Genomic DNA, 288,358 nt, shown 5'->3' with positions numbered 1-288,358 from the left:
TGTTTGGCAGCATGAGTGAAGGAGGCTTTGTTGCGAAATAGGATGCAGATTCTAGATTTAATTTTGGATTGGAGATGCTTAAGGTGAGTCTGGAAGGAGAGTTTACAGTCTAACCAGACACCTAGGTATTTGTAGTTGTCTACATATTCTAAGTCAGAACCGTCCAGAGTAGTGATGCTAGTCGGGTGGGTGGGGGCGGGCAACAATCGGTTGAAGAGCATGCACTTACTTTTACTAGCATTTAAAAGCAGTTGGAGGCCACGGAAAGAGTGTTGTATGGCGTTGAAGCTCGTTTGGAGGTTTGTTAGCACAGTGTCCAAAGAAGGGCCAGTTGTATACAGAATGGTGTCATCTGTGTAGAGGTGGATCAGGGAATCACCAGCAGCAAGAGCAACATCATTGATATATACAAAGAAAAGAGTCGGCCCGAGAATTGAACCTTGTGGCACCCCCATAGAGACTGCCAGAGGTCCGGACAACAGGCCCTCCGATTTGACTCACTGAACTCTATCTGAGAAGTGAAGTAGTTAGTGAACCAGACGAGGCAGTCATTGGAGAAACCAAGGCTATCGAGTCAGGCGATAAGAATGCGGTGATTGACATAGTTAAAAGCATTGGCCAGGTCGATGAAGACGGCTGCACAGTTCTGTCTTTTATCGATGGCGGTTATGATATCGTTTAGTACCTTGAGCATGGCTGAGGTGCACCCATGACCAGCTCGGAAACCAGATTGCATAGTGGAGAAGGTACAGTGGGATTCGAAATGGTCGGTGATCTGTTTGTTAATTTGGCTTTCAAAGATTTTAGAAAGGCAGGGCAGGATGGATATAGGTCTATAACAGTTTGGGTCTAGAGTGTCTCCTCCTTTGAAGAGGGGGATGACCGAGGCAGCTTTCCAATCTTTGGGGATCTCAGACGATACGAAAGAGAGGTTGAATAGGCTAGTAATAGGGGTTGCAACAATTGCGGTGGATAATTTCAGAAAGAGAGGGTCCAGATAGTCTAGCCCAGCTGATTTGTAGGGATCCAGATTTTGCAGCTCTTTCAGAATATCAGCTCTCTGGATTTGGGTGAAGGAGAAGTGGGGGGGGGGGCTTGGGCAAGTTGCTGCAGGGGTGCTGAGATGTTGGCCGGGGTAGGGGTAGCCAGGTGGAAAGCATGGCCAGCCGTAGAAAAATGCTTATTGAAATGATCGATTATCGTAGATTTATCGGTGGTGACAGTGTTTCCAATCCTCAGTGCAGTGGGCAGCTGGGAGGAGGTGCTCTTTTTCTCCATGGACTTTACAGTGTCCCAAAACTTTATGGAATTAGTGCTACAGAATGCAAATTTCTGTTTGAAAAAGATAGTTAGGAAAGCTAAGGCTGACTGAGTATATTGGTTCCTGATTTCCCTGAAAAGTTGCATATCGCAGGGGCAATTAGATGCTAATACAGAATGCCACAGGATGTTTTTGTGCTGGTCAAGTCTGGGGTGAACCAATGGCTATATCTGTTCTTAGTTCTAATTTTTTTTAAAGGGGCATGCTTATTTAAGATGGTGAAGAAAGCACTTTGATGAGCAACAAGGTTTCCTCTACTGACGAGGTCAATATCCTTCCAGGATACCCGGGCCAGGTTGATTAGAAAGGCCTGCTCGCTGAAGTGTTTTAGGGAGCGTTTGACAGTGATGGGGGCTGGTCGTTTGACTGCGGACCCATTACGCACGCAGGCAATGATCACTGAGATCGTGGTTGAAGACAGCAGAGGTGTATTTAGAGGGCAAATTGGTCAGAATGATATCTCAGAGGGTGCCTATGGTTACGGATTTAAGGTTGTACCTGGTAGGTTCATTGATAATTTGTGTGAGATTGAGAGCATCTAGCTTAGATTGTAGGACGGCCGGGGTGTTACCCATGTCCCAGTTTAGGTCACCTAACAGTACTTACTATGAAGATAGATGGGAGGCGATCAATTCATATATGGTGTCCAGGGCACAGCTGGGGGCTGAAGGGGGTCTATAACAAGCGGCAACAATGAGAGACTTGTTTCTGGAAATGTGGATTTTCAAAAGTAGAAGATCGAATTGTTTGGGCACAGACCTGGATAGTATGACAGAACCCTGCAGTAGATTGCAACTCCGCCCTCTTTGGCAGTTCTATCTTGTCGGAAAATATAATAGTTTGGGATGAAAATTTCAGGATTTTTGGTGGCCTTCCTAAACCAGGATTCAGACACGGCTAGGACATCCAGGTTGGCAGAGTGTGCTAAAGCAGCAAATAAAAACAAACTTAGGGAGGAGGCTTCTAATGTTAACATGCATGAAACTTTTACGGTTACAGAAGTCAACAAATGAGAGCGCCTGGGGAATGGGAGCGCCTGGGGAATGGGAGTGATACTGGGGGCTGCAGGGCCTGGGTTAACTTCTACATCACCAGAGGAACAGAGGAGGAGTAGGATAAGGGTACGGCTAAAGGCTATACAAACTGATCGTCTAGTGTATTCGGAACAGAGAATAAAAGGAGCATATTTCTGGGCGCGGAAGAATAGATTCAAGGCATAATGTACAGACATGGATATGGTAGGATGTGAGTACAGTGGAGGTAAACCTAGGCATTGAGTGATGATCAGAGAGGTTTTGTCTCTAGAGGCATCATTATGCCAGGTGAGATCACCACATGTGTGGGGGGTGGAACAAAAGGGCTAGCTAAGGCATATTGAGCAGGGCTGGAGGCTCTACAGTGAAATAAGACAATAATCACTAACCAAAACAGCAATAGACATGGCATATTGACGTTTGGGAGAGGCATGTGTAGCTGAGTGATCATAGGGTCCAGTGAGTAGCTAGGCGAGCTGGAGACACAGCGATTCAAACAGCTAGCGGGCTGAGGCTAGCAGGCTAGCAGATGAGCCTCCGGGGGACGTCACAACGGAAGAGCCTGTTGAAACCCCCTCGGACGGTTATGTCGGCAGACCAGTCGTGATGGATCGGTGGGACTCCGTGTCGGCAGTAAAGGGTCCAGGCCAATTGGCAAAATAGGTATTGTAGCCCAGGAATTGGCTGATGGATCTCTTCGGCTAGCCGGGAGAAGGGCCTAGCTCCAGGCTAACTGGTGCTTGCTTCGGGACAGAGACGTTAGCCAGGAGTAGCCACTCGGATAGCAGCTAGCTAGCTGCGATGATCCGATGTAAAGGTTCAGAGCTTGTGGTAGGAATCCGGAGATGTGGTAGCAGTCTGATATGCTCTCCGATATGCTCTGGGTTGATATTGCGCTGTGTAGACTGGCAGGAATTGACCGTGCTGAGGCTGGCTGATGTCAGAGTTAACGGTGATGACTGCTAGCAGTGGCTAACTGACTACTAGCTAGAAGCTAGATAGCTGGCTAGCTGATGATGGGGGTTCCGGTTCTAAAATATAAAAATACCACATTGTACCACATTGGGAGAGGCGGGTTGCAGGAGAGTAAGTTCAGTCCTTAGATGGTAATTGAGATAAAAAAAAATATTTAAAAATATATACGAAATATATTTTAAAAAAAAATATATATATACATGGGACGGGACAAGACATGAAAAAACAGACATCTGACTGCTACGCCATCTTGGTGTAGGGTTAATCATTCCTGTACATCTTCATGTGCAGACTCTGCCATCATGGTGATATGCTTTGGAGATGTGTTTTATCAAAGCTTCCATGGAACATGGTCTCACCCCCTAGTGTCTACATTATCTTACATTTTCTAGAATGGGCTAAAAGTGCAGTGCAGTTCAGATGACATGTCCTAATTTTTAGTAGACTCACCCACTTGACTGACTGTGCCTAATTATCTGTGGTCTATTTACCCAGGCCTGTAAATGAGGGCGCATAACACAAATTCACACCCGTTAACTGTTTCCACATGTTGTTGTGTTACAGCCTGAATTTAAAATGGATTACATTTAGATGTTGTGTCACTGGCCTACACACAATACCCCATAATGTCAAAGTGGAATTATGTTTTTGGAATTATTTACTAATTATTTACAAAAGATGAAATGTCTTGAGTCAATAACAATTCAATCCCTTTGTTCTGTCAAGCCTAAATAAGTTCAGTAAAGATGTGCTTAACAAGTTACATAATAAGTTGCATGGACTCACTCTGTGTGCAATAACAGTGTTTAACATGATTTTGGAATGACTAGCTCATGTCTGTACCCCACACATACAATTATCTGTAAGATCCCTCAGTTGTGCAGTAAATTTCAAACACAGATTCAAACACAAAGTCCAGGGAGGTTTTCCAATGCCTCACAAAGAAGGGCACCTACTGGTATATTGGTGAAAAGAAAGTTTCAAAAGCAGACATTGCATATCTCTGAGCATGGTGAATTATTAATTACACTTTGGATAGTGGAGTGTGTATCAATACACCCAGTCAATACAAAGATGCAGGCGTCCTTCCTAACTCAGTTGCCCGAGAGGAAGGAAACCACTCAGGGATTTCATCATGAGGCCAATGGTGACTTTAAAACAGTTACAGAGTTTAATGGCTGTGATAGGTGAAAACTGAGGATGGATGAACAACATTATAGTTACTCCACAATACTAACCTAAATGACAGAGTGAAAAGAAGGAAGCCTGTACAGAATTACAAAATGTGAATGTTCCAGAGTTAGTTTTGACTTAAATTGTCTTGAAAATCTATAGCAATACTTGAAAATGGCTGTCTAGCAATGATCAGCAACTAACTTGACAGAGCTTGAAGAATTAAAAAAAAGAATATGCAAATATTTAGGTATGCAAAGCTCTTAGAGACTTACCCAGAAAGACTCACAACTGTAATTACTGCCAAATGTGATTCTAACATGGATTGACTCAGGGGTGTGTACATTTGCAAAAATATAAAAACATGTTTTCACTTTGTTATTATAGGATATTGTGTGTAGAATTTTGAATTCAGGCTGTTACACAATACAAATATGGAAGAAGTCAGGGGGTATGAATACTTTCTTAAAGCACTGTACCATAGCCAGTGGAAAGTTTAGCCTCCATATATTCCAGTGAAAAAAGATAGAATTTTGAACTGTACAACTTCATTTATGATACAGTATAAATGTAATAGGTGCTGACAAACGCAATCATTTTCAGAGGCGACAGATAATTATAACGTTAGCAGGTGAGGAATTAAAAAGCTGGAGAGAAAGAGGAGGGAGAGGAGAGAGAGGGAGCGAGAGAGAGGAAGGAGAGAGAGAACGAGAGCCAAGAGGAAGGAGAGTGAGAGGAAGGAGAGAGTGAGAGAAAGGAGAAAGAGTGAGAGGAAGGAGAGAGGGAGCGAGAGGAAGGAGAGAGCAGGAGAAAGGAGAGAGAGAGAGGAAGGAGAGATCGAGACAGGCAATGTGCCCACTGCCCACAAACTGAGCTGCACTTTTTAACCTCCTGCCAAATGTATGACCATAGATAAATATTTCCCTAGATTACACAAACCCGCAAAGAATTTGAATTTGATAAACTCCCATATCTATTACGTGAAATACCACAGTGTGCCATCACAACAGCAAGATTTGTGACCTGTCACCACTAGAAAAGGGCAACCAGTGAACCACAAACACCATTGTAAATACAACATATTTATGTTTATTAATTTTCCCTTTCGTACTTCAACAATTTACACATTGTTAAGACACTGTACATTAATATAATGTTTGAAATGTCTCTATTCTTCTGAAACTTGTAAGTGTAATGTTTACTGTACATTTTTTATTTCAATTATCTATTTTACTTGCTTTGGCAATGTAAACATATGCTTTCCCATGCCAATATAGCCCATTTGAATTGAATTGAATTGAAGAGAGCGAGAGAGAGAGAGCGCGGACTTACTGTGTGGTATACAGTGCAACGGCTAGCTCTTTGCCTATGCTGGGGCCAGTTAATTGCGGACCTTGGGTGTTAATGTAATAGTGTTTTGTTTATTATGGGCTGGTGAGTGTCAGTGTTCTGCCTGCTGTCAGCTCCCAGCCTGATTCATCTGATGCCAGCTCTCTCTCGCTCTCTCTCACACACAAACTCTCTCTCTAATGCTCGATCCTCCCACCCGCTCTCAAGCACAGACAAAATAGTTTTTCAAATGAGAGCCCATCTGAAGCCACAGCGTTCACAGAGACAGACGCTCAAATGTCGATATGAGCCATTGTTTATCTGATGGCCGGGCCAAAACGGCATTGAAAGTCTGAATGCCAGAAGCTATTTACTGGGTTAGGATTAATTAGGAGCCTGTCTGAAATTGAATTGTGGAAAGTAATCAATGACATGTCTCTCTTCCCACAATGTTAGCCCAGCCTCACGTACAGTGCTGCTTTTATCCACTCAGGCCATTAGGAGGCTGTGGTCTGTGTCAGAGAGAGAGAGCAAGTGTGCGAGAGAGGGGAAGAGAGAGAGAGAAAGAGGGGAAGAGAGAGAGATACACATCAATACAGGCTCCTCCATGGTCTCCATCAGCAACAGATGCTAAACATCATTAGGGACAGCCATGCCTATTCACACATGGCTGCAGGAACGATGCTACAAAGAGCAGAGGAGATGAGATGTGCTTTGGGACTGCTATCATGTCAGGCCATAGTGGACAACATATGCCGTCCCTGTTGGTGACATGTCTGTTCTGCCTCTGCTGGTCTCCATTAGACAGACAGATGCAGAGTTGAGGGGAGAGCACAGCTGCCCTCTATGGGTGTAAATAAATCCAACATAAAAGCAAGGTGGATTTTTCTCTACGACATCGAGGCTTGCAGGACAAGAGGGGGATGTTGTTAGGCTCAGGTGTGTGCGCAGCCCTAATTAGCCAGCTTATCTGGCTAATGTTGCAAAACCTCATTCTTGACCAGTCATCAAAAACTGTTCAGTCTTGCAGCACGAAAGGAGAGTCAGTCATTTTTTATGCTGAATTTCACACGATACAGTGAGGGGATGAAAGGCTGGGTATTTGGAATTCATTAACTTATTTTTCCCCCTTATAGAAAGCTCATCCCCCTGCAGGGTAGTCCAGATACTATTGCTGTCAAAATCCATTGCTTCTCGTACCAAGCTCAACACACACACACAGAGACAGAGAGAGAGAGACACAGAGAGAGAGACAAAGAGACAGCGAGAGACAGCGAGAGACAGAGAGGCTTCAGTGTATACTTTTGCATTCTCAGCTCTCAGAAACAACCCCACATGCTGTGGACCTAAACCAATAAAAAAGAAGCAAGAGAGAACGAAAGAAAGAAATTATAATAGATTTGTGCAGTGGGCTAAACAAATAGTTGTGTGTGTACACTGATATTTTTAAAGACTGGAGGACACTGCAGTTCATATTTCACTCTCAGTACAACACGGTTTCCTGAGCGAGTGGCTGGCCTTTTGTCAGCTATATATGAATCCCCCGGAGAGGATGAATAACGGTGCTCTAGAGGAACGCTGAGATAGGAATCCACCCATTCATTTAAACCATGTTTCCCTTCCTAATCATATAAACCATCATGCCAGTGTTTCTCCCAAGAGCCATGTTAAAAAACAATTGGCCTACATTTCAACCTCTAACCATCCACAAACAGAAATCACATGTTTTATGTAAAACGTTGTTTGCTTAACACAAAGCAATTCAAAGAAATGGAAGACAGGTATTAGTGAACGGACAGAGGGAAAATAAATAGCATTAGAGAGGAATTGCTCAGCAGTGAATATGAAACCCTGCAAGACAATACAGAACAATAATTACAGTTGAATATGAATATTTCTGTCAGTGGTCAGTGCATAATTACCACAAGCTGTGTCGACATAAGCATTGCTAGACAGGCTTCCTCTACTTTCAGGAGAAATAGACAAAATAGGAAGCAAATGTAAATGTTTCCCACTGGCGTACCTCACAGTGCACTTGCTGACTCTCATGTTGACCAGGGCCATTGGGTCGAGTGGAAGAGGGGGTTGTCCACTCCAGTACAGTACAGTATGGGCCACATGCAGTAGTGGAGGCAGGGTGTCCAGTACAGTAGGTACAATGTTTCCCATCACCACAGCTGTAGCATGCCAAACCTTGGCTACTCTTTTTGTGCCAAACCTTGGCTACCAATGCTCCTTATAGGACACATCACTGCCCTCTATGCTCTTCTGTAAACTGGTCATCTCTGTATACCCGTCGCAAGACCCACTGGTTGTTGCTTATTTATAAAACCCTCTTAGACCTCACTCCCCCCTATCTCAGATATCTACTGCAGTCCTTATTATCCACATACAACACCCGTTCTGCCAGTCACATTCTGTTAAAGGTCCCCAATGCACACACATCCCTGGGTTGCTCGTCTTTTCAGTTCGCTGCAGCTAGCGACTGGAACGAGCTGCAACAAACACTCAAACTGAACAGTTTTATCGCAATCTCTTCATTCAAAGACTCAATCATGGACACTCTTACTGACAGTTGTGGCTGCTTTGCGTGATGTATTGTTGTCTCTAACTTCTTGCCCTTTGTGCTGTTGTCTGTGCCCAACAATGTTTGTACCCTGTTTTGTGCTGCTGCCATGTTGTGTTGCTACCATTTTGTTGTCATGTTGTGTTGCTACCATGCTGTGTTATGATGTGTTACTGCAATGCTGTGTTGTCATGTTGTGCTGCTACCATGTTGTTGTCATGTTGTGTTGCTACCATGTTGTTGTCATGTTGTGTTGCTACCATTTTGTTGTCATGTTGTGTTGCTACCATTTTGTTGTCATGTTGTGTTGCTCAGCCCAGTCAAAACTGTTCGCTGCTCTGGCCCCCCAATGGTGGAACAAACTCCCTCACGACGCCAGGACAGCGGAGTCAATCACCACCTTCCGGAGACACCTGAAACCCCACCTCTTTAAGGAATACCTAGGATAGGATAAAGTAATCCTTCTCACCCCCCTTAAAAGATTTAGATGCACTATTGTAAAGTGGCTGCTCCACTGGATGTCATAAGGTGAATGCACCAATTTGTAAGTCGCTCTGGATAAGAGCGTCTGCTAAATGACTTAAATGTTAAATGTTGCTATCATGTTGCTGGCATGTTGTGTTGTTGTTATGTTGTGTTGCTATCATGTTGTTGTCATGTTGTGTTGCTACCATGTTGTCATGTTGTTTTGCTACCATGCTGTGTTATGATGTGTTACTGCCATGCTATGTTGTCGTCTTAGGTATCTCTTTATATTGGGGTGGCAGGGTAGCCTAGTGGTTAGAGCGTTAGACTAGTAACCGGAAGGTTGCAAGTTCTGTCGTTCTGCCCCTGAACAGGCAGTTAACCCACCGTTCCTAGGCCCTCATTGAAAATAAGAATTTGTTCTTAACTGACTTGCCTAGTTAAATAAAGGTAAAAAAAAGCAAATAAAAAAAATGTACAGTTGAAGTCAGAAGTTTACATACACTTAGGTTGGAGTCTTTAAAACTCGTTTTTCAACCACTCCACAAATGTATTGTTAACAAACTAACATTTCGGCAAGTCGGTTAGGACATCTACTTTTTTCCAACAATTGTTTACAGACAGATTATTTATAATTCGCTGTATCACAATCCCAGTGGGTCAGAGGTTTATGTACACTACGTTGAATGTGCCTTCAAACAGCTTGGAAAATCCCAGAAAATTATGTCATGGCTTTAGAAGCTTCTGATAGGCTAATTGACATCATTTGAGTCAATTGGAGGTGTAGCTGTGGAGGTATTTCAAGGCCTACCTTCAAACTCAGTGCCTCTTCGCTTGACATCATGGGAAAATCAAAAGAAATCAGAAAAAATATTGTAGACCTCCACAAGTCTGGTTCATCCATGGGAACAATTTCCAAACACCTGAAGGTACCAGGTTCATCTGTACAAACAATAGTATGCAAGTATAAACACCATGGGACCACGCAGCCGTCATACCGCTCAGGAAGGAGATGCGTTCTGTCTCCTGGAGATGAACATACTTTGGTGCGAAAAGTGCAAATCAATCCCAGAACTAAAGCAAAGGACCCTGTGAAGATGCTGGAGGAAACAGATACAAAGGTATCTATATCCACAGTAAAACGAGTCCTATATCGACATAACCTGAAAGGCCGCTCAGCAAGGAAGAAGCCACTGCTCCAAAACCGCCATAAAAAAGCCAGACTACAGTTTGCAACTGCACTTGGGGACAAAGATCGTACTTTTTGGAGAAATATCCTCTGGTCTGATGAAACAAAAATAGAACTGTTTGGCCATAATAACCATTGTTATGTTTGGAAGAAAAGGGGGAGGCTTGCAAACCGAAGAGCACCATTCCAACCGTGAAGCACGGGGTGGCAGCATCATGTTGTGGGGGTGCTTTGCTGCAGGAGTGACTGGTGCACTTCGCAAAATAGATGGCATCATGAGGGAGGAAAATTATGTGGATATATTGAAGCAACATCTCAAGACATCAGTCTTAACTGACTTGGCTAGTTAAATAAATAAAATACAATTCTGTAGGCTATTTTGTATTTTGAAACACTGATGATTCTTTGCTAATCGCTGGGTGTAGTTGTCCAGTCAAGTTTAGCGCCGTCCAGCCCAACACAGTACATTTAGTATTATGGGTTATATTTCTCCTCTCCATTCTGAAGACCACAGTGTTAGCCTGTCAAGCCCTGATCAGAGTCTCTTCCACAAACTGTCTGTCTGTGGGGTGGGTCAAAGAATCATTAATGACAACAAGAGTACTCAGCTCTGCCAATAACGACTGTCAGCATGTACAAGGCACCACAGGTTCACACTGTATGAGAGTAATGCGTTATAGTCTGTCTATCTTTGAGTGTATTCATCTTCGCAGACATTTTACAGCTAAAGCTTGTTGAGCTAGCGCATATCCACTTATAGTATAGGAGTATAGTATAGTAGTACATTTCTGGTAGTAGGAGTGGGCATAATATAACTATATTTCTGGTAGTAGGAATGGTCATGATAACTACATTTCTTGTAGTAGGAGTGGTCATAATATATTTCTGATATGTTACTTGCCCTGAGATATGGCTGTAGACTCTCATGGCATCTAACGTTAAGAGTCTACAGCCATGTCTCAGTGCAAGTACTGTATGTCTACTGTTCTCATTGATGCACAACCAAACATACTATAAAAGAGCCTGATAAAACACTGCAAATGTAGTGGATCATTTTCCTCAGAATAATGAACAGAGCTACAAAAGCAGTGGAAAACAAGAGATCAGTAACATGCATCGTGACCATGAGCAGAATCAACATGGCTATTTTTACAAATCGCCCTCAAAAGAAATGTAAACATGCCTTAAACATTCCTTAGGCCGTATCTTAAAACAAATGTACAAACCACATTAAAGCCATGTATCCTGCGCTACAGCATAATGATCTATGCTACATTACTTCAGGCCAAACATACATCTGACTGTGTTTGGTTTCCTCTAAATACGCTATGCTCTTCCAAATTCAATAACTAAAGTATGTATACATAGGAATAAAGACTGGGTGAAACAACATGCAGGGATAAAATGGGTGGTTTGGTTGGTGGAGATTAAAGATCAAGCCATTTCCTGGCCGCCTGGCCGAATTAAGGCTCCCTTTCAGACCATGAGCCAATGTGCATTCTTTGGACCTGAATTCCTTACATGCTGACTGTCTCCCAGTCTCCCACTGTCTCCCTATTAAAATAAAGAGTAAGCAAACCTCTGACTAGCCAGAATCATACACCAAATCCCCTTCACATTTCACAGACAAAGTAATAGTTGTCCAGTGGGCCTTGGTGTACGACTTCCAGATCCTAACGTCGGTACAAAGGTCACACTTTACAAAATAACAGCGGTTTAGACTTAGTTAGTTCTTCTGAATGGGAATGCCAGAATTGCATAAAGTATCTTATGTGAGGCCAACCCATAACAGACACAACAACTAAAAGCTCAACTAAATAGACACCAACTCATTATATAACTAGGGTTCTAGAAATCCTAGTTTACTGCATATTTCTGTAACATAACCATGGCATTAGTTTCCCCAACATCTGTTCTCATGTTTTCCTCCTATCATGACGTTGGCCTGTGGGTAAGGTTTATGACCCCAACCTCGGCGTGAGCTTTGGTTGTGAATGGTATGAAGTTTGAACTCTTATTCGCTACAGAAGTGATACCTCCTAGCCGTTGAGTTAGCAGCGGTCGCTGTAAACGTGGGCTAGGAAAGGATGGACAAAGTATCCCGTCTACCACACAACAATGACACTACAATGTTTCCCGTTCACTACCAGAGACACTCTACAAAGGACAAAGGACTCTGTTGGGCAAAACGGCCTTCCATCTACCACCAACCTATTGAAGCGCAGCTCAGAGTAAATATTTATTGCATTTTCCAAATGGGCGGTAATTTAGAATGCATAAGATTCTGTATTTACAATAAAGTAGCGCCCTACAGCCCGATAGAGACATCGCTTCTCCCTTTGTTCTTCAGTCTTCCCGCTCTTTCACTCAAACCCTTTTCTTTGTGTAACCAGCTGTCATATCTGTTCTGTCCGCTAGGGACATTTTCCTTTATGACATCATTTGTATGATTGTGTGATTAGTTAGGTATTTAGTAAATAAATAAATAAACCCAATTTTGTATTGCTGATTCAACTTGTTAGCCAGGGTTCGTGAATTTATAACTTTCAGATGAGACTGAAATAAGGTGACGATTAATATTGACTGATATTGATGTAAAATATTACTAGGTCTCTCAGAGTTTATTCGGAAGATAACAGCTATAAACACTCTTTCGTGGTGCCCCGACTTTCTAGTTAATTACATTTACATGATGAGCTCAATCAGGTAATATTAATTACAGAGAAAGGATTTTAAAGAATAGCATGTCATATCACTTAATCCGGCATAGCCAAAGACACAACACTCCCCTCCCCATTAGTTACAGTAGTATGCCTGCCTGCCTGGTCTGCCCTGCCTGCTCGGTCTGCTTGCTGCCTGGGATCCTCCAGAGGACCGTGCTGTGACCATGGAGTGAGTTCTGATTAGCGGTCCATACTGCCGTCTGAATGAGATGTTGAGGGATAAGTTCATTTGTCAGACCCCTGTCGTTTCCAGTGTGCAGCGGGCACGAGGAGTGGGACACAGGCCTCGCTTTATCGGGATGCTGCACACAGGAACAGGTGTTTGGGACAGATGACAGAGGAGATGATTGGACTGACAGGCAGGCAGGCCAGGTACTAGATGATTGAGTTACAGGCTGTGTCTTAAATGTCACCCTTTTCCCTATATAGCGCACTACTTTTGACCAGGTCCCATATGGCTTGGGTTAAAAGTAATGCACAATATAGTTAGTGGTAGGCTACACATGGATGAGCATATCTCTGCCTCCACAAAGTGGAGTACTGAAGCGCGTAAACATAATCTGTCTTCAGTTGCAACACACACTACAGAGTTCCAAACTGCCTCTGGAAGCAACATCAGGACAAGAACTGTTTTGTCAGGAGAATTCATGAAATGGGTTTCCATGGCCGAGCAGCCGCACACAAACCTAAGATCATCATGTGCAATACCAAGTGTCGAGGACGGAATAATGTTCTGGGGCTGTTTTTTTATGGTTCAGGCTAGGCCCCTCAGTTCCAGTGAAGGGAAATCTTAACGCTTCAGCATACAACGACATTCTAGACCAGGGATCATCAACTAGATTCAGCTGCGGGATGATTTTTTTCTTGAGCGGATGGTCGGGGGCCGGAACATAATTACAAATCATTTGTAGGCTGAAAATTGACTGCAAGAAGCCCAAACAGATATGTTTAAATAAAACAATAATTTCAAACCTTGCTTACATTTATATATTATCTTGTGTCTCTCTATTATGTGTGGGAATACCTGGGAACAGATTTCTTAAATTAAAATAACTGGGAGCTAATTTCCTGGTATTTGTCCAGTCTTTTGTGTCCAACAATATTGTAATGTTTATTTATTTATTTTTTGCTCAGAAACAAATCAAACCAATTTAATCAATTTTAGAATAAGGCTGTAACGTACCAAAATGTGGTAAAAGGGAATAGGTCTGAATACTTTCCAAATGCACTGTATCTCCTTTGCATCGAGTTGATCAGGCTGTTGATTGTGGCCTGTGGAATGCTGTCCCACTCCTCTTCAATGGCTATGCAAACATCGATGCGTGTGCAGCATATTCGTGACGTTGTCATCTAACCTGTCTATAAGGAATAGGGTGCCATTTTGGACACAAAATGGACACTCTCCTCCAGCTCAGGAATTCCCCCTTATTTCCTGCTCTGATCATTATACATGGAAGAGGAATGAATGGAGAATCTGGATGGAGGGGCTGCGTAGCTATACCCGGCCTCTCTCATCAAATAGTACAAATACTTCTTTCAAATCTGTCATCACTTCCGGTTGTGAGGAATTACAGCAAGACCTTGCCTCCATCCAGCTTGCCTCCTGAAAAACAAGCTTGAGATCATGCAAGAGAAATCCTGTTTATAAACCATGCAAAGGGAATAATTCAGATCTCATGATATCACTGGCGATCCGTTAATCAGGGTTGGTGAGCCCCACATTTTTAGCAAAAACAATTAAATAATAAAGAAATAGCCTGTTTTGCATGTTATTTTGGCATTAATTGGTATTATATATCAGTTTGCAAACAATGTAAAAATTAATAACCCTATGTTAATAAAGCCGCATACAAACAGTCTCTTTCTTGAGTAAGGCAGCTCCAAAAAGCTCAGTGCTTTCTGTGGTGGAGGGGCAGCCAGCTAAAGCATAGAGCGTAGGCATTGGTTATCTTCTCTAGTTGCACCGTGATTGTGTATATGTTGTGTTGTAAGCTGTTAGTAGCCCATGTGTCTCACCCTAAGAATTGTGTCCCTTAGCCTACGGTTCTGACATTGTGGTGCACATATGTAGCCTATAGCCTGTTTTAGAAAAATGTCATCATCAAATATTGTAAGAGCTTTCATTGTCTGCTTATATGCTCCCGTTACTTATCCTACAGTTCTGACTTGGTGTAAAGGGAGAATACTGTAATAACGACCCATATTCTGAATTCTGTCACTGTCCATTTCAAAAGTGCTGAACAAATAGGCATATCGACTACGTCAATCTTAGCTTGCTCTCATTAACGTCTTCATTAGAATTTTGGCTTGCCTCTTATGTGTTCATCGTTCCCTTATGCCATAGTTTGTACATACATCTCAATTTATATATTTCTTATACGGGTCTCTCATTAGTATATTATTAATAATTTTAGGCAATGTTGGAATGATGCATTTCATTGTTTTTCTTCCTTTGTGTATCATAATTAGCTCATGTGCTTTTCTCCATGAAGAGAAATACAATGCTGCTGTGTCTATAACCATGTTAGCCAGTTACAGTCTCTTCCCATTCAAATATAATTTTTCCAGCAAAAAGTTCAGTAATAGACCCTGTAATTCCAGTTGATATTGTGAGGGTTGTTTTGTTTGCACATTTCGCTGTTTGTGCGTCGGTATATTGTCTATAAAAGTGGATCCTCATGATTGTATTTTCCTTCCTCTTTAGACCACATAGGCCTAATAAAATACTTCAAATGGTAGACTAACTGCATCTCTCTCTCGCCTTCTTTCTCTGTGGTGACTTAAAGTAAAGTAAAATGTATCTGTGCTAACGTCTGAATTTCTGTCAGTGTTTTGAAAGTGCAGGACGAATGCCTACCTCGTCACAGCTCGTTTACTTGCACTTTCTTATACTTAGCGCTAAGTGTTAATGATAAGAACAAACATGATGAATTTACTGAACATAAATGTAATAATGTTTGTCTATGGTTCAAAAGTCTAAACTCATGTCGGCGTTCGTTATTATTGAAGGGGAATGCGGTTCTTATCGAGTTACACAAATCCACAAGCAGTCAGAAGAAACCATATTTAAGCAAGTCAGCCATATCATCAATGGTTTTTAAAGAGGCTGAATAAACTGTTTGGCTGCCAGATGAGGCTCCGCTCATAGCCAGGTGTCGCAGTAGTCAGGATTTACTCCATGGTGCTGAAGGAAAGCTCCGCTGATAGGACAGCTTTATGTCGGCCCAAACAGTTTGTAGGCACCGTTTGTCACTGTTATAGTGCAATTAATGTATTGTTTAGTGTTATGTAGTGGCTTTGCTGGCATGCATCTAAATAAATTGGTTGAGTTTGCCCCACCAGATTTACATGCTAAAATCACCAGTGCATGATATGTACTCACAGTACGTGGGAAAGGAAATTCTAACAGCATGATTCCCTTTGGGAGTTAAACAATAGGGCCCTGCCAATACGCTGTTCCCATTATGCCTCTTCAGGTAACCTGACAGAGGTGGTGTCAGGCCTGCATGTTCCCCCTGTCTGTCACCGCTAGCAACACAACAACCCCTCCACCCCATCAATATCCTGTTTCCCTCATGTCAGAAGGAGAGAGGAAGTTGAGAATGGAGGGGGTAGGGTAGTAAACTTTCCACATCACAGAGGGAGCGGAGGGACTGGAGTGTACATCTTAAGAGATTCACATGGAACTACACATTTCACGGTGAAGCACAATGAAAATGCCTCCACTCCAGCTCTAACAGTTAATCCAAAGTATCTCTGGCTAGGCTCTCCTAAGTCCCTTACACTTGTCCACTTGGCCTGGCCTCCAAGAGGGAGAGAGTCTCCCTCTTGAAGGCCAGACGTAGGGGACTTAGGAGAGCCAAAGATCATTTGTATTAACTGTTGTTCAGAGATGTTTGAGAGAGATGTTTGGAAATTCAATGAGGAGGTTGGAGAAGAGTTCAAGCCCCATGGTCAGCAAATTCAGCTCAAATGGCAGGAGTCATCTTGGTAATATTAACATTTAGAGGATAAGACAAATATCAAATACCAACCACATATATATAGTAGAGGTCGACCGATTATGATTTTTCAACGCAACAATGAACACTTATTTTAACTTAATATATTACATCAATAAAATCAATTTAGCCTCAAATAAATAATGAAACATGCTCAATTTGGCTAAAATAATACAAAAACAAAGTGCTGGAGAAGAAAGTAAAAGTGCAATATGTGCCATGTAAGAAAGCTAACGTTGAAGTTCCTTGCTCGGAACATGAGAACATATTTTATTTTTTATTTTACCTTTATTTAACTAGGCAAGTCAGTTAAGAACAAATTGTTATTTTCAATGGCGGCCTAGGAACAATGGGTTAACTGCCTGTTCAGGGGCAGAACGACAGATTTGTACCTTGTCAGCTTGGGGATTTGAACTTGCAACCTTTGGTTACTATAAAAGCTGGTGGTTCCTTTTAACATGAGTCTTCAATATTCCCAGGTAAGAAGTTTTAGGTTGTAGTTATTGTAGGACTATTTCTCTCTATACCATTTGTATTTCATATACCTTTGACTATTGGATGTTCTAATAGGTACTTTAGTATTGCCAGCCTAATTTCGGGAGTTGATAGGCATGAAGTCATAAATAGTGCAATGCTTGAAGCATTGCGTAGTGCTGCTTGCAAACGCAGGAAAGTGCTGTTTGAATGAATGCTTACGAGCCTGCTCATAGACTTAATTATAATATAATAACACACATAAATACGAGGCTTAGGTCATTGATATGGTAAAATCCGGAAACTATCATTTAGAAAACAAAACGTTTATTCTTTCAGGGAAATACGGAACCGTTACGTATTTTATTTAACGGGTGGCATCCCTAAGTCTAAATATTGCTGTTACATTGTACAACCTTCAATGTTATGTCATAATTATGTAAAATTCTGGCGAATTAGTTCGCAACGAGCCAGGCAGCCCAAACTATTGCATATACCCTGAATCTGCTCGCAATGAACGCAAGAGAAGTGACACAATTTGCCTAGTTAATATTGCATGCTAACATCAATATCTTTTAACTAAATATGCAGGTTTAAAAAAAATATACTCCTGTGTATTGATTTTACGAAAGGCATTTGATGTTTATGGTTAGGTACATTCGTGCAACAATTGTGCTTTTTTTAGAAATGTGCTTTTGTTAAATCATCCGCCGTTTGGCGAAGTTGGCTTTCTTTGTTAGGAAGAAAAAGTCTTCACAGTTTGCAACGAGCCAAGCAGCCCAAACTGCTGCATATACCCTGACTCTGCTTGCACAGAACTCAAGAGAAGTGACACAATTTCCCTAGTTAAAAGAAGTTCATGTTAGCAGGCAATATTAACTAAATATGCAGGTTTAAAAATATAAACTTGTGTATTGATTTTAAGAAAGGCGTTGATGTTTATGGTTAGGTACACATTGGTGCAACGACTGCTTTTTTCGGGAATGTGCTTGTTAAATCATCACCCATTTGGTGAAGTAGGCTGTAGTTCAATGATAAATTAACAGGCACCGCATCGATTATATGCAAACACAGGACAAGTTAGATAAACTAGTAATATCGTCAACCATGTGTAGTTAATTAGTGATTATGTTAAGATTGATTGTTTTTATAAGATAAGTTTAATGCTAGCTAGCACCTTTCCTTGGCTCATTGCTGCACTCGCATAACAGGTAATTAGCCTGCCACACAGTCTCCTCGTGGAGTGCAATGTACTCGGCCATAATCGGTGTCCAAAAATGCTGATTACCGATTGTTATGAAAACGACCCTAATTAATCGGCCATTCCGATTAATCGGTCGACCTCTAATATATAGTATCCTTTGCAAAAAATATGCTACTAAGCTGCTCAAATAACACCTTTAGAAAGGGATTTTTTCCAGAACAGATGACTGAAGAAAAATAGAAGAATTTACCTTAGACAAATATGAAATAGTAGCGCCGAGGGGATATAGACATTACACACAGACCGGTGGAGGAATCCTTATACTGTGTGATTCCATCTCAGCAGGACATAATTGCAAACCTGATCACCATGTCTGCAGGCAGCTCTTCTTAAGTTGATTTTGTATATGGAAACAATCTAGGCAAGTGACGGAAGAGGGAGGAAGGGAGGAAGAGAGGGAGGGAAAGAGAGAGAGAGAGAGAGACAAAGTATGTGCAAAAGGTTGAGCGAGGGAGGTGGGGAGAGAAGAGAGGGAGGGAAAAAGGTAAGTGCAAAAGGTTGAGTAAGGGAGGGGGGGAGAGAAGAGAGGGAGAGGGAGACTATAGAGGGGGAAAATATAGAAGAAAAAAAACAACAGATCCACTGTGCTTTTTTCTGGTATGTCAAACTGCCGATCCTTCACAGGTCCAGAGATCCACATCTCCCGTACCACAAGAGAACAAAAATAACCTTCCATCCATAGAACTATCAATCTGCTAAATTTTTTAAATATTTTTTATATTTTTTATTTTAATTTCACCTTTATTTAACCAGGTAATCTAGTTGAGAACAAGTTCTCATTTGCAACTGCGACCTGGCCAAGATAAAGCATAGCAGTTCGACACATACAACAACACAGAGTTACACATGGAAGGAACAAAACATACAGTCAATAATACAGTAGGAAAAAAAGATAAAAGTCTATATACAGTGAGTGCAAATAAGGTCAAATAAGGGAGTTAAGGTAATAAATAGGCCATGGTGGCGAAGTAATTACAATATGGCAATTAAACACTGGAATGGTAGATGTGCAAAAGATGGATGTGCAAGTAGAGATACAGTGGTGCAAAAGGAGCAAAATAAATAAATACAGTATGGGGATGAGGAAGATAGATGGGCTGTATACAGATGGGCTATGAATAGGTGCAGTGATCTGTGAGCTGCTCTGACAGCTGGTTCTTAAAGCTAGTGAGGGAGATGGGAATCTCCAGCTTCAGTGCTTTTTGCAGTTCGTTCCAGTCAGTGGCAGCAGAGAACTGGAAGGAAAGGCGACCAAAGGAGGAATTGGATTTGGGGGTGACCAGTGAGATATACCTGCTGGAGCGTGTGCTACGAGAGGGTGCTGCTATGGTGACCAGCGAGCTGAGAGGGCGGGGCTTTACCTAGCAGGCCAGCCAACGAGAGCGTACAGGTCGCAGTGGTGGGTAGTATATGGGGCTTTGGTGACAAAACGGATGGCACTGTGATAGACTACATCCAGTTTGCTGAGTAGAGTGTTGGAGGCTATTTTATAGATGACGTCGCCGAAGTCAAGGATCGGTAGGATGGTCAGTTTTACGAGGGTATGTTTGGCAGCATGAGTGAATGAAGCTTTGTTGCGAAATAGGAAGCCGATTCTAGATTTAATTTAATCAATCTGATTACGTCATTAAGAGCTCTGGGGGAAGAGGCGGATTATGGATCATTGTTTTATAGGGAGCTTTCTGTTAAATAACAAGCTGGAATTTGCTGCCATCACTAGTATTGATTTCTATGTAGCCTTTCACTGCGTGAGAATACCCTGTGAGCCAGGCAGCCCAAGTTAAACCATCCCAGCGCAGGCAGGGAAAGGAGAGATGTCCTCTAGGCTATTCTATCCTTTCTCCCCTATTCTCCCTTCTTACGCATCACAGATGACATTATATCCCTTCATAGCATCACAGATGACATTATATAAGTACAGCCCCAACACACTAAGAGGAAGAAAAAAAATGACAACATAAATTGTGAAAAAAATAAAGAAAATTGCCCATGTTGTTAAGTAACTACATAAAGCATCTTTTGTAAAATAAAAAATAAATGTCTGACTGAACAGGAGCACATAATGAAAAAATAAACCTATCTGGTGTTATAGCAAAAGCGCAGCACTGGTCTAAGGCACTGCATCGCAGGGCTAGCTGTGCCACTAGAGATTCTGGGTTTGAGTGCAGGCTCTGTCGCAGCCGGCCACGACCGGGAGAGTCCGTACTGGAGTTGCAGCGATGAGACAAGACTGAAACTACCAATTTGATACCATGAAATTGGGGAGAAAAAGAGGTAAAAAAAACAACAAAAAACAATGCAGGGAAAGGGAGGCTAGACCACCGAGGTCAAAAAGTCAGCTTGGAGATACGGAGCTTTAAACTGCTGAATGACTCAGGTGGCTGATGCACGGAGGCAGAGAGACGCTCATCCTTGTGTGGATCTGAAGAGTGCTACGCGCTCTCTAACAGCCCGCCCCGATTTCATTACAATGAACGTGGTAGCTGTCAAATAGCATTGTGAAAGGTCCAATCCCTCAGTGCTGCTTAATAACCACAGCCTTAAAAATATGATGTGTACCTACTACAGGCACCTAAATATGAAGAGTACCAGCACACAAAATGATTTCAGCCCACTTCAAGCACTGACCACAACTTCTCTACACTACAGGGATTTGGGTTCACACCAACAGTGGTTGGAGAGTAGAGTAACCCACTTGAAGCAAAAATAGGTCTACCTTTTCTCTCTAGAATAGCCTATATCCCAGGCCTGGTTATCAGCCTGTGCTCTACACTAGTATTTATATAAAAAACAGTGGTCTAAAGTAAAAAATACAATTTAAAAAGTTGTTTTTTGGGGTATCTGTACTATTTATATTTTTGACAACTTCTACTTTTACTTCACTACATTCTTAAAGAAAATTATGTACTTACATTTTCCCTGACACCCAAAAGTACTCATTACATTTTGAATGCTTAGCAGGACAATAAAATGGTCTAATTCACATACCTATCAAAAGAACATCCCTGTTCATCCCTACAGCCTCTTATCTGGAGGACTCATTAAACACATAATTAGTTCGTAAATGATGTCTGAGTGTTGGAGCGTGCCCCTGGCTATCCATGAATAAAATAAAAACAAGAAAAGGATTCAGTCTGGTTTTGTCACGTTCTGACCTTAGTTCCTTTATTATGTCTTTGTGGTAGTTTGGTCAGGGCGTGAGTTGGAGTGGGTAGTCTGTTCTTTTTTCTTTGTTGTATTTCTGTGTTTGGCCTGGTATGGTTCTCAATCAGAGGCAGCTGTCGATCGTCGTCCCTGATTGAGAAGCATACTTATTTTCTGTTTAGTGGTTTTCGTCACCTTACAGGACTGTTCATTTGTCGTTTTTGTTGTTTTGTTCAGTGTTCAGTTGTTTTATTAAAATAAGACACCACGCTGCGCATTGGTCCTCCTCCGTTTCTCCAGACGTCAACCTTTACAGGTTTGCTTAATATAAGGACTTTGAAATAATTTATCCTTTTACTTTTGATACTTAAGTATATTTAAAACCAAATACTTTTAGACTTTTACTCAAGTAGTATTTTACTGGGTGACTTTCACTTTTACTTGAGTCATTTTCTATTAAGGTATCTGTACTTTTACTCAAGTGTGACAATTGGGTACTTTTTCCACCTCTGAGAAAACAATGCTCTTCCATGTACATCTGAACTGGGGACAATGTGGTCAGTGCTGCTCCGTTCCTCTATAATTAGCACTCTTCTCACTAACCCAATCAATCTCTCACCTCTTGGACCTGGGCTGTCACAGACAAACAAACACACAGCTACAATACAACCAAATGGCTACACTGCAACTGTTAACCTTACATACTTTTTCCACATTTTGTTCTGTTACAGCCTGAATTTAAAATAAATTAAAATGAGATGTTGTGTAAATTATCTACACACAATACCACATAATGTCAAAGTAGAATTATGTTTTTAGAAATATTTACAAATTAATGAAAAATGTAAAGCTGAGTATTCAATCCTTTTGTTATGGCAAGCCTGAATAAGTCCAGGAGTACACGTGACATAATAAGTTGCATGGACTCACTCTGTGTGCAATAATACTGTTTAACATGCTTTTGAAATGACTACCCCCTCTCTGTACCCCCGCATACAATTATCTGTAAGGTCCCTCAGTCGAGCAGGGAATTTCAAGCACAAAGATCAAAGCACAAAGAACAAAGTTCGCAAAGAAGGACACCGATTGGTAGATGGGTAAAAAAATAAATAATTTGAGTATGGTGCAGTTACACCAAGTCACTACAAAGATACAGGTACCATTCTGAACTAAGTTCCCAGGGTGATTTTGTGATTTTAAAACAGTTCCAGAGTTTAAGGGCTGTGATAGGAGATAACTGAGGATGGATAAACAACACTGTAGTTAATCCACAATACTAACATAAATGACAAGAGTGAAAAGAAGGAAACCTGTACACAATACAAATATTCCAAAACATGCATCCTGTTTGCAATAAAGGCACTTAAGTAATAGTGCAAAACATTTGGCAAGGATATTGACGTTTTGTCCTGTATACAAAGCATTATGTTTGGGGAAAATCCAACACATCACATTAAAAAAAACTGGAGGCCTCTTACACTTCAATGTTGTGATGTGAAAGTCTTGACAAAATGCATGGCACATAGAATGAAAAAGGTTTTACTAGATGTTGTTCATCCTGATCAGACAGGTATTTTACATGGACAACATACTGGAGATACGTAACATCAAATATACTAGGTTTGGTCTTCATTGCATATTTCGAAAAGGCGTTTGATAAAGTATGACTAGAATTTATATGTAAATACCTGGATTACTTTAACTTCGGTGAATCTCTTATACAATGGGTTAAAGTACAGCAACCCCAGGTGTAAAATCATAAATAATGGTTACTTCTCAGAAAGTATTGAGCTTTTAAGAGTAAAACAAGGGTGTCCGTTGTCTCCATATCTATTTATTATGGCCATTGAAATGCTAGCTATTAAAATTAGATGCAACAAGAACATCAAGGGGTTAGAAATCCAGGGGTTAAAAGAAAAAGTGTCAATGTATGCCGATGACAAAAGTTTTTTCTCAAGTCCTCAAGTCTCATTGAAGATCACCTTTCTAGCCTCCCTGGACTGAAACCTAATTATGACAAGTGTAAAAAGTGTGACAAGCGTTAAAAGACCATGTTTACACTACCATGTAGTTTATCAATACAATGGTTGGATGGTGAAGTAGACATACTTGGTATTCATATCTCCAAAAATATAAATTAACTTACCACAACCAATTTCTTTTTTAAATTTTACCCCTTTTTCTCCCCAATTTCGTGGTATCCAATTGTTTTAGTAGCTACTATCTTGTCTCATCGCTACAACTCCCATACGGGCTCGGGAGAGACGAAGGTTGAGAATCATGCGTCCTCCGATACACAACCCAACCAAGCCGCACTGCTTCTTAACACAGCGCCATCCAACCCGGAAGCCAACCACACCAATGTGTGTTGGTTAGTGCGCACTACGCCCGGACCGCCACAGGAGTTGCTGGTGCGTGATGAGACAAGGATTTCCCTACCGGCCAAACCCTCCCTATCCCGGACGACGCTAGGCCAATTGTGCGTCGCCCCACAGACCTCCCGGTCGCGGCCGGTTACGACAGAGCCTGGGCGCGAACCCATAGTCCTCTGGTGGCGTAGCTGGCGCTGGAGTACAGCGCCCTTAACCACTGCGCCACCACAACCAATTTCAATAGAAAAGTGCAAAAATAGATAAGATTCTGAAACCATGGAGAAGTAAATACTTGTGTATTCATGGGAAAAAAATAACATTGATTAACTCTTTGGTCCTATCACAGTTTACTTACTTACTTACTAATAGCGCTGCATACTCCAGATGACTCGTTTTTTAAAATCATATGAGCAAAAAAAATGCACTTTATTTGGAATGCTAAGCCAGACAGCATTAAATGTGCCTATTTATATAATGAATGAGTTTGGGGGGCTAAAATGATTAAATATTAAGGCATCAAACCTCCAACTAAAAGCTTCACTCAAACATAAATTATAGTTAAACCCAAAACAGTAGATTATTAAAAAAGGTTCATCCTTTGTTCAAAAATGGCCTTTTTGCCTTCATACAGATTACAACTTCTCATTTCCGACTAATTGTTTAAAGTATCCCCTTTCTTAAACTAGCCATACAAAGATGGTTACAATTTCAATTTTATCCTCCAGATTTTTTTTATTTTTTTAATATTGGAACAAATATCATAGTTCAACTCAAATATACTGATTGATAAAAAATAACAAATAAATCTTTATGGAATTTTTTAAAAAGTCATATTTATTAATGATATTATGAATAGAAACAGGGGAGTTGTGTCACATATGCAGCTATCGGAAATATATGGGATTGTCTGCTCAATCCAAAGTTACAACCAACTGATTGCAGCATTACCACAAAAATGAAAGAGCCAAGAGGAAGAAAGTAGGAAACTTGTTTGTCTGCCATATACTAAAGATAGAAATTAGCTGAATAGGATTGGCATAAATAGAAAAATATACCAGATTCATTTGAGGACAAAACTTTGACAGATGCGGCATACAGGTTACAAAATAAATGGGAAGAGATTTTCGATGCCACGATTCCATGGTATATGAACTGATACAAAAAACAAACACTTGAAAATAGTTTTTCAATTTAAATTATTATTCAATTATTATTCCATTCAAATTCTTGCCACCAACAGAATGCTATATATATATATATATATGGGACGAACACATTAAGCATCTCCAATCCAAAATTAAATCTAGAATCGGCTTCCTATTACGCAACAAAGCCTCCTTTACTCATGCTGCCAAACATACCTTCGTAAAACTGACTATCCTACCGATCCTTGACTTCGGCGATGTCATTTACAAAATAGCCTCCAACAATCTACTCAGCAAATTGGATGCAGTCTATCACAGTGCCATCCGTTTTGTCACCAAAGCCCCATATACTACCCACCACTGCGACTTGTATGCTCTCGTTGGCTGGTCCTCGCTACATATTCGTTGCCAAACCCACTGGCTCCAGGTCATCTACACGTCTTTGCTAGGTAAAGCCCCGGCTTATCTCAGCTCACTGGTCACCATAGCAACACCCACCCGTAGCACTTGCTCTAGCAGGTATATTTCACTGGTCATCCCCGAAGCCAACACTTCCTTTGGCCGCCTTTCCTTCCTGTTCTCTGCTGCCAATGACTGGAACGAATTGCAAAAACGACTGAAGTTGGAGACATATCTCCCTCACTAACTTTACGCGTCAGCTGTCAGAGCAGCTTACCGACCGCTGCAGCTGTACACAGCCCATCTGTAAATAGCCCATCCAACCAACTACCTACCTCATCCCCATATTGTTTTTCTGCTCTTTTGCACACCGGTATTTCTACTTGCACATCCTCATCTGCACATATATCCAGTGTAAATTGCTAATTTGTAATTACTTCGCCACTATTGGCTTATTTATTGCCTTACCTCCTTACTTCATTTGCACACACTGTATACAGATTTTTCTATTGTGTTATTGATTGTACGTTTGTTTATGTTATTTTTAATCGCACTGCTTTTCTTTATCTTGGCCAGGTCACAGTTGTTCTCAACTGGCCTACCTGGTTAAATAAAGGTTAAATAAAAAATGCAATTATTATTTTTTTGTAGATTTATATTTGTCTGAAATGTTTTCATCTTTAGCTCACAATATGTAGATACTGTGCGATTAGAAAAATAAATGTAAAACATCACAGAAAAATATATGGCACATGGAAAACAAATGAGGCTGGTCTATGGTGATAGGTGGGATGGGCTGAGAGTGGCTGAGGGGTGGGATTAAAGAGCTTGTGTTTGGTAATATATTACTGTTATGTGATTGCTGTATACAAAAGACCAAAATGTATATGTCAAATGTATGTATATGTAGCAGAAGAGCTATAAAATAAAAACAATATGTGTCCTCCGAAGAGAGGGGCTGGTGGATGGGTTAATACAACATTTAAATATATTTTTAAAAACATCTACTCTTCATATTTCAAGTATGATGGTGGCTGCATCATGTTATGGTATGCTTATCATTGGCAAGGACTTCTTTTTTTATAAAAAGAAACGGAATAGAGCTAAGCACAGACAAAATCCTAGAGGAATCGGTCTGCTTTCCACCAAGACACTGGGAGACAAATTCACCCTTTTGCAGGACAATTACCTAAAACACAAATACACTGGAGTTGCTTACCAAGACAACATTGAATGTTCCTGAGTGGCATAGTTACAGTTTTGACTTAAATCTGCTTGAAGATCTATGGCAAGACTTGAAAATGGCTGTCTAGCAATGATCCACAACCAACTTGACAGAGCTTGAATAATGTTTTGAAGAATAATGGGCAAATATTGTACAATCCAGGTGTGCAAAGCTCTTAGACTTACCCAGAAAGACTCATTTGAGTTTTTCTTTAACTTTGACAGGGTATTTCATGCAGATCGCTGACAAAAAAATAAATATTTAAATCAATTTTAATCCCACTTTGTAACACAACAAAATGTGGAAAAAGTCAAGGGGTGTGAATATTTTCTGAAGGCACCACTGTACATGTATATGCACACACCTTTTGTGGCCCAAAACACAAGTATGCCAAACATGAAATTGAGGGAAAATACTATTATATAGTCTGTCCAACATTTTGTCCCCTGCTACAGTGGGTGAAAACCCACAGTATTCCCCTGATTCCAGATTGACTCTGTCATGTGAGTGGGAGGGTGGGATGGTCCGGGACCCAACAGTCCATCTCTCCCCCATGGTGGTTCCACTTCCAGTTCTGTGGCCACTGGGGAAAATTAGGACTTCCAAAGGAATGCAAATCAAATTAAGTCAAAATTACACGCTTGCGTTCAAATATCGTCGTATCGTAATTTCTGAGCTCCGTCACTGTAAAATTCACTTTCTGCACTCCTCTGGAAGATTCCCCTCAAGGATATTTCTCTCAATTTGCTGGGAGAATTTCCCTTTTTCTTTAACAGGGGGGGGAAATGACATGCTCAAAGTAAAACCATTACACAGTGTTTCCCTGTCTCACTGACTGTAGCAGGTAGCCTATCCACTTTGTGATCTTTCAATGCATCATAGTGATATATTATACGGATGTTATAACTACTTATTATCTGTTATAATGCACCATACGTGTACCATAAGTCACTATAAATGAACTTAAGGGATTATGTGTGTGTGTCTACTTGAAAGTGTGACCATGTCCGCCTTGCTTCCAGAATCCACATGTCCATATAGGCTAGTCCCACTGACTCTCAGTAATAAACAGTGAATGGTACTACACAAAGATCATCCTCTTCATTGGGACCAAGTGACCTCAATCACAGAGTCCAATAACATCCTTCCTCAGAAGCTCCTCTGGCTCACATAGGAAATGGCCTGTGATACATAGCTAATTGGCTGCCCTTTTAAATGTCCTTATGTCACGAGAGAGAGCCTTTAAAAGGAATCTAAATAAAGTGTCCTAAACCGCACGCTATTCCCTTTTTAGTGCACTGATTTTGACCAAGGCCCAAAGGAATTATGGTGCCATTTGGACACATCCAAACTATAAATGACGATTGCCCATGAGCAGGGAGCAGACTTTATAGAGAGATTTATAAAGCGGTTTGTAAAATGTATGCATAGGCCATCCGACCCTCTGAAAAACATGGCTGGACTGGATCTATAATAGTAGTGTGTTGCGTACAAGGAGAGAGAATTCTCAGACAGATAAGGGTGGCTGATTATATTACTATCAACCTGATATAGAACAAAACACCAAGCAGCAGCCAGGATTGTTACTGTCCATAAGGGGGCTGTTATAAGAGAAAATTACAAAAAAACAGATCCACATAATGAATTTCACTCCATCTACTCTCATAATGACCTCATGTCATCACTACCACCCAGGATAGCTGTATTCACCTGGTGTCTAATTTCAATTGTTAAAAACTCATGTTGCACATTTTGACATTTGGTCACCAAAATGCAAATGGTCTATATACACTGAGTATACAACAAATTAGGAACAACTTCCAAATTTGTGTTGCAAACCACCCTCCCCCTCCTTTGCCCTCAGAACAGCCTCAATTCGTTGGGGCATAGACTCTACAAGATGTTGAAAGCGTCCCACAGTGATGCTGGCCCATGTCGACTCCAATGCTTCCCACAGTTGTGTCAAGTTGACTGGTTGTCCTTTGGGTGGTGGACCATTCTTGATACACACGGGAAACTGTTGAGCGTGAAAAACCCAGTAGCGTTGCAGTTCTTGACACAAACCAGTACGACTGGCACCTACTACCATACCCCGTTCAAAGGCACACAACACAATCTATGTCCCAATTATCTCAAGGCTTAACAATCCTGTAACCTGTCTCCTCTACTTCAACTACACTGATTGAAGTGGATTTAACAAGTGACATCAATAAGGGATCATAGCCTTCACCTCAATTCACCTGGCCAGTCTATATCATGGAAAGAACAGGTGTTCTTAATGTTTTGTATACTTGGTGTCTATTCAGAATGACCGAGCTAGAAAGTAATGGTGACCTGCCATTTTCCTATAAAGTGGAAAAAAACTAAAAAGGTAGGTCTATAATGCAACAATGAAACATGCATGAGAGCATCAGCTGTTCCGGACGACTGTGTGATCACTCTATCCGGAGCCGATGTGAGTAAGATCTTTAAAACAGGTTCACAAGGCCGCAGAGCCAGACGGATTACCAGGACTCGCTGACCAACTGTCAAGTGTCTTCACTGACATCTTCACCCTCTCCCTGTCTGAGTCTATAATACCAACATGTTTCAAACAGATCACCATAGTCCCTGTGCCCAAGAACACTAAGGTAACCTGCCTAAACTACTACCGACCCATAGCACTCACATCTGTAGCCATGAACTGCTTTGAAAGGCTGGTCATGGCTCACATCAACACCATTATCCCAGAAACCCTAGACCCACTCCAATTTGCATACTGCCCCCACAGATGATGCAATCTCTATTGCACTCCACACTGCCCTTTCCCACCTGGACAAAAGGAACACCTATGTGAGAATGCTATTCATCGACTACAGCTCAGCGTTCAACACCATAGTGCCATCAAAGCTCATCACTAAGCTAAGGACCCTGGTACTAAACACCTCCCTCTGCAACTGGATCCTGGACTTCCTGGCGGGCCGCCCCCAGGTGGTATGGGTAGGTAACAACACATCTGCCATCTGTCATCAAGGCAAAGGATGGCTATTTGAAGAAGCTCAAATCTAAAATATATTTTGATTTATTTAACACATTTTTGGTTACTACATGATTCCATGTGTTATTTCATTGTTTTGATGTCTTCACTATCGTTCTACAATGTAGAAAATAGTACAAATAAAGAAAAACCCTTGAATGAGTAGGTATTCTAAAACTTTTGACCGGCAGTGTATGTGTACATATTACCTCGACTAACCGGTGCCCCTGCACATTGACTCTGTACCAGTACCCCCTGTATTTAGCCTCGCTATTGTTATTTTACTGCTGCTCTTTAATTATTTGTTACTTTTATTTCTTATTTTCTTAGTTATTTTTCTTAAAACTGCATTGTTGGTTAAGGGTTAGTAAGTAAGCATTTCACTGTAAGGTCTACACCTGTTGTATTCGGCACATGTGACAAATAAAATGTGATTTGATAATAACAGGTAGTGTGTATAGTGTGTTGGCCAGAGAGAGCCATTTAATGAGTCCCTTAGAGAGGAGCAGATGGAACAAGCTTACTGCCCCCTAATAAGCACTAATCTATTTTTGCACTCAGTGTAATGAAGGCTGAGAGGCTGAGAAATAGGGCTAAGGCAACAGGCAAGGGGATGGAAGTCTGCGTCCCAAACAGCTCCGTATAGGGTGCCATTTGAGGCACAGCTGAACAGAGGGGCTGTTTGTTAGGGGGACACAGCAGGGACAGACTAAACAGGTGGGGCATGGATAAAATGAAAGTATCACAACATCAGCTTGACTCTGTAACCTTGGCTGAGTCCCAAATGGCACCCTATTCTTTATATTAGTACAATAGAGATAGGGAGGAGACGGAGACTTTTAGATACCTCAAAGTAGGCCAACTCTACTACGTCAGAGAGAGACAACAAACACAGTGTCACATAGGCTACAGGTCAATAGACACACACACACACACCTCACCAGGTGCTCTATACCGGTCTCTACCTGACTGATAGTGTATAGTGACATTGGCAGGCAGGTAACATTGCATGGGTAAAACCCCACATGTTCTGCCTATATGAATATTCTCAGGGGCGGTAAAGAGATTGAAACACCCAGCACGGCCTCAGATAGTCATGTGACTCTTAATCCATCCTGCATTCAGAAGAGGTGTGGTATGTCACAGACAACGGCCACTCTCTGGTTTGATACTGTACAGACACTGTAAAGCCTCACGGAAGCCTAAAACCGCCCTGGCTTAAGACCATAATGAGACTATTTCAATTGGTATAATATAAAAGCTATTGAGATGGACATGTAGAAAGACCATCCCAAATATTGCAAGCAAACCACTTGTGTGGAACTGATGTTAGTTTAGCTGATGCTGACAGAGAATAATCCATCCAACTCTCTCTCTCTCTCTCCCTCTAAAAGATGCCAAGGTTATGGTCATGGAATGAAATTTTGGATGACGGGTATTGGCCAGCCAAATGACTCCGGTCGCCGTAATAACCATCGGAATAGCATTTTCTTTTTTAAATAAACACCCCCATTTTCTCCTCTCCTCCGGTCCTGACTGCATGCCTAGGCAACCGAAGACTCATTTGCTACTACACCTTGCTTGTTTCAGCAAGGAGCACCACAGTTTCATCAAGTTGTAGAGTCCATGGTATTCTAGTCTGTTACAGCAAGAAAGGACTCAACCGCACGAATGTCCGGCTGTCCCGTCTTCAGCCAGCTGTTCTTACCACACACAGATATATAAATATATACAGTGCCTTCAGAAAGCATTCATACCCCTTGACTTATTCTACATTTTGTTGTGTTACTGCCTGAATTCAACATGTTGTTGTTTTTTCACCCATCTACACATTATAACCCATAATGGCAAAGTGGAAACATGTTTTTAGACATTTCTGCAAGGTTAAACATTACAGGTTGAACTCAAATGAAGCATACTATTTAAATGGCAAATAAACCAGGGAAACACCAAACCAGTTATCATTTTAAAAGATAAGGATACGCATGCTTTAATTAGAAACAACAACGCTATTAATAGCCATTTTAAAATCTTCTATTAAAATCTATATAAAATCAGAATGAATTAACAGTTGGACTGATCCTTCAGCCTTCTTGGACTCAATAACCATGAAACAACTATCAGCAGATAAATCAAATGGAAAAATACAAATGGAAATCAAGCAAAAATAAATATCAGACACTAAAAACATTCATGCAGAGAAAAGCACCAGGGCTGGACGGCTTTCCCATTGAATTTTACTTGATATTCTGGGACAAAGTAGCGTCCCTATTTACTGAAATGATAACACACGTCACTCAATTCAGTGCTTCCTAGTTCCATGTATCAAACAGTTATTTCAGTTATATTAAAACCAGGAAAATCTGGAAGGTCTCCTGCAGATTTCAGACCCATAAATGTACTAAATTACGACAAAATAATAACAGAATTCATAAGCAACAGAACGACAAATGTATTACCAGACTTGATACATATTAATCAAACAAATACAAGAACAATGTTTCAGTATAATACAATATGATAAAACAAATATGTACATTTATCAATAATGGCTGTTGATGCCAAAAAGGCTTTTGACCATGTTGAGTGGCCTTTTATATTGAAAACTTTGGAAGCATTCAACTTTCCAGCTGAAATATTATATTTCATAAAAATATTATATACAGTACCCCTAGACTTGTTCCATATTTTGTTGTGTTACAGCCTGATTTTTTTGTCACTGGCATACACACAATACCCCAGAATGTCAAATTAATAAAAAAGAAAATCTGAAATGTTTTGAGTCAATAAGAATTCATCCTCTTTGTTGTGGCAAGCCTACATAAGTTCAGGAGTAAAGATTTGCTTAACAAGTTACTTAATAAGTTGCATGGACTCACTCTGTGTGCAATAACAGTGTTTAACATGATTTTGGAATGACTAGCTCATGTCTGTACCCCACTGTTAGGTAGAGCAGTGAATTTTAAACACAGACTCAATCACAAAGGCCAGAGAGGTTTTCCAATGACTCGCAAAGAAGGGCACCTATTGGTAGATGGGTCAAATATTTTTAAAGCAGACATTGAATATCCCTTTGAACATGGTGAAGTTATTAATTACACTTTGGGTGGTGTATCAATACACGTTCTTCCTAACTCAGTTGCCGGATAGGAGGAAAACCGCTCACAGATATCAGCATGAGGCCAATGATGACTTTAAAACAGTTACAGAGTTTAACGGCTGTGACAGGTGAAAACTGAGGATGGATCAACAACATTGTAGATATTCAACAATACTAACCTAAATGACAGAGTGAAAAGAAGGAAGCCTGTACAGAATACAAATATTACAAAACATGCATCCTGTTTGCATTTGAGGCACTAAAGTAATACTGCAAAAAACATGGCAAATCAATTAACTTTTTGTTCTGACACAAAGTATTATGTTTGGGGCAAATCCAATACATTACCGAGTAGAAATATATATATATATTTTACCTTGTTTTCTCCACAATTTTGTGTTATCCAATTAGTCTGGTCTCATCACTGCAACTCCCATACGGACTCGGGAGAGGTGAAGGTCGAAAGTCCTCAGAAACATGACGGTCGAGGTGAAGGTCGAGAGTCCTCAGAAACATGACGGTCGAGGTGAAGGTCGAGAGTCCTCAGAAACATGACGGTCGAGGTGAAGGTCGAGAGTTCTCAGAAACATGACGGTCGAGGTGAAGGTCGAGAGTCCTCAGAAACATGACGGTCGAGGTGAAGGTCGAGTGTTCTCTTCTCTCTCAGCCCTAACGGCAGCTAGCAGCCCAGTGTTCTCTTCTCTCTCAACCCTAACTGCATCTAGCAGCCCAGAGTGTTTTCTTCTCTCTCAGCCCTAACTGCAGCTAGCAGCCCAGAGTGTTCTCTTCTCTCTCAGCCCTAACTGCAGCTAGCAGCCCAGAGTGTTCTCTTCTCTGTCAGTCCTAACGGCAGCTAGCAGCCCTGAGTGTTCTCTTCTCTCTCAGCCCTAATGGCAGCTAGCAGCCCAGAGTGTTCTCGTCTCTCTCAGCCCTAACTGCATCTAGCAGCCCTGAGTGTTCTCTTCTCTCTCAGCCCTAACGGCAGCTAGCAGCCCAGTGTTCTCTTCTCTCTCAGCTCTAACGGCAGCTAGCAGCCCTGAGTGTTCTCTTCTCTCTCAGCCCTAACTGCATCTAGCAGCCCTGAGTGTTCTCTTCTCTCTCAGCCCTAACGGCAGCTAGCAGCCCAGAGTGTTCAATTCTCTCTCAGCCCTAACGGCAGCTAGCAGCCCAGTGTTCTCTTCTCTCTCAGCCCTAACTGCATCTAGCAGCCCTGAGTGTTCTCTTCTCTCTCAGCCCTAACGGCAGCTAGCAGCCCAGTGTTCTCTTCTCTCTCAGCCCAAACGGCAGCTAGCAGCCCTGAGTGTTCTCTTCTCTTTCAGCCCTAACGGCAGCTAGCAGCCCAGAGTGTTCTCTTCTCTCTCAGCCCTAACTGCATCTAGCAGCCCTGAGTGTTCTCTTCTCTCTCAGCCCTAACGGCAGCTAGCAGCCCTGAGTGTTCTCTTGTCTCTCAGCCCTAACTGCAGCTAGCAGCCCAGAGTGTTCTCTTCTCTCTCAGCCCTAACTGCAGCTAGCAGCCCAGAGTGTTCTCTTCTCTCTCAGCCCTAACTGCAGCTAGCAGCCCAGTGTTCTCTTCTCTCTCAGCCCTAACGGCAGCTAGCAGCCCAGAGTGTTCTCTTCTCTCTCTTCCGCTTCAATTACCATGATGTGCCAATATAAGGCAGCCTTGCAACTGGCCCTCTCTCCATGCGTAGACTATGACATTTTCAATAGGTTTGACTTAAACAGTTCTGAGGAACATAAACAGATCTAAGCAAGGGATCAATGGAAAGTCAAATGTAATACACAACCTGCCAACCATGGGAGGAATAAAATAGGCTGTTACCAGAGGATATGATGATCAATATGCCAAAATGTATTAGTGTAAATATGATATGGCCTTCAGGGGTTGTCTCCACAGTGCTTTGTGCGGTGTATTCATTTGCATTTGTCTATAGTGGCCGTTTGCATTACACATGCAGGAGGGTGTGGGCCTGTGGGTTCTGAGGTAAGTGACAGAGACAGGGTATGCCAAGAGATGCTAGAGAGAGAGAGAGTGAACGTCAGAATAAGAGCGAGAGAGAGAGCTAAGTGAGAGAGCACTAGAGAGAGAGCTAAGTGAGAGAGCACTAGAGAGAGAGCACTAGAGAGAGCTAAGTGAGAGAGCTAAGTGAGAGAGCACTAGCGAGAGAGCTAAGTGAGAGAGCACTAGCGAGAGAGCTAAGTGAGAGAGCACTAGCGAGAGAGCTAAGTGAGAGAGCACTAGAGAGAGAGCTAAGTGAGAGAGCACTAGAGAGAGAGCTAAGTGAGAGAGCACTAGAGAGAGAGCTAAGTGAGAGAGCACTAGAGAGAGAGCTAAGAGAGAGAGCACTAGAGAGAGAGCTAAGAGAGAGAGCACTAGAGAGAGAGCTAAGAGAGAGAGCACTAGAGAGAGAGCTAAGAGAGAGAGCACTAGAGAGAGCTAAGAGAGAGAGCTAAGAGAGAGAGCACTAGAGAGAGCTAAGAGAGAGAGCTAAGTGAGAGAGCACTAGAGAGAGCTAAGTGAGAGAGCACTAGAGAGAGAGCTAAGTGAGAGAGCACTAGAGAGAGAGCTAAGAGAGAGAGCTAAGTGAGAGTGCACTAGAGAGAGAGCTAAGTGAGAGAGCACTAGAGAGAGAGCTAAGTGAGAGAGCACTAGAGAGAGAGCTAAGAGAGAGAGCTAAGAGAGAGAGCTAAGAGAGAGAGAGCTAAGAGAGAGAGCTAAGAGAGAGAGCTAAGAGAGAGAGCTTAAGTGAGAGAGCACTAGAGAGAGAGCTAAGTGAGCGAGCACTAGAGAGAGCTAAGTGAGAGAGCACTAGAGAGAGCTAAGAGATTGAGCTAAGTGAGAGAGCACTAGAGACAGAGCACTAGAGAGAGAGCTAAGTGAGAGAGCACTAGAGAGAGAGCTAAGAGAGAGAGAGAGCTAAGTGAGAGTGCACTAGAGAGAGAGCTAAGTGAGAGAGCTATAGAGAGAGAGCTAAGTGAGAGAGCACTAGAGAGAGAGCTAAGAGAGAGAGCTAAGTGAGAGAGCACTAGAGAGAGAGAGCTAAGTGAGAGAGCACTAGAGAGAGAGAGCTAAGAGAGAGAGAGCTAAGTGAAAGTGCACTAGAGAGAGAGCTAAGTGAGAGAGCTATCCCTTAAACAGGTCCCTGTGTTTCCCTTGTAATACAAGGTCAAGCACGGGACATCCACCCTCATTCAATTTAGGTGTGTGGCGGTGTCCAGGCCATAAATTACACAGGCCTAATGAGAATTAGCAGGCTTTCCCCAGATTCTGGCCATCAGGTCGAACGGTCCTCGCTATCCGGAATCCTTGGTACATCCCTATCCCATTGGAGTTGACATTTAAAAAGGTAAGAGTTGAGGTTAGGTTATGGTAGGGACATCAAGGATTCCGGATAGCACTAACCCAGGTAGGACCCATCTCACAACCACGACTGACTCACAGATTTCACACTGGTTCAAATTTGGCTATGTCCAGTCTAGCAGATCCATCCAAAGCTGCACTTTAGTTATATACTTGTGTGGGTGGGTTGAAATACATATCTGCATATCATAAAAGTACTATTAAGCCAATGCAGATATTTTATATTTAAAAAAACAGCATAGTTTGCAACGCTAAGCACTACTCTGCTGCTATCCAATCAAAGGAAATTAAGTCTTTCAAGCTCTTTGAAAAAAAAGTTGATTCTCCTCTACCCGCAACCTCTTAAACAGAACTAGAAGCACAGACTCTCTCTAATACAACACCGTTAGAGTTGGCAGCTAAGGAAAGCCACAGTATCTGGCCTGTCCAGTGGCGACCCATCATTCAGGGCAGGTGGGGCAGAACAAAAAATGTTTTTTAATACTAAATCAAATTGTAAAAATTGGGGGGCTTACCTGTTTTGCATGTTATTTTGGCATTAATACGTGTCACATATCAGTTTGCAAACTATGTAAAAAAAAATATATATCATGGAGTTGATATAGCCACATAAAAACATGCTCTCTTTTTTGTTTTCTTGAATAAGGCAGCTCCAAAATGCAGGTGTTTCAGCCCAGCTAGTGCTTTCTGTGGTGGTGGGGAAAGCAATTGGCTCAGTATTCTGTCACTCATGGGGACACTACGTCACCGCAAAGTCTAAGGGTAGAGCTAGAAAACTCTAGCCCCTTGGGTGCTGCCATAGAGATACATTAGAAGTGCCCATCCAAGAAGGCTCAAGGTCAAAGGCCACAGATAAAATGACATTAAATCACGTTATATGTACAGCAGCTTTGATTGGACTGATCATGTCAACATCATACTTTCAAAATCTTAGCTAGCAGTGATCATCATGAATCAAGTCGACAATCTACTGGCAAATCATTTTTAATCATTGTCATAGGAAGAGAAATAATGAAAATATATTATAGATAAAACGTATCGGTGCTCATCGGTCATTGGACATAAACATTACACAACAAGTTGGAAATTGCAAATTCAACAATGAGTGGTTTGGAAGGAATCAGTGACAGTGGCTAACTGAAAGCATTGCAAAGCAATCACTAGCCTGCAATTCAGTGAAGTGGATGTGTGGTCCCAAATCTGGGATTAAGGGGCTCTTTTCGAAGTTTAAAATTATAAACACTGAATATTGGCCATGCTGTCAATGAAACATGCACGCACAAAACAACTGTTCACTCAGAACTGCGAAAACTTGACTTCAATGAGTTCAAGACAGCTGGGAAGTTGGGAATAAACGAGCTCTGACTGCGAAAATAGATTTTGAATGATCATCCAACTCGGAATTGTAAATCCGGCCTCTTTCTAGAGCTATGAATTGAAGATCATTGACGTCATCATGATTCGACCTTGTTTTTTTCCCCGAGTTCCCAGTTGTTTTGAAAGCACCATAAATCCAAAGAATGCCAGACTTTGATGACAAAACTTGCCCACGAAGGACCACCACACCACCTTCCTGTTCAAGTGAGCACAGCACAAGGTGAGTCCAAAAATGTATTGTATGCTGCTGCATAAATGATGTTATATGCAAGGGAGATATGTATACTGTAGCTAAGAAAGTAATACTAAGTGTATGTTGTGTCACCTACTGTTCTGACTTGGTGGTAAACATGTTTTAGAGAAATGAAATCCTTGAATATTGTAAGAGCGTTCATTGTCTGCTTATATGCCCCCTTTATTTATCCTACGGTTCTGACTTGGTGTACAGGGAGATTGACTCCTATCTGCTTGTCGTCCCCTTATGCCATAGTTTGTACATCTCAATTGTCATTAGAAACCACATTTGTTTAAGCAAGTCAGCCATATCAGCTATGTTTTTTTTAAAGGCAGTAAATGAGGCTGGATGAACTGTTTCGCTGCCAGACAAGGCACTGCTGATAGCCAGGTGTAGCAGTGGTAAGATGTTGGGACTGCTGTTGGGACAGCTTGATGTAGGCTCTAACAGTTTATGGGCACTGTTTATCACCATTATAGTGCAATTAATATATTGTTTAGTGTTGTGTTGTGTAGTGGCTTTGCTGGCATGCACCCCACTTTCTTTGTTTTTGCTCCACCAAGATATACATGCTAAAATCGCCACTGGGCCTGTCTGAATGGACAATCTGCTCAGATACCCACAGACTTCCAGTCAATGTGCAAACACTAGATAGCATTGACTCACAAAACTACCTCCAACTTCCTTCATACTGGACACAGAGACATAAAAAGGCCAACATCCCAAAGGGTAGCTTTAGTGTAACTTATCTTCTTCCAGTGTGAAGTAAATTGGTAGCTTGGTAAACTATATATCAGAGCAGCTTCGCCAACACTGAATATAGAAGTGTATAGTATACTATAGAAACCCCCTAGTCGCTCACTGGTACACAACTCAACTGGGTTAGCTGGAGGACACGGCAGATCAATGAAACACTAGGAGGACCAGGGGAAAGGAGGGATGTAGGCATGTGGGATTCCTTGGGGGTGTAGAGGCTATTTGAATCTCTCTATACCTCCCTGTCTTCAGCAGCTGTTGGAGATGGAGGGGTTTAAGACCCAGAGAACAGATTAGGATGGAGGGATGGGGGCGTAGGGAGGTGTGGTGCTGGTGTCTTTCATCGCCTCTTAATGGAACATGGGATGGGCCCGACTGTTCTGAGATCTGGGTCTGTCCTTTCTTCCTAATGCAGCAAAAAAGGCTCCCTTGGTAGAAGCACTGCATCGTGTACAACATGTAGTAGACCTAGTCTCTGCCTGCCTGGCAGGCTGGCACCTGACAACCATCACCAGCCCCTCCATCTAACAGCCTTTTCTAGCAAACAACACAATCAAGAGGGAGATAGTTTTTTATTTAGCTGTGCTTTGCGCTGTATGCAAGAGAGCCACTCAGATTCAGAATATTCATATGGTGCTCTTAACAGCTGAATGCACAATGACTAAGAGCCCAATGGGAGTCGTTGAATGAAAGAGATACAGGGGGAAGATACGCCATTTGGAATCTGCATCAAATTATGCAATTGGATGTTTTCTTCACTTCTGGGCCGCAAGGGGAAAAAATAGTGAAAGAGAGAAAACAACAGATTAAGAGTCGACCACAATGAACACTAGCAGTAAATACAAGTGATGATTTGAAACCAATTCCATCTTTGATCGTTCTTACTTCTTGAAATCGTATTCAAATCTAAGTTTATTGGACACATACACAGATTTGCAGGTTATCGGAGGTGCAGCGAAATGCTTATGCTTTAAGCTCCAACAGTGCAGTAATATCTAGCAATAATATTCCACAGTAGACAGAGATATGTTGCTAGTCTGTCCTGTCACCACTGTTAGATTGAGGTAATTAGGGCTGTATCACTTGTCGAGGATTTTAATTATTTTCTGATCCACTTTGCATATTAAACAGCACGCACAGGAGAGTTTAATAGCTGTAGATAGAAATGTATGTTGCATACAAGGCTGGCAAGATGGCAGCATATGGGCAAGGATTATTACAGAATGGCTGGGGAGCTTGAATTAATGCAGTCCCCAAGGTCGAACAAGTACTATAATGAAAATCAAGATTTTCCCTTTATTTCACGCTCTCAGATATAGCAAGGTTTTTAAAAAGGTCAGCTATTGAGATTTCAGTTAAGATTATCATTCCAAGATAGAGAGGACTAATTGATAGCTAGTGGACAAAAGTCAATCATATTATTCATTATTTTGGGAGTTTATCTTTTGAAAGATAAAGAAGGATGCAGCTTTAAAAGAAAATGGACGTTTGCTGTACACCACAGAGTGCTTTCTAAATATCTCTGATCTTCCATCTTCCACATTCTGTACATAGGCATCCACTACCTTTGCAGAATACATCATCAGTATATAATATTCAGTATAACAATTTGAATTAAGTTTGGCTCTGTATCACACTGCTATTAAATCAACAACTTCTTGAAATATTTCCAATATCTGATAATTAAGTTAGCAAGTGCTGAGACATCTAGTTCTGCCACAGACTAGGTCATACTCTGTTTATATTATCTACCAATTTCAGAAATGATATCTGAAATGTATATGGCATCTACAGGGGAACAGAAAACAGCATATTTCAGACGGACGCGCAGCCAGTAAAAATAAGCATTTTATCTCAAACCACAACTGAAAAATAATATCACATCTCAGTTCGCTTGCCAACATGAAAAGCAATTAAAAAGTCCTATCAAACAAATACACCACGCTAGAAAGCAGACAACTGCCTTCGCATCCAATGCCCTTGAATAGTAGATGCTCCTGGTGTACTGAGGGTAGTGTGTAGTGTTCTGTTCATCAGGTCTGAGATAAAGAAGAAGAGGGGCCTCCCGAGTGGCGCATCACAGTGCTAGCTGTGCCACTAGAGGTTCTGGTTCAAGTCCAGGCTCTGTCGCACCTGGCTGCGACCGGGAGACACATGGGGCGGCGCACAGGTTAGGGGAGGGTTTGGCCTGCAGGGATGTCCTTGTTCCATCGCACACTAGCAACTCCTGTGGCGCCCGGGCACAGTGCACGCTGATATGGTTGCCAGGTGTTACAGTGTTTCCTCCAACACATTGGTGCAGCTGGCTTCTGGGCTAAGTTTGCACTGTGTCAAGAAGCAGTGCAGTTTGGCTGGGTTGTGTTTCGGAAGACGAACAGCTCTCAGCCTTCACCTCTCCCGGGTCCTTACAGGAGTTGCAGCGATGAGACAAGACTGTAACTACCAATTGTTAGTCTTGTCTCATCTCTGTAAGAAGAAAAAAAGTCAAGCAGAGTTGTGTTCAGTAGAGAGCACAGCTCATTTTGAAATGGAAAATGAAAATAAGTATTTCTCATCGGTTTCAGTCTTTTAAAATTAATTTGTTGCCTAATAAGGTGATGTGCAGCTCAGCCCTTTATCGATATTGAGGACCTGGATTAGCCTGGTCTCAGATCTGTTTGTGCTTTCAGGGCCATCTCCAGTGCTGTCAGTATTAAACCAAATATAACAGGACAATGAGTGACAAGGAGTTGGCATAATAGCACAAACAGACACTCCTCCCACAGACAGGCTTGGTCTGGATGCCACGGTGGGGCCAGCCCAGTCAGACATTCCATGGCTAGTTGAGAGACCAGGGTGTGCTGCTGTTCTCTGTGGGAGGAGGAAATGCTGAGAGCCCGTGCATGTGGAAATGCAGATCCCCCCCCCCCCCACACCATCCTTTAAAAGAACCCCATTACATTATTCAGCAGAATGTCATGGGTCACAATGGTAAAAGCTCTGAGGCTGGCTGACACCCAGAAAAGGGAGAGAGAAAAGAAGAGGAGGGGGAAGATTTAATGGGCTATGCTGCTACGAACTGAGGGATCTGTCACTTACTATTTAATCCCTTTCAGCTAAACTCTTTCTTTGGGGACATTTGGTGAATTTGTGTGAATGTGCGTTTGCACATTCCTACTCTGAGGCAGCGGCACAACATTCCTTCTCGATTTATTCAGCGTATTATACTCCATTTGTGGTGACACCATCTGTTTGTTGGTGACTCAGTGAGTGAAATGGGACCATGGCCATGGTGGTAAAGGAGAATTAGCAAGCAGATGATGCTATTAAACAACAACGTCTGTCTGGGAAAACTAATGCTACACAAAAACTCAGACTAGCACTCTGTGTGAACTCCATATGAATGAACGGATCATGTCAATACCATACAGTACATATCTGTCATGGTCAGATTCCATGGCTGTTACTGTGTACCGGAGCAGAGATGCACCAAGAAGGTCTTGGATGTTACTGCCACCCCGCCTCTTCCCTCATCAAGTGGAGCCCCTTTCCCAGGAGAGCCACCCCCCACTCACATGCTCTGAATGATGAAATCAATCCTAGCCACTATGACACCAGCACAGCGCTGCATGCCTGTCTGCCTTTCCCCTTCTCGCTCTCTCTCTCCCACATCTCCCCCTCCCCTCCCCAGGGCCCGCAGTGGCGGAGGGTTCCTGCTGGGTTTGCGCGGCTGGCTTACACTGAGCATAGTTTTTTTTTTTTCATGGCTACACCCCTACCCCCCCCCCAAACCAAAGCCTCCTTCCCCACTCAGGCTCGCACCACAATCAGTTCTGATTAAAACTGGGGAGGCTGTCTCTTTCTTTGGGGAGAGAACAGCTTAATCTGTGAGACTGGAATGGCTCATTTACATAGAGGAGTGGAGGAATAGAATGTGGCAGATAGATATATGCACACTGCTACAGATCGATGTAGCTAGCTGGGGTCCCATGGTTACAGGGCTGCTCTAGTCTGTAGCTCTACTGCTGTTGCAGGCAGCTCTGCTCTGCTGACATGGGCCTGCCTGCCTCTAGTTTGATCACTGAAGACCAGAGGCAGTGCTACTGCTGATCCAACCGCTGCCCTCAGCAGAAATGGGAGCATGTAAAAACGAGCCTTGCTAAAGCCTGCCTGCGAATCCCTCTTCATTTACAGTGTGGATTCTGGAAACAGTAAAGAGCAGGAAGGGGTATTGTATGTTTGATAAAGCTATCAGATAGTCCCTCAAAGGCGAACTAATTGAAAAAGATGAGGCCAGGTCACAACAATTGTGAGACGTGAGCATTGAATTGTACTGCCTTAATTCAATTTGAGAAAAAGTAGGGCCCAAAAAAAAGCTTATGTCGGGGTTTTCAGTTTCAGAATGATCATCCATTCAATTTAGGCTAATTAATACATGTAAATTCCAGTGCTGACTAAGCTCCAATTGTCCAACAGCCTAATTTAGCTGGTCTACTTTTATACAGGGTGGTGTGTGTGTGTGTGTGCTGGTGCAGCATATCCGGTTTCATGGTTGAGGCAAAGACGCTCATAGACACTGCAGCACTGCCCTCTATGCTGCATAGCTCTGTAGTAACCACAATGCATTTCATCACAACCATAGCATAGGGAGGCATGGAGAAAAACAGATTTTGAGTGGAGTGCCAGACGCCAAAACACATTCAACAGTAACTTAACAAAAAAAAGCAAGAGACAAAAAAAAATTGAGTTCAGTTTAGTCCATTAGGATCCCCGTTAGCTGTTGCACATGAAGCAGCAACTCATTCTGGTGTCCACACAAACAATTAAATAATTGACAGAGTACAGAACAGTTCTAGAAAACAACATAAGATATTACATAAAAAGAGTCATTATCAAGACACCATAAAACAAAAAAATACTTATTACACACTATTCATATATACTGTACATATTCATATTGTTCTCTATAATACAGTTAAATTAGATATTTAGAAAGAGGAGAGGTGCTGTCAAAAATATATTGTGAGAGAGAGAATGAAAGAGAAGAAAGAGAGAAGGGAGACAAGAGGAGACAAATGAAGAGAAAATCCATTGAAAGAGAGGACATATCCCCAATAACAATTACAGACTACAAAAGGGTAGCACAGCCGCAAGCTGCCCAGTGACACGAGCCTACCAGACGAGCTAAATGACTTATATGCATATAAGCAGGAGGTCAGAGACATAGACTACAGGAAAAGGAGGACCTAGCACACACCCACTCTTATCAATGGAGCTGTAGTGGAGCAACAACCTAACATGGTCCAAACACCCCAAGACAGTCGTGAAGAAGGCATGACAAAGCCTATTCCCCCTCAGGAGACTGAAAATATTTAGCATGGGTCCTAAGTACCTCAAAAGGTTGGGCATACGGCCCAGTACATCCCTGGGGCCAAGCTTCCTGCCATCCAGGACTTCCATACCAGACGGTGTCAGAGGAAGGCACTAAAAATTGTTGAAGACTTCAGCCACCCTAGTCAGACTGTTCTCTCTGCTACCGCACGGCAAGCGGTACCGGAGCACCAAGTCAAAGAGACTTCTAAACAGCTTCTACCACCATGCCGTAAGACTCCTGAACATCTAATCCAATGGCTACCCAGACCACATGTACATATCTCAATTACCTTGACTAACCAGTGTTCCCGCACATTGACTCTGTACCAGTAGCCCCTGTATATAGCCTTGCTACTGTTATTTTACTGCTGCTCTTTAATTATGCTATTTTTTCTTTTTTACTTATCACTTATTTTTCTTAAAACTGCATTGTTGGTTAAGGGCTGGTAAGTATTTCACTGTAAGGTACCTGTTCGGTACCTGTATTCGGTGCATGTGTCAAATCAAATTTGATTTGAATAACCTAACAGTGTCTAAAATCTAGCCACAGACAATGAAAACCACCATTCTTTTTACACTGGACAACATAATGTGCCATTCTCCGGTAATTTCTCCCCTTTCTCCTGGAGAAGTATTCCACGGCAGGTGTATCGGGGGTCACGCTGCTTGCTTAGTGAGTACCGCTAACTCCTGATTCGGCACACACAGAGGCTCAAACCCAGGACCTGTGTTTTTCTAAAACACGTGACTGTCACCCATGACAATGTACCAACCGTTTGAGCTAGCTCCATCAGGGGACATTTCAAGCTAGCTGTGGAGTGAACTTATGGTACGTTCTTAACTCCGTTACACAGGCAGCTAATACAGGCAGTCCAGACAGCAAAGGCAGCTTGTGCTCACCATCATTCAGTCACAGCTGGTCGAGGCCCCGCAGTCCAACACTTGATCGAAACCCTCCCCAATACGAGCCTCCTTAGTACCCTCCACCAAACCCTCCCTCCCACACATAAAGCCCTGATTGTTGCCTCTGCTGGCATCTCCTCTGTTCTGCCACATTCATGTCCTGACAGTATCCCTTTATATTTCCTGCCAGCACTTGAGTAGAGGAAGATTTTTTTCTTCCTGCCTTTATGCTATGGCTCCTTTATGAGGAGATGCTGCCTGACTGCCACATTAATCAGCTGTCACTTTCCTGAACGGACACAGAAGAGCAGAGCAGAGGTACTGAGGACACGGACACACATCTTGCGTCCCTAATGGCACCCTATTCCTTATATAGTACACTATTCCACTATGGGCACTGGTTAAAAGTAGTGCACTATAAAAGGGAATATGGAGCCATTTGGGACACATTCATACGCAGCAGCAGTACATGCGTAGGAGTTACTATGACACCAGTCACTGCTCCACATCATCTATAGTTCCATACACTGGATCTCTCTCGCTATCCCCCATTCGGAACTGTTGCAGATCTATAAGCTGAATTTCTATATGAATTATTGGAAACCACACTATGATGAATGATTTTCACAATATGCTACCATTTCTGACCATGAGGAGCTAAACTGAATCACTGTGTGTCTCTTCTTCAAATAGCCATTTTACAGGTTTCAGGGGATAAACATGGGGTGAACATCTTCCATTTGCCCAAAATAACAAAGGTGTCATCTTATTTCTGCACAATGGAGGATGGAGTTTACAGGTTCTTGGTCTCTGAACCTCATTGTTCTCCAACTCATTTTTGGAGTGCTAGGTTTCTGAAATTCAAAACAGTCTAAGCTCCCACTAATCCCCAGTCATTCTGGCAGTGCAGCCCCTGTGATTGAGAGAGACAGAGACAGAGAGAGAGAGGCGCTCGCTCCACAATATAGTCATGAGCTTCCTTCCTGTGTATGCTAATGAAAAGCCCCTTTCAAAACGAATTTCTCTCCTGGTAATAGCATCAGTCCATTGTGTGAGAAAAGCCATCATAGAATGATTAGAAAAGTGGAATAAAGGAAGTCCGAGAGGTATAGGCTTCAGATGAAGGGGCTGACAAGTCAACAATATGACAACAAAAAAAACAAGAGCTAGACTATCTAGACCAGCAAGACCACTTTCAGTAGTCCAGCTTGACCACTTTGATCAGCTTGGCTCAGTGGTTTTCCCATTTTATTTTGGAAGCATCTCTTGGAGTGTCTTTACTAGTTGATGTCCTTCAGGGTAATGTAGAGATCAAGGTCCTACTCTCCAGAGGCCGGGGCCAGCAGGCCAACACTCAGACAGAACAGTAGGGTTCATTAGGACAGACCTTTCCCACAGCCCCTCTTTCTACATGCACAGAGCAGATGTAGATGGTAGAGCAGAGCATTAAAACAGACTTCTGAAGGCCCCCTCTCATTTATACTTCTTTATGATCTCACCCAAACAAACAAACAAACAAATTAAAAGGTTATTTTTCTCCTTGAACCATTTAATGATTTCCCTACCTAATTTCACACTTTCAAGCTCCAGTGAAACTGCCAAATAGGAGATGCAAGCGTAAAAGCAAGGAAGGCCACAGCCAAATCATCATTAAAATAAACAAAAATGCAATCTAATGGATAGCTGCTATATACATTTGCTATTTCATATTTAAATCAACATCAATGCTATGGTTCCCTGTATGGCACTGTTGTGGCAGTCTAGTTAGCTCTTTACCTGTCCATGGCAACCTCCCTGATCTCATGCAGGTTGGGACTGGGGAGGAGAACAGAGTCATTCCTAATTCATCTGTGATGTAGTGTGGTGTCTGGGCTGACGTACAGACACACACCGCTCCACTGTTTAGCAACCCAGGATGGCACGGTAGGGATTAAAATTAAGCAGCTCTTATCCCTGAACATAATCAAGGCAGGACAGGTCCCAGCAGGGTTAATCCTCCATACAGCAGGGGCCAGGAGGAGAGGAACCTCTAGCGGTTTGGTCATTGTCTCAGGTCAGGCGGCAACATAAACACAACAGGAAACACTTCCCTTTCCTGTGTCAAAATCATCAAGCACCAAATGGAAGAAAATGTAATAAAACATGGAGGGACTACATCCATTTTAATCGTATGTTGCAACAGTGAGCCCTAATGAATACAACCATGGGCACGGAGAGGTTGACTGTGCTAAAGGTGTGCTGCTGCAATTTCAATCCACTGACTAGCAGGTCATAGGGGATGTGTTTAATATCAATCCAGGCCGCTGCCTGAAGTTGACAGCTGCAGAGTTCATCTTAGCCTAAGTCCCCAGGTAAAGGTGGGAAGGCACAGTGACTGGCTGCACTACATAACACTGCTGATCTTTCCTGGTGAGAGACATTATCATCCTCAGATTGCGGAGGGGGTGGGGATCAGCCAGGGAATTGACATTCTCTTGTTGCACAGAGGGATTTCGGTACAATTGCTCTATGTTTATGCAATGTCCATGGGTTGCACTGTGGGGTAGGGTGGAGAAGGGAGGACAAGGGAGGTGGATTAACAGCCAGTCAACATGTCACAGTGTAATAGGCCCACTGGAATTCTGATAACGCATTACCACCCAGGTCCCTGCACAGAGGAAAATTATGTTGTGAAATCTTGTTTAAAACCAATTTCTGGCCCAGAGGTAATCTTGGGTCTGACTGCAAAGACATGATTGAAAGCTTTTGAGGACATGCCATCAATATCACAAGGATACGGAAATACAAGAATAACACCAGATCAAATTAACAAGGCTGCTTTAGACTGACGTTACTTTTTGTTAATTTCCCTCTAAAATCCCAATACTAGACATATTGATGTTTATTCTCTTTGTTTTTATTCACTAGAGGGAATTTGTCAAATAAAATACAAAATGACATTTTCACAAACAGCATCGGTTTTCCCAAATATGAGGCTGAAAATGGGATCATTACTGACCACATAGAGTCAAGGACACCCGTTTAACATCCCATTCAAAAGACAGCACCCTACACAATCACTGCCTGGAGAATTGAGATTTTTTTTAGACCAGAGGAAAGGGTACCTCCTACTGGCCCTCCAACACCACTTCCAGCAGCATCTGGTCTCCCAACAAGGGACTGACCAGGACCAACACTGCTTAGCTTCATAGCTTCAGAAGCAAGCCAGCAGTGGGATGCAGGGTGGTATGCTGCTATTTAACCCCAGACAGCTAACAATTAATTCAACCTTAACCCCTCACACTCATGGGAAATGGCCAAAATGGATAGGGCTAAATTTACATGTTTCTTACAGATGAAATATGAAAAGCATAACGATGGTAGCAATTAAAAGGGAACAGTTTAGAGATTATGGGAAAATTATTAGACTAAAAGGTGAGGACAACAGTTCCCCTGAAAAGACTGAATCCAAACATTATGCTGTTGATTTGATGTGCATTTTACATTCATTGTACTTTTCGCTGCATTTGTTGACAACAAAATCTGAAAATACTCTAGATACATTCAGTGACATGATCATTTAGGGTAGGTTCAGCAGAAGACAAAAACATGACAAAGGTTTGAGTGCTAGGTGTAACTGGTGTTTCCAAGTGGCCACACACACCTCTCCAAGTGTACACAGTTCCTAAGTAATTGTCAATGCAATTTTATGACTCATATAAGTCTTAAACTATAAGGTGCTTTCTTAGATCTCCTAGCTGTGGCGTTGAGGACCTAGAGCAAGCACACTTGTAGTTGTTTTGTTTGGAACACAACCCTAAATCCCTAAATAACTGTTGTTGTTTAAGAAATTCAAATACGGTCCATTATAAATTGCAATCTGGGTCAGATGGGTGTAATTTCAAAGGCTGTTCTATTGCTAACATGACTAGCTAAGTTATAAAATAGAATCTTACAGTGTTAGGCTTTCACAAGGCAATTCAGAGAAGTAGATCGTAATGAGTGTATTCAGTCATGAGTGCATTCAGACGTGGTCCGCGGCACATTTCCTTCATAATACAACAAACATATGCTCATTCTGTCCAAGACAAACCAGGGTATAACGCCATGTCATTGTGTAACTGTACATCAAACATAGTGATCATAAACAATGACACTGTATAGGACATGAGTTTTATGATATGGAAATATGAAGTGCATATTTGGACTCACAGGTGTTTGGCTTTCTTGTATTACATCACAGCGGTATTTATTATTGTCCTCAAAATCTGTCATTCGGACTCCCAAGTGGCTCAGCGGTCTAAGGCACTGTATCTCAGTGCTAGAGGTGTCACTACAGACACTCTGGTTTGAATCCAGGCTGTATCACAACCAGCTGTGATTGGGAGTCCCATAGCGCACAATTGGCCGGTATAGGCCGGCATAGTAAATAAGAATTTGTTCTTAACTGACCAGATAAACAAAAATACAAACATCTCATCTTTCAAAATACATAGTCTTCTTAATTTTCTTAATTCCTGGGACTGTGTTGGGGCTGGCCAGACAGACAAAGACCTAGAGAGTTATTTCCCTTGGCAGGAGGGAGAGGAGAGGCGATGGCCAGCGCCAGGGGTGGATTGAAGGAGCAAAGCAAGCAAGCAGCACAGAGGGAAGAAACACAGCTCTGTCCCCCAGCCCAGCAGGTGTCAGCCAGAACCATAAAGAGTCATTCACTCTTGACCTGGCCTGCCTCTCTCACTACACAGGAAGTCAGTGTAGCCCACAGTACTGAGTGCACTGACTAATACAGTTTAATCTCCCAATAAGATACTATGATCAATCCATCAAACTACTGAGACAGCCAAGTATGATGTTAGTTTCTTTATTGATGAAAATGTTCATGCAAGTTGAGGGAATTTAATGTCAACATGATTTCTCTGGAAGGTATCAGCTTGACTGATCTGTGCAATATTATCATCAGAGTAGATGAGCTGCTAGATTAGACTTGTTCTCCCACTGTCATAGCATTAGGTGACGTGATGTTTTACGGATTAATGTCTTGAGGGGCAGTCCCCTTATAACATCAAGTGCGAAAACATACTCACTAGCCTTGTTGCAGGAGGCATTCCATTGTACTGCACAAATCGTTTCCATTTCACTGATTCTAATAGCTAATAAAAATATCCACAATGAATCCTCTCAAACATAGTCTCTGTTTGGCATGACATGTATTACAATACTGCACTTAACATTAAGCAATAACCACAGAAGCATACAAAATGATGATGCAGAGTTAACGCGACTAGTCTACATTTGCTGCATACTTGAACACACATACATGTCAGAGTAGGATTCATATAAGCTTTTCACCACAACATCCACAATCATAGAATATAACGCTGTACAAGTACAACTTAGGCTAAATAAATTGAGAGACCACATAAATTGAACAGAAATCTTGCATAAAACAAATCATAATCCACTAATTTGAACATGGGCCAATCTCTTTTTCAAAGAGCACATACTGGTTGGAGTTGGCACTTATGGTTCAGTCTCTCTGTTAGTCCACTCTAATCAATTCTACAACCTCAATTGAAGGAAAGAGAAAGCCTGACATTCTTCATACACTTAATTAACATGTGAAATCAGGTCCTGACTGATTAACATTCCACAGTTCATTGTTCTAGAAGATGAAATAAACTAGAATGAATGGTCAAGGCCAAGTCTGTAGACTGCCTAGAGGAGACAAAGAAAGCATGTGAACACCATAGAAGTTTCTGTGTAAATTTCACACACAAGTGATACTTTGATTTTGGAAAATCCTATACATTTGAGCAATTTTTCAAAACCGGCTGCTTACAGGTCAATCTTGATGCAAGTCCAAAAACTGAAGCTGTAGTTCCAACCAATCAATAGTGTTCAAGTGAAATGCATCTGCAACATAGTGTAGAGAAAAATAACTATTTCTTATATATTATGTTCATTCCTATCCACATCTAACTTGACACGTTCCATTAAAACGACATCACTGATGAACGATTACGTGTCTGTCTGTCGTCGGCCACGGTCTCCGTCATGCTGGTTGCATTATCTAGTCTAACATGCATAATACTGAACACTGCTGTGCTCAGAACTCATTTCCCACTCAACATCCACTGCTGTACTTTAACCTAGCTTCCACATAGTGTATAATAACAACTCTACAATAACAATGCTAGTTTCAAAAGTTTATTCGCCATGTGCACAGGATACAATAGGTGTAAAAAAGTACAGTAAAATTCTTACTTGAGAACTCTTTCCCAACAATGCAGTGATGACAATAAATAAAACACCAAAAGACTCGAAGTCAAATGTTTGTTCCCACTGAATAGCATAAAGCCTAAAGAAATCCAAAGAAGCTATATTCAGGGAGTCAGGGAAGTTACAATGGACGGCTGCAATAATAGAGTACATATTCACCCTGTCAAAGTGAAATAGAATTGTCCTAGGGTAGATCTATGTAGCCTCATAGCCTTGTTCCTCTCTAGGTTTCTTCCTAGGTTCCAGCATTTCTAGGGAGTTCTTCCTAGCCACCGTACTTCTACACCTGCAATGCTTGCTGTTTGGGGGTTTAGACTGGGTTTCTGTACAGTACTTTGTGACATCAGCTGATGTAAGAAGGGCTTTATAAATACATTTGATTGATTGATATGTGGGATGAAAAATCATTTGGTCGAAAATGGCAGCAGTCAGTTCCGTGTTTTCTACTCAGCTGAATACTGACAAATTCCTGGACAGGGCCTAGGTATTGTGTTGTCAGATCTAGCAGACTTAGGAACCATTGTGGCCAAGGCCCTATGATATCATATGGAGCATTTTCAGTGCCAACATAAATTGTATTTGACTTCCATAATTTAGAATTTGTATTAGGATATTGAATTTGAATGTAATATTTTTTTATTTGTTATGCACAAATTGAATAATTGAATGGATACATTAAACTTGTATTTCATGATTTGAAACTGAATTGAATGAATATTCAGTTTTAAAATGCAATTTAAATGTAATTGAATATTCAAATTCTATATTGAGTTTCAATATGGTAGATATTACATTGGTCTGTGTATCAAGTTTACAAACTATAATGTCAAGCTTATCAAAGTTTAATATATTAAAACTTCTCAGATGCATTCAGATTGACTTATCAAATTCAGTTCCAAAACCAGAAACAACATCCTGGTACTTTGCCAGCCAGGAAAGGTAAAGGTTGAGGAGAACAGATGCTCTCTGTGGTAAAACAAAGCTTCTGGCATTTTTTGAAGCCAATGTGGGTTGTTGAATTTATTTTCTTCCTATGAATTTGGCACTAGCGTTTGTACCATTTTGGCTATAAGATATTACCCCATTCCTGAAAGCTAAGACCATCTTCTGTATACCACCCATACCTTGTCACAACACAACTGACTGGCTCAAATATTAAGGAAAGAAATTCCACAAATTAACATGGCACACATGTTAATTGATATGCATTCCAGGTGGCTGCCTCATGAAGCTGGTTGAGAGAATGCCAAGAGTGTGCTACTTTGAAGAATCTCAAATAAGATATTTTGATTACTACATGTGTTATTTCATAGTTTTGATATCGTCACTATTCTACAATGTAGAAAATAGTATAAAATTAAGAAAAACCCTGGAATGAGTAGGTGTCCAAACTTTTATTCAGACCCCTTGACTTTTCCCAAATTGTGTTCCTTTACAGACTTATTCTAAAATGGATCAATTGATTTGGCTTCCTCGTCAATCTACACAAAGCAAAAACAGGTTCTCACCTCATTTTCAAATTCAAAATTATGGAATTAAAATCTCTGTTGGCCATGAAATCACTCCATAATATTGTCACTCAAATCTAGAAGTATGGCAAACAAACACCTTCATCAATTAGCTGATGGGGCCTGAGGGCCACAGTGGCCTTTCAAATAAATTATTAGTGTAGCACATGCTTATCTATAAAATAAATAGGCGGCACTCAAAAAGGAAAACACTTGAACCAATACCATCCATGGTTGGTTGCATATGATTCCTGTACTTTAGGTGCTTGATTTAGAGTACCCGCACCTTAAATGTTCTACTGCACCTCTTATAGAATATTAGCTCAAAAGTATTGTGAAGCTCCTGCACCTAAATATAAAACAGTACCAGCACAGAAAATGAGTAACGCCACCTACTTCAGTCCAAGTCAAGCATTGTACTTTCAATGTGAAGAACTTGCGACAGACAAATACAAACAGAAAATAAGTTACTTCCATGCAGTCGGAGTAGTACTATTGCACATATATCAATCTAAATGAGGATTTCCTACATTTGAACGTAGAATAAAAACTGCCAACTAGGCAGACGCTGTGGCAGCAGCTCTCCAGTGCATGACCTTGTGACTGACTGCAACAGCTATTTATATTCATTCATACATGTCAATCCCATCCAACCAAATCTATTTTCGCAGGTTGGCATTTATTGGGATGACTCAGCTCTGCAGAGTGGTCACTACCTGGCAGTCACAAAGTCATTCAATCTTATTTTTAACCTAACAAACGTCAACCTGCTCACAGCAGTCACGTCAACTAAATTTAACACATCAAAATAACCCTACCCTAATACGTACGAATTTCATTATATTGGGCCTACCAGAGTAGGAACATAATTTGTATTTTATTTAACTAGGCTAAATTAGTTAAGAACAAATTATTTTTTACAATGACGGCAAGTGGGTTAACTGCCTTGTTCAGGGGTAGAACGACAGAGTTTTACCTTGTCAGCTAAGGGATTCGAGCCAACAACCTTTCGGTTACTGGCCCAACGTTCTAACCTACATGCCGCCCCAACACATAAAGGGTGTTCAGGCTTCAAGAGGAAAACCACATAAGACGGAAGGTACCCGTCATCCAAATAATTCCAGCAGCAACTCGCAAATGACCCCTTTTCCAAACTGGTTATATTACAAGGTGAGAATCCGGAAGGCAAAACAAAAGCTATAGCACATCTAGACATAACCATGTCATTCACTCAGCATCAGGGAAAAACAAAGAGGAAAATGATTGCTGTGGCGTGACCTGTCAAAAAGAACATCTTTACAGTCATTTTTTACATCTTGGAAAAAAACATTCTAATGTATTCACCACATTTGTTACTATACATAATATTTAACTGTATTCTGCATTGCCTGGGGTTTACATTTAAAGATCATAATTATTTTTGAAGTATTGCAAAGATGCTGCAGGTAGGTAGCCTATTGTAGGTGCCCCGTGCAGACAGAGGCAGTTCCCTTTGACACAATCGATGACCATGTGTGTGCTCTTAGATCTGCAGAATCAGGAGGCAGTGCACGACATATCCATTGTTGTATATATTCAGCAAACACACGACATGGGTTTGGAATTTTCATATTATGAAACAGAACTATAATGTAAGAGGACAAAAACAATCCAATCATTCTACAATCTCTGTGGCGACTCTATTGCAATTGATATATGTCGTTACGCATAACATGGCATGAGATACGCAATCTACAATTGATAATAGGCTGGAATTATTATTTCATCGAATGCAATTTCGTTTAATTCAAATATTATTTTTACCAGTCTATAATTGAGTTCCATAAATGAACAACAACTCCGCGTAAAATCCCCACAGCAGTCCCCCACTGGCTCACACATCCTTCAATCTCCATGACAATCGCAAAGCATTGTATCGTGTACGACTACGTAGGAATAATATATTATGTTTGTTCGGCTGCTAAAATGAAAACGATCGTCTTGAATCAAATTGACGTTTTATATATAACCAGGAACATTATAGCACATTTCTTACCTTCTTTCTACTCCTCCCTTCCACTGGAGTTTAGGGATAGTACGTACGCGCACGCAGGAGTGTAAACTTGGCGATGCAATCACCAGATGGTTCCTTGCGCTGGTTAAATAAATCACCTCACACTCCTAGCCTATTCTTCTTAGTTTATGAATTGCACCTCAAAAACGTGACCAAACCCGAATAATGATTTCTCCTCTTTTCAATGCTTTTGTTGCAAACGACAGCGCTACTTGTTATTCTCGTACAGTGCCGGAGAATAGCAGTGTAGTCCGTGATTGGCTTAGCCAATGTTTTATTTGCTCAATTATATGGAGGGTTAAGAGAGGACAAATCAAATGTAACCGGTGTTGAAATTATTCTTTACTTTAAAAAGTCCATGATTCATTCAATGTAAAATCAAATAAAGTTATTTTTAACTAGGCTATTTATAGTCTGTCTGTCCCATCTCCAAAAAAACAAAAATCACCGTGAGGTCGCAAATTCTTCAATAGCGTCAAATACACATTGACAGCAAATTGTTGTAAAAAAATTAATAAAAAGCCTGTCACTAACCCAAATCTGTGGCCCCAACTGACGTTTTCAAACTCCTCTCGTACACAAACAGCGCTAGTGCAACAAAAATGTCAGAGACCCACCCCTATCGCGGAGCGTTCTAGTAAATATTTATTTTGATTGGGTGAACCTACTTTCAATTAAAGCAGAAACAGAATATATCTTACTTGATTGGATTAGACTAGATTGGACTAGAGCTGTCAATCTTTGCATACGACGTACAATTTGCAATCTACTTTGAAACAAATGAACTCACCTACACATGATCGAATATATAATTTGTAATGTTATCCTTAAATATAAACACAACATGTGAAGTGTTGGTCCCATGTTTCATGAGCTGAAATAAAACACATTTTCAATAGGCTTCTCAAATTCCGTGCACATATTTTTTACATCCCTGTTGGTGACCATTTGTCATTTGCCAAGGAAATCCAGCCACCTGACATCAAGAAGCTAATTAAACAGCACAGTCATTACACAGGTGCACCTCGTGCTGGGGACAATAAAAGTCCACTCTCAAATACACTACATGACCAAATGTATGTGGACACCTGCTTGTTGAACATCTCATTCCAAAAATCATGGGCATTAATAGAGAGTTGGTCCCCCCTTTGCTGCTATAACAGCCTCCACTCTTCTGGGAAGGCTTTCCACTAGATGTTGGAACATTGCTGCAGGGACTTGCTTCCATACAGCCACAAGAGCATTAGTGAGGTCAGGCACGGATGTTGGGCGATTAGGCCTGGCTCACAGTTGGCGTTCCAATTCATCCCAAATGTGTTTGATGGGGTTGAGGTCAGGGCTCTGTGCAGACCATTCAAGTTAGTCCACAACAATCTTTACAAACCATTTCTGTATAGACCTCACTTTATGCACAGGTGCATTGTCATGCTGAAACAGGAAAGGGCCTTTCCCAAACTGTTGCAACAAAGTTGGAAGCACAGAATCATCTAGAATGTCATTGTATGCTGTAGCATTAAGAGGTCCCTTCACTGGAATTAAAGGGCCTAGCCCGAACCATGAAAAACAGGGGTCCAATGGTGGCGAGCTTTACAATACCCCAGCTGAAGCTTGGAATTGCTTATGGTGATCTTAGGCTTGTGTGCAGTTGCGCGGCCACGGAAATCTATTTCGTGAAGCTCCCGATGAACAGTTCTTGTGCTGACGTTGCTTTCAGAGGCAGTTTGGAACTCGGTGAGTGTCGCAACCGTGTACAGACAACAACAAAAATACACGCCACATGCTTCAACCACTTGGCAGTACCGCTCTGTGAACTTGTGTGGCCTACCACTTCGCAGCTGAGTCGTTGTTGCTCCTAGACGTTTCCACTTCACAATAATAGCACTTAGTTGGGGGCAGCTCTAGCAGGGCAGAAATTTGATTAACTGACTTGTAAATGTGTCATCCTAAAACAGTTTAACAGTTTGTGCAGAAAATCTAAGAAGATTTATTGAATATTATGGAAAAAAGTATACTGTATCATAACATCAATTCTGCTTTTCATTGCTGACCAGCAGATGTCACTAATGTGCATTGTTAAAAGCTCCAACTAATTTAACCGTTTTTCGACACAATTTGGTGAACGCCCCAAAACGCGTCAGAAAGCCTTGGCTTCCCATCACAAGTTTCAATGAACTGCTTGGTTCCCTAAAGGCTCTCCAAACACATGGGATCTTCTCGGTAGCCTTAGTCAATCAACCATGCGCCAAAAATGTATTCTCAAACCGCTTGTCCCCAAAGCAGCACAGATCAGCCATCATCTTTCAGACAACGCTCTCAAAAGCTGATAGGGTTTAAGAAGGGGCGGTTTTATACCTTTTACACTGACCAAAACTGTCGTTCCTAACCAGTCACGCTTGCATTACCAAAACATACATAGAGCAACTAATTTAAATGCTCTATCAACTAACTTAAATGATTACATTTACAGAAACTGTCAAACGTAGCTAATAGTGTAAGGAGAAATCTGAAAAATATCCATAACCTTCACTCAGGGTTTGTATAGGCCAATCATAGTGTATGTTGCTAGACGGTTAGGATTACGTCTATGTTTTGTTAGGATGCACGCGATTTACGCCTGGGATATTCTGGAACCATCAACGGGGTGAGCGCAGTTCACATTCGTGTAATGAAATTGACCTGAAAGTCACGGTCTAGCCTGCCCGCAAGATAAATCAAATGCACACACTACGACGAAGAGTTTGTTTTGTTTTGTTGTAATGTTAGTCAACCGAATGAATAGATCATAAGCAGCAAGTGGAATAGTGAGTACTTTTCCCAATGCAACGTTACCTAGGTAGCCAGGCAGATGAATGATAAAATATTCTTACTTATTTTGTAATGTGTCACAAAACAGACCGGTAGAAAAGTGTTGTCACTTGCCTGTTTTGTCGTTGTTCGTGTGACATCTAGCTAAGGTTATAGCTAGCTAGCGCAAGACTGCTGCATCTAGCTACCTAACGTGATAGTTTGCTAAGTAACTGCAATCTATGCTAGTTCAAAGTTGCTGACTATAAAGCTAGCTAGCTGGCTATAATATGCATTTTGTTGTCCTGGTTATCGTAAATCTTATTTTTGTTCACCATTGCTATAGCTAGCTAACTAACGTTAGATCTCTAATAATTGTAACGAATGTTGTTTGCTGGTAGCTGTTAAAGGGGGCTAGAAACTAGAAAGGAGAACTCCCCAACAAGCTGTCTGCTCTGCTCCTCTATGTCACTTCATAAAAAATACCCTTTTATTAGTTGAATCAGGTGTGTTGTTGTAGTGCTGGTTTGGAACAAACGCCTGCACACTTTAGTTATGTGGTCACCAGGTACTGACCTCTTTTGTAATGTCATTTATGAATCAGCTGATGGCTCACATTTTTTTTCCCTAATCATTTGGCCTAACCTAATCACTTCTCTATCAGGCTACAGTACGGTGTGAGGACACACGAGGGTTTGTCAACAGTATTGCTGTCCTGTATTGAATAAGTATTTCAATCAGGATTAGACTACCACTTGGATAAGGTAAGGGGCTTGGTACAGCTGTGGCTACCTGTACAGTCCTGTAGGATTTATGTGGTTTGTCTCCTTTGTAAATTGAACCTAGGCCATGCTATAGTGTAGGGCGGTCAAGACCACCCTTCTCCTTTACTTACTTGACTATCATTTATTCTAACCCTTGCCAACATGTCCAAGCATTGAAAGTTACTGTTCCCAGTGTGAGAGAGCGTCCCCAACCACTAACACCCCCATGTGTATCATCTTCTTCAAGTTTGACCCTCGACCTGCATCCAAAAATGCCTACAGGTAAGGCCTCTCCTCCCTCTGTGTACCTTTACCACACTTTTCATATAGACTAGTCTGGACAGCTCTCATTTTATGTCAACTGGAGGCCTATATTCAGATGATGGTTTAAAAAGATGCACACTTCCAGATGTTGAGCAAATCTGAATCTTAAAGGAATCAAAGCATCATTGAGTTTGACGCAGGGGACATTCTTCTCATCTTCTGATACATACTGAACAAAAATATAAACTTAACATGTAAAGTGTTGGGCCCATGTTTCATGAACTAAAATAAAAGTTCCCAGAATCTTCTTACACCCAAAAAGCTTATTTCTCTCAAATTTGGTGCACAAACATGTTTACATTCCTGTTAGTGAGCATTTCTCCTTTGCCAAGATAATCCATCCACCTGACAAGTGTGGCATATCAAGAAGCTGATAAAACAGCATAATTATTACACATGTGCACCTTGTGCTGGGGACAATAAAAGACCACTCTAAAATGTGCAGTTTTGTCACACAACACAATGCCACAGATTTCTCAAGTTTTGAGGGAGAGTGCAATTGGCATGCTCTCTGCAGGAATGTCCAACAGAGCTGTTGCCAGATAATTGAATGTTCATTTCTCTACCATAAGTCACCTCCAACGTTGTTCGAGAGAATTTGGCAGTACAATCGGCCTCAAAACCGCAGATCACATGTATGGCATTGTGTGGGCGAACGGTTTGCTGATGTCAACAGAGTGCCCCATGGTGGGGTTATGGTATGGGCAGGCATAGGCTATGGACAACGAACACAATTACATTTTATTGATGGGAATTTAAATGCACAGAAATACAGTGATGAGACCCATATATATATTTTTTTTTATAAAAAAAAAAAAAAGGTTTTTGTTATCTGTGACCAACAGATGCATATCGAAATTCCCAGTCATGTGAATTCCAAACATTAGGGCACAATTCATTTGTTTCAATTGACTGATTTCCTCATATGAACTCTAACTTGTTGCGTTTTACATTTTTGTTCAGTATAATTGTGAATAAAAAATTCCCTTTGTCCTTCAAAGATGCGTTAGGCTAGTGCTGAAGTGTAGCAACTCTAATCTAATTAAGCACCCAAAGCAGTGATAAGAACCTGAGGTAATCTGTGGTGCTGTCTCTCACTGGAAGTATGGAAAGCTAGGCAGTATTCAAACTGAATTGCTCCGTTTCACTTCCCGATTTCAATGAAACTGAACATTTCAGTTTGGTTCCAGGCTAATTCAAAGCCTCCCAAACAAAGCACAGTGAAACACCATGTACCATCCACTAACCTTTCCTACAGTCACTGCTGGTTTCTCTCAGTGAAGGTCCTTTGTGGGCAGACGCCAGTGGTAGAGGAGCAGTCAATGCAATTTAAAGCCCTGCTTGTAATAATCCCCTGGGCTCTGTGGAGCTCTCTCTCTACCTGGCCAGGATCTATCTCTGCCTTTGCCTCTGGGAGATTACACTAGCCTAAGGCGATCAGTGGATGTGTGTGGGCAATGACTCACTCTGGACCCATGGGATATGTGTAACCTGTAGGCCTAGCTAGCATCCTCACCGTGGTTGAATTTAATGCATGTAGGCCTACATTATCAGTGAGCGGAATGGCAAAATAACTACAAGAATGTTAAGTAAATCTCTTGTGTAAGTGGTTTTTCACCATACACCCAATTCTGCCAACATCCCTGCCTGCCAACAATGTTGTGTTCTGAATTCCCATTATGCCCATGTATTGCCTCACCATCAAATTATTAGTACTTTCTTTTGCAATACAGAATGAATGGAATGTATCTTGTCAAAATATTAGCCTTCCCAGTGACCTTGTCTCAAACATAGTATTTATTTTGTAAGGAATAAGTGACAAATTATAGAATTCTCTAAAATGGCGCACTCTCCGCATAGCTGGGCCCTGTTAATTGTCTTGTTTCTCTCCTAGTGATTCCCACAGTCTCTAATAAAGCATGGATGCTCTGCTCTCTCTCCTGTGTAAAATCATTAGTGTTTGCTTTGTTTCTGGGCCAGTGTCATTGACTCTTGGGGAACAAGTGTCACTGCAACCAGCTTTTGCATCATGAGTCTTTGATGTACAGAGGTTGACACAATTAGGTCAATTTGCTTTATTTGTTCTTTAAGAAATCCACCTGCCTCTGAACAAGGTTAATGGGATTGGTAACCGCTGGCAAGATACAATTATTGCGGAGGTCATCATAGTTCAGTGGCCTAATCTCTCTTCTGTAACTGTGCACCACGAATAAATGCCTCTCAGTGGAACTATTTAATCCTCATCATTTGACCTGTGACACCAGCATGACAACCAATACGTCTCAGGTAGTTGGCTTCGAAAAGGGACGTGGGTGAAAAAACAAACATGCGTGTTCTGTGTGTCTAATTGATAATGAGCGATGATGAGTAATGGCGATGCACCAAATGTTTTATTAATTTTTTATTTCACCGTTATTTAACATTATCTGGGAACAGTGTGTACCAGCAGAATTATGAACAGAGGATGCAATTATAAATTGTAGACTACATGGAATATTCTAGGTTGACCATTTTACTTGACTGTTTGTGCAATACCTGACTGAATATTGTTGTTAGGCCTATCTCAGGTTAGATACGGTTACAACTATATGTTATATTATAGGCCCACACATTTTGTATATACAAATTGAGCCCACATGTCTCGTAGAGCCAGCACAAGAAGTTAGTGTGGATAGAAATGGCCTACAGTTTTTAACGGCCCCGGCAACATTCAATATAAGCTACTTCTACAAACTACACAATGTTTACTTTGATACCAGGTTTAGTGTCACTACTGTAAACCAAAACAATATCACAGCATGGACATTTTTTCGTCAAAATGTTTCATGTTTTCGCTCTTATTCACACTTTTTAATAGAACATCCAATTTTGTTGTTCACAACTATGCTTAAACCACATAAGGAGACCACTTTTGAGGTCTGGGAAAAATCTAAGTAATTTAGATTTTTGTTGTTGTATGTAGTTACCCTTTAGTTCAAGAGTGCGTATAAACTCAAATCACTCACAAAGGGCCCAGAGGTCCCACTGTGCAATTCCACTTCTCGCCCAAATCCACATCTATGGCAGCTTCTGCTGTCTCAGCACACTAATATAGGCCAGCAAAAAGGGGAGGGAAAAACCCCACAATCGTGTGTGTGTGTGTGTGTGTGTGTGTGTGTGTGTGTGTGTGTGTGTGCGTGCGTACAAGGCTAGCGGGTGATTCATGGGACAATAGCTGAACAGTAATGTGAAGTCACTAAGTCATGCACTGTTGCCTTGCTAAATAAGTGACAGTTGTGCAGTGGTAGTAAAAAGTCACCAGAAATGAATGTCAAATGCAGCATTAGCAACAACAGTGATTAAGTATGTTAGTGTGGTGAGTGGCACATTAAGTCCCATTTGTAATTGGATAACTACTGAAAATGCCAGTAAGTTGTAGTGGTGCTAGCTCAACATAGGCCTAGGTTTCACTTAAAGCACTAGACTGCACTAGGTTATTTAATTTCACGTTTTGGATTGTTTATATTCCTTTCTCCTATGTGTGCTGTGTGACCCCCCCCAAATCTTTCGTATCTTTCTCTCTATTGGAGATGCTCTGGTTGAAGGCTTGCTGGCAGGCTCCACCACCTCGACAGAAACAGGGAGACTGCAGTATAGCCAGGGGATTAATACACCAGATGTCACTGGCATTGGGAATCAATTCAAGGCTATACGCCAATTCATGCTCTTAATGAGCTACTGTTGGTCCAGTCTCTGGACCCAGTCTCTACTGCCGGATACTTTTAAGGGTCACACACAGCACACCGAATATGGATCTCCCGTTCGTCTACCGATTGTTCAGTGCACTGTTGACTGCTGACATTTTTGTGCAATTCTACATGTTTTCACTTGGTTCGCAAGTACCCTTGGCAGGCAAAGGCTATTGGTGTGTTCGAGCCCTTATTCCGTATCCAGCCATCCACTGCACTGGATCAATCTAATACAGCATCTCCCGCTGGCCTTAGCCTCAGCCCGCTGGCCGTAGCCTCAGCCTCTTGCTGACATGGTCCTTTTAGACCTCTGAAGGTAGAGACTTTTTGTCGCTGATGCATTATGGATTTGATGTGACGTTTGCAGTGGTGTGGGGCCTGGAAAATCCCATCTCTTAGTGATCCATGTACACTGCAGCAGTCCAAGGTGGGTGGTGAAAGTCAGCAGGGCTTGTAATGTTATTGCGTTAAGGTAATCGAGGGACATGGAGAGGTATAGGCTGCATCCCAAATGACACTATATTCCCTATGTAGTGCACTACTTCTGACCATAGTCTTATGTGCCCTGGTCTAAAGTAGTGCACTATGTAGGGAATAAGGTTCCATTTGGGACGCATCCATGGTGTTGGATAGTGACAGCACAGCAGCTTTCTTCTGCTGCTGCAGCTGATGGGGAACTGGGGTGTGGAACTTTACTGTGTCCTAAGGGGGGGAATAGTGCACACCCAGACAATCAGGAAACATGCAACCTCAGTCAGGAGCTCAGTTAGGTCTGCTACACGGCACGGCAACGCATAGCATTTCTCTCTCACACTTATTCACTCATGTGTGCAGAATGCAGCCTGGCAAAAGAGCACACAGGCTGCTTCCCAAATGGAACCCTATTCCCTTCATAATGCATCACTTTTATATGGGCCCTGGTCAAAAGTAGTGCACTATATAGGAAATATGGGTGCCATTAGGGCCACAGACACACAGTCCCAGGGCTCAGTCTCTTCGATTAAGGACATGAGACCTGGAGAATATCAATATATCAAGATGGATAACAACACAAGGTTATTGTGTTAAAGAACATTACCTTAAGTGGTCTACCATGGTCTCCCTCGTAACTCTTATTTCTTTCTCTTTTCACCCCAGGCTAATTTTGGCTGCAAACAGAGATGAGTTTTACAACAGGCCAACCAAAGCTGCAGACTTTTGGGTGAGCAACAGCGAAATCCTCAGCGGTAAGTATCTGCACTTGATGTTGCCGTGACAGAAAAACATTGGTGACAGAAATCCTTCTGGAGAGGACCCCTCTGTTTCCCCTTTTCTCTCTCTCTCTGAGAGCCTTTATTTCACCACAACCCATTTCAGCTCAGCTGGAATGACTTCATGAGCCAGATACTGGATCCCATGTCAACAAACCAATTATGAGAGGAATTTAATGCACTGAATGTCCCAATGAATCATTCCATTCTTTATTAAGATCATAGCCCTACTATGGCAAATTGACTGGGAGAACAAATACATCTCCTTGAGTTAAAACTGTTTAAATAAACAAACAGGGTGGAAGGTTAAGAAGTATAATTAGAATGAGGGTCCTGTCATGGAGCATGGGCATTGCTTCTTCTGTTTGAATAATTCTTTTCATTTCCTCTCAACATACTAGGAAGTTGATTTGTTCAACAGGCTCTTTTGAGTATTTTCACATTTCTGAGTGAAGTATTTCATTTGTCATAACAGGCTATGAGTTTATTCCTCTAGAAATCTAGAGTGGCAGAGTAATTGAGGTTTACGAGGGATGAGGGTATAGGATTGGTTTGGACATTTAGGGCCTAAGGGTCAGGTTTTATGTTGGCTTGGGATTGAGTCCTCAAAATTGTATTAGTTTTATTCAAGGTTAGTTACTCACTGATAAGTATTTTGAAGTTCACTGACTTGTCTCTTCCGATTGCCTTTGAGTCACCTTGTACCATACAGGCGCAAGGGCAATCCTGGACCCTGGGGGGGGGCTCTGATCTGGTGTGGAGGGAAGGTGGTAGGGCTCTGATATGGGGTGGAGTGACAGTGGTAGGGCTCTGATCTGGTGTGAAGGGAAGGTGGTAGGGCTTTGATCTGGGGGTGGAGGGACGGTGATAGGGCTCTGATCTGATGTGGGGAGGGTGGAGGGACAGTGGTAGGGCTCTGATCTGGTGTGGAGGGATGGTGGTAGGGCTCTGATCTGGGATGGCGGGACGGTGGTAGGGCTCTGATCTGGGATGGAGGGACGGTGGTAGGGCTCTGATCTGGCGTGGAGGGACGGCAGTAGTGCTCTGATCTGGTGTGGAGGGACGGCGTTAGGGCTCTGATGTGGAGGGGCGGTGGTAGTGCTCTGATCTGTTGTGGAGGGACGGCGGTAGTGCTCTGATCTGGTGTGGAGGGACGGCGTTAGGGCTCTGATGTGGAGGGGCGGTGGTAGTGCTCTGATCTGTTGTGGAGGGACGGCGGTAGTGCTCTGATCTGGTGTGGAGGGACGGCGTTAGGGCTCTGATGTGGAGGGGCGGTGGTAGTGCTCTGATCTGTTGTGGAGGGACGGCGGTAGTGCTCTGGTGTGGAGGGACGGCGTTAGGGCTCTGATGTGGAGGGGCGGTGGTAGGGCTCTGATGTGGAGGGGCGGTGGTAGGGCTCTGATCTGGTGTGGAGGGACGGCGGTAGTGCTCTGATCTGGTGTGGAGGGACGGCGATAGTGCTCTGATCAAGTGTGGAGGGATGGTGGTAGGGCTCTGATCTGGTGTGGATGGACGGCGGTAGTAATTTGATCTGGTGTGGATGGACGGCGGTAGTAATTTGATCTGGTGTGGAGGGACGGCGGTGGGGCTCTGATCTGGTGTGGAGAGACGGCGGTAGGGCTCTGATGTGGAGGGACGGCGGTAGGGCTCTGATGTGGAGGGACGGCGGTAGGGCTCTGATGTGGAGGGACGGCGGTAGGGCTCTGATGTGGAGGGACGGCGGTAGTGCTCTGATCTGGTGTGGAGGGACGGCGGTAGTGCTCTGATCTGGTGTGGAGGGATGGCGGTAGGGCTATGATCTGGTGTGGAGGGACGGCGGTAGGGCTCTGGTGTGGAGGGACGGCAGTAGGGCTCTGATCTGGTGTGGTGGGACGGCGGTAGGGCTCTGATCTGGTGTGGAGAGACGGAGGTAGGGCTATGATCTGGTGTGGAGGGACGGAGGTAGGGCTATGATCTGGTGTGGAGGGACAGCGGTAGGGCAATGATCTGGTGTGGAGGGAAGGTGGTAGGGCTATGATCTGGTGTGAAGGGAAGGCGGTAGGGCTATGATCTGGTGTGGAGGGAAGGCAGTAGGGCTATGATCTGGTGTGGAGGGAAGGCAGTAGTATAAAAATCTATGTACAGTTTGTGCAAATGTAGAAGAGTAGGGAGGTAAGGCAATAAATAGGCCATAGAGCGAAATGATTACAATTTAGCATTAACACTGGAGTGATAGATGTGCAGATGATGATGTGCAAGTAGAGATACTGGGGTGCAAAAGAGCAAGAGGATAAATAACTAAATGGGGATGAGGTAGTTGGGTGTGCTATTTACAGATTGGCTGTGTACAGGTACAATGATCGGTAAGCTGCTCTGACAGCTGATGCTTAAAGATAGAAAGGAAGATATAAGACTCCAGCTTCAGTGATTTTTGCAATTCGTTCCAGTCATTGGCAGCAGAGAACTGGTTGGAAAGGTGGCCAAAGGAAGTGTTGGCTTTGGGGATGACCAGTGAAATATACCTGCGAGAGCGCGTGCTACGGGTGGGTGTTGCTATGATGACCAGTGAGCTGAGATAAGGCGGAGCTTTACCTAGCAAAGACTTGTAGATGACCTGGAGCCAGTGGGTTTGGCAAGGAATATGTAGTGAGGGCCAGCCAACGAGAGCATACAGGTCTCAGTGGTGGGTAGTATATGGGGCTTTGTTGACAAAATGGATGGCACTGTGATAGACTACATCCAATTTGCTGAGTAGAGTGTTGGAGGCTATTTTGTAAATGACTTCGCCGAAGTCAATGATCGGTAGGATAGTCAGTTTTACGAGGGTATGTTTGGCAGCATGGGTGAAGGAAGCTTTGTTTGCAAAATAGGAATCCGATTCTAGATTTAATTTTGGATTGGAGATCAGCCCAGTCAAAACTGTTCGCTGCTCTGGCCCCCCAATGGTGGAACAAACTCCCTCACGACGCCAGGACAGCGGAGTCAATCACCACCTTCCGGAGACACCTGAAACCCCACCTCTTTAAGGAATACCTAGGATAGGATAAAGTAATCCCTCTCACCCCCCCCCCCCCCCCTTAAAAGATTTAGATGCACTACTGTTCCACTGGATGTCATAAGGTGAATGCACCAATTTGTAAGTCGCTCTGGATAAGAGCGTCTGCTAAATGACTTAAATGTAATGTAAATGTGAGATGCTTAATTTGAGTCTGGAAGGAGAGTTTACAGTCTAACCAGACACCTAGGTATTTGTAGTTGTCCACATATTCTAAGTCAGAACCGTCCAGAGTAGTGATGCTAGATGGGCGGGTGGGTGCGTGCAACAATCGGTGTAAGATGTATAGATGCCAGATGTATACCGAATGGTGTCGTCTGCGTAGAGGTGAATCAGAGAATCACCAGCAGCAAGTGTGACATCATTGATGTACAGAGAAAAGAGTCGGCCCGAGAATTGAACTCTGTGGCACCCCCATAGAGACTGCCAGAGGTCCGGACAACAGGCCCTCCGATTTGACACACTGAACTCTATCTGAGAAGTAGTTGGTGAACCAGGCGAGGCAGTCATTTGTGAAACCAAGGCTATTGAGTCAGCCGATAAGATTGTGGTGATTGACCGGGTCGAAAGCCTTTGCCAGGTTGAAGAAGATGGCTGCACAGTACTGTCTTTTATCGATGACGGTTATGATATCATTTAGGACCTTGAGTGTGTCTGAGGTGCACCCATGACCAGCTCGGAAACCAGATTGCATAGTGGAGAAGGTACGGTGGGATTGAAAATGGTCAGTGATCTGTTTAACTTGGCTTTCAAAGATTTTAGTAAGGCAGGGCAGGATGGATATAGGTCTATAACAGTTTGGGTCTAGAGTGTCTCCCCCTTTGAAGAGGGGGATGACCTCGGCAGCTATCTTTGTGGATCTCAGATGATACGGAAGAGAGGTTGAACAGGCTAGTAATAGGGGTTGCAACATTTTGGTGGATAATTTCAGAAAGAGAGGTCCAGATTGTCTTGCACAGCTGATTTGTAGGGATCCAGATTTTGCAGCTCTTTCAGAACATCAGCTGTCTGGATTTGAGGAGAAGCAGTTGGGCAAGTAGGAAGTGCTGAGCTGTTTGCCGGGGTTGGGGTAGGCAGGTGAAAAGCTTGGCCAGCCGTAGAAAAATGCTTATTGAAATGATCTATTATCGTAGATTTATCGGTGGTGGCAGTGTTTCCTAGCCTCAGTGCAGTGGGCAGTTGGGAGGAGTAAAGTCTGGGATTACTCCAGCTCCCTCTCAACCCATCCCCAGGGGCGTCAGGCCATGGCTGGGTTTCTCTATAGCAGAGAACCTCTCCTCTCTTCCCTGGCTGTCTCAGTGAACCCATATTGATCATGTGGAAGTGTAGACTTACACTACATGTGTAGTATAATGTGGACACCTGCTCGTCGAACGTCTAATTCCGAAATCATGGGCATTAATATGGAGTTGGTCCCCTTCCCCTTTCTATAACAGCCTCCACTCTTCTGTGTCGGCTTTCCACTAGATGTTGGAACATTGCTGCGGGGACTTGCTTCCATTCAGCCACAAGCATTAGTGAGGTCGGGCACTAATGTTGGGCAATTAGGCCTGGCTCGCACTCGGCGTTCCAATTCATCCCAAAGGTGTTCGATGGGGTTGAGATCAGGGCTCTTTGCAGGCCAGTCAAGTTCTTCCACACCGATCTCGACAAACCATTTCTCTATGGACCTCGCTTTGTGCAGAGGGGCATTGTCATGCTGAAACAGGAAAGGGCCTTCCCCACAAAGTTGGAAGCACAGAATCGTCTAGTATGTCATTGTATGATGAAGTGCTAAGATTTCCCAGAACTAAGGGGCCTAGCCCAAACCATGAAAAACAACCCCAGACCATTATTCTTTCTCCACCAAACTTTACAGTTGGCACTATGCTTTGGGGCAGGTAATGTTTTCCTAGCATCTGCTAAAACCAGATTTGTCCGTCAGATTGCCAGATGGAGAAAAGTGATTTTATCACTCCAGAGAACGGGTTTCCAGAGTCCAACGAGCTTTACATCTTTCCAGCCGATGCTTGACATGGCACATGGTGATCTTAGGCTTGTGTGTGGCTGCTCGGCCATGGAAACCCATTTCATGAAGCTCCCAATAAACAGTTATTGTGCTGACGTTGCATTCAGAGGCAGTTTTGAACTCGGCAGAGAGTATTGCAACCGAGGACAGACTATTTTTACACACTTCAGCACTCGGTGGTCCCGTTCTGCGAGCTTGTGTGGCCTACCACTTTGTGGCTGAGCCGTTGTTGCTCCTAGACATTTCAATTTCACAATAACAGCACTTACATTTGACAGGGCCAGCTCTAGCAGGGCAGACCTGAGTTGTTGGAAAGGTATCATCCTATGATGGTGCCACGTTGAAAGTCACTGAGCTCTTCAGTAAGTTCATTGTTTGCCAATGTTTGTCTATGGAGATTGCATGGTTGTGTGCTCTGTTTTATACACCTGTCAGCAATGGGTGTGGCTGAAATAGCCGAATCCACAAATTTGAATGGTTGTCCACATACTTTTGTATGTATAGTGTATCATCCTGCCTCTGCACATGCTTCCCTTAGTTACCTTCTCTCTCATAGAAACACACATCTCAGTGTGAGAGAACTGATTTGTAGTCGTAAGTGACATTTTAGGTCAAGATTAACAGCCTGTGTCGAATGGCTCTTTGCCTCTCTCTAAGTTTATTCAAGTTCTTGTACAGTGCAATACAAGGTCAAAACGGCAAGAGTCTAGCAAATCACACCGGCTGTAGTAAGACAATCCATATTTCTCTTAACGCTGTACTGATTTACTTATTCCCTGTGTAAGGGTATCACCTCAATCCACGTCCAGACAAATAGAATGTATGAGTAATCTATTCAGCGTTTTCAGAGTTCCGTGCTCTACATTCTAATGATCAGCCAGGCTCCAATGATAATGAATGCAAGGCAGAGGCCTCTGTCTGTCTGTCTTTCTGTCTGCTTATCAGAAACTCACTCCTCAGCCTTAACTTGATTTTAAATTCAATTAAGTACAAAATCACCTCTGGTTTGAATGCTGTTTTTTTTGGCGCTCCATATGTCTGATATTTATTTTTTTGTAACTCGGAGAGAAGTCAAACTCAGCAATCAGTGATGGCTTAGAGGAGGGTGAAACATTTGTCCTTGATTTGCTTCTTCTAGAATTAATACCTGATTTATAAGCAAACTATAATCACTTAATTAATACCTGATTTATAAGCAAACTATAATCGCTTAATTTGAGTGTTGCAGCATTATTGTCAGCAGTACGTGATAGCCATTATTGATTCACAGTGCATTCAGAAAGTATTCAGACCCCATCCCTTTTTCTAAATTTTGTTAAGTTACAGCCTTATGCTAAAATTGATTAAACTTACACACAATATTACATAATGACAAAGTGAAAACATTTATTTAATTTTTTATAAATGTATAAAAAATAAACTGAAATAAAGTATTCAGATCCTTTGCTATGACATTACATTTACATTTACATTTAAGTCATTTAGCAGACACTTGAAGTTGCGCTCAGGTGCATTCTGTTTCCATTGATCATCCTTGAGATGTTTCTACAACTTGACTGGATTCCACCTGTGGTAAATTTAATTGATTGGACATGACTTGAATAGGCACACACCGGTCTATATAAGGTCCCACAGTTGACAGTGCATGTCAGAGCAAAAACCAAGCCATGAGGTAAAAGGAATTGTCCGAAGAGATCCGAGACAGGATTGTGTCAAGGCACAGATCTGGAGAAGGGTACGAAAATATTTCTGCTGCATTGAAGGTCCCCAATAACACAGTGGTCTCCATCATTCTTAAATGGAAGAAGTTTGGAACCATCAAGACCCTGCCCGGCCAAACTGAGCAATCAGGGGGAAAAGGGCCTTAGTCAGGAAGATGACCAAGAACCCGATGGTTACTCTGACAGAGCTCTAGAGTTCATCTGTGGAGATGGTTGTCCTTCTTGAAAGTTCTCCCATCTTCACAGCACACCACCAATCAGGCCTTAGTGGTAGAGTGGCCAGAGGGAAGCCACTCCTCAGTAAAAGACACATGACAGCCCGCTTGGAGTTTGCCAAAAGGCACCAAAAAACTCTCAGACCATGAAAACCAAGATTCTCTGGTCTGATGAGACCAAGATTGAACCCTTTGGTCTGAATGCCAAGCGTCACGTCTGCAGGAAACCAGGCACCATCCCTACGGTGAAGCATGGTGGTGGCAGCATCATGTTGTGGGGATGTTTTTCAGCGGCAGGGACTGGAAGACTAGTTAGGATCAAGGAAAGATGAACGGAGCAAAGTACAGAGCTCCTTGATGAAAACCTGCTCAGGACCTCCGGCTGGGGCGAAGGTTTACCTTCCAACAGGACAACAACCCTAAGAACACAGCCAAGACAACGCAGGAGTGGCTCCGGGACAAGTCACTGAATGTCCTTGAGTGGCCCATCCAGGGCCCGGACTTGAATACGATCGAACATCTCTGGAGAGAGCTGAAAATAGCTGTGCAGTGTTGCTCCCCATTCAACCTGATAGAGTTTGAGAGGATCTGCAGAGAAGAATGTGAGAAACTCTCCAAATACACGTGTGCCAAGCTTGTAGCGTCATACCCAAGAACACTCAAGGCTGTATCTGCTGCCAAAGGTGCTTCAACAAAGTACTGAGTAAAAGGTGTGAATACTTCTGTAAATGTGATATTTAAAAAAATAAAAATAAAAAGTTTTTGCTTTGTCATTATGGGATAATGTGTGTAGATTGGTGAGGGGGGAAAAACGGTTGTCCGTTTTAGAATAAGGCTGTAACATAACAAAATGTGGGAAAAGTCTGAATACTTTCCGAATGCTCTGTAGCATTTAATCTCACTAGTCAGTTACACCTGTTCTATTTTCAGTCACGGAGGTGTTAAAATGTGAAGAAGGTTAATGTGGGAGTTATGTGATGATGTGGAGTGTGATGTGTGTTGTCAGGGCTAGACCTGGAGGAGGGGAAGGAAGGTGGGTCATGGCTGGGGATCAACAAGAGGGGCAAGCTGGCCGCACTGACCAATTACCTGGAGGGAAGGCCCAATCCAGACGCACAAGGAAGAGGCGAGGACCAATCAGGAAGAAAATAATATCCACTGAACAGTTGGATATGTGCATGCATCTTTAACAGACAGTCGTGTTTTAATATTTCATTCCTAATAAAGGCTTTGTTCCTAGAAAGCCGACGCTAACGTGAAACTGGTATGGTCAACTGCCTTATTTAAAGATTCATTCACTAGCATTAGCACCACAATAAGTGAAAAGTAGTGTCAATGTGTTCTCCAGTAGCCAGCTGTCCTCACTGCAGATGCTCAGCCCCCTGATAGAAACACCTCTCTGTGTAATAGCAGCTTTCTAATTTGTTTATTTTCTTTAAGGCCAGATGTCAGGTGTTTTCCTGACACTTAACCGATGTAGTGCAGTTCCCCCCTCTTCGGTAGCAGCCTGTCCTTACAACAAATCAAATAAACGTTTATTGGTTGAGTACACCGTTTAGCAGATGTTGTAGTGGGTGCAGTGAAATGCTTATGTTACTAGCTCCTAACAATGTAGTAAAATGTTAAACAAGTACACAAATAATATATATTCTTTTTTGAAGTACAGTTAAAAACAAGAACGTCTGAGCGACTCCAATTAACAGCCCAAATAGCACTGTATCAGTAATCCAAATGCAATCTATAAGTATCTACACCAGAAGAATTTACACAAGATTTACACAGTAGATATAATCGGAGTGAGCTATGTCAAGAATCCAGTATATATTACATTTGCGGTGTGTATAAACAGTGTAACTATGTAATTACAGATACAGTAGCAGAGATATTAGAATGAGCTACGTTGGGAATACAGTATTTAAATACTCAGTGTGACGTGGGACTGCAGCATTGGATTGTGACTATGAGGTGTGTGAGTGAGTGTGCATCACCTAATAGACGGCTAGTGATGGCTAGCCGCAATGCCACTAGAGATCTTGGTTAGAGTCCAGCCTCTGTTGCAGCCGGCCGCGACCGGGAAACCCATGGGGCAGCGCACAATTGGCCCAGTGTCGTCCAGCTTAGGGGAGGGTTTGGCCGGCAGGGATGTCCTTGTCCCATCGCTCACCGGCGACTCCTGTGGCGCCCGGGCGCAGTGCACGCTGACACGGTCGCCAGGTGCACAGTGTTTCCTCCAACACATTGGTGCAGCTGGCTTCTGAGTTAAGTGGGCATTGTGTCAAGAAGCTGTGGCTTAGTTGGGTTGTGTTTCGGAGGACGCACGGCTCTCAACCTTCACCTCTCCCGAGTCCGTACTGGAGTTGCAGCGATGAGACAAGACTGTAACTACCAATTTGGATACCACAAAATTGGGGAGAAAAGGGTTAAGACACTAATAAAACTGTCTGATGGCCTGGTAATAGAAGCAGTTTTTTTATCTCTCGGTCTTGGCACTGATGCACCTGTACCGACTCCGTAAATAGACAGTAGCCGAGTAAAGTCGATGGCTCGGGTGACTGAGGTCCTTAATGATCTTCTTGGACTTCCTTTAACACCGAGTGCTGTAGATGTCATAGAGAACAGGCAGCATGCCTCTGGTGATGCGTTAGGCTGACCGCACCACAGTGCTAAATAACATGGAAACAGATCTCCGATGTCACCCAGTCCAAGACCTATGTTACATATTTTACCTCAAATGTCCTCCTTGTAACTGCATCACATTTTGCTTAATAACCAGTGTTGTGTAGATTCATTTGGATGGTATGACTAAATCTGTGTGTTGCTACAAAACCAACTAGGCAGCCTACTGATAAGTCTGCTCTTGCTATGTGTAATGGTACTGGGCTTGCCTAACTGGTCTGCAACCTCTCTGAATGTGTGAAAAGTAAGAATAATGTTGATTCTTTGTGTTGAAGGGTTCTTGGTGTCTAACTTCCTGACGGATCATAGCCAGGACAGCTATTCCTACCTGAAGAGGGTGTCATCTGAGAGACATCTCTACAACGGCTTCAACCTCCTCACAGCTGAGTTCAAGTGAGTCAAGGGTTTGTGCAGACTGATCAAAACTAGAGAACATGGGATGGGTTGATTAATATTTCCGCTGAGGTTTGGCCATACCAATCAATGCCCACTTCCTTATAGGACTGATTGACAATGCTGTCTCTATTATTTCATTTCCTAAGGTATAGCCAAGACATGCAATTCGACCTCTAGCCCAAGGCACATAGTTCTCAGAGGATTTTCCACCTAGCCTGTCAGACGTTAACGTGTAGCTATTTCTAAACTGCTTATACCTGTCTATTCCTTTCCAAACCTCCATGACGTGTCTAAGGCTAGGAGTGGATTTGACACTGGGTATAATACGTTTCCGTACATGTGTTCTCTCTGAATAAAAGGCATAAGCTATAGCCACCCACTCTCTCACACTCTCTCTCTCACACACACACACACACAACGTTTTATCAGTCTCCCTATCTTCACACACAGAAGAAACCTTGAGCTGAAGGGAATTCTGAGAGAACACATGTTCATTTTTATCTTTACCAGCCTGACTTATGAGGGTGAGTCAAGCTCTGAGATTTTTTGAAAAAGGGAACCCAGACAATGTTAAAGTAGCTAACTTTGTCCCCTCCCTTTCTGTTTTCTCTCACTCTCTGCAGCAGACAGGCGTGATTTAATTTGATGGACTTGCGTCGTAGACTAGAGAAAAACCTAACTGGAACCTGCTGAAGCTAAGACAGCTGTCATGAACGGGGATTTATAGACATGCCATTGGCATGGCAACAGGGTTCTAGGTCTCATTTTGGAGGTCAGGGGGATTAGGAACAACTTTTCCCACTTCCTGCTGGGGGATGCAGAGTTCTCCCTGTAGACAAGGGGTCCTGCGTCATATATCCTGCTCACATGGCCTAGGGCAGGAACGGCAAGGAATGAGAGCAACTCTCCCCTTTAATCCCCCTCCTCCGTTGTTTTCAGATATTTTTATTTTCTCTCCATCGAAAGCTTCTCTCTATTCTCTAAATGCTTTGCGCTTATTATAGCAGGTAGATCTCAGCAGGTCGTGTTTTGTGGTGTTGTAACAGCAAAGCTATTCAGGAATGCAAATTACCTCATTAAGACCAGGAGTTATGGTGCTTTCGGGAAGTATTCAGACCCCTTGACTTTCTCCATTTTGTTAGATTACAGCCTTATTCTAAATCTATTCAATAGTTTTTTCCCCCTCATCAATCTATACACAATACCCCATAATAACAAAGCAAAAAAAAAGTTAGACCCAAAATAACTGAAATAACACATTTACATAATTATTCAGACCCTTTACTCAGTACTTTTTTGAAACACCTTTGGCAGTGATTACAGCCTCGAGTCTTCTTGGGTATTTGGCACACCTGTATTTGGGGTGTTTCTCCCATTCTCAGGTTGAATGGGGAGCGTTGCAGCTATTTTCAAGTCTCTCCAGAGATGTTCGATCGGTTTTCAAGTCCGGGCTCTGGCTGGGCCACTCAAGGACATTCAGAGACTTGTCCCGAAGCCACTCCTGTGTTGTCTTGGCTGTGTCCTTAGGGTCATTGTCCTGTTGGAAGGTTAACCTTTGCCCCAGTCTGAGGTCCTGAACGCTCTGGAGCAGGTTCTCATCAATGATCTCTCTCTGTGCTCTGTTCATCTTTGCCTCGATCCAGACCAGTCTCCCAGTCCCTGCCGCTGAAAACATCAGAGACTTGTCCCGAAGCCACTCCTGCGTTGTCTTGGCTGTGTCCTTAGGGTCATTGTTCTGTGCTGCCACCACCATGCTTCACCGTAGGGATGGTGCCTGGTTTCCTCCAGGCGTGATGCTTGGCATTCAGGCCAAAGAGTTCAATCTTGGTTTCATCAGACCAGAGAATCTTGTTTCGCATGGTCTGAGAGTCTTTAGGTGCTTTTGGCAAACTCCAAGATGGTGGTCATGTGCCTTTTACGTAGGAGTGGCTTCCCTCTGGTCACTCTACCACTAAGGCCTGATTGGTGGAGTGCTGCAGAGATGGTTGTCCTTCTGGAAGGTTTCTCCTATCTCCACAGAGGAACTCTAGAGCTCTGTCAGAGGGACCATCGGGTTCTTGGTCACCTCCCTGACCAAGGCCCTTCTCCCCTGATTGCTCAGTTTGGCTGGGCGGCCAATTCTAGGAAGAGTCTCTTGGTGGTACCAAACTTCTTCCATTTAAAAATTATGAAGGCCACTGTGTTCTTGGGGAGCTTTAATGCTACAGACATTTTTTGGTACCCTTCCCCAGATCTGTACCTTGACACAATCCTGTCTCGGATCTCTTCGGACAATTCCTTTTACCTCATGGCTTGGTTTTTGCTCTGACATGCACTGTCAACTGTGGGACCTTATATAGACAGGTGTGTGCCTATTCAAGTCATGTCCAATCAATTAAATTTACCACAGGTGGAATCCAGTCAAGTTGTAGAAACATCTCAAGGATGATCAATGGAAACGGGATGCACCTGAGCTGGGGCGGCAGCTGGGGCGGCAGCGTAGCCTAGTGGTTAGAGTGTTGGACTAGTAACCGGAAGGTTGCGAGTTCAAACCCCCGACCTGACAAGGTACAAATCTGTCGTTCTGCCCCTGAACAGGCAGTTAACCCACTGTTCCCAGGCCGTCATTGAAAATAAGAATGTGTTCTTAACTGACTTGCCTGGTTAAATAAAGGTAAAAAATAAAAAAATAAAGTTTCATAGCAAAGGGTCTGAATACTTAAGTATATAAGGTTTTTCTGTTTTTTAATTTTGAATACATTTGCTAAAACCTGTCATTATGGCGTATTGTGTGTAGATTCCTGAGGATTTTTTTTATTGAATCCATTTTAGAATAAGGTTGTAGTGTAACAATGTGGAAAAAGTCAAGGGGTCTGAATACTTTCCAAAGGCACTTTGTCCATGTTTGGCTGCTTCCCCTGCGGTAAGAGACTTAACGAAAGGAGACATCACTGCCACTATAAATGTACACGCACTTACACACACACACACACACACACACACATGAGATGTCAGCTGAGAGAGAGCAACAAGAAATATGTGTTTATTTGATGATGTATGCTCTGGGTCTGAATCACTCCATCCCTCTGTCTGCCTGGGCCTATGGAGCCTCCTGTAGACTCACAACTAGATGTATAGATGCTGACAGATGGGACACCACGGTACGCAACGCCATAATAAAACAGACAAGGGATGGCAGCTGCTGTGACTGTCATGTATTTGTTTGTAGACCTTTTTAATAAAGGCTCATTATAGAGCTATTAGTTTCCCCCTCTGCACAGTGAAACAGCAGTGATGTGTGTTGGTTAGAGACAACCCATAGGAAATACTGTCTGTCTGTGGCTGCTCTTTTCCTGAAACGATAGTTGCGTCTTGTCTCTTGCACACAGAGGAGGCCCTGTATTACAATCAGTGAATGTTTAATCCATCCTTAACCAATGACGTGACGATTTATGATTTGGGGGTGAATGGCGATGTGGGACAAGATGTGTGGCGGCCATTTTAAACATCATCTCTATTTCTTCCTGTTGTATAATATTTATACTCATCGTCACGGGGATGCACTAATAGGAAAGGCATATACTTGTATATTTATCACCCAACTGAATAAAAATGTTAATTTCTCAACTTCAAATCTGTATTGGCATGATTTATATTACGCCTTCCCTTAATTATGTTGCTTGTAAAAACCAATATTGCCTTGATTAATAATCCATAGCTCCGTCGATGGGTTTGCATTCTTTCAATTCAGTTGATGACTTTGCATGCATTTGTTTCCTCTCTGACTGAGCCTTGGCGGAACTAAAGATGTATATTTCAAGTGTATCATCTCTCAACTTTTTTTTTCTCAAATGCCCTCAATTTAATGTTGTTAGCACTGACCCTGAAGAAGGCACATTGATGCCGAAACGTTGGTGTTTTGTTTTTACCCAATACTGGGAGGTTATATTTATGGAGTGTGCGACTCTTTGTTTTTATATCACTGACAGCCAAGCAGCCGTCATATTTATTCATTCAAGACTGTGGTGGTAGAAGATTATCCCTTTATTCAGGAGGAAAGACTCCGTCAGACTATTAACTGTCATCTCATGACATCCCACAATGCAATTCCAGCGTTCCTGAGCCTTCCTAATACCCAGCCGAATTCAGCATACATTTAAAGTATACATTCTCCCACACGTTTTAGAAATTGGGTTGTTAGTGTGGTCTGAAACTGGTGTAGTTTTTGGCTGTTTTTTTGTTTTTCCTTTAAGAAGGAAAACAGCAGTAGATCAGATTAGTAGATCAACAGCATTTCTCGGATGGTTTCCGTGGTGTATGGTCCATTTAATTTTGGTGAGTAACAGTAATACATATTCTCTTAGTCTCGCCCAAAGGCAGTATCCTATCCTCAGCTAAAGCAAAAACAAATGAGTTACTTAGCTGAGCTCTGCATCTAGAGCATGGAATGGCTCTTCAGTGCCCATGTGTTAAACCAGATGCCTTAAATGAAGTAAGTTCATTTTGGCTCTGAAATGTTTGGGACCATGTTTGGAAATCGGCAGTGTTCAAAAAGCATCTGCTCTGCATCCCTTCACCTTTCAGCTACTTTGTCTAATTTAACAAGATGTTGTAATGGTATTCTGATTATATACAGGCAATTTGAGTTGACCTGGGAGATTCCATTAAGTTTTAAAGACCCCGGATCTTTCCTTAACACAGCTGAAGTTGACTGACTTTTCTTTGTTCCCAGAGGAACTAGGTATGGCTGTTCACAGAGTAACTAGGTATGGCTGTTCACAGAGTAACTAGGTATGGCTGTTCACAGAGTAACTAGGTATGGCTGTTCACAGAGGAACTAGGTATGGCTGTTCACAGAGGAACTAGGTATGGCTGTTCCCAGAGGAACTAGGTATGGCTGTTCCCAGAGGAACTAGGTATGGCTGTTCCCAGAAGAACTAGGTATGGCTGTTCACAGAGGAACTAGGTATGGCTGTTCACAGAGGAACTAGGTATGGCTGTTCACAGAGGAACTAGGTATGGCTGTTCCCAGAGGAACTAGGTATGGCTGTTCCCAGAGGAACTAGGTATGGCTGTTCCCAGAGGAACTAGGTATGGCTGTTCCCAGAGGAACTAGGTATGGCTGTTCACAGAGGAACTAGGTATGGCTGTTCACAGAGGAACTAGGTATGGCTGTTCCCAGAGGAACTAGGTATGGCTGTTCCCAGCGGAACTAGGTATGGCTGTTCACAGAGTAACTAGGTATGGCTGTTCACAGAGTAACTAGGTATGGCTGTTCACAGAGGAACTAGGTATGGCTGTTCACAGAGGAACTAGGTATGGCTGTTCACAGAGGAACTATGTATGGCTGTTCACAGAGGAACTAGGTATGGCTGTTCCCAGAGGAACTAGGTATGGCTGTTCACAGAGGAACTAGGTATGGCTGTTCACAGAGGAACTAGGTATGGCTGTTCACAGAGGAACTAGGTATGGCTGTTCACAGAGGAACTAGGTATGGCTGTTCACAGAGGAACTAGGTATGGCTGTTCACAGAGGAACTAGGTATGGCTGTTCACAGAGGAACTAGGTATGGCTGTTCACAGAGGAACTAGGTATGGCTGTTCACAGAGCAACTAGGTATGGCTGTTCACAGAGCAACTAGGTATGGCTGTTCACAGAGGAACTAGGTATGGCTGTTCACAGAGGAACTAGGTATGGCTGTTCACAGAGGAACTAGGTATGGCTGTTCACAGAGGAACTAGGTATGGCTGTTCCCAGAGGAACTAGGTATGGCTGTTCCCAGAGGAACTAGGTATGGCTGTTCCCAGAGTGAACTAGGTATGGCTGTTCCCAGAGTGAACTAGGTATGGCTGTTCCCAGAGTGAACTAGGTATGGCTGTTCCCAGAGGAACTAGGTATGGCTGTTCCCAGAGGAACTAGGTATGGCTGTTCCCAGAGGAACTAGGTATGGCTGTTCACAGAGGAACTAGGTATGGCTGTTCACAGAGGAACTAGGTATGGCTGTTCACAGAGGAACTAGGTATGGCTGTTCACAGAGCAACTAGGTATGGCTGTTCACAGAGCAACTAGGTATGGCTGTTCACAGAGGAACTAGGTATGGCTGTTCACAGAGGAACTAGGTATGGCTGTTCACAGAGGAACTAGGTATGGCTGTTCCCAGAGGAACTAGGTATGGCTGTTCCCAGAGGAACTAGGTATGGCTGTTCCCAGAGGAACTAGGTATGGCTGTTCCCAGAGGAACTAGGTATGGCTGTTCCCAGAGTGAACTAGGTATGGCTGTTCCCAGAGTGAACTAGGTATGGCTGTTCCCAGAGTGAACTAGGTATGGCTGTTCCCATAGGAACTAGGTATGGCTGTTCACAGAGGAACTAGGTATGGCTGTTCACAGAGGAACTAGGTATGGCTGTTCACAGAGGAACTAGGTATGGCTGTTCACAGAGGAACTAGGTATGGCTGTTCACAGAGGAACTAGGTATGGCTGTTCACAGAGGAACTAGGTATGGCTGTTCACAGAGGAACTAGGTATGGCTGTTCACAGAGGAACTAGGTATGGCTGTTCACAGAGGAACTAGGTATGGCTGTTCACAGAGGAACTAGGACGTGACGGTCAGATCAGATGTTGCTATGAGTGTCTTGCTGTTGGGATTAGAGCTGCTGTCTTTCTGTTGGGAGTAGAGCTGCTGGCTAAACTGTCAGCTGTTTAGCCCTGTGGCTCAACTTGCATCATGAAATGCATAAAACTGCATCAGAGAAATAGTTTACCCTTGGACTTGCCTAGATACCTCCCACCCCCGACCCCACTGATGGTTATAAATGCCCATTCAACCAATGTCAAAAACATCAGCAAGCTCGGCACAGCAGCAAGGAGCAAAATAAGGCACTACTTAAACAATTCAGAATAATGGACTGCATTCAATTTAAATATATATACTATCCATTATGGGGATTATCATTCTGGCTTGCTAGATCTTCAAAGTGCTGTTTCTAAAGCTTCACAGAGAACTTTCTCTTCCCGTTGGTTTGTCCACGCTGCCCAGTGCTAGCTGCCACTTCCCATGGTTTCCTCATCTCAACTCAAATCTCCATGCAGCAGAAATGATGAGGTTTTGATATCCACACACTCTGGCAAGAATATCAGAAATACTTCTTTCCATTGTGCTTTTGGGTGAGACTATTGAGCTTCGACCTCAATGTGTCCAAACAGTATGTGAGTGTTTGTCTGGGTTGGGACTGAGAGTAATCTTCACAAATATCTCCTTCTCTCCCCAGCCCAATGAGCCCAAAGCACCATTTGGCCACCTCTCTGTAGGTTTGCAGTTCTATATACATATCAAGAGAGGGGTTATTTGTGAGGAAGAGTATCAAAACCGAGTCGTCAACAGGCAGTGAAGCTGCAAATATTGTACCCATGGAAGCAAGCTACAAGACGATAATATGCAACAAAGTAACAAAATGGTTTCTGTTATTACTGTAGTTACCAGCAGTTACATTGCCAAACGTTTTTGTATCATTCTGGTTTGGCTTTCATCAGCTAGACTTTGATATTGTTTGATTTGAAGATGGTTGTAATGTTAAAATGGCTTTCATCATTTTCCCACAAGCCGTTTTACTAGCACACTGACTTACTGGCCTTTTTAAAATGCCTCTGCTCTAGGACATTTACACCAGATGAGAAATGGTAACACAAACAGATAACCTTTGCAAAGGAGCAAGGTCTACTCTTTTCCCAGCTTAATTGCTTATTGCGGCATAAACAAATTTACAAGCTCGGACAGGCAAATTACCTTCTAATTAATTGGAAGGGATAAGCATTTAGCAGACAGCGGAACCCCTCATGTCAGACATTTGATTTTGTCAGTCCCTCTGTCCGTGGCTATTTATAGATGTTATTATCAAACAAGTCTCAATCTCATGCCGGGAGAGTAATCTTCTCTCTTATATAGCTCTTTAGAAGAAGCGGAACTCGGGGATGGAAACAGGAAACAGTTAAGACTTTGATGTATTTAACTTTTGACCCTGGCCACTGACTCCACAGATCAGAGCCATAGCGGGTATCTAGATTTGTTCTAGTCTGGAGGTTAAATATTGATGTAGTGTTGCACCAGTCTACACATTTGACTCATGATGGCTGTCAAAAACAACTGACAAGGCAATGAATTCACTTTCAACACTTGTTTTGGTTGTGATTCATTCATTTTCCTGTACTGCAGTTGAAAAGACTTTCATGTCGGAGAGCGTTCCAAATAGAAGTAGGATCTCTTTTTCAGCCAGGGCAGGAGAGACGTAAACAGACTCGAGGTCTAGTTAGACTGGAGGACGATTTGCAACGGCCTACTCTTTAATTTATTTTTGTATTTTTTTTAATCAGCTCATCTGATTGCCATCTATTGCTACAATTTACCATGGTCTAGTTTTTATTTGACATTTCAAATTCCTTTACAAATGCAGTGGCTCCATTAATCGCTGCTAAGCAAAGCTGAACAGGAAATAATAGCAAATTGTATAAAGGATGACCCTCACAATTAAATGGAACTTTAAACGGTCAGCAACTTGCATGTGTAATTTCCTCTCATGGTGTCCAATGCAGGGCCAAAGAAGACACTATGTGTTACTATGGAAACAGAGGCAACACCAAACCCATCCATCTAAATCCAGGTCTGCATTTCTTTCATGTGGAATTGCTTTTGCATTAATGTGTGTGTGCGTGCGTGTGTATATAATTATACATTAGTATATCATTGAACTATACAAGCATGCAGGATTTTGACTATGAGCCTATGCCTCTGTATGTGAGTGCATGTTTTGGGGGATAACATGCACGTTTTGTAGGAATCTCTGTTCTCGAGCAATGCTGTGTGTCTGCTCCAGCAGGAATCTATGGTTTGAGTAACTCCCTGTTGGAGACCCCATGGAGGAAGCTGCAGCATGGGAAGAGACTGTTCACCAGTGTAGTGAACCAACCCTTGCCCTGTGAGGTTCTGGTCCAGGACCTGCTCAACGTCCTCAACAACGAGGAGCTGTGAGTTTACCAGACACTCGCTATCAATAATACAGTTAATGTAACACAGTAAATTCTTCATCAATACATGCACACTCAAAACACTACACATGAAGACACACACCTGCACAATGTGCAGTTCAGTTTACATTTTGAAGCAGTCAATGTGACATGGCATGATCTACATTAAAACATATACCTACAGTACCAGTCAAAAGTTTGGACACCTACTCATTCAAGGGTTTTTCTTTATTTTTACTGTTTTCTACATTGTAGAATAATAGTGAAGACTTCAAAACTATGAAATAACACATTTGGAATCATGTCGTAACCAAAAAAGTGTTCAACAAATCAAAATATATTTGAGATTCTTCAAAGTAGCCACCCTTTGCCTTGATGACAGCTTTGCACACTCTTGGCATTCTCTCAACCAGCTTCATGAGGTAGTCACCTGGAATGCATTTCAATTAACAGGTGTGTCTTGTTAAACGTTCATTTGTGGAATTTCTTTCCTTCTTAATGCATTTGAGCCTATCAGTTGTGCTGTGACATGGTAGGGGTGGTAGCTTGGGCTCCTGAGTAGTGCAACGGCCTAAGGCACTGCATTTCAGTGCTAGAGCCGTCACTACAGACCCTGGTTTGATTCCAGGCTGTATCACAATTGGACCAGCGTTGTTAGGGTTTGGCCGGGGTAGGCCGTCATTGTAAATAAGAATTTGTTCTTAACTGACTTGTTTAGATAAATAAACATTAAATAAAAATAAAAAAAATACAGAAGATGCCTCCCGGGTGGCGCAGTGGTTAAGGGCGCTGTACTGCAGCTGGGTTCGCACCCAGGCTCTGTCGTAACCACCCGCGACCGGGAGGTCCGTGGGGCAACGCACAATTGGCCTAGCGTCGTCCGGGTTGGTAGGGAAATCCTTGTCTCATCGCGCACCAGCGACTCCTGTGGCGGGCCGTGCACAGTGCGAGCTAACCAAGGTTGCCAGGTGCACTGTGTTTCCCCCGACACATTGGTGCGGCTGGCTTCCGGGTTGGATGGCACTGTGTTAAGAAGCAGTGCGGCTTGGTTGGGTTGTGTATCGGAGGACGCATGACTTTCAACCTTCGTCTCTCCTGAGCTCGTACGGGAGTTGTAGCGATGAGACAAGATAGTTAGCTACTAAACAATTGGATACCACGAAAAAGGGGTCAAATTAAACAATATATAAAAAATACAGAAGATAGCCCTATTTGGTAAAAGACCAAGTCCATATTATTGCAAGAATAGCTCAAATAAGCAAAGAGAAACAGTCCATTACTTTAAGATATTTTGAAACCTTTAAACTTTCAAAGTTTCTTTAGTGCAGTCGCAAAAACCATCAAGCGCTGATGAAACTGGCTGTGTAAGGGCTATTTGACCAAGAAGGAGAGTGATGGAGTGCTGCATCAGATGACCTGGCCTCCACAATCCCCCGACCTCAACCCAATTAAGATGGTTTGGGGTGAGTTGGACCGCAGCGTGAAGGAAAAGCAGCCAACAAGTGCTCAGCATATGTGGCAACTCCTTCAAGACTGTTGGAAAAGCATTCCAGGTGAAGCTGGTTGAGAGAATGCCAAGATTGTGCAAAACTGTCATCAAGGCAAAGGGTGGCTACTTTGAAGAATCACAAATATAAAATATATTTAGATTTGTTTAACACTTTTTGGGGGGTTACTACATGATTCCATATGTGTTATTTCATAGTTTTGATGTCTTCACTATTATTCTACAATGTAAAAATAAAGAAAACCCTTGAATGAGTATGTGTGTCCAAACCTTTGACTGTCACTCATAAGATATTTGGGAGTAACTTACAAGGACATGTAAATGTGTCTGAGGGTAACACTTCTGCATATTTATTAAGGCTATAAATACGCTTACTCATTGTTGGTTTGCAAGTACCACAGGTGGACATTCAACATGGCTACATGGGGATCAAACGTGAACACTACTTGACTAAGAGAACATATACAGTGGGGCAAAAAAGTATTTAGTCAAATCAAATCAAATTTTATTTGTCACATACACATGGTTAGCAGATGTTAATGCGAGTGTAGCGAAATGCTTGTGCTTCTAGTTCCGACAATGCAGTGATAACCAACAAGTAATCTAACTAACAATTCCAAAACTACTGTCTTGTACACAGTGTAAGGGGATAAGGAATATGTACATAAGGATATATGAATGAGTGATGGTACAGAGCAGCATACAGTAGATGGTATCGAGTACAGTATATACATATGAGATGAGTATGTAGACAAAGTAAACAAAGTGGCATAGTTAAAGTGGCTAGTGACATAAGAATGCAGTCGATGATCTAGAGAACAGTATATACATATGCATATGAGATGAATAATGTAGGGTAAGTAACATTATATAAGGTAGCATTGTTTAAAGTGGCTAGTGATATATTTACATCATTTCCCATCAATTCCCATTATTAAAGTGGCTGGAGTTGGGTCAGTGTCAATGACAGTGTGTTGGCAGCAGCCACTCAATGTTAGTGGTGGCTGTTTAACAGTCTGATGGCCTTGAGATAGAAGCTGTTTTTCAGTCTCTCGGTCCCAGCTTTGATGCACCTGTACTGACCTCGCCTTCTGGATGATAGCGGGGTGAACAGGCAGTGGTTCGGTGGTTGATGTCCTTGATGATCTTTATGGCCTTCCTGTAACATCGGGTGGTGTAGGTGTCCTGGAGGGCAGGTAGTTTGCCCCCGGTGATGCGTTGTGCAGACCTCACTACCCTCTGGAGAGCCTTACGGTTGAGGGCGGAGCAGTTGCCGTACCAGGCGGTGATACAGCCCGCCAGGATGCTCTCGATTGTGCATCTGTAGAAGTTTGTGAGTGCTTTTGGTGACAAGCCGAATTTCTTCAGCCTCCTGAGGTTGAAGAGGCGCTGCTGCGCCTTCTTCACGACGCTGTCAGTGTGAGTGGACCAATTCAGTTTGTCTGTGATGTGTATGCCGAGGAACTTAAAACTTGCTACCCTCTCCACTACTGATCCATCGATGTGGATAGGGGGGTGTTCCCTCTGCTGTTTCCTGAAGTCCACAATCATCTCCTTAGTTTTGTTGACGTTGAGTGTGAGGTTATTTTCCTGACACCACACTCCGAGGGCCCTCACCTCCTCCCTGTAGGCCGTCTCGTCGTTGTTGGTAATCAAGCCTACCACTGTTGTGTCGTCCGCAAACTTGATGATTGAGTTGGAGGCGTGCATGGCCACACAGTCGTGGGTGAACAGGGAGTACAGGAGAGGGCTCAGAACGCACCCTTGTGGGGCCCCCGTGTTGAGGATCAGCGGGGAGGAGATGTTGTTGCCTACCCTCACCACCTGGGGGCGGCCCGTCAGGAAGTCCAGTACCCAGTTGCACAGGGCGGGGTCGAGACCCAGGGTCTCGAGCTTGATGACGAGCTTGGAGGGTACTATGGTATTGAATGCCGAGCTGTAGTCGATGAACAGCATTCTCACAGCCACCAATTGTGCAAGTTCTCCCACTTAAAAAGATGAGAGGCCTGTAATTTTCATCATAGGTACACTTCAACTATGACAGACAAAATGAGGGGAAAAAATCCAGAAAATCACATTGTAAGATTTTTAATGAATTTATTAGCAAATTATGTTGGAAAATAAGTATTTGGTCAATAACAAAAGTTTCTCAATACTTTGTTATATACCCTTTGTTGGCAATGACACAGGTCAAACGTTTTCTGTAAGTCTTCACAAGGTTTTCACACACTTGCTGGTATTTTGGATTTTTTTTTCTCATTTTGTCTGTCATAGTTGAAGTGTACCTATGATGAAAATTACAGGCCTCTCATCTTTTTAAGTGGGAGAACTTGCACAATTGGTGGCTGACTAAATACTTTTTTGCCCCATTGTAGTCCTGCACACATAAAATCTTGCGCTTTTATGTTGAATTAATTGCAAAACTTTTAATCAGTTAACTTTTGCTCTCCACAGACTACGCCTACCTTACTCTCTTATTGGTTTATCAGTTCCATAATGTGTACTATGTAGTGCTGAAATGTATGTCCTATTATATAAGTAGTTTTTGAAACTTTCAGTTCAGTAGAAACGTTCTGTTCTGTTTTTCTCCATGCACCTGGTAACACTGAAGTTGGGCTAAATAGTTGTACTTTTTTCCAATTGGTTCCAATCCAAAACTCTTAAGTCATGAGGTTTGAGGGAGAAGTTGAGAACCGTGTCTTTTCTGAAGGTACGCCCCTTTCTGTTCCAAATCTCTGACAGTCTGAGGAGGATTGAGTGAGAACGGTTTCTGTTTTTATTCTTTAGGAACACTCCTGACCCGGCTCAGGAGAGCCAGGGTGAAGGTTACAGCAGACCCATGCTGCGGGTCCTGTCCTCCGTGTGTGTTCGATCCCCGCATTATGGCACAAGGTCAGAGTCCTCCCAGTCCATGACACCAATTAACTAGGCCAGACTCCTAGAGATACAATATAATACCAGAGTGTCTTTTGTGATAAACCTTGCCAATGTCCAACCTAGTGTTCTTATTTAAATCTGTGCTCCCAGTCCCACCAATTGGCTCTCCCATTTGTCATGCTGTGCCTGCCAACAGAGGTGAGGGCTGTGCTTGTGGGGTTTAAAAGCAGGGACATACTCATAGGGCACAGAAGAAAATGAAAACAATTGGTTCTTATTTGACAAATCCATGGTCGTCTTCATTAGTGCGCACCCTAGCAAACGGCAGACGTTTTGCAACAAATTATTTTCTTATTGGACAAATCCAGTTAGTACCTTTCTGTTTCCGTCCGTTTAGCTCTGTTGCTGCATAATAATTACGTACCATACATCATAAGCTCCTAGTGCATATAATCTCATCTATAACCAGCATGCCCCTGGCCTCCAGTCTAGTGTGATAATGAAAGGTGATTAGAGAGCTCTTCCCCAGCATCACAATATGCGTTTTCCCCGTATTTAACATGCATACGCCCCTAATCTCGTTTCGCCCCTCTATTTATCTGATGTTTTGTGTATTTCTGCCTTTTTCAGGACCAATACCATTATCCTCATAGACTCATCAGGGAACGTGACCTTCACAGAGCGCACCATGCTCAACTGTGACATCAGCCAATGGAGCACAAGCTCTTTCCAGTTCAAACTCAAGGACTGATGGCTTTGTGGGAATTACACTGTGCCTTTCTGCATCCCTCCTCCTATCCATCCTCCCTCCTCCTATCCATCCTCCCTCAGCAAGTTCTGGCTACACCGTAGTGGAATGAACATTTTCCTTTTTCCATTTAAAATGGTGGTGGGAGAGCTTGAAATTATGGCACTTGTTTGGAAAGAGTTTGATTTGCATTTGTCAAGTAATTGCCTTTGGGAAATATATTTTAGCTTGGCGTAGACATATAAATGTGGGAATTTATCAAATCATATATTATGGGTGTTATTTAATCTTAAATTATATCAAAGAACTTGCTGTTGTCATTAAAAGATTTTTAATTGTGTGCTTAAAAAGTGGTTTTATTGCCAAAGAACAAATGTAATTTAACAAACTAAAAGACATTTTTTACATTTCACATTGCATCTATTTACTCAGCACTCGATTGCTGAGAAAGACGAGAACTAAAAGGTTGAAAAGTAATTTCTGGCTTCGTGCCTCAGACTGCCATCTTCTAGGTGAGTTGGTTTGCATCTCAAGAGTGTAAAATGGTAACACTCATAGAAGCAGCACCAGCCATCACCTATGTATAAAAAGCTGTACAAATAATGACAGGTTTGATTTCCTAAATGTTCATCTCAGGTGTTATAACTTTCCTGTGACATAATTATGAAGGCATATTACGACAGCCTGCCTTGTATTATAATAATTATCATTGCACTGGATTTTGACTTTGTGACCCAGGTTTGCTAGTTACAAGTAAAACACAGAGGAAAGGACTTGAAATGTTTTTTCTAAATGGTAAGCAGTGTTTTTCTTTTTATATTTTCTGCCTTGTTCCACATACTGCATAGGAGAACAGATTGCCTTGCTGTGAAATAACTGAAAGGATTCATTTTGTCACTCACACCTTCAGTGTTCTGTGGTTCTTACCCACTTTTTCTCTATGTATAACAGTCCGTTACTCTCACAAATTGTAATGACCGTTTCAAGTTTTGTGTGTTGATGTGTACCATCGAGGATCCCAGTGGTTTTTTGTAACTGACCTCAGGTATCCATAGAAGTATAGAAACCCCTGTTTACCATGTCACTGTTGTCTTGAAATCATTTGTGAATAAAGTACTTTTTCATCTGTATTATAAACTCAGTCTATATTGCAAATGTATAGTATTCTTTCAAGAATATCTAATCAGCCAGTTTTATTAGACAATCACAAGCTTATTAAAGCTTGTCAGGTTCCTGAGTGGCACAGCGGTCAACGGCACTGTACCTCAGTGCAAGAGGTGTCACTGCAGTCCCTGGTTCAAATCCAGGCTGCATCACATCCGGCTGTGATTGGGAGTCCCATAGGGTGGCACACAATTAGCCCGGGGTTGGCTGTCATTGTAAATAAGAATTTGTTCTAATCTGAATTGCCTAGTTAAATAAAGGTACAAAATAATAATATATACATTTAAAAAAGCAATGTTGGTGTATGGTTGGTAGCTGAATAAGCTGTGGTCATTGCAATTTTGATGTTTATATACTGAACAAAAATATAAACACACATGCAACAATTTCATAGATTTTACAGTGCCTTCGGAAAGTATTCAGACCCCTTGACTTTTTCCATATTTTATTATGTTACATACAGCCTTATTATAAAATGGATTAAATAAAAAAAATGTTATGAAATATTTTTAAAAAAACATATACCTTATTTACATAAGTATTCAGACCCTTAGCTATGAGACTCGAAATTGAGCTCATGTGCATCCTGTTTCCATTGGTCATCCTTGAGATGTTTCTACAACTTCACTGGAGTCAACCTGTGGTAAATTCAATTGATTGGACATGATTTGGAAAGGCACACACCTGTCTGTATAAGGTCCCACAGTTGACAGTGCATGTCAGAGCAAAAACCAAGCCATGAGGTCGAAGGAATTGTCCATAGAGCTCCGAGACAGGATTGTGTCAAGGCACAGATCTAGGGAAGGGTACCAAAAAATTTCTGCAGCATTGAAGGTCCCCAAGAACACAGTGGCCTCCATCATTCTTAACTGGAAGAAGTTTGGAACCCCCAAAACTAATTAGAGCTGGCCACCCGACCAAACTAAGCAATCGGGGGTGAAGGGCCTTGGTCAGGGAGGTGACCAAGAACCCGATGGTCACTCTGACAGAGCTCTAGAGTTACTCTGTGGAGATGGGAGAACTTTCCAGAAAGACGAACATTTCTGCAGCACTCAACCAATCAGGCATTTATGGTAGAGTGGCCAGACAGAAGCCACTCCTCAGTAAAAGGCACATAACAGCCCGCTTGGAGTTTGCCAAAAGGCACCCAGAGACTCTTCTCTCAAAGATTGAACTCTTTGGCCTGAATGCCAAGCATCACGTCCAGAGGAAATCCAGGCACCATCCCTACGGTGAAGCATGGTGGTGGCAGCATCATGTTCATCAAGTTCTGTTATAATCTCTACCCGGCACAGCCAGAAGAGGACTGGCCACCCCACATAGCCTGGTTCCTCTCTAGGTTTCTTCCTAGGTTTTGGCCTTTCTAGGGAGTTTTTCCTAGCCACCGTGCTTTTACACCTGCATTGTTTGCTGTTTGGGGTTTTAGGCTGGGTTTCTGTACAGCACTTTGAGATATCAGCTGATGTACGAAGGGCTATATAAATAAATTTGATTTGATTTGATTTGATCATGCTGTGGGGATGTTTTTCAGCGGCAGGGACTGAAGGACTAGTCTAGATCGAGGCAAAGATGAACCGAGCAAAGTACAGAGAGTTCCTTGAAGAAAACCTGCTCCAGAGGGCTCAGAACCTTAGACTGGGGTGAGGGTTCACCTTCCAACAGGACAACAGCAAAGACAACGCAGGAGTGACTTCTGAACAAGTCTCTGAATGTCCTTGAGTGGCCCAGCCAGAGCCCGGACTTGAACTCGATCTAACATGTCTGGAGAGACCTGAATCAAATGAAATCTAATTTTATTGGTCACATACACGTGATTAGCAGATGTTATTGCGGGTGTAGCGAAATGCTTTTGATTCTAGCTCTGACAGTGAAGTAGTATCAAATCAAATCAAATCCAATTTTATTGGTCACTTACACATGGTTAGCAGATGTTAATGCTAGTGTAGCGAAATGCTTGTGCTTCTAGTTCCGACCATGCAGTAATATCTAACAAGTAATATAACAATTTCACAACAACTACCTTATACACACAAGTTTATGGAATGAATATGAATATGTACATATAAATATATGGAAGACCGATGGCCGAACGGCATATGCAAGATGCAGTAGATCAGGGGTGTCAAAGTCAAATGGACGGAGGGCCAAATAAAAAAATCAGCTACAAGACGAGGGCCGGACTGTTCGAATGTTCATTGAAAAATGTTTAAATGACGCATATAGTCTAGTGAACCTAATTGAACCTACTGAAAACCTAACAAATATATTACAATATGATCAGATAAATAAAGCAATATTTTCTTATGGCTCTGTCAGTAATCTTTAATTTTCAACAGACACAAAAGACAAATTTCCTTTATATAAATATCCCCATAACATGAACATTAAATGAAAGAAACCGGTATTCAAGGCACCATCAGTAGACTATATTTTCTATTTTAGCAAAAGTGGGCTAAATTTACTTCAAAGAAAAAACAATAATAGCAATTTTCTATCATCCACTCAACTGAAATATTTTTAAAATATAATTGGATTGAAATACAAAAAAATAAAGTGCAAAAATCTATTAATCAAAAACAACACTTTGTTTAAGGAGAAGTAACATGCAGTGAAAACAAATATTAAATTTTAACTTTTAAACTTGAACTGAGTAAAAACTCTAAATATGTGATTGCACAGTAATGTTCACTTGTTTGAGGTTGAGGGTGATACTTGGTGGTGTCCCATCTTTTCCACAAGTTCATCAATGTTCGGGGTAAGGCTCTGAGCTGAAGAAATCCTCAGAATTGAGTGGAGGTGTTCAGCAGTAAGTCGACTTCTGTGTGATGTTTTGTTCAGGTTCATCAAAGAAAACAGTTGTTCACACAGGTATGTGCTGCCAAACATAGACAACGTTTGAGCAGCCTGGATGCGCAGCTGGGGCATTGTGCCGGGGAGGAAACGGGCGAACTCCGCAGCACCCACTGCCGCATATTTTGCCCTCAGTGCATCATTGCATTGGAGGTCAATCAACTCCATTTGGAGGTTTGGTGGTGAGCTTTCCACGTCAACAGCAAATGGGTTACCGAGCAGTTCCAACCTGCTTTTTTGTGCTTCAAAGTCAGCAAATCGGCGTCGAAAGTCAGCGGCAAGCATACCTATTTTATCAGCCAACTGTGTGCTCGGGAACGCACTGGTAGAGAGCTTCTCTTTCATGGTCTGGCAGCTGGGAAAGTGGCTCAAATTTTCTTTCCGCATCTGCGTCTCCCACAGAGTCAGTTTGGTTTTAAATGCCTTCACTGTACTGTACATATCAGAGATGACACGATCCCGACCCTGCAGCTGCAAGTTTATTGCATTCAGATGACTCGTAATGTCACACAGAAAAGCCATTTCACACAGAAACATTTCGTCTCTGAGTTGTGTTGTGTCTTTCCCTTTGCTGTCCAAGAACAGACAAATCTCCTCACGAAGCTCGAAACATCTTTGAAGCACCTTTCCCTGGCTTAGCCATCGCACCTCTGTGTGATAAGGCAAATCACCATGCTCCGTTTCTAACTCCGTCAGAAATGCCTTGAACTGGCGGTGATTCAAACCTTTGGCTCTGATAAAGTTAACTGTGCGCGTGATGATGCTCATTACATGCTCCATTTTCAAGGCTTTACCGCACAACGCTTCCTGGTGTATGATACAATGATAAGCTGTCAGCTCACCTGTCGCGTTTTCCTCTTGCATCTTTTCCCGTATCTTCGCCACCAGTCCGCTCCTGTGTCCACACATCGCAGGTGCTCCGTCGGTTGTCAAACCCACGAGTTTTTCCCAAGGCAGCTCCATCTCATTTACACATCTTGACACCTCTTCATACAAATCATGCCCCGTAGTTGTGCCATGCATAGGACGTAAAGCCAAAAACTCCTCTGTCACGCTTAGGTTGGAGTCCACTCCGCGGATGAAAATTGACAACTGGGCAATGTCAGAAATGTCGGTGCTCTCATCCACAGCCAAGGAATATGCAATAAAATCTTTTCCCTTTTTCACAAGCTGCTCTTTTAGATTGATGGACAACTGGTCTACTCTCTCGGCAATGGTGTTTCTGCTCAGACTCACATTTAAAAAGAGTTGCCTTTTTTCTGGGCAAACTTCGTCACAAACTTTAATCATGCAGTTTTTGATGAAATCCCCCTCCGTAAATGGCCGGGCTGATTTAGCGATCTCTTCTGCCAAAATAAAACTGGCCTTGACAGCAGCCTGGCCTTGTGATTTGGCTTTTTTGAACAGAGCCTGTCGAGATTTGAGGCCTCGTTTTAATTCCTCTGCCTTTTGTAGCCTTTGTTCCATGTCCATATTCTTGTTTTTGTCCGCGTGTTTCGTTTCATAATGTCGTCTCAGATTATACTCTTTCAGTACCGCCACACTTTCTCCACACAGAAGACACACAGGTTTTCCAGCTACCTTCGTGAACATATACTCCGACTCCCACCTTGTTTGAAACCCCCGGTTCTCAGTATCCACCTTCCGTTTTGCCATTTTTGATGGGTATCTGAAAGTTAATTTTACTGTGATGCTGACGACTGCTGTGCCAATAAATATTGAAATGAAGCAGCCTACTGCTCGGTGCGTCACCTTTGCATTGTGGGAAATGTAGTATTGGTGCGTGTAAAAGATCTGCGGGCTGCCGGCTTGCTGCGGGCCGGTTCTAATAATAAATCAAGATCATCCCAGGGGCCGTAAAAACCTTCTTGCGGGCCGGATGTGGCCCGCGGGCCTTGACTCTGACATATGTGCAGTAGATGGTATAGTGTACAGTATATACATATGAGATGAGTAATGTAGGGTATGTAAACATTATATAAAGTGGCATTGTTTGAAGTGATTAGTGAAACATTTATTACATCCAATTTTTTATTATTAAAGTGGCTAGAGATTTGAGTCAGTATGTTGGCAGCAGCCACTCAATCTTAGTGATGGCTGTTTAACTGTCTGATGGGATAGAAGCTGTTTTTCAGTTTCTCGGTCCCCGCTTTGATGCACCTGTACTAACCTTGCCTTCTGGATGATAGCGGGGTGAACAGGCAGTGGCTCGGATGGTTGTTGTCCTTGATTATCTTTTTGGCCTTCCTGTGACATCGGGTGGTGTTGGTGTCTTGTAGGGCAGGTAGTTTGCCCCCGTTGATGCGTTGTGCAGACCTCACTACCCTCTGGAGAGCCTTGCAGTTGTGGGCGGAGCAGTTTCCGTACCAGGCGGTGATACAGCCCGACAGGATGCTCTCGATTGTGCATCTGTAAAAGTCTGTGAGTGTTTTTGGTGACAAGTCAAATTTCTTCAGCCTCCTGAGGTTGAAGAGACGCTGTTGCGCCTTCTTCACCACGCTGTTTGTGTGGGTGACCATTTCAGTTTGCCCGTGATGTGTACGCCGAGGAACTTAAAACTTTCCACCTTCTCCACTACTGTCCCGTCGATGCGGATGGGGGGTGCTCCCTCTGCTTTTTCCTGAAGTCCACGATAATCTCCTTTGTTTTATTGATGTTGAGTGTGAGGTTGTTTTCCTGACACCACACTCTGAGGACCCTCACCTCTTCCCTGTAGGCCATCTCGTCGTTGTTGGTAATCAAGCCTACCACTGTAGTGTCGTCTGCAAACTTGATGATTGAGTTGGAGACGAGCATGGCCAAGCAGTTATGGGTGAACAGGGAGTACAGGAGATGGCTGAGAATGCACCCTTGTGGGGCCCCAGTGTTGAGGCTCAGCGGGGTAGAGATGTTGTTTCCTACCCTCACCACCTGGGGGCGGCCCGTCAGAAAGTCCAGGACGAGTTTGGAGGGTACTATGGTGTTAAATGCTGAGTTGTAGTAGATGAACAGCATTCTTACATAGGTATCCTTGACTAGTCTCTCAAAGCACTTCATGATGACGGAAGTGAGTGCTACGGGGCGAAAGTCGTTTAGCTCAGTTACCTTAGCTTTCTTGGGAACAGGAACAATGGTGGCCCTCTTGAAGCATGTGGGAACAGCAGACTAGGATTGGGATTGATTGAATATGTCCGTAAACACACCAGCCAGCTGGTCTGCGCATGTTCTGAGGACGCGGCTAGGGATGCCGTCTGGGCCGGCAGCCTTGCGAGAGTTAACATGTTTAAATGTGAAGGAGAGTCCTCAGGTTTTGGTAGAAGACCGTGTCGGTGGCACTGTATTGTCCTTAAAACGAGCAAAGAAGTTGTTTAGTTTGTCTGGGAGCAAGACATCGGGATCCGCGACGGGGCTGGTTTTGTTTTTGTAGTCCGTGATTGACTGTAGACCCTGCCACATTACTCTCATGTCTGAGCCGACTATCATTTTGGCAAGTCAGTTAGGACATCTACTTTGTGCATGACACAAGTCATTTTTCCAACAATAGTTTACAGATTATTTCACTTATAATTCACTGTATCACAATTCCAGTGGCTCAGAAGTGTACATACACTAAGTTGACTGTGATTTTGAACAGCTTGGAAAATTACAGAAATTTATGTCATGGCTTTAGAAGCTTCTGATAGGCTAATTGACATAATTTGAGTCAATTGGAGGTGTACCTGTGGATGTAGTTCAAGGCCTACCTTCAAACACAGTACCTCTTTGCTTGACATCATGGGAAAATCAAAAGAAATCAGCCAAGACCTCAGAAAAAAGATGTTGACCTCCACAAGTCTGGTTCATCCTTGGGAGCAATTTCCAAATGCCTGAATGTACCACGTTCATCTGTACAAACAATAGTACGCAAGTATAAACACCATAGGACCACGCAGCCGTCATGCCGCTCAGTAAGGAGAAGCGTTCTGTCTCCTAGAGATGAACATACTTTGGTGCGAAAAGGGCAAATCAATACCAGAACGACAGCAAAAGGACCTTGTGAAGATGCTGGAGGATACAGGTACAAAAATATTAATATCCACAGTAAAACGAGTCCTATATTGACATAACCATAAAAGGCTGCACAGCGAGGAAGAAACCGCCATAAAATCCGCCATAAAAAAGCCAGACAGTGGTTTGCAGCCGCACATGTGACAAAGATGGTACTTTTTGGAGAAATGTCCTCTGGTCTGATGAAACAGAAATAGAACTGTTTGGCCATAATGACCATCGTTATGTTTGGAGGAAAAAGGGGGAGGCTTGCAAGCTGAAGAACACCATCCCAACCGTGAAGCATGGCAGCATCATGTTGTGGGGGTGCTTTGCTGCAGGAGGGACTAGTGCACTTCACAAAATAGATGGCTTCATGAGGTAGGAAAATTATGTGGATATATTGAAGCAACATCTCAAGACATCAGTCAGGAAGTTAAAGCTTGGTCGCAAATGGGTCTTCCAAATGGACAATGACCCCAAGCATACTTCCAAAGTCATGGCAAAATGGCTTAAGGACAACAAAGTCAAGGCATTGGAGTGGCCATCACAAAGCCCTGATCACAATCCTATAGAAAAATTGTGGGCAGAACTGAAAAAGCTTGTGCGAGCAAGGAGGCCTACACACCTGACTCAGTTACACCAGCTCTGTCAGGAGGAATGGGCCAAAATTCACCCAACTTATTGTGGGAAGCTTGTGGAAGGCTACCCGAAACGTTTGACCCAAATTAAAACATTTAACGGCAATGCTACCAAATACTAATTGAGTGTATGTAAACTTCTGACCCACTGGGAATGTGATGAAAGAAATAAAAGCTGAAATAAATCATTCTCTCTACTATTATTCTGACATTTCTCATTCTTAAAATAAAGTGGTGATCCTAACTGACCTAAGACAGGGAATTGTTCTAGGATTAATTGTCTGGAATTGTGAAAAACTGAGTTTAAATGTATTTGGCTAAGGTGTATGTAAACTTCCGACTTCAACTGTACATATGGACAAATGATGTCGGAGCGGAATGGACTAAGATGGAGTAGAATAGTATAGAATACAGTATTTTCATATGAGATGAGTTATGCAAGATATGTAAACATTAAATTAATGAGATACCGTAGAATAGTAGAGAAATCAGTATACACATATGAGATGAAACATGCCAGATACTGTATGTAAATATTAAGTGACTAAGATACCGTAGAATAGAATACAGTATATACATGAGATGAGTAATGCAAGATATGTAAAAACTAAGTGACTAAGATACCATAGAATAGTATAGAATACAGTATATACATATGAGATGAGTAATGCAAGATATGTAAAAACTAAGTGACTAAGATACCATAGAATAGTATAGAATACAGTATATACATATGAGATTAGTAATGCCAGATATTTAAACATTATTAAAGTGACTAGTGTTCCTTTCCTTTAAGTGGCCAGTGATTTCGAGTCTATGCCTATAGGCAGCCGCCTCTAATGTGCTAGTGATGGCCTTGAGATAGAAGCTTAAAATAGCTGTGCAGCAACGCTCCCCATCCAACCTGACATAGCTTGAGAGGATCTGCAGAAAAGAATGGGAGAAACTCCCCAAATCAGGTGTGCCAACCTTGTAGCGTCATACCCAAGAAGAATCGAGGCTGTAAGCGCTGCCAAAGGTGCTTCAATAAAGTACTGAGTAAAGGGTCTGAATACTTATGTAAAAATGGTATTTCATTTGTATTATTAAAAGATTAGCAAACATTTCTAAGAACCTGTTTTTGCTCTGCCATTGTAGGGTAATGTGTGTAAAAGCAATGTAATCAATTTTAGAATAAGGCTGTAACCTAACAACATGTGGAAAAAGTCAATGGTTCTGAATACTTTCTGAAGGAACTGTACCTTAAAAAAAAAAGAGCCTTGCAATGGGCCTCAGGATCTCATCACGGTATTTTTGTGCATTCAAATTGACATCGGTAAAATGTAGTTGTAGTTTATGCCATACCATAACCCCACCGCTACCATGGGGCACTCTGTTCACAATGTTGAGATCAGCAAACCACTTGCCCACACGACGCCATACTCGTGTTCTCCGGTTGTGAGGCCGGTTGGACGTACTGCCAAATTCTCGAAACAAAGTTGGAGGCGGCTTATGGTAGAGAAATTAACATTAAATTATCTGGCAACAGCTCTGGTGGAAATTCCTGCAGTCAGCATGCCAATTACATAATCCCTCAAAATTTGAGACATCTGTGGCATTGTGTTTGTGTGACAAAACGGCACATTTTAGAGTGGCTTTTTATTGCTCCCAGCACAAGGTGCACCTTTTTAATGATCATGCTATTTAATCAGTTTCTAGATGTGCCACATCTGTCAGGTGTATGGATTATCTTGGCAAAGGAAAAAATGCTCACCAACAGGGATGTAAACACATTTGTGCACCGCATTTTAGAGAAATATACTTTTTGTGCATTTGGACAATTTCAGGGATATTTTATTTCAGCTCGTGTAACATGGGACCAACACTCGGCTACATGTTGCATTTATATTTTTTATCAGTGTAGTATATTGATTCTGATTTAAATCGCAGACATTTTTGGTTCTTCAGTAAACATGATGGCTATGTCTGTACATTGTATTCATGCTGATTATAAACAGCGGGGTTGTATAAATCAGGGGATTGATTATCCATCAAAACAAAGATCTAATTTGATACAATTTCTCATCAATTCTAAAGTATATATGTTGATGAACGATAGCTACTTTGCATACAATGTTACTGGTGAAGATGATTGCCACCTATCGACAGTATGCGGCCACTGCACTTCTCAACCCAACTGTTCCTACGGTTCTGAATTGTAAAACTGTAATCTATTCTAATGTTTGATTGGTCTATTTATTCCGGCAGTATTTCGTCCCGGTGAAAGGTCTGCCTTTATCGGTTGGTGATTGGTGTGCTCATGTGGAACTAAATGGTGAATGGGCACATGAGCGGTCAATCTTAAAAAAGCCGGTATTGGGGGTGGAACTTCCGAAGCAGTCTGCAGCAGTTTGCAGCATTCGGCAAGATGGCGGAACGGGGTCTGTCTGGCCTCGTCAGAAGAATAACATAATTTATATTAGCTAGCAAAGAAAAGAAAATGGAGGAAATAAAATATAGGTGAGTGATCAAATCTGGTCAATGTTTCTGTGGTTAGTGTTTTGTCTAGTCATTTTGACACCTTATTGTGTAGTTAAATCGCTTAGCTTCAAGTTTTAGCTAAGCTAGCCAGGTTGTTAAAGTTAACTAGCTAGGTTCGTGCGTAGAAGGACAATACAATGTGTCATCTTTCCATGTCGTTCAGTTTGGAAGTCGCCCCATATTGCTAACCAGTAGCTAAAGTTTCTGCATTACTTGAAATTGCAGGGTGAATCGAGTTTGCCAACTATCTTGCACAGGCAGGAAGCTAACGTTAGCATTCTGCAATCAAGCAAGGATTGCAAAGACTCGCACTCATTTCTGTCTGTGTTAGTTCTCCATCTTAAAAGTGATTCATAATGTGCATAGCTTCCACTCAGCTACATTCTACAAGGCATACAGTAACCTATGTCAAAATTATTGCATCTCAATGTTGTTCTCTTGGTTTGTCATTGACTATGTTATCTTGCTTTTTCTAGCTCTGACAGAAGATTCGCCAGTGGAGGATGAATAGTGCCTAGATCTGAGCAATATAAGCTGAATGCATTGTGATTTCCAATAATTGAGACAGTGATTCTAAAAGACTGTCTACATTAATGCAAAGAACAATGTAGTCATCTTAGCATATTCAACACTGGTACATGGTCAATACAGGGATTTTTTTTTATTCTTCTAAATATTGTGTGCAATGTGCTTCTGCATGCCTTTTAGCTGAAAGCATATGAGAAATAATTGCCAAAACAGTCAGGGTGACCCATAGAGCAGTTATATTTAGTAATTCATAAGAAACAGTCAACATGGAGATGGATGACATATTACCCCCCTTACCGTTGGAGCCACCTGATGATTTGAACTCGGAGGGCCTTAATGGTAAAGCGCAGCCTCCAACACCCCCCCTGCAAACGTCCAGTGACGCAGAGGAAATGGACGTTAGCTCTGGTGGTGATGGACACACACACACCCCAGCAGGGGGCCAGGGCCTCCAGACCAAGGGCTCCATAACCTTCATTAATAACCTGTCAGATGAGGCTGAACCCGGCACCTTGTGCCCTAGAACAGCCCGCCACGCACCCCCTGTCACCAAGTTTCTGCCAGACCTCAAATTACTCAGAGACATTAAGATCAGTGTCAGTGTCGTAGATACCAGTAGGAGCAAAGATAGGAAGGTGCTGTACACAGGGATAGGTCAGGAGGGTGGTGGTGAAGGGGAGACTAGCTCAGAGAGCCTTAATGGTGAGTTTTATGATGCTGATACAGAGCCAGGGGCTGTGGACGGTAGCTCAGGGCCTGGGGTGGTCAGTGCAGGGAGGAGAGGGGAGGAGGCAGAGGCAGACCTGGAGAACAAAGTGGAGTTTGCGGTCCTAGATGAGCTGGAGGACTTCAGTCAGGACTTCCTGGACACGGAGGATGTGCAGCAGGGGGGGTTCAGGTCAGAGGTCATAGTTCAACAGGATCATGCTGACGAAGAGAACGTAAATATCTCATATGAGGTACGTAACCAAAGGGGCCCTGTCTTTGCCTCTGCAGAGCCTCATCATCACCCACTCACTGATATTTTGTGCACGTTTCACACTAAAGGGCTATCCCAAACCGTACTGTGCTGGCTTGAATATTTTCTAGCACAGTTCCAGCAACTGGAGGATGTGCTACAATGCCAGCCCAGTACGATTTGTCTCACCAATGAAAATGTTAATGGTTTATAGTCAGCCATTCTTTCTGACATTCTATTCCAATGTCACCAGCAAAATGTCAGCTTGTGCATCCTTTTTATTCTTGATGGAAGCAGCAGGAGATCCATATCTTTCCTACTGGAAATGTACATAGTTGGTATGCTAAAAGTGTGTTCGAATGTACTCTCTTAACCATAAGTCATGACTGGTTAGGTCTTCCCCCCACACCCTCCCTTCTCCCCACCCTCAATGAATGTCTTTTCCAGGAAGACTTTGACAATGATGTAGACGCTCTGCTGGAGGAGGGCATGCCCGTGCCCAAAAAGATGCGCCTGGCAGAGGGGGCTGTTGAGTATGCAGGAGACAGTGATCACGCATCCGACAGGGATGTGGAGGGAGGTGTTCAGCCCATGATGACCAAAATTAAGACAGTCCTGAAGAGTGAGTGGTCGATGTCTGGCGCTGATCTGCCTTTTGTAACGTAGTATCTGAGCCTGGCACATACTAATGTTGTGTGTTCATATCATATCTTATACCGAGTGGCACATGTTGGTGAGAGGACATTGATGGTGTGAGATGTGTAGTAGATTCAGATTGTGTGTATATATGGTGCTTATGTTTCATGTGTAGCGTCTCGTGTTTGTGTGTATTGATGTGTGTGTGTTTCCTAGGTCGTGGGCGTCCACCCACTGAGCCACTACCTGACGGATGGATCATGACATTCCATAACTCTGGCATTCCAGTCTACCTGCACAGAGAGACCAGAGTGGTGACCTGGTCCAGACCTTACTTTCTGGGGTCCGGGAGCATCAGGGTAGGACGTAGAATACATAAGACAGATGGAACCCAGTTACTGCTGTACATTTTAAACCTTTTTTTGTTTATTTATTGGTTTGTTTAGTAACATGCCAGGAACCCCATTGTTATTCACTATACTGGTGTATAATTTGTGTTTTGGTAGGAATGGTCAAACTAAAGGAATATTTCTCTCTTCTCAAACAACTAACAATCGGCTTCTAACCATGACCAAACTTCTCTTGCCCCTTGTGTACAGAAACATGACCCTCCCACCAGTAGCATCCCTTGCCTGCACTATAGGAAGATTAAGGATCGCGAGGAGAGGGAACAGAACGGAGAGGTGACGCCCAACGCTGAAGTGTCTCCGGTGAAGCCTGGGGACGAGGCAGACTCCATGGAGAGACCAGACGAGCCTGACTCCACTGCCCAGGAGGACCCTACCACTGTGGGCCTGGGGGAGGGACAGGTGGAGGTGGAGATAGAGACAGGCCTGGTCACAGAGGGGACCATAAAGGGGTGCCCTGTCCTGCATGGCAAGATGCCCCACTCCTGTGAGATGGCCCAGGGGGCTCTCGGACAGGTCAGGGCCAAGGTGGAGGTGTGCAAAGATGAATCGATAGGTAAGGGTGAACACACTCCATGATGAGCAATTGACTTGCCAGCAGGTAGTAGTTTTGAATGCCATGGCTGATGGTATGTTTAATTTCTTGTAAGCATAGGGGATGACAGTGTGTTTGTGGGTGTGGGCCTTGACATTTTCTAGACTTCTTGCAATAAAAATGTATAGGACACATCATGTGAAGAATATCTATACATGTTAATTAAAGCGACAATATAACCTATACCCCTCCCTTATTGATACCCCGCCAGAAATTGAGGAGTTCCGCAGCTACCTGGAGAAGTGCTTTGACTTTGAACAAGTGACCGTGAAGAAGTTCCGTACTTGGGCAGAGCGCAGGCAGTTCAACAGGGACATCAAGAGGAAACAGGCTGAGTCAGAGAGACCCATTCTGCCTGCCAACCAGAAACTCATCACTCTGTCTGTATCAGATACCCCCACCAAGAAAGGTACCGGATGCATAAGAAGAACCACAGGCTACATCTGAATTGGAATCTTATTCACAGGTCCTATAGGGCTCTGGTCAAAAGTAGTACACTATATAGGGAATGAGGGTGCCATTGTGGATGCATGCATAGTTTAATAACTATTTCAGTGAGGAGTATTGAGGTAATCTCAACTCTTTCCTTTCTTTTTCTCAGAGTTTGTCATTAACCCAAATGGGAAATCTGAAGTTTGCATCCTACATGAATATATGCAACGTGTCTTAAAGGTCCGACCTGTTTACAACTTTTTTGAATGTGGTAAGTCCCTCTGTTGATTTCCACTAGCTTGTACAAGTGACATGCTTTTCTTCGAACAAAACAAATCGCCAAAAGCTCTGGCTGGGCCAAACGCATCCTGTCTTTTCTATATCCCCAGAGAACCCAAGTGAACCCTTTGGAGCCTCCGTCATAATAGAGGGAGTGACATATGGCACAGGAACTGCAAGCAGTAAAAAACTTGCCAAGAATAAAGCTGGTACAGTACTCTTATCTCACAAATTAAAATAATGATGGATCTTCTGAAGCAGCTGCAAAGGCTGTCTGGAAACTGTAAGATGTGTTTAAGGCATAATATAGCAGACCATTTGGCTTGTTGTTTCACTGATGTCTCCCCTGTAGCTCGAGCCACACTGGAGATTCTCATCCCTGACTTTGTGAAGCAGACGTCTGAGGAGAAGCTTGTAGAAGGGGATGAACTGGAGGTATCAGCCTGTCAATCATTGGAAAGCCATTTAATTCAATGTCATGCTTCTGTGTTTGGTCTGATAACATGTCTCTTTTATAACATTGAACTTTACCAGCGGGTTGGTAAGCTGGATGAATACTAATGTCCATTCATGCGTTTTTGTTTCCTGCAGTATTTTAATCATATCAGTATTGAAGATTCAAGGGTGTACGAACTGACCAATAAAGCAGGATTACTCTCGCCATATCAGATTCTACACGAGTGCCTTAAGAGGTAAGACTCATGACATGAGGTGTAAGAATACCTTAAATTCCTAGTTCTGATCTGATTCATCTATTAACCTTGAATTTCAACCATATCTTGTGCCCTGCAGAAACCATGGAATGGGTGACACCAGCATCAAGTTTGAGGTGATCCCAGGAAAGAACCAGAAGAGTGAATATGTGATGACGTGTGGAAAGCATACCGTGCGCGGATGGTGTATGTAGCCCCACACTGACCCTCCACTCACCACAGCAAGTCCCAGACCTAACATGCTCCATGCCACTCTGTGTTAATGTAGTGTAAAAGCAGCATTACAAGTGCTCTGTTTTTTGTCTGAGCCATGTATAGAGAATTCAGCCAACCTTTACACTGGACACTGTTTGTACCTTTGTATATACAATATTATGGCTCTGATTTGTCCTGCTCAAAGCCGCTCTGTGTCGTGTAAATGTGTTAGCATTACAAATGGGAGTAATCAGTGTTTTGTTTTATTTTTCAGGCAAGAATAAACGTGTGGGGAAGCAGCTGGCGTCTCAGAAGATCCTACAGATGCTGCACCCTCACGTGAAGAACTGGGGGTCACTGCTCCGCATGTATGGCAGAGAGAGCAATAAGATGGTTAAAAAGGTAAGTACTACCTGTACACTGGGGTTTCTGTTAGGAAAATGTGGCGCCATTCATTTGACCGGCAGCATTTGAATTTACCGGACAAAGTACATTTGATTAAATTGCCAAAATTATATAGCCAAAATAGCTTACTCCTGTCTATACACAAATAAATCAAATAATTCAAAATCGGCTACTACACCAGAAAGCATGGTTTGGCCAGCGGATTATTAGCTTCTTTAAAAAAAAGTGTGGATTGTTTTATTTTTGATAGCCTACAGTCTGAAGGGCCAGCAATTTGGGCAGAGCACGCGCTGGAAATACCAAATAGATGATTGTTGAGTTGTGACTGTCAGTGAAAAACAGAGAGACCCAGCCAGGCATATTGCAATATTTAAAAATACATGAATGGAAAAACTGTTTGGAAAGCAAAATGGATATTTCTGTAAATAGAAGACAACGAGAAGACATTCCAATCTGTCTTTTATTTATTACAATTCTTTAACTTAATTAGCACCAGCGGAGAACATCGGCCATATCGCTGGTGAGTGTGCATATTCACTGTTTTTATCATTGGGTTAGTGACACTTGTTTGTTTTTGGACAATAATTTCTTCCTCGAGGTTAGATGGACATCATATTGTATTCGTCTCCCCTTTTCATAGGCCCAGAGTAGACTACCCTTTTAATTTTGGTTGTATTAAAAAAGATTTTGGTAATGTCTCCAGTCATATAAAATGTAGTAGAATTGCATGAAATGTGTTTATGAAAGGCCAACATTTTCCTGTGTTATAGCCTGTCTACTCTACGCCACTACACACTGCATTCAACAGTCTTTTTTGCGAACAGTGATTGAGTTGTATTATTAGCCTAAATTATTAATTATTAATCACATTATGAAGGGTATGCTATCTTATATCAGGATGCATGGAAGGGGCATTTTTATGGTGAAAATTAGCTTCCCCAAACTTGAAACCCACACTCCTCTTATGTTAGAATAACTGTCCACATTTACTTTTCCTCAACCAACAAGATGAGTAATGAACAACAAAATCTCTAGCCTACGTCAATCTACTAACCCCCATATTAGAAAAGTTGACCTATTCTATTGGTCAGCTTGTCGAGAAAGAAATGGCTTATTCCAAACAGACTGGGACAGTTGTGGGACGATAGATCCCAAATTCATACAACCAGTAGGCCTAGGCTACATTTTAAAAAAAAAAACACAGATTCAAAAGCAATGAGGCTCATGTAACAGATCAGAAGGTTTAGCTTAAAATGTTGATAAACTGTTATTTCTTCACATTCTAAGCGCAACAATGCACACAAGGCAGTAGGCTACCCACAAATGTTAGTTCCATAATGCAATTACCGGAAAAAACCATTGTGAGTGATTTCATATAACAGAGATTTTAGAAAGAGGGGATATCTAAATATGCCAAAAGTAGCATGGGTTGTTCATATGACTAGGATTGTGTCTTTGGTTACTGGACAATGAAAGAAAGTTGGTTTAAAAACCAATAGGACATGAGAGAAAAAGGCTACTTGTTTCAATGGCATATGGAAGTCTTTATGAAATAATTGCCTGCACGTTTGGTTAGATTTTGGCAAGGCTACTTTGGCAAGGTAAGACATGCCTCAAAATATGTAGTAAAATGTTCAGGTTTCAAACAGTTTAAGTATGTCTTCAAAATGGAAATCGTCTCCAGCTCACTGCAAAGTGGTGTGTGATATGCTGAAGCCTGCCTAGTACCAATGAGCTTCAATTTACCAGTTGAGGGGTGGGGGGAAAGTAGGCCTTTCAATCGTGGCTTTGTTTTGATAAAAATATTGACAAGCGATTGCAGCAACAAACAGCTGTTTGATGAGCTGTTGCAGCATGTCTCCCGCTACATCGACTGGTATTTCAAGCAAAAATGCATTATTTCGCAATGGGATTTTATTTTTTCTCCCGGACAATTGACCTGTGCCAATTTTATTTATAGGCTTTTTAAAAAAGGTTATTGGCAGCTAACGGAAAATCTGCTGTACACCTCATATACTGTACCTCGCCACAGCCACTCCACTGCTGTTGGGTCATATAGACTTCGGCTCAGCTTTGGCAAAACTGATTAATACTGATCTGATTGCATATGCTGCTCCTCTTTCAACCAGATGTATATCTGTCATTTCTATAGATGTTGTTTTTTATGTTCTCTGCAGGAAAATTCAGACAAGAGTGTGATTGAACTTCAGCAGTATGCCAAAAAGAACAGGCCAAATCTTCACATCCTGAACAAACTGCAAGAGGAGATGAGGAAACTGGCTAAGGAGAGGGTAAGGGTTAGCTGTAAAGTGTAGTAGGAGCTCCTACTAGATCTTAGGTCTCTGGTGTTAACCTCTGCGTTTGGCCTCGTCAGGGAGTTTCTTTCTAGAGCAGGGCTCTCCGACCCTGTTCCTGGAGAGCTACCCTCCTGTAGCTGTTGACTATTACCCCAGTTTTAACTAACCTGATTCCGCTTATCAAGTAGAATCTGGTGTGCTAGATTAGGGTTGGAGCAAAAACCTACAGGATGGTAGCTCTCCAGGAACAGGGTTGGAGAGCCCTGTTTTAGAGGGTTCTACCTTACACTCGAACCCTGTCAGGCTGTCTAAGCTGCACGGACTCCAGTAGGATTGTGCCGATATGATTAAATCCAATATCGTGATATTTGACATTTGACGATATATTGTGATGTGCAAGGCTATACTCTATTTGAATTTTAAAAATCAAAACTGCAGTTTTATCAGTTAAATTGTACCAATATGTTGAATATAAAGTTTAAATGAACTAAGCCTTATTTATTTGCCATAAGATTATTTAATGATAATGCGACTGTAATATTGTAAATAAGCACAAATTGCACAGTGGAATTATCTAGCCATTACCGGCGCAGAACTATTATATTGTGATATTTGGAGTAGCATATATCTTCCAACCTTTGTACCTAGACTAAATTCTTCTGGCCTTTGTGCCTTTTGCCATGTCTCTGCACTGTTGAGTTTATTTATATTTACAGGGACCGTGCACATTAATCAACGTTTCAGTAAAAGTGCCGGTTTTAGCCAGCCGGCTAATTTTCAACCGCAGTCCCTGGGCAGGTTATTAAAAACAATTACAATATAGACAATAGCAACATAGGACAAGCAAGACATAGAACAAAAAGCAGCAAGACAAAATTCATAAAAGCAACAGTGTTTCCACACCTCACAAGCTACAGACAACATGGAAAGCGGCAACACACAGCTAGGGATTATGTTCATAAATCTGATTGACCTTTAGCCATGTCTTCAAGCATTTTGTGAAAGTGTTATGTGTGTCTGATGGCAGTGTATTCCAGACATGGGAAGCTCTCACAGAGAACTGATTTACTATGTGCTTTTCCTTAAGGGAACTATACAGTCACCTCTCATGGCTGACCTTGTGGATCTGCTGCCATATGTTTGGGTTTTCTGTTTAACAAAAATACTGAGTGGAGGGGGAACCAGGCCATTTAGGATCTTGAATACAAGACATGCGTCCGTGTATTGTACAAGATCTTCCCAACTCAGGAGCTCATGCTTTCTGAGGATGTAACAGTGATGATGGCTATTGGGCTGTCATGTTCCTATGGTTACTCCATCCGTACCTTATATTTCAAAGACACTAAGGAGATTTGGTAAGTCATGTTTGGTTGTAAATGTAGCCTGGATTATGATCTTGAATAATTTTTTTCCCCAGGTAAGTTTCTCACAGGTTGGTGCAGCAGTTCAAACTGTTTTCTGGGGTTTGTTCATTAGGCACCGAACATTAGGAAACTACCTGAACTTGTCCAATAAGAAATGCTTGTTTTTGTTTTCTGGTGCAAAACATTTTGCTACTGTGTGCACTAATGAATACAACCCTGATGTGTCTTTATGTTGTGTTCAGGAGGAAACCAGGAAGAAGCCCAAGATGACCATAATGGAGTCAGCCCAGCCTGGTAGTCAGCCCCTCTGCACTGTTGACGTCTAGGAACCATCACTGCAACCAATCTAACATGGCACTGACCAATGGTAGCCATAGTCACTGTCCGATTTTAAAAGCCACTCCACCATCCAATTATGCATCATTGTAAAATGGCAATACAACTGGACATTTCTAGTATAGCGGTGGTCATCTTCTTAGCACTGTCTCCAAGCTGTTTATTATTTTACTCCAAAGGTCTTTTTTATTCATTGTTATTGGGTAGGGTAGGATTAGGACAAATGCACTAACAGACAGTAGAGTTAACACCATCTACCTCTAGATGCAATCTCTACACAGTGGCACTTCTATAAATTGAACCATAGGGGTTGCAGACAGATTGGTTGAGATGACTTGACATGTATCTAAGATCCACAAGAAATTGTCAGCCTGTTTACTGTGCGTAGTAATAACTGCCGACAACCACTAGACCCCTCCATTTATATTGCATTGATTGAATTTATAATACGCTCCAAATATAACCTAAAGTACCTGATACTTTACAGAGACTGAACATTCCTAACAGGTTTCCTTGTATACTTAAAAGCATTACCTATTCTCACGGATCAGTTTGCTCTCTCTGCTTTTGCTATACAGATACGCTGTGGGAAACTAATTTATATGCTGTTGTCATTGGAAATTATTGATGATTGATGTCGTGTATAATTTGGATGGCCAACTTAATTTGCTTGTAAACCTGTTAAGAAAAAAGTTATATATTCAAATGCATCGTTTGCTGTCCGGTCATGTTTTGGGGTTTATTTATTTTTTGTTCTTACTTTTAACCTTTTTTCTCCACAATTTCTTGGTATCCAATTGGTAGTTACAGCCGCACTGCTTCTTGACACAATGCCCGCTTAACCCGGAAGCCAGCCGCACCAATGTGTCGGAGGAAACGCCACACGAGTCGCTAGAGTGCAATGGGACAAGGACATCCTTGTCAGCCAAACCCTCCCCTAACTCGGACGACGCAGGGCCAATTGTGCTCCGCCCCATGGGTCTCCCGGTCGCGGCCGGCTATGACAGAGCCTGGACTCAAACCAGGATCTCTAGTGGCACAGCTAGCAACTGCGATGCAGTGCCTTAGACCACTGTCCCACACGGGAGGCCCCAGTCATATACTTGTTACATGCTCGTGGTCTTTAGTACGAGAAATTCATTTTGAATTAATTAGGGAATGGACATTCATCTCGAGACCTATTAAGCGGGACTAATGATTTTAATTGCCTTTTTGTTTTGGAAGCACAGGAAGAAACATATCAATGGACAGGTGACAACCAGGGTGATCTGTATAGCTAAGATCCTGTTGCCATGTTTGCACTGCAGACAGAACACAGGCACTAGGGCTTGGAGTACTGTAGTCAGAGAAGTGATTGAGATATTCAAGGTAGTTACATATTTAAGAAGACTTTTTTTGTTTGTTTCTGTGTTAGTCACGTAATTATTTTTGGGACTCTATTTAAAGCAAAACAATACAACATGCAGGCCATCTTACTATTTGGTACAGTTCAGCTGCTGTGATAGACATTTTGCATCATGATAATGTGGCACTTTGCTTCTTGAAAGTCCCAATAACTTGACTGCTAACCTGCAAAACATTAAAGGACTTTAACAGTGGACTAATGGGAAAAAAAATAAAGCGATTTTGGACCCATAAACGGATAAGAAAACAATTGGCTACCTGTTACCTAAGTTCACCCATTTCATGTAGGGCTCCCCAGAGCATTCACAGGGCCCAGGTCCCCTCTTAAAGGGAAATGGATAGACCAAGCCTCTTTCTTGTTACAGCATTTATTGTTTAGCCTGTTTGTAATAATTTGACAAGACAGTAATATTGATATTTTGAAAGAATTGCCTTTAGCAAATATGGATTTTAAATAAGAATTATTTAAGGTTTTGTGTACGTTTGTTTGCAAACATTGTGACAACTGATCAATCACATTTTCAAGCATTGATATGTGGAACTGTGATCCTCTCCTCAAAAGGCAATCTACAGGAATGAAGTTGGTACACTTTACCTCTTAACAAAATACAATCATGTCATTATTAAATCTGATAGCTAAAGGAGCAGTGTGAACCAAAGCTTAGTCTTATGCATTTTTATAGAATACTGTAGGTTGCTGCACACAATACATGAAAGGAAAAAAAGATGCAATACCTGCTAGAACAAAATATAAATTGCTGTGCATTCGTTGTGTGAAGTATTTGGTTTGTGTGGCTTTTCCTGAATGTCTACTGCACCTTAACACTTCATCGTATATGGGAACAAGGCTGCTGTGTTAGTAGATTGCTTTACGAATGTGCTTCCCCCTGTGTGTTCTGTCTTACCAAGTGTGTGTGAAAATGCTTTTTACACTTGGAAGTTATTTGCTAGATATTGCTGCCTAGAAAATGAAGTATGTAACTGTGACTTGGGATTGCTGACTTTCAGTGAAATTCATTTATGCAAATAAAGTTGTCATGGCTGACCCCTGCTTGTATTAGTCATCAAGGGCTTATTTTACTGAGATATTTTTATTTTTAAGTTGTAAAACAATATTATACAGCAAGGCAGTATTAAAATAAAACTGAAATGCAGTGTTATCCTGCCCCTAATGGTACATTATAACTACAGAATCCATATAACGTTGATTACATATTAACGTGTAGAAAACAGTTGAACTTAATGAGCAGATAGTGAGACTGCAAAGGGTCAACGGTTGTGCTATTAAGTTGTGGTGGTTGGCTTCTCGCTAGTGCCCTGGGTCATTTCTTCAGGTTTCTCACTGCTGCTCTTGGAGCTGTAATCCACCCTCTCAAAGAGCAGCAGCATCTCACAGTGCATGGTCTGGGGGAAGAGGTCCACAGCCATTGCCCGCACCGGACGGAACGGAGCTCCACGTACACGGTTGGAGGGAGCCCTGCACAGACTACACAGCTCAAATTTAGAACCAGAAGAATCCCCATGGAGATGACATTCTGCACGTGCAGAATGAAAAGGATAGGGTATTATACTCACTCTATGAAGTTGTTCATGGCTGCCTTGGCATTGCATGCCACATAAACCAGCCTTTTCAGATGCTCCGCTCTTCTGATTGCCAGAATGACCTTTGAATCTAGATGGTACACAATCAATTACTGTCACTCAATTGAAATATACAGTGCATGGACAAACTGATTCGGTATATTTTGTAACATACGTAAGCCCGCTCTCGGTGGGTCCACGATGGCGGTGATGCTGGGGGATACGACAGCGTTGAGCACCATCTGGAACACATCTTCAGCCTTTCCGCAGTGGAACTCAATATTACTCAGCCCTGAAATATTTCAGTCACAGTCAGGTTCTCTGTCATAGCACTACAGCAAATGTATTGGGGTATTGATTAGGCAGAGGGTCGGGAATATTCAAGAGTTAGATATTAGATATGTATGATTTTAGATATTAGATTTGAACATGTACTGTATGTCACGCTTAACTCTTTCTGGCCTCATTGGTCAAGTGTCAGTAGATGCCAGGCACCAATATGATTTAGCCTCTTACCATTGATCTTCGCGTTGACTTTGGCATCCTTCACTGCTTCCTGACACATCTCTATCCCAATCACCTTCCTCACCCTCTGGAGGACACAGGGTGCGACTCATAATGTCAACAGAGAAAGGGACGAATCCATTTCCAGACGGATTGATCCATACAGTTGTAATCAGGGTTGTGTTAAATACCATTTCAGTTTAATTCCTTAAATGAAATGCACTTGACCCCCAACCCTGCTTGTTATGTATGTAGGATGCCATGTGTCTTTATTTATAAGTCAACGAACACATTTCTCTTGTTCTCTATAGTACCTTAGCCAGTGAGATGCCAATGGTTCCTGTCCCGCAGCATACATCCAGCACAGTGCTGTCCTTGTCCAGCTGGGCCCATTCTCCTACAGCTGAGTACAGCACCTCAGCTGCCCCTGTGTTCACCTGGTCAATGACATACAGTGAGTATAATAAGTATTCATTCCTCTTGCATTTTTTCGCTGTGTTACAACATGGGATTGAAATATAATTGTGATTTTTGTGGGTCAATGGATAGGATACGCAATAATGTCAAAAGGGAAAATACATTTGTAATAATTAAAATATAGTTGTTGTATAAGTATTCATCCCCTTGTTGAGGAAGGCCTAAATTACTTCAGGAGTAAAGTGTGACTTTGCAACAAAAATATAAAATGTAAAGTGTTGGTTCCATGTTTCATGAGCTGAAATAAAAGATCCCAGAGATTTTCCATATGCACATAATGCTTATTTCTCTCAAACCCATAGAAAATCTTTGGAGGGAGTTGAAAGTCCATGTTGCCCAGCAACAGCCCCAAAACATCACTGCTCTAGATGAGATCTGCATGGAGGAATGGGCCAAAATACCAGCAACAGTGTGTGAAAACCTTGTGAAGACTTACAGAAAACGTTTGACCTCTGTCATTGCCAACAAAGGGTATATAACAAAGTATTGAGATAAACTTTTGTTACTTATTTTCCACCATAATTTGCAAATAAATTCATAAAAAATCCTACAATGTGATTTTCTGGATTTTTTTTCTCATTTTGTCTGTCATAGTTGAAGTGTACCCATGATGAAAATTACAGGCCTCTCTCAGCTTTTTAAATGGGAGAACTTGCACAATTGGTGGCTGACTAAATACTTTTTTGCACCACTGTATATCTGTATTCCCAGTCATGCGAAATCCATAGATTAGGGCCTAATGAACTTGTTTCAATTAACTGATTTCCTTATATGAACTGTAACTCAGTACAATCTTTGAAATTGTTGCATGTTGCTTAATATTTGTGTTCAGTGTACATGGACTCACATGATTTTAGAATGACTACCTCTTCCTCTGTCCCCGATACATACAACATCTATAAGGTGCCTCAGTCAAGTATTGCATTTCAAACACAGATTCAACTACAAAGACCAGGAAGCTTTTCAAAAGCCTCATAAAAGAAGGGCAGTGATTGGAATATGGGTAACAATAACAAATCAGACATTGAATATCTCTTTAAAGATGGTCAGGTTAATAATTGTGCTGTGGATGACGTATTAAACCACCCAGAAACATTGAAGATAGTCATCCTTCTGAGCTGCAGCACAGGAAGGACACTACTCAGGATGTCACCATGAGGCCATTGGAGTTCAATTGCTATGATGGGAGAAACTGAGGATGGATCAACAACATTGTAGTGACTCTACAATAATGACCAACAGTGCATTCAGAAAGTATTCACACCCCTTGACTTTTTCCACATTTTGTTACGTTACAGCCTTATTCTAAAATTGATTCAATTGACCCCCCCCCTTCTCATAATAGCCCCTAATGACAAATAAATATTTTTTTTGACATTTTTGAAAATGTATAAAGAATTACCATCTGAAATATCACATTTACATAAGTATTCATACCCCTTTACTCATTACTTTGTGGAAGCACCTTTGGCAGCGATTACAGCCTGGAGTCTTCTTGGTTATGACGGTACAAGCTTGGCACACCTGTATTTGGGGAATTTCTCCCATTCTTGTCTGCAGATCCTCTCAAGCTCTGTCAGGTAGGATGGGGAGCGTCACTGCACAGATATTTTCAGGTCTCTCCAGAGATGTTTGATTGGGTTCAAGTTCGGGCTATAGCTGGAAGCCACTCCTGTATTGTCTTGGCTGTGTGCTTAGGGTAGTTGTCCTTTTGAAAGGTGAACCTTCGCTCAGTCTGAGGTCCTGAGTGCTTTGGAGCAGGTTTTCATCAAGCATCTCTCTGTACTTCGTTCCAGTCATCTTTCCCTCAATCCTGACTAGTCTCCCAGTCCCTGCCACTGAAAAACATCCCCACAGCATGATGCTGCCACAACCATACTTCGCCAAAGGGATGGTGCCAGGTTTCCTCCACATATGACGCTTGGCATTCAGGCCAAAGAGTTCAATCTTAGTTTAATCAGACCAGAGAATCTTGTTTCTCATGATCTGAGAGTCTTTAGGTGCCTTTTGGCAAACTCAAAGCAGGCTGTCATGTGCCTTTTACTGAAGAGTGGCTTCCATCTGGCCACTCTACCATAAAGGCCTGATTGGTGGAATGCTGCAGTATTGGCTGTCCTTCTGGAAGGTTCTCCCATTTCCACAGTGGAACTCTGAAGCTCTGTCAGCGACGATCGGGTTCTTGGTCACCTCCCTGACCAAGGATCTTCTCCCCCGATTGCTCAGTTTGGCCGGGTGATCAGCTCTAGGAAGAGTTTTGGTGGTTCCAAACTACTTCCATTTAAGAATGATGGGGGCCACTGTGTTCTTGGGGACCTTCAATTCTGCAGAAATGTTTGGGTACCCATCCCCAGATCTGTGCCTCGACACAATCCTGTCTCAGAGCTCTACAGACAATTCAACTGTTATTGGTCACATACACATGGTTAGCAGATGTTAATGCGAGTGTAGTTCCGACAGATTACTTGTTAGATCTTACTGCACAAACAATTTCCCAACAACTACCTCATACACACAAATCTAAAGGGGTGAATGAGAATATGTACATATAAATATATGGATGAGAGATGGCCGAGCGGCATAAGCAAGGTGCAATAGATGGTATAAAACACAGTATATATACACACTCGGCAAAAAAAGAAACGTCCCTTTTTCAGGACCCTGTCTTTCAAAGATTCGTAAAAATTCGTAAAATCGTAAAAATCCAAATAACTTCACAGATCTTCATTGTAAAGGGTTTAAACACAGTTTCCCATGCTTGTTCAATGAACCATAAACAATGAATGAACATGCACCTGTGGAACGGTCGTTAAGACACTAACAGCTTACAGATGGTAGGCAATTAAGGTCACAGTTGTGAAAACTCAGGACAATAAAGAGGCCTTTCAACTGACTCTGAAAAACACTAAAAGAAAGATGCCCAGTGTCCCTGCTCATCTGCATGAACATGCCTTAGGCATGCTGCAAGAAGGCATGAGGACAGCAGATGTGGCCAGGGCAATAAATTGCAATGTCCGTACTGTGAGACGCCTAAGACGGCGCTACAGGATGGACAGCTGATCATCTTCGCAGTGGCAGACCACGTGTAACAACACCTGCACAGGATCGGTACATCCAAACATCACAGCTGCGGGACTGGTACAGGATGGCAACAACAACTGCCAGAGTTACACCAGGAACACACAACCCCTCTATCAGTGCTCAGACTGTCCGCAATAGGCTGAGAGAGGCTGGACTGAGGGCTTGTAGGCCTGTTGCAAGGCAGGTCCTCACCAGACATCACCGGCAACACCGTCGCCTATGGGCACAAACCCACCGTCGCTGGACCAGACAGGACTGGCAAAAAGTGCTTTTCACTGACGAGTCGTGGTTTTGTCTCACCAGGGGCGATGTTCGGATTTGCGTTAATCGTCAAAGGAATGAGCGTTACACCGAGGCATGTACTCTGGAGCGGGATTGATTTGAAGGTGGGGGGGTCCATCATGGTCTGGGGCGGTGTGTCACAGCATTATCGGACTGACATGACCCTCCAGCATGACAATGCCACCAGCCATACTGCTCATTCTCTGCGTAATTTCCTGCAATACAGGAATGTAATTGTTCTGCCATGGCCAGCGTAGAACCCGGATCTCAATCCCATTGAGCACGTCTGGGACCTGTTGGATCGGAGGGTGAGGGCTAGGGCCATTCCCCCCAGAAATGTCCGGAAACTTGCAGGTGCCCTGGTGGAAGAGTGGAGTAACATCTCATAGCAAGAACTGGCACATCTGGTGCAGTCAATGAGGAGGAGATGCACTGCAGTAATTAATGCAGCTGGTGGCCACATCAGATACTGACTGTTACTTTTGATTTTTTATCCCCCCCTTTTTTCAGGGACACATTTCCATTTATGTTAGTCACATGTCTGTGGAACCTGTTCGGTTTATGTTTCAGTTGTTGAATCTTATGTTCATACAAATATTTACACATTAAGTTTGCTGAAAATAAACGCAGTTGACAGTGAGAGGACATAGTGGCTCGGGTGGTTGTTGTCCTTGATCTTTTTGGCATTCCTGTGACATCGGGTGCTGTAGGTGCCATGGAGGGCAGGTAGTTTTGCCCCCAGTGATACATTGTGCAGACCGCACCACCCTCTGGAGAGCCTTGAGGTTGAGGGTGGTGCAGTTGCCAAACCAGGATGAGGTTTATCAGAGTTTTGGGTGACAATTTCTTCAGCCTCCTAATGTTGAAGAGACACTGTTGCGCCTTCACCACACTGTCTGTTTGGGTGGACCATTTCAGTTTGTCTGTGATATGTACGCCTAGGAACTTAAAATGTTCCACCTTCTCCACTGCTGTCCCTTCGATGTAGATAGGGGGGTGGTCGCTCTGCTGTTTCCTGAAGTCCACGATCATCTCCTTTGTTTTATTGACATTGAGTGAGAGGTTGTTTTCCTGACACCACACTCTGTGTGCCCTCATCTCCTCGCTGTAGGCTGTCTCGTGGTTGTTGGTAATCAAGCCCACTACTGTTGTGTTGTCTGCAAACTTGATGACTGGCTACGCAGTCATGGGTGAACAGGGAGTTTGAAGGGGGCTGAGCACACACCCTTGTGGGGCCCCAGTGTTGTGGGTCAGCGAAGTGCAGATGTTGTTTCCTACCTTCACCAACTGGGGGCGTCCCGTCAGAAAGTCCAGGACCCAATTGCACAGGACGGGTTGAGACCCAGGGCCTCCAGCTTGATGATGAGCTTGGAGGGTACTATGTTGTTGAATGCTGAGCTGTTGTCAATGAATAGCATTCTTACATAGGTATTATATTTGGGATAGGGCAGTGTGCAGGCGATTGCATCGTCTGTGGACCTGTTGGAGCGGTATGCAAACCGAAGTGGGTCTAGGGTGGCAGGTAAGGTGGAGGTGATATGATCCTTGACTAGTCTCTCAAAGCACTTCATGATGACAGAAGTGAGTGCTACGGGGCAGTAGTCATTTAGTTCAGTTACCTTTGCCTTCTTGGGTACAGGAACAATGGTGGCCAGCTTCGAGCATGTGGAGACAGCAGAATAGGGAGTGATTGAATATGTCCGTAAACACACCAGCCAGCTGGTCTGAGCATACTCTGAGAACGCGGCCAGGGATGCTGTCTGGGCCAACAGCCTTGCGAGGGTTAACACGTTTAAGTGTTTTACTCAAGTCAGCCATGGAGGAGAGGGGGGAGCAGTCCTTGCTAAAGGGCTTCTTCTGCGGCGCCCCTTCTGCGGCGCTGTTGTTTTTGGTCGGCTTCTGGGATTAGATACATTGTCCTGGGTGGTGGTCCAAACAGAGGTTCCGCTTTGGGAAAGTCGTATTCCTGGTCGTTATGTTGGTAAGTTGACATCGCTCTTATATCCAATAGTTCTTCTCGGCTGTATGTAATAATATTTCCTGGGGTAACAATGTAATACATTTTAAAAAAGGAAATACTGCATAGTTTCCTAAGGACTCGAAGCGAGGCGACCATCACTGTCGGCGCCATCTTCCTTCGACCTCATGGCTTGGTCTTCCTTCGACCTCATGATAACTGTCAACTGTGGGACCTTTACATAGACAGGTCTGTGCCTTTCCAAATGTACAATCAATTGAATTTGCCACAGGTGGACTCCAATCAAGTGGTAGAAACATCTCAAATCACCTGGTTAAGTAAAGGTGAAAAAATAAATAATAATAATAATAATTTAAATCAGCTTTTTGAGTTAAAATGGCTGTCAAGCTATGACCACCAACATCTTGAATTAGTTTTATATTGTACAATCCAGGTATGCAAAGCTCTTAGAGACTTAAAAAGACTTGCAGCGGGTAATCACTGCCAAATGTGTTTCTAAAATGTATTGACTCAGGGGTGGTGAAGACTTATCTAATCAATCAAGTTTTATTTTTCATTAATATTTAAAAAGTTAGAATTTGTCTTTTGTGTAGATCGTTGACAAAAAAATGACAATTAAATCATTTTTATTCCCACTTTAAAATGTGAAGAAATCCAAATATGATACCCACTGTATTTTACAGCTACAGAACAGAGTTCATAGTGCTGTACCTCAGAGACACTAACTTGGAGGCTCTTAAAATGGTGGAGGAAATACAACACTATCTCAATATAATGAAATATAATTTTAAAAACTATGCCAAATGGACCGAAGATGGTTAAGTAAATAGGATGAAGACTCTACAGCTAAGATACGTGACATGGGATACTCACCTGGAAGAAAGAATGGGGGGATATCCTGAACTTCAGGCCAAGAAGCTCCTCGTGAATACACTCCTCTCCAGCTACCAGCTCACACGGCAAGTCCTCCGGGTTAGGGGATTGCCTTAGTGAATACAACATTATCTGTCAATCACAACATTTCCATGTGCATTCTCACACCGTTAAATTGTTGTTTTTCTAAAGATCTTACCTTTGTCCCTCTGACACAAAGTACAGAGCAGTTACACCACTCTCTTTCCCATCACCCTCTGTGAAATACTCTTTCATAGAGCTCTTCAGGACATTTAGTTCTTTTTCCTCAACTTTCTGCAAAGTAGGAAAGGCGAGAAGAAATGACAGGATTTAAAAGGAGAGTCACTACACTTATATTGTTCAGCTGAAGAATCCAGTGATGAATGTAGTGATTCTTAGATCAGAACGCATAATGTGTACATTTCTGTACCATGGTATATGGCCAATATACCACGGCTAAGGGCTGTTCTTTTGCACGACGCAACGCCTTATTGCTATTATAAACTGGTTACCAACGTAATTAGAGCAGTTAAAATAAAAGTTTTGTCATACTTGTGGTATACGATCTGATATCACAGCTTTCAGCCAATCAGCATGCAGGGCTTGAACCACCCAGTTTATAATGTAATATTAATCACATTGAAGAATGTTTTATTTGTACCTGTGGGTTAAAGAACACCATAGCCATGGCCTGCTTGGTCCTTGTGGTCCGCACTGTTAGCTGCTTCCAGTGGCCCTCGTATGTCTCAGGGCTGTACACTGAGTATGGGGTTGTCCTGTGTAGATAAACAAATTATGGGTCAAAAGAAGGTGATAACATTATTTACATCTAGCACCCCCATTCTTCTGGCCTGGTTGTCCTAGAGCTGTTGAAACTATGCCAGAAAAGTTGTATATTCAGCAGAAACAGATCTGAGGCCACCAGGCTATTGTATTGCTGTGTGCAGCATTGTTTTGGATTCCTTCTTGTTGCATGCTAAAACCAGTATATAGATCAAATAGTGTATATAGGGCAGATCTGATACAGTGGCCAGAATATTTAACTGAGACGTGACATTGAGTCCTGTGATCAGGGCGGGATCAGTGCAGGACAGAGATGAGGCCTCCCTCTCAGTAAGATGACATTAATACCTGATGAATTTCTGGAACTCACTGACCACTCTCTTGGCCTCAGTGGTGACATGGATGCTGTCTGAGGGTCCCACCACGGCACAGGAGCCCCCTTTGTACTTCCCCAGTCTGAAGCCTATGGTCTTATCCTCTTCATTCGCTCCAATACCAATGACAAACTCACACTTGTTCCTGTATTCAACCTGCATGATAAGAGTAGGGAAAGGATGCTTAGGGTCAAAGGGTGCTTAGGGTCAAAGTTCAGCATGTGCATACTCAGGCAGGGACTGCAGTCAGTGTATGTATTTCATTAAGACACCAGGTTGTCAAACGCCTTGCTAGTAGCTGAGATACTCATTTTCAGCAGGATGATCAAAAGGCCAGAGTGCATCTGGACTTAGTTAAATCAACCCCACAACAAAAAAGGCATAATGATTTCAGGTTCTTGATGTAGTCACAGAAAACCTGTACAAGCTGTGACAGCAAACGTTCACCCCAGGTTGCCAGGGCCATATGTAGGCCTATTATAAACAGGTCATTCGAGCCCTGGATGCTTATTGGCTGACGCAAAACGACTTGTTTACTGTTCTAATTACGTTGGTAACCTGTTTATTATCTCAATAAGGCCCCTCAGGGGTTTGTGGTATATGGCCAATATACCAGAGCTAAGGGCTGTATCCAGGCACTCTGCATGTATCCAGACACTCTGCATTGCGCAAATGAACAGCCCTTTGGGGTGGTATTTATTTATTTATTATTTTTTCACCTTTATTTAACCAGGTAGGCTAGTTGAGAACAAGTTCTCATTTACAACTGTGACCTGGCCAAGATAAAGCAAAGCAGTTCGACACATACAACAACACAGAGTTACACATGGAGTAAACAAACATACAGTCAATAATACAGTAGAAAAAAGTCTATATACAGTGTGTGCAAGTGAGGTAGGATAAGGGAGGTAAGGCAATAAATAGGCCATGGTGGACGCTGGAATGGTAGATGTGCAGAAGATGAAAGTACAAGTAGAGATACTGGGGTGCAAAGGAGCAAGATAAATAAATAAATAAATAGAGTGTGGGGATGAGGTAGTTGGATGAGCTAATTACAGATGGGCTATGTACAGGTGCAGTGATCTGCTCTGACATATTAGCCATATACCCCCCGGGCCTTATTGCTTAAATATAACATCCTGGGGTTCTCAAAACAACAGCACTCAGAGAGGTTTCTACAGTATTGCATTGTACCTGTGACGGAGATGGGCGAATTTCTTCCAGAGGGCAACACATTCTCTTGTACTTCTCCTTCTGCACAAATAGCCAGGGCAGCATCGCTTTGTTGGTGTTGCCTATTTCTCTGAACAGAAAATGGGAGGACATAATAACATGATGTACAGTCAGTTTTCCTTTGTGTAGTTTGAGTAACAGACTTCTCTGTAGGCAATTGTTATTAAAGACATACTCAAATAAAGATGTCCAATTGTTCTGTTCATTAGAGCAAAGGAAGGACCAGATAAAGGCCTTAAAGTCATCTATAAACTATGAAGTCATCTCATTAGTAAATTTATGTGGTGTCTTTCATTGCAGGATATAATAAGACAGGATATAATGCAATAGACTGCAGTAATCCTATCGATGCCCCACTTGAGGTTATTCTTGTGAAGTGAACCAGAAGCCACACATGGCATGGGCCTATACACATCTCTGTACCTGGCCAGTCTCTGCAGCACCCCCTCCACCTCCTGCTCCTTCCTCCTCAGCTGCTCCTCATAAGGCACATTCCACAGGGGCGTCACCACGTTGGCGATCTGTATGCTGAGCGGCGCCTCGTCCTCCTCTGCCTCCTTCCGCTTGGAGGGGGGCTGCCCGGCACTCCCGGCCTCATCCCGCCCCCTCTTCCTGAGCATAGGGTCCGCCTTGGGCTTGGCCAGGCGCACACTAAGCACCCGGCCCTTCCACTGCATGCCGTGCACCATCTTCATGGCCTTGTCCCTCTCCTCTTCGTTCTTGAAGGTGACGAAGGCAAACGTCTGCTTCCCGAACAGTTTGATCTTGTGCGGGTTAAGGCGATGCTTCTCCAGGAACTTCTTCAAGTCATTGAAACCGATGAATTTGGGAAGGTTCTGGATCTCCACTTTGAAAATCTCAGAGGTGAAGAGGTCCGCTTGGACATAGCGGTACAGATTATTAGGGTCGGAAGAAGCTGCTTCTTCTCCTCCACCTTCAGCATTGGGTTCATCTGTTTTCACCCCATCTACTGCATCTTCTTTGGGGTCAGATGTCTTCTCCTCATTCAGTGATGGAGAACCTACCATTGGGATGTCACCAACATCTGTCATGTTCTGTTTGAGGGGGATAGTGGACATCATTAACAAAAGTGTGCTTCATCTGGACTATCAGTCTGCATTTCATAAGTGACATTTGAAAATACACATATCAGACATGCACTACTTCTGCACTGCTTTCTTTAGTTATGCAGATCTTACGGAGTAGTTAGTTACAATGAGTGTAGCAAAGTGGCTGAGATTAAGCAAAGCAAATGACCAAAAGCACGAGCATAATTTAGCACTGAAATTAACGGCTAGCCTAGGACTTACTAAACAGAAGAGCAAACAATAAAATCACCTTCACTTTTGCTCTTACAGCTCTGACAAATAATATTTGCTTATGGGCAATTCACTTCTGACTATAAGAAACTGCGGGCTGCCATCTTGTGGGACACGTGGAAAATATGAACTTTGACATTGAGGCGTTAAGAAAAAAATACGTCACTATATATTTTCACTGACAATTTATTGAATGCATTCTGCATGATTCCTGCTGATTGTGTTATGGTAGAATGATAAATCTTAGAACAAAGAAAAAAAATGTTCCGACACAGGAATTGACGAAGCTGCTAGATCTACAGATAAACCCGAGCCCGATATTTCACCGGTTGGCGTTGAAGCATCCGGTTGGCGTTTCCACTCACTACCAAATATGGCAATGAGAGGAAGCCCAGTGACCGGCAGTGGGGGAAGATGGAACGAGATTGATTTTTGCCGACATTATGCAAATTGTCTCATCGATTTAATTTGCTCGTGTTATACGTTCATACGTTATTTTATGGCTCAATGTAAAGCCCGTTAAAATAGTAAAGCCCTTTCAAATTTGTTTTCTGTTTTCAAAACTACAATATGTAACAAACGAAGTGGACTGCATTTTGTAGACTTTACCCTTTGCCAAAGTTTTAAAAAATTGCGTTTTTCAGGAGTGCAAAGGGCGAATTGAGTTATTGCACACGCGCACTTCACAGAGTAGGCGTTACCTAATGGAAATATGCTAACAAATGCTAGATCGCGCCAATAGGATCTCACTAGCTCGTGCTTGGCTCTGCCCACCTCATTGTTTGCTCTGCCCACTGTGATTAATTCGCTCCCATTGTAACCGACAGGCTCTGGTCTATCTTGGGTTAGTTATAAAAACTCTTTGGTTGCAATGTGTCAGGTTTTTACTTTTGTTGACATTTTAGCTAGCTACGTATTTATCCAACGTTTCAAACACACATGCCACTTTTGATTATATGTAGCAACCTTTCACATAGTTAGGAAATGCGTAGAGTATACTTTGAAGTGGACTGCAAACAAATAATCATATTTAATAAAGAAAACAATAATACACAGAGTGTAAACATGTTCGTAATTATTGTATTTGGTAAAGAGCAGTTTATACGTTTAAAAATTATTTTATGGCTCAATGTAAAGCCCTTTAAAATAGTGTCGAAAGTGGAGGGGTGCCGGGATGGGGAAAACGCGAGTAGAACATTTCGGCGCGCGAAATCTACAGCAGGAAGACAGAAACGGCGAGTTTTTGGTTTTGAATCAATCAAACTAAATTCCATAATCTACAAACATCTACATTAATATGGCAGATCCGAAGGTGAGGGTATGAATTTTTAACATATGTATGTATCGTGCATTTAATGAAATGTACATTTTATTTCAATTGTAATATTTTGGTTGGCATTCTCAAAGTTTTATATTGCTAGGGTTGTACCCAAGGAAGATAAAAATGCCGGGTAGAGATGCTGATTTTAAAAATGTTTTTTAACAACCTTGTTAAACATCAATATTGGGGATAAAAAAGTGTTAATCGGCCTCAGAAAAACATTTTCTAGATAATGGTCAATCAGTTATGCCTTTTGTTGTATGTGTCAAAAGTGTACAACTCAATACTTTTGCCGCCCTTCTTTATACCTGGTCCAAAGCTAGCTAGCGTTAACTAGCTAGCCAAAGGCAAACTAGCCAGCCATATAGCTAGCGAACAAGTATATCATCGTGCCGCCACTACTTTCAAAATTATTATTTAAACCTAATATGTATTTGTCTGCGATATCACTTGGACACTATTTGGCATTGTTAAGAGTTGTCTAATGTTACCCCTACTGTACAGTAATTGCTACTGTTAGCCAGCCAGTTGGCAACAGAAGCCAGTTCCTCAGACTACAATAGCTAGATAGCATATTGCTTTATTCATCCCGAGTTTACACTGATTTAACAGAACTAGGTAAATACAATTACCCACTGTGTCATTTACACAATATCCAAACCGTTTTCATCTCTAGCTAGCTAACCTACTGCTGTGCTAGCTGGTCTAGTGCTTTCTCCGTGGCCTAGCTAACGTTAGCAAGCTAGCTGGCTGGCTAACTCCAGGCCGAAAGAAACTAGCGTCAACTTTATCAGTACTTGTTTATCCATTTAGCTAAGTAACTAGCTACGATGACAACACTGACATGCTATCTAAGTTATGACAGCTGTATAATAAAAGAGGATAACTTCATTAACGCAAAAAAAGACAACGATTGATTGAAGCAGGTGGACAATCACAAACATAACTTTTCTGTTAATAACGTTACCTGGACAACTAACTTTAGGTAACTAACGTTAACGTACTGTAAGTATCTAACGTTACTGTTTGTACATGAGAGGTAGCCAAATGTGCAGTCAGCTACCAAAACACTAGCTTGACAAGAATGTCAGCAAGCCATCTACTGTTAGCAAGCTGAAGTACTGCCGTAGGATTTATTTATTAGCTGCTTGGCAAGAATGTATAAAATGGGCCCGTTTTGCTCCCATGTTTAGCTACATACAGTAGCTAGCAACATCCCATAGTCTTATATGGATCCATGTTGTTAGCTTAGTTGAAGCTAGCCGTTACATTACACTCGAAAGCATGGAGCGACACGCGCCCCTTTCATACATTTGGTTCAGGCAGCTATTAAATAAATACTATGGCAGAAGCTAAGCTTTCTAGGTGGCATGCTGATATTATTGTCAGGTTAGTTTTTTAATAGCTGACTGCAAATTTGGCTAGCTCACATGTAACTACTTATGTTACGAACTAGCTCAAGTTTGTTGTCCAGGAAACAAAAACATTGTCCACCTGCTTCACCTTTCTTCCTCTTGTAAGGAGTGTTTGTCTGAGTATTATCTCTGATTATGTAATGGTAGGCCATATTACAAGTTCTGTAGTAAGTGTGAGATCATATGGATTCGCAAGACCTTTTGTAAAGTCATCCAGCAGCAGAGGTGCTTGGCTCAGCACCAGTGACACTAAGTTTAGTTGCCACAGCAAATTGCACACAAAAGATGACCTCCAAAGCCTGATCTCTCAAACCCCTCTATTCACATCCCTCTGCAGTTAGCTGGTGGAGCCTACTGTTTTTACAGTCTGAAACACTGACTTGTAAAGTACATTTCACAAACTTGAAGTGAGATGACAATCCAAGTGGAACCACTGAAGCCCACTGAAACTTTTGAGGAGTTTTTATTCTCATTTGATAATTTTGAATGCCAAATGCTGTCCTTAACATGTTTTCAAATTAATATTTTTTATAGGAAACACCAGAAGAGCAGGAGACTTCAACAGACAATGCAGAAGAATCAAACCACGATCCCCATTATGAGCCCATCGTGTCTCTTCCAGAGCAGGATGTGAAGACACTAGAGGAGGACGAGGAGGAACTGTTCAAAATGTAAGCTGATGCTGAAAGATTTCGCTTTGAATAGACAAACTCATTGAGCTATACACAATTTGTAATTCATTTATGGCTGAATCTTAACATCAAATTGGTAAATTCATAAATGTTTTCCTTAGGCATGCACTGTCAAATAGAGACTAAGTGAAATGTTACCCTAAGTAGAAGTTAGGATTTGTCTCAAGTGTAGTGCAACTATCCAGCCCTCTGTCATCCAAGTATTGTTACTGATTCCCTCCAAAGCCTCAGCATTTGACCCATATTGTCTCCCCTCAGGCGAGCGAAGCTCTACCGCTTTGCCTCTGAGAACGACCCACCAGAGTGGAAGGAGCGCGGCACAGGCGACGTCAAGCTCCTGAAACACAAAGAGAAGGGCACCATCCGCCTATTGATGAGGCGAGACCGGACCTTAAAGATCTGTGCCAATCACAACAGTGAGTCACGGAGCGCTTCTTGTCTAAGGCAGTAGCATTTATCACTGCAGTGCTGTCTTGTGTCGAACATAAACCTGTCCATTAACTCATGCATTGATGCTGCCTGTCCACTGAATTGTTATTTTGAGTATGAGATGGTCCGGTATAAGCAAAACAAGTCATTGTATAGATATGTGATTCTATGGGTCAGTGGCCTAAATCCTTTTCATCTTTCAGTTTTCCCTGTGATGGAGCTGAAGCCCAACGCCGGCAGCGACAGGGCATGGGTATGGAACACACTTGCCGACTTTGCTGATGAGCATCCCAAACCTGAACTCCTGGCAATCCGTTTCCTCAATGCAGAAAGTGAGTATGACAACACGTCTATTTCCGTCACTGCATTAGCTTTTTACAATTCGGTCGACTTCCCATGCAAAAAGTGTGATCTGTCAATGTGTGGATGGGGTTTAAAATAACTCTTCTGTCCTATTCAGATGCTCAGAAATTTAAGGTGAAGTTCGATGAATGCAAGGAGGAAGTCCGAAAATCTCAAGACGGATCAGGTTCGTGTACAATTATTTTTTTTATCACATTATTTTTCATAACCAGTATGCAGACAGTACTCTGTTCTCTGCCGCTCACTCCAGCCTGGAACTTTGTCTGCTAAATTAACATGGATAATTCAACCATTCGCTTGGCCCACTATTAGGCTAGTGTTGGTATGTTCTGCCACACTTAGAATTGTTCTCGCTGCAGTGTTAATTACAAAGAACCACCATTGTTCATAAGGTCACATGTTAATCACTACCCAGTTTAGATTAACCTTCTGTATCAGTGGAACAAAAAGATTTGTGAAACACTCAAGATGGAATACTCTGTCATTCAAATGGTGGACATCCGCAATGCCCCAAAACAAGCTCTTAGATGAAGACCGTTACCATCAACACTTGATGTAGTTTGGAGCCTCATCTTGTCCAACCTGTTTGCTTAGTCATTGGCCCACCATGACACATCACAGTTAATATCTTTCTGTTCTCTGCAGGAGAAAACACTGACAGTGCAAACAAAGTGGCAGAGAAACTGGAGGAACTATCTGTAAAAGACAAGACCAAGACAGAGGAAAAGAGGGAGGAGGAAAAGGAGAAAGTGGCAGCAGAAGAGAAATGAAACCAAGAACTTGCTTTACTGATCTTCGTGTCATTTTCTACAATAGACTCTAAAGAAACTGAATTTGGACACTTGCATATTGATTTATTTAGTTTTTTTTTTAATGATTTGTTTACCTCGAGATCACAAGACCTTGGTGCTGCAAAAAAATGATCCATTCATTAAAATGTGCCCCTCCCCACCCGCCCTCTGCTTTTTCCATCATGGAAAACCTAGTTGTCTGTTCTGCTCATCTGTCACTCATTTCAGACAGAAGTATTACCTGTTTTGGTAAATTAGCCCATTTTATTTACCGCTTTCAAATTAGGGGGGGGGGGGGGTGTTTGCATGACAAATTAGGAAGGTATTAAACAATGAACGTGTTTAATGAATTTACATGCAAAAAAACAGCATCACGGGGTGGATCCGATTATGCTTTGCTGGAGGGCACTGGTCTATGGCACGTAACGTGAATGGGCAAAAGCAGTGATGAGGAGCGCCCTTCTCAAATATAACAGTAATCTGTGTTGTTTAGTCATGTTGTCAACAAGGCAGCATGGTGCATCGTCCATAAACATGTTTTTCCATAAAATGTTTGTTTTGAAATTAGATTTCATTGGGAAGGAAGATAAGTAATCACTTTTGCATGTGAACACAGAATCCTACTCATTATACCACGTGCTTAATTACATCACTTTTGCTTTGAGCCGGCTTTCACTTGGTGCGAAACACGCCTACTCCCTCATTCACACAGACCCGATACCTGTATTTTGGTTACAGTAGGGTTTCCAAAACTCAGGACCCCAAGGGGTACACGTTTTTGCACTAGCGCTACACAGCTGATTCAAATCAACTAATCATCAAGCTTTGAATCAGCTGTTTAGTGTTAGGGCAAAAAACTAAATGTATACCCTTTGGGTCTTGAGGACAGAGTTTGGGAAATGCTGGGTTACAGGGACTGTGAAAATGCAGTAATCATGACTAGGTCTTTAGGTGGCTTTTACTTTGCCTTGTTTTTATACCCTACCCCTTAAAGATATACCAAAAAGCAGGTGAAAATAAGCAGTTGTGGTACGTTTGTGGGATCTTTGTATATGAAAGAGGTATCGGTGTCAATTTACCATACTGTGAAATGAGGCTTGTGATATTGGTAATTCCCACATTGGGTAAGTCTTTTGTTATTCTGAAGCAAAGTTAGTTCATATGGAACAGGACTGCTTGTTAGCGCCACAAGTATGGAAAACGGGCAGAAAGGACGTGTGAGGAGCAGTAATGTCTTTGGCACGAATCTCAATATGGAGGCTTCCTCTGTATCCTCTCCTTAGTCTTTACTGATCTTAATACAGGCAAGGTGGTGGCTGCTTACCAGGCAGGAATTTGCCTTCACCTGTCCACTTAGTTCAGAGATTGGCAACTCCATCCCATGGGAGCCTAATTGGTGTCACACTTTTGCCCAGCTAACACACCTGACTCAATCAACTTATCATGATCTTCTGTTTAGAATGTAATTCATTTAATCAGCTGTGTTTGCTACGGATGGGGGGGGTGTTACAACTCCGGCCCCTGAGGACTGGAGTTGCCCATCCCAGGTGAAGGAGAGGAAATTAGTGGAGGAAGACACTTTGGACCATTGAGACACAGCCGTAGCTTTGTAAAATCAGGTGTAATCTGGGAACTAGTCTGCTGCTCGCTCAGAGGTCCTACTGCATATTCTCATTTGCATAATTCAGCTTCATTTTGTTGTTGACTGATCACACCAAATCAAAATGAAAGACAACGGGTTATCAGAATTAAGCGTAGGCTCGTCAATCTATGTTCTGGCTCAGGTCTCCTTCCCGGTGGCTCAAGTTTGTTTTTAGGCCATAATACATTCCCTCAAAGTGAAACAAGCATGTAGACAAGGTATAGTGGAAGAGTGTATTGATGCGGTATTAGGTGTGCTCACCGTGCTAACCTGTCCCCACTAACTGCATTGACCCTGCATCGAAGTGCCAGTGCATCTGTAAATACATGTACATGAATGGAATGTTGCTTTTCATTTCCACTCAAATGGTTTTAAGATGTTTCCTCCACCTTCCAATAAAAGCTCTCAAAGACCATTTTTTGTCTGTCTTTGCTATTTTATGTGGAGTGAGGAATAGGGAGGGCTGTGACGGTCATGGATTTTTGGATGAAAGTTATTGCTCAGCCAAATGACCGTGGTCACTGAATTATTTTGTTGAATTTGAGAAAAATCTGGACATTTTCTCCTATCCTTGACTCCTGACTGCATGTGCTGCTGCTGCAGGGAGAGGGCATTGCCTTGGCAATCATAGACTTGTTTGCTACAACACCTTGCTTGTTTGAGCAAAGAGCAACAAAGTTGTCACGTTGTAGAGTCAATTACAGCAGAAACGGACTGAACCGCACAAATGGCCGGCTCTCCCGTCTTCAGTAAATAGTTCGTTCCACACTATTTTTTAAACAGCTATGACAGTTTTATTTTCACAATGGTCTTCATCCATTACCGTCGGTTACGTTGTTATACGGTAATTGTGCCAGCCCTAGAGAGGAATTCCTATGTGCATCAGTCAATTTGGTATGGAAAACCAATGCTGTCTGCCTTGCAAAATGGTCTGGATTAAAATGTTTATACACAATCCAGTAAGATATACTATCGCTTTCATGTTGGCCATGAACTGTTATCTCCACCTGGCACAGCCAGAAGAGGACTGGCCACCCCTCAGAGCCTGGTTCCTCTAGGTTCCTGCCTTTCTAGGGAGTTTTTCCTAACTATTGTGCTTCCACATCTGCATTGCTTGATGTTTGGGGTTTTAGACTGGGTTTCTGTACAGCACTTTGACATCGGCTGATGTAAAAAGGGCTTTATAAATACATTTGATTGATTACTTTTTTTGCGGTAATTGATACTTATTCACCAACCATTTAAGTGATGTAACTGTGATGTGGTGACAAGTGAAATGCATTCTAATACATTCCACTAGATATATCTGAAATCTCATTGAACAAATAGAAACATTTCAATCTGTGTCACGGAAATGTTCAACGTCAATCTAGTGAATGCATAGGCTTGACAAACATTTATTTATTCTAATTCTGTCATCAAGTGGCATATATCCTTTCAACAAAATAATTAAGCATGTACATTAACAGTATTTCCAATACACTGTCTACATTTATTTTTCTATTCATATAACAAATGTTACAAAATACTACATCTGATTATGATAAGCAAGACATACAGCAACAAGTAATCTGCAATAGTTCATATTGTTCAGGTGAGGTGACTTGGGACTCGAATCAAACTTCAGTGTTACGGATTGAATCGAGCCCTTGGTGGAATATCCATCAGACAGCAAAAATAAAAAACAAAACTGTCAGTAATCTAAAGGAAGAATAACAACAATCACTTTTGTCAAGTGTATCTGTGCTTGAAGGGGAAGATTCAAGTATGTATCAACAATGTTGGGTCGGTCACCTGCAAGGAACACAGGTGAATTTGAGTTAAATATGTGACAAGTGACCCAATACTGTACATTCAGCTGAAAAGAGTATGGCATATTAACCTAACTAGCTCCCTTTGCCATGTTTAATATAATACAATTAGGGTCTGCTATGGGGTTGGACCAGTTATCAATTTGTGTTGTCATATTTGAAGCTTATGGTCTGCAATTGAACTGATAATATGATAATATGGAGAAATGGAATGGTATGTGCCACAAATAACAGGCTAAAAAACAATACATGGCTTGGGGTATTCTCTTCTCTACTATCTCCAATGTGAGGGTCACATCTTTCTGTGTACTCTGATAAATGTATATGTTCCCAATATATACATCTATTATACGATATCTACAATTATGGTACTTTCAGTTAAAGTGAGTATCACAATGAATAGGTACAATAAGTTAAAAACAGTGTCTATCCATAAGTGGGACCATTCAGCTATAAGCATGATTAGAATTATTGGTGGAATTTCATAGGTGGTTGTCCCACAGTGCAACCTGGTTACCTGTCATATCCAATTTCTTTGTGCAGTAAACATCATTGTCCTCTTGAAAGGCCACAATGGTCATTTAATGGATCCGGTGTGTAGTTGCAAACAAATAGGGTCCTTTACATCCATGTAAATTCTGTCTTCAACACTAAGAATGTGCAAATGACCAGGTGACATTTCTCACCTCAAATGTTCAGAGCCTTTTACAAACAAGAAAAGATACAAAACAGAGGGAAACTTTCAAGCTACATTTAATCAGTGTTTTTTAAAGAAAGAAAATAGATGTACCTATCAAACTATATCTTCTTTTCATTAGTGAACCACAAAAAAACAACAGTCCCATAGTTTTATCCATGACTTTCCTCATGTCTTGTAATTCATTTGGTTTGCTGTGCCAGACAGCTGCTTAAAGTGGATGGATTTCAGGAGTACCCAGAGCTTTAACAGAATCAGGGTTAGTAGCCAACTTTGGCACTTTTTTAAATGACATCCGCTTTGTATAACTTTACATTGCTTCATCACAGTTTAATCAATATTTTTTTTACACTGTAGCATACAACAAACTAGCATACCTCCTTCCCTATATCGGCTATGGTACTTATTCATTAATTCACTTAAGTTATAACTTAACAAAATCCACTCAAAATACAAACATCCATTCCAAGCTTGAGTATCTGTATAAAAAGCAAGATGTATCAAACATTTTCGAAAGGTTGGAAATAAAAATAAAAAGATCAATAAAAAAACTACTAAATAGCAATGGGTGACATGTTTTCATGTAGTAACACAGCTGAAGACTTTTTCCACTCTTGATATGAATCATAACAAAACAATTATACATGGCTTTAACATAACTTATTATGGGTAGACCTATGATACTAAAAATACTAAGTCACAAAAGTAATACATTGCCTATTAGATGTTTTGGCGGTGCATGGCTGACTGGTTAGCTGGTGGGAGTTGTCCTGAATATGGGGAGGACCGTTTTGTTGGGGTGTTCAGCATAGATCACAGATAACAGCCACCTCTGTAACACTCAGTGGCAAAAGCTTTTGTGTATCTTCTTAGCACTGGTCTGTGTCGGGGGTCACTCAAACATGACATGGAAATCAATAGATAGAATGTTGGACAATGTTACTGATAACTGTAGCTTATGGTATAGTTAAGCAATAAGGCACGAGGGGATGTGGTATATGGCCAATATACCATGGCTAAGGGCTGTTCATGCTCACAACGCAAAGTGGAGTGCCTGGATACAGCCCTTAGTCATGGTATATTGGCCATATACCACAAACCCGAGGTGTCTTTTTGCTATTCAACGTAATTAGAACAGTAAAAATAAATGTTTTGTCATACCTGTGGTATTGGGTGTGATATACCATGACTTTCAGCATTTAGGGCTCGAACCACCCAGTTTGTAAAGGGAAATAAATACTGGAGCTCAGCTAGAGTTGAGATGAATATGCTCCTGTACTGTAAGCCCTAAAACACCACCTCGAAACTCAGAGGATAAATGTAGTTGGAGAAATTCAAGACCTGTGTCTCTGAGTGCCACACAGCACTGTTGTATTGCCATTTAACAGTTTGATATCCATTCAGCCCATCTTGTGACGGTATTGGAACAGTATTAAAGATTGCATTGATCTAACACTGACTGGTGCAATGTGATATTTTCTCTGTGCTGCTCAGTAATGGCCAACATGTTGTTGATGGACAAGACAGACACGGTCAGCACCTTGAAAGCACCTTGAATTCATAAGAGGTATGTGTATAAGCTTGAATCCAATGGATTGACGCTGTATGCTTGAATCCAATGGATTGATGCTGTATGCTTGAATCCAATGGATTGATGCTGTATGCTTGAATCAAATTGAGTGATGCTGTACGCTTGAAGACAATGGAGTGATGCTGTACGCTTGAATCAAATGGATTGACGCTGAATGCTTGAACCCAATGGAGTGATGCTGAATGCTTGAATCCAATGGAGTGATGCTGTACGCTTTGAATCCAATGGAGTGATGCTGTACGCTTGAATCCAATGGAGTGATGCTGTACGCTTGAATCAAATGGATTGGTGCTGAATGCTTGAATCCAATGGAGTGATGCTGTACGCTTGAATCAAATGGATTGGTGCTGAATGCTTGAATCCAATGGAGTGATGCTGTATGCTTGAATCTAATTGATTGGTGCTGTATGCTTGAATCCAATGGAGTGATGCTGTATGCTTGAATCTAACGGATTGGTGCTGTATGCTTGAATCCAATGGATTGGTGCTGTATGCATGACTTATTGGGTTAGAGGTGGCTCCCCATACCATGGCTATTTCAGAGAATGTGACTGAACAAAGACATGTGGCATCATCTGTATGTGTAAGGGTGTCAGTGTATTAACCTCTCGCGGCCTGGGTGGGTGGTTAGGGAGTGTGATCATACAGAACAGCACCTAGACCGCAACTGAGATGCTGTAAACGCCAAATTTAAGATCTCATTCAGACTGTCCACTGATGACTAACATAACAAGCCACAAAATTCAACAAAACACTCAGTAAGAACATCAGCCCTCTTTAGGTTGAAGTTGTTCTTTTCCCATCAAACACACACTTATCACGGCGCACTCCTCCAGTACAGACACAGAGACCAAGGGCTAGGCACGGAAAGAGCAGAGGTCCGCCAATAATTCCCAAGTAGGAAATGCTATGCGCCCCTGATTGGACAATATCGAATAAAAAAAGGTCAAAGGAAGAAGAGAACCCTCTCTGTGTAGCACAATTGTTGTTGTCATTGGATGTGGATGCCATGAGAATGCTGCCTCTTCCCTCAAGGTTTGGCGCCCCGGGCCCCAGCCCTTTCACACAGATATCTCATAGGTTGTGCCACCCACCCCAGTCACCTTTTTGACATTACTGTGGCGGCTAGGGCTGAGAGTGGTGCCCTGGGCACTGGAGCTGTTGGGTCCTAGATGGCAGTCTGTTTGCCCATTCACTTTACTTTGCATCATGGCCTCTCTGAATGGGGAGGGGCAAAAAACAAGAGGGCATAGTTATTTGAAGTGAGAACTAACTTAGCTTTAGATATACATGCACATGCAGTATAAACACAGATCACATGGAAAGATAATTCAGTTGTCATACCAGAAAATGTGTGTATTGTTCTCACATGCATGTTCTGGTGGTGTTAGTAGTTGGTCTTGTGTGGCTGGTCCCTGGAGCATGCACTATGTAAATGACCATGACACTAGTTAGAGAAGTAATGAAACACATGCCAGTGTACCTGCTGGTGCTAGCATAAATTACCATGAGTGGTGTATTCATTACCCCAAAATCAGAATGACATTTTATGAAATAAAGGGTAAAACCACAGTGTGTTGTTTCTGTAGGTGCTAAAAACATGCAAAGAGATGTAGATGTTGATATTCCCAGATGGAAGAGAGTGACAGGAGGGAGATAAGCATGCAAACAGAAGGAAATGATAGTGGGGTAATGCAACTTTATTCATTATGACAGACAACTTAGAAAAATACAAAAGTTTTTTTCTTACTATGAAAGCAAAACATTAAAATCCAGTGACAAACACCATGCACAGTACTTCATTGGATAAAAGGGTATAATATCAAAGGAAACTGTATGTATACACATGCTACATGTTAACACCTAGCCTAAGCTCTCTCATCCTCACTACTCATCCACCGCTGGTTTCTAACCAGTCAGCCAGCAGGGCTTCGGGGCTTCCTATGGGGAGTGAGTTCTGTTCCCTCCCCAGCGCCTCAGCTCATTTCATGTACCCCAGGAGACGTTAGGGGTATGTTAGGATTCGTACCTTGGGCCACCAAGGCGGGGTGAGTCTGTTCTCTCCAAGGCGTGGATGAAGGAGAGTTTCTTGTGGGTGTAGGAGGGGGATTGGGGCATGGCAGGGGAGTGGTGGGGCTGGTGGGGTGGGGAGCGGCATGGGGGCTCAGGGACCCTGCCTCCCTGCATGCTGCTGTCAGTGTGCAGGGAGCTGTAGGAAGTCCTGGGGGCACGTGCCAGAGAGGAGCCACCAGAGGAGCGCAGCACGGGGGTCCGAGGCCCGTAGCTCACCACCCCCATCAGGTTGTCCCTAGAGCCTCCGTAGGCTGGAGGCGTGGGACCTCTGGAGCTGGGGTCCCGGGGACTATCCGGGTAGCAGGCGCTGGGAGGCAGGCCATACCCTCCAGAGCTGTCGAACATGCCTGAGTCCTGAGCCTGGGCATAGGACTGAGCCTGGGAGCACCCCCCATGGTGCTGCAGCTTCTCCCTCTCCTCCATCTCCTTACGCTCCTGGATGGAGGCCATGATGGTTTTGGAGAGGTTGTCGTAGCGCACCGGGGACAGGTCCCGGTCCTGGGGGGACTGTCTGCCCCTGCTCATCCCCATCCCCCTGGAGCCCAACACTGGGGACAGGTCCCTGTTCTGCGGGGACTGCCTGCCCCTGCCTCTGCTCATCCCCCCGGAGCCCAACACCGGGCTGAAGCTGGGGGGGACCTGCTGCTTCTGGATCTGAGGTTCAGGCCCCCGCACGTGGCACATTTTGGTTGGCAGGTAGGGTGAGTGCGAGCCCATAGAGGGCATGCCGGGGTGGGCCATGCACTCGGCTGCGGTGGCTGGGGAAATGCTGGGGTTGAGCAGGCTGTCGTAGGAGAGGCTGCTGTTGCGGTTGGACAGTGGGGAGAAGACGCTCTTGTAGGGGGTGGAGGTGACTGTCTCAGGCTGCAGGACAGGCAGCTGGCCCTTGTCCCTGCGCTGGTGGGCCTGCTTCAGGTTGAGGGAGCTGGAGTTTATGGGGTAGGAGTCCAGTTGCAGTGGGGAGGACTGGAAGGAGCGGTGGAGAGGGGCGTTGCGGTAGTCAGGCAGGTCCAGGTTGGGCTCTGAGCGGTAGTCGACATGGCAACGGCCCTCCTCCAAGATGGCTGACGCCTTACGGTGGTCATCTGGCATTACAATCTGACAAGACAAAACAACACAGAAGTAGTGAGAAATATGAACTATTATTTTGACTACCCATACATATTATAATGACATTTTTGTTTTGTTCTGTATTTTACCCCCTTTTTCTCCCCAATTTCAATTTTGTCTCATCGCTGCTACTCCCCAACGGGCTCAGGAGGCGAAGGTCGAGTCATGCGTCCTCTGAAACATGACGCGCCAAACCGTGCTTCTAAACACACACTCGCTTAACCGGAAGCCAGACGTACCAACGTGTCAGAGGAAACACCGTTCAACTGACGACCGAGGTCAGCCTGCAGGCACCCGGCAAGCCGCAAGGAGTCGCTAGAGTGCGATGAGCCAAGTAAATCCCCCCTGGCCAAACCTTCCCCTAACCCGGACGTCGCTGGGCCAATTGTGCGCCACCCTATGGGATTCCCGATCACGTCCGGTTGTGATACAGCCCGGGATCAAACCCGGGTCTGTAGTGACGCCCCTAGCACTACGATGCAGTGCCTTAGACCGGTGCGCCACTCGGGAGGCCGTAACGAGAACATTTTTATAAAAAATTGAAACGGCTGTTCATTTATATGCAGTCACACTCGCAACTGTGCAGGAATAAAGTAAAAAATTGGGTAAGCCTGTTTGCAATTACTATTAGAATTCAGTCATTTAGTCTGACCTTCTCTCCTGCCGCATGGTAATGGACTTTAGGGATGGTGCCGAACGAGGGCCGGTACTTGTACATGGCCGGGGTGGAGGGATGGGTCTTGCCGGACAGGGAACTATCTGGAAGTGAAAGACACAGAACAATGTTACTGTGAGAGACAGACTATTATCTGGTGTAAGGATGTAAGCATCCATTTTATGGTGTGTTAGAATTGATAGGGCTGTCATCATCAGAGCCTTTCATGGCTCATTATGTTGTAAAAGTAGTCTTCACCTCAAGCTAAAAAAGAAAAGCAAACTGACAAAATAAGTCATTCAAAAGGTAACATATAAAGACAATCATAAGAAAATCCTCCTTACATTGAAATCTTTGCTTTTTCAGCACAACAGAATGTGGACATGTCCTAGCAAAGGTAAATATTGTGGTGCTGCATTGATTTTGTCATTGCAAATAATGCAGTAACATAAAACACCACCAAGTGGCAGTAGAGCTACTGTGATGGAAAAAACAGTCAGGAAGGAGCTCCAGACATAATGCACCATGACACAATAGATCAGGAATGGAGGTGGGGGGCCACAAAAAATCTGAACTCATTCTGAGGGGCCGAAGTGGCTTGCGGGTGTGCGTACCCTCACCGAGTCCATAACTAATCTGGAGCAGATTGACTGAACCAGGCCCACTCACGACAAATGACACGACATTTCTCCTCGCTGATGAACAGCGATAGAGGACTGCCATGCTGGAGTTCATTCATCAAGCCTAACTAGCTAGAAGTCACTAACTAGCACTGAGATGGAGCGCTTTTAGGAGGCCAGAGAGAGCAGTTCGGTGCAATACACCAGAGAGAGAAAGAAAGAAAAAGAGACAGAAAGAGAAACACAGGGAGACAGATACACACTAGTGATTTGCGGGTTGACTCATAACCCGCAGTCCTCGTGGGTTTAGGGTCATGAAATATTGTGTGGATGAAGAGCGGGTTATACATATAATTCTTGTGCAATTCATATCTACAGGTTACACTGAGGTTTCTCTTTCATAATATTTTATCTGCCATTATAAACTGGGTGGTTTGAGCCCTGAAAGCTGATTGGCTGACAGACATGGTATATCAGACCGCATACCACGGGTATGACAAAACATTTATTTGTACTGCTCTAATTACGTTGGTACCAGTTTATAATAGCAATAAGGCACCTCGGGTGTTTGTGATATATGGCCAATATATCACAGCTAAGGGCTGCATCCAGGCACCTCGCTTTGCATCGTGCATAAGAACAGCCCTTATCCGTGGTATATTGGCCATATACCACACCTCCTCTGGCCTTATTGCTTAAATAGAGTGTAAGCCAAAGCTTTAGGGCCTTACTGTAACTGCACCAAATGCTATCGGGAACTTGGGCAGAAAACGTTGATCCACTGAGGCAAAAAGGAATTCAATAAGAGAAAATCTGCGAAATAGAGAGTTAAAAAGAAAGAAAAGGGAGGGCCAGAATAGTAACGTCTGGGAAAGATTTTGTGAAGTGGTTAAAGAGGTTGATAGCAGTGGGAAGTGTGATGTTACAGTGGCTTGCGAAAGTATTCACCCCCCTTGGCATTTTCCTATTTTGTTGCCTTACATCCTGGAATTAAAATTGATTTTTGGGGGGTTTGTATCGTTTGATTTACACAACATGCCTACCACTTTGAAGATGCAAAATATATATGTTTTGTGAAACAAGAAATAAGACAAAAAAAACAGAAAGCCTGAGTGTGCATAACTATTCACCCCCCCAAAGTCAATACTTTGTAGAGCCACATTTTGCAGAAATTACAGCTGCAAGTATCTTGGGTAATGTCTCTAAGCTTGGCACATCTAGCCACTGGGATTTTTGCCCATTCTTCAAGGCAAAACTGCTCCACCTCCTTCAATTTGGATGGGTTCAGCTGGTGTACAGGAATCTTTAAGTCATACCACAGATTCTCAATTGGATTGAGGTCTGGGCTTTGACTAGGCCATTCCAAGACATTTAAATGTTTCCCCTTAAACCCATCGAGTGTTGCTTCAGCAGTGTGCTTAGGGTCATTGTCCTGCTGGGAAGGGGAACCTCCGTCCCAGTCTCAAATCTCTGGAAGACTGAAACAGGTTTCCCTCAAGAATTTCCCTGTATTTAGAGTCATCCATCATTCCTTCAATTCTGACCAGTTTCCCAGTCCCTGCCGATGAAAAACATCCCCACAGCATGATGCTGCCACCACCATGCTTCACTGTGGGGATGGTGTTCGAGGTGTTGGGTTTGCACCAGACATAGTGTTTTCCTTGATGGCCAAAAAGCTACATTTGAGTCTCATCTGACCAGAGAACCTTCTTCCATATTTTTTGTCTTTTGGCGAACACGTATTCCAAACGTATTTGCTTATTTTTTTCTTTAAGCAACAAGGGCTTTTTTTCTGGCCACTCTTCCGTAAAGCCCAGCTCTGTGGAGTGTATGGCTTAAAGTGGCTCTATGGACAGATACTCCAATCTCTGCTGTGGAGCTTTGCAGCTCCTTCAGGGTTATCTTTGGTCTCTTTGTTGCCTCTCTGATTAATGCCCTCCTTGCCTGGTCTGTGACTTTTAGCGGGCGGCCCTCTCTTGGCAGGTTTGTAGTGGTGCCATATTTTTTCCATTTTTTAATAACGGATTTAATGATGCTCCGTGGGATGTTCAAAGTTTCCGATATTGATCTGTACTTCTCCACAACTTTGTCCCTGACCTGTTTGGAGAGCTCCTTGGTCTTCATGGTGCCACTTGCTTGGTGGTGCCCCTTGCTTAGTGGTGTTGCAGACTCTGGGGGATCTTATTTCGGGGCTTCATAGAAAAGGGGGTGAATACATATGCCGGGACCAATTTTCCATAAAAAAAAACATCAACAAGTAATTCTTTAAAATTTCACTTCACCAATTTGGACTATTTTATTTATGTCCATTACATGAAGTCCAAATAAAAAACTATTTAAATTACAGGTTCTAATGCAACAAAATAGGGAAAACGTCAAGGGGGATGAATAATTTTGCAAGGCACTGTATGTGTGATGATTGAGGCAATATACAAATTTCAATGTCACAAGACTGGGACTTCAAATATGGCACGTCACGGGATATGTAGTCTACTGTTTAGAAGGGTTAAATGGAATAGTAAGTGAAATCTGGGCACTGGCTGTAGGTCTATACAGTGCCTTCAGAAAGTATTCATACCCCTGGACTTATTCCACATTTTGTTGTGTTACAGCCTGAATTCAAAAGGTATTGAATAGATGTTTCACCCATCTACACACAATGCCCAATAATGAGAAATTGAAAACATGTTAAGAAATGTTTGCTAATGTATTGAAAATGAAATACAGATATATATATTTTACATAAGTATTCACACCCCTGAGTCAATACTTTGTAGAAGCACCTTTGGCAGTGATTACAGCTTTGTGTCATCTGTATCAGCTTTGCACATCTGTATTTGCTGATTTTCTCCCATTCTTCCTCGCAGATTTTCTCAAGCTCTGTTAAGTTAGATGATGACCAGTGGTGAACAGTAATCTTCATCTTTCTACAGATTTTCAATGGGATTCAAATCTAGGCTTTGGCTGGGCCACTCAAGGACTTTCATGTTGTTCTGAAACCATTCCAGCGTTGCTTTGGCTGTATGCTTGGGGGTCATTGTCCTGTTGGATTGTAAATCTTCGTCCCAGTCTAACATCGTTTGCACTCTGAAGCAGGTTCTCATCAAGGATTTGCCTATATTTGGCTTCTTTCATTGTTCCCTCTATCCTTACCAGTCTCCCAGTCCCTGCTGCTCAAAAGCATCCCCATGTTTTATAGCGCTTTGCATTCAGCCTAAAGAGTTCAATTTCTGTCTCATCAGAGCGCAGAATCTTTTGCCTTATGCTCTCAGAGTCTTTCATGTGCCATTTTGCAAACTCCAGGCATGCTGTCATGTGCCTTTTTTCTCAGGAGTGGCTTCCATCTGGCCACCCTCTCATGGCCACTCTCTCATGTTTTCTCCATCTCAACCAATGAACTCTGTACTTCTGTCAGAGTGGTCATTGGGTTCTTTGTCACCTCCCTGACCAAGGGCATTCTTGCCCGGTTGCTTAGTTTGGTTGGATGGTCAGCTCTAGGCAGACCATATTTTCTTCCCAATGATGGAGACCCATGTGCTCTTGAAAACTTTGAACACTCTAGAAATGGTTTAATACACTCCCCCAGATATATGCCACATCACAATTCTATCTTGGAGATCTAAGGACAGTTATTTGGGCTTCATGCTATAGTTTCTGCTCTAAGTTCATGCTATAGTTTCTGCTCATGCTATAGGGTCCCACTGTAAACTGTGGGATCTTATATAGACAGGTGTGTTTCTTTCTAAATCATGTCTAAACAATTTAATTGGCCACAGGTGAACTCCAATCAAGTTGTAGTGACATCAAATATGATCAAAGGAAATTGGATGCACCTGAGCATCATTGCAAAGGGGTTTGAATAGTTATTTTATTAATTTAATTTTCAATAAATGGGTTAAAAAATGGGTTAAGATTTCTGTCATTATTGTGTGTAGATGGGTGAGATTTTTTTATCCAGGCTGTAACAACAAAATATGGAATAAGTTAAGGGGTATGAATACTTTCTGAAGGCACTGTATCCTCTCACATAGCCTAATATAATATTAGCTCCTGCAGAATTAAGCATACCTTGCAGTAAAATGATACACCAAATGTACATTTTGACTCAGGAACAGGAGTGGAGAAAAATGATAGATTTTTTCCAGCATCTTGAGAGAATGTATGCACGGTTAGGGATCGTATGTAAATGTGTTATCTTTATCAGCATCATAAAAACAGTATATATATTTATTTTTTTACCAGGAGAGGCAAAGGTCGAGTCCTGCGTCCTCTGAAACACGACCCACCAAACCGCACTTTTTAACACCCGCCCACTTAACCCGGAAGCCAGTCGCAACAATGTGTGAGAAGAAACTGTTCAACTGATGACCAAAGTCAGCCTGCAGGCGCCTGGCCCATCACAAGGAGTTGCTAGAGTGCGATGAGCCAAGTAAAACTCCCCTAACTCAGACGACGCTGGGCCAATTGTGCGCCGCCCTATCGGACTCTCGGTCACAGCCGGTTGTGACACAGCCCGGGATCGAACCCAGGTCTGTAGTGATGCCTCAAGCGGTAGACCGCTGCGCCACTCGGGAGGCCCCAAACTGATAGTTTCTTATCAGAAACATGTTGGGTCGTTTTCACTGCTTTTCATTTCTTTAATTAAGCAAGTCAAGTTGACTAACAAATAGCCGACCAAAATGTTGGAAATTATAAGCAAAAACGTATCTAAATTAGACTTTAACAAAAAAAATCCTGCACCCCTTCTCAAAAAATCGTTCCTCTGTCTCTGACTGTACAGCGCATTTTCAATTACCCTACTGTATTTGCAGGTCAGGGTCGTTCACGAAAATTGATCTCTCCTACAGACAGTGAGTCCTGTGGCTGTGGCTTGCTATATAAAGTAGGCAAACAGGAATTGAGCCATTCAGTTACTTTTCTATTGAACGTTAGAATTTGCAAAACGTAAGCGACTTTGAACGTGGTATGATCGTCGGTGCCAGGTGTGCCAGATCCCGTATCTCAGAAACGGCTGCACTCTGTTAACCGGGAATGGTGCGACAAACAAAAAACATCCAGTCAGCGGTAGTCCTGTGGGCAAAAACAGCTCGTTGATGAGAGAGATCAAAGGAGAATGGCAAGAATGATGCAAGCTAACAGGCGGGCCACAAACCGATAATGGCACAGTACAACAGTGGTGTGAAGAACGGCATCTTGGAATGCACAACTCGTTGATCGTTGTCACGGAGGGCTATTGCAAGCAGATAAACACACCGGGTTCCAGTGAACACACGATCAACAACACTGGAGAATTGAGGAGTGGAAAAACATAGCCTGGAACATGACAGCGAGTTCAGTTTACTTGAGTGGCCTGCGAAGTCCCAAGACCTCAACCCAAAAGAGCATCTTTGCGATAAGACGGAATGGGCCGCCGTCCAATCTGCAGCAAGTGTGTGATGCCATCGCGCCACCATGGACCAACATCACTGTGGAAAGTTTCCACACACACACAGAGAGACAGAGACAGATAATTTTTTTGTCAGGAACATATACAGGATACTACCCTCTACAACATAACCTTCACTCCAAACTAAAACCCACAACCTGATTTTGGACGGAATTACGGAATCACCTGGAAGCCTTACAACTACCAAAGATTATTATTCCAACACTATACAAATGCTCTGGAAAACAACAGAAACCTGAAAACACCATCCAACCTGGAACTGAGTGAGTAATGTTTAGTCTGAAGCTATATTTTATTTCCAAAAGCCAAGGAGAAAAATACATGACTTTACTTTATAAGGACTGAATGCTAAATTAAGGTGGCCAAGCTTGATACAACTTCAATTAGCACTGACGTATCAAGTGAGAGGTGTCAAAGCCCTTCAGCCCAACAATGGCAGGAGAGTCGAACAGTCTACTCCAACCAAATGCAGAGGCCTTAGAAGCTGCCTCCCGCTGTTCAGAGGTAATTCATAAACAGTACCCTGCGTATGTAAAGAATGATAAGATCACAAAATGAAGCTCCTTATGGAAAATCAAGAGACACTTTTTGCTGACTATTATAAAAATGGGAACATCTGCAACCTCATCTTCCACACAAATCATCCCCTGGCATGGCACAGTGCTATATTAGCATACTACCCCTCTTAAGAGAGGTGGTGTTAACGAGGGGTGGAAACTCAGGATACTAGACAACGAGGACTCCGAGTCAGCTAATTTAATCTCTATAAGTCTGGAACAGTAATGGTACAGTGTAACCCCAAACAGCTTCAGCTGGACTTTCACCTAATCAAAGAATCAGGAGAAGCTCTCCCTTGAGAAAGATGCCCCGAGTCTGAGACCCCGAGCGGGTCAGACCAGACCTCTTCATTATACAACCCCACAGACGAGCAACCCCAAGCGGAAAGTCAACCTCCCAGCACAGAGAACTACCCCCCCCCATTGAAATGAAGGATACATTTACCCAGCTGGAGGTAAGGCAGGTGGAGCTGGAACAGCAGGTGATTACACTCCAGTCAGCACAGACCCAGACAACATTCCAGCACAACAACACCCTCTTAACCAGACCCGGAGAACTGGAGGTGGAAAGAGACATATCTGCACTCTGGACTGTGACAAGACAACTTCAACAATATAAAAAGAAAGAGCAGGAGAAGAACAGACCACTAGAGGGGAGGATAAGGCTGCGGGTGGAGAGGTTGAGGGGGATGGCGTGTGACAGAGAACAACCGACTAAAGAGGTGGCCACCCCCACAAAGAAGCCAGCAGAACAGCCCACCTCAGCTCCCGACAAAAGTCTCAACACCACAGCAGAACAGTCTTCCCCAGACCCTGGCCATAGTGTCGACATCAGGCAGGACAGACAAATGAAGAACCCCACGCCCAGGGGATCTCACCAGCTCTGAGCACCCACCCCATCAGCCACCCTGATAGACCTCCTGACAACCCCCCCCCCTCCCTTCTGTCTGAGGACCAACTAGGTTCACCTAGCCACATAATAATACGCACAGGCACAAACGACCTGAGAGCCCAGCAGGAAAGGTTGGCCACAACACTGAAGGGAGTGATTGAAAAAGCTTCTTCTACTTTTCCCAATGCACAAGTGGTTATCTCCACCCTGCTACCACAAAAATACTTACACCCTGCTACCATACAGCGGGTAAACGCAAGCATTTCCCATGACTGTGCCTCAAAACCAAATGTTTTCCTGGCCCACCACTCCACCCTGGACTTGAACAGCCTCTATGACCAGGCCCAACCCCCACTCTTACACTAGCCCAAGCCAATGGCATGTACCAGATGCTCAACAGGCTCTGCTCACACTTACTGGTCTGAGGCCAAACCACATGACCAACAACATTGGACACTTTATGGAACACAAAGCCTTCACCATCTCATCCTGGAATATCCAAGGCCTGAGGTCATCTGCCTTTGGCCTAAAGAGCAGGAAACTGGACTTCATTAAAGAAATTGAAAATACAGACATTGTCATCCTACAAGAAACCTGGTATAGAGGAGACTAGTTTCCCTCTAGGTTACAGAGAGCTGGTAGTCCCATCTACCAAGCGACCAGGTGTGAAACAGGGAAGGGACTCAGGGGGTATGCTAATTTGGAAGAGCAGACCGAACTCACTCCATTAAATTAATCAAAACAGGAACATTTTACATTTGGCTAGAAATTCAAAAGGAAATGATCGTAACAGAGAAAAATGTCCTCCTGTGTGCTACCTATATCCCCCCACTAGAATCCCCATACTTTAATGAAGACAGCTTCTCCATCCTGGAGAGGGAAATCAATCATTTCCACGCCCAGGTACATGTACTAGTCTGTGGAGACCTAAATGCCAGACCTGGACAAGAATCTGACACCCTCATCACACAGGGGTACAAACACCTGCCTGGAGGTGACAGCATTCCTTCCCCCATATGCCCCCTAGACACAACTATGACAACATAACCAAGAAATACGGGTCACAACTCCTGCAGCTCTGTCGCACGCTGGGTATGTACTTAGTCAATGGTAGGCTTCCAGGGGACTCCTACGGTAGGTACACCTATAGCTCATCTCTTGGCAGTAGTACTGTAGACTACTTTATCACTGACCTCAACCCAGAGTCTCTCAGAGCGTTCACAGTCAGCCCACTGACACCCCTGTCAGACCACAGCAAAATCACAGTCTACTTGAACAGAGCAATACTCAATCAGGAGGCATCAAAGCCAAAGGAACTGAGTAATATTAAGAAATGCTGTAGATGGAAGGAATGTAGTTTGGAAACCTACCAAAATACAATTAGGCAACAACAAATTCAATCTCTTTTAGAAAAGTTCCTGGGTAAAACGTTCCACTGTAATAGTGAAGGAGTAAACTTGGCAGTAGAAAATCTTAACAGTATATTTGACCTCTCAGCTTCCCTATCAAATCTCAAATAGAAAACCGAAGAAAATGAACAACAATGACACAATCTAAGAAAGAAATTGAGAAACATGTCCAACCAAAAGCATAGAGACCCGGAAAACCTGAGTCGGCGCCTTCACTATGGTGAATAAATAAAACAATACAGAAATACACTACGGAAAAAGAAGGAACAGCACGTCAGAAATCAGCTCAATGTAATTAAAGAATCCACAGACTAACCACTTCTGGGAAAATTGGAAAACACTAAACAAACAACGACACAAAGAATTCTCTATCCAAAATGGAGATGTATGGGTAAACCACTTCTCCAATCTTTTTGGCTCTATAACAAAGAACAAACAGCAAAAACAAATACATTATCAAATACAAATCTTAGAATCAACTATTAAAGACTCCCAGAACCCACTGGATTCTCCAATTACCTTGAATGAACTACAGGACAAAATAAAACCCATCCAACCCAAAAAGGCCTGTGGTGTTGATGGTATCCTCAATGAAAGGATCAAATATACAGACAACAAAGTCCAATTGGCTATACTAAAACTCTTTAACATCATCCTTAGCTCTGGCATCTTCCCCAATATTTGGAAGCAAGGACTGAAGTGGAGACAAATTTGACCCCAATAACTACTGTAGGATATGCATCAACAGCAACCTTGGGAAAATCCTCTGCATTATCATTAACAACAGACTTGTACATTTCCTAAGTGAAAACAATGTACTGAGCAAATGTCAAATTGGCTTTTACCAAATGATCGTATGACAGAACACGTATTCACAAACTAGAATGTTATTTGGCCCTAAACAGAGAGTACACAGTGGCAGAATACCTGACCACTGTGACTGACCCAAACTTAAGGAAAGCTTTGACTATGTACAGACTCAGTGAGCATAGCCTTGCTATTGAGAAAGGCCGCCGTAGGCAGACCTGGCTCTCAAGAGAAGACAGGCTATGTGCACACTGCCCACAAAATGAGGTGGAAACTGAGCTGCACTTCCTAACCTCCTGCCCAATGTATGACCATATTAGAGACACATGTTTCCCTCAGATTACACAGATCCACAAAATATTTGAAAACAAACCCGATTTTGATAAACTCCCATATCTACTGGGTGAAATACCACAGTGTGCCATCACAGCAGCAATATTTGTGACTTGTTGTCACAAGAAGGTCAACCAGAGAAGAACAAACACCATTGTAAATATAATCCATATTTATGCTTATCTTTTTCCCTTTTGTACTTTAACCATTTGTACATCGTTACAACACAGTATATATACATAATATGACATTTGTAATGTCTTTATTAATTTGGAACTTCTGTGAGTGTAATGTTTACTGTTCATTTGTATTATTTATTTAACTTTTGTATACTACCTACCTCACCTGCTTTGGCAATGTTAACATATGTTTCCCATGCCAATAAAGCCCCTTGAATTGAATTGAGAGAGAGAGAAGAGAGAGGGGAGGAATGTAATGACTTTGCATAGATTGCCCATTATTACCTTGGCTGGACGTCAGCTGGCTCTTCAGCTGGTTGTAGCGTTCTACTTTGGGAGGTAGCGGAGGCTGGGTGTCTAGGCCTTTGTCATCCACGGCCAGGCCATCCAGACTGATCTTGGACTTGACAGGGGAGATGACGAGCGGTTAAAAGTGGTCTTAAAAGGAACAGCAGGTGGAGGAACAGAACCAGGGATAGGCCAAAGGATATGACTGGGGGACATGGTTAGGTAAAGGGACTGGCTGGGAATAGTACAGTTGAAGAGGACTAGAAAGATGGCTCGGTGAAATATAGACAACAGGACTGGGAATAAAACCAGGAATAGGACATGGAACTAGAAATATGACTGTTGTATCTACTGAATGTACCGAAGCTTACTTTAGACTGGAGGATACTGGTGTGGACCCCGTTGTTGCTGACCTTGATGCTGATCTGTCTGTCAGAGAGGTTTGGTCTGATGAAGGGGGGTTGGATGGAGACAGGGGGCTTCTTCCTGGGGTCCACACCATTGTACCTGTACAGAGGAGAGACGACTCATTGTATGAGAGTTAGCCTGAGTCCCAGATCTGTTTGTACTGTCTTGCCAACTCCTGTGTTATTGTCAGATTTGACAAGACTGCACAAACAGATCTAGGACTCAGGCTATATGGGAGTATGGGGCGAATTCAATGGTGGATGATGACTATAATAAAACCGTTTCAGTCTCCACCTGGGTATTGTCTATCTGTGGCTATGTATACTGTTAATTTTAGCAGTGTAATATCTCCCAAAAGGTCTCTTTAAATCAGGCTCTGGGGTCTGGCTGCTGAATGTGTGTTTGTGCTGTGCTTGATTTCCCCTTAACTTTTGTGTGATTCAGTTCTCCCAGACATCCTCTGGGGGTATAGGAGACTTCCTCCAGGCAGAGAAAACACGCGCGCACGCACACACGCACGCACGCACGCACGCACGCACGCACACACCTACCTCTTTGGACATTGCTGCAGTTCTATTTCAACAGTCTAATTCAGAATGACTACAGCAGAATAGGTACCATGGCAACCCCCTTGGTCTTGGTTACAGCTGAGCTTTTTTAAAAAGATTTATATATCTTTTTTTATATTTCATGATTACAATCTTGTCTCATTGCTGCAACTCCCCAACAGGCTTGGGAGAGGTGAAGGTCGAGCCATGCGTCCTCCTGCTCGCTTAACCCAGAAGCCAGACACACCAATGTGTCGGAGGAAACACCGTTCATATGACGACCGAAGTCAGACTGCAGGCACCCGGCCCACCACAAGGAGTCGCTAGAGCGTGATGAGCCAAGTAAAGCCCCCCCGGCCCAACCATCCTCTAACCCGGACGACGCTGGGTCGATTGTGACCGCTGACTTTTTATTGCCCGTCTATCCGGCTCCCACCACACACCACCCACATCCCCTGACCTACAGTAGGAAACCATGTCCTCCTTACCTGGGCGCCAGGGGAGCACACAGGACATACTTGATGTTGCCACAGCAACCCCGCGTGAAGGGATTTACTCCTCCACGGAACTTGCCCGTCACCTGAGGAGCAGAAGGCTTTGTTAGAATGGGGGAAGACGCAAGGCCTGAACACACACACAGCTAGAACTAGCTAGCAGATTTGAGTTGGCAAGTGAAGCTGCAATGCTGATATTGTGTCCTGTGTGATACATGGTAGAATGTACTGTATGTTTGTGAGTGTGTGTGTGTCTGGTTAAGCCACTCTTAGCTGTGCCCCTTCTTACCTGTTCGTTAGTGGTGCGACCTCTGGCGACAAGGACCATATGGAAGCCTGTCAGGCCCATGACTGGAATGAAGAAGAGCCCTGCTATACACATCACCACTAGACTTGATATACGTAGTAAAGGAGAGCGCAATGTTGTTAGGAGCCATTTTAGCAGCTGCAAGCCAACCTGCGCTGTCACCAACGACTGTATGGCTGCCACGGAGCCATACTTTATTTTCTCTATACAACAATAAAACATCACAATCCACCCGCAAGGATGTGATTGTCAACCCATAGAAAATGAGGGGGCCATTCTGGTGGTCCATTTTAATGATCAGACACACTTTTCCCCAGGGCCTTCAGACCAGACCACAAAAGGCCCTAGTTTTGATACAATAGAAGGTGAAATGAGACCCGGCTGGCGTCAGTGTAGAAGGATACGTGACGGTGGTGTGCAACGTGCCCAGCTGCTCCATGTGGTGCAGCACAAACAGCAGGCCGAAGGAGAACACGCCCACCATGTGGATGCTTAGCGACAGCAGGAACAGGAAGAAGTAACGGTAGTTCCTACGCCCGATACAGTTGTTCACCCAGGGGCAGTGGTGGTCAAAGTCCTGAAGAGAGAGTGAGAGATAGGTGTTTAGGATGGTGGATAGATAGTTGTTCACCCAAGGGCAGTGGTGGTCAAAGTCCTGAGGAGAGAGTGAGAGATAGGTGTTTAGGATGGTGGATAGATAGTTGTTCACCCAAGGGCAGTGGTGGTCAAAGTCCTGAGGAGAGAGTGAGAGATAGGTGTTTAGGATGGTGGATAGATAGTTGTTCACCCAGGGCCAGTGGTGGTCAAAGTCCTGAGGAGAGAGTGAGAGATAGGTGTTTAGGATGGTGGATAGATAGTTGTTCACCCAAGGGCAGTGGTGGTCAAAGTCCTGAGGAGAGAGTGAGAGATAGGTGTTTAGGATGGTGGATAGATAGTTGTTCACCCAGGGCCAGTGGTGGTCAAAGTCCTGAGGAGAGAGTGAGAGATAGGTGTTTAGGATGGTGGATAGATAGTTGTTCACCCAAGGGCAGTGGTGGTCAAAGTCCTGAGGAGAGAGTGAGAGATAGGTGTTTAGGATGGTGGATAGATAGTTGTTCACCCAGGGGCAGTGGTGGTCAAAGTCCTGAGGAGAGAGTGAGAGATAGGTGTTTAGGATGGTGGATAGATAGTTGTTCACCCAGGGGCAGTGGTGGTCAAAGTCCTGAGGAGAGAGTGAGAGATAGGTGTTTAGGATGGTGGATAGATAGTTGTTCACCCAGGGGCAGTGGTGGTCAAAGTCCTGGGAAGAGACAGAGAGAGATGGATGGGTGTTAGGAGATGGTCATAGGGTAGAGTGGAAATTAACAGGATCATACTACATGATAAAAGCTCTTCAGTGTATTCACACACTGATGTTTCAATCAATTCCATCATCTCTGATTGCATAAGTCAGATTTCTAGAGTTTTTAGAAACATCTACTGTACTTTAGCTGACTTTGTTTTTGATTGTGGTTGAGCGTCTACTGAAAAACACAGAACCAGTGTAAGTAGTTTGACTGAAATATAGGAGGCTGCCTCACAACCTTTAGTTCAAAGTCAGATTTAAACTATTTTATGGAGAGATAGACTGTACATGAAAGAGTGGTGCACAGCCGCATCAGTAGGCTACTGGGAGAGCAACACAGCCGCATCAGTAGGCTACTGGGAGAGCAACACAGCCGCATCAGTAGGCTACTGGGAGAGCAACACAGCCGCATCAGTAGGCTACTGGGAGAGCAACACAGCCGCATCAGTAGGCTACTGGGAGAGCAACACAGCCGCATCAGTAGGCTACTGGGAGAGCAACACAGCCGCATCAGTAGGCTACTGGGAGAGCAACACAGCCGCATCAGTAGGCTACTGGGAGAGCAACACAGCTGGAGAGTGGAGCTTCAAATGGGAAAAACAAAGTTATGAAACCAATCTTCTGTTTTACTGAATGTTGCTTGGATGTGGTGTAAAACATGATTGCAATCCACATAACATTGTTCACAGTATATTGACAGGTCTTATCTGTGAACACATACCATCAGTCAACTGTAGAGGTCACACATAGAAACAAGGCTAACACCACATTGAAATGTCAACGGCTGACAAATGGGCTAGAGTGTGGTGTCTGTCGGTCTGTGTCTGTCTGTGTGTGTGTCTCTCTGTGTGTGTCAGTCTGTGTCAGTCTTACCTCCACACAGTTGTCACACACACTGCAGTGAGAGCAACGGGGCGGTCTGTAGAAGTGACAGGTGGCACACCATTTCATCCGGACCTGAATTCCTTTGATCTCTACATTCTTGTAGAGAGGTGCCCGGAAATCATCGTCCTTGTCCTCATCCTCATCCGCTGTCACAAGGGGAGAGATCACATTAGCAGGCAAGTACACACACAAACACACAATCTGATTTATGATTCCATTTGACAGGGGCAACAGGAGGTAGACTTAAATGAAGCTAACTCCCATGGTTAGCTGTCTGTACAAATTTACATTTTATAAACAATATGCATTTTGTAGCCCACATCTTTGGCATCAAATCTAAATTAAATGCATGTCACATACACAGTTTACAGCAGGTATAATAGCTGCTAGCTCCTTCAACAATGCAGAACATGAATCAATAATATCAATGAAAAGAGTCAAGTCAAAAATAACAAGTAGAAGAAGTGATAGAAGAGGTAGTATGCATCGTAATAATGGACTGGATTTACAAATATAGAGTGAGCAGTGGAATCAACAGTATATAATCGAACAGCAGCGTTGACTCTGTGAATGCGTATATATACACACGCATGCACACACGCACACACACACGTAAGTTTGAGTTTAAGGGTTGGTTGGATGTATTTAACCAGTACACAGTAATGGTTAAAGCCCAGAGGGCCTGCATTTGGATGGATGACAAAAGAAATGATCACATCAACTGCACACCCTACTCATTGGACTGCCACGGTCTTTCTGAACGAGTACATTTCCAGAGTTTATGTAGATCTTTGCACAATGGGCCACTTGACAATATTTCTATGTGAAGTGTATTGCTCTGGAGAAAGATAGGAAATAAAATGTGATGTCTTTTGGTTCATCAAAAAGCCCATTCAACCTGAAGGATGATCGTCATGGGATTCGTACACTTGGAACAACCACACACACACACACAATCCTACTGAGAGACCTCACGGTTGTTATGAGTTTTCAGACTCTTCAAATAGATTTAAAAGGTAACCGACTGGGAACCTGAATGTAAACATCTCTGCAGTCTGCTCTTTAAAAACAATCGTCAGCAGACAAATGAATGAGGCTTTATCATCCAATACACAATATAGGCCTTTACATTGCAAGGCTGTCAAGGCTTTACATTACAGAACAATAGAAGCCTTGAACCTGGTAGTCACATTCACTGTACATACAGTATGAGTCAAAAGTATGGACACACCTACTCATTCAAGGGTTTTTCTTTATTTGGACTATTTTCTACATTGTAGAACAACAATTGTTTAACACTTTTTTGGTTACAACATATGTGTTATTTCAAAGTTTTCATGTCTTCACTATTATTCTACAATGTAGAAAATAGTAAAAATAAAGAAAAACCCTGGAATGAGTAGGTGTGTCCATACTTTTGACTGGTCCTGTACGTCATACACAGATTTACACCAATTGAAGAGAAAGGAATAAACTGTCAGATACAGCCTAGCTCCATACAGCAGAGATGACAGCTCATGAGGATTGTATTGACAGGGTAGGATCTACGAAATATACCCCTGAGGCCATACCGCTCTTAGAAGCAGGGATTTAACTGCAGTTTGTTTCTCCCCACACAGATACAGTGTGTGGAGGCAGGAGCAGTAGGATTATCCATGTGGCCACAGGCATCTCAATATAGTGGGCATGTGTTTTCGTCTGCAACACTCTCTCTCTATCAAACTACTGCAGCTCTCCACTCCATCTCCACAGTAAGGAGAGACCACTTCAGGAAGATACATGAACCTGGCTGTGTCCAATGTGCTGTAACCATTGTTACCTGTTTATGGGGGGACAAGTAGTTCTTAAAGTCCGGAGCTTATTATGTTACAAGCATGTTACAACCATAAGGTGTAAATGGGCCACATTCAACGATCATTATACTAAACATAGGGGCCTGGGCCATCCCCCAGGAGAGTGGACGACACACACACACACACACACACACACAGTGTTTCCCTTTCTTTACCGTTACTAACAGCTGACTACCATCAAGTACTGCCAGTTTTTTTTCTAAGGCAGCAGCAGTGGGCCTCGTAACCTCGACCAGGACTTGGTCACCAGGTCACAGGTCTGTAAGTCATGCATAGCATGGTGCAGAGAGGGCCCAGTTATTAGCTAAAACAGGCGTTGTGGGCTAATGGGTACTGAAAAGACCCGGACAGAGAGAGCGAGTGAGAGGCAGACAGACAGACATAAAGAGAGAGAGACCCATTCATCTCATACAGACACTTTCAGTAGTAAAAGGGAACTGACCTTTGGGGAAGACTCCAGGGTCCATGAAGGTAGCCATGCTGAAGTTGGCCAGCACAAATAGGAAGACGACGCCATTGTAGAGAGGCACGGCGGGGGAGATCGTGTTGGTCAACCAGGGGCACCTGGAGAGGAGAGAGGACAGCAGTTAGGAAACTCCATTCATAGTTCATTCATACATAGTGATATCTGAGGATTCAGACATTTATTTTTTTATTTTACCTTTATTTAACTAGGCAAGTCAGTTAAGAACAAATTCTTATTTTCAATGACGGCCTAGGAACAGTGGGTTAACTGCCTGTTCAGGAGCAGAACGACAGATTTGTACCTTGTCAGCTCAGGGATTTGAACTTGCAAACTTTCGGTTACGAGTCCAACGCTCTAACCACTAGGCTACCCTGACATAGGAGGCACACAATGAATGACACACATATGCATCTACATAAATTCAGCAAAAAAGGAAACGTCCTCTCACTGTCAACTGCGTTTGTCAGCAAACATAACAAGTGTAAATATTTGTATGAACATAAGATTCAACAACAGACATAAACTGAACAATTTTGTCAGAGACACGTGACTAACAGAAATTGAATAACGTGTCCCTGAACAAAGGTGGGGGGGGTCAAAATCAAAAGTAACAGTCAGTATCTGGTGTGACCACCAGCTGCATTAAGTACTGCAGTGCATCTCCTCCTCATGGACTGAGCCAGATTTGCCAGGTCTTGCTGTGAGATGTTACCCCACTCTTCCACCAAGGCACCTGCAAGTTCCCGGACATTTCTTGGTGGGAATGGTCCTAGCCCTCACCCTCCTCACCCTCCAATGTTTGGATGTACCGATCCTGTGCAGGTGTTGTTACATGTGGTCTGCCACTGCGAGGACGATCAGCTGTCCGTCCTGTCTCCCTGCAGCACTGTCTTAGGCGTCTCACAGTACGGACATGGCAATTTATTGCCCTGGCCACATCTGCTGTCCTCATGCCTCCTTGCAGCATGCCTAAGGCACGTTCCCACAGATGAGCAGGGATCCTGGGCATCTTTCTTTTGGTGTTTTTCAGAGTCAGTAGAAAGGCCTCTTTAGTGTCCTAAGTTTCCATAACTGTGACCTTAATTGCCTACCATCTGTAAGCTGTTAGTGTCTTAATGACCGTTCCACAGGTGCAGGTTTATTCATTGTTTATGGTTCATTGAACAAGCATGGGAAACCGTGTTTAAACCCTTTACAATGAAGATCTGTGAAGTTATTTGGATTTTTATTTATTATCTTTGAAGGACAGGGTCCTGAAAAAGGGATGTTTCTTTTTTTACTAAGTTTATATGTAAATATGTTGACAAATACTGATTCATACTGATAAAAGGATTGTAATCTGCCTATGAAATGAGGGATGGAGGCGAGATGCAAATCCTGCGCAAATGGGAAAACTATGCAAAAAGGAGGACACGGTGTAAAGCTGGAATTGCTTCTTCGCCTCTTGAGATTCAGAAATAATAACAATGGCATCATCAGCTATACATGGAACAGACCAGATCTCCTCTCAGCCTCAGATATAAAAGTCAATTAGAGATGATGACACATGAGGAAAGGGCTATACTTGGGTGCAGGGCTGAGCTATATTACAATGTCTAACATTTCCTGTAATTAGAGAGGGAGTTGCAGACAGACCAGGCATGGATACAGACAGACAGCTCGCATAGGCAGTGTGTTAGTGTGTACCATCCACAGTGGTATCTCACTAAATCCTGGTTGAAAGATTCCTGCAATCAGGAGCGAATAAGCACAAAATCTGTGAATCCACCTACTGGGAGTTCTGGAAAACCTAGTCCAGGATTTAAACAGAATCACTAAGACATTTTGTGTGTCAAGCTTGATCTTATCCACAGGCTTATTTATCATCACATACTGTGAAATCTGCAAAGATACCTGGAAAATGCTGCAATCAAGAACACCAAGTAAATGTAGAAGAAAAATGTAGTAGAAATGTCAAGACATTGTATGAGCCCAAAAAAGGTCTCTATGCCTCATCGCCCCTGCTGGGTCTCCTTCTAGAGGCCCACCTGAGCCACAATGCAGGGTGGTTAAGTGTAGCCAGCCATAGGTACACTGTAGATGCCAGGACAGCGGAGTCAATCACCACCTTCCGGAGACACCTGAAACCCCACCTCTTTCAGGAATACCTAGGATAGGATAAAGTAATCCTTCTCACCCCCCCCTTAAAAGATTTAGATGCACTATTGTAAAGTGGCTGTTCCACTGGATGTCTTAAGGTGAACGCACCAATTTGTAAGTCGCTCTGGATAAGAGCGTCTGCTAAATGACTTAAATGTAGACAGACAGACAGACAGACAGACAGACAGACAGACAGACAGACAGACAGACAGACAGACAGACAGACAGACAGACAGACAGACAGACAGACAGACAGACAGACAGACAGACGGGGCTTTCAGACAGACAGACAGACAGACAGACAGACAGACAGACAGACAGACAGACAGACAGACAGACAGACAGACAGACAGACAGACAGACAGACAGACAGACGGGGCTTTCTGTTGGTCTAAATGAGGGAGCAGTGTTAGTGTACACAACATTAATAAATTAAATGTCTCATGGGGAAGAGGCAGCGGTTTCGAGGAAATGCCCTTCTTTGATCATGCCCGCTCAATCAGCGTTACTGCTTTACACACACACAGTGCACACAGACTGTATGCACACACACGCATGCACACACAGAGCACCGATTTCTTGGCATCTGTTAATGGAGGTGATCCTCTCTCCATCTTGCCTCTTCCTTCCCCCTCTGCTCTGTTCAATTATTCAGAGTGGAGTGTGTACTGTAGGTAGGAGAATGGGATGCTGTGCTAGCAGGCCTGGGGGAGCATGGTGACTCACAGTGATCCCCAGCACCCAGCCTCTGCTCTGGAGGAGGGCCAGTCAACCAGCACCCAGCCTCTGCTCTGGAGGAGGGCCAGTCAACCAGCCTCTGCTCTGGAGGAGGGCCAGTCAACCAGCCTCTGCTCTAGAGGAGGGCCAGTCAACCAGCCTCTGCTCTAGAGGAGGGCCAGTCAACCAGCCTCTGCTCTAGAGGAGGGCCAGTCAACCAGCCTCTGCTCTAGAGGAGGGCCAGTCAACCAGCCTCTGCTCTAGAGGAGGGCCAGTCAACCAGCCTCTGCTCTAGAGGAGGGCCAGTCAACCAGCCTCTGCTCTAGAGGAGGGCCAGTCAACCAGCCTCTGCTCTAGAGGAGGGCCAGTCAACCAGCCTCTGCTCTAGAGGAGGGCCAGTCAACCAGCCTCTGCTCTGGAGGAGGGCCAGTCAACCAGCCTCTGCTCTGGAGGAGGGCCAGTCAACCAGCCTCTGCTCTGGAGGAGGGCCAGTCAACCAGCCTCTGCTCTGGAGGAGGGCCAGTCAACCAGCCTCTGCTCTGGAGGAGGGCCAGTCAACCAGCCTCTGCTCTGGAGGAGGGCCAGTCAACCAGCCTCTGCTCTGGAGGAGGGCCAGTCAACCAGCCTCTGCTCTGGAGGAGGGCCAGTCAACCAGCCTCTGCTCTGGAGGAGGGCCAGTCAACCAGCCTCTGCTCTGGAGGAGGGCCAGTCAACCAGCCTCTGCTCTGGAGGAGGGCCAGTCAACCAGCCTCTGCTCTGGAGGAGGGCCAGTCAACCAGCCTCTGCTCTGGAGGAGGGCCAGTCAACCAGCCTCTGCTCTGGAGGAGGGCCAGTCAACCAGCCTCTGCTCTGGAGGAGGGCCAGTCAACCAGCCTCTGCTCTGGAGGAGGGCCAGTCAACCAGCCTCTGCTCTGGAGGAGGGCCAGTCAACCAGCCTCTGCTCTGGAGGAGGGCCAGTCAACCAGCCTCTGCTCTGGAGGAGGGCCAGTCAACCAGCCTCTGCTCTGGAGGAGGGCCAGTCAACCAGCCTCTGCTCTGGAGGAGGGCCAGTCAACCAGCCTCTGCTCTGGAGGAGGGCCAGTCAACCAGCCTCTGCTCTGGAGGAGGGCCAGTCAACCAGCCTCTGCTCTGGAGGAGGGACAGTCAACCAGCCTCTGCTCTGGAGGAGGGACAGTCAACCAGCCTCTGCTCTGGAGGAGGGACAGTCAACCAGCCTCTGCTCTGGAGGAGGGACAGTCAACCAGCCTCTGCTCTGGAGGAGGGACAGTCAACCAGCCTCTGCTCTGGAGGAGGGACAGTCAACCAGCCTCTGCTCTGGAGGAGGGACAGTCAACCAGCCTCTGCTCTGGAGGAGGGCCAGTCAACCAGCCTCTGCTCTGGAGGAGGGTCAGTCAACCAGCCTCTACTCTGGAGGAGGGTCAGTCAACCAGCCTCTACTCTGGAGGAGGGTCAGTCAACCAGCCTCTACTCTGGAGGAGGGTCAGTCAACCAGCCTCTGCTCTAGAGGAGGGGACAGTCAACCAGCCTCTGCTCTGGAGGAGGGCCAGTCAATAAGCACCCAGCCTCTGCTCTGGAGGAGGGCCAGTCAACCAGTAACAGGGACCAGAAACACCACCTGTATCAGTGCCCATGTGGATAGGCGGTTCCCACAGCTTCTGTGAGTATGGCAAAGCAGCGCTATATCATGTGGGTAATACCAAAAAGGTAGTTAAGGGAGAGAAATTCCTAGAGGAGTACAGTCCACCGTGCGAATCTGCACTGCTTTCACCTAATAATCCCACTTGCCAAGTAGAAAAACAGCCAGTATTATTATTATTAATTATTATTATTATACCTACCTACCTACCTACCTACAGTTGAAGTCGGAAGTTTACATACACCTTAGCCAAATACATTTAAACTCAGTTTTTCACAATTCCTGACATTTAATCCTAGAAAAATTCCCCGTCAGTTAGGATCACCACTTTATTTTAAGAATGTGAAATGTCAGAATAATAGTAGAGAGAATGATTTATTTAAGCTTTTATTTCTTTCATCACATTCCCAGTGGGTCAGAAGTTTACATACACTCAATTAGTATTTGGTAGCATCACCTTTAAAATGTTTAACTTGGGTCAAACATTTCAGGTAGCCTTCCATAAGCTTCCCACAATAAATTGGGTGAATTTTGGCCCATTCCTCCTGACAGAGCTGGTGTAACCGAGTCAAGTTTGTAGGCCTCCTTGCACGCACGCGCTTTTTCAGTTCTGCCCACAAATCTTCTATGGGATTGAGGTCAGGGCTTTGTGATGGCCACTCCAATGCCTTGACTTTGTTGTCCTTAAGCCATTTTGCCACAACTTTGGAAGTATGCTTGGGGTCATTGTCCATCTGGATACCCATTTGTGACCAAGCTTTAACTTCCTGACTGATGTCTTGAGATGTTGCTTCAATATATCCACATAATTTTCCTTCCTCATGAGGCCATGTATTTTGCGAAGTGCACCAGTCCTTCCTGCAGCAAAGCACAACATGATCCTGCCACCTCCGTGCTTCACGGTTGGGATGGTGTTCTTTCGGCTTGCAAGCCTCCCCCTTTTTCCTCCAAACATAACGATGGTCATTATGGCCAAACAGTTCTATTTTTGTTTCATCAGAGCAGAGGACATTTCTCCAAAAAGTACAATATTTGTCCCCATGTCCCCAAACCGTAGTCTGGCTTTTTTTATGGCGGTTTTGGAGCAGTGGCTTCTTCCTTGCTGAGCAGACTTTCAGGTTATGTCAATATAGGACTCGTTTTACAGTGGATATAGATACTTTTGTACCTGTTTCCTCCAGCATCTTCACAAGGTCCTTTGCTGTTGTTCTGGGATTGATTTGCACTTTTTGCACCAAAGTACGTTCATCTCTAGGAGACAGAACGCGTCTCCTTCCTGAGCGGTATGACGGCTGCGTGGTCCCATGGTGTTTATACTTGCATACTATTGTTTGTACAGATGAACGTGGTACCTTCAGGTGTTTGGAAATTGCTCCTAAGGATGACCCAGACTTGTGGAGGTCTACAATTTTTCTCCTGAGGTCTTGGCTAATTTTCCCATGATGTCAAGCAAAGAGGCATTGAAATACATCCACGGGTACACCTCCAAATAAATCAGGCTAATTGATATTATTTTTCAGAAGCTTCTAAAGCCATGACATATTTTTCTGGAATTTTCCAAGCTGTTTAAAGGCACAGTCAACTACTGTATGTAAACGTCTGACCCACTGGAATTGTGTTACAGTGAATTATAAGTGAAATAATCTGTCTGTAAACAATTGTTGGAAAAATTACTTGTGTCATGCATAAAGTAGATGTCCTAACTGACTTGACAAAACTATAGTTTGTTAACAATAAATTTGTGCAGTGGTTGAAAAATGAGTTTTAATGACTCCAACCTAAGTGTATGTAAACTTCCGACTTCAACTGTACGTACGTACTTCTGTCTGAAGGAGATGACACCTGCGAGGGTAAAAAAACAAACACACCCTGTTAAAAACTCTTTATTTATTTATATTATATATTGACTTTCAACACACACACACACATACATACATACATACATACATACATACATACATACATACATACATACATACATACATACATACATACATACATACATACATACATACATACATACATACATACATACATACATACATACATACATACATACATACATACATACATACATACATACATACATACATACATACATACATACATACATACATACATACATACATACATACATACATACATACATACATACATACATACATACATACATACATACATACATACATACATACATACATACATACATACATACATACATACATACATACATACATACATACATACATACATACATACATACATACATACATACATACATACATACATACATACATACATACATACATACATACATACATACATACATACATACATACAGCAAAAAAAGAAACGTCCTCTCACTCTCAACTGCGTTTATTTTCAGCAAACTTAACGTGTAAATATTTGTATGAGCATAACAAGATTCAACAACTGAGACATAATCTGAACAAGTTTCACAGACATGTGACTAACAGAAATGGAATGATGTGTCCCTGAACAAAGGGAGGGTCAAAATCAAAAGTAACAGTCAGTATCTGGTGTGGCCACCAGCTGCATTAAGTACTGCAGTGCATCTCCTCCTCATGGACTGCAACAGATTTGCAAGTTCTTGCTGTGAGATGTTACCCCACTCTTCCACCAAGGCACCTGCAAGTTCCCGGTCATTTCTGGGGGGAATGGCCCTAACGCTGGCCCTCACCCTGCGATCCAACAGGTCCCAGGCGTGCTCTATGTGATTGAGATCCGGGCTCATCGCTGGCCATGGCAGAACACGGACATTCCTGTCTTGCAGGAAATCACGCACAGAACGAGCAGTATGGCTGGTGGCATTGTCATGCTGGAGAGTCATGTCAGGATGAGCCTGCAGGAAAGTTAGCACGAGGGAGGAGAATGTCTTCCCTGTAATGCACAGCATTGAAATCGCCTGTGTAACATTCATTCTTTTGGCGATAAACGCAAATCCGACCATCACCCCTGGTGAGACAAAACCGCGACTCGTCAGTGAAGAGCACTTTTTGCTAATCCTGTCTGGTCCAGCGATGGTGGGTTTGTGCCCATTGGCGACGTTGTTGCCGGTGATGTCTGGTGAGGACCTGCCTTACAACAGGCATACAAGCCCTCAGTCCAGCCTCTCTCAGCCTATTGTGGACAGTTTGAGCATTGATGGAGGGATTGTACGTTCCTGGTGTAACTCGGGTAATTGTTGTTGCCATCCTGTACCAGTCCCGCAGGTGTGATGTTTGGATGTACTAATCCTGTGCAGGTGTTGTTACACGTGGTCTGCCACTGCGAAGATGACCATCTGTCCATCCTGTAGCGCCATCTTCGGCGTCGCACAGTACGGACATGGCAATTTATTGCCCTGGCCACATCTGCTGTCCTCATGCCTCCTTGCAGCATGCCTAAGGCACATTCACGCAGATGAGCAGGGACCCTGGGCATCTTTCTTTTGGTGTTTTTCAGAGTCAGTAGAAAGGCCTCTTTAGTGTCCTAAGTTTTCATAACTGTGACCGTAATTGCCTACCGTCTGTACGCTGTTAGTGTCTTGACGACCGTTCCACAGGTGCATGTGCATTAATTGTTAATGGTTCATTGAACAAGCATGGGAAACAGTGTTTAAACCCTTTACAATGAAGATCTGTGAAGTTATTTGGATTTTAAGAATTATATTTGAAAGACAGGGTCCTGAAAAAGGGGCTTTTCTTTTTTTGCTGAATTTAGAAACACACACACACACAAAGCGCATTCGTAAAATATTCAGATCCCTTGACCTTTTCCACATTTCATTACAGCCTTATTCTAAAATGGATTGAATTTTAAAAAATCCTCAATCTACATACAATACTCCATAATGACAAAGTGAAAACAGGGTTTTAGAAATTTTAGCACATTTATTACAAATAAAAAACAGAAATACCTTATTTACATTAGTATTCAGACCTTTTGCTTTGAGACTCGAAATTGAGCTCAGGTGCATCCTGTTTCCATTGATCATCCTTGAGATGTTTCTACAACTTGATTGGAGTCCACCTGTGCTAAATTCAATTGATTGGACATGATTAGTAAAGGCACACACCTGTCTATATAACGTCCAACAGCTGACAGTGCATGTCAGAGCAAAAACCAAGCCATGAGGTCGAAGGAATTAAAAAAGCTCAGAGGCAGGATTGTGTTGAGACACAGATCTGGGGAAGGGTACCAAAAAATGTCTGCAGTATTGAAGGTCCCCAAGAACACAGTGGCCTCCATCATTCTTAAATGGAAGAAGTTTGGAACCACCAAGACTCTTCCTAGAGCTGGCCGCACGGCCAAACTGGGCAATTGGGGGATAAGGGCCTTGGTTAGGGAGGTGGCCAAGAACCCGATGGTCACTCTGACAGAGCTCTAGAGTTCCTCTGTGGAGATGGTAGAACCTTCTAGAAGGACACCCATCTCTGCAGCACTCCACCAATCAGGCCTTTATGGTAGAATGGCCAGACGGAAGCCACTCCTCAGTAAAAGGCATGACAGCCCGCTTGGCACCTAAATGACTCTCAGACCATGAGAAACAAGATTCTCTGGTCTGATGAAACCAAGATTGAACTCCTTGTCCTGAATGCAAAGTGTCATGTCTGGAGGAAACCAGGCACCATCCCTACGGTGAAGCATGGTGGTGCAGCATCATGCTGTAGGGATGTTTTTCAGCGGCAGGAACTGGGAGACTAGTCAGGATCGAGGGAAAGATGAATGAAGCAAAGTACAGAGAGATCCTTGATGAAAACCTGCTCCACAGTGCTCAGGACCTCACACTGGGGCGAAGGTTCACCTTCCAACAGGACAACGAACCTAAGCACACAACCAAGACAATGCAGGAGTGACTTCGGGATAAGTCTCTAAATGTCCTTGAGTGGCCCAGCCAGAGCCAGAGCCCGGACTTCAACCAGATCGAACATCTCTGGGGAGACCTGAAAATAGCTGTGCAACGAAGCTCACCATCCAACCTGACAGAGGATCTGCAGAGAATAAGAATTTGTTCTTAACTGACTTACCTAGTTAAATAAAGGTTAAATAAAGATAAGAATGGGAGAAACTCCCCAAAAACAGGTGTGCCAAGCTTGTAGCGTCATACACAAGACTCAAGGCTGTAATCCCTGCCAAAGGTGCTTCAACGAAGTACAGTAAAGGATCTGACTACTTTTGTAAAAGTGATATTTAAATATTATATTGAATTTTTTGCCCAAAAAATCTATAAACCTGTTTTTGCTTTGTCATTATGGGTTATTGTGTGTAGATTAAATAGGGAAAAAAATATTTAATCTATTTTAGAATAAGGCTGTAACGTAACAAAATGTTGAAAAAAATCAAGTGGTCTGAATACTTTCCCGAATGCACTGTATATATGTAGCCAGGGGCTTTAACTCACTGTCCATGGTGTTGGTGTGTTTGATGCTAGGGCTGTGGCGGTCATGACATTTTGTCACCCGGTTATTGTCATGCAAAAGTCTGCCTGTGTCATGGTAATTTTGCGTTAATTAACACAAACACGCTTAGCAGCTTCAGGCCTCCACAAATACAAGCTGCTGATGCGTGCCTTTGGAACACCTACATTTTAACAAGTCTAATAAACATTTTAATATACACCATAACAATAAATCCATTATTTATTTTAGGTAAGTCTAAAGAAAGATTAACAGAATATGAGTCGGCCTACGTACTGTATGTTAGGCTATCTGGCATGCCATTGGCTGTAGGCTTGTTCATTTAGCAGACAAGATATGCTTATAAGTCCCATGTTACCATGTTATATTATATGATTTTATAGTAAGAAGAATATAATTGCACTTGCTGAATAAAATAGAAAGGATATTTTTCCCATTCTGGAGTGGCTGCGCATATGAAGGCTATGTTGAGTGTAAAAGTGATAATTTCAAACAGATCCTATAGGGTACGCTAGATTTAGAGTTATTTGGCAACTTTAGTTGTTAATGATACAAAACTTAGAATGTCTTAGAATGTCTTAGAAATCAGAACATACAGTATTTGGGCTGCATAATGTGACTATAGGCTATTAATAATTTGAGAACATCGCAAAAAAAGCTTGCACACTGTTCCTTGCCTCAGGCTGCACAGCTGTTCTCTCATCAAGTGATCATATTATCATCCATCAGACTATTCTCAATGTAATAGTCTTTACTAATACAGTACCAGTCAAAAGTTGTAACACACCTACTCATTCCAGGGTTTTCTTTAGTTTTACCATTTTCTACATTGTAGAATAATAGCGAAGACATAAACTATGAAATAACACACATGGAATCATGTAGTAACCAAAAAAAGGTCTGTGAATGATGTGTTTGAAACAAATCCAAATATATTTTATATTTGAGCTTCTTCAAAGTAGCCTCCCTTTCCCATGATGACAGCTTTGCGCACTCTCTCAACCAGCTTCATGAGGTAATGCATTTCAATTAACACGCATGCCTTTATAAAAGTTAATTTATGGTATTTCTTTCCTTCTTAATGCGTTTGGGACAATCAGTTGTGTTGTGAGAAGGTAGGGGAGTATACAGAAGATAGCTCTATTTGGTAAAATACTAAGTCCATGGCAAGAACAGCTCAAATAAGAAAAGAAAAACAACAGTCCATCAATACTTTAAGACATGAAGGTCAGTCAATATAAAACATTCCCTATTACTACGCCATCCAAAATCAAATACAAATGCACTACTGTAGGCTAACTCTAAGCTGCCTGACACAATCAATGAATCAACAGCGTCGCCTAGGCCTATACATTCTTTCCCAGTATGAATAACAATACAGTCCACACTCAAAGGTGATTACTAGAATTAGTTTAATTTTAGAATATAGGCTAGACCAATTAAAGATATCTTACATTTGTAAAACAAATTGTTGGGGGGGGTAACAGAACAGAGATCAACTAAGTTCTACAATGGTAGTTTGGGTGACAGTTTGGCTTCAATTTGGCTTCTAGGAGATGTTAGTTTGGCTTAAAATAAATTATCACAGAAAAGCAATACATTTTAGAAGCTGTTCCGCCTCCAATAAAATCCCAATTTCACCCTTGGTCTGTGAATGATGTGTTTTGCTCACAGTGATATGAACAAGGAGTGAGCTACACAAAGCATAGCCATTCCAGCTGAAAGAGGCCATTAAGAGTACAGGAGCAGACCAGGCAGTGGGTGGGAAATGTGACTCAGAGAGTAGGATACATCATTCAGGCCACAGACATTTGTTAATTAAGTGGCAACAACAAATCACCATTAAACAATTATCAACGCCAATCACAAGTCTGTTTTACAGTAAACGTAAGCACAAAAATAGGGTAAAAAATGTAATAAAAACTACAAAAGTTGTCAAAAGTTTAAACAGTGTTTTCCCTGTTTGGCGATGAGCTGAACCAAAAGGCCCACAACACACTGCTGGCGCCAAAAGTGTTCTAATGTAATGATTCTGGTTCTAGAACCTGGGCACTGGGGAGGAAGAAGGCCTGCTGCAATCACCATGGTAATGAACCAGCCCGCCGCCACAATGTGACTGGAAGGTAATGAGGAGCTAGGAGCCCGTTGGCCAGTCATCTGCATTCTACAGGACAGGCTGGCCAATTGGCCTTCAGCAGACAGGCTCATGGCTGGGTCCAAAGGCCAGACCCGTAACCCAGACAACAAACGGAACACAGATAAAACAGATTAATGGATCAGATGACAGGAATAAATGAAAATGAAAATCATATTTTATCATCACCCTGACTTCTGAATACATCCTGCCAGTGCCATGGGAGAAAAATAAGCAAGCAGTGAAGATTATAGATAAATAAACCACACTTCCCCGGGCTAGCAGGCCCCGTTCATTACTAACACTCAGTCATATCGATCTACCAACAGACAGCCAGCTAGTCTACAGGCAAGGGCAGCTCTCTCTGGCAGCAGACCTCACTTTATCTTCATATGGGATCTCTCTGTAATATCAGAAACACCATGAGGATGTGCTGTTGCTGAACCTCTGCTGCTCTGTTCCTCCTCCCCATGGGGCAAAATGGCTCACATTATTAGAAAGTAACTTCTGACCATGAGGTGAATCTTAATTTCCACTAAGTCAAACTTTCACTTAGTCTCCCATTGACATCAATGCATATTTAGTTAACATTTTACTTAAGTGGAAGCTAGGATTCAGCTTGGTCTTTACCGAGCTGAGTGAAGACCAGGTCCTGGACTAGAGCCAGAGAAGTCAATTAATCATAACACTTCTGTAATAGTTTGAGAGCTTAGGACTATAAGGTTCTATCTGCATTTTTGTCCAAATTAACATAGCCTTGTTATGTTCAATGTTCTCTACCTACAGTACCAGTCAACAGTTTAGAACACCTACTCATTCCAGGGTTTTTCTTTATTTTACTATTTTCTACATTGTAGAATAATAGTGAATACATCTAAAACTATGAAATAGCACACATGGAATCATGTAGTAACCAAAAAAGGTGTTAAACAAATATATTTTATATTTGAGATTCTTCAAAGTAGCCACCCTTTGCCTTGATGACAGCTTTACATTCTCTCAACCAGCTTACTGAGGTAGTCACCTGGAATGCATTTCAATTAACAGGTGTGCCCTGTTAAAAGTTAACTTGTGGAATTTCTTTCCTTAACGCGTTTGAGTCAATTCAGTTTTGTTGTGACAAGGTAGGGGTGGAATACAGAAGATGATATTTGACCAAATAAAGCTAAGTCCATATTATGGCAAGATTCTAAAGATTCAAGTATTCTAAATACCCCAATTCATTTTAAGTTCAAAAGAATACAAGACACAAATTGCTGACACCACTCAAACCAATTGGAGTTCGGGACTTTAAAGCCAATTATCTCAGAATCATAATTTTTCTGATAGAACCTTTTAGTTCCAAGCTCTCAAGATGGTTAGATAGAGAGGATGGTCTGGTACTTACTCAACACTCAGATCATGTCTACACTTGTTGTATTGATTATAGCCAGATTAAATGCAATTGTTATTGGACATTTCTGAATAGCAGAGATGTACAAAAAAACATGATTAGATAGTGAGGTTTTCAGTCATATTTGATGAAGTGTACAAACAATGCTCAAGGGATGAGCACCACACCACTAACATGCTCTAAATTCCATCTATGGGTGTTGGTTAAAATGTGGGGTTTCTGATAGCAAGCAATAGCTTCATCCTTAGAAATGCTTGATTCCTCAGAGTCCCTAACCATTGTGAGTATTACTGTACCTCCCATATCCTCTCAGGCCTCACCTTTCTTCAGTAAGGGAACAATGCCCCTATTGAGGTCTACCCAAGGACATATCCTCACATCATCACAAGCCTCACTCAGTGTCAATTTAGGGACAATAAAGATATTCACATAATATAATCATCCCCACCTTAGCTCAGGGACATAGATATTCACATGATAGAACCTCATTTTAACTATACACTGGCAGACTTCAGTTGGTGTTTGTCAGTATCGTTCTTGCGAATTAAGATTGAGTCTATACAATTATACAATCCTGTCAACTGCGAACTGGCACGTCAGCCGAAGCACAGAACAATCCCTGCTTTGAAAACTCAGCTGATCACGAATAGAACACTGAGATCTTCAGCGTGATCGGTTTGAGTCAGTTGATAACGCTAAATGTGAAAGAACATTTCCAACCAATCTAACTGAAATATTTTCTCAAAGTAATGGAAAACATATAAGTGGGAAAAAACAAGATTTGAGCGGAAAGCTGCCGGCTTTGAAGCTGCTTTTATCTGCTGGAGTGGTTCTGGGAGGGGGAAATGTGTGAGGGCAACGTCTGAGAATCAAAGGGAATGGAGAATCAATCTGGAGTGCTTTCTGTATGCTTCATCTGAAATAAAAATAGAAACAGAAACAGCGGCAGCCAGGTATGACTTGGCACCTCAGACCAAACACTGAGGATGAAACGACAGACATATTAACTACGTTTGGCTCTATTGTGATTAGATGAATCAGAAAACAATCATCAAATCACAAATTTAAATGCATAGTAACACCCCTTGCCCATTGTTAGTGAGGGCATTTCTGAGTGTGGCACTACTCTTACAATGGGCAGAGAGAGAAGAGCTTGTGGGGTTATTGCATGTTTCCACTCTTCCAGTCTGTCTGTCTGTGAGATTGTGCTCTCATTAATTAAAGTGTTAGTTAGGGTCATCCCTGCAGATGGAGACCATGTGTTGCTCCAGACTACCCACTGATCCCTCATGTCCTGAGATGGCCAGGCTCAGGCCTCGCCACCCTACCAATCCACAGGGATAGTCAGGCTCAGACCTCACCACCCTACCAACCCACAGGGATAGTCAGGCTCAGGCCTCGCCACCCTACCAACCCACAGGGATAGTCAGGCTCAGGCCTCGCCACCCTACCAACCCACAGGGATAGTCAGGCTCAGGCCTCGCCACCCTACCAACCCACAGGGATAGTCAGGCTCAGGTCTCGCCACCCTACCAACCCACAGGGATAGTCAGGCTCAGGCCTCACCACCCTACCAAACCACAGGGATAGTCAGGCTCAGGCCTCACCACCCTACCAACCCACAGGGATAGCCAGGTCTAAAGCGCAGCACTGATTATGTTATCTTTCTCTCATAATCAGGGACAGATTCAGACTGAATCTTAGGCCAATCAAAAAGAAAACCAGCAGCCGCAGTACTAGGGACCACAAGCCGACCTTGAATACCCCTGAATATTCCTGAATACCCCCGAATACCCCTGGCTGCAATAGCGTCCTGCAATCTCAATCCCAACTCTTTCAAATCATCAAACCTCTCTTTTTCATCTAATCTCCACAAACAGATCTTTTCCCACCATCAAGCAGGAAAAAAGAGAGAAAGAGAGAGCCTTATTGAAGTTATTTTCACTAGTAGTTGAACTCTCACTAACTCTCAGTGGTCAGATAACTCAGTCTTCACATCACAGGGTGTAGGAGCAGTAGCGGCCCTGCTCACTGTGGCCCCGAGAGCTCGCTTTGTGTCTCTAATGCATGCACACTTCTGAGACAAACCACTCTGCGCTTACACACTTCACTTAGTATTCCACACACACCAACAGGCCCGCTGTCAATGGAGACAGCATAGATGAAAACAGCCTTTAAAATAACTGGTGACAGCAGGTCATACAAGAAGTGATTTTGCTGAAGGTAGGATGGGAAGGTGAGGAGCAGGAGATGAGGCGAGGAGCACAGTTTGTTTACTTGTGAGATAGCTAGGTATCTGAAGCTCATCTGAAGCTCGCTTTCAGATGAATATAAATGACTGAACCTGGAGCCATTTGAGATACTTTGACTGATTAAACGTCCACTTCAGCTATGTATACAAAAGATGGGAGAGAAAGAGAGAGAGAGAGAGAGAGAGAGAGAGAGCCTTGGCTAAAGGCTGTTTCTCTATGACTAAGAAGCTGAAATGAGAACCTGTGCTGCTGTCGCTGCTAAAGAGAGCACGCTGTATTCCATCTGAGGTAAAAGCAATCACATTTACATAATTACATAACAGCCGTATTTGAGACTAAATAAAATGCTTTGCACTGTTGATCTTTATGTCCTGTATTTGCATATTCATTACCAACTTTCATCAACTGTAAAGGAAAAAATAAAATACTGTAACTCAAGGCTATTTCAATACCCTTCAAACTCGTGTTTTTTTCAAGTAATCTTAAACTAATTCTTATCACACAGATGTATTATACATGAGATATTGTTGGCACCTCAGCTTAATGCAGCCTATAGGGAACATGTTTGTCATTTCCACAGTGGACAAGCACCTCAACATGCTAATGTGTGTGTGTAGGCCTGCTGGACATGGTGAGCATCATGTGGAGACTCAAGTGTGTGTTAGGGCCACACTCACCACAGCATTGTGGCCCCTAGGGTCTCCACGTCCACGTCTATACGGACCGAGTCATCCACGATGAGAATATGGCAGCAGCAGCAGTACGGGGGAGGAGGAGGGTGAGGACACAGCAAACCCCCTCCCCCCCTACCTTCTGAGCACCCTACCCACTCCCCTTAAGCTGCTCAGCTCCCCCCGGCACACGACACAGTAAACACCACAGGGGTGCTGGGCCATAACCAGCCTTGCAATCTCTCACACACACACACACACACACACACACACCTTGTAGAGACATTCCACTGACCCTCTTCTGTAAGACACATAACAGCCCCTGTTTCCCTGATGAAATTAAACAAACATCCTCTTGTAAGTAATAAACATGGCAAACAATGTCACTTAACCTGATGAAAACCATATTACATTATCCTGAAGTCAACACACCTGACCATGTCAGACTGTGGCTTGGTTCCTGGTCTAATCTACCTAAGAGGGAATGACAAATGAGGGAATCTGTGGCATGTCCTCTATGTATGCGCTTTAGGATTCGGTGTGACCATGACCACAGCCAGCGTCTCAAATGACACCCTATCCCAGGGCCCGTAGGGCTTTGGTGAAAATGGTGCACTATGTAGAGCATAGGGTGCCATTTGGGACGCAAACACAGAAAACCAGAGCAGCACAGAGACCAGCTGGAATAAAGAGAGCACTTAGGCAGAAGTCATTGTGGCTTAGCCCCACTGGTAAATATGTGGAAGTATTTAGACCACAGTGGCAAGGTCAAATAGTATCCCTGCCAATACCACAAGTTTGCTGTAACCCCATCTATACACAACACACCAACGAGGGATTCTGCTAATAAGGAGACGTGGAGAGACCACCACACCATTTAATCCTCTCCCCATTTGCCTGGCTGACAAGTAGGGAGTGTGAGTAATGCCCATTGTGCATATCTGAGTGGCAGAAGTTGGCTTACCCAACATCACATTCCTCATCAGTCTTATTCTAAGCTCAGACTGCAGGCAGTTGTTGGGGCCTGCTGCATGTGTGGCCACTGTAACATCCTGAAACAACCATGATCCCAATTTATTTGGAGTTTTAGCTCTTATTCTTTTCCGTATTGAAACTGCACTGTTGGTTAGGGGCTCATAAGGAAGCATTTCACTGTTGTATTCGGTGCATGTGACTAATACCAATTTGTAAGTCGCTCTGGATAAGAGCGTCTGCTAAATGACTTAAATTTAAATGTAAATAGGCACTGCTGCATGTGTGGCCACGGTGACATCCTGAAACAACCAATGGGCGCTGCTGCATGTGTGGCCACGGTGACATCCTGAAACAACCAATAGGCGCTGCTGCATGTGTGGCCACGGTGACATCCTGAAACAACCAATGGGCGCTGCTGCATGTGTGGCCACGGTGACATCCTGAAACAACCAATGGGCGCTGCTGCATGTGTGGCCACGGTGACATCCTGAAACAACCAATAGGCGCTGCTGCATGTGTGGCCACGGTGACATCCTGAAACAACCAATAGGCGCTGCTGCATGTGTGGCCACGGTGACATCCTGAAACAACCAATGGGCGCTGCTGCATGTGTGGCCACGGTGACATCCTGAAACAACCAATAGGCGCTGCTGCATGTGTGGCCACGGTGACATCCTGAAACAACCAATAGGCGCTGCTGCATGTGTGGCCACGGTGACATCCTGAAACAACCAATGGGCGGATTCCATAAATCTTGTATACTGCGCGTTTCTTAATTTAACACAAGGCCATGGTTTAAATGGAAAAAAAACAAAGAAATGATCATGAAAATGTAAATCCAATCCCTGAGGCAGCCATCTTTACTCTGTCGTTCCCATGTCAAATTGTCTTTTAAATCATCTAGCTGGCCAGAGTTCAACATATTTAAAAAATACTTTCACCTTCACTAAATTAGAATATCCTGCTACTTTCCTTCTCCTACTACTAGGTTGCCAGGACTCATCCCTGCAGCACACTGAGAGAACTGGGCTGAAACCTGAGGAGGAGACCCAGAAATACTAGACAACAACTCAGTCTTTGGGCCTTGCTGAGAGAGAGGGAAGTAGGGGGAGGGAGATCGAGAAAAAGAGAGGGGGTAGAGAGAGACAGAGAGAGCGAGAGAGACAGCGATAGACAGGGAGAGACAGAGCGAGAAAGGAGAGTGAGAGAGTGTGCTATGAGGTGACCTGGGACCTGTCCATCCGTGTCTTTCCTTGACCTTGACTGCTACTCAGTGATGCTGTGCCCCATTGGCTGAGTGTGCATACCCCCCGCCTCCCTTACCCCTCCAACCGCTTGCCTCCTCTGACACAGTCATGACTGTTATGCCTTTAATCTCCCAGCGACATCTGCGAGCCATTCCGTGCGAACGAGCGAGGTCAGACCAACTCTCCAGTCACATCCTTTAGGAAGCTGAAGTTGAGCAGGACAGGACTGGCCCCACACGCTGTCCAACCTCTCTGACTGCTCTAACCTCCCTTCTCCTGGTTAGTAGCAGTCAGCAACAGAACAGAGAAGATCAGAACGAACTGTCCCTGCATGATAGATACAACATGGTGTGTAGACGATATTAAGCAGTGTCATTAAGCAGTGTCTGCCATGTATTTCACTTTATTTTGAAAACAAACAAACCACTGCCATGATGACCATAACACAATGCTGTGTATTTCTCACTGTTGGCTGGTACAGCAGAGCTGGCAGGGATTTATTGTTCAGCCTGCCATGCCTTCTGGTAAAATTGTATTTACAATGCAAGCAACAGATTTCCTAACACTGATTAAACGGACATAAGGCATGGTTTTCACAACACAATCCTCCCCCCCTGCCAGGATGGGATCAAATCCTCTGGCTCCCAATCATCGTCACTAGAGCATCAAGAGTAACCACATATTTAACAAACACAATGAGATCAGTTGTACATGTGAATGTCTGATTCTCAAATTCAGGTTTTTATTGGCATAATTAAACAATCAATTCTCAGTGCTTATCCTAAAATATTTTTCACAATGAGAGTGCACATAAAACAATTCATATACTTCACAGTATATACAAGGTAAGAGGCTAAAAAAGGACACTGGAAAATATCTTCCTATCTTAAATCCAGTTGTGTTACAGTGTAGCTTTATGTATACAGCTTTATATATACACATTAGTGATGCACAGATATGACATTTTTGGCCGATACCGATATCTTCATTGCCAAAAAAAAAGTATACCAATAACCGATATTACATTTTTTTGCAGCCTTTTAAGCATTCTAGTACAGTTAAATAGTTAACACACACACATGGATGCAGCGGTCTAAGGCACTGCATCTCAGTGCAAGAGGCATCACTACAGTCCCTGGTTCGAATCCAGGCTGTATCACATCTGGCCGTGATTGGGAGCCCCATAGGGCGGCACACAATTGGCCCAGCGTCATCCAGGCCATCAACTTACTTGCCTAGTTAAATAAAGGTCACACACACACACACACACACACACACACACACACACACACACACACACACACACACACACAAAAAGTTATTTGTTGGCGTTTACGTATGTCCCCATTGCCAATAAAACATAATAAAAACCTATTTCTTTCACTTACCTGCTGTGCTGTTTTGTTGTTCATTTGTTCAGTTGTTTCATTCTCAACCAGGATGGAATGCCGTTTGGGTCTTTTCGTGTAAACCCCCCCCCCCAAAAAAACACTATTTGACGTGTCAAAAAAGCTTGTTGACCAATCAGGACCCAATCAGGACCCAATCAGGATCATGACTGCACGTCACATAGTAATTTAACATGTTCGTACATTTTTATTTAGGTTATTACACATTGATTACACTATCACTCGTGTTTCACATGTCACAACGATTCATCAATATGCATGCTATGATGCTGGTAAAATTGTCTCGCGCACCTACAGTGCTGGTCAGAAAAGAAAGCTAGCTAGCTCATGGATGCAAACAATGTTTTTCCCCAAAACATAGCAAAATGTCAATCTGTTTCAGTAGCTATAGTTAGCTAGCTATATATCTAGGTATCGTCATCTAAAATAACCATCATTTATAACACAGTTCTTATTTGAATGGTGGTCGGACCCATCAATGTGAAGCTAGCCACAATAAGGATTAGCCACAATAGTGGACTTTGCAGTTAGCCTTCAAAATAATAGTATAGCATAATTCTACTATTTCATTCATTTGCATCACTGTCAATGACATACTTTTATTTTGAATGAAAATCCATAATTCCACTATTGTGCCTAATCCTTATTGTGGCTAGCTTCACAACACAACACATCACTAGCCTTCACAACGCATCACTTGCCAGAGGAAGCTAGCTGGCTGCTTATAACGTTGGCTTTGGGCAACAGGGTTAAGTAGCTGGCTAGCTATTCATTTTCATTAACTGAAGTTCGATTTCTATAGGCGAACAACAAGTGGCAACCTTGCTAATACTCACAAGGATTCCTAAGTCATTGCTAAGAATAATGAAAAAAAAATGACTGCAGTTTCTACTGGTCATTGTTTTCAAGCTGGTTGTATTGGTGCTAGCTAGGTACCAAGCTAAAGCTAGCTACCCCAGAAGTTGCATTTGAACAAATTATGCTTTATTACCAACGCAGTATTGTAAACACACCGTTTGTGTCTGGGGTTTGCTTGTTTGCAGACTTTTGTGTACAGCTTTGACAGTGTTACTGTATCTTTTTTGACACTCAAAGACCCAAACGGCGTTCCATAGTATTTATGTTGTGTAGCAGTGACGCTTTTACTGTGTAACTCCAACATCTGAAAAATCGCGCACTTGGTAATGTGTACCGGTGCTCGACCAGTCGGCAATAGCCAACATCACCCACGACAGAGAACGGTTGATTGTCAAGGGCAATGAATTTCATTATCTTGGCTTTAATGGACTTCGCCTTTGAGTTGTCTCGCAGAAATGTTCTTACTCTTTCAAATGACTGCTCGACTTGTTGACTGCTCGATCCACACAGCAGACATTGTGTGGGCTAGTTAGGATTGCTGTGTTGCACGTGTAGAGCCACATTTTACGTGCGTTATTACATCATGTACCTACGTTACATAGGTATGCACGGTAGCTTTGACATCGGTTTTTAACATCGGCGTTAAACTAGACATCGGTCGATTCCAATATGTTCACTGATATATTGTGCATCCCTAAAACACATAGGAGAGACCTTGGCCTGCCAGCAGCAGCAGACTAGAGAATACACAGGCTGAGGTTTGTCAAACAGACGAGTGAAGAGTCTGCCAGTAAAAATCACTGACGTTCACTCTTCCTCTCTCTCATTTCTCAAGCCAAGCTTCCTTGGTCAGCAGACGTTGCTATAAGGTAACTGTGACGGATTCTCTGGCTAGATGAAGATAGTGGACATTGTGATGGAGAGCCAAGTCTCGGAATGACAGGAGACAGCTCAATGCACGCACGTGCACGCACGCACGCACACAGTGATGGAGGGCCAAGCATATGAGACAGGAGACAGCTCAATGCACACACGCACGCACGCACACAGTGATGGAGGGCCAAGCATATGAGACAGGAGACAGACAGCTCAATGTAATATACAGTGCTTTCAGAAAGTATTCATACCCCTCGACACATTCCACATTTTGCTGTGTTACAGCCTGAATTCAAAGTTGATTAAATATATATTTTTCTCACCCATCTACACACAATACCCCATCATGACAAAGTGAAAACATGTTTTTTGAAATATTGAAAAAGAAATTCAGAAATATCCCATTGACATACATATTCACACCCCTGGCAGCAATTACAGCTGTGAGTCTTTCTGGGTAAGTCTATTAGCACATTATTCTTTAAAACAAATTCTTCAAGCTCTGTGAAGTTGGATGTTGATCATTTTCAAGCAAATTGACACTACTGTTCAAAAGTTTGGTGCCACTTACAAAATGTCCTTGTTTTTGAAAGAAAATACATTTTTTTTGTCCAATACAGTGTAGACATGGTTAATGTTGTAAATTACTACTGTAGCTGGAAACGGCAGATTTCTTATGGAATATCTATATAGGCGTACAGAGGCCCATTATCAGCAACAAACACTCCTGTGTTGCAATGGCACGTTGTGTTAGCTAATCCAAGTTTATCATTATAAAAGGCTAATTCATCATGAGAAAACCCTTGCAATTATGTTACACACAGGTGAAAACTGTTGTTCTGATTAAAGAAGCAATAAAGCCTTCTTTAGACTAGTTGAGTATCTGGAGCATCAGCATTTGTTGGTTCGATTACAGTCTAAAAATGTCTAGAAACAAAGACCTTTCTTCTGAAACTCTTCAGTCTATTCTTGTTCTGAGAAATGAAGGCTATTCCATGCGAGAAATTGCTAAGAAACTGAAGATGTCGTACAACGCTGTGAACTACTCCCTTCATAGAACAGGGCAAACTATCTCTAACCAGAATAGAAAGAGTGGGAGGCCCCGGTGCACAACTGAGCAAGAGGACAAGTACATTAGAGTGTCTAGTTTGAGAAACAGATGCCTCACAAGTCCTCAACTGGCAGCTTCATTAAATAGTACCCGCAAAACATCAGTCTCAATGTTAACAGTGAAGAGGTGACTCCGGAATGTTGGCCTTCTAGGCAGAGTTGCAAAGAAAAAGCCATAGACTGGCCAATAAAAATAAAAGATTAAGATGGGCAAAAGAACACAGACACTGGACAAAGGAAGATTGGAGAAGATTGGAAAAAAGTGTTATGGACAGACAAATCTAAATATGAGGTGTTCGGATCACAATGAAGAACATTTGTGAGACGCAGAAAAAGATGCTGGAGGAGTGCTTGATGCCATCTGTCAAGCATGGTGGAGGCAATGTGATGGTCTGGGGGTGCTTTTGTGGTGGTAAAGCGGGAGATTTGTACAGGGTAAAAGGGATCTTGAAGAAGGAAGGCTATCATTCCATTTTGCAACGCCATGCCATACCCTGTGGATGGCGCTTAATTGGAGCCAATTTCCTCCTACAACAGGACAATGACCCAAAGCACAGCTCCAAACTATGCAAGAACTATTTAGGGAAGAAGCAGTCAAGCTTATATTCTGTCTATAATAGAGTGGCCAACACAGTCACTGGTTCGCAACCCTATTGAGCTGTTGTGGGAGCAGCTTGACTGTATGGTACGTAAGAAGTGCCCATCAAGCCAATCCAACTTGTGGGAGGTGTTTCAGGAAGCATGGGGTGAAATCTCTTCAGATTACCTCAATAAATTGACAACTAGAATGCCAACGGTCTGGAAGGCTGTAATTGCTGTAAATGGAGGATTATTTGACGAAAGCAAAGTTTGAAGGACACAATAATTATTTAAATAAAAAATTATTATTTCTAACCTTGTCAACATCGTGACTATATTTCCTATTAATTTTGCAACTCATTTCATGTATGTTTTCATACCCCAAACTTTTGAACGGTAGTGTAAGTCAAAACTATAACTATGCCACCAAGGAACATTAATGTTGTCTTTGTAAACACCTCCAGTGTACATTTGTCATTGTGTTTAAAGGTTATTATCCTGCTGAAATGTTTGTCTCCAAGTGCCTGTTGGAAAGCAACCAACTAGGTTTTCCTCTAGAATTTTGCCTGTGCTTACCTCCATTCCGTTTATTTTTATTTAAAAAACACTCTAGTCCTTGCCAATGACAACCACACCCATAGCATGATGCAGCCAATTTTTTTGTTTGTTGCTGTTTTACTTTAGTGCTTAATTGCAAACGGGATGCATGCTTTGGAATATTTGTATTCTGTAAAGCCGTCCTTCTTTTCAATCTGTCATTTAGGTTAGTATTGTGGGGTAACTACAATGTTGTTCATCTATCCTCAGTTGTATCCTAATACAGCCATTTTTTAAAGTTGCCATAGGCCTCATGGCGAAATCCTTCAGAGGTTTCCTTCCTCTCCGGCACTCTCCACATTGAGGAACACCTTAATCAGTAGTGAACGCTTGGCTGGGTTTAAACTCTACAGCGACTATTCCCCCAGGGGTCCGCCAAATTCAAAATGTGATTCACATTTTCAAACAGTCCATTTAGTCCTCATCCAGCTGTAACGCATAGCATTCACTGCCAAGTAACTGATGCGTTGTGAAACAGTGTTGTTTGATGAAGGCATTATCTGTATAGTTTTTTTGACCTTTTCCCCCAGCATTTTCCCAGCCATATCCGCGGTAGCAGGAAGAATTACATCCTCCGCAATAGTATGGGGCTTGCCTGTCCTAGCCACTTGATGAGGCGTTACAGCTGGATAAGTCAACAGACGTGGCAGGTCTGGCACAGCTCCTGGTATATGTCCGTTATGTTTATGGGGGTTCAATTAAGGAAGACATCCTCTTCTGCAAACCACTGGAAACAAGGACAACAGGAGAGGATATTTTTAAAGTACTGGACAACTTTGTATCATCAAATGGACTTTGGTGGTCAAGATGTGTTGGTATCTGTACTGATGGCGCAAAAGCCATGACAGGGAGACATAGTGGAGTAGTAATGAGCGTGCAGGCAGTTGCTCCCGACGCCACTTGGGTACACTACTGCAGCATCCACCGAGAGGCTCTTATTGCCAAAGGAATGCCTGACAGCTTGAAAGACGTTTTGGACACTACAGTGAAAATGGTTAACTTTGTTAAAGCAAGGCACCTGAACACCGTGTTTTTTCTGCACTATGCAATGATATGGGCAGCAACCATGTAACACTTTTACAACATACAGAAGTGCGCTGGTTATCAAGGGGCAAAGTATTGACACAAATGTTTTGAATTGAGAGACGAGCTTAAAGTCTTCTTTACTGACCATAATTGTCACTTGTCTGACCGCTTGCATGATGACGAGTTTCTCACACGACTGCCCTATCTGGGTGATGTTTTTTCTCGCCTGAATGATCTGAATCTAGGATTACAGGGACTCTCTGTAACTATATTCAATGTGCGGGACAAAATTGAGGCTATGATTAAGAAGTTGGAGCTCTTCTCTGTCTGCATTAACAAGGACAACACACAGGTCTTTCCATCATTGTATGATGTTTTGTGTGCAAATGAACTCATGCTTACGGACAATGTCAAATGTGATATAGTGAAGCACCTGAGTGAGCTGGGTGCGGAATTACGCGCGAAAAAGATGACCAACTTTTAATGGGAGATGCAGATTTAGCCCTGGATATTGAATCTAGCCTACAGTATAATCTGAAGTGTTTACCATATGAAGCTAATAATACCATTCTTTCCAACTCCCTGCTGTAATCCTAGGTGTGGAAAACAGATTTAATTCAGTCTTAATGATACAGTACTGTGTTAAACTACTAATATCCTCACCACTCGCCACACTCCCACAATACAACACTAGACGATGTACTAACGGTCTCTGTCAGGGCCAATACAGCCCTATAAATGCAGTGCATCACCTCTGGCCATTAGGAAAGGTTTCTAGGGTGCAGTGCTAGCTCCACATTCTAACCAAGCCCACATGCCTGGGCTGGAGGGAGCCTGGGCCTGGGCATGAGACCAAAGAGCCTCTCCTTCCCTCCATCCATCCATCCCTGCCCTCCTACCCACAACAATGCATCCAGATGTGCTTCTCTGTGGTCCACAGCTTCACACGTACAGTCACATCCTGGGAGCAATTCTAAAAACCGCCAGAGGTATACTGTAGTGGAGGCAGTATTTACCTTGTATGTGTATTGAATATAGATCTAGTAAGGTGTAAAGTAAGAAATAGTAATTGCTTTAAGCTGGAAGCTCCACCCACTTTCCCCAGACCATTCCATGTTGGGCCTTGATCCATCATGAGTCCTGAGTTAAGGCAGGTGCATTCGGTGACCCTCCCCTGAGACTTTCCCCCACCTCCCTCTCTCTCTGCACCCAACCCACTCTCCCCCTTTTCTTTTTGAAATATTGTTTTATTGAACTTTTTGTTGCTGTTTACGTAGGCAAAAACAACAAAACAACTTAACATTTACATACATTTCGACAAAAAATGTATGACATCACACTTGCTCAGATCCACATGTTCCCACAGTATCCGCACTCAATGTTGTTTCTAATGCTTGTAAGACTCTACCCAATATTACTTGTTGTTTCTGTCTATAGACAGATGTTTTGCTATATTTAAATAAAGCATTTGATTCTTCCATTCTCTTAATGTTAGAGTATAATTTGACTTCCAGCATTTAAGTAATAGCTACCTCAAGATTAGTGAAAAAAATGATATTGTCCAACCGATTGGGCATCTCACCGTACCCCCATATGCCATATCTTGAAATATGCAGATAGATGGATTAAAAGTCAACTTACATTGTAAAACTTCTGACAGACAACTTTTTAACTCTGCCCATAACTGTTGGATTTTATAGTACTCCCAGAAGGCAAGAATTATTGAGTCATTCGTTTTGTACTGTAGAATGTGAATTTTGTCTCGTATAACAAATTCTATACATTAGTTTATAGTGGATTAAGCATACATTTTCATGAACTGTAATTGCATTCGTTATGTTCCAACACTTCCTCAATCTTGTGGCGATATCAGTTATTCTTTAGTCTTGGTTCCAATAGATTTTCTAAGTGATTGTCAGTTGGATAGGCTCTCTGCAAGGTTTTATATATCTCACCTATCATAGGAGCATATTTTTTTCTGACTCAAATAGGATGCCCTCAACATTGATGTCCAAAAGCATTCAGGTCTAAATTTCGTGATATAAAAACTTTTAAGTTGCATACACTACCGTTCAAAAGTTTAGGGTCACTTAGAAGTGTCCTTGTTTTTGAAAGAAAAGCACATTTTTGTCCATTAAAATAACATCAACTTGATCAGAAATACAGACATTGTTAATGTTGGAAATTACTATTGCAGCTGGAAACGGCCGCCTGGCCGGTTCCCCTCTCTCCACTGGGATTCTCTGCCTCAAACCCTATTACGGGGGCTGAGTCACCGGTTTACTGGTGCTCATCCATGCCGTCCCTAGGAGGGGTGCATCACTTGAGTGGGTTGAGTCACTGACGTGATCTTCCTGTCTGGGTTGGCACCCCCCCTCGGGTTCGTGCCGTGGGGGAGATCTTTGTGGGCTAAACTCGGCCTTGTCTCAGGATAGCAGGTTGGTGGTTGAAGATATCCCTCTGTGCTTTGGCAATGTGGGTGGGGTTATATCCTGCCTGCTTGGCCCTGTCCGTGCGTATCGTCGGACGGGGCCACAGTGTCTCCCGACTCCTCTGTTCTCAGCCTCCAGTATTTATGCTGTAATAGTTTGTGTGTCGGGGCTATCCGCAGTAATTTACTGTTTTATCCGGAGTCCTGTGTGAATTTAATCTCTCTCTTCTCCTCCTCCCTACAGTTTCAACTGTTCTGCCTGCAGCTATGGCACCCTGACCTGTTCACCGGATGTGCTACCTTTTCCCAGACCTGCTGTTTTCAACTCTTTAGAGTCAGCAGGTGCGGTAGAGATACTCTGAATGATCAGCTATGAAAAGCCAACTGACATTTACTCCTGAGGTGCTGACCTGTTGCACCCTCGACATCCACTATGATTATTATCTGACCCTGCTGGTCATCTATGAACATTTGAACATCTTGGCCATGTTCTGTTATAATCTCCACCAGGCACAGCCAGAACTGGACTGGCCACCCCTCATAGCCTGGTTCCTCTCTAGGTTTATTCCTAGGTTCCCGGCCTTTCTAGGGAGTGTTTCCTAGCCACCGTGGTTCTACACCTGCATTGCTTGCTGTTTGGGGTTTTAGGCTGGGTTTCTATATACTTTGTGACATCAGCTGAGCTAATCCGATTCTATTCTTTTAAAAGGCTAATTGATCATTAGAAAACCCTTTTGCAATTATGTTAGCACAGCTGAAAACTGTTGTTCTGATTAGACTAGTTGAGTATCTGGAGCATCAGCATTTGTGGGTTCAATCACAGGCTCAAATTTGAGTTTGAGGTGTTCAGATCACAAAGAAGAACATTCTTGAGATGCAGAAAAAAAAATGAAAAGATGCTGGAGGAGTGCTTGACGCCATCTGTCAAGGATGATGGAGGCAATCTGATGGTCTGGGGGTCTGGTGATGGTAAAGTGGGAGATTTGTACAGGGTAAAAAGGGATATTGAAGAAGGAAGGCTATCACTCCATTTTGCAACGCCATGCCATACCCTGTGGACGGCACTTAATTGGATCCAATTTCCTCCTACAACAGGACAATGACCCAAAGCACAGCTCCAAACTATGCAAGAACTATTTAAGGAAGAAGCAGTCAGCTGGCATTCTGTCTATAATGGAGTGGCCAGCACAGTCACCGGATCTCAACCCTACTGAGCTGTTGTGGGAGCAGCTTGCCTGTATGGTACGTAAGAAGTGCCCATCAAGCCAATACAACTTGTGGGAGGTGTTTCAGGAAGCATGGGGTGAAATCTCTTCAGATTACCTCAACAAATTGACAAATAGAATGCCAAAAGGTCTGGAAGGCTGTAATTCCTGCAAATGGAGGATTCTTTGACGAAAGCAGAGTTTGAAAGACAATTATTATTTAAATTAAAATCATTTCTCACCTTGTCAACGTCTTGACTATATTTCCTATTAATTTTGCAACTCATTTAATGTACGTTTTCATGGAAAACAAAGACATTTCTAAGTGACCCCAAACTTTTGAACGGTAGTGTTTATTTGAATATGTTTCCATTGGTCAGTCCAAAATTGTATTTTAATTCTGTTATGGATTGAAACGCTGCTGGGCTCAAAATGATATGTGACAATCTGGTATTTATTGTGTAGAGCTTTTTAGGGTCTCACTCTTAACACATACACAGACATAATCTGCTGTGTGCATGCCAGATGGACTAGTCCATATTTTGCCTATTGGGCCTGTCTGACTTATAATTATCTGGCTAATAATGTTCCCCTCAAATAATAAAATGGGACGTTGCGCTTTCTTCAAGGAAGAAAATGGGCTGTTGTGAGGGGCTTAAGGAAGATGTTTTCCCAGTCCGCCCCTGGTGCGTGCTACATGGAAGCCATCATCACACGTCAAAGTGGGGTTCCATCTTTCTGTGGCGGTCTAACGTGCTATTGAAGGGCCACATTGGGAAACAAAGGAGTCCTTTGACAGAGCGAGCTGCAACTAGACACAACAATGACTCTATTTAGCAATTAAGCCTGGCAGCGTTAGGTTGGGAGAGCTCCCAGGACTGCAATATTCCCTGATCTCTTACTTGGAATGCAGAGGAGAGGAGAGGTGAGGAGGTTTGTTTGGTGGCGGCTGAGGGAAATAAGGGGGGTTCAATAAACAGAGCTGGCACAAGGTATTCTCTCTGTACCCAAGAACCACACTCAGTTACATTGAGAAATGAAATGACAACGCCGATATGACTGGGCATATTCACAGTGAAAGGAACCTCTAATCATGGATAGTGTAACATCAATATATGCAATATTGAGAGTGTCAATACGTTAAGTAATAAGTTGCATGTATTGAGTGCATCACTCTACAGCGGTCAGAGAGACCCATCGAAAAGCAGAGGAGGTTAGTGGCACCTTAATTGGGGAGGATACATGGTTTCCATGTCTGATGCCATTCCATTCCCTCTGTTCCAGCCCTTATTATGAGCAGTCCTTCCCTCACCAGCCTCCACTGTTGAAAAGTGTCAGTCTGATCTGACCCCATTCAGGTGTCTAACAGGACAGAGGTGGATGCAAATATTGGCCAGGGGTTAACACTCATCTCTTCTGTCTGGCCTGGGTCAAGTTCCGAACCAAACCCCTAAAAAAAAAAGTGTCCCTCCACTTTAGCTCTGTGCAAGGCACCAGAATGTATATTAACCAGCCATGTCGGTCTGTTGAAACACAAGAGGGATGGATTGCACAGAGGAGCCTAAATACATGGTGGTGGTAGTGGTGGTGGTGGCAAACAGGGAGGAGAAAGGATACTGTGTTAGCAGTAAGTCCCAATTTGTCCCGTACCCCTTGGCTCTAACCCTTCAATGTTTGCAGATCTGAAGAGTGAATATACACTCTTAGAAAAAAGGGTTCCAAAAAGGTTCTTTGGCTATCTCCATAGGAGAACCCATTTTGGTTCCTGGTAGAATCCTTACGGAACTCTTTTGGGTTCCATGTAGAACTCTTTTGGGTTCCATGTGTAAAGGGTTCTACCTGGAACTAAAAAGGGTTCTTTAAATGGTTCTCCTACCTACGGGGACAGCCGAAGAACCCTTTTAGGTTCTAGATCGCACCTTTTTTTCGAAGAGTGTAGGTATAAGCTGGGTAGTGTTGGAGCTTCCACAATATTGCTTCCAACTTGCAAACCTGTAAACAGTGAAGGGTAAGGGCCAAGGGGAAGGGATGGAGAGCAAACTGGAAATGGCTGGCCGTGTTGTATGGGAGTTGCGGCGTAGGCTGGCCAAGCTTGCCTCTAAAAGTCTGGTTCCTTATTAAAAAGATTACTGTGGAAGACCTGTCTGGGTTTGATAGACACTTGGTTTCCACTATCTGGCCTGTGACTGCCTGTGAGTAGACCAAATTATTCCACTGACAGGCACGAGAAAAGTGACTCCTAATGAAATTCTAGAGCAATATGTAGCTAAGGGCCGAGGCTGTGAGCTGCTTAGGGGCCGCCACCACTCTCCAATTCACAGGCACGCCTGACTGGCTGGCAAAAGCATGGCTGTGTCTGAAATGGCACCCTCTTCCCTATGTAGTGCACTGCTTTTGACCAGGGCTCCGGGAATATGGGGAATAAGGAATATAGTGCCATTTGGGATGCATCCCAGGAGCTCTGAGGGGGAAGCCTGTCTGTGCTGCAGGATAAACGCTGATGTCAGTTAACAGTAAATTCAATCAGGGTTTTACAACGCTCCTTAACCAAGCTTTTCACCAGAATAAAATATATGCCCTTAGTTAGCAGATCCCTTCATTAAATCGTTGAGTGATGTCTGGGCGTGAATACTGCTGAATGTAGTTTAAATGAATGCGCTGGAGTACGTGACAGAATGAAGACTGATGATCTTCATCAAGATGGCTGTGTTCTTCTCAGAGAGTCAAGTTCCCTCATATTTACCTGGGAGGAGAATCAATTCATAAATTAATGGCTGGATGGATGGAAAGAGGAATGATTGAACGAACGAACGGGCAAGTCAATAGGAATGCAGCTAATATAAAAGCACCATTCCATTGCGCAGCAGTATAGTAAATAATGTTATTTCCCCTCCACAGCATAGGGTTACAGTGTTTATTTGGCCTTGATGAGAGGATTGCGAGTCAATGCATTTATTTGCTATGGATGATGAGAGATTTCAGAGTTATTTGCTATGGGTGATGAGAGATTTCAGAGTTATTTTCTATGGGTGATGAGAGATTTCAGAGTTATTTGCCATGGGTGATGAGGGGTTTCAGAGTTGTTTGCTATGGGTGATGAGAGGTTTCAGAGTTATTTGCTATGGGTGATGAGAGGTTTCAGAGTTATTTGCTATGGGTGATGAGAGGTTTCAGCTGTTAACTGAAGGTTAATGTGAGTAACCAGCTATTTTTGCCGTTTAGCTGGAGCACCATGCAGACCATTCAGCATGAAAAACAGACCAACAACCCCCCCAAGCAGCAGAGTGTAGTGTAGTCTGAAACACTCTGAAAACAATGTGGCTAGTAAACGTGTGTTCAGCCAGGGCCAAATACTATTTACGACATCAGTACTGTATAGTTAAGTAGTGTCTCTGCTCTCTGGTGGGAGAGCACAGGACCTCTGACCACCGCATTGTCACCTATAACTCTCTCAGAGCAGAGCAGCTGTCCACACAGTATTACATAACAACACCATCTCTGCGTCCCAAATGGCACTCTATTCACGACATAGTGCACTGCTCTGGTCAAAAGTATTGCACTATATAAGAAATAGGGTGAATTTGGGATGCATTCCTTGACTGTTATTACTGACTGGCTCATTATCCTGCCATGAAGCCTGATGGTGAATGTTCTTTCTAGCCACACACCAGGGCCCTGCAGGTCAAATGTCTCTCTACTTGCTCCCTGTCCTCTGTGTGTGTGTTTGTGTAAATGTTCTTTCTAACCACACACCAGGGCCCTGCAGGTCAACCAGCTCTCTACTCTCACTGGGCCTACTGCTGGCCATGCTACTATACTACCACACTAGCCCCTCTCCAACCATAGCTCTGTTACATTAAGAGGCAGCATCTCTCACACACACACACACACACACAAACACACACACAAACAATCGGAGTGAAGTGAGCATATCCACCGGGTCCTAAAATATCCCCACAGCTTCCTGTTAAACCCACATGAACAGGTGCTTCTATTTAAAGGATCAAATCCTCACCAATCCACTCCTGGAATCCCAAACATTCCTTTTTCACTCACTATACCCTATACATGTTGCAGTCAGGCCAGGGAAACAATGCCCATGATTCCAGGGTTGATTTAGGGTTAGCGGGAAAAATCACTTTGGAAACCACCACCCTTCCAATAGAAAGCAAACAACTATAATGGTGATTAGTCTTAGTGCTTTGACTGGTCTCTGGTTCAAGGGGACACACCTGAATTTACTTAGAGTGCACAGTACCAGGTCAAGCCTGTGCTGTGGATGTTCAAAGGCAAGAATGGCTGAGTGCTGACTGACACTGACATCCATCAAAGGCAGAAGTACTGTAGTCAGTATTTCTCTTACTCACTGCCATTAGCCATGCAAAATGTCCATCCTACATTATGGTGGCAAAGCCGGTCTTTTCCCATCGGTGTCAGCCTCCATCCAGCTTTTCTGTTATCCTCACTCTGTGGACAATGAATACTGTCATGAGTCACTGGACTCAAACAAATAACCAGTATCATCTTGCTATAGGTTCTGTGAAAAAATAATTTCATATTTTTTGTCATATATTGTGAAAAATGTAAATGTTAGGATGTAAAACACTCTTGCTACATTAGGGGGAAAACATGCAATTTGCATAAGAATTGGAATACTACATAAGCTCATCAAGTGTGCTGATTACCAGTGCTGATTACCAGTGGTGGAAAAAGTACCCCATTGTCATACTTGAGTAAAAGTAAAGATACTTTAATAGAAAAAGACTCAAGTAAAAGTAAAAGTCACCTAGTGAAATACTACTTGAGTAAAAGTAAAAGTATTTGATTTAAAATATACTTAAGTATCAAAAGTAAAAGTATAAATGATTTCACATTTCTTATATTAAGCAAAGCAGACGGCACCATTTAATTTTTTTATTTCATTGACGGATAGCCAGGGGCACACTCCAACACTCAGACATCCTTTACAAACTAAACATGTGTATTTATGGATAGCCAGGGGCACACTCCAACACTCAGACATCCTTTACAAACTAAACATGTGTATTTATGGATAGCCAGGGGCACACTCCAACACTCAGACATCCTTTACAAACTAAACATGTGTATTTATGGATAGCCAGGGGCACACTCCAACACTCAGACATCCTTTACAAACTAAACATGTGTATTTATGGATAGCCAGGGGCACACTCCAACACTCAGACATCCTTTACAAACTAAACATGTGTATTTATGGATAGCCAGGGGCACACTCCAACACTCAGACATCCTTTACAAACTAAACATGTGTATTTATGGATAGCCAGGGGCACACTCCAACACTCAGACATCCTTTACAAACTAAACATGTGTATTTATGGATAGCCAGGGGCACACTCCAACACTCAGACATCCTTTACAAACTAAACATGTGTATTTATGGATAGCCAGGGGCACACTCCAACACTCAGACATCCTTTACAAACGAAGCATGTGTTTTTTTTATTTTTCCTTTATTTAACCAGGTAGGCTAGTTGAGAACACCTTTATTTAACCAGGTAGGCTAGTTGAGAACACCTTTATTTAACCAGGTAGGCTAGTTGAGAACAAGTTCTCATTTACAACTGCGACCTGGTCAAGATAAAGCAAAGCAGTGCGACACAAACAACACAGAGTGACACATGGAATAAACAAGCGTACAGTTAATAACACAATAGAAAAAAAGTCAATGTACAGTGTGTGCAAATGGCGTGAGGAGGTAGGCAATAAATAGGCCAGTAATTACAATTGAGCAAATTAACACTGGAGTGATAGATGAGCAGATGGTGATGTGCAAGTAGAAATACTGGTGTGCAAAAGAGCAGAAAAGTAAATAAAAACATTTTTATTTATTTTTTATTTTACCTTTATTTAACTAGGCAAGTCAGTTAAGAACAAATTCTTATTTTCAATGACAGCCTAGGAACAGTGGGTTAACTGCCTGTTCAGGGGCAGAATGACAGATTTGTACCTTGTCAGCTCGGGGGTTTGAACTTGCAACCTTCCGGTTACTAGTCCAACGCTCTAACCACTAGGCTACCCTGCCACCCCCGAGGGGATGAGGTAGGTGGATTGGGTGGGTGGGCTATTTACAGATGAGCTATGTACAGCTGCAGCGATTGTTAAGCTGCTCAGATAGTTGAATCTTAAAGTTAGTGAGGGAAATATAAGTCTCCAGCTTCAGCGGTTTTGGCAATTCGTTCCAGTCATTGGCAGCAGAGAACTGGAAGGAAAAGCGGCCAAAGGGGGTGTTGGCATTGGGGATGACCAGTGAGATATACTGTGGGGCAAAAAAGTATTTAGTCAGCCACCAATTGTGCAAGTTCTCCCACTTAAAAAGATGAGAGGCCTGTAATTGTCATCATAGGTACACTTCAACTATGACAGACAAAATGAGAAAAAAAAGACAGAAAATCACATTGTAGGATTTTTTATGAATTTATTTGCAAATTATGGTGGAAAATAAGTATTGGAGAAAACAGTCCGATACTGGCAGGCTGGCAAGTATTATCGAGGCTAACAAAAATGGCTGGTGTCCGTGCAGAAGGTAAAGGCCGCTAGCAGTGGCTAACAATGACTAAATAGCTAGTAGCTAGCCTCTGATGGCTGGCTTCTGACGGCGGTTCTGGCTAAAAGGTCTACAAAATACCGGATCCGTATCATATTGGGTGAGGCGGGTTACCGGAAGGTATATTCATTTAAAAATGGAAAAGAGATTGAAAATAAATTGAAATATATACAAAAATACAAAAAGTAAATGAGAGGACGACAAACCACGTCTGCACTGCTACGCCATCTTGGATGCTCGTGAGTCCGCCAGATCAGAGGCAGTAGGGATGTTTTGTTGATAAGTGTGTAAATTGGACCATTTTCCTGCCCTGCTAAGTATTCAAAATAAACTCCGCAAAAAAAGAAACATCCCCTTTTCAGGACCCTGTCTTTCAAAGATAATTAGTAAAAATCCAAATAACTTCACAGATCTTCGTTGTAAAGGGTTTAAACCCCGTCTCCCATGCTTGTTCAATGAACCATAAACAATTAATGAACATGCACCTGTGGAACGGGCGTTAAGGCACTAACAGCTTACAGACGGTAGGCAATTAAGGTCACAGTTTTGAAAACTTAGGACACTAGAGGCCTTTCTATTGACTCTGAAAAGCACCAAAAGAAAGATGCCCACGGTCCCTGCTCATCTGTGTGAACGTGCCTTAGGCATGCTGCAAGAAGGCATGAGGACAGCAGATGTGGCCAGGGCAATAAATTGCAGATTGTGAGACACCGAAGACAGCGCTACAGGGAGACAGGACGGACAGGATCGGTACATCGGAACATCACACCTGGGGGTCCGTCATGGTCTGGGGCGGTGTATCACAGCATCATCACACTGAGCTTGTTGTCATTGCAGGCAATCTCAACTCTGTGCGTACCAGGGAAGACATCCTACTCCCTCAAGTGCTACCCTTCCTGCAGGCGCATCCTGACATGACCCTCCAGCATGACAATGCCACCAGTCATACTGCTCGTTCTGTGCGTGATTTCCTGCAAGACAGGAATATCAGTGTCCTGCCATGGCCAGCGAAGAGCCCGGATCTCAATCCCATTGAGCACATCTGGGACCTTTTGGATTTGCAGGTGAGGGCTAGGGCCATTCCCCCCAGAAATGTCTGGGAACTTGCAGGTGCCTTGGTAGAAGAGTGGGGTAACATCTCACAGCAAGAACTGGCAAATCTGGTGCAGTCCATGAGAAGGAGATGCACTGCAGTACTTAATGCAGCTGATGGCCACACCAGATAGTGACTGCCCCCCCCCCCCCCTTTGTCCAGGGACACATTATTCAATTTCAGCAGCCCAGCCATTGAGGACAGGGCGATATGGCGTGCAGGTTGGGGCTTTCGGCTTTGACAACCACATGAAGGAATGATCCTATTGAACTTCAAGTGGAGGGTTAGAGTAGTCATTGTAATACTTTAGTAAAGGGAAACAGGCTCCTAGGGTTGAGTGTGAAGCAAGGAGCTTTTAAGGCTTCACTAATTTCGATTTTTTTTCCCCCCAGGCCACAGTTTGTCACTATTTCAACACCACTGTTTTCCCCTTCAATATGTTAGGGGAATGGATAGAATGGCTCTGGGTGCCAATTAAAAAAACGAATTGCTGAAATAAAAAACATTTCTTCCAAGAATGAGAGTGGTACTGATTCGACCTAGAAACTAAATGTGCTTGGCGTAATCCCATTTCTCCCCTCAGTGCCGATCTGCAGGGAAGTCCGAGAACAAACAGAAATTATATTTCAACAGTCTTCATTACCAATGAAAATAAGGATAACAGCTTCCTCTGTCTGCTATTCACACAAGCAGAATGATGACCATTCAAAATATGAATTTCGTACATAGTGCCTGTGTGGTTGTCAGAGCACAATGGGACAGGCATGGGCTGCATCGGCTCAACATTTGTCACAAAGGCATGGGGAGCCCATAGTAAGATAACTATGCCTTTATGGCTTTGTTAAAAAGCTGTGCACGTCCTCTATATCTCAACTTGGCCTGACCTGACATTAGCATCAGGATAGTGCAGTGTACACACTCAAATCGTAGTCAATAGATCCACAGCCCTGTCCATGACTCAAAGGTTTCCAACTGAAATACTTTAGAAAACAGACACCAAAAGACATTTAAGATGGAAAATAGTGAGTTCAGTTTACACTCAACATTAGGTAGACCTACACCTTGGTGGCCCTGAGGGGTTCCCTTTGAGTCGATGCAGACATTTGATGGGTCTGACTTATTAGGACTTATCCAGTCTAAACCTCAATCTCATCACCAGAGGCTGTAATGCTACTGTATCCTCTGAGAGCAGAGCTGGCAGTCAAACACTCACTACTTTATGCTCGGTTTCTCAGTCCTGAATCACTGTGACTCAAACCCTGTAAATGAGTGTCTACACTGAGAGGCAACAGACAGACAGACAAACAGGCAACACTGATGGAACAGAGATGTCTGGTGACATCAGTGAAGTTATCGTATACTTGGGGAGGAAGACACAAGAGGGTCTGTCACTGTCACTTGACATGAGGAGAGGTGGTGAGATTTCACCTCAGCCATCAGATGGGTAGTAAACAATGCCATGCACTCAGTGCTACTCTCTGGCCACACAGGTCAATGATCTGGGAAATCCCTACGGACATGAAGAAAATATTTTTAAAAACAGACAGGCTGCCAATTTAGAATTCAATCCACCGTTGAGACTGCAGAGTGCTCAGAAAATACTCTGGGAAAAACAGAGACACTCTAATTGGGTGTTGGATTGATACTAGAACACGCACACACCAAAGGTCAACAAAAGAGCATAGTAGAACTGAAAAAAAAGTCTGACAAATAATGAAAGAGGCACTGTAGCAAATAACATATTTACTGCAGGGATTCCCATGCTGACCAGGCTTTGGAATACACTGAGTGTACAAAACATTAAGAACACCTGCTCTTTCCATTACAGACTGATCAGGTGAATCCAGGTGAAATCCATGATCCCTTATTGATGTCACTTATTACATCCACTTTAGATGAAGGGGAGGAGACAGGTTAAAAGAAGGATTTTAAGACTTGAGACAATTTAGACATGGATTGTGAATGGGTGCCATTCAGAGGGTGAATGGACAAGACAAAATATTTAAGTGCTTTTGAACGGGGTACGGTAGTAGGTGCCAGGCATACTGAGTGGTGTCAAGAACTGCAATGCTGTTAGGTTTTCCACGCTCAACACGTTTCCTGTGTGCATCAAGAATAGTCCATCACCCAAAGGACATCCAGTCAACTTGACACAACTGTGGGAAATATTGGAGTCAACATGGGCCAGCATCCCTGAGGAACGCTTTCGACACATTGCAGAGTCCATGCCCTAACGAATTGAGGCTATTCTCAAGGTAACTCAATATTAGGAAGGTGTTCCTAATGTTTGGTATACTCAATGTACAGTATATATATATATATATAAATCTGCTCAGACAAAATGTTTTTCCTGTCTGATGTAAAATGTCAAATGAAATATCCCCATCCAACTGTACAAACACATTAGGCATCAATAGCACATAGATCAGGACACTGTTCAAGGACACACAAAGGTTGGACCTCGATAGCACAGATTATACAAGAATATTGTCGCTGTCTGATGAAAACTTTGTAACAATTTTTGCCAATTGTATATATTTGTTTTGTATTGAAACCTCAATGTACTCTGAACATTTGATAACTGACTAAATAGCTTCTTAAGGTTTCAAAATGGTGTGTTCGTTAATGGTAAAATATGGCAGTTCCTTTTCAATTTCCTGAAAAGTGTCTGTTTGAGATAAGAGGTTTTCACCCGACAGCGACAATATTTTATCAACATGTATTTTGACCACCTTCCTCGTCCAGCATTGTGAATCCCTGAGTGCTCTCCTTTGTTGTGAGGCAGATCGTTGCTGTGGCGTTTTTGTAGATGTGTTGAGCTATGAAGTGTTAAGCAGTCCTCCAGCTAAACATTAACTCCCCAAGGCATGGAAGAAATAAATACCAATCTCTGACAGCGAGAGAAGAGGGGTGAAACATTTCCATTTAACAACATCTCATATATCACACCGTGACAACAGTGTTGCAGAGCAAATGTGAAACAATTAAGTAAAAAAATACTGTCTGAATAATTGAGGCTGGCCTGTGCTTCACCTCAGACCACATCGTAAACTCCCAATGGAGGTTCGCCCTCAGGTGAGCCGACAATGTGCCTCGGAGTTACGGAACAGAGGAATTATTTGTGTCCACAGAGAATGGCATCTTCAGGCACCCTTACTGCCTCTCACAGGGGCATGATGGGAGGACCTGGCCCTGGAATTGACCTGGCCTCAACTCACCCTGCTTCTGAGAATCCAACACCAATCACATCTATTCAAACATTCACAATGAGGGGGAACGAAAGGAAAATAAAATGAGGTTTAAAAAAAAAGTTAGCTAAACATGTACAAAGTTGTATCTACTCCTAGCGACTGGCTGGAGCTGAAATGCATGCGTCGGTCTGTCCTCCCCATGAACACGGCTGGATGCAACAGGACACAGAGGGCAAGTTTCTGATCCCACTTCCAAAGAAATCAGCCAGCCAGCCAAAACCTCCACTCTCCACCAGACTTGGCAACTAACACAGGTTACAGCAAAGGGAGGCACCGAGGAGGAATGAGGGCCTTTTTTGCCTTTTCCCCCTCCATGAGTAAATGCACGTTTTATCTGACAACTCCCATCCTGCTGGCTGGTAGACCATGTGAAAAGTTTCTGTGCCAGTTAAAAGACGTTAAATCAAAACTGGGATTCCTGAATGTGAAATGTTGCTTATCCTGTGTGAAGATGAGACACAGCATATTCCTGCACAGACAGCTGCCTGAAGGAGGATGAAGTTGGAGAGCTATCTCCGCTGTGGTATTACAGCATTAGTTATGACTCTTCCACATCACAAAAAATATGGCCTCTGCCAAAGTAATGTCACTATTCATTGATATGAGAAATGACTAAGACATTTAATTCTCTTTCTCAATTTAAGATGATGGTCGACTGCCAATTAGAACAGGGGGGCACTGCAACAGTATGCCTATTCAGGTTTGGCAGTATATAGAGAGAGAGAGAAAAGAGAGGAGAGAAGAGAGTGAAGAGGGAGAGCGTTTGTGTGTGTGTGTGTGTGTGTGTGTGTGTGTGTGTGTGTGTGTGTGTGCAGTTAGAGAGGTTCTTTCCCAGTCATTATGTCTGAAAGATGCAGAACTTCATGATTAAGGCAAATCTTTTAAATGGAAATATGCTTCATCTGCTTCCTCAACCTGGCCATGCCTCACCCTGGCCATCCTCAACCTGGCCATGCCTCACCCTGGCCATCCTCAACCTGGCCATGCCTCACCCTGGCCATCCTCACCCTGGCCATGCCTCACCCTGGCCATGCCTCACCCTGGCCATCCTCAACCTGGCCATGCCTCACCCTGGCCAGCCTCACCCTGGCCCAGCCTCACCCTGGCCATGTCTCACCCCGGCCATCCTCAACCTGGCCATGCCTCACCCTGGCCATCCTCAACCTGGCCCAGCCTGACTAAATAATCATAGGCACATTGTCAGTTAACTGATTGTGAGTCGCTATGCATAAGAGCATTTCTAAAATGACTCAAATGTAATGTAAATGTCCCTCTTTCAGAACCAAAAATATACAATTAGTGCATTACTTGTTCTTCTTCATAGTCCCTGTGATGTTCTGTTCTGCTGTTTGGTGTCAGTGCCTAGGAGCGGAGTGGACCGGGCCGGGTATGACCGGGCCTTTTAATACTCAACAACAGCATCCCTCTTTCCAGCCAAGATCCCCCAGGGTCCTGCATATTACCAGTATACAGTGCATTCGGAAATTATTCAGATCCCTTGACTTTTTCCATATTTTGATTAAAAAATATGTTTCCCCCACCTCATCAATCTACACACAATACCCCATAAAGACAAAGCAGGTTTTTAGACATTTTTGTTAAAAATAACAACACATTTACATAAGTATTCAGACCCTTTACTCAGTACTTTGTTGAAAAACCTTTGGCAGGGATTACAGCCTTGAGTCTTCTTGGGTATGACGCTACAAACTTGGCACACCTGTATTTGGGGAGTTTCTCCCATTCTTCTCTGCAGATCCTCTCAAGCTCTGTCAGGTTGGATGTGGAGCGTCGCTGCACAGCTATTTTCAGGTCTCTCCAGAGAGACTTGTCCCGAAGCCACTCCTACGTTGTCTTGGCTGTGTGCTAAGGGTCGTTGTCTTGTTGGAAGGTGAACCTTCGCTCCAGTCTGAAGGCTCTGCAGCAGGTTTTCACAAAGGATCTCTCTGTACTTTTCTCTGTTCATCATTCCCTCAATACTGACTAGTCTCCCAGTCCCTGCCTCTGGAAAAACATCCCCACAGCATGATGCTGCCACCACCATGCTTCACCGTAGGGATGGTGCAGGTATGTACCTTTCCAAATCATATCCAGTCAATTGAATTTACCACAGGTGGACTCCAATCAAGTTATAGAAACATCTCAAAGATGATCAATGGAAACAGGATGCACCTGAGATGAATTTTGAGTCCTATAGCAAAGGGTCTGAATACTTATGTAAATAAGGTATTTCTGTTTTCTAAAACCTGTTTTCATTTTGTCATTATGGGGTATTGTGTGTAGAATGATGAGGGTTTTCTTTTTTTTAATAACATTTTCAAACAAGGCTGTAAAGTAACAAAATGTGGAAAAGGTCAAGGGGTCTGAATACTTTCTGACACTGTACACTAGTATTAAAATTCAAATCTCTTAACAATTAATACAAATGTACGCTAACAGTACGTAGGCTTTTTTACATCTGCACATTTACATCACACCGTCACAGCAGAGCCTGTAGCCATTTCAGTCACTGGCTCGCTCCTCCCTCCTTCCAGGTTTAGAGTTCAGTCAAGAATGAATGGGGCTCTATTGAGCCTGGGCCCAGGGCTGTCTGTTGCATGCCTCAGCTCACAGTGGAAACTATGACCAGCCACCAGCAGGTGGAGAGAGAGAGAGAGACAGAGACCGAGAAAGAGACCGTTAGGCTGGGTTAGCACCAGCATGGGAGGCAGGCCTCTTAACACCAACCCTTCAAACATACAGCCATCTGCATTTCTCACACTGTATAATGAATCCTGTGTTAAGGTGCAGGGAATACATTTATGGAATTAACAGTGTTAGCACAGTGCTTATGACAACAGGAGCTGAGCAGGACCAGGTAATGAATAGTTACATGCTCCAGTGATATGGCTCTCATGAGAGCAGGGATTTCACTGGGGGTTTTGGCAGAGGAAAACATACTCCAGGGATTAGGAGAGCCACGTTACTGCTGGCACATATAACTGAGCGTTTGTCCTCATTGGAGACATACAGGGAGGATTTCATGAGAAATGTCTGACTGTTCTTGAATGAAATAGCTATGACTGCTAGATAGTATTTTTGCAAAAGTAGAATTGAGTTCTAGAGGTGAAACTGAGTTGAATAAAATGTTTCCATGGTTTATTGCATGACACTCTGGAGGCTAGTGGATCTCCTGTCTTCAGCCTCCAATTCTGTATGCAACCGGATGTGCAGTGAGCTACATTTGAGGAAAGGGAAGGATGTTCAGAGAGACCCTTTCTCTCTGGTAATAAAAATCTATCCAGGGGAGCTGTTTTTTCTTTCTAATACCGAGAATGTCACCACTCAGTACAACACCATGATGTATATTTGAGTCAGTACAACACCCTGATGTCATTTTGAGTCACAACTGACTGGGGAAGTGAGACTAAAGAATGCTGTGTTTATTTAAACCCACAAAACTCCCTCATTACAAAATATATTTATTATGCAACCCCTAGCAATGTGTATATAGCCTACTATTGTTGGCGTCGGGCTCTCTGGCGTGAGACACAGGAAAGAGCTCGTTCAGAGGGCACAGACATGCCACACATGCCCAGAAAAGGAAGCGTCACTCACTGCCGCAGAGGACCGCTACCCTACCCTCTGTCCTATGCCACCCTAAAATTCATCCAGTAACATGAACCAAAATAGTAGATTTTTGTAATTGTGCAGAAGGAAGACAAAATGAGCTGTGCAGTGAAGGGTGTTAAATATTTAGTGCGGTCCCTCCCGTCAGTGTTGGAGAGAAAGGGGCAAAAAGCTCTTATCAGAATCTGCAGGATGATTCCAGGTCAGCTCAGAGAAGCAGGTCTGAGAGAGAGTAAAATAGATATTCCTCTATTTTAATCTCTCTGACAGGGCTATTTAACAACATGTAACTCATCTCAGCCAGGTCCCTCTATGCCCTCCCAGTTGGCTTGTCTTTTGTGTGGTACTTCCTCCATCGGTCTCTGCTCTCCCTTTGGCTCTGTACTGTCCTCCCAGTGCACCTGGGCACCATTACCTAGCCTTCTCTGTAAGGACCCGGGCACCATTACCTAGCCTTCTCTGTATGGACCCGGGCACCATTACCTAGCCTTCTCTGTATGGACCCGGGCACCATTACCTAGCCTTCTCTGTATGGACCTGGGCAGGGAGCAATCATTGAAAAATAATTGATTGATATTAAATTAAATTCCAACTGTGATAACATCCATATGGATAATTGGCTGTAAACCTTCACTTTCATCGCAACCTCCCTTTTCGCTTAACACTGTTCAATGATTCATGGTCGTTGAAGTCCACTGACCTCAGTGACACACTTCACGATCCAGCAGGCACATACAATAGTACAAGGGCATCTCAGATAATGTCCAGATAGATAGTGAGTGACAATGGAACTGCATTATCTATGATTCTGAGTCTGACATCAACAGAACCAGTAGAGGCTGGTTGATCCAGTACAGTGTGTGTAGGAGTGATGGAAATAGAAGAACCAATGAGAAAAGCGTAAAGTTTGGGCAGAGACACCAGCTGCAGTCTCCAGCCACCTAGTCAGCTGTTTCTCCTGGAATTCAAAGGCTGCTCTGTCGCCTGGCAACGCAGCTATTTATGGAACCCATTTAAATGTCATCTTGAATTTCATACAAACCTCTCTTGCCATCTATTAAACTTCAAACATCAATTAAGCCAATTGCAGCAAACAATTCAGCAATTCAATCCTATAGTCTGATCATTTTAATAATCTGATACAATTGAACAATGGCGACCATAATGGAAACTTGAGTGACTCAATTATGCTCTGGACACAGCTGGTGGTATCATTCTGTGGGATCCATCTCTATTTTTCTTTTCTGAAACTCTGCTTCAATGACAAAACCTGACAAAACCACTGTTTCTGAACTGCTTCTAACTAGTGAGCAACGTATGATGATGTCAGTGGAAAACCAAACTGTAGACATACAATGTATCAAATGAAATGCCATTCCAGGCAGTGAAGGGCATAATACACTGTGCTACTAGTGCAGGGTTCGGCAACAGGGGGCCCAAGGCCCAAAACCGGCCTACGAGCAATCTTTTTTTGCCCTCCAAAGTTTATAGCCCCAAAAATAATATCTATATATTTTTTAGGCTTAGTTGTGGTCAATTTGCAGTGTACAAATAATTATATTCCAGCCCCCGGACCATCTGCTCCGACAAAAAAATATATATATATATTATTTAAATCGGCCTGCAGCTGCATCTAGTTGCCTACTCCTGTTATAGGGCATCATGGTGGCTTTAGCACCAGGCAAGCCAGAGGGATACAATTAACCAGTGATTTCAGCTTGTAATGTGTGAAAATTGAGTTTGTTAATCATGAGGGAAGACCAAGGAAGAGAGGAACAAAAGAGCACACTGGTAAGAACAGCATGTCTCTGTGGTTAGGTCTAAAAATGTATGCACACTTACACTCAAATCACACGTGTGAGCGTGCGAACACCCACGCACATACATTAGAGTTTTCCATGGTTTTAGTTAGTTAGTAGCCCTTTATTACACAGTACCGTAGGCTTCCACTCTGTTACCTCTTTCAGTAAGCTAATCAGAGGAGCGACAACACAAAAGGGAAGGAGAGAGAAGCACAATCACTAGGCTCAATGATATGTGGAGTTCTCTCTCTACTCTACTGCCGTTTGAATTGAGGCCTAGCTGCACAGCCCCAGGGATTACCCAGAGAAAACTAGGCCTCTAGTTCAGAGTCACCTTGCAATTACTTCACTGTTCAGTCCCATTTATAGTGCAGACAGGTCACAGTTTGACTTACTAATACACACATTCAGTCACACATTCAACTCAAAACACAATGACGACAACATTAACACTTAGCTTTTTGGGCCTAGTCTGACCCCTCATTGTGTCACTCTGGACTGAGAGTCCAGTTTGTTTTCTTAACCTGGCTGGTAATCCATTTGGGCTGGCTGTTCAAGTCTTTGCGAGAGTGAGAAGAAAAGTAACCTGAACCTTTGTGTTTGAATGGCTGTGTTTGGAGTTCACACTGCAGCTGAATGGACCGACCAGTGTGTGTATATGGGTGTGTGTGTCTTGTCTTTACACTGCTGACACAAGCTCTCTGTCTCGACACTCACTTCTGTCCCTCAGGGCTTACCTAGTAAAATAGACCTGACATGACCCTTAAGCAGCACCACCATTCAAGGGATTACTCTATTTCTAAACCGGTGACACGTAAATTACTGCTTGTAGTGCATTTTTTTGCAGAGAATAGCGAGTCAAACACACATTTTTTAAATAGAATGGATGAAAACCATTTGGCTGAAATCCAACAATAGCAGACATGATCTGGTGGTGTTCTACAAATGGTCCCTGATGGGAAATACAACCTGTATCTTAAAGTGCTGACTTGCACACGTTACAGACTCCAGCACAATACAGCCCCAGGCAAGATTTGTACATACAGTTCTACAAGTGTGTTACGTGCAGCAAGTAGCCTAGCGGTTAAGAGCGTTGGGCCAGTAAAAAGAAAGGTTGCTGGTTCGAATCCCGAACCAATTAGGTGAAAAATGTGTCGATGTACTCGAACTAGGCACTTAACCCTAATTGCTCCTGTAATTTGATCTGGATGAGAGTACACGTAGTTAAAAGGTTGTGAAGGTGACAATGGTACACAAACAGAAGAACGACTGAAAGTCACTGCATTGATTCAGCAACCCATCATGTCTTCTGTGGAAGACATTGACTTGTAAAGTTAAAGCTGCAATATGTAACTTTTTGGGCAACCCGACCAGTTAGTCACAAACTGAAATTAGTTGAACTATTAGAATTTTAGCAACCAGGAAATGGTGGAGCGATTTCTGCATAGTGCATCTTTAAGAGTTTAAGTGAAGCGTTTTTGTTATTTTGTTGTTAAAGTTGAAAATCACATTACAGGCAAACAGTAATAAAAAAATAAAAACATAACTTCCAAGTGGAGTTCATCGTGAATGTGAGAGAATACACTGTGGTATCATCAAGTCTGCTGCACCACATCACCTATTTCAGTCCCAGACAAACAGGCAACTGGTTAGGGAGCAGAGCAGGGACAGAGAATCACTCAGAGACCCATTTTACATGCCAACACAGAACACGCATAATGACATCCCTGACTGTGGACCAGCCTTACTATAGACCTTGATTGGTCAATTTGTGACCTCCCTTGTTTAACACTTCGTTCCAGGCTCAGGGCCTCATCACATCCCCCCCAGAGGGCATCAGGGGAGCCATTTCATGTTAAGTGACTGGAAAACACCTTCACAACAAGGTGCTTCAAATCATTTTGGAAGTGATATGTGTAACTGTGATTGTGTTTTTGAAGAAATCCCCTCAGCCCTGTGGAGGATGCAGGAAAGGACACCTGAAACCGAAAGCAACAGAGTCAAATCAAGCTTACTTACTTGTGGGCTGTGAGACAGGATGTAAGGTTTCATAAACCACTGTCTCTCAGTTCTCAGCATTAGGTGCCTCCTTACCAGTCTCCGGGTTCCTCCAGCTGCCACTGTTTTTACAGCGAGAGAACACAATGAATAAATGTATAGCCAGAGTTGTGTGTATGTGCCGATCCAGGTCTGTGAGTATTCATAGCCAGGGCTGTGTGTATGTGCCGATCCAGGTCTGTGAGTATTCATAGCCAGGGCTGTGTGTATGTGCCGATCCAGGTCTGTGAGTATTCATAGCCAGGGCTGTGTGTATGTGCCGATCCAGGTCTGTGAGTATTCATAGCCAGGGCTGTGTGTATGTGCCGATCCAGGTCTGTGAGTATTCATAGCCAGGGCTGTGTGTATGTGCCGATCCAGGTCTGTGAGTATTCATAGCCAGGGCTGTGTGTATGTGCCGATCCAGGTCTGAGGGTATTCATAACCAGAGCTATGTGTGTATTCATAGCCAGTGCTGTGTGTCTGTGTGTGTGCGCGTGCATGCATGCATCCTAACCTGTTAACCTTGTTAACCTGGTGGCCCCAAAGAGACATATGACAAGCCTTCCCAAAACAGCCAGAGCTCTTCTAGTCAGGACACTCCTCTCCTCTGTAACATAGGGACCAATCTCTGTCGTAATACACGCTTCATTATGTCTTGGCATGAAGGGGACTGGCACAATCACAGCATCAGAGCAGCACTAAGATGTCATACTCAAAGAATGAAAATGTAAAAAAGAAGAGAGATAGCTCTAATGAAGAAACAGGATTGATACAGCCTGGACATCTAAATGGTACTGTAACTCACTGCAGTCTCATGGCTTCACACGAGATGCCACTGTGATCCATTCACAGGTAGCTACCATAAGCCCATCAACTGAAGGCAAGGAGGTTCACATGCAGTACATCAGTTTCAATGGCCACTAACATATTGTAGTAGCTGCAGTATGACATAAAATATCTACGTCAGTGCGATTAAACCATTTTCAGTTCTTGATCACCTGAGTTAGAATACCTCATGATAAACTGCAGACCATACTATTTTTCAGTTTCCCTGCATTAAAATCTCTCCCAAAAGCGCAGCCTTTGGATATGCATTTTGCTGTTTGCTTATGGCCCTATACAGCTTGTTGAGTGCGGTCTTAGTGCTAGAACCGGTTTGTGGTGGAAAATAGACAGCTATGAAAAATATAGATGAAAACTTTAATCTATAGCAGCAGTGTAAAAGAGGGAGCAGGGGGCAATGCAAATAGTCTGGGTAGCCATTTGATTAGATATTCAGGAGTCTTACGGCTTGGGGGTAGAAGCTGTTTTAGAAGCCTCTTGGACCTACACTTGGCGCTCCGGTACCGCTTGCCGTGCGGTAGCAGAGTGAACAGTCTATGACTAGGGTGGCTGAAGTCTTCAACAATTTTTAGTGCCTTCCTCTGACACCGTCTGGTATGGAAGTCCTGGATGGCAGGAAGCTTGGCCCCAGGGATGTACTGGGCCGTATGCCCAACCTTTTGAGGTTCTTAGGACCCATGCTAAATCCAGTTGCAGAGGGAGGTGTTTAGTCCCAGGGTCCTTAGCTTAGTGATGAGCTTTGAGGGCACCATGGTGTTGAATGCTGAGCTGTAGTCAATGAATAGCATTCTCACATAGGTATTCCTTTTGTCCAGGTGTGAAAGGGCAGTGTGGAGTGCAATAGATATTGCATCATCTGTGGCGCTGTTAGGGCGGTAGTTCACACCATATTTACCCCTCCCCATCTGTACAGTTGAGGTCGGAGGTTTACCTACACTTAGGTTGGAGTTATTAAAACTCGTTTTTCAACCACTCTACAAATTTCTTGTTAACAAACTATAGTTTTGGCAAGTCGGTTAGGACATCTACTTTATGCATGACACAAGTCATTTTTCCAACAACTGTTTACAGACAGATTATTTCACTTATAATTCACTGTATCACAATTCCAGTGGGTCAGATGTTTACATACACTAAGTTGACTGTGCCTTTGAACAGCTTGGAAAATTCACACAAATTATGTCATGGCTTTGGAAGCTTCTGATAGGCTAATTGACATAATTTGAGTCAATTGAAGGTTTACCTGTGGATGTAGTTCAAGGTCTACCTTCAAACACAAATCAAAAGAAATCAGCCAAGACCTCAGAAAAAAATGTTAACCTCCACAAGTCTGGTTCATCCTCGGGAGCAATTTCCAAATGCCTGAAGGTACCACGTTCATCTGTTCAAACAATAGTATGCAAGTATAAACACCATGGGACCACGCAGCAGTCATGCTGCTCAGGAAGGAGACGTGTTCTGTCTCCTAGAGACGAACATACTTTGGTGTGAAAAGGGCAAATCAAGCCCAGAACAACAGCAAAAGGACCTTGTGAAGATGCTGGAGGATACAGGTACAAAAGTATCTATATCCACAGTAAAACGAGTCCTATATCGACATAACCTGAAAGTCTGCTCAGCAAGGAAGAAGCCACTGCTCCAAAACCGCCATAAAAAAGCCAGACTACGGTTTGCAACTGCGCATGGGGAACAAAGATCGTACTTTTTGGAGAAATGTCCTCTGCTCTGATGAAACAAAATAGAACTGTTTGGCCATAATGACCATTGTTATGTTTGGAGGAAAAAGGGGGATGCTTGCAAGCCGAAAGAACACCATCCCAACCGTGAAGCACGGGGTGGCAGGATCATGTTGTGGGGGTGATTTGCTGCAGGAGGGCCTGGTGCACTTCACAAAATAGATGGCATCATGAGGAAGGAAAATTATGTGGATATATTGAAGCAACATCAGTCAGGAAGTTAGAGCTTGGTCGCAAATGGGTCTTCCAAATGGACAATGACCCCAAGCATACTTACAAAGTTGTGGCAAAATGGCTTAAGGACAACAAAGTCAAGGTATTGGAGTGGCCATCACAAAGCCCTGACCTCAATTCACTGAAAAAAACATATGTGAGCAAGGAGGCCTACAAACCTGACTCAGTTACACCAGCTCTTTTTTAAAATTTTATTTCACCTTTATTTAACCAGGTAGGCTAGTTGAGAACAGGTTCTCATTTGCAACTGCGACCTGGCCAAGATAAAGCATAGCAGAGTGAACAGACAACAGAGTTACACATGGAGTAAACAATTAACAAGTCAATAACACAGTAGAGAAAAAAAAGGGGAGTCTATATACAATGTGTGCAAAAGGCATGAGGAGGTAGGCGAATAATTACAATATTGCAGATTAACACTGGAGTGATAAATGATCAGATGATCATGTACAGGTAGAGATATTTGTGTGCAAAAGAGCAGAAAAGTAAATAAATAAAAACTGTGGGGATGAGGTAGGTGAAAATAGGTGGGCTATTTACCAATAGATTATGTACAGCTGCAGCGATCGGTTAGCTGCTCAGATAGCTGATGTTTGAAGTTGGTGAGGGAGATAAAAGTCTCCAACTTCAGCGATTTTTGCAATTCGTTCCAGTCACAGGCAGCAGAGTACTGGAACGAAAGGCGACCGAATGAGGTGTTGGCTTTGGGGATGCTCAATGAGATACACCTGCTGGAGCGCGTGCTACGGATGGGTGTTGCCATCGTGACCAGTGAGCTGAGATAAGGCGGAGCTTTGCCTAGCATGGCCTTGTAGATGACCTGGAGCCAGTGGGTCTGGCGACGAATATGTAGCGAGGGCCAGCCGACTAGAGCATACAAGTCGCAGTGGTGGGTAGTATAAGGTGCTTTAGTGACAAAACGGATGGCACTGTGATAAACTGCATCCAGTTTGCTGAGAAGAGTGTTGGAAGCCATTTTGTAGATGACATCGCCGAAGTCGAGGATCGGTAGGATAGTCAGTTTTACTAGGGTAAGCTTGGCAGCGTGAGTGAAGGAGGCTTTGTTGCGGAATAGAAAGCCGACTCTTGATTTGATTTTCGATTGGAGATGTTTGATATGGGTCTGGAAGGAGAGTTTGCAGTCTAGCCAGACACCTAGGTACTTATAGGTGTCCACATATTCAAGGTCGGAACCATCCAGTGTGGTGATGCTAGTCGGGCAAGCGGGTGCAGGCAGCGATCGGTTGAAAAGCATGCATTTGGTTTTACTAGCGTTTAAGAGCAGTTGGAGGCCACGGAAGGAGTGTTGTATGGCATTGAAGCTCGATTGGAGGTTAGATAGCACAGTGTCCAATGACGGGCCGAAAGTGTATAGAATGGCGTCGTCTGCGTAGAGGTGGATCAGGGAATCGCCCGCAGCAAGAGCAACATCATTGATATACACAGAGAAAAGAGTCGGCCCGAGAATTGAACCCTGTGGCACTCCCATAGAGACTGCCAGAGGACCGGACAACATGCCCTCCGATTTGACACACTGAACTCTGTCTGCAAAGTAATTGGTGAACCAGGCAAGGCAGTCATCCGAAAAACCGAGGCTACTGAGTCTGCCGATAAGAATATGGTGATTGACAGAGTCGAAAGCCTCTGTCAGGAGGAATGGGCCAAAATTCACCCAATTTATTGTGGGAAGGTTGTGGAAGGCTACCTGAAACGTTTGACCCAATTTAAAACATTTAAAGGCAATGCTACCAAATACTAATTGAATGTATGTAAACTTCTGACCCACTGGGAATGTGATGAAAGAAATAAAAGCTGAAATAAATCATTCTCTAATATTATTCTGACATTTCACATTCTTAAAATAAAGTGGAGATCCTAACTGACCTAAAACAGGGAATTTTTACTTGGATTAAATGTCAGGAATTGTGAAAAACAAAGTTTAAATGTATTTGGCTAAGGTGTATGTAAACTTCCGACTTCAACTGTACATATCTACCTCATACCCCTGCACATCGACTCGGTACTAGTATCCCATGTATTTAGCCGTGTTATCATTACTCATTGTGTATTTATTCCTCATGTTATTATTTTTCTATTTTTCTTCTCTGCATTGTTGGGAAAGGCCCGTAAGTAAGCATTTCACTGTTCGTCTACACCGGTTGTTTACGAAGCATGTGGCAAATAACATTTGATTTGCTGAGGCAAGTCATTCCATAAACATGAGCATACTGTAATCTGCAACATTACATAGGTAAGTGCTACTTATGAACTCCTTAAGTAAACCTTGCTTGCTGATGCACTTGACTTATTTTCCATCTAAACTCATTATCTGGGCTACATTGCTTCAGACCCCAAATACGGCCCCTGTAATACCAAAGTGATGAGGTCCATCTGGCTGGGACAGACAGAGCCCCCCTACTCAGCCTGCCTGTCGTAGAGGAAGAGCTGAGTCACATACTGTTGTGTTGTGCTCTGTCTGCAGTGACAGATAGCAGCAGCACACCCGCCATGCACAGGTGTCATCCGACGAGTCCCTTCCCCACTCTAAGCCCTGCTTCATCTGTCTCATTCATACCCAGTGGCGCTGGGATCAGGGGGAAGTTAGGGTGAGTCCCAAAATGGCACCCTATTCCCTATTTAGTGCATTACTTCTGACCAGACTATGGTCAGAAGTAGTGCATTATTTTTAGGGAACAGGGTGCCATTTGGAACGCATCCTAAGAGTCAGTCTGCTGAGGAACACCAGGTGTTCACACCATATGCAAAATGCACTGGCAACGCTGTGTGAATACTTAATGAGAGCAAGGCAACAACTTCCACACAAACATCACATGGTAGTAGCTACAGTACTGTAGGGGTAGACTACAATTGATACTTAGCTTTAACTCGATCTGCCTTAAGAGCTACATAAAACTGTCATTCCACTGACATAACCAGTGTCATTATTTACATTTATAAAGAAAGAAAGTAGCACACTCTTAGGTCTCGTGGGTGTGTGTCAGCTCATGCTTTTTACTAGATTATTTATGTTTATGACAGCGGAGGTCAGGTTGGGGGTAACTGGCTTTACACACCGTCATCACCACACAAACAGTTTAGTTAAGCTAGTTAGCTAACGATGTGCCTAGCCACTTAGGCTAGCTGACCTATAAACAAAGATTTATGTCATGATAATGTTGATGTAATAAGGTGGCGTCAGCTGACATTAATGTTTATGACTCATTAAGTCATTATTACTGTGTTATAACACAGGACCTGATGACAAAAGGGTCAAGTAAAGAGTAATAAAACAAATAAGTGTTTGCAGACCTCTTTTCCGTGATGTGAACTTGTACTTGTCTTCTGAACAAAGTATGGTATGATTGAATTTAAGTGGCGTGAGGGAGAGAGTTGTCAGAACTGTTTACACAGAATCTGGCGAAGATTAGTGAGGGTAGCTCTTGAATTTGTACACAGAGAGAGGTGAAAAAATGTCCTCTGGGTGAGGAGATAAGGTCTGGCTGCCAGCCATCTCTACTGAGCAGCTACTGGGACTACTGTTGTCCTCAGCCTGCCTCTCATAATCTTGCAGTGCGTTAAAGCAGATTGTGGATTAGCAACACCCATACACAGGGAAAGAAGGTGTTAGGAAAAGCCATGCATAATGTTACATATGTATTAATGCAGGTTCAAGAATATTGGGCAGTGAGGGGAGTGTAGAAACTGTATTGTCTGAGGGAAAAATAACTCTTGTGGTTTGTGTGTGTGTATAGATATATGTATGTGTGAGAGAGAGAGAAAGAAACAGAGTAAGAGAGAGAAACAGAGAGAGAGAGAGAGAGAGGGATAGAAAGTTGGGCATGGTTTTAAGAGGTTGGTCGGGTCCGACACCAATTGGCTGATTGGCAACTGCCTGGCTGCCTTTTTGCTCTATTAAACATTTCAATGAGAGAGTGGCCTTGCTCCAGTTACGAGATAGGCCTCACTCAGTCACCACTTAGCCCAGCAATCTGGAGAGCAGCTTGTGAATGAGCCAGAGAGGTGTTTAAAGTGTCACTGGCTCACTGGGCCCTAATGGCTGACACAGAGACTGGGTTTCCACGAGACCTGGGTTCAAATACTATTAATTTCAAATACTTCAGTTGAGTTTGCTTAAGCTTGCCTTGCGAAAACAAACCGCAAACCCCGCTCATCACGAACTCTGATACCTCCTGCGCCTTGACCTGTTGTTTCGGCCTGTTGTTTTCCGACGTTTTATATCGTTCATAAGAGTTTGTGTCAACACCTGCTACCAGCTAGCTAGCTTGCAATGGAGCCCGCTTCGCCTGGAATAGCTAGCAAACATTTCCAGCTCTGAAGAAGTTGTGTTTATTACGCTCTTGTCCGGGAAAATATTGACAATCCGGAGTTCCAATGCGGCAATTGTTTTCAGAATTCAATTCTGAAATAACTTGTCGGGAAAACGCAAATTCGAACTTTCTCGTTCTCAACTCCTGTGGCTGGACGCCGCTCGGGCTTGATGTATCCTCACCTTGTCATCCGTCCCTAACCGAATGTGCTACCTGGAACTTGCCTGCCAAGGAAGTTGTCTCCATCTGCTTCTCCTCCTCCATCTTGTAATGAAGTAGACGGAGAACAGCATGAGGATTGTTGCAATCAGCACTCGTCCCATGTCACAAGTCGTGGAAACCGAAGGCAGCGGCATTCTTCTAAGCGGACTGGAGTGTCTGCGAGCGGTCCGGAGCAGATTGACATGAGGAATAGTTTCGCCGCTCTGGTACCTGATGATGTAATGGGCAGTTCAATGGTGAGAAATGTCTCAGTCTCTGAAGCAAAAACTGTGTGCTATCCAGGAGCACGACAACAGGACATCAATTGCCAAACATTTTAAACCTGCATCAGGACCTCAATAAGCTGCTCCCAAATATTTGAAACCTGCATCAGGACATCAATGAGCTGCTCCCAAACATTTGAAACCTGCATCAGGACATCAATGAGCTGCTCCCAAACATTTGAAACCTGCATCAGGACATCAATGAGCTGCTCCCAAACATTTGAAACCTGCATCAGGACATCAATGAGCTGCTCCCAAACATTTGAAACCTGCATCAGGACATCAATGAGCTGCTCCCAAACATTTGAAACCTGCATCAGGACATCAATGAGCTGCTCCCAAACATTTGAAACCTGCATCAGGACATCAATGAGCTGCTCCCAAACATTTGAAACCTGCATCAGGACATCAATGAGCTGCTCCCAAACATTTGAAACCTGCATCAGGACATCAATGAGCTGCTCCCAAACATTTGAAACCTGCATCAGGAAATTGAGTACATCATAGTCAATGTGTGATTCAATGACATGATGAAGGACAGCTCATAACAGCTGAAGATGGATTTTAAAGAACTTATTGGGTCTGCATGACACCAACAAATGCCCCACAAAATGTGGCCTTTTGCCCTCCCTAAATTCTAGCATTGAACATTTCAGCAGACTTTCAGTCCTCCATAACTGGCTACGTGACTACTGCAGCTCTGTGGGTGTAACATTTATTCACAATTTTGATACCTTTTGGAAACAAAGCTTGTTTTATAAAGAGGATGGGATCCACCTAAATCATTTGGGTTTCTGGATCCATTCACAGCTTTATAAGGCTGCATTGAGAGAATGACTTATCAATGACCCAAGCCCAGCTCAGTTAATCCCTACCACTGTGTCGAGGATGACATTCAGATACTGACCATCTCTAAACCCCTTTAAAAAATCGAATAAAAAATCTCTGAAACTCACTTCAGTCATAACATCTACAGAAAATACAGAAATGCCAATGATGGAGGTGTTGCCGTTTATATTTAGAACCACATTCTTGTAAAGCTTAGACAACCTCATGTTAAATATTGTTGAAGTAATATGGCTACGGGTTAATCTGCCTCAACTAAAGCCTAGTCTTGTGGGAAGCTGCTATAGACCACCACGTGCTAACAGTCAGCATCTGGATAACGTGTGTGAAATGTAGGGCTGACTACAATTAGCTGACTGGTCGATTGTTTGCTAGTTTGGCTGTTGGTCGACCGAGATTGTTTTAGTCAAGCAGTAACAAATACATATATACAGTTGAAGTCGGAAGTTTACATACACTTAGGTTGGAGTAATTAAAACATTAGAATTTTTCAACCACTCCACAAATTTCTTGTTAACAAACTATAGTTTTGGCAAGACAGTTATGCATTCTACTTTGTGCACGACACAAGTAATTTTTTCAACAATTGTTCACAGACAGATTGTTTCACTTATACTTCACTGTATCACAATTCCAGTTGGTCAGAAGTTTACATACACTAAGTTGACTGTGCCTTTAAACAGCTTGGAAAATTCCAGAAAATTATGTCATTCGCTTTAGAAGCTTCTGATAGGCTAATTGACATAATTTGAGTCAATTGGAGGTGTACCTGTGGATGTATTTCAAGGCCTACCTTCAAACTCAGTGCCTCTTTGCTTGACTTCATGGGAAAATCAAGAGAAATCAGCCAAGACCTCAGAAAAAAATTTGTAGACCTCCACAAGTCTGGTTCATCCTTGGGAGCAATTTCCAAACGCCTGAAGGTACCACGTTCATCTGTACAAACAATAGTACGCAAGTATAAACACCATGGGACCACGCAGCTATCATACCGCTCAGGAAGGACGCGTTCTGTCTCCTAGAGATGAACATACTTTGTTGCGAAAAGTGCAAATCAATCCCAGAATAACAGCAAAATGACCTTGTGAAGATGCGGGAGGAAGCAGGTACAAAAGTATCTATATCCACAGTAACACGAGTCCTATATCGACATTACCTGAAAGGCCGCTCAGTCAGGAAGAAGCCGCTGCTCCAAAACCGCCATAAAAAAGCCAGACTAGACTACGGTTTGCAACTGCACATGGGAACAAAGATTGTACTTTTTGGAGAAATCTGGTCTGATGAAAGAAAATAGAATTGTTTGGCCATAATGACCATCGTTATGTTTGGACGAAAAAAGGGGAGGCTTGCAAGCTGAAGAACACCATCCCAACCGTGGAGCACAGGGGTGGCAGCATCATGTTGTGGGGATGCTTTGCTGCAGGAGAGACTGGTGCAATTCACAAAATAGATGGCATCATGAGGAAAGAAAATTGTGGATATATTGAAGCAACATCTCAAGACATCAGTCAGGAAGTTAAAGCTTGGTCGCAAATGGGTCTTCCAAATGGACAATTAACCCAAGCATACATCCAAAGTTGTGGCAAAATGGCTTAAGGACAACAAAGCTTCAACTGCTTCAAACTTCAACTGTACATATCTACTTCAATTACATCATTGACTCTGTACTGGTATCCCATGTATTTAGCAAAGTTATCGTTACTCATTGTGTATTTATTCCTCGTGTGAATTATCTTTCCTTTTTTTTCTCTCTGCATTGTTGGGAAAGGCCCGAAGCATGTGACAAATAACATTTGACTTGCAGAGTCAAGTCATTCCATAAACATGAGCAATCTGCAACATTACATAGGTAAGTGCTACTTATGAACTCCTTAAGTAAACCTTGCTTGCTGATGCACTTGACTAATACACACACACACACCTCAGTGAACTAATCCATCGCAGAGGCCTAGACTAAAAGCCTATTTAAGTTTGATCCGAAAATGTGGTTGGAGGCTCAATATGGAGGGTGTGACGCAATTGCAAAGCCTCCAGAGGCATGCAGAGGCCAAATCGAGCTCTGTACATCATCGCCAAGCGCTTCCCAAATTTATTTTACAATAAGGAGGGCTCTGTATAGCTCCACAACATGATTGGTTGATGGCAGAATGTGCTCTCTCCCGACTATTTGTGCTCATTCATTGTTTCATTGTGTGAATTATTTTTGTTTGATTGTTAGTGTATATCAGTTCCCCATTACATAGATCACCAGTAGTACATTTACCGTTAATTCCTATCATTTCTAATCCAGAATGTTTGTTACTTTAGTTACGGTCATTTGTTTTAAAGCATTCAATATTATTATTCCAGTCTTCCCATTATCATTGTGGACACATTGTTTGCAGAGCGCACAACCTATGCTACACACAAATTTTGGTTTATTTAATTCCATTTACGAGTTTCGTAAATTTAGTCATTGTCTTTTGTTTGAGCGCTCCTGTCAATGTTAAGTAAGGACCCGCACGCATAGAAATAGGCCTTTAGGCTACCTGGCTTGGGCGTCCCTGTCTGCGTCTGTTATACCAACATGTTTCAAGCAGACCACCATAGTCCCTGTGCCCAAGAACACTGAGGTAACTTGCCGCGGCTTTTGTGGCGCGATGGGTAACGATGCTTTGTGAGTGACTGTGGTTGATGTGTGCAGAGGGTCCCTGATTTGAGCCCAGGTTGGGGCGAGGAAAGGGACGGAAGCTATACTGTTACATTGATGCTGTTGATCCGGATCACTGGTTGCTGAGGAAAAGGAGGAGGTCAAAAGGGGGTTGAGTGCAACCGATGTGAAATGGCTAGCTAGTTAGCGGTGGTGCGAGCTAATAGCGTTTACAATCGGTGACGTCACTCGCTTTGAGACCTTGAAGTAGTGGTTCCCCTTGCTCTGCAAGGGCCGCGGCTTTTGTGGAGCGATGGGTAACGATGCTTCAAGGGTGACTGTTGATGTGTGCAGAGGGTCCCTGATTCGAGCCCAGGTAGGGGCGAGGAGAGGGACGGAAGCTATACTGTATAGGGATGAGGCAATAGGAAAGGCAAATATTACAATTGGCTCAGAACAGGGCAGCACGGCTGGCTCTTAAATCTACACGGAGAGCTAACATTAATAATATGCATATACAGTGCTGTGAAAGTACTTACCCCCTTCCTGATTTCTTTTTGTTTTTGCACATTTGCCACACTTAAATGTTTCAGATCAAACCAATTTTAATATTACACAAAGATAACACAAAAATGCAGTTTTTAAGTGGTCATTTGATTTATTAAGGGAAAAAAGCTATCCGAATCTTCATGGCCCTATGTGACAAAGTAATTGCTCCCCTCTTGTTAAATCATGAATTTACTGTGGTTAATCACATTTTTTGGAAAGCTGAGTTCAATTTCACTAGCCACACCCAGGCCTGATTACTGCGAGACCTGTTGAATCAAGAAATAACTTAAATAGAATCTGTCTGACAAGGTGAAGTAGGCCAAAAGATCTCAAAAAGCAAGACATCATGCGGCGATCCAAAGAAATTCAGGAACAGATAAGAAACAAAGTAATTGACATCTGTCAGTCTGGAAAGGGTTACAAAGCCATCTCTAAAGCTTTGGGACTCCAGCAAACCACGGTGAGAGCCATTATCTACAAATTCAAAAAATTTGAGTGGTGAACCTTCCCAGGAATGGCCGGCCTACCAAAATTACCCCAAGAGTGCACTGACGACTCATCCAAGAGGTCACAAAAGAACCCACAACAACATCTAAAGAACTGCAGGCCTCATTTGCCTCAGTTAAGGTCAGTGTTCATGACTCAACTATAAGAAAGAGACTGGGCAAAAATGGCATCGATGTCATAGTTCCAAGGCGAAAACCACTGTTGACCAAAAAGAACATAAAGGCTTGTCTCACTTTTGTCAAAAAAACATCTTGATGATCCCAAAGACTTTTGGGAAAATATTCTGTGGACCGACGAGACAAAAGCTTAACTTTTTGTAAGGTGTGCGTCCCGTTACATCTGGCGTAAAAGTAACACAACATTTCAGAAAAAGATCATCATACCAACAGTCAAATATGGTGGTGGTAGTGTGATGGTCTGGGGCTGATTTGCTGCTTCAGGACCTGGACGACTTGCTGTGATTGATGGAACCATGAATTCAGCTCCCTTCCAAAAAATCCTGAAGGAGAATGTCCGGCCATCAGTTCGTGACCTCAAGCTGAAGCGCACTTGGGTTCTGCAGCAGGACAATGATCCAAAACACACCAGCAAGTCCACCTCTCAATGGCTTAAAAAAACCAGAATGAAGGTTTTGGAGTGGCCACGTCAAAGTCCGGACTTGAATCCGATTGAGATGCTGTGGCGTGACCTTAAAGACGGTTCATGCTCGAAAACCCTCCAATGTGGCTGAATTAAAACAATTCTGCAAAGAAGAGTGGGCCAAAATTCCTCCACAGCGATGTGAAAGATTCATTGCCAGTTATTGCAGTTGTTGCGGCACAACCAGTTATTAGTTTTAGGGGGAATTTACTTTTTCACATAGGGCCATGAAGGTTCAGATAGCTTTTTCCCTTAATAAATAAAATCATCACTTAAACACTGCATTTTGTGTTTACTTGTGTTATCTTGGTGTAATATTTAATTTGTGTGATGATCTGAAACATTTACGTGTGACAAATGTGCAAAAAAAATAAGAAATCAGGAAGGGGGCAAATACTTTTTCACAGCACTGTACATCTCTAATACCTGAAAGTGGAGGAGAGATTGATTTTAACACTACTTGTTTTTGTAAGAAGTGGTGACATGCTGGAGGTGTCCGTTTGAACTACTAGCACACACCTCGGACACCCATGCATACTCCACAAGACATGCCACCAGAGGTCTCTTCACAATCCCCTAGTCAAGAACAGACTATGGGAGGTGCACAGTACAACATAGAGCCATGGCTACATGGAAGTCTATTCCACATCAGGTAACTGATGCAAGCAGTAGAATCAGATAAAAATACACCTTATGGAAAAGCGGGGACTATGAAGAGACACACGTACACATGGATTTTATATTATAGATATGTGATAGTAGAGTAGTTGCCTGAGGGAACACACTTAATCCGTTGTGAAAAGTGATATGAAATGTAATGTCATGTAATATTTTAAAATGATATATAACGGCCTTAAAATGTTGCTGGACCCCAGGCAGCAGCTAATGGGGATCCCTAATACATACAAATAAAGCTCTGGCACTAAAGCAAATGTAGGCTAAAGCAAATGCTAAAAGCATTTGAAATATGTCAAATAGTATTTGAACCCAGGTCTGGTTCCCACAGAAGACTGGGGACTATTGACTAACTACCAAACATACTTATCTGCTGGATCAGAGTTCTTAATATACGGCAGATAAAGACAGGGCCTTTGTTCCACATGTGTGGGGGTGGAGAGGTTTACAGGTGTGCTGGGTTGTGTTCTCTAATAACAACATCAGACCTACCTGGTTTACCGCTGCTGTAGTCTCTACTCCGGACTAAACATCCTGACATGGCATAAGGGAGGATGTGTGTGTGGAGGCAGGGAAGTTAGCTGTTGTTGGATCAGGAGAGGAGTCAAATACCACTCTCACATATAAAATCAATAAGATGAGCTCATGTGGGAATCCCTGATCAGCATGAAGACACACAGGCCTGAGGCTCTGGTATGGAGGGGTGAAGTGGCTCCTCGGGGCCAAGGGGAAGTGCGCCCTGCACTTCTCTAGACCCAATGACATGCCCCATTTGTCCCTCCCTCACTCACTCCATCCCTCCTAAACCACCTAAGGCAGATTGACTGTCATTCAGAAGGAGCTTTTCCATAGAAATGGACAAAAAATAACCAACAGGTTCTGAATATATTTAGGCCACCAGAGCACCATACTATAACAGCAAGAAGAACTGTTGACTACGTTCATAGAACTACTTGAACCATGTTGTTATAACAAACTGACTCAAATTGAATTTCTCAGCCTACTGCCTTCCTTAGAAAATGAACAGGAACATTATAATAAAAGATATCAGACTCTGAGCCAATGAGTATCAAGGTGCAGATCATGTTGTGGTTTTCCCTGTTAAATCCCCAACTGTATATCAAAATGTAATTAGTGCACGGCTCGTGTATAATCCATGAGGTGGCCGATCAATATCCTCATTCATTCTGACCGAGCTTCATTCTGCGCACCACAAGGAACAACCCCCCTGCCAGACAGACAGGGGCATGAAGAATATCATCAGCAAAAGGTATCTCCCTCCTCAACATTCCTCTCAGGCAGGCTAGCTAGTGCCTCATGACTGCAAACAGCATAAAGCATGGGAGAAAGGTCCTCCATTTTAACACTGAGCTGCCTGTGAGGCAGAGTGGATTCATAACACTACTGGTGTGTGACTGCTCTGTCTAACCTGCAGGCTAACTCACACTGTGTTCTCACCACGCAAGCAAAGCAACAGCCATTAAAGCCCTAATGACAACACACACCAGTTTAATTATGTAGAAAATGTCACAGAGGAAGGATTGTACTTTCCCCACAGCCATGACTGGTTTTACTCCCACTTCTGCTTAATTGTCTGATTAAAGCATTTCAATCTCATTAGAGATTAAAAAATAAATGCTGGAGACGCTTAGCATACCTCCGTCATCTGAAATGCCACTATCATTTATGATTTATTAGCCTACATGTGCAATATTATAAAGCAAGAAAAACGATGTGAGGGCAGGACCTGTGCCAAGGTGAGCTAAAGCAGAGTTCAGTAGGAGGTCGATGTGAGGGCAGGACCTGTGCCAAGGTGACCTAAAGCGGAGTTCAGTAGGAGGTCGATGTGAGGGCAGGACCTGTGCCAAGATGAGCTAAAGCAGAGTTCAGTAGGAGGTCGATGTGAGGGCAGGACCTGTGCCAGGGTGACCTAAAGCAGAGTTCAGTAGGAGGTCGATGTGAGGGCAGGACCTGTGCCAGGGTGACCTAAAGCGGAGTTCAGTAGGAGGTCAATGTGAGGGCAGGACCTGGGTTTCCCTCGGTGGATGTGGCATTGGACCAAGTCGCTCCTGTCTCAAGCACTGGCAAGCTATAGTCCTTCCTTATCGGAAGACCACTTGCATAAAACTAGCACAGGGAACTGACTAAATAGGTGTCATCTAACCAGTGGAAGGACCGGTCAGAAACATCCCAGGGACTGGTGTTGGTCCACAGACCAGAGGTTGAGAAATAGTTCTAATCCACAGAGCCAGGTCAGGGGGCCTTGCCTCATCTGCTGTTCCCATCTGCCACCACACCTAAGCTGGGGGTCCTGTCATGCCAGCAGCCCCCTGCAGCCAGCTGTCCTCCCATTCCCCGGTCTCCCTGTCCACCCTACCGGGACCTCTTCTAAGACTCAGTCCCACCTGCCCGCTTGACACAACACTACAAGCCAACAGGACCCTGAACAGCTTCTACCCCCAAGCCATGACTGCTAAATAGTTAGTTAATTAAATAGTTAACCAAACAGCTACCCGGACTATCTGCATTGACCCTTTTTGACTCATCACATATGCTGCTGCTGCTACTGTTTATTATCAATCCTGTTGCCTAGACACTTTATTCCTAGTTATATATACATATCTACCTCATATCTACCTCATATCTACCTCATATCTACCTGGGTCGGCAGGGTAGCCTAGTTGTTAGAGCGTTGGACTAGTAACCGGAAGGTTGCAAGTTCAAATCCCCGAGCTGACAAGGTACAAATCTGTTGTTCTGCCCCTGAACAGGCAGTTCACCCACTGTTCCTAGGCCTTCGTTGAAAATAAGAATTTGTTCTTAACTGACTTGCCTAGTTAAATAAAGGTAAAATAAAAATTACCTCGTACATCTACTTTGTACTGGTGCCTTGTGTATATAGCGAAGTTACCATTACTCATTGTATATTTATTATTTCTCTATTTACTTTCTCTCTGCATTGTTGGAAAGGGCCCATAAGAAAGCATTTCACTGTTAGTCTACACCTGTTGGTAACAAAGCATGTGACAAATAACACTTGATTTTATTTGATGGCCCATAGCTTCCAATCCGCCCCAACCTATTTTTTTATGTTTATATTTGAGGCAGTGCTTTGGAACACCAGGTGTGGGTTCTGATTCCTCAGCATGAATTCCTGTGTATACTCCCTCGAGTGGGAGTGTCCATTATACATTAAACGATTTAAAGCAAACTCAACCTGGTGTGTTCCAGGAATTAATTAGACTAGTCCCTGATTGGTTAATATATATTGTCAGCACCTGGATCTTTACCCTGCTGACTGAGGTCTCTCCAACACATCATTACCTCAGTCAATCACTTAAGCCCAAGTTAAGCTTTAGCTAATTGCTCAGCTGGTTTGTATAGCTAGTATGAAGCTAGTACATAAATCAACAAAGCCAGGGGTTATGGCACCCTATTCTCTATATTAGTGCACTACTTTTGACCAGACCCCTATGGGCCCTTGTCAAATGTAATGCACTATATAGGGAATATGGTGCCATTTCCCACCAGGATCAGGGTTGCATGAAGTCAGGGTTGCTTTAGGAAGTGTTTTGTTCTCATAGGAGGCAGCTGCAATGCTGTAGCAGCAACACCTGACCTGAGCTATACACCTAGCAACTTTAAATACCGCCAAGCCATCTGAAAAGACAAAGTAAAGTTCCAATCGAACCATCAAACACATTAGCTAGCTAGGCAACTCTGCCCTGAATACAAAGCATGATGAAAGACTAAAAAGGGGGTAACCTAGGCCTCATTTTTAAGCATTCGGCACATATTCTCACCTGTGCATTCTCAATTTGTGATACTGTAGGTATTAGTGAACAGCGATGAAATAATATGCTTAGCGATGGGGACAGTAGACAGGCCTAGACAGCGATAAACAGCACAACCCTAAATGATATCATTACAGAGGAAGAGAGAGATTGTCAAGGGGAGGATGAACCCAGAGGAATCTGAGAGGCTTTGAACTGCTAAACACTTACCAGATGAATCCTGTCTCCTAGAAGAATTGCCCTATCACGAAACGAAATACAGGACTTAAAATGCAGGAGATGTTTTAACATAATGTAACAAAGGAACAAAAGAAGAAACAGAATGATTTCCCCTCCCTAAAATAAGCATGTCGAAGAGCACAGCTCACCTCCATCTTTTACAGCAGAGCATCAGGGAAAACCAGAGGGAAAAATTGCATGTTGCTTGCCACTAACGCCATGTACAATGCTTCTGACTGAAAACTATTTTGGATGGAGAATCCATTTGAGAGGAGAGAGAGTAGTACAACTCCTGTCTGAAGTGCTCCGGCAGGGAGCACAATGATGGTAGTGTTGTCTCCCAAATGGAAGCCTATTGCCTATTTGGTGTACTACTTCTGACCAGGGCTCTGCTTGCTGTGAGGACTGCGAGATGTTACTAACCAACATCTAAACAACACACAAAGCACTGCTACTGTAGGAGGTGAAGGGGGTGGGCAGAAAGACCAGGACTAAGCTTCCATAATGTTCACTAGAATAAACGATTTGTTATAAGTCCAAATCAAATGTTATTTGTCACATGCACTGAATTACTTAATTATTAAATAAACAAAAGTTGAAAAAAGTAACAATAGAATAACAATAACGAGGCTATAGACAACAGGGGGTACGGGTACTGCGTCCATGTGCAGGGATACAGGTTATTCGAGGTAATATATACATGTAGGTAAGAGTAACGTGACTATGCATAGATAACAAAACAGCGAGTAGCAGCAGTGAAAAAGAAAATGCAAATAATCTGGGTAACCATTTGACTAATTGTTCAGCAGTCTTATGGCTTGTGGGGGTAGAAGCTGTTCAGCAGTCTTATGGCTTGGGGGTAGAAGCTGTTCAGCAGTCTTATGGCTTGGGGGTAGAAGCTGTTCAGCAGTCTTATGGCTTGGGGGTAGAAGCTGTTCAGCAGTCTTATGGCTTGTGGGGGTAGAAGGTGTTAAGGAGCCCTTTGGACCTAGAATTAGTGCTCCCGTACCACTTGCCTTGCGGTAGCAGAGATAGCAGTCTATGACTTGGGTGGATGGAGTCTTTGACCATTTTTAGAGCCTTCCTCTGACACCACCTATTATAGAGGTTAAGGATGGCAGGAAACTTGGCCCCAGTGATGTACTGGGCCGTACATCACTGGGGCCAAGTGATGAGGATGCAACCGGTCAGGATACTCTCGATGGTGCGGTTGTAAAACTTTTTGAGGATCTAGCATGTGATGTGGTCTCACTTTCTATTAAGTGGTATAAAATGCATGTATTGTTGCACTAACCACACGTTAGACTGTAACTACGCTGTACATGCCTTTGTAAATGGTGTGTATTATTGAAAGGGCCAGGGTAAAGCTTATTTTTTAGGTGTGTGTGTGACAGAGAGCGAAAATGATCCGAAGATAGAGAGGGAGAGAGAGAAATATAGAGAACGAAAGGGGGTGAGAGAGACACTGAACAAATATTGGCCATCCACTTGTGTCTACTTAGTCCATGTGTAAGCTCTTCTCTCAATGCACCCTCACACAGCATAATACTGCAGCTGCACTCAATGAAAAACATGAATACCATACCCCACACACTGGGTACAGGCAATCCCAAGGTATCTTGATCTTCATCTAATCTAAATATCTCCTGTTTACCTCTAAGAGATGTATGGTTGCAGGGGATATTAAGAGAACAGGAGTCGTCTCCATGGCACCCTCAGTCCCAGCCCCAGTGAATAAAGTAGCTTGGGATTTATACTGGCATAACCTCCCTGTTTTCCATTATGGGCTATTTACTCTGAGACCAGGGGACAGTCTGAACTAGCCTGGTGAGTAGCCCGCTTTCCAGTCTGCTGTGTGGTGTAAAGGGTTAGTGGGGGTGTGGAGGATGGTGATGGTCGATAGAAACAATTCTATGCAAAAACAAAAAAACACTCTACACTAAAACCATTCTGTGCTAAACGTTGTTTTTTTAACTCCACACTAAAACCATTCTGTTAAAACCATTCTACGGGATCAGCTGGCGTTGGCAGACTCACTAATGGACACAGGGTTTAATCAAGACTTTAGAAATTACCTCTGAGAAGACACAAGGATTACAGGGACAAATAACACTGGCTGTGGCTCATGTCAGTGTCGTCCGAGTCTCCACCAACCATGTTATTATTCTTTTTTTTTTACCCCTTTTTCTCCCCAATTTCGTGGTATCCAATTGTTGTAGTAGCTACTATCTTGTCTCATCGCTACAACTCCCGTACGGGCTCTGGAGAGACGAAGGTTGAAAGTCATGCGTCCTCCGATACACAACCCAACCAGCCGTACTGCTTCTTAACACAGCGCACATCCAACCCGGAAGCCAGCCGCTCCAATGTGTCGGGGGTACACCGTGCACCTGGCAACCTTGGTTAGCGCGCACTGCGCCCGGCCCGCCACAGGAGTCGCTGGTGCGCGATGACCAAGCCCTCCCTAACCCGGACGACACTAGGCCAATTGTGCTCTGGAGGCCTCCCGGTCGCGGCCGGTTACGACAGAGCCTGGGCGCGAACCCAGGGACTCTGATGGCACAGTACAGCGCCCTTAACCACTGCGCCACCCAGGAGGCTTCCACCAACCATGTTGATCAAGACAGAGATACAAGCACTCAGTGGCTGATTTAGCTCCCATCCCTCTGATGTTTAGTCCTTAGTATGAAAGCCTACAGCAGTGCAGCTGGTGTGTCCGGATACAGACTGACAGATGACAGACACACAACATATCATAGGGTGACTGCAAATTTACTTCAATATGAGAGTTATATCAATATTTGCGCATTAAAGCGTTTCCACCGCCATTTCTTGCATAATACATTTTATCGACACAAAAAGATCCCACCTTGTCTAGCGTGTTTGGTTTTGTTGACATTTGGAAAGATTACAGAGAAATGATCCTTTTCCATCAGGCCTGTTATGAAACGTTTTATCTAACATGTACTTCACCCACATAAAATGTTTGATGGAAACCTGGTTAGTGGTGTAAACATGCTGGTAACGTGGATAGGATTGTATCTAGCCAAGTAGCCATGTGGTCAGTGAGTCAATATTGGTAGATGAGATGGAGTATGAACAATCATTTCATTCTGCTGTTGAGAAGAGTCACAGTAACGGAACAATGACACCCCGGCCTCAGGTTGTGCTCTGATAACAGTTCTTCAGATTCGTAAGTATTCTGCACCACTTCACACAGCCAAGGAAAACATTTCTCCCAGAGGAAATCCATGGCTAAGACTTGTCTGGACATTTTACTGTGAGGGGATTTTAATCACTATAAATTTTTGACTAATGTTTCTGTCAAATGGGCTAGCGAACAAAACCTCTAACAAAACTTCCTCTTTAAAAAAAAAAAACTTTAGTATTCCTACTAATCATGACTGACACGAGTTTAAATACAAATGTTATGCTTTAATTGGGGCTAATATAGTATCATTCAGGCTCTAAAAACCATTAGAACTGGTGCGAAGTGAGATACAGATTACAGTTCTGCTTGGCGGGCTGCGGTACCACTCAACATGCAGCTCACAAGCTGTTTTCATCTTAAACAGAGGAGAATCGATTTGGTCACACATTACAGCAGTATAATAGGTATTGTCTGGTCACCAAAGGCTCTGCATAAAAATCAACTACTGCAAATCCAGATTACAGAAAACCATTACTGAATTAATTCACTGACAAAAATATGGCTGTTATAATAGGGCTAGATCAAAAATCAACTCAACAAAAATCCTTAACCACAAGATATTTTCAGGTAAGATTAATGAGTGCTTCTTCAACTCAGGTCTCCACAGTCAAATCAGTCCATGTGCATTGCACTCAGTCTATTCAAACTAAGTAAGGTAGAAAACAGACAAATTACAGAGTGTAATTTGCAGAGTATAGCAGCCAGGGTAGGCTGTGTATAGCAGCCAGGGTAGGCTGTGTATAGCAGCCAGGGTAGGCTGTATATAGCAGCCAGGGTAGGCTGTATATAGCAGCCAGGGTAGGCAGCATCCCAATGGCACCCTATTCCCTATGTGCTGCACTACTTTTGACCAGGGCGCATATGGCTTTTGGGATGCTCAACATAGTCCATTAAAACAATCATTAACAGCATTAATATCTCGATTCTGTGAGCATGTGTGGAGTGGACAGACAACATCTCAATCTAAGTGCAGGTGACATTAGGCAGATCATTTCTCATGCATTTTAAGACAGAATTTACACTGTATATTTGTTGTCTTTCCATTTGTGAACTATCCAAAGGTCTGTCTGACTAAAGCTATGTGACAGTAGCTATAAGAGCTCCTCAGAACTACTACAAAGGCTGAGGCCAAAGCCAAACAGAGGTCCTAGAGTGGCGAGGCTAGCCCTTCATGACCACTCGCATGTATGTCACTCTGCTTGTTAAAGATGACTGAGTACCACAGCTCTTTCTGATGTGCCCATCTCTGGGGTCTTCTAAAGATGGACCGAAATGGCCAAAGATATGAAAACCCCACACTCGATCGGCCCATCTATCTCTTTCTCCCCTGTGTCTGTTTCTATGGTTCTCTGGAGTACTTGAGACGTAGGCTACACTCCTCTACCTACACACATCTCCTTTTATAACTGTGAGACAGACACAGCTGTACTCCAGGCCTTCTTTCGATCTCTGTATAAATGGCACTTTTAGCACGAGGTGTCAGAGGCAGAGCTCTATTTCAACTTATTCCTGGTCGGTAACGAACCTGCCAAACAGTGAATAGAGGGGGAAACAGGGAGGAGACGCCCAGGGAGGGAGCGGTTGGAGGTCGAAATCAATCCCACATGTTCTCAGAAAGGGTACTTCCAGTCCCAAGTGCCTCACTCCCCTTCCCCGCACTTTTTCAGCCACACTGCTGCTTTGAGCTGCTCTGGCTACATACAGATGGCTTCATTTAGCCAAGCCATGGCATCACAGGGCACAAGTTATTTTTGACGGAGCTCAGAAAAAGCTTGAGGGCAAATAGAGAGACATAAAAAGAAAAGTTCTGAAGTAGCAATGCAGAAAAGCGCTCTCCCTAGCTTCGACACAGATAAAAGATTATGGCAAAATAAAGGAATTTCCCCCCTACTGTTTGAGGCATTGTGTTTGTCACATTCAAGGCAGAATGCAAAACGGCACACAAAAACCCAAGCACAACATAAGGCTGTGTCTTCTCTCTAAGTTGGGGAGAAATAGGGCAGCAGCAAAACAGTTTGAGCCATCAAATCATTTTAAAGTCCAATAAGGCTCAGATCAAAACATATAAACATGATTCAGATTAAACCTCTGCTGCTTTCAAATCAATGCCAAAACCAACAAAACATAGATCAGTCTTTGTTAAAAGCACTTGGTCAGGCGCAGATGGAATTACTGTATACATAACTTACAGTCATGCACACACCCAGTCCATTTCAAATGCCTAGCTGCCACATCTTATTAGAATTATATATAGCACTCATTTCAATAACAACCTGTGCACGGCAGTGGTTCATGTAATGGAGGGTAGGCATGAGGCTGTGTTTTGCCAGGCAGGAGGAACCTACTCTTTTCAGGATGCCAGACACGACCAGGGAAGCTGATCCGTCAGCATTATCTTAACCTAGTTGTCAGTCAGTGACAGGAGGCTAGGATGGAATCAGATTAGATGACCCAGCCTTTTATTCACTGGCCTCATTCACTCGTCAATACCAATGTAGGGGGAAGATGTAAGGCATGCTTGTCTGTCTTGTGTCAACCCTCTCTGACTCACTGCAGACAGGCTGTGGTTGGTTGGGTCTAGCTATGGGGTATGAAGAAATGGCTGGTCCAAGACATCTATCTATCTGTGGGGAAGCAAAAGCTGGACATACCATGGTTATGGAGGAGAGGGAACTGATTTATGGTAGTACCATGCCATGGTTATGGAGGAGAGGGATCTGATTTATGGTAGTACCATGCCATGGTTATGGAGGAGAGGGAACTGATTTATGGTAGCACCATGCCATGGTTATGGAGGAGAGGGATATGATTTATGCTAGTACCATGCCATGGTTATGGAGGAGAGGGATCTGATTTATGGTAGTACCATGCCATGGTTATGCATAGCGAGGGATCTGATTTATGGTAGTACCATGCCATGGTTATGGAGGAGAGGGATCTGATTTATGGTAGTACCATGCCATGGTTATGGAGGAGAGGGATCTGATTTATGGTAGTACCATGCCATGGTTATGGAGGAGAGGGATATGATTTATGCTAGTACCATGCCATGGTTATGGGGGAGAGGGATATGATTTATGGTAGTACCATGCCATGGTTATGCATGGTGAGGGATCTGATTTATGGTAGTACCATGCCATGGTTATGGAGGAGAGGGATCTGATTTATGCTAGTACCATGCCATGGTTATGGAGGAGAGGGATCTGATTTATGGTAGTACCATGCCATGGTTATGGAGGAGAGGGATCTGATTTATGGTAGTACCATGCCATGGTTATGGAGGAGAGGGATATGATTTATGCTAGTACCATGCCATGGTTATGCATGGTGAGGGATCTGATTTATGCTAGTACCATGCCATGGTTATGGAGGAGAGGGATCTGATTTATGCTAGTACCATGCCATGGTTATGGAGGAGAGGGATCTGATTTATGCTAGTACCATGCCATGGTTATGCATGGTGAGGGATCTGATTTATGGTAGTACCATGCCATGGTTATGGAGGAGAGGGATCTGATTTATGGTAGTACCATGCCATGGTTATGCATGGTGAGGGATCTGATTTATGGTAGTACCATGCCATGGTTATGGAGGAGAGGGATCTGATTTATGGTAGTACCATGCCATGGTTATGCATGGTGAGGGATCTGATTTATGGTAGTACCATGCCATGGTTATGGAGGGGAGATTTATGGGATATGATTTATGGTAGTACCATGCCATGGTTATGGATGGAGAGGGATCTGATTTATGGTAGTACCATGCCATGGTTATGGAGGAGAGGGATCTGATTTATGGTAGTACCATGCCATGGTTATGGAGGAGGAGGGGGATCTGATTTATGGTAGTACCATGCCATGGTTATGCATGGCGAGGGATCTGATTTATGGTAGTACCATGCCATGGTTATGGAGGAGAGGGATCTGATTTATGGTAGTACCATGCCATGGTTATGGAGGAGAGGGAACTGATTTATGGTAGTACCATGCCATGGTTATGGAGGAGAGGGATATGATTTATGGTAGTACCATGCCATGGTTATGCATGGCGAGGGATCTGATTTATGGTAGTACCATGCCATGGTTATGGAGGAGAGGGATCTGATTTACGGTAGTACCATGCCATGGTTATGGAGGAGAGGGATATGATTTATGGTAGTACCATGCCATGGTTATGGAGGAGAGGGATCTGATTTATGGTAGTACCATGCCATGGTTATGGAGGAGAGGGATATGATTTATGGTAGTACCATGCCATGGTTATGGAGGAGAGGGATATGATTTATGCTAGTACCATGCCATGGTTATGGAGGAGAGGGATATGATTTATGGTAGTACCATGCCATGGTTATGGAGGAGAGGGATATGATTTATGCTAGTACCATGCCATGGTTATGGAGGAGAGGGATATGATTTATGGTAGTACCATGCCATGGTTATGGAGGAGAGGGATATGATTTATGCTAGTACCATGCCATGGTTATGGAGGAGAGGGATATGATTTATGGTAGTACCATGCCATGGTTATGGAGGAGAGGGATCTGATTTATGGTAGTACCATGCCATGGTTATGGAGGAGAAGGAACTGATTTATGGTAGTACCATGCCATGGTTATGGAGGAGAGGGATATGATTTATGCTAGTACCATGCCATGGTTATGGAGGAGAGGGATCTGATTTATGCTAGTACCATGCCATGGTTATGGAGGAGAGGGAACTGATTTATGGTAGTACCATGCCATGGTTATGGAGGAGAGGGATCTGATTTATGGTAGTACCATGCCATGGTTATGGAGGAGAGGGATCTGATTTATGCTAGTACCATGCCATGGTTATGCATGGTGAGGGATCTGATTTATGGTAGTACCATGCCATGGTTATGGAGGAGAGGGATATGATTTATGGTAGTACCATGCCATGGTTATGGAGGAGAGGGATCTGATTTATGGTAGTACCATGCCATGGTTATGGAGGAGAGGGATCTGATTTATGGTAGTACCATGCCATGGTTATGGAGGAGAGGGATCTGATTTATGGTAGTACCATGCCATGGTTATGGAGGAGAGGGATCTGATTTATGGTAGTACCATGCCATGGTTATGCATGGTGAGGGATCTGATTTATGGTAGTACCATGCCATGGTTATGGAGGAGAGGGATATGATTTATGCTAGTACCATGCCATGGTTATGGAGGAGAGGGATATGATTTATGGTAGTACCATGCCATGGTTATGGAGGAGAGGGATCTGATTTATGGTAGTACCATGCCATGGTTATGGAGGAGAGGGATCTGATTTATGGTAGTACCATGCCATGGTTATGGAGGAGAGGATCTGATTTATGGTAGTACCATGCCATGGTTATGGAGGAGAGGGATATGATTTATGGTAGTACCATGCCATGGTTATGGAGGAGAGGGATCTGATTTATGGTAGTACCATGCCATGGTTATGGAGGAGAGGGATATGATTTATGGTAGTACCATGCCATGGTTATGGAGGAGAGGGATCTGATTTATGGTAGTACCATGCCATGGTTATGCATGGTGAGGGATCTGATTTATGGTAGTACCATGCCATGGTTATGGAGGAGAGGGATCTGATTTATGGTAGTACCATGCCATGGTTATGCATGGTGAGGGATCTGATTTATGGTAGTACCATGCCATGGTTATGGAGGAGAGGGATATGATTTATGCTAGTACCATGCCATGGTTATGGAGGAGAGGGATATGATTTATGGTAGTACCATGCCATGGTTATGGAGGAGAGGGATCTGATTTATGGTAGTACCATGCCATGGTTATGGAGGAGAGGGATATGATTTATGCTAGTACCATGCCATGGTTATGCATGGTGAGGGATCTGATTTATGGTAGTACCATGCCATGGTTATGGAGGAGAGGGATCTGATTTATGCTAGTACCATGCCATGGTTATGGAGGAGAGGGATCTGATTTATGCTAGTACCATGCCATGGTTATGCATGGTGAGGGATCTGATTTATGGTAGTACCATGCCATGGTTATGGAGGAGAGGGATCTGATTTATGGTAGTACCATGCCATGGTTATGCATGGTGAGGGATCTGATTTATGGTAGTACCATGCCATGGTTATGGAGGAGAGGGATCTGATTTATGGTAGTACCATGCCATGGTTATGCATGGTGAGGGATCTGATTTATGGTAGTACCATGCCATGGTTATGGAGGAGAGGGATCTGATTTATGGTAGTACCATGCCATGGTTATGCATGGTGAGGGATTTGATTTATGGTAGTACCATGCCATGGTTATGCATGGTGAGGGATCTGATTTATGGTAGTACCATGCCATGGTTATGGAGGAGAGGGATCTGATTTATGGTAGTACCATGCCATGGTTATGCATGGTGAGGGATCTGATTTATGGTAGTACCATGCCATGGTTATGGAGGAGAGGGATATGATTTATGGTAGTACCATGCCATGGTTATGGAGGAGAGGGATCTGATTTATGGTAGTACCATGCCATGGTTATGGAGGAGAGGGATCTGATTTATGGTAGTACCATGCCATGGTTATGGAGGAGAGGGATCTGATTTATGGTAGTACCATGCCATGGTTATGCATGGCGAGGGATCTGATTTATGGTAGTACCATGACATGGTTATGGAGGAGAGGGATCTGATTTATGGTAGTACCATGCCATGGTTATGGAGGAGAGGGAACTGATTTATGGTAGTACCATGCCATGGTTATGGAGGAGAGGGATGTGATTTATGGTAGTACCATGCCATGGTTATGCATGGCGAGGGATCTGATTTATGGTAGTACCATGCCATGGTTATGGAGGAGAGGGATCTGATTTATGGTAGTACCATGCCATGGTTATGGAGGAGAGGGATATGATTTATGGTAGTACCATGCCATGGTTATGGAGGAGAGGGATCTGATTTATGGTAGTACCATGCCATGGTTATGGAGGAGAGGGATATGATTTATGGTAGTACCATGCCATGGTTATGGAGGAGAGGGATATGATTTATGCTAGTACCATGCCATGGTTATGGAGGAGAGGGATATGATTTATGGTAGTACCATGCCATGGTTATGGAGGAGAGGGATATGATTTATGGTAGTACCATGCCATGGTTATGGAGGAGAGGGATCTGATTTATGGTAGTACCATGCCATGGTTATGGAGGAGAGGGATATGATTTATGCTAGTACCATGCCATGGTTATGGAGGAGAGGGATCTGATTTATGCTAGTACCATGCCATGGTTATGGAGGAGAGGGAACTGATTTATGGTAGTACCATGCCATGGTTATGGAGGAGAGGGATCTGATTTATGGTAGTACCATGCCATGGTTATGGAGGAGAGGGATCTGATTTATGGTAGTACCATGCCATGGTTATGGAGGAGAGGGATCTGATTTATGGTAGTACCATGCCATGGTTATGGAGGAGAGGGATCTGATTTATGGTAGTACCATGCCATGGTTATGCATGGTGAGGGATCTGATTTATGGTAGTACCATGCCATGGTTATGGAGGAGAGGGATCTGATTTATGGTAGTACCATGCCATGGTTATGGAGGAGAGGATCTGATTTATGGTAGTACCATGCCATGGTTATGGAGGAGAGGGATCTGATTTATGGTAGTACCATGCCATGGTTATGGAGGAGAGGGATCTGATTTATGGTAGTACCATGCCATGGTTATGGAGGAGAGGGATCTGATTTATGGTAGTACCATGCCATGGTTATGCATGGTGAGGGATCTGATTTATGGTAGTACCATGCCATGGTTATGGAGGAGAGGGATCTGATTTATGGTAGTACCATGCCATGGTTATGGAGGAGAGGGATCTGATTTATGGTAGTACCATGCCATGGTTATGGAGGAGAGGGATCTGATTTATGGTAGTACCATGCCATGGTTATGGAGGAGAGGGATCTGATTTATGGTAGTACCATGCCATGGTTATGCATGGCGAGGGATCTGATTTATGGTAGTACCATGCCATGGTTATGGAGGAGAGGGATATGATTTATGGTAGTACCATGCCATGGTTATGGAGGAGAGGGATCTGATTTATGGTAGTACCATGCCATGGTTATGGAGGAGAGGGATATGATTTATGGTAGTACCATGCCATGGTTATGGAGGAGAGGGATATGATTTATGGTAGTACCATGCCATGGTTATGGAGGAGAGGGATCTGATTTATGGTAGTACCATGCCATGGTTATGGAGGAGAGGGAACTGATTTATGGTAGTACCATGCCATGGTTATGGAGGAGAGGGATATGATTTATGCTAGTACCATGCCATGGTTATGGAGGAGAGGGATCTGATTTATGCTAGTACCATGCCATGGTTATGGAGGAGAGGGAACTGATTTATGGTAGTACCATGCCATGGTTATGGAGGAGAGGGATCTGATTTATGGTAGTACCATGCCATGGTTATGGAGGAGAGGGATCTGATTTATGCTAGTACCATGCCATGGTTATGCATGGTGAGGGATCTGATTTATGGTAGTACCATGCCATGGTTATGGAGGAGAGGGATATGATTTATGGTAGTACCATGCCATGGTTATGGAGGAGAGGGATCTGATTTATGGTAGTGCCATGGTTATGGAGGAGAGGGATCTGATTTATGGTAGTACCATGCCATGGTTATGGAGGAGAGGGATATGATTTATGGTAGTACCATGCCATGGTTATGGAGGAGAGGGATCTGATTTATGGTAGTACCATGCCATGGTTATGCATGGTGAGGGATCTGATTTATGGTAGTACCATGCCATGGTTATGGAGGAGAGGGATCTGATTTATGGTAGTACCATGCCATGGTTATGCATGGTGAGGGATCTGATTTATGGTAGTACCATGCCATGGTTATGGAGGAGAGGGATATGATTTATGCTAGTACCATGCCATGGTTATGGAGGAGAGGGATATGATTTATGGTAGTACCATGCCATGGTTATGGAGGAGAGGGATATGATTTATGGTAGTACCATGCCATGGTTATGGAGGAGAGGGATCTGATTTATGGTAGTACCATGCCATGGTTATGGAGGAGAGGGATCTGATTTATGGTAGTACCATGCCATGGTTATGGAGGAGAGGGATATGATTTATGGTAGTACCATGCCATGGTTATGGAGGAGAGGGATCTGATTTATGGTAGTACCATGCCATGGTTATGGAGGAGAGGGATATGATTTATGGTAGTACCATGCCATGGTTATGGAGGAGAGGGATCTGATTTATGGTAGTACCATGCCATGGTTATGCATGGTGAGGGATCTGATTTATGGTAGTACCATGCCATGGTTATGGAGGAGAGGGATCTGATTTATGGTAGTACCATGCCATGGTTATGCATGGTGAGGGATATGATTTATGGTAGTACCATGCCATGGTTATGGAGGAGAGGGATATGATTTATGCTAGTACCATGCCATGGTTATGGAGGAGAGGGATATGATTTATGGTAGTACCATGCCATGGTTATGGAGGAGAGGGATCTGATTTATGCTAGTACCATGCCATGGTTATGGAGGAGAGGGATCTGATTTATGGTAGTACCATGCCATGGTTATGGAGGAGAGGGATCTGATTTATGGTAGTACCATGCCATGGTTATGGAGGAGAGGGATCTGATTTATGGTAGTACCATGCCATTGTTATGGAGGAGAGGGATCTGATTTATGGTAGTACCATGCCATGGTTATGGAGGAGAGGGAACTGATGTATGGTAGTACCATGCCATGGTTATGGAGGAGAGGGATATGATTTATGCTAGTACCATGCCATGGTTATGGAGGAGAGGAACTGATTTATGGTAGTACCATGCCATGGTTATGGAGGAGAGGGATATGATTTATGCTAGTACCATGCCATGGTTATGGAGGAGAGGGATCTGATTTATGCTAGTACCATGCCATGGTTATGGAGGAGAGGGATATGATTTATGCTAGTACCATGCCATGGTTATGGAGGAGAGGGATCTGATTTATGCTAGTACCATGCCATGGTTATGGAGGAGAGGGATCTGATTTATGCTAGTACCATGCCATGGTTATGGAGGAGAGGGATCTGATTTATGCTAGTACCATGCCATGGTTATGGAGGAGAGGGATCTGATTTATGCTAGTACCATGCCATGGTTATGGAGGAGAGGGATATGATTTATGCTAGTACCATGCCATGGTTATGGAGGAGAGGGAACTGATTTATGGTAGTACCATGCCATGGTTATGGAGGAGAGGGATCTGATTTATGCTAGTACCATGCCATGGTTATGGAGGAGAGGGATCTGATTTATGCTAGTACCATGCCATGGTTATGCATGGTGAGGGATCTGATTTATGGTAGTACCATGCCATGGTTATGGAGGAGAGGGATATGATTTATGGTAGTACCATGCCATGGTTATGCATGGCGAGGGATCTGATTTATGGTAGTACCATGCCATGGTTATGGAGGAGAGGGATATGATTTACGCTAGTACCATGCCATGGTTATGGAGGAGAGGGATATGATTTATGGTAGTACCATGCCATGGTTATGGAGGAGAGGGATCTGATTTATGCTAGTACCATGCCATGGTTATGGAGGAGAGGGAACTGATTTATGGTAGTACCATGCCATGGTTATGGAGGAGAGGGATATGATTTATGCTAGTACCATGCCATGGTTATGGAGGAGAGGGATCTGATTTATGCTAGTACCATGCCATGGTTATGGAGGAGAGGGATCTGATTTATGGTAGTACCATGCCATGGTTATGCATGGTGAGGGATCTGATTTATGGTAGTACCATGCCATGGTTATGGAGGAGAGGGATCTGATTTATGGTAGTACCATGCCATGGTTATGCATGGTGAGGGATATGATTTATGGTAGTACCATGCCATGGTTATGGAGGAGAGGGATATGATTTATGCTAGTACCATGCCATGGTTATGGAGGAGAGGGATATGATTTATGGTAGTACCATGCCATGGTTATGGAGGAGAGGGATCTGATTTATGCTAGTACCATGCCATGGTTATGGAGGAGAGGGATCTGATTTATGGTAGTACCATGCCATGGTTATGGAGGAGAGGGATCTGATTTATGGTAGTACCATGCCATGGTTATGGAGGAGAGGGATCTGATTTATGGTAGTACCATGCCATGGTTATGGAGGAGAGGGATCTGATTTATGGTAGTACCATGCCATGGTTATGGAGGAGAGGGAACTGATGTATGGTAGTACCATGCCATGGTTATGGAGGAGAGGGATATGATTTATGCTAGTACCATGCCATGGTTATGGAGGAGAGGGAACTGATTTATGGTAGTACCATGCCATGGTTATGGAGGAGAGGGATATGATTTATGCTAGTACCATGCCATGGTTATGGAGGAGAGGGATCTGATTTATGCTAGTACCATGCCATGGTTATGGAGGAGAGGGATATGATTTATGCTAGTACCATGCCATGGTTATGGAGGAGAGGGATCTGATTTATGCTAGTACCATGCCATGGTTATGGAGGAGAGGGATCTGATTTATGCTAGTACCATGCCATGGTTATGGAGGAGAGGGATCTGATTTATGCTAGTACCATGCCATGGTTATGGAGGAGAGGGATCTGATTTATGCTAGTACCATGCCATGGTTATGGAGGAGAGGGATATGATTTATGCTAGTACCATGCCATGGTTATGGAGGAGAGGGAACTGATTTATGGTAGTACCATGCCATGGTTATGGAGGAGAGGGATCTGATTTATGCTAGTACCATGCCATGGTTATGGAGGAGAGGGATCTGATTTATGCTAGTACCATGCCATGGTTATGCATGGTGAGGGATCTGATTTATGGTAGTACCATGCCATGGTTATGGAGGAGAGGGATATGATTTATGGTAGTACCATGCCATGGTTATGCATGGCGAGGGATATGATTTATGGTAGTACCATGCCATGGTTATGGAGGAGAGGGATATGATTTATGCTAGTACCATGCCATGGTTATGGAGGAGAGGGATATGATTTATGGTAGTACCATGCCATGGTTATGGAGGAGAGGGATCTGATTTATGCTAGTACCATGCCATGGTTATGGAGGAGAGGGAACTGATTTATGCTAGTACCATGCCATGGTTATGGAGGAGAGGGATATGATTTATGCTAGTACCATGCCATGGTTATGGAGGAGAGGGATCTGATTTATGCTAGTACCATGCCATGGTTATGGAGGAGAGGGATATGATTTATGCTAGTACCATGCCATGGTTATGGAGGAGAGGGATCTGATTTATGCTAGTACCATGCCATGGTTATGGAGGAGAGGGATCTGATTTATGCTAGTACCATGCCATGGTTATGGAGGAGAGGGATCTGATTTATGCTAGTACCATGCCATGGTTATGGAGGAGAGGGATCTGATTTATGCTAGTACCATGCCATGGTTATGGAGGAGAGGGATATGATTTATGCTAGTACCATGCCATGGTTATGGAGGAGAGGGAACTGATTTATGGTAGTACCATGCCATGGTTATGGAGGAGAGGGATCTGATTTATGCTAGTACCATGCCATGGTTATGGAGGAGAGGGATCTGATTTATGCTAGTACCATGCCATGGTTATGCATGGTGAGGGATCTGATTTATGGTAGTACCATGCCATGGTTATGGAGGAGAGGGATATGATTTATGGTAGTACCATGCCATGGTTATGGAGGAGAGGGATCTGATTTATGGTAGTACCATGCCATGGTTATGCATGGTGAGGGATCTGATTTATGGTAGTACCATGCCATGGTTATGGAGGAGAGGGATCTGATTTATGGTAGTACCATGCCATGGTTATGCATGGTGAGGGATCTGATTTATGGTAGTACCATGCCATGGTTATGGAGGAGAGGGATATGATTTATGCTAGTACCATGCCATGGTTATGGAGGAGAGGGATATGATTTATGGTAGTACCATGCCATGGTTATGGAGGAGAGGGATATGATTTATGGTAGTACCATGCCATGGTTATGGAGGAGAGGGATCTGATTTATGGTAGTACCATGCCATGGTTATGGAGGAGAGGGATCTGATTTATGGTAGTACCATGCCATGGTTATGGAGGAGAGGGATATGATTTATGCTAGTACCATGCCATGGTTATGGAGGAGAGGGATATGATTTATGCTAGTACCATGCCATGGTTATGGAGGAGAGGGATCTGATTTATGCTAGTACCATGCCATGGTTATGGAGGAGAGGGAACTGATTTATGGTAGTACCATGCCATGGTTATGGAGGAGAGGGATATGATTTATGGTAGTACCATGCCATGGTTATGGAGGAGAGGGATCTGATTTATGGTAGTACCATGCCATGGTTATGGAGGAGAGGGATATGATTTATGGTAGTACCATGCCATGGTTATGGAGGAGAGGGATCTGATTTATGGTAGTACCATGCCATGGTTATGGAGGAGAGGGATCTGATTTATGGTAGTACCATGCCATGGTTATGGAGGAGAGGGATCTGATTTATGGTAGTACCATGCCATGGTTATGGAGGAGAGGGATCTGATTTATGGTAGTACCATGCCATGGTTATGGAGGAGAGGGATCTGATTTATGGTAGTACCATGCCATGGTTATGGAGGAGAGGGATCTGATTTATGGTACTACCATGCCATGGTTATGGAGGAGAGGGAACTGATTTATGCTAGTACCATGCCATGGTTATGGAGGAGAGGGATCTGATTTATGGTAGTACCATGCCATGGTTATGCATGGTGAGGGATCTGATTTATGGTAGTACCATGCCATGGTTATGGAGGAGAGGGATCTGATTTATGGTAGTACCATGCCATGGTTATGGAGGAGAGGGATCTGATTTATGCTAGTACCATGCCATGGTTATGGAGGAGAGGGATATGATTTATGGTAGTACCATGCCATGGTTATGGAGGAGAGGGATCTGATTTATGGTAGTACCATGCCATGGTTATGGAGGAGAGGGATCTGATTTATGGTAGTACCATACAATGGTTATGGAGGAGAGGGATCTGATTTATGGTAGTACCATGCCATGGTTATGGAGGAGAGGGATCTGATTTATGGTAGTACCATGCCATGGTTATGGAGGAGAGGGATATGATTTATGGTAGTACCATGCCATGGTTATGGAGGAGAGGGATATGATTTATGGTAGTACCATGCCATGGTTATGGAGGAGAGGGATCTGATTTATGGTAGTACCATGCCATGGTTATGGAGGAGAGGGATATGATTTATGGTAGTACCATGCCATGGTTATGGAGGAGAGGGATCTGATTTATGGTACGACCATGCCATGGTTATGGAGGAGAGGGATATGATTTATGGTAGTACCATGCCATGGTTATGGAGGAGAGGGAACTATAACGACTGGGATATTGCTCTCCCTGTGGGGGGGTGGGAGATAGGGGAAGGCTGGGAGGATGAAGTCGATAACTACATATTATGGGTTGATATCCATGTTAACAGAGTAATTTGGGAGCTTGCCTTTATATTATATCAAAACTCCTGGTCTGAAATATACATTTGATCTAATTACTGTCACATAGCCTGCAGTAAAAAAATATATAGGAGATGTATCCATCTTGGAGTGTGTAAACCCCCATCGGAGAAAGAGTCAGAGGGAGTCATCACACTGTCTATTGTTTGAAATAAGTCTTTGGTGTTTTGTTGTATTGATGCCATTTCTCTCTTCATCGTCAGTGGAAAAACTAATCTTCAACTAATTTTTTGTGTTTGTCAGTTTCCCTACAGAAGCAAACAAACAAAACGCATGAACTCTAGATAGTATAAAATAAATACAATAGAAATTACATTGATCTACAGGCCTACCTCATGTAAATCAGAGACTCAAGCTAACATAATCATCCTTATGTTTCTATTGAATCCCTCAATTACAAAGTATGGATGAGATGAGGCCATACACCACCCATGTATAGCATGAGGCCATACACCACCATGTATAGCATGAGGCCATACACCACCATGTATAGCATGAGGCCATACACCAACCATGTATAGCTTGAGGCCATACACCACCCATGTATAGCATGAGGCCATACACCACCATCTATAGCATGAGACCATACACCACCATGTATAGCATGAGGCCATACACCACCCATGTATAGCATGAGGCCATACACCACCCATGTATAGCATGAGGCCATACACCACCCATGTATAGCTTGAGGCCATACACCACCCATGTATAGCATGAGGCCATACATCACCATGTATAGCATGAGGCCATACACCACCCATCTATAGCATGAGACCATACACAACCCATCTATAGCATGAGACCATACACTACCCATCTATAGCATGAGACCATACACCACTCATCTATAGCATGAGACCATACACCACTCATCTATAGCATGAGACCATACACAACCCATCTATAGCATGAGACCATACACCACCCATCTATAGCATGAGGCCATACACCACCCATCTATAGCATGAGGCTATACACCACCCATGTGGCGGCAGGGTAGCCAAGTGGTTAGAGCGTTGGACTAGTAACCGAAAGGTTGCAAGTTCAAACCCCCGAGCTGACAAAGTACAAATATGCCGTTCTGCCCCTGAACAGGCAGTTAACCCACTGTTCCTAGGCCGTCATTGAAAATAAGATTGTGTTCTTAACTGACTTGCCTAGTTAAATAAAGGTCAAAAATATATATACATTTTTTTTTATGGCATGATACCATACACAACCCATCTATAGCATGAGACCATACACCACCCATCCATAGCATGAGACCATACACCACCCATCCATAGCATGAGACCATACACAACCCATGTATAGCATGAGGCCATACACCACCATGTATAGCATGAGGCCATACACCACCATGTATAGCATGAGGCCATACACCAACCATGTATAGCTTGAGGCCATACACCACCCATGTATAGCATGAGGCCATACACCACCATGTATAGCATGAGGCCATACACCACCATGTATAGCATGAGGCCATACACCAACCATGTATAGCTTGAGGCCATACACCACCCATGTATAGCATGAGGCCATACACCACCATCTATAGCATGAGACCATACACCACCATGTATAGCATGAGGCCATACACCACCCATGTATAGCATGAGGCCATACACCACCCATGTATAGCATGAGGCCATACACCACCCATGTATAGCTTGAGGCCATACACCACCCATGTATAGCATGAGGCCATACATCACCATGTATAGCATGAGGCCATACACCACCCATCTATAGCATGAGACCATACACAACCCATCTATAGCATGAGACCATACACTACCCATCTATAGCATGAGACCATACACCACTCATCTATAGCATGAGACCATACACCACTCATCTATAGCATGAGACCATACACAACCCATCTATAGCATGAGACCATACACCACCCATCTATAGCATGAGGCCATACACCACCCATCTATAGCATGAGGCTATACACCACCCATGTGGCGGCAGGGTAGCCAAGTGGTTAGAGCGTTGGACTAGTAACCGAAAGGTTGCAAGTTCAAACCCCCGAGCTGACAAAGTACAAATATGCCGTTCTGCCCCTGAACAGGCAGTTAACCCACTGTTCCTAGGCCGTCATTGAAAATAAGATTGTGTTCTTAACTGACTTGCCTAGTTAAATAAAGGTCAAAAATATATATACATTTTTTTTTATGGCATGATACCATACACAACCCATCTATAGCATGAGACCATACACCACCCATCCATAGCATGAGACCATACACCACCCATCCATAGCATGAGACCATACACAACCCATCCATAGCATGAGACCATACACTACCCATCTATAGCATGAGACCATACACTACCCATCCATAGCATGAGACCATACACTACCCATCTATAGCATGAGACCATACACTACCCATCTATAGCATGAGACCATACACTACCCATCTATAAATTGTGGAGGGGAACAGTCAGTGTTAATTAAAGAGGTTATGTAAACCTTTACCTTAAAATTGAACTCTATGGTTTCTGTGTATGTTGCCAAATCTGATGACTGTATTCAGCCCCAAGACATTTGATAAGGAGGAATTACAGTTCATCGTATCTTACTGTATGAGCAACAGTACATAGTTATTTCATGATTGATTAAAAAAAATATAGTCCGTTTCAAGATTTGGGATTGGTCCATCAGCCATCAAACAACTAGAGACTGTTCCTTTTAAAGTATAGACATGATGTAGATTACAAACACAATCAGACATCACATTCCTGATAAAAAATAAACTGTGATAGAAAGAATATAGTGTAGTGAAAAAGAGTGGGGTTAAAGTCTCAATGACCATGCAGAGATTAGTAATCTCCACGAGGGAGCCAACATTAATGAGAACTAATAAGGTATATACACAATTAAAACAATTATTTTCCATGTTATTGAAGGGGAGTAGAATTAACTGCACAATACAACCAACATTGCATTTATATCGACCTGTGAGTCATCTTCATTCCTCCCATGTTCTTGCTGTATGATAGTACATGACTGGGAGGAGCCCTTTGAGAGAAAGAGAGAGAACAGCACAACCCAGCACCAAATTCATCTACCAGACCACTCCATAGCCTGAGGTGCTGCTTGTAAAAGAGGAAATATGGATGAAATTGTATTGCTATTTAATCTGACACGACTAGCCACAGACCCAGACCTGGTAAAAGCATTTTCAATGGTGTATCTACCCAAACCTGAGGACAGGCAGTTGTGTAGTGATTTTATGAATCACTTTGGCATTGCGGATCTCAGTGAGATTATCAGCATCTATATGACACAGAAGACTGACGTGTCCCCTATAACCTATCGCTCTCATGTTATCGGCAGTATATCAATCCTGTTATCTTCATCTCTGATGTTAACTCACTGTGACACTGCATGAGGAAGGAGAGCTCTGCTCTTTCCAGAGTAGTGACAGAATAGAAAAGCTGCACGGATGGAGAGAGAGACAGAGACGGAGAGAACGAGAGCAAAATCTGAAGTCTAGTGATAATCTAAAAGAGGATGAGATATTCAAAATGTAAACAACACAAAGAACAAGGTGGGTGATTTAGCAAACCAGACAGACAGCCCAAATGCCATCATGCTATGTTAATACAGAAGGCTTATATCCTTTAAAATGATATCAAACAAACGCTGCTGATATCACTTTGCCCATATCAAAACAAACAATGTAGATTCAATTACTGAACTAACATCAAATCCACAGCGAGACCCACAATCAAACACATTAATATACTATAGGAGAGTGGAGATCTGGGCTCTCATGGTATCTAATATGCGGTACTTAGTGACACTAATGAATTGAACAGCAGCAGTGCTTACTGAACCTCCCAATAAAGAGAGAGGGGACAGCAGTAGTGCTTACTGAACCTCCCAATAAAGAGAGAGGACAGCAGCAGTGCTTACTGAACCTCCCAATAAAGAGAGAGGACAGCAGCAGTGCTTACTGAACCTCCCAATAAAGAGAGAGGACAGCAGCAGTGCTTACTGAACCTCCCAATAAAGAGAGAGGACAGCAGCAGTGCTTACTGAACCTCCCAATAAAGAGAGAGGACAGCAGCAGTGCTTACTGAACCTCCCAATAAAGAGAGAGGACAGCAGCAGTGCTTACTGAACCTCCCAATAAAGAGAGAGGACAGCAGCAGTGCTTACTGAACCTCCCAATAAAGAGAGAGGACAGCAGCAGTGCTTACTGAACCTCCCAATAAAGAGAGGACAGCAGCAGTGCTTACTGAACCGCCCAATAAAGAGAGAGGACAGCAGCAGTGCTTACTGAACCTCCCAATAAAGAGAGAGGATAGCCGCAGTGCTTACTGAACCTCCCAATAAAGAGAGAGGGGACAGCAGTAGTGTTTACTGAACCTCCCAATAAAGAGAGGACAGCAGCAGTGCTTACTGAACCTCCCAATAAAGAGAGAGGATAGCCGCAGTGCTTACTGAACCTCCCAATAAAGAGAGAGGGGACAGCAGTAGTGTTTACTGAACCTCCCAATAAAGAGAGAGGACAGCAGCAGTGCTGCGTAAACACACACAGCTGTGTCCCAAATGGCACCCTATTCCCTATAAAGTGCACTACTGTTGACCAGAGCCAACTATTTAGGGAATCGATGTCATTTGGATTAAGATCATTGGGGATGTACATTTAATTACTATCCTAAAAGTTCAATTAATGTGGTAGAGAATAGATTACCAGAATGTTTTAAAACACCACAGACACCAGGAAATATCAAGCACTTAGCCCTGTATATTGGAATTAATCCATCTATCCAGCCCTCACCACCACCCCATCATGTTGTGGTGAGTAAGTACTGTATGAGATTAAAGACTCCCCTGGTTTGCTCTATGACATCCTAATGTATCATTATACACTTGAACATAACTTTCACAATGACCGATTTTTGTTATAATGTCCACACCAGCATAATATATAGTTAGAATGAAGCAATGTATTGGGCATTCTAAGTGGTATTCTAGTATGGACATTGGATCGAACATTGCCCATACCAGCAGAGTAATAGTGGTCATGGAGGAAAAGAGAGCAATTAATCAGGAAACAATGGAGTCTACTGGACAACTTTGAGTATCGCCACGTTTAAATAAATCTATATTGTAAAGGAGGAAACAGATGTGGAAGTCAAAGATTAGATTTCTCTGTCTGTCCACGTTGCTCTGGCTCCCTTGCCAATGTGTACTTACATGACTCCCTGGGAGATATTTTGCCTCAATACACAATCAGCCACCTCTTCTATAACACATTGCCATAAAAACTGCTGAAAGCAGTACCCATCCGCATGATCAATTGATAGTGTCACCCCCCTCCATCTCACCCCCCTTTAAAAAGGGGATATCAGTCTTCGACAGAGTTAGCTTCTGCATTTTTATCAATGGCAGGTAGAATGTATTGGACAATGTATTAGACAATGGGCATTTGGTCAAGGGCATGGGGAAAGACGTTATACAAAGTGTTTGTGTCAGCACCCAGTCCAACGTTATAGTACATCTTGTTTCTGGAGAAATACCAGAAGCTGGACCTACATCACATGGCATTATGAGCCTTATGAGTGAATCATATTGTGGTCGTGGAGGACAGACACTGTAAAGCCACTGACAGACAAGCCAGGCACAGCAGTAACAGTAACACTGGGCAAGAGCTCAGCTGGCACTTATACTATTCACACAGTGTCTTCCTCCATGCCTGATATGACATTTGTGTGAAGAGCTGGCAATCACATGGCCCACAATGACTCACTCTATGGCTGGGAGAAGGGAGATGGCTCACAGGTCTTTCAACATAGTTTACGTGGGGCTTCATATATGTGGTCTCCTGCTGTGTGTTGTGTTGTGGTGTGGTGCACTGTGGAATGTTGTTTTGCATTGCGGTTTATTAAGGAGTATTGAGGAGAATTGTGGTTAGAGCGTTGGGCCAGTAACTGGAAGGTTGCTGGATCGAATCCCTGAGCTGACAAGGTAGAAATATGTCGTTTTGCCCCTGAGCAAGACAGTTCACCCACTGTTCCCCGGGCGCCGAAGACGTGGATATTGATTATGGCAGCCCCCTGCACCTCTCTGATTAAGAGGGGTTGGGTTAAATGCGGAAGACACATTTCAGTTGAATACATTTAGTTGGACAACTGACTAGGTGTCCCCCTTTCCCTATTGTGTAAAACATGTGTGCCCCACATATTTTAGTGTGGATGTGTACAGTTATTCCACCCCAGGGGGTTCCGTTATACATGGGCAAATCCTCTGAATATGTAACTGCATGAGAAATCAAAGAGCAAAGCAACACCAGGGTAAAATCCTAATCCTTACCCATCTGTTGGGGGTCAATGATTGGCCCATCTATCTGGCCCTGAACACAGCTTGACTGGAACCCCTGCTGCAATAGAGAAGCTGGGCAGAAAAACCGAGGTCTGGAAGATTGGAGAGGGACCTCCGAAGTTTTCCACAGCACTGTATCAGCTACTGTGGTGACAATGCATACAACTAGCACATCAGGGCGACAGCATTAGCCTACTTCTTCATCTAACCATTTGTCTATGCAAAGCCTCTTACAGCCAGGGAGGAACCAGGGAGTTGTTGTTGACACTCCAATCTAGATTGCTGGGCAACAGGGCAAGCCAAGTCCATAGGTTTCCTTTAATCTAAACCATTAACCCCCAGTACAAACGCCATGCTACACCCTGAATAGTTTAGTCTGGGCAACAGGGAAAGCCAAGTCCATAGGTTTCCTTTAATCTAAACCATTAACCCCCAGTACAAACGCCATGCTACACCCTGAATAGTTTAGTCTGGGCAACAGGGCAAGCCAAGTCCATAGGTTTCCTTTAATCTAAACCATTAACCGCCAGTACAAACGCCATTCTACACCCTGAATAGTTTAGTCTGGGCAACAGGGCAAGCCAAGTCCATAGGTTTCCTTTAATCTAAACCATTAACCCCCAGTACAAACGCCATGCTACACCCTGAATAGTTTAGTCTGGGCAACAGGGCAAGCCATGTCCATAGGTTTCCTTTAATCTAAACCATTAACCCCCAGTACAAACGCCATTCTACACCCTGAATAGTTTAGTCTGGGCAACAGGGCAAGCCAAGTCCATAGGTTTCCTTTAATCTAAACCATTAACCCCCAGTACAAACGCCATTCTACACCCTGAATAGTTTAGTCTGGGCAACAGGGCAAGCCAAGTCCATAGGTTTCCTTTAATCTAAACCATTAACCCCCAGTACAAACGCCATGCTACACCCTGAATAGTTTAGTCTGGGCAACAGGGCAAGCCAAGTCCATAGGTTTCCTTTAATCTAAACCATTAACCCCCAGTACAAACGCCATGCTACACCCTGAATAGTTTAGTCTGGGCAACAGGGCAAGCCAAGTCCATAGGTTTCCTTTAATCTAAACCATTAACCCCCAGTACAAACGCCATGCTACACCCTGAATAGTTTAGTCTGGGCAACAGGGCAAGCCAAGTCCATAGGTTTCCTTTAATCTAAACCATTAACCCCCAGTACAAACGCCATGCTACACCCTGAATAGTTTAGTCTGGGCAACAGGGCAAGCCAAGTTCATAGGTTTCCTTTAATCTAAACCATTAACCCCCAGTACAAACGCCATTCTACACCCTGAATAGTTTAGTCTGGGCAACAGGGCAAGCCAAGTCCATAGGTTTCCTTTAATCTAAACCATTAACCCCCAGTACAAACGCCATGCTACACCCTGAATAGTTTAGTCTGGGCAACAGGGCAAGCCAAGTCCATAGGTTTCCTTTAATCTAAACCATTAACCCCAGTACAAACGCCATGCTACACCCTGAATAGTTTAGTCTGGGCAACAGGGCAAGCCAAGTCCATAGGTTTCCTTTAATCTAAACCATTAACCCCCAGTACAAACGCCATGCTACACCCTGAATAGTTTAGTCTGGGCAACAGGGCAAGCCAAGTCCATAGGTTTCCTTTAATCTAAACCATTAACCCCCAGTACAAACGCCATTCTACACCCTGAATAGTTTAGTCTGGGCAACAGGGCAAGCCAAGTCCATAGGTTTCCTTTAATCTAAACCATTAACCCCCAGTACAAACGCCATGCTACACCCTGAATAGTTTAGTCTGGGCAACAGGGCAAGCCAAGTCCATAGGTTTCCTTTAATCTAAACCATTAACCCCCAGTACAAACGCCATTCTACACCCTGAATAGTTTAGTCTGGGCAACAGGGCAAGCCAAGTCCATAGGTTTCCTTTAATCTAAACCATTAACCCCAGTACAAACGCCATGCTACACCCTGAATAGTTTAGTCTGGGCAACAGGGCAAGCCAAGTCCATAGGTTTCCTTTAATCTAAACCATTAACCCCCAGTACAAACGCCATGCTACACCCTGAATAGTTTAGTCTGGGCAACAGGGAAAGCCAAGTCCATAGGTTTCCTTTAATCTAAACCATTAACCCCCAGTACAAACGCCATGCTACACCCTGAATAGTTTAGTCTGGGCAACAGGGCAAGCCAAGTCCATAGGTTTCCTTTAATCTAAACCATTAACCGCCAGTACAAACGCCATTCTACACCCTGAATAGTTTAGTCTGGGCAACAGGGCAAGCCAAGTCCATAGGTTTCCTTTAATCTAAACCATTAACCCCCAGTACAAACGCCATGCTACACCCTGAATAGTTTAGTCTGGGCAACAGGGCAAGCCATGTCCATAGGTTTCCTTTAATCTAAACCATTAACCCCCAGTACAAACGCCATTCTACACCCTGAATAGTTTAGTCTGGGCAACAGGGCAAGCCAAGTCCATAGGTTTCCTTTAATCTAAACCATTAACCCCAGTACAAACGCCATTCTACACCCTGAATAGTTTAGTCTGGGCAACAGGGCAAGCCAAGTCCATAGGTTTCCTTTAATCTAAACCATTAACCCCCAGTACAAACGCCATGCTACACCCTGAATAGTTTAGTCTGGGCAACAGGGCAAGCCAAGTCCATAGGTTTCCTTTAATCTAAACCATTAACCCCAGTACAAACGCCATGCTACACCCTGAATAGTTTAGTCTGGGCAACAGGGCAAGCCAAGTCCATAGGTTTCCTTTAATCTAAACCATTAACCCCCAGTACAAACGCCATGCTACACCCTGAATAGTTTAGTCTGGGCAACAGGGCAAGCCAAGTCCATAGGTTTCCTTTAATCTAAACCATTAACCCCCAGTACAAACGCCATGCTACACCCTGAATAGTTTAGTCTGGGCAACAGGGCAAGCCAAGTTCAAGTTCATAGGTTTCCTTTAATCTAAACCATTAACCCCCAGTACAAACGCCATTCTACACCCTGAATAGTTTAGTCTGGGCAACAGGGCAAGCCAAGTCCATAGGTTTCCTTTAATCTAAACCATTAACCCCAGTACAAACGCCATGCTACACCCTGAATAGTTTAGTCTGGGCAACAGGGCAAGCCAAGTCCATAGGTTTCCTTTAATCTAAACCATTAACCCCAGTACAAACGCCATGCTACACCCTGAATAGTTTAGTCTGGGCAACAGGGCAAGCCAAGTCCATAGGTTTCCTTTAATCTAAACCATTAACCCCCAGTACAAACGCCATGCTACACCCTGAATAGTTTAGTCTGGGCAACAGGGCAAGCCAAGTCCATAGGTTTCCTTTAATCTAAACCATTAACCCCCAGTACAAACGCCATTCTACACCCTGAATAGTTTAGTCTGGGCAACAGGGCAAGCCAAGTCCATAGGTTTCCTTTAATCTAAACCATTAACCCCCAGTACAAACGCCATTCTACACCCTGAATAGTTTAGTCTGGGCAACAGGGCAAGCCAAGTCCATAGGTTTCCTTTAATCTAAACCATTAACCCCCAGTACAAACGCCATGCTACACCCTGAATAGTTTAGTCTGGGCAACAGGGCAAGCCAAGTCCATAGGTTTCCTTTAATCTAAACCATTAACCCCCAGTACAAACGCCATGCTACACCCTGAATAGTTTAGTCTGGGCAACAGGGCAAGCCAAGTCCATAGGTTTCCTTTAATCTAAATCATTAACCCCCAGTACAAACGCCATGCTACACCCTGAATAGTTTAGTCTGGGCAACAGGGCAAGCCAAGTCCATAGGTTTCCTTTAATCTAAACCATTAACCCCCAGTACAAACGCCATTCTACACCCTGAATAGTTTAGTCTGGGCAACAGGGCAAGCCAAGTCCATAGGTTTCCTTTAATCTAAACCATTAACCCCCAGTACAAACGCCATTCTACACCCTGAATAGTTTAGTCTGGGCAACAGGGCAAGCCAAGTCCATAGGTTTCCTTTAATCTAAACCATTAACCCCCAGTACAAACGCCATGCTACACCCTGAATAGTTTAGTCTGGGCAACAGGGCAAGCCAAGTCCATAGGTTTCCTTTAATCTAAACCATTAACCCCCAGTACAAACGACATGCTACACCCTGAATAGTTTAGTCTGGGCAACATTTGAAACCATTTGCTTTACGTTGCTTCTGTTGTTGTTTTTTTGATGATTTTCTATTTGTTGTCTGCTAATAATTACATGCACCAGTTTCCCTTTTAAACAGCTGCTTTTAACAGCAGGAAGGAGAACAGTGTCATGGAATAAAGGCTGATATCATAATCATCACATGAAATAACGTTACATCTGATGATTTATTTATCACATCGTGACTGCATGAGAACATCTGATGGTCCTTTTAGCAAAACATATGAGTCACACAACAGGTGTAGGACAAATAACATGTAATGCGGTGTGGCAAAGCTTCACTTTACAGTCTCTCTAAACCAGCCAGAGTAGAAAGTGACACCTATTTAACCACAAAATAGACAATACATCTCACCAGTTCAGTCAAACCACTAGTCTCCATAAGCAAATAGACTCCGCTGTAAATCTAAGTGCAGATTCAAATTTGCAGCAGGCCTAGGCTGTACTCCAAATGTTACAATCAGATTATAAACCGGTCTATAAATTATGCATTTAAAATAGATCACAGGGTCAATCAGGGATGCAATCCATGACGTGGGAACGTGTGTGTGCGCGTCTAGAACAAAACAAATCAGGGTGGGAAAAAAGAACCTTCAGAAAAACATCACTCATTGTAAACCACATACATTTCCATAATGAAGGTGCAGCGGTACCGCTCGAAACCCTACAACCTTCAGAGCGCATGCACATGAGTGACAGGAGTAAATGTCCCGTTAAACACTTAGATGTAGATTTCGAAGGAGAGGCAGTATTCCTATTCGATATTGAACTCATCCATAACCCAAGCTACCAGCTGCAACAATATTTATTCGCTGCTCCGTTGCTTGTTTTTCCCGTAGAACTAAAGGAGAAACTAGCTGGCAAGTATGGCGGACTACGGCTGCATGGTAACCTATACCCGCTATGTGCCTACCTCCTAGGCTACTTCAAGCTTGAGTGGGGTGTCCAATGACGTTTATTCTAGAAAAAAATGAATTTGGGAAACAAATATAGCCTAAAGTTGGCCTACATGCCACAAAGGAGTTTCTACAATAATGTCTCGACACACGTAAACATTGTTACCAAAACGAGTACAAGACAATAATAACATGTCCCGTGCACAGTCAAAACGTTTGAGTAAACCATTCATAACAGCATAAAGACCGACCCGAAAAAGCAGTCTAAACCTCCAACAAAAACTTCTAACAGTAATAGCCATTGGCTACCACCAGATCATTGGACCTAGGCTAGGACTGATACTAACGAGGACGCTTTATTATGTGTAGACTATTAGCAGAAGCATGTATGACTTAAACAAGGATAAAACTTACGTAAAAACGAAGAATAAGGTGGTGGATCCCACAAGAAAAGTGGCAGCAGTAGATACCGGGATGTATTTGGTGGGTTTAAATCTCTTTCCAACGCTGTTGGGCATTCTGTAATTTCCACATTCCTCAATTATTTATTCCAATTGGAGACGGTATACAGATGTAAAGATCCAGTCTGAAATATCTACATTTACCGATTCAGAAAATATGTCTTTATTACTGTTAAACGCACACAGATCCAAAGATAGTCAAGCAAAAATATACTGCGCTCCGAAAGACTAGAAATCCCACTCTAGCAATCCAGCCCACGAGTGAGGTCACAAAACCGCTTGAAAGGTGGAGCCTAGGTTGAAGATAACAATATAATATATTTTAAACCTAGTTTAATGCAAAACGAAGAGGACTGTGATGGGATGCTTAGGTTACAGCCAGGGGCCACACGTTTTATTCACCCTCAAATCGGATTTTATATATTTAATTTTTTTTTTTTTTAAATGTTGCATGTCTAAACCAGTCACTCATCACTATCGTTTCATGCAACTTGTTTTACATATACATTCCTTTTGACTTTGGCCCTACTGTCAGGGTAGAGAGTGAAAAGCCAAAAGAGATTATTATTATTTATTATAATAAGGACCTCCACAAGCTCTCTGCTCCCCTGCTGAATTTTCAGGTCTTTGGCATCTGTCATGGGCTGTGCGCGCCCTCTAATGGTGAATAATTTGTTAGTTTTGTCCAGCTTTCGCGTATCGTAATATCTGCGTTTAGCTGGTTCTTTGGCTCTAGCGAGACACCATAGTTCCAAGCACTGTATGTTTTCCTTTTTAATTAGCTGCTAGCTTGTTAAGTGATTCCAAGTAGCTGCATAATCTTTGACTGGACTTATTTTTAGCTAGCGATTAAAGAGTCGTTGGAGGGTATTCACTCTATTCCTGCACATAGAAAGGGTGTAAATCCACAGACCAGACCAGAGGCTGTCTAGCTAGGTCAGGATTAGCCGCTCCTCGAGACTGCTGGCTGCTCAGTTCTTGAAAGGGATCTCTTCTACAGACGTTGGGCGGCATTAGCAAGTTAGCTCGCTAACTAGAAAACGCACTGCACAGAACCGATAGTTTTTCACAACATGTCATATCGGAGGACAATTAAAATAGTGTGTGGGTTCGCTGGCGGATCAGCGGTGCTGGTTGTTGCGGCTGCTGCAGCTGAATACCAGGGCTGTTTCGGCCACACGCGAGCCGCTCGGTGGAGCCTGTTCAATGTTTTGCAAGCTGCACAGCCAGCGGGGAACCGCACTGTTGAATCTACTGGAAATGCCTGGGACTTCAACTGGGATAAGTATGCCTCCTTTATTAGCTAAGTCTGATGCAAACTACTATAAAACATAGAGGGCGGCCAGATCTGTTCACGTGGGTCAAGTAGTTTAGTCTGACTGAGTCAGTGTGATTGATTGATATTAACAGCCAGCGACAACATGTTGACAGCCTGACAGGTCTGGGCTCTTGGCATGTCATCAAGAGAAGTAAACCGCAACACACAACTGATTTGTTCCCTCTGTACTGTACTAGGCGGGACCCGTCCGCACTGTTGACAAATGGGAAGAAGAAGAAGGAGGTCGTCAGTGAAGACCCGAGCTCAGAGCAGGACAATGGGAAACCCAAAGCCACACGCAACATCCTCCTCATCAGACACTCCCAGTACAACTTGAGTGGCAATGGAGACCATGAGAGAATCCTCACCCCTTTAGGTTGTGTACCCAGTGCTGCTGTGTACTCATGTTGCTAAAGGCATGAAACATAGACCTATTTCTCAACTCTACTCTCCAGCTCAACAGTTTAATTTTTGTGAATAAGAAGAGTATATTCAGCAGCACTCAACAGAGGTGGTGAAAGTGTTTCACAATTGCAGTCTGCTAATTTTGGGGACTATGTGTTTGTGTTCTGCAGGTCGGGAGCAGGCTGAGTTTACTGGCCAACGGTTGGCTGCCCTTGGGTTAAAGTATGACATCATGGTCCACTCCACTATGGCCAGGGCCACCGAGACTGCCAACATCATCAGCAAATACCTCCCAGGTCAGAACCATAGACCGGCAAACTTTACAGCTGAGGCGTATGCCGGAGTATATACAATATTAACTTTACAGCTGAGGTGTATGCTGGAGTATATACAATATTAACTTTACAGCTGAGGTGTATGCTGGAGTATATACAATATTCACTTTACAGCTGAGGTGTATGCTGGAGTATATACAATATTCACTTTACAGCTGAGGTGTATGCTGGAGTATATACAATATTCACTTTACAGCTGAGGTGTATGCTGGAGTATATACAATATTCACTTTACAGCTGAGGTGTATGCTGGAGTATATACAATATTCACTTTACAGCTGAGGTGTATGCTGGAGTATATACAATATTCACTTTACAGCTGAGGTGTATGCTGGAGTATATACAATATTCACTTTACAGCTGAGGTGTATGCTGGAGTATATACAATATTCACTTTAGAGCTGAGGTGTATTCCAGAGTATATACAATATTCACTTTAGAGCTGAGGTGTATTCCAGAGTATATACAATATTCACTTTAGAGCTGAGGTGTATTCAAGAGTATATACAATATTCACTTTAGAGTTGAGGTGTATTCCAGAGTATATACAATATTCACTTTAGAGCTGAGGTGTATTCCAGAGTATATACAATATTCACTTTACAGCTGAGGTGTATGCTGGAGTATATACAATATTCACTTTACAGCTGAGGTGTATGCTGGAGTATATACAATATTCACTTTACAGCTGAGGTGTATGCTGGAGTATATACAATATTCACTTTACAGCTGAGGTGTATGCTGGAGTATATACAATATTCACTTTACAGCTGAGGCGTATGCTGGAGTATATACAATATTCACTTTACAGCTGAGGTGTATGCTGGAGTATATACAATATTCACTTTACAGCTGAGGTGTATGCTGGAGTATATACAATATTCACTTTACAGCTGAGGTGTATGCTGGAGTATATACAATATTCACTTTAGAGCTGAGGTGTATTCCAGAGTATATACAATATTCACTTTAGAGCTGAGGTGTATTCCAGAGTATATACAATATTCACTTTAGAGCTGAGGTGTATTCCAGAGTATATACAATATTCACTTTAGAGCTGAGGTGTATTCCAGAGTATATACAATATTCACTTTAGAGCTGAGGTGTATTCCAGAGTATATACAATATTCTGATTCAACTGAATCCATAGACCATATGGTTGAATCAGGTGTTTTGTGTAGAGTAGGAGCAAAAGCCAGTAGTTCAGGAGAAGGGCTGGTCACCTGCTCCTATACATCTTGCAGATATTCACATCACCTGATACCAAGGCTTTATCTGATAACAGCCTCAGAAGCTTTGATCTCAGATATTTCAGATGTAAAAATGTCATGAATCATGATGAGTATTTCACTACTCACCGCTAACTAACTTTAATCTTCCGTTATGTTATTGGTTTAGGGGTGGAGCTGGTGAGCTGTGATTTGCTAAGAGAAGGAGCACCCATTCAACCTGTGCCTCCTGTCACCCACTGGAAGCCTGACGCTGTGGTGAGATGGCCATTCTGGGTTGTCAACGGCCTGGGTGTCTGTCATATTACCTCCTGTTCAGTGTCCCTTTCACTTGTTATCTATACTGAACAAACATATAAACTCAACATGCAACAATTTCTAAGATTTTACTGTGTTACAGTTTATAGAAGGAAATCAGTCAATTGAAATAAATAAATTAGGCCCTAATCTATGGTTTTCACATGACTGGGCAGGGATGCAGACATGGGTGGCCCTAGGAGGGCATAGGCCCACCCACTGTGTAATGATCATGCTGTTTTAATCCGCTTCTTGATATCCCAAACCTGTCACGTGGATGGATTATTTTGGCAAAGGAGAAATGCTCACTAACAGGGATGTAAACAAATGTGTGCACAAAGTTTGAGAGAGACCTTTTCTGTCCGTATGGAACATTTCTGGGATCTTTTATATCAGCTCATGAAAAATGGGACCAACACTTTACATGTTGCGTTCATATTTTTGTTCAGTATAGTTACAGCTGTCTGCTTGTATGTATCATTCAATGCAATGCAATCAGAGGTCAGCTCAGAGGTCAACTCTCGTCTTACACAACCACTGTGGACCTTTCTACCGCTCTACAGCAGTACCACGAGGACGGGGCCCGGATCGAGGCTGCCTTCCGCCGCTACATACACCGCGCTGACCCCAAGCAGGAGGAGGACAGCTACGAGATCATCGTCTGTCATGCCAATGTCATCCGCTATTTTGTGTGCAGGTGTGTTGCTCTCCCGAGGCAGGCTGAAGCTGGACCAAAGCCCCATTCAACAAGATGATGCTAATCATCATGACTTTGTGTAGCAATTCCAATATACTGTATTATATCTTTTGCATTTCGTGACAATAATGATGTGCTTGCCAACATCCCATGACAGATGTGTATATTTGTTAGATCAGGGTGTATCGGTTGCTCTAACGGTCTCAATCTCTTTCTGTCTGTATGTCTCAGGGCCCTGCAGTTTCCTCCAGAGGGCTGGCTGAGGATTGGGCTGAACAACGGCAGCATCACCTGGCTCACCGTGCGCCCCAGCGGCAGGGTGGCACTGAGGACACTGGGAGACTCCGGGTTCATGCCCCCGGACAAACTCACACGGACCTGACCACGTTCCACCTACAGTATTCACTCGTTCTCTTTCTGAGAGGTTCAGATGTCGGTCGCAGGGTGAACTGAATGGCTCTTGATTTCTGTTTAAGTGTCTTGAAAGTTATTTTTGGTGTTAATTTTGTAACTTCAATGTGCAATGAGATATTCTGTGGTGTTTTGTTGTGATCAACTCCCCTGCCATCGTTTGCCAACTAGGGGAAAGTGGGGTTAGTTGAGCCACCTCTTGTTTCTAGGAAACCATGCACAAAACTAATAATGTGACCAAATATTTAGGAAGAGGCAATCATTTCATGGAGTCTGGGAAGGAAGAAACCATATGGTAAGCCAGTTAGGGCCCAAAAACTGATTTTCACAAAGTTAAATGAATTTGTGTTATAAGTTCCATGATAATTTAGCAGGTGTTTATATTTGTCCTATTTCATACATCTACAAATGTATATTAATACACGTGATTTGGAAATGTGTCTTTTTTTTGTACATTACACCTCCCCCTGAGACACACTCAAAGAGTGGGGTCACAGCCAGGGTCTGCCATGATCAACGAGGACCGTGGAGCAATTAGGGTTAAGTGCCTTGCTCAAGGGAACATCAAGAGATTTTTTTTTTACGTTGTCGACTCTGGTATTTGATTTCAGTCACTGGCCCAACGCTCTAACTGCTAGGCCATCTGATGCTTGTATCTAAACCTATATGTAGATAATTTTAAGATTGTTTTGTACAGCAGTTGGGGTCTTTACAAGCTACAATATGAGGTCCTAAACTTAGCATGAAAGTGCATCCTTGTAACTGTTTGGGCTAATATAGTCAAAATGTTTGCCTTGAGGTAACTTGAGCCAATACCACCATGACAAATTATGATTGCATTTTGTCCGTTTTATACATAATATGCATAGTATTTTTGCAATGTTTCATGCATATGAACTCAAGATAGTGAATTTGTATTGATACAGAGCAGACATTATCATGCCTGTGTATTGAATTGTAAAACAAGAAGGGATCAAGCCACCCCTTGAGGTTCTTAACAGAGCAGTCAAGGAAGTGAGAGAAGGAGCAGCAGCAAGGAATGAAAATATACACTGAAGAGGTACAGTAACAAACATGTACCTGTGTGAAAGCGAGTCTGTGGCAGAGTAGCAGAGGAACACAAGGTCTCATCTGATCACTTGGAGTCTGAGCATGATAAACAAATCAAGAATCTCGCGGACCAGTTTCATGGGCTTAGTAGCCTCAAATACAGAGAACTTGCCAATGAATTGGCAGATTGAAACATCCCTGTCCCAGATAACTGGTCAAGAGATGGAAGGGTAAGTGATATTGAACAGCAAGATCTTTATCTGAAAGTAGGCATACATTTAAGACATTCAATATACCACAACCCTCCTTCCATTAATTCAACTTTGACCTACCAGCACCACCACCCACTTACCCCAAGGCGGCTCAATTTACCCTGTCCCTATGCTCAACTTACCCCATACCTGGGTTAGGTTGTGCCAAGAGTCCACTTTTTCTGGACAAGCTGTGTTTTCAAAAATGTTATGTTTATTTCCAGGAATACACAACATCATGAAATATATGTAGATATCATTGTTAGAAAGAATACTATATTTCCCTTGACATAGTGATGCTGAATGTAAAAGTTGCTAAACATACACCACTCTCCCCTACAGAGTGAAAGGGGAGTATACAGAGTATGTGGTGCCCTTTCTGTCTTGATTGTGTATTAAACTGAAGGGGATTTTGTATTGATTCAGGTTTCTCAATTAACTGTTGCTGTAACAATGCCCTTAACTCAGAAAGCTGATGTGATGATGACTGCCAGGGCCCACTCAACACTTACTATGAATGTAAACAGTATGCGAGTTTCAAAGACAAAGTGATAGGATTTTTAAACCAAAATCATTTGTCCAAAGTATGGCATATTTACTGTAGTTCTGTAAATGCTTCTCATGCTGTCCTTTTGTATTTGGATCAAAGCTTCCTCTTAGGTTTAGATACAGTTGTGTTCAGTAGAAACATGTAATAAAGGACACATGGTCATGTAAATGTTTTGTGTTCCTCAGCAGTACACTAAATAAGTACTCTTAGTTATAAAATAGGGTTAGCGTTAACTCAAGCTGGGACAAAAGCAATGATATTGTCTAACAGCAAATCTGATGCATCTTAGTGTTGGCACTACAAAGCTTGAAGGGATCAAATTAATATTTGTTAGTAATTTGAATGGTTTATGAAGTGTCATATTGTTAGTGTGCCACTGTCACACTAAAGGTACTCATATACAGTAGTAGAGAATAAGGGTGACACTGCCATTTAGGGCAATATTAGAAAGTGCTCAAAAGGACAACAATTCAAAGATGAGGAAACTGTTTTATTGATTAATCAAAAGCAAATGAGGATCTGGACATACAGAAAAGGAGAAAATTCACAATGAATTTTTTTAATCCTTTTTTAAAGAAGCACAGAATGCCAAAGCACAATAAATATGTTTAAGTATTTAGGTGCAATTTGCAGGACTCCACATTCATAAAACATTTGGAGACCAGAACGAAATCTGTGTCACCTGTGAACACGAGAACGACAATACAATCCTCTCCATGAAAAAGTTGGTGCCTTTAATCAAGATTTTCTATTCACATTCAATATTACTCACATCTCTCATACTAAGAGTGACAATCTATATAGTAAGGGTGATTCTTATTCAATTTGGATTTAAAGCTGTTGATTTCTATATTCAGCTTTGCTGGCTGGCAGACCATTCTTTTTACAGCAGTTTGTAAATGGACCTTATTTTAACGGTGATAACTATCTTCATAAAGTTTAGCTACAGGTTCTTGCACATTCACATTTAGTAAGCCATTGATTACAAATGAGTAAACATGTCTTTGTTGCACTCTGCAGTAACCTCTTATGTACAGCTTGCCATTACTCTCAGACACCTTTAGAAAAACCAAGAACAGTTCAAGAAGTTTACCTTTCAGCTATTGTGTGAGGCCGACAGTCGTTAAAAGAGAAGTTAAGTGTGAAGACAACACAGAAATTACATGACGCACAAAAACATTGGTACCTGGAAAATTAACACATCTCTATTTATTAATTAAATAACAAAATAAAAACATGGAAAACTTCAGTGTATTACCATATTCCCCATGTTTGCTTTGGAGCCATTTGTTGGGTGAGCTGCAGTCCGATGGTGGTTGCTATGCTGTTGTCAGGATGCATCAACTTTAACCAAACTGGACAGGATGTGGCTAATTCTGCATGGAGACTGACTGGTCCATCGTTTCAGAAAATTAAGGCAATTCCTGAACTTAGAAGAAACAAAATAACTGGCAGTTGGTTTAGTACACACATAAAAAGTTGGTTTTGTGCTACTGACTGACATTTAAAAAAAATTACTTTACAATATTGACATTTCTTTTTACTTCTTAAAAACAGCTATTTTCAGTTAAGTGAATCTTACGGACGATTCTATTCTGAAGTTTAACAAACATCTACTCAATGTTTTGGGGAGTGCAGCTGTATTACTGGTTATTAAAAAAGTTGACTGAGCTATGACAGGTGTTTCACACTTACTATGAATAATATTAATTGTCAATTCAACACTCATACAGTACAAAGTACAGACTGAAGGAAACCTGGTTCTTTTTTTCTTTTTTTAAGTCTGAGTGTACATCACGACCCGACATACTGAGAATCTTGTATGTATGCAATATATAGAAGTAGTACCATACATCATTAATACAAATCTTCAAGACACTTGTGCATATTTTGTTAGGTACATGGTTTTGAGCTCTGGCATATTTAACCACCGTGGTGGCAGGGCTGTAGCCTATTGTTTCTGGCCAGGGGGGGTTAGTCTCGGTCAGGGCTTGGAGTTGGCTAAGGGTCGTTGAAGTGCCTGAGGCGGATGCGCTGGATGTAGCTGGCATGTGCAGGGCTGTAGCGGTTGGGGCTGGTGAAGTCTGGAAAGCCTGTGTGTCGGGCGGGACTGAAGCGGCCACCAGCAGGGGACACCAGGCTGCTGACAGGAGAGCCGTGTGTGAGGGGAGAGGCCTGATATACCCTGGGTCTGCTTTTTACCACTGCAGAGCTGGGCCAGCTGAAAGACAAACAGAAACAATACCACCACCAGTCTGCATTTATTTGGTTGTTTCCATACGATAGCAACTGACATTTAAGCACTTGTCAATGTGTTTCCATATTTACAAGGCAACTTGCAGGCAGTGACAACTGTTCATATGCATGGAGACATGCATACCTTTGCATGTCTGATGAGGTGTACGTCTGCATTGTGCTTTTCCATTTCTGAATGCTGGGGAACTTCGAGGGGTCGATATCTGTGGCTTCTACTGCCGACAGGACCTGTCTGTCCAACTTGGTTGGTGAATCCCTGAAACAACAGACAAAACAAGAGAGGTAGGTTGAAGGGTTTGGCAGATTTTAATTCTGCTGTTGCTTGCTGACGTCTGTAAGCAGGAAGTTATCCCACCGTGCAGCTTCATTTTCCCCACAGAAAACATAACAGCTCGCCTCTGCAGTCAGCTCTAGTACATTATCCTTAATTATAAACTTGGTGGTTTCGACAAAACATTTATTTTTACTGCTTTACTTACTTTGGTGACTATTTTATAATAGCAATAAGGCACCTTGGGGGTTTGTGATATATGGCCAGTATACCATGGCTAAGGGCCGTGTCCTAGCACTCCGCGTTGCGTCGTGCTTAAGAACAGCCCTTAGCCGTGGTATATTGTCCATATATCACACCCCCTTGGGCCTTGTTGCGTAATTAAAAACCTCAGAACAATCACCCTAAACCTCATCACTCACCCTTCAATGAAAAGTCTTCTTCTGATGCGAGGTGGGGTCCGTGCTAGTAACTCACGGGAGTTGTCCAGGGACTTACAGGAGATGGATGATCCTGAGCTGCTCAGATCCCTCCCCCCGTGATCCCACGACTTAGATCTGGAGCAGAGTGTGCGCCCTGACACGGTCCCTGGCCCCAGCACCCTAGTCCTTGGGCCCAGAGCCTCCAAGCTCTCCTCAGCCACAAAGTACTCCTCCGAGCTGCCGCTTCCACCACTGGCCCTGTCTTCCATCCATACCACCACCTCTCCCTGCACCTCCCCACTCACACAGGTCCCCCTCCACACCCCCCCCTCCCTGTCCCCGGCCTCTGAGCTACAGCCCCTCTCAAACAATGAGTCTTCATTGGTGTCACCCCCCAGCATGAGACGGCCCACCCCGGATGCCAGATCGTCCCGAGAGAGTCCTTCCCTGTGCCCACCGTGCCTGTGTCCCCCGCTCCTCCTCCTCTCCCTGTCTCTGGTGGGGTTGTCCACCCCATCCTGCAGGGACATCCTTTCAAACTCCACCATCAAGTTGGAGATGGGTGACAGCACGCAGCAGGGGGATGAGGAGGCGCGGGGGACATCATATCCCCGTTGTGAGTCCTCTCTGCCCCCGTGGAAGGGCACAGGCCCAGGCCGTTGTCACAGATGGGCGAGAGGAGGCTTTCTGACACGGAGGAGCACAGGAGGTCTCGCTCGGCAGCTGTCTCGATGAGGTCATCGGGCAGGATGTGGAACTCACGGAGGCCCAGGCCGCCCACAGCACCCACCAGACTGTCCTTAGAACACGCCGAGGAGGTAATGCTGGTGAGTGCCGTATTCTGACGGTTCTTCATCTCCTCCAGGCTGATGTCATCACCCTCGTCCAGGAAGGCCCCCACTGAGATGGAGTTGCAGAACTTCTTGGGCTTACCTGTAAATGGCAGAGAGGAGGGGAAACTGTTCATTTGAAGCACACATTAAATGCATTTACTGGTCAATCTAAAGTTGTATGGGAGCATCAAATCAAAACCTTGATGGCTGTATCATCGCTCTCATTTCTCAAACTTGATCATCTGAATTCAATACCAGTACTATACAGTTTATCAATAGCAACTGGTGGGGATAACATTACCTGGGGACGGGGTTCTGAAGCGGTTGCTGGTTTCGTTCTCCCCTGCCTCTTCGTGTGCACGCTGACTGAAGTCTTTCTTGTTGAGGTACTCCTCCAGCTTACGGAGGCCGTCTGCAGAAGACAGGTCTGTAAAACTCTCCAGGAAATCCCAGTACTCAGCCCAGGGGTGGCCCAGCTCTCTGGCAAGGTCTCTGTGAGGGAGGAGAACATAACACTGTGGTTGGAGAAGCTGGAAAAAAATGAACGAAGTTGTTAAACTTCAGGCTTTCTAGACGTACCTGCCCACTTTCTCTGCTCCACGGTCAGGGTCAGACTTCAGGATGTGCTGGAAGTGCCCCGCCCTGTCTCTTGGGGGTGTCTTCCATACCCGGCGGAACTCACCTGCCTGCAAGGGGGACACCAATTAATCTTACATATAGTGCACACAGAAAGTATTCAGACCCTTTTACTTTTTCTACATTTTGTTAGATTACAGCCTTATTCTAAAACATCTACACGCAATACCCCATAATGACAAAGCAAAAACTGATTTTTAGTTTCACCGTAGGGATGCTGCCAGGTTCCCACTAGACTTTACGCTTGGCATTCAGGCCAAAGAGTTCAATCTTAGCTTCATCAGACCAAAGAATCTTGTTAATCATGGTCTGAGTCCTTTAGGTGCCATTTGGCAAAGTCCAAGTGGACGGTCATGTGCCTTTTACTGAGGAGTGGCTTCCGTCTGGCCACTCTACCATAAAGGCCTGATTGGTGGAGTGCTGCAGAGATGGTTGTCCTTCTGGAAGGTTCTCCCATCTCCACAGAGGAACTCTGGAGCTCTGTCAGAGTAACCATCAGGTTCTTGGTCACCTGCCTGACCAAGGCCCTTCTCCCGATTGCTCAATTTGGCCAGGCGGCCAGCTCTAGGAAGAGTCTTGGTGGTTCCAAACTTCTTCCATTTAAAAATGATGAAGGCCATGGTGTTCTTGGGGAACTTCAATGCTGCAGAAATGTTTTGGTACCCTTCTCCAGATCAGTGCCTTGACACAATCCTGTCTCTGAGCTCTATGGACAATTTCTTCTACCTCATGGCTTGGTTTTTGCTCTGGCATGCACTTTGGACTCCAATCAAGTTGAAAAAACATCTCAAGGATGATCAATGGAAACAGGATGCATCTGAGCTCAATTTCAAGTCTCATAGCAAAGGGTCTGAATACCTATGTAATTAAGCTATTTCTGTTTTTTATTTTTAATACATTTGCAAAAATGTCAAAAAATTGGTTTTCGCTTTGTCTTTTGGGGTTATTGTGTGTAGATTGATGAGGAAATCTTTGATTTCATCCATTTTAGAATAATGTGGAAGAAATGAAGGGGACTGAATACTTACCGAATGCATAAGGTATCAGTTTTTTTTAAATACATTTGCAAAAGTTTATAAATACCTGTTTTAGCTTTGTCATTATGGGGTATTTTGTGTAGATTGATGAGGGAAAACAATTATTTTATCAATTTTAGAGTAAGGCTGCAACGTAACAAAATGTGGAAAAAGTGAAGTGGTCTGAATACTTTCCAAATGCACTGTACATGCTGTGTTTCAACAACAGCTTCCCATATGAAAATATAATGAGCCACAAAAAATATAGAACTAAAGTGTAAAAATGGGTGATAAGAAGACAAAAAAGTGTGTGAGTTGAAAGAGGACATGATATGACAATGACCTTAGATGGGCTGAGTGGGCCAACGAATGCCCTAACTGACATCACTGGATCCATGGGACTTCGTATGAGCCTGGGAGCAAGCGAATGAGTAAGAGTTTCTGATGGCTCAGGTGACCAGGGAGCACCAATGACAGGCTGGGAAGAGTTGTCTGTGGCCCTCAGTAAGGGTATATAGCAGCGATCTGTGGTTGACAGAAGAGAAGGTGCCTTGGGGTAAACAGGTTGACAGAAGAGAAGGTGCCTTGGGGTAAACAGGTTGACAGAAGAGAAGGTGCCTTGGGGTAAACAGGGAAAAGAAGAAAAACACAAGTCCTGTGATTGGGAGGAAGTGTACTTACCTTCCAAATAGTCACATATCTTCTGTTTCACCTCCTGGGTTTTGTTTTTTCTTTCACAAATAACCTGTCAGGAAACAGAAGAATTTCAAGAAATCCAAAAGTTATGTGGCTCAATGAGTAGTCATTAGCTAGCTTGAAAAAAAGTATATATCTGGAGCAACTCACATCAGATGGCTTCCGGTCGTACTTGTTCTTGCAGTTTTTATCCGTATCAGGATGTGAACACAGGACATTCACCACTTCTGGACAACCAAACTTACAGGCAAAGTGAAGTGGTGTCTCAAAGCCCTGCGACAGACAGAACCAGAGTTACACACATACACTATGAACAGAGGCAAGTCAATCCAAAACACATCAGTCGGTTACAGTTCAACTTTTTTTTAAACACAGGTCTGCACTCAAAAAGAAGCTTAATTTTTCAATTTCTTAAAATGATTTTGTCTGCACAGGGGAATCAGCTAAAAGCCTTGTCTGCACAAATATTTCGTCTAGAAACCTTCTTCAGTGTTACACCTACAGTTAAATCTATCAGCAGGTACATATGGAGAAAGGGTGAGATAAGGAGACTCACAGCTTTGTCTGGAGTATTGAGGTAAAGGTCTATGATGTAACGGATGCGTTTCTGCAGCATAGCCTCCAGGTCATCTGGGTACATGAGCCTCATGAAGTCAGGATTCTCTAGAGTTTCCAGCAGGAGCTGGGCGACACCCGGCTGATTCTCCTTTGCTGCCACGTGCATCACGTTGTACCGACACCCCTCCTAGGAACACACAGTGGACATTGATGAAGGAAAGTAGTGCAGGTCAGTGTTGGGTCATAACTTGTTTGTCACAGCCACAGAGGCCTGGCTTGAGACTGGGCTGTGGTTATAAACATTCATTTGGTTGGAAAAAGGAAAACTAATAGGATGTATACTGAAATTGTCAGAGTAATAGATCAGTTCTGTTAGAACATTATAACTAATTTGGTCAACAGAATTACTGAGTCATATCTGAAGGAGTCATATCTTTCTATGTGGTTGACTACCTATTTTTGTGATACTTCACTGTAATCATCTGCTGGCTGACTTCCTCCCTGACTCACCTGCACAACAGTGGGGTTGTCTCCAGAGCCAATGAGATAGCGTGGGTTGCTCCAGACCAGCTCACTGAAGGCTACCTCATCCCCCTTCTCCACAGCCTTCCTCAGCTTGGCTGTCAGATCCTGGCAGCGAGGGCTCTTGAAGCTGTTGGCCCTCTCCCTGTTGATGGTGTCTGCCTCCATGACAGGGACGTTGTCTAGTGCCACAGACAAGAGAGACGGAGACAACAGATTAAAACAGAGGTCAGCAGAATATGTGATAAACAATTTACTTGTTTAAAAATTTGGACAAGTCCAAGAAATGAAATGCCATCCAAACACCCTTGAAAAGCACTGACTTTGCATATTTTTCAAACTAATGTATTTTTTTGTAAGGAGAGATAATTGTCCTTTTCAGCCCAGCACTCACCCTTGCAGAAGACCAGGCCTGGTTTGACAGGGGAGACACATGGGGTGGATTTACTAGGAGAGGGGTAATAATCACAGATTCCCTTGGCAAATTTCTCAGCATCGTCTCGATTGGCAAAGGCTTTAAAGCGAGCTCCTTTCATCATCTTCACAGCCTGAAGAGCCTCCTTCTTATCACCATACACGTGGGCCCTATCTGGAAGTGAGGAAAGAAAAGTACATTCAAAAAGGTATGTTTCTATAGGCTATAGATAGCTCTTTATACCTACCTACAAATAGAAACATTCCAGGATGTAAACTTGATTCAAAATGGAAAAGATCATGGTCAGTTATTTTGCAGACATTACAAGCAAAGCAGCTCAAATTCTTACTACTAATCTTTTTTGTTGCCATGCTAATACAGAAAGCCATAAGGTGACAGGTGCTATGGATCTCAACCACTGACGGCTCAAAACCAAAATAACCCCTGAACAGCATGATGTCATGGAGAAGCAACATCAAATGTTTGAATTGGACCTTGAGCGTAGTGTGACAGCATGGTCAACATACAGAAGATGCGCACTGCACTTTGTGTAACCCAATAGCTAGCCAGCCAACAGTTCTCTGTCTTCGCATTTCTGTGTGGGAAAATAAATAATGACAAATACACGTTTGACCGATTAACAGCCCAAAGTGTAAATTGCAGGGGTAGTTTACATCAGCCCAGGTGAAATAACAGTTTCTTACCATTTCTAGCCAAGACATCCTCCCATAATGGACACACTCCATAGAACATTGGTGACACTTGGGCCATCTTTGAAGGAGTCTCTGCTGTATACTGAGAGCCAGTGTCTTCCCTATTGATATTAAAAGGGGCCCTTGACTTCACTGTCAGGCCAAGTTCCTCTTCCTCTGGGGGATTGAGCCCCATTCCGTAACCAAAGTCCATCTCATCACTGACAGCCTTAGGAGAGTCAGTGCCAGTCGCTGCTGATGTAGCACATGACGGCACTGGTTTGGCCTGCTCTGCAGCACTGGCCGCCGCTGCACTACTGCTTGTGGCTGGGCCTGTGGTGGTGGCATTACTGCTGCTCTCCGTCTCTGTGGTGCTGCTGCTGCCCTCGGCTCCCGCCAGGACGCGGGCCAACTTCCTCTCGAAGATGGCACGGGTGGTGGCCGTGATTGGACCGCACTTGAGGTCGGCCCTTGTGAACTCCTCTCGCAGCTCGTCTGCACTCAGCCTTCTCAGCCTGCTCAGAACCGCCTCCATGCTTCAGCTAGGCTACCTGTGTAGTCAGAGGGTAACACATCGTATGATATCACATTCAGATACAAACTGCTGTGTAATGATAGTGATAGTAAATGTTTCTATTTTGATTGAGGTACCTAGTCACCTCAATCAAAACGTCCTATTTTTTGGGGCGGATAAAAACTTAATTTGTTCCAACAGTAAAGTGCATTATTCTCATGATTCCTGTAATAGAAGTGTCTGTCCTGCCGCTGTGCCTGCCTGATTCGCTGGGACCGGATGCTGTAATGCATGAGCCTCTCACACTCTCTCCCCTTTCTCGTGATTGTATAACATTTCAAAATGCAATTGTTGCAAAAAACTACTTTGGAGGCAACTCGTTGTTCATATTAAAGAGAGGAGGGTCTCAGTTTTCTGAAGGTATAATATATCTGATATGGCTTTGAAATACGGAGCGAGAGAAAACTACGCCTTAATGCAAAAATGTTTTAGGACATTACATTTACCGTTAAATTAATACATGGCTACAAGCAGTAGGTGTTATATTTAGAGTTAGCTATCTAGCTAATGTGTTTTGAGTTTCAACTTCCCCAGATGGTGAATTAGAACCAATTGAATGAGGCCTATATATATCATATTAGTGCACAAAGAGATTAAGGCAAACAATAATTCTACAAATTCTGGAGCCCTTCTTTCATTAACCCAACATTCATAATCACTGGATTAAGTTGCATGTCAACATATTTGGAATCATGCATTACTGCTTGGACATATGTGTAACAACGTATTAATTGAATATCATCTCAGTAGTCGATTACACTTCCTAATGAAGCATTGTGAATTACTTGATAAAATTACTCAAACGTATTCTATTGTGTGACGCCTGGTACCACCAACTGAAAAAGTTCAATATTTGTCTGGAACCCAGCCTTTTGAGCTAATTGACAAGTGCACCTTACTCCCCATGATCCTCGAGACCGACCATAAGTAGGTCTCTGCCATTAATGGGCTGTTTCAAAGCATAGACAACATAAATTCACAGCCTGACTCTGAATATGATAAAACCCCGAAATAAACTCAGTCAGCCTTACTTGATCAAACAGCGAAGTAACGCAAGTCTACATGCCGCTTGGTTTTTTGCAGGTTCACAAAACATGCAAGCCAAGGAAGGGGCGATTCGAAAGCTTCGCACACAAACGCTCCGATCAAAATCTAGATTTGTACGGAATAAAGCACGTTAAAAGCCTTTTGCGTTCGATGTTTTTAAACTTCCTAGAATTCAGAGAAATCAGGGAATATTTCCAATCACCGTCGATGCAATCCTACTCATGCTCACGCCCAAGTGCCAGTCATAATATCTATTTTTGTGCATTAACAATCTGATATCTCATGTCTTCATAGTGATGCTATTGATTCACGCTATCTCAACACATTTGATGACAAAAGTCGTATCTACCTACTTACCAGACATCATCTTAACTGCTTATCGTTCATGATCTGAAATGTATTTTAATATTCAGCTGGGATAAACTGTTGAAACAGACACAATGCTCAAGTCAAGACCGTCTGGAATCGTCTCATTGTTTACAAGACATTGTGCGCATGCTCACTTCCGAGGGAGGGCTTTCGTTAGCGAACAGTTCAAACCAAGCTAGTAATGGTGGTGTTGCTCGAAACAGTTCACTATGCAAGCAATGCATTTGAAAGGCAATAATGAAGTGACATTTGACACTTACCTATATGTAAATGCAGTGCGTTAACTGAGTTTAGGCAAGCACGATTGAGTAATCTCATGTCATTAGCTAGCTGGCTAAATTAGTATGCTGACTCGCTAGCTAGTTACGCCGGAAGTTTAGCTTAAAAGACGCTAGCAAGCAACCCACTTTCCATAATATAACGTAGGTAGATAGTTATTTTGGGACATGCTGCGAAAAGTATAACCCCACCAACAACATAAAATCATTTTAATACTTAAGAAAAAAACAACACCAACTAGCTACCTAAATTAGCTAACCGTGTAGTTATGACAAGTGCGTGACGAAGGAACAAGCTAACTAGCCCTACAACCAACAATTAGTTAGCTGTGCTATATTTAGTAAACAACTTGGATAACGCATTAATATATTTTATTAATGCAACGACTGGAACGTTTGGACTTGGAAATGTATATTATTCTGTAGTATTTGAAATGACAACAAAATGAACGTTAGCATGCACACCTCCTTGCTCTCCACCTGCCCTCACCGCGACGCTTTCAAACTATGTTGATAAAGGACCCAAGGTTTTGATTAACATAATGCCTGATCGAAATTGAGACTACTGTGAACAGTGACTGCGTACTATGCTAGCCAGACAGTCTGGAAAAAAACCGAGCAGAACATAAATCCTAGAAACAATTCGATAAGTACCTCCAAATATAGAAGACATCTTTGGAATAGACCGTTTCGGAAAAAAAATTAAGCACGGGGTCAATTCATTTGACTAATCAATTATGAATACTACAGCCTACCCATCAAATGTTAGGGAATTAAATAACGGACAATTGATGAATAGTGCAACTTTGAGAAATACAATATCTCCCAATATACATTTTATATATTGAACAGCAAATACAGCAAGGTTTATGTACAGAACTCATTTATCCCTGCTCCATGTACCAAGCAAGGTTATGTATTCAAATATATAGATAACAGTGAAAGGTAGCTTGGAAGATGGTGAATCCAACATTGACTAAGTCAACTAAGTTCGAACAGATTGTTACAAACCCTTCTTCAAAAACACAGTATGGAGCGCCATTAGTTATTACCAGTCAACTGAACACAGCTTTCCCTTCGCAGATATGTAATAAGCATGTTATTACAGTGTGGTTAAAAATAGTCAATTTACTTTTGACTGGCAAGATACAGGTTGTCTGGACATGAGTCTAACGGCATACAAAACATCAGTTACATTACAACTGCATGTGCTGTAGTTTATGATGTCCATTGCGGTCTACATTTGGACTTTTAACAGTTGTCAGTTTGAATAAATATGCTTTGCAAGTTGCATATATCATCCTCAAATGTTTTTGCTCATCACACTATTAGATAATGATCAAAGTAATTCAATTATAGGAAAAAGTAGAGAAAATGAAGTCTATTATATTAACCTCTGCAAAGAATAAAACAGTTTTCCTGGAGAGCAAATCAACCTCAAAAGGAATTAAACAAGCAATTCCAGGGTGGGCATTCTGTAAATATGAAACCATAGTAACAAAAGGTAATACATTTGAGTGCATCTCACTCATAGAAGTAGTAACATTGTGTAATAGTTCTTACACCTTCCCCTCCCTCATAGTCAGTTACAGTAAGTTCTTTCTCCTTAAATTGTGCAACATCAGTTGAGACTACCCAAATATTTACCATTAAACCATTCGGTTTGGAACTGCAAGCAGCTTAATCATACACCATAACCTACATTACATCTTACACACCCACTTTCAACAGAAATAATATGTTCATTCAGAACATTTAGTCCTTTAACAGCATACAAAATACTCCTCATTAAGGCTTTGCCATACACATTACTACAGTCCAAGCCAATTTCATACATAGTTGAGAAGATTTAAGTTTCCACAAAGTTGCAGAGCCCACAATGATATGTTGATAGCAAGCTTTAAAAAAGAACAAGCAATTAAAAACCGAATAGATTGATGTCAATGAAATTAACAAATGTGAGGCGTACTAAAAAGGAGAATGGTATTGATTCACCACAAACAGTTTGAAAGCCAAAGGGGCATTTGACCAGATGATTCCCTAAATCCCAAACCAACCCCGAGCCTACAACCTGAGAAACGTGTGTAGATCAGAGGGGGAATAGGTGGAATATGGTTATTGCTTCACCGTGCCTTCCTATAGGCCTAGTAAACATTTTGCCATATTGTTAACACTAATCCAATCAGATTTACAGGATTGTCTAAGTTGAGGGACTATGGGTCGATTTGGATTTCAACGTAAGTTTATGGAATGAGTGGCTCCTCTCATTCGCAGGCACAGAGGAATGGAAGAACAGTAAGAGGGACTACAGTATGCTTCTAACAGTATGCTTATCCATTTCTGCAGGCTTTAAAACGGTCTCATTTATCTTACATGAGAAAGTATATCAAAAGTACCGGTATGCGTAAACAAACTTCTAGCTACAATAATTAAACCGGGGTATTGGTAAATTTGTATTGTTTGAAAGATACTTGAGAATAGGCCTTACTTGGTGTCTATGACTTCAAAACAAAAGACTGGTGGAATCCTCTAACAATGTAGTTGTCACTGTCATTTAAGATTCAATATTGCCATTCCTGAATTGTAAATAAATAAATATGACAGCCATAACAAAAATAGACAAAGTCCAAATAAAAATTAAAGCTATGGTATAAGTATAAATTACTTTATCCAACCACTGTCTGTGCTGATAATAATGCCAAATGTTGGCAGCAATTGATAAGAAATGGAGAGAAAAAAATAAGAAAAGTGCCCTTGTGGATAAAACTCCACTCTGTGCGTCTGCCTGAGAAAGTGCTGCATTACGATGGCTGTGCCGCCTCCTCCTCCGCTCCTCCGTGACGGTCCACCTGGTTTAGAGGGGGAGATGTTATGGAGTCATTCTCCAGCGGCACTCCCAGTCGAGTCAATTCCTCCTCTGCGTTAGTCCATGACGTCATGGACTCGTGCACGGTGACTGTGTGCTCCTCCATTTGTTTCTGAAGGTTGTCCATCTCATGCCTGCATGAAACACACAATATTCACTTTAGTGTACTGGCATTTGATTCCTAATAGATAATTATAATACACCATCCACATGTGAGAAAAATACCTTTAGAGTAAAGGATTTCATGCATACATTCCTATTATTTGTCTTTCATTATGGTTATCACAAAACACACAAGCTATTTTGAGTAACATGAGCTACAAAAGCATATTATCCATTCTCAGTTTACAACCGCTATAAATGGTGCAGTGAAATGCTTCTGCACTAGCTCCCTCAACATTGCAGTACAATAACTAATAATAATCAAAAGTCCAATAAAACAGGTTTTTTCATTCCCAGAAGTTAAAGGAAGACATGATGGCGAGTTCTTACTTGAGCTGGCGCAGACAGTTGTGCAGGTTATTGAGGGGCTCCTTGTTGACGGAGGCAGAGGGCTTGAGCAACTCATCCAGTAGGGAGGCAGGCACAGGGCAGTCTGGGATCTTCACCGGGGTCACTGGATTTGATAGGTTCGATGGCTCCATCCTCTGCTGCTCAATGAGGAATACAGCACAAAAAGAAAACTCAGCATACTGTGATAAGAGTGTCTTCAGAAAGTATTCAAAACCCTCAGCTTTCTCAAAATGTTGCTGTGCTATAGCCTGAACTACCAATGCAATTGAGTCACTGGCCTACACACAATACCCCATAATGTCGAAGGGGAATTATGTTTTTAGAAATGTTTACAAATTAATAAAAAAACAAAAAGCTGAAATGTCTTGAGTTAATAAGTATTCAACCCTTTGTTATGCCCTAAATAAGTTAAAGAGTAAACATTTGCTTAACAAGTAAAATAAGTTGCATGGACTCACTGTGTGCAGCAATAGTGTTTAACATGATTTTTGAATGACTCTCTCATCTCTGTACCACACACATACAATTAATTATCTGTAAAGTCCCTCATTCGAGCAGTGAATTTCAAACACAGATTCAACCACAAAGACTCGCGATGGGCACCCATTGGTAGATGGGTAAAAATGTGATAAAAGCAGACACAAAATATCCCTTTGAGCATGGTGAAGTTATTAATTACACTTTGGATGGTGTATCAATACACCCAGTCACTAAAGATACAGGAGTCCATCCTAACTCAATTATTGGAGAGGAAGGAAACCCCTCAGGGATTTCACCATGAGGCCAATGTTGACTTTATAAACCGTTAGTTTAATGACTGTGATAGGAGAAAACTGAGGATGGATCAACATCATTGTAATTACTCTGCAATACTAACCTACCCCTTTATCAACCCACATACCCATGTCACACTTTGATATTCTGCGTCTTCTCAAAGCAATGAAGGCGCTGGATGAGTTGTATGTTCTACCTACCCTTTCTCCTTTTAAAGCTGCAATATGTAACTTTTTGGTAGACCCTTTGAAAGCAAGTCTAAGAAGCGGTTGATCTGTTCTATGTGCACTATTTCTACGCTTCCCGGTCTCAGTTTAGTTTTGAGTCTTACTTTCGGTTTTGTACACCAGCTTCAAACACAATCATTTGGGTTATTGAAAATATATTTCACAGCAGTTTGTATGGTACAATGATTCTCTAAACTATGCATTGCTTATTTTGTCACAAACTGAAATTAGGCAAACTATTAGAATTTTAGCAACCAGTAAATGGCAGAGATTTCTGCATATTGCACCTTTAACACACCAACAATATTGAAATAACATTACTACCACAGAAGGTTGGTGGAACCTTAATTGGGGAGGATGGGCTTGTGGTAATGGCTGGAGCAGAAAAGGTGGAATGGTATCAAATACGTCAAACACATGGTTTGATGCCCTTACAGTCGCTCCATTCCAGCCATTATTAAGAGCGGTCCTCCCCTCAGCAGAATTCACTGATTACTACTGACGTAAAAATAAAACAGCGCCACACCTAACCCGGTTCTTCCTACTCAGTTTCGGCCAAGTAGCAACATTTCAGTCCCAGGTAGCTTACCGTTCGAAGGCGGTTCTGTTTGAGGTCCAGTTTGAGCTGCTGGTTCTGCAGCAGAACAGTCTTCATGCTGTTCCTCAGCTCCCCCACCTTGGCCTGCAGCATGAACTTATCCTTTCTGGTGCTGCTCAGTTCCTCCTGCACAGACTCCAGCTCCACCTTAATGCTCTAGAATGCAGAGCAAGGCAAAGTCAGGTACACAATGGCAACACAATGAACAATGACAGAGTTAAGGTGATCGTAAAGTATGCTTCTGTGGCGCTAGCCAGCTCTGTCCTCCTCAGTATACTGGTTGTGTGTGTGTACCTGTAGAGCTGTCTGCAGGCTGTCCAGCTCGCTCTGGCTGCACTGCTCCACCAGTTCCAGCTGCTGTCTCTGGGCCTCGATCTCCCTCTGCCTCTGCTCCACCTCCCACTTCAAATCCTCAACCTGGAGGAGAATATAGTCAAGTCAGTGACCGATGTCTCTTTCAACAAACAACTTCCTTATTCAAAGTCCTGGGTTGTGTTCAGTAGGGCACACCATTTCAAAACAGAAATGTGCCTTCTTATTGCAAAAGTTCAGGCAGTACCTCCCCGTTTCAAACATTTCCTCCCTACTAAACAGGACCATGGTTGTGTCTATTGCGTAACGTTGTGTGGTATAGCTAGCTACCTCCTGGTTGGTGAGGGGCTGCTTGCTAAGCTGTTCATCCAGCTGTTTCTGGAGGATCTGGAGCTGGGAGTGGGCCTCTGATAGCTCCTCCTGGAACCTGGACACCTCCTGAGAGTGTTTCTCATCCTGAGCCCTATGGAGGGGAAGGAAAGGATGTTAAGGTGAAACAGGGTTCAAATCAAGGAGAGACATAAGATAAAAACTAAAAGATAACTTGGAGCTAGACAGGGTTATTACTTAAAATACAAGGACCGAGCATGCCCCAATGATTCCATCAACTAATAAGGCTAATCAAAATAATCTCTTAATCTTAATAAACACCGCAGCATCATTCCAGGCCTTATTCATTAACTGCAAATTGAGACTCACTGTAGTTTGTGTGCCTCACTGTGCAGGGCTTTGACCAGCTCTTCTTTGGCCTGCAGGTCCTTCTTGATCTCACACAGCTCCAGCATGGCTGCCCTGTAATGCCGCCTGTTGTGGGCAGCCTCTGCCTTAGCTGCTGCCACCTAGTGGACATAACACACATTTACAGTCAGTCTCCAAAGGCTTCATTGAGTGCATTACAGTATGCTACAATGTGGTAATGTAATGACTATGTTGTGGCTGGGCCAGTCTGCTACCTTCACTTCAGGGGCTTGTATGTGTATAATGTGTTACAATGTGTTAATGACGACAGATAATGACTTTGTTGTGGCTGGGTCGGGTTAGGTGTCTTTACCTGCTCTTTCAGGTCCTTGACTTTGGCTTTTTCTTTCTCCAAGGCGACCTGTAGTGTCTGGACCAGCTGTTTCATCTGCTGGTCTTCCTCCTCTTTGCGTTTTAGTACAGCTTGCACCTGTGGAGAAGGGCAAGGAAGAGAAAAAAAAAAATCAGTTCATTAGCTTTTTAAATAAAAAAAAGCAACCACTGACTCAAAATGGTGTTACTTTACCCACATGGGTAAAGCTATTTAATTGATCAGTGATTGAAGTAACTGAGAATGTAAGATTGAAGCCTTTCACCTGGAGGTTGAGCTGGACCAGGTCGGCCTCTCTCTTGGCCAGGGCAGTCTCTAGAATATTGGTATGCTCCCGCAGTGCATTATGGGACTGCCCTAGTCCCATCAACTTCCCTTTCTCATGCTCCAGCTCCAGGGATAATTTCTTGTTGGAGTCTTCCAGTCGTCTAATCCTCCTCTTGAAGCATCGCGCCTCCTGCAGCTATGGATAAACAAGATAGATACCTTGATTGTAAAATTGTCTAAGAAGCACAAGAACCATTGGATGCGAGTAATTTTCAGAGGGGTTGGGATAGTAAAACACACATTTCTGTTGGACATTTGTGGACAATGGACAATAAAGAAATCTTCTCTTCTCTTCTCTTAATTGTCATTTGCCAGACTCTCACATCATCGGACTGGTGGTGTACTTATAGCCTGATTAAACTAGACAATGTTAAGCAATGGTGAAACGTAGCAAAATCTGTTTCGATGCCAGGATAGTGTATTTAGTTGTCATCGCCCAGACTGTCCCACCTCATCTTCTAGCTCCATTACTTTCTCCTGTAACTCTTCCAGCTCAGTGCTGGTGAGGGAGATGACCTCCTGAAGCTCCTTCTCCAGCATGGCCTTGCTGTGGCTCACAGCCTGGTGTTCACTCTGCAGAGCCTCAATCTTATCCTAGAACAAGGAAGAGGTTTAGATCAGCATTCAAACATCACAGTTGGCTACGGTTGTGCTGTAATCTGTTATTAGTATGGCCACAAGTTTTTCCTGACCACATGATCTGACCAGAAACAAACTCTGGACCCTAGTTCCTGGTTGTCATGTGATCAGGAAAAACTCTGGGTCCTGATTATGAGGTTAGTACTGAATGTACCTGCAGGGCCTGGTTGTTGCCGCCATCTGAGACCTGGGCCTTGAGTTTGACCAGCTCTGCCTCGGTGGTCTCCTTGTCGGCCAGGGCCTCTTGGAGCCTGCGACTCAGGATGCCCACTGCGTTCTCATAGGCCTTGTGCTTGGCCTTCATATCCTTCTGCGCGCTGGTCAAATCTGTCCCCAGCCGCTTCATTCTCACCTTCTGCTCTGAGATGGCCCTGAGAGAGGAAAATAAAACAATTAGACACATTAGTGCACATCTAAAGCAATCTGAAAAAAATGATTATCCTGTCTGAGTAAGAGAGTTTCTCATAGTATATCTGTTTGGGTCAGTACTATGGGAACCAAGCTAGTTACAGAAGTCTGTCTGGCTGTAGAAATGTGTGTCTCACTTCCTGGCTTCAGACTGCATCAGGTCCACCTGTTTCTTCAGGCCCTCATTCTCCTCTGTCACCGCTGCTAGCTGGCTCTGGTCAAACTGCAAGGACTGTGGAGGGACATCAAACACACACAATGATTATAATCAAATATAGAGTCCTGCATTTTTAAAAGAAAGACAAGGTAAGGCAATGGAATGTCATGCAAGTACTGTCATGAAAGCTACTAGAATGTCAGGCTTGTGTAGGACGGGGTCATGAACCTGTATCTGAGACTCCAGCTGATCCCTCTCGGTCTGCACAGACTGCAGGTGGTTCTCCAGGCTGTTCATTTGCTGCTGGACCCGGACCACTTCCGTCTGCAGCCGGCTCTGCTCCAGCTCAGCTTTCTGTTTCTCCCCATGGGCCTCCAGCAGCTCCTGCTTCAGTCCCTTCACCTCTGACACCAGACGCTTCTTAGTTGACTTCAGCTCGCTGATGAGCTGCTCCTTGGAGCTGGCATCCCGCCGATATGCCTCCACCATCACCTGATGGGTGAGAAATGGGAAGAGGTGTAAAGAGACGAGTCCTGTGTGTGAATGTGCATGTGTACACACAATCCTTCAAAAACAAAGGGTTACAGGATAGGGAGTGACAAGCACCTTTTGCTGCATGAACTGCTCTTTCAATTTCTGAGCTTGTTTCTTCAGGGTGCCATTATCCTGCTGCAGAGATCCAATCTAAAAAGAAAATGGCGTTTACTTTCTACTTAAGCGCAAACATGTTGCTCAACAGCCATAGAAGAGTGGGATTAGACCCTCTGGCTCCATGGTGGTTTGTTTCTCACCTGTGAGGATTTGACTTGGACCTCCTGCCTGAGCTGATCAAGGACATCTGAGGCCACCAGCACCTCTTCCCCCAGCCTCTCCGCCCCCTCGTCCAGCTGACTTTTATCAGCTCTGGCCACCTGGAGGGCCACCTCCAGCACGATCTTCTCATTCTGCAGGTACTGGATGTTCTCATCCTTGGCGTTGGTCTCTGTCTGCAGCTCTGCCAGCGTAGCCTCCAGCTCGAGGTAGCGGGCTTCCAGCTGGTTGATGGACTGCTCTTTGGTGTGAAGGCTCTCCTGAGTGGCTGTCAGCTGTCTCATCAGCTCCAGATGCTCCTTCTGGAGGGCCTCCAGCTGCAGGTCCTTCTGGGATAGGGTCACCTTCATCTGTGGAGGACACAGAGAGTGGTTACATGAGGCAACTGTTGCTCCCAAATAGCAAAACAGTGAGCGGACATTGACTGTCTCTCTACGTATTGGACTTATTGTCTCACTCCTGATATTTTTGTAGATGTGTGTAAAACCCCTTCCTTTCATTGATTTTAAACAACTTCCCCTGAATGGCAAATTACCTTAATTTGAACAATTAATTATTTACCTGCACTAGTTCTCTCTCCAGAGAGCTGGCGGTGTTGGCCAGCTTCTGTAAGTGCTCTCGCTCCTCCTCAAACTCGTCCAGTTTGTGCTGAAGGTCGTCCTCCACCATGCTCTTGGCATCCTGTATCTGCTGATAGGCAGCTTCCTGGGTCATCATGTCAGCCTAGGGCCAGAGGGAGGGGAGAGGTCAGAGAACACACTGCTTAATAACCTCAATTCTAACGCTGCATCTTTTCTTTTGTCAGTAAATCTTTTACTTTTTTTCCCAGTAAAATTAATCAACAAACCATAACACAATATAAACACCAATCACACAACCTGTCATATTTTCATAATTTTAAAAGGGGACAGACCTCAATACTCTGCAGCTGTACAGCAATGCGCTCCTTCTCTTTGATTGAGCGATGCTGGGTTTGTGTCAGCTGGTGGGACAGAGTCACGTTCTCCAGCTTCAGGTGCTCCAAGGCACCAATCTGGGTCATTTGCCCAGCCTGGAAAAAACAAGTCAACTCCCTAACACATCAACTCCGTAACATGTCAACTCCGTAGAAGCAAGATACAGACAGAAAACCTTACCTGCATGTTTGCCATTTCGCCCTGGAGTCGGACCCGAGCCTCCTGGGCCAGCGCTAGCTGCTGCTGGTACCACTGGCGGACCTGCTGCAGCGAGATGATCTCTGCCTGGGAGGTCTTCAACCTGCTCTGCAGGGTGGTGCGCTCTAGCTGGACCTGCTGGAGCTGAGTCTGGAGACCACCCATCTGCTGACGTAACTCCTGAACTGAAGGAGACCACCACCATAAGAAATAATTCACCAAATTTGACAAATGTATTGCAATCATAAATACCCCAATATTGTATTAGTATTGCTGTGAGGAGATGCGGATGTGAAAGTATGATGCCCATACTAGGCTATCCATCCATCCATCCAACTCACCAGCGTTATCCCTGGAGGTCACATTCTGCTGCATCTCCTCTACCTTCCCCATGAGTCTCTGGTATTGCTCCTCAGCCACCTGCAGATCGTTGCCCAGCGAGGCCAGGCCAGCGTTCTTGCTCTCCAGGTTGCCCTGCAGCTCCACCATGGCCCTCTCCAGCTGGAAGCAGCTCTGGCGCAGGGTGGACACTTCCTTGTTGAGGGAGCTCTGCTTCTCTTGGCTGGCATGGGACTGCTCCACCTGGGCCTGCAGCTGGGCATTGACTGTAGCCAGCTTGGCCTGGAGCTCAGTCTTCTCTTTCAGAGCCTGGAGAGGATACGGGGAAAGAGGGTGAGGGAGTGATCTCCAGTATTCCCAATGGCTTGTGCAGGGAGGGATTGTAGGGTGTTAGCCTAGCTATTCCAGTGAAAGCAAGTAAGTCTCAACATGTAGTAAGTTGAGTGGTAATTACCTTAGCTGATCCTATGTTAAGAGTATAAGCTATCATAGACACACCCCGTGTGTTAGTTAGTTACCTGGTTGGCCTCAGAAGACAGAGACTCTAGCTGGCCCTCCAGTCTCATCTTCTCCTTCAGAACCTGGAGCATTTCGTCATGTCCCATCACGGAGCTCTCCAATGACACACTACAGGAAATTAACCAATTGAGCAGGAAACAAGAAATTGTCCAATTGTGTGCTACTGGAACAGTCAAGCAAATTCCACCAATTAAATTGTAAATTATTACTGGAAGGTAATGCTGATTCATTGTATAATAGCAGTGTCCAAAAGCTGACTATCGTCCTTGTTTATTTAGCTTGAGTATGCAACAGCAATGTGCTTATGTTATTTACTAGTACTACACCAGTCAGTCTATGTGCTATTACAGAAGAGCTGTGTGCTGGTCAGGTGTACCTGCTGGAGAAGCTGTCCCTGCGGCTGCGTCCCCCGGTCCCCTCCCTGTCCTGCTCCAGCAGGTGCTGTTCATCGCTGGCAGCCTGCAGCACCTCCTGCAGTGATGGGAAGTTGCCCATGGCCTCCGGAATGATCTCCCTGCCCTCCACCATGTAGTTCCCTCCTCTCTGCCTGCCCACTGCTTCAGCCAGCATGCCATAGATCCCAGTGCCCCTGGTGGAGGTGGACACGCTGCTGTAGGTAGAGCTGTCATCCCCATCTCCACCAGGCCGCGACCCCATACCTGACTCGCTGCCGGGATCCATTTCCGAGGTGTTGTCCTGGAGAGACATTGACGACCCCAGCAGAGCCTCCAAAGAGGTCATCTCCACGGAGCCAACCTCTGACATCATGCTGACCTCGGACAGGGTGGATACAGAGCTCAGGTTGGACCCCGGGGAGCCCATGGAGGAGTCTTCAGACGTTCTGAACCCACCACCATCATTAGTGCCCCCTGCTGGCTCGAGGGTCTTGTAATCGGCCAGTGAGTGGATCTTGCTAGGGCGGGGTGATCGTGACTTTCTTTCCTTGGCTGGTGGAATGCCCAGGCTGCCCAGCTTAGGGCCCCGGGGGACGCTGGTTCGCAGGAAGGAGTACTCGGTGGTCATGGAGGTGGTGCTGGCCCGGGGAAGAACCTCTGGGTGCATCATGAGGTCTGGGTCCAGAGTGCTGAACCCACTGCGGCTCTTTGGGGTGGAGCGGTAGGACTGGAAGAGGAGAGAGAGATGGCGTGAGAATGAGCAGAAGGCGTAGTCTACTTCAGCCCAACATTCAGGACTTCAAAAACCAGGCCATTCAACTGAGACTAATAGAGGATCATTTTTATAGGTGGTGGATAGCAACAAAACTAGGCATTATGGCCTGCCATGCAAAAAATTATAGGGAGAACACTTCTGCTTTAAATTCAACTCTGTGCAGCTTGTAACTGACAGCTTTATCCTGATGAATGTATGCCTGGTGACTGATGCTGTTCACACACTCACCGTCTCCTTGTGCCTTTGCACTCTGTACTGTTTGAGCTGCTCCTCCAGCCGTCGGCGAGCATCACGGCGGATCTTCTCCTCATTCTCCATCTCCAGTGATGGCTCTTTGTCAGCTACAGGAAGAGCAGGTTTAACATAAGAAATAGAAGGCCCTCACTACACCCCTATACAACACAGAATAGGTTAACAATACCTAGGACATTGTCATACAAGCAAACGATTCACTTTAGAAGGAAACCCCAACTACGTGTGCTAACACTACTTCGTCCCTACAGTTCAGAGCCATTTTAAAATTTGAAACGAGAGTGCTTGTATGACATTGTTATCCATCCACCATGGTTAGGAGTGAAGCTGCATGCAACCCAGTCCTAACAATGCCATACGAGTCAGACTCAATCCATTTATTAGTCAGTCCACTCCAAGATCTTATTTTCAGGTTAAAGTTTGACACAAAATAGTATCCAAACAGATTGTTTTTGGCTTGCGTGGTTAGTGAGTTTACAGACAGCAGGTGATATTCCTGATTGATGATTCTCTGACTGCAATTGGCCAGGTGTGCTGACGATCAACCATGAGGTGTCAGTCAGTGCAACTTAGAAGTTAGCATGAGGACTTCCTGATTGCAGCATCATTTAAAGCAGAATGCACTATCAATGGAACAGAAAATGACACTATAAAATAGTTTAACCCTATTTTCTCCCCAATTTTGTGGTATCCAATTGGTAGTAGTTACAGTCTTGTCTCATCGCTGCAACTCCCGAATGGACTTGAGAGAGGCGAAGGTCGAGAGCCATGCGTCCGCCAAAACACAACCCAACTAAGCCGCACTGCTTCTTGACACAATGCACATCCAACCCGGAAGCCAGCCGCACCAATGTGTCGGAGGAAACACCGTACACCTGGCGACCTGGTCAGCGTGCACTGCGCCCGGCCCACCACAGGAGTCGCTAGTGCGCGATGAGACAAGGATATCCCTACCGGTCAAACCCTCCCTAACCCAGACGACGCTGGGCCAATTGTGCGCCGCCCCATGGGCCTCCCGGTCGCGGCCGGCTGCGAAAGAGCCTGGGCTCGAACCCAGAATCTCTGGTGGCACAGCCTTAGACCACTGCGCCACCCGGGAGGCCGACACTATAAAAGAGTTAATGTGACACTGTAAACATTCTATGTGGGAGTGGTTAGCCTTTCACATTCAACAAAAAGCTTGAGATAACAGAATACAGCTTGTTTTATGTAACAAATAAACTTAAAGAATAAAAAAATACTTTGCATATCATGGTATCTGTAAGCCTAGACCATCATCCAAAACAACATTCACAACAAACCACACAAGTAAAGGATTAGTTCAAATAGAGCCACTAAGTTCCCAACAAAAGCTCCAAGACCCAAATCAAGAAACAAAGTAAGCAGCTAAAACCACTAAAGCACATATCCACTGGATCCCTCTTAATTGGAGCGTAGTAAGCACAGGCAAGGAAATTAAAATATGGGATGGGGAACTAAATAAGTCAGCCTCTGAAGCAACATCCCAGAGCAATAGGTGGTTAAAATACACGGGTGGGGGGTGGCACTCACTGCAAGTACAGGTTACAGTATGCTTACACAATTCAGTCTCCTGCATAGGCATACTCAGTCTGAGTGACTGCAATGCGTCACCCTTGTGAGCAGGGCCCACAGCACTAGCTCCCTCAGACTTCTCTAGCATGGGTGGTGGGATAGCAGCCACACCTTGGGATGGCTCGTTGGACTGGGGACTGAGAGGTGGGCTGGTGCCTTGGGCAGCAGGGGGCGACGGAGGCGGCAGGGGGCCATTTAGACGGCCGTCCCCTCCTGCACCTGGCCGCGGGCCCTCTGCCACTCGTTCTCCATTTGGCACCACGACTGCCTTAACAAAACCTGCAATGAGGGAGGGAGGGGGGCAGTGAAGTCTTTAGTTTCTGGCATACATCCATCCAGTTTTGCATTTCACAACACAATGAGGGTGGATTGTGATATACTTGAGATTTTAAAAAAAGGACTAGGAGGCAAGGCTCTTTTGAATTACTTAAAGTCTATTGTGGCTTTCACGGGTAACCGGTCAATCAAGCTTTGTCAAGCCAGAATAACAGTTTGATACTATGCATTTTGTCATTTTTATTGAAGGCGAGATGTGTAGGAATAACAACGGCATGCTAATATGCCTTAGTGCAGTTGAGGTGACTATGAAGTGAGTGGCATGTGGGTCAGTTATGAGGCAAGGCTCAGAGCTGTGTCCAGACAATTCTGCAATTGCACACATAAGTACAAAGAGCGATACCCTGAGGTGGCCGAGTAATGACCTTTTCTCTGGCCGGTCGCACACAAGCATGTCATGCACAGCTTGGAAAGATACTGGCGGAAGACAGAGGAATTCCCTCCATATAAGAGTTCCTATTACTGCAGATTCCCCACAAAAATTACAATATTTTCACAATTATGTCATGTGAAAAAAATACAAACATTCAGTTATGCTTTGCTATCCTTTAAGTTAGTTTAGAGCTCATTTTAAATAAATTGTTCTCTTACAATTAACTGGTTGAAGAAGAACACTCCATTATTTGATGAGAGGATGGAATTATTAAATCAGTCAGCAGTAGCCCAGTCTGACAGCTTGCCTAGAATTACTACATTAAAATACAAAGCAAATCACATCACTTGAGGGGCAGGCTATGGCATTTAGTAGGGCAAGAACTCACCATTAAGAACATCCCCTGATGCTGTCGGCTTGTCCAGCCCTCCTTTCTTCAGTAGCTGAGCGTCACTCACCACAGAATCAGCACCACCGTCTTTGGACTGTGGTACCAGGTCTAGTTGATGGATTTCTACATTGGTCGTCTCCATCTCAGCAATGACTGAGTTGTGGTTTTCCATTCACATACAGAATAAAATGATGTTGCACTGGAGCCCATGGAAGGGATATGGTAGTCATAGGGTGTAGCTATAATCCTTTCAAAACCTTTTCATCCCGTTCGTTCAGAGTAAAAGCTTGAATGCAATGCAATTCAAGCATCCAAGGACACCCCAAAAAAATGGTCTCACCTGAAAATGTAGAACATTAAGGTTTAGTTAGAATGGCAATTATAAAGTATTCAGTCTGATCAACGACAGAGTAATCTAAATGCAAACTTGCCATAATCTGACAGGATTTTCCACCATGATGGTGTAGTGCGGATGTAGACAAATAAAAAGCGTGGCCTGCATTATTTATTAATACCATTGAAAATGTATTAGGGGTGGGCATTCCGAGTCTTTTCTGTGAGCTGGAATCTTTGGCTCAGTTCACCTAAAAGAGCTGTTCATTTGGCTCCCAAACACCTCTTCAGCAATACTTAGAAATTGACGTAAACCATGAACAAATTGTGAATCTAATTTAAAGCCTAAAATGTTGACTACCATTATGTAAGTGAAATTTCAGTTAAAATACATTTTTATATGACTAAATGAGATGAAAAGTTGTTGGTCATATGCACATCCTTAAAGACGTAGGTGCTGGGCTAATAAAGAAAACTTGTGAAGAACAGTAAGGCCCGCACACTGTTTATGCTCCCAATGCACTGCTTTATTGACAATGCTTCTTTCTTTATAAAATTATTAAGATGGCCTGCAAAATTTTTTTTTTTACTAAATGTAACACACGGGAAAATAATTGCTTGGACCAGAATGAGGCTCTCTCCTCACTATACTGTTTCTGCACTGAGGAATGGCCATAAATTATCTGCAGATAATCTCAAAAAGCAATAGTAAAAGTATGCAAATGAGGGAGCCAAATGAGCGGCTCTTTCACATTCGGTTCACCAAAAAAAAATAGCCGTTCCTTCGCGAACAACCAATTACTAAAATGTAATAAAGGTCTTTATTTTCAATAGATTTGGTAAAATGTTCTGACCAACTGGGAGAATGTGTTCTGGAAGAACAGCTCCACTAAGCAATGGCTAAAGCTGTCTAGCTAACAAGTTAAGTGGATTTAGTTAACGTTACAAAAAAAATTATATAGCTAGCGAAATTCATTGACTAACTATGCCTTTGTAAATTGCAATCAAATAGCTACAAGGCTAATCAGTCTTGTATAAAAACAGATAGCTATTCGGCAGCTTTACCACACATTCATTGCCTTGCTTATTTCCCAACTTGTAGGAAGCCAGCTAACACTATTACTAACTAGCCAACTGCAATGACAGCAGCAGCCTCGACACAAGGTAACTTTAGCTGGGTGGTTAGCTAGTTAGCCAGCTAAACATACATGTCTTAACCAACTTGCCATATGATGTAAAACACAATGTGTCTGTTATGAAGATGGCTGGCCTTTAAACATGTTAGTAACAAACTAGTTAGTTCGCGGTCTCAACAGATCAAGCAAAGACAGCCTAACGTTACGTTTGCTCGTTAGCCATCGAACATTCATTAGCCACATACTTTGCTAACACGGGACTATAATTGTTCTACACCCCGATATCACACCAGTTCACGAAGTTCTGTAATGTATAAATCAATGCAGGTTGTGAAATTATTAAAATAAATAACCCAAATATTTATTTCTGACATGACAATCGTTGAAATGCACAGGAAATGTTTATAAAGCCAACCTTTTTCAGACGCCTCTTCGTTCTGCTTCTACGTGGCTAAATGGGTTCCATTATTTTACGTGTCCGACGAGAAACAGGATACTTGACATCGTTTTGTGGATTGATGTCTACTAACACGTATTAAATAATTGTATTTTGCATTTATATATTACTTATTTTTTTGTAACAAATGATGTATAAATAAGCCTATGCTTGGAAATGACATATATTCAAAGGTCAAAAATGGCAGACAAGTTGCTGCCCGAACTGTTATAATGAACGGACACTCGCCCCTTTGTAATTATCAGAAAAACATTGAATCCCTCTAGCGGTCGTGAAATAAAACTGCGACCTCGAATCAGAAATTCTAGCTACAATATTTGCAGAACTGTAACAAAATGTTTCTGGGAAAACCTTTATTTCTGTATCCCCATAAAATAAACAAAGTTGCAGTGTGTATAACTATGCGGATGCTTTACTGTCATTATGATGTCTTATGCAAAAAAAGGTATTTGAACATGTAAGATCGTTTATAATTAATTAATGGTTAAGAACAATCATTATCACTAAACTAAAATTACACTGATCAAAGACCTAATCAATTGACTATTGCAAATATTTGAAGGTGTCTAAAATAATCACTAACACCCATTATTGAGTAGCTAATTAGGCACCCAGTTGGAACATGACATACAGCTTATTGACAAATAAGCATATTTTAATCAACCAACCGTTGCTCAAAAGTATTGTAATACAAAATCCATAAAAAAATATATTTCATCATTAAGATTACTTTATTGGTCAATTGCGGTAGGTCTACATACAATAAGTGGAAGGCAGCACTGCCCTGTCTTAACAGGCTACTGTGCGGTAGACTATGCTGTCATCATGTGGAGCTGCTGCCTGTTAGAGCGGGGAAACAGAGAGAAGTACTGGTGAAAAAGGACTACGAATGTTGCTATGATGGAATGTATTGTTTGGAAGTTGATAGTGTAAAGAAGTTATAATGGTGATACAGACATGACATTATGTTTAAACAATCAAACCTTGTATTGCTACTGTATGTAGCTTAATTATTAAACACAATGTGTGGCTATGGATAGAATACACAGCTGGATAAGTAACAGTTCACAACAAAGTTCATCTGAACAGCAGCAGCCTTACCCTGGTCTGTACTTTGTCAGGTCATGTTCTTTAGGATGACAGCGCTGTAGGTCACGTCATCATTGTCAATAAATGGGTCCTACTGGTAAAAAGACAACTGGAGGTTAACACAACTCCTCTGTGAGACCCAAGCCCAGATCCAAACGATAAAAAACATTTATTAGGCTACACTTCATAAATACTTTGAATAGGCCTCTGATTACAAAAAATAATCCATTTTTTTTGCCAAGAGCATGTATGTTTAGAAAACTGGGAAGGGATACAAAGTATATTGAAAGTAGGTGATTACAAACAGGTGGTTCCTGAGTTAATTAAGCAATTAAAACATCTCATCATGCTTAGGGGCATGTATAATGTACAGTACACTGAGTACACAAAACATTAAGAACTAAGTGGAGAGGTGCTAGTGGTAAGCACCAGATCTCCAGTGCTCCCCCACAACCCGGTTTGACCTGTGCCTGCACTCTAAAGTGGGCATCCAGCCTGGAGGAGTTGTGCCAAGGCTGCACAGCAGAGCTCCAGTGCTCCCCCTCATCCCGTGCCTCCTCCATGCACCAGGCCTCCTGTAGGTCTCCCCAGCCTGGTGGGCCCTGTGGCAGCCCCACGCTGTCTCTGCGTCTCCTCCCTCCAGCGACGGTCTCCAGTTCGGAGCCTCCAGCAACGCCCTCCAGTACGGGGCCCGCAACAACGAGGGTCCCCAGCCCGGGGTCGGTGGAGAGGCTCCCCGTACTAGGGGGGGGGGGGGGTATTCTATGTTCCTTTTTTATATGTTTTGCATTTCTTTGTTTTGGCCAGGTATAGTTCTCAATCAGGGACAGCTGACTATCGTTGTCTGATTGGGAACCATACTTAGGTGGGGAAAAAGCTACCCATGTTTTGCGGGTAGTTGTTTTCTGTTTAGTATTCTACACCTGACAGGACTGTTTCGTTTATTCACGTTATTTTTGTTTCAGTGTTCAGTTCAGTAAAAGTCATGAACACGGCCACACTGCGCTTTGGTCCGATTCTTCCTCAGACAACACCCGTTATAATATTCAGAGGGTATGAATTCTTTGAAGGCACTCTACCTGCCCATCTTTATCTAAGAAGTGTGAGACCCAACCGTGGGTCTCACAGGGTTATGCATGAGGCACCAGATCTGTATTCACAAAACCTTGTCCTGCTTTGACTGTAACACCAGTGTATACACCCTGATGTGATGCTGGGGAAATTGTGTTTCCATAGCTAGGGTTGACAGTGAGGACTTGTGAAAAGCAGAATCAACAACCTCTGTATAATCAAAACATTTGCTTTGTGAGACGGTGTTAACCGAGAAGTTGTAAACTCATGTTCACAGTTAGTCATTGTTTTGCAAATGCCGCCAGAAAAACCCCAGCGGCATGACCTTGGCATCAAGTGAAAGCAGGTCCACTGAGGCCATGGCCTAGTGAGTCCCAGGCCGTGGAGGTGGAAACACAAACGGCTAAGGCTTTTTGGTAAAACATTAGGGTATAGCCTGTGTGATTATACCAGGTTTTGATAACATTGAGATATGAACTCTACCACTCAAAGAGTGTACAGTCTCAGGCTACAGAAGAACAGAAAAGCAACACAGATGTTTGTTTGAGTAAGGATATGAAATACTGTAGGTGTAGCACAAAACCACAATGGTCGGCTAAGCTAAAGCCAAATGATTCTACCGGAAACTTCTGTACCACATGGCTAAAGATGTCAGTTAAGCTTATTCCATGATGTCACAGAAGGTTTATTATATACTGAAAAACAACAAGCTACTTCTGCTCTGCTTTGTCAGTGTGTTTTGAAAAACTGCTGTTTTTTTGCTCTTAGACATGACTAATATATATTTAATAGGAAGTAAATTATAGACAAAGATAGTGAGTGATGAATTGAATTATGACAGAACGAAATGTTCCCTTCTCAATATTTTACCTGCAATGCATACTCACTCTTAAGAGATTTGGATGATCATCCAAAACCAGCACCACAGAGTCAGACTATATGAAGAAAACATATATTCGAAAATATTAGAATAACGTAGCATAACTTACCACTGATGTGTTTGTGGGCTGGTCTTTGGCCTTTTCATCCTCTGAAGTAAAAGAGAGAAAGATGTAAAATGTTCTCCAATTGTAGTACTTACTGATACTTTAGATCTGAGAAGACAGATGTTTTTCAGAGGATGTGTGCAGAGGTCATTCAATTGTACTTTCATGTATTTACAATTGTAGAGTTCATTCAATTATATTGTTTACTCAGTGAAATTGAACATCAGGTTTAAAAACAGTAAAATAAAGACTACTTTCTAAACATCTTCCAAGTGACAAAAGCACCAGCTATCACCACTGCCAACATGCAAAGAGTGTAATGCTCGTCATGGGTGGAAGAGGACCAATGCGCAGCGTGGTAAGTGTCCATATTGTTTTAATAAGAATACTGAACAAAACTAACAGTCCTGAACGGTGAAGAAAAACACAGAACAGAAAATAATCACCCACAAAACACAGGTTGGAAAAGGCTACCTAAGTATGATTCTCAATCAGAGACAACGAACGACACCTGCCTCTGATTGAGAACCATACCAGGCCAAACACAAAACCACAACATAGAAAAAAGAACATAGACCACCCACCCAACTCACGCCCTGAACATACTAAAACAAAGACATAACAAAAGAACTAAGGTCAGAACGTGACACAGAGGAATGAATAGGTCTCTCGGGGTTATGGGACTGTTGAAGGAGAGACACGTTTAAACTGTAAACTACAGTCCATGAAATATCACAGATAAATGGATGATTCAAATTATCACAGTAATATTTTATTGTTTATACAGTTGTGATAAATTGGAGATACATCTGTTTATATTCAGAATAAACAACATAAGAATAAAGCTACTTATTACTGGATATGCACAGATATATTCTAGTCAGGAGGAAGGGATACTGTAAATAACAAAATACAAGATTAATTTTTGTTCATATCTGAAAATGAAATTAATAGGCTATATTTATTTTAATAACTACTACTGTAATCCGTTTGGCATGAGTAGGTCTAAGTGAGAAATACAGCTAAACGAGTGGTAACCTCTGGTAGTCAATCTCAACGCTCCCTTCAGCTTCTTGAGTTTGAAGGGTCCGTGTTTGGAGGGGCAGATGGTTGTTGAGTGGTTGGAGTTTGTCCTGTTTTGTGGGATAAAAAGAATTGCATTATTCATTGACCAGTGTTCCAAGAAGACACAGGATCAACTGAATATACATGAAAATAACAATAAGTATCCATGACCCATATGTTTTATTTAACATAAAGACAAAGTAAATGTAACTTGACAGTAAAGGATTGTTCTGCACTCATTGGTGCTAGTGGTGGGAAAATCTGGGTTGTGGTTTGTGGATCGACTGTGATGTGAACAGGCATCTTCAGGTTTCCCACACTACACCAGTACCAGACAGTATTTCTTATCTTCAGTCCACTCATGATCACCAATAAGAAATTTGTTTTGGTGGAATCCTTGATCTGTTGTAATTTCACTAATGTTCCATCTAAAGTCCCAGAATTCCACTTCACACAAGAGCCACCTTTCCTGCACCACTTCGGTTCGGGCGCAGTGCACTCTGACACGGTCGTCAGGTGTACAGTGTTTCCTCTGACACATTGGTGCGGCTGGCTTCTGGATTTAATGGGCATTGTGTCAAGAAGCTGTGCGGTTTGGCTTGGTTGGGTTGTGTTTCGGAGTACACACGGCTCTCAACCGTTGCCTCTCCCGAGTCCGTACGGGAGTTGCAGCGATGAGAAAGACTGTAACAAGAAATTGGGGAGAAAAAGGGGTAAAAAAAACAACAACAAAAAACATGTCAGATCTTCAACATTATATCCACATTGAAATGGTGTGGTGTGCCCATTGGGATGTTTCACTATGTTGATAAAAACATGTCAGATCTTCAACATTATATCCACATTGAAATGGTGTGGTGTGCCCATTGGGATGTTTCACTATGTTGATAAAAACATGTCAGATCTTCAACATTATATCCACATTGAAATGGTGTGGTGTGCCCATTGGGATGTTTCACTATGTTGATAAAAACATGTTATGAAATCTTGTTTGCCAAAAGGCTGGAGAAACATAATACAGACTCCAAAAAGACATGGGAACGATTCTGGTTTTTACATAAAGGAATATCATGGCCACGAAGTACCACTTATCAGAAGAAATTAAATTATCTCCCTATGCATTTTGTTTGTATTTTTCTGTTTGTTTGGGTTGTTGGTTTGTCTTATTGGTTATTATTTTTGTATTGTATTGGTTGTGGCCCAATGGGCTCCTGTATAGTTTGATGTATTGTGTGATTCTTTTGTGTTGAATATGAAAAAATGAAATAAATTGTTTAATAAAAAACAACAACTATTGTTTCACTTGGATTTGCAGACTAACTTTGTAGGGGGAATATGTGGGATATAGAAGCTTGGTTCTTAGTAAAAGAACCAGGGTTGGTGTCAATTTTATAAATGTACTCATGAATTGACCCCAACCTTGGCAAAAAGAATGTGTTTAAAGTTACAATGTTTAGTAGGAAACAGCAACCAAACTTGTAATAATTTTCAGATTAAAAGCAATGCTGATCATATGATCATATATACACATACCCTTACTTGCGAGTCTGGAGAAGATGAGGTGGAGGAGGGAGAAGGAGAGATGAGGAGCCATGTGTGTGGGATTTTGGTCTCTGTCCCTTACCTGGTATGAATGCACAAATGTGTGTTTCTAAGACCAAGGTACCAAAGACAATGACTCTACCTCCTAATCTTCATAGGCATCACTGTTTATTACTCGCTTCCTGCTACATTTACGTTAAAATGCCCCCCCCCCCCCCCCCCCCCCTCGGTGGCAGATAGCAACTATTACGTCCCTTGAGCTAGTTGTAATCTAAGGCTCTCAGTCCTATTTTTAATCTGTTTTTTAAATATTTATGTTTTTTTTCTCACAATTAACATAAAAGCCAAGACCTCTTGGTAGCAATACTATCAACAGGAAGGCTACACAAGGATTACCCTGGCCTGCACATGTAGTTACCAAGAAATGTGCAGTGCAGTATCTTGTTCCACCACAAGACTGTCCCATGTACTCACTGACGTGCAAATGAGTGAGTATGCTCAGGAATGATTACTTAAAATTGACAGGGCAGACAATAGATGCTACTCCCTCCTGATTTGCCCTTAAAGTTGTTAAAGCCAGCCAAACAATATGATAAACAGTTTAGTGTGCTTTTTGTTCTATAATCAGAATATCAGATAATCTCATTAACTCCATGTGATACAGATCATCTTCAGGGCATTTGTAAATATGCTTTTGTCAACTTTACACAAATGTATTCTCAACTCTGCATAAGTCCAGTAATGTATTTGATGTGAAAAGATCTGATGTGATTTGTCAAAATACTAATTAGTGGAAAAAAGATTAGAATTGGGCTACCTGTGTAAATGCAGCCATAGGCTTAGAAGTGTAGCCTTCCTACATGATTGTATATTGCCTTTGCCAAAAGGGTTGGGCTTTTCTGGCACAGGTGGTAGTGGACTTTCTCTCTAAATAGAGGTCCCATGGTTCAGCCCTGTTCCGCTCCAGCTTTCCATTCTCAATTTTCTACACATTCAAGTCATTATATCTACACCTACACTGGGTCAAGCTCACTTTGTGCACCCCCGCTTAATTGGTGGCACCAATGCAAGAGTAAGCTACCCATGTACACATTGGGGTTGTGCACGGGAACTCCTAAATGAGAGTACTATTACCCTGCTACCAA

The 288,358-nt window shown here is 43.1% G+C and overlaps 9 protein-coding genes across 37 annotated transcripts in view; 4 read left to right on the top strand and 5 right to left on the bottom strand.

The window, feature by feature from the left end:
• LOC115140228 (splicing regulator ARVCF-like) overlaps positions 1-55,551 on the bottom strand; it is a 367,731-nt gene extending 312,180 nt beyond the window's left edge. For 5 of the 17 annotated variants that reach the window (XM_065026736.1, XM_065026742.1, XM_065026739.1 and 2 more), the window contains exon 1: positions 54,701-55,551. The gene's annotated coding sequence lies outside the window, so the exon portion shown is untranslated. The remainder of the gene's footprint in view (positions 1-54,700) is intronic. The other 12 variants (XM_065026744.1, XM_065026741.1, XM_065026745.1 and 9 more) reach the window with 4 other exon arrangements.
• A 1,663-nt stretch (positions 55,552-57,214) lies between these two features.
• LOC115140226 (transport and Golgi organization 2 homolog) lies at positions 57,215-88,878 on the top strand. 8 transcript variants are annotated; one of them, XM_029678447.2, is made up of 9 exons: positions 57,215-57,359; positions 58,438-58,548; positions 63,456-63,544; positions 71,553-71,672; positions 73,498-73,615; positions 82,185-82,252; positions 82,469-82,616; positions 86,911-87,015; positions 87,631-88,878. In XM_029678447.2, exons 1-9 carry the CDS (start codon positions 57,316-57,318, stop codon positions 87,749-87,751), a joined length of 924 nt encoding a protein of 307 aa, XP_029534307.1. In that variant the 5' UTR covers positions 57,215-57,315; the 3' UTR covers positions 87,752-88,878. The 8 variants fall into 8 exon arrangements, with proteins under 8 accessions (XP_029534307.1, XP_029534306.1, XP_029534313.1 ...); XM_029678446.2 differs by having other exon boundaries at positions 82,466-82,616; XM_029678449.2 differs by having other exon boundaries at positions 57,278-57,359; positions 58,167-58,548; positions 82,466-82,616.
• A 9,913-nt stretch (positions 88,879-98,791) lies between these two features.
• Positions 98,792-110,522, top strand: LOC115140225 (microprocessor complex subunit DGCR8-like). The gene is made up of 14 exons (XM_029678445.2): positions 98,792-98,907; positions 99,405-100,415; positions 100,862-101,036; positions 101,267-101,409; positions 101,650-102,013; positions 102,264-102,461; positions 102,654-102,755; positions 102,874-102,972; positions 103,116-103,198; positions 103,355-103,455; positions 103,556-103,662; positions 103,946-104,073; positions 106,254-106,367; positions 107,980-110,522. Exons 2-14 carry the CDS (start codon positions 99,723-99,725, stop codon positions 108,061-108,063), a joined length of 2,391 nt encoding a protein of 796 aa, XP_029534305.1. The 5' UTR covers positions 98,792-98,907; positions 99,405-99,722; the 3' UTR covers positions 108,064-110,522.
• A 27-nt stretch (positions 110,523-110,549) lies between these two features.
• trmt2a (tRNA methyltransferase 2 homolog A) lies at positions 110,550-122,107 on the bottom strand. 2 transcript variants are annotated; one of them, XM_029678441.2, is made up of 12 exons: positions 122,000-122,107; positions 121,085-121,716; positions 120,623-120,731; positions 119,403-119,584; positions 118,933-119,047; positions 118,450-118,565; positions 118,251-118,362; positions 111,877-111,999; positions 111,575-111,650; positions 111,234-111,350; positions 111,053-111,149; positions 110,550-110,963 (listed from the first exon to the last, which is right to left on the bottom strand). In XM_029678441.2, exons 2-12 carry the CDS (start codon positions 121,711-121,713, stop codon positions 110,762-110,764), a joined length of 1,878 nt encoding a protein of 625 aa, XP_029534301.1. In that variant the 5' UTR covers positions 121,714-121,716; positions 122,000-122,107; the 3' UTR covers positions 110,550-110,761. The 2 variants fall into 2 exon arrangements, with proteins under 2 accessions (XP_029534301.1, XP_029534302.1); XM_029678442.2 differs by having other exon boundaries at positions 121,972-122,104.
• A 1,057-nt stretch (positions 122,108-123,164) lies between these two features.
• Positions 123,165-129,048, top strand: LOC115140224 (ran-specific GTPase-activating protein-like). 2 transcript variants are annotated; one of them, XM_029678443.2, is made up of 6 exons: positions 123,165-123,298; positions 125,251-125,387; positions 125,667-125,824; positions 126,041-126,169; positions 126,298-126,366; positions 126,846-129,048. In XM_029678443.2, exons 1-6 carry the CDS (start codon positions 123,278-123,280, stop codon positions 126,968-126,970), a joined length of 639 nt encoding a protein of 212 aa, XP_029534303.1. In that variant the 5' UTR covers positions 123,165-123,277; the 3' UTR covers positions 126,971-129,048. The 2 variants fall into 2 exon arrangements, with proteins under 2 accessions (XP_029534303.1, XP_029534304.1); XM_029678444.2 differs by having other exon boundaries at positions 123,166-123,292.
• A 2,133-nt stretch (positions 129,049-131,181) lies between these two features.
• On the bottom strand, positions 131,182-247,842 carry LOC115140222 (palmitoyltransferase ZDHHC8B-like). Of its 2 annotated transcripts, none has more exons than XM_029678439.2 (11): positions 247,533-247,842; positions 153,363-153,484; positions 151,056-151,213; positions 149,263-149,435; positions 148,841-148,943; positions 148,546-148,637; positions 147,473-147,608; positions 147,099-147,216; positions 136,568-136,674; positions 134,762-135,903; positions 131,182-133,950 (listed from the first exon to the last, which is right to left on the bottom strand). In XM_029678439.2, the coding sequence occupies exons 1-11, from the start codon at positions 247,634-247,636 to the stop codon at positions 133,794-133,796; spliced, it is 2,412 nt and encodes an 803-aa protein (XP_029534299.2). In that variant the 5' UTR covers positions 247,637-247,842; the 3' UTR covers positions 131,182-133,793. The 2 variants fall into 2 exon arrangements, with proteins under 2 accessions (XP_029534299.2, XP_029534300.2); XM_029678440.2 differs by lacking the exon at positions 131,182-133,950 and adding an exon at positions 134,071-134,159.
• A 451-nt stretch (positions 247,843-248,293) lies between these two features.
• LOC115140221 (serine/threonine-protein phosphatase PGAM5, mitochondrial-like) lies at positions 248,294-253,987 on the top strand. Its single transcript, XM_029678437.2, has 6 exons — positions 248,294-248,864; positions 249,095-249,273; positions 249,473-249,598; positions 251,036-251,124; positions 251,727-251,860; positions 252,092-253,987. Exons 1-6 carry the CDS (start codon positions 248,653-248,655, stop codon positions 252,240-252,242), a joined length of 891 nt encoding a protein of 296 aa, XP_029534297.1. The 5' UTR covers positions 248,294-248,652; the 3' UTR covers positions 252,243-253,987.
• A 604-nt stretch (positions 253,988-254,591) lies between these two features.
• On the bottom strand, positions 254,592-265,396 carry LOC115140220 (ankyrin repeat and LEM domain-containing protein 2-like). Its single transcript, XM_029678436.2, is given in 14 exon segments — positions 254,592-256,343; positions 256,503-256,634; positions 257,072-257,678; positions 257,681-258,004; positions 258,206-258,396; positions 258,484-258,590; positions 259,900-260,081; positions 260,238-260,301; positions 260,403-260,525; positions 260,809-260,997; positions 261,321-261,514; positions 261,727-261,921; positions 262,452-262,990; positions 265,173-265,396. Coding segments are annotated over 13 exon segments (3,051 nt in total). The 5' UTR covers positions 262,975-262,990; positions 265,173-265,396; the 3' UTR covers positions 254,592-256,123.
• A 105-nt stretch (positions 265,397-265,501) lies between these two features.
• On the bottom strand, positions 265,502-281,641 carry LOC115140219 (golgin subfamily A member 3-like). Of its 3 annotated transcripts, none has more exons than XM_029678432.2 (24): positions 281,419-281,641; positions 279,532-279,874; positions 278,420-278,713; positions 276,818-276,930; positions 275,796-276,541; positions 275,419-275,527; positions 274,903-275,209; positions 274,544-274,746; positions 274,321-274,458; positions 273,969-274,130; positions 273,389-273,757; positions 273,204-273,281; positions 272,826-273,089; positions 272,578-272,672; positions 272,187-272,403; positions 271,844-271,987; positions 271,332-271,529; positions 271,049-271,165; positions 270,697-270,836; positions 270,328-270,460; positions 269,980-270,102; positions 269,677-269,841; positions 268,066-268,223; positions 265,502-267,707 (listed from the first exon to the last, which is right to left on the bottom strand). In XM_029678432.2, exons 2-24 carry the CDS (start codon positions 279,704-279,706, stop codon positions 267,509-267,511), a joined length of 4,647 nt encoding a protein of 1,548 aa, XP_029534292.1. In that variant the 5' UTR covers positions 279,707-279,874; positions 281,419-281,641; the 3' UTR covers positions 265,502-267,508. The 3 variants fall into 3 exon arrangements, with proteins under 3 accessions (XP_029534292.1, XP_029534293.1, XP_029534294.1); XM_029678433.2 differs by having other exon boundaries at positions 278,546-278,713; positions 281,419-281,640; XM_029678434.2 differs by lacking the exon at positions 278,420-278,713 and having other exon boundaries at positions 281,419-281,639.
• Between the last annotated feature and the right edge of the window lie 6,717 nt (positions 281,642-288,358).

Source organism: Oncorhynchus nerka, linkage group LG13, assembly GCF_034236695.1.
Source record: "Oncorhynchus nerka isolate Pitt River linkage group LG13, Oner_Uvic_2.0, whole genome shotgun sequence".
Taxonomy (NCBI): Eukaryota; Metazoa; Chordata; class Actinopteri; order Salmoniformes; family Salmonidae; genus Oncorhynchus; species Oncorhynchus nerka.
The sequence above is the reverse complement of the archived record's forward strand: the minus strand, read 5'-3'. Positions and strand labels throughout refer to the sequence as shown.

Excerpts from the sequence above, each read along its gene's own strand:
- LOC115140226 (XM_029678446.2), top strand. The coding sequence starts at position 57,316 with ATGCACGCGATTTACGCCTGGGATATTCTGGAACCATCAACGGG. Across the intron at positions 58,549-63,455 it reads GCATCCAAAAATGCCTACAG|GCTAATTTTGGCTGCAAACA; the intron begins GTAAGGCCTCTC and ends TTTTCACCCCAG. Across the intron at positions 71,673-73,497 it reads TCCAGACGCACAAGGAAGAG|GGTTCTTGGTGTCTAACTTC; the intron begins GCGAGGACCAAT and ends TTTGTGTTGAAG.
- LOC115140225 (XM_029678445.2), top strand. The coding sequence starts at position 99,723 with ATGGAGATGGATGACATATTACCCCCCTTACCGTTGGAGCCACCTGAT. Across the intron at positions 103,199-103,354 it reads TAGAAGGGGATGAACTGGAG|TATTTTAATCATATCAGTAT; the intron begins GTATCAGCCTGT and ends TGTTTCCTGCAG. Across the intron at positions 106,368-107,979 it reads GGAAACTGGCTAAGGAGAGG|GAGGAAACCAGGAAGAAGCC; the intron begins GTAAGGGTTAGC and ends TGTTGTGTTCAG.
- trmt2a (XM_029678441.2), bottom strand. The coding sequence starts at position 121,713 with ATGACAGATGTTGGTGACATCCCAATGGTAGGTTCTCCATCACTGAAT. Across the intron at positions 118,363-118,449 it reads TTTGTGTCAGAGGGACAAAG|GCAATCCCCTAACCCGGAGG; the intron begins GTAAGATCTTTA and ends GTATTCACTAAG. Across the intron at positions 110,964-111,052 it reads GCCATGAACAACTTCATAGA|TCTGTGCAGGGCTCCCTCCA; the intron begins GTGAGTATAATA and ends TGAGCTGTGTAG.
- LOC115140224 (XM_029678443.2), top strand. The coding sequence starts at position 123,278 with ATGGCAGATCCGAAGGTGAGG. Across the intron at positions 125,825-126,040 it reads GATCTGTGCCAATCACAACA|TTTTCCCTGTGATGGAGCTG; the intron begins GTGAGTCACGGA and ends TTCATCTTTCAG. Across the intron at positions 126,170-126,297 it reads CCGTTTCCTCAATGCAGAAA|ATGCTCAGAAATTTAAGGTG; the intron begins GTGAGTATGACA and ends TGTCCTATTCAG.
- LOC115140222 (XM_029678439.2), bottom strand. The coding sequence starts at position 247,636 with ATGCCCAACAGCGTTGGAAAGAGATTTAAACCCACCAAATACATCCCG. Across the intron at positions 153,485-247,532 it reads ACCTTATTCTTCGTTTTTAC|GTGCCCCTGGTTGACCAACA; the intron begins GTAAGTTTTATC and ends TCTCCTCTCCAG. Across the intron at positions 148,944-149,262 it reads ACGTTGCACACCACCGTCAC|TCTAGTGGTGATGTGTATAG; the intron begins GTATCCTTCTAC and ends ACGTATATCAAG.
- LOC115140221 (XM_029678437.2), top strand. The coding sequence starts at position 248,653 with ATGTCATATCGGAGGACAATTAAAATAGTGTGTGGGTTCGCTGGCGGA. Across the intron at positions 251,125-251,726 it reads ACTGGAAGCCTGACGCTGTG|CAGTACCACGAGGACGGGGC; the intron begins GTGAGATGGCCA and ends ACCGCTCTACAG. Across the intron at positions 251,861-252,091 it reads ATCCGCTATTTTGTGTGCAG|GGCCCTGCAGTTTCCTCCAG; the intron begins GTGTGTTGCTCT and ends TGTATGTCTCAG.
- LOC115140219 (XM_029678432.2), bottom strand. The coding sequence starts at position 279,706 with ATGGAAAACCACAACTCAGTCATTGCTGAGATGGAGACGACCAATGTA. Across the intron at positions 278,714-279,531 it reads ATCAGGGGATGTTCTTAATG|GTTTTGTTAAGGCAGTCGTG; the intron begins GTGAGTTCTTGC and ends CCCTCATTGCAG. Across the intron at positions 270,103-270,327 it reads AGCCCCTCACCAACCAGGAG|GTTGAGGATTTGAAGTGGGA; the intron begins GTAGCTAGCTAT and ends ATTCTCCTCCAG.